At 45.2% G+C, this 285,687-nt stretch overlaps 8 protein-coding genes and 1 non-coding gene across 11 annotated transcripts; 6 read left to right on the plus strand and 3 right to left on the minus strand.

Moving 5' to 3' along the window:
- Positions 1-10,334: 10,334 nt before the first annotated feature.
- Positions 10,335-25,213, plus strand: LOC125443566 (cholesteryl ester transfer protein). Its single transcript, XM_048515780.1, has 16 exons — positions 10,335-10,530; positions 12,476-12,590; positions 13,409-13,537; positions 14,628-14,698; positions 15,072-15,159; positions 16,086-16,155; positions 17,559-17,619; positions 18,443-18,534; positions 19,707-19,886; positions 20,279-20,329; positions 20,865-21,032; positions 21,524-21,591; positions 21,714-21,756; positions 22,907-22,976; positions 23,605-23,690; positions 24,361-25,213. The coding sequence occupies exons 1-16, from the start codon at positions 10,404-10,406 to the stop codon at positions 24,436-24,438; spliced, it is 1,497 nt and encodes a 498-aa protein (XP_048371737.1). The 5' UTR covers positions 10,335-10,403; the 3' UTR covers positions 24,439-25,213.
- An 8,225-nt stretch (positions 25,214-33,438) lies between these two features.
- On the plus strand, positions 33,439-53,610 carry LOC125443751 (protein NLRC5-like). The gene is made up of 15 exons (XM_048516051.1): positions 33,439-33,894; positions 36,055-36,095; positions 37,333-37,364; positions 38,748-40,488; positions 42,417-42,500; positions 43,162-43,245; positions 43,367-43,450; positions 44,598-44,687; positions 46,436-46,486; positions 47,303-47,365; positions 47,819-47,902; positions 48,933-49,016; positions 50,458-50,547; positions 52,368-52,433; positions 53,523-53,610. The coding sequence occupies exons 1-15, from the start codon at positions 33,439-33,441 to the stop codon at positions 53,608-53,610; spliced, it is 3,138 nt and encodes a 1,045-aa protein (XP_048372008.1).
- A 4,223-nt stretch (positions 53,611-57,833) lies between these two features.
- LOC125443807 (protein NLRC5-like) lies at positions 57,834-87,663 on the plus strand. Its single transcript, XM_048516139.1, has 27 exons — positions 57,834-57,888; positions 59,229-59,312; positions 61,637-61,726; positions 62,436-62,498; positions 63,948-64,031; positions 65,272-65,355; positions 65,469-65,558; positions 66,651-66,716; positions 68,115-68,198; positions 68,294-68,377; positions 70,027-70,113; positions 71,725-71,805; positions 72,123-72,206; positions 72,641-72,724; positions 73,500-73,583; positions 75,106-75,189; positions 75,674-75,757; positions 76,212-76,295; positions 77,449-77,532; positions 78,517-78,600; positions 79,533-79,616; positions 80,552-80,635; positions 81,180-81,263; positions 82,373-82,456; positions 83,333-83,416; positions 84,887-84,970; positions 87,449-87,663. The coding sequence occupies exons 1-27, from the start codon at positions 57,863-57,865 to the stop codon at positions 87,525-87,527; spliced, it is 2,178 nt and encodes a 725-aa protein (XP_048372096.1). The 5' UTR covers positions 57,834-57,862; the 3' UTR covers positions 87,528-87,663.
- Positions 87,664-90,788: 3,125 nt separating this feature from the next.
- Positions 90,789-188,052, plus strand: CPNE2 (copine 2). 2 transcript variants are annotated; one of them, XM_048515969.1, is made up of 16 exons: positions 90,789-91,435; positions 114,778-114,974; positions 131,597-131,776; positions 133,826-133,900; positions 154,792-154,863; positions 159,181-159,264; positions 162,754-162,843; positions 165,017-165,115; positions 168,101-168,187; positions 170,483-170,542; positions 174,902-175,035; positions 176,753-176,807; positions 179,513-179,564; positions 180,605-180,738; positions 185,877-186,113; positions 187,420-188,052. In XM_048515969.1, the coding sequence occupies exons 2-16, from the start codon at positions 114,807-114,809 to the stop codon at positions 187,525-187,527; spliced, it is 1,635 nt and encodes a 544-aa protein (XP_048371926.1). In that variant the 5' UTR covers positions 90,789-91,435; positions 114,778-114,806; the 3' UTR covers positions 187,528-188,052. The 2 variants fall into 2 exon arrangements, with proteins under 2 accessions (XP_048371926.1, XP_048371927.1); XM_048515970.1 differs by lacking the exon at positions 114,778-114,974 and having other exon boundaries at positions 90,791-91,435.
- A 4,416-nt stretch (positions 188,053-192,468) lies between these two features.
- On the minus strand, positions 192,469-209,380 carry PSME3IP1 (proteasome activator subunit 3 interacting protein 1). Of its 2 annotated transcripts, XM_048515947.1 has the most exons (7): positions 209,224-209,380; positions 206,034-206,174; positions 202,034-202,132; positions 201,157-201,278; positions 199,539-199,672; positions 196,943-197,010; positions 192,469-192,971 (listed from the first exon to the last, which is right to left on the minus strand). In XM_048515947.1, exons 2-7 carry the CDS (start codon positions 206,161-206,163, stop codon positions 192,748-192,750), a joined length of 777 nt encoding a protein of 258 aa, XP_048371904.1. In that variant the 5' UTR covers positions 206,164-206,174; positions 209,224-209,380; the 3' UTR covers positions 192,469-192,747. The 2 variants fall into 2 exon arrangements, with proteins under 2 accessions (XP_048371904.1, XP_048371905.1); XM_048515948.1 differs by lacking the exon at positions 202,034-202,132.
- Positions 209,381-209,681: 301 nt separating this feature from the next.
- RSPRY1 (ring finger and SPRY domain containing 1) lies at positions 209,682-249,437 on the plus strand. The gene is made up of 15 exons (XM_048515628.1): positions 209,682-209,843; positions 222,369-222,863; positions 225,668-225,720; positions 228,068-228,180; positions 229,455-229,581; positions 230,705-230,763; positions 231,968-232,034; positions 232,920-233,051; positions 236,663-236,778; positions 238,340-238,483; positions 241,193-241,304; positions 243,370-243,472; positions 244,847-244,999; positions 245,838-245,942; positions 247,096-249,437. Exons 2-15 carry the CDS (start codon positions 222,517-222,519, stop codon positions 247,190-247,192), a joined length of 1,728 nt encoding a protein of 575 aa, XP_048371585.1. The 5' UTR covers positions 209,682-209,843; positions 222,369-222,516; the 3' UTR covers positions 247,193-249,437.
- A 1,205-nt stretch (positions 249,438-250,642) lies between these two features.
- LOC125443621 (ADP ribosylation factor like GTPase 2 binding protein) lies at positions 250,643-259,692 on the plus strand. Its single transcript, XM_048515857.1, has 7 exons — positions 250,643-250,776; positions 252,156-252,207; positions 253,528-253,589; positions 253,984-254,090; positions 255,279-255,364; positions 256,412-256,508; positions 257,024-259,692. The coding sequence occupies exons 2-7, from the start codon at positions 252,170-252,172 to the stop codon at positions 257,120-257,122; spliced, it is 489 nt and encodes a 162-aa protein (XP_048371814.1). The 5' UTR covers positions 250,643-250,776; positions 252,156-252,169; the 3' UTR covers positions 257,123-259,692.
- A 1,648-nt stretch (positions 259,693-261,340) lies between these two features.
- LOC125443882 (plasmolipin) lies at positions 261,341-279,115 on the minus strand. Its single transcript, XM_048516270.1, has 4 exons — positions 278,837-279,115; positions 266,949-267,122; positions 264,192-264,314; positions 261,341-262,852 (listed from the first exon to the last, which is right to left on the minus strand). Exons 1-4 carry the CDS (start codon positions 278,960-278,962, stop codon positions 262,733-262,735), a joined length of 543 nt encoding a protein of 180 aa, XP_048372227.1. The 5' UTR covers positions 278,963-279,115; the 3' UTR covers positions 261,341-262,732.
- Positions 279,116-280,715: 1,600 nt separating this feature from the next.
- Positions 280,716-280,798, minus strand: TRNAL-CAG. Its single transcript has one exon. It is a non-coding gene; the product is annotated as a tRNA-Leu (tRNA).
- Positions 280,799-285,687: the final 4,889 nt, after the last annotated feature.

Raw genomic sequence — 285,687 nt, forward strand, 5'->3', positions numbered from 1 at the left:
CAGAGTTTCAACAATGGATTTCATCCCTAGCCGAGGGATGGAAAGCGGTCAGACATGCCACAACAAGCTAAGGACTCCCAAAGCTGGCGGATAAACACCTTCGGATTTCCCTCTGCGTGTGGGCTCTTGGGTGTATTTATCTACAAAAAATCTCCAGAGCGTGCATATTTTTTAAACTTGGCAAAAGGTGCGTGGGACCTTTTTCAGATTACCAAAGTGATTAATGATGTCACTGCCAGCAGATTTGCTAACTCTCGCGAAAAGTAACATTCATCCTGTCTTCCATTCCAGCTTGCTCAAAGGAGGCTCCGCTTCCGATGCCTGGCCGCGACCAGCGGGAGAGGCCCCGACTATTATTGATGGTCACAAGCACTCACGAGTGGCTATCCTGGACTCTCGCTTTAATATGGCGCTTGCAATATTTAGTCTCTTGGGTGGGATATTCCTCTGGGTATAACCAATGGGTTTAGTCGGAAAATATTGGCCCCACCCTTATTTCTGCTTTCCGCAGCGCCTTTCGCGCCAAACCTGGGGGAGGGTCTTCTTTAAGGAGGCAGGTGTAAAGGATTCAATGGTGTTGATGGTGAAGTAACCTTGAGGTGCATTCCACAGCCGGGCGATGGGCCCAGCTGCATGGGAACCTTATGTTTCGCGCGGAGATGATGAGGACTCCGTTCCCATGGGAAGCGGGAAGGGGGATGGGGTGAATGGTGTTATAACCTGTGCTTCTGGCGGGAAGTGTCATTCCTGCCACTACGTGTACGTGAGCTTTCTAAGATGTCTTAATAAACGGACTTTTACATCCAAAAAGCCTTTTATTTCTGCTTCTATGGAATTCCTTACACTAATCAGTCTAAGAGATGGTGACAGGACTGAATCAAGTCATCACCATGGGTGAGGAGGAATCAGGGACGTAGATATAGATTTTTAGAGGGGGGTTCGGTGGTGGGACCACGCCCCCATCCGGCCCTGGGGGGCGTGACCATGCCTCCCTAAGCCCCACCCCGGCCTCAGTACTTATTTTTTTATTTAAATTTTACATTTCTACCCCGCCAATTTCCCAAGGGACTCAAGGCAGCTTACATACTTATAAAAAGACAATAATATAAAACATTAGAAAGTGTAAACATTAAAACATTACAAAAATGCAAACATTTGGAGGATATAAACATATATTAACAGAAATATAAACGTTTGGAGGAGCTTAGTAGAGAAGAGAAGGGAGCACTCTAACACATTTGGGAACTCCATTCTTCTTCCCAGAGCTCTCCACTGTCATCCTTACAACAGCCCTCCGAGGTAGCAGAGTCTGAGAACACATTACTAGGCCGAGGTCATCCAGCTAGGTTCTGCAGCAGACTGGGGATTCAAACTCAGCACGACACTCTACCCACCACACCCCGCTGCCCAGTCAGAGACGGGCCGAGAGGCTCCTGGGAGCCCATTGGAGCAGCTCTGGGGAAATTTGGGGGGTGCCTGCTGTCAGGGGTGCAATTGTTAAGCTAGCAGCACCAAACTCTTAGGGCATCTTTAGGAGGGCCTCCTGATGATATCACCCAGGTTTGGTGAAGTTTGGTTCAGGGGGCCCAAAGTTATGGACCCTCAAATGTGCAGCCCACATCACCTATTAGCTCCCATTGGAAACAATGGGGGATAGGGGCAACCCATTTGGGAGTCCATAGCTTTGGACCCCCTAGACCAAACTTCACAAAACCTGGGTGGTATCATTAGGAGACTCTCCTGATTATACCACCCAGGTTTGGAGAAGTTTGGTTCATGGGGGCCAAAGTTATGGACCCTCAAATGTGTAGCCCCCATCTCCTATTAGCTTCCATTGGAAACAATGGGGGATGGGGGCACCCCCTTTGGGGGTCCATAACTTTGGACCCCCTGAACCAAACTTCACCAAACCTGGCTGGTATCATCAGGAGTGCCGCTAACCTAAAAAAATGCGCCCCCTGCCAGCCGACAAAGTAAAAACACACAAAAAGTTTTAAACTATATTTTTGATTTTAGTGCGCCCCCCCTCTCCCCCCCGCCCCGTGGCTTTGCCTCCTGCTAATATTTCCATCCATAGTTATGTAGTTGCTATCATGTGCAGGTTTGTAGTTGCTATCATGTGCAGGTTATCAGAGCAATCATTCTCATAGTTATGTTATCCCATCAGACCAATCCTTCACGATTTTGCATTGCATGTTCACACTTTCATTCATAAATTTTTCATTCATAAATTTAAGACGGCCTAAATTTGTCCACCTACATTTAGGTTGTCCTAAATTTAGGTTGACCTAAAAATTTATGAATGAAAGTGTGAACATGCAATGCAAAATTATGAAGGATTGGTCTAGTGGGATAACATTATAACTGTGAGAATGATTGCTCGGGGCCACCAGCCCCATGCACCAGCCCCTTTCCCGGGACCAGAACTGCCCCCACCCAGCAGCTGCCCCCAGTATGAAGAAAAAGTCAGATACTAATAGAATAAAAGAGAGAGTCAAAAAGATACTTTTAATGTGAGGGGTTAGCATGGCTACACTAGCAAACCTAAGTAGTTACTTTGGGAGGCAACATTTATGTTTTAAGTAATTGCCATGTAAGACAAGAGATCTATACATGCTCCTTTGCAATGCTTTTGAGAATTCCATCACACGGCCAAGAACTGTGTCCTAGTGTCACTGGAGGCACTGCTAGGAATCCTGGGATTGCATCTCTTGGATTGTACAGGGTGTACCTTGTGGTGGCAAATGCCCTGGCCCTGATTTGTCTGTTCTCTGAAGGCCCCCAAGGCAAGATACGATACAGCTAAAGACAGTTTATTCTGCAGTACTTGGAAAAACTAACTCAGGAAACAGATGCTGATAGTGCAGCACTGGCTTAACCTTAGGTTAATGTGTCTCGCTGAAAATAGCTTACTACTGTCTCTGTACTTCGAGGAAAACAGAGTTCTGGTGGAAAAACAAACCAAATTCCTCATCCCAGTGTCTGCAAGGGGGTCCTATGTGCCTTGGACTTTATGGGATCCAGTTTGTTACAAAACTCGAAAACAGTCCACCAAAACTTGTTGAAGTTCCGTTGCTTTCAGAACATTTAAGTAAGCATTTGACACGGGAATCAGATCGCTGTAACTTAAGGTGGAACTGTGCATTTATTTCCACATGATAAACAGTGATACATTTTGCATCACGGTGTTCAATATAGCATTCAAGACTGTACTGAATATGTCATATACAAAAAAATGCAGAAAATATTATTTTGTCTTGCTATTTGTTGGGCCCGTGCACATTATACCAGAGGCTAGCCCATTCTTATGAGTGTCTGAATGCCCCAAGCTGCAGGGCATTCTGGACTTCCAGTAACTGTTTATGCATCTATAAAATTAATTAAAAGAATTTCACATCATCTTATAAAGACTCTCTCACTTGATTGCCTATGGTGAGGATTGACGACAATTAACCACAGAAGCAATTTACTTGCAACGTTTAAGTGTTAAATAAACAATTAAGCAATATTTTGAGACAGCTTTTTAAAAAAGGATTAAACAAATTCACAGAGGACTGGTCTGTCAGCAATAGACAAAGGCCGGTTTTTCACTATGAAATTGCTCCTTTGTTAGCACTGGAAATGCCCTGGTGCAATCGAGAGTTCTTCACTGCCCCCCGTTGCTGCAGCGTGTCTGCCACCCTGTTGCCCCGGCACTGTCCCAGAGCATTGGCTTTGCTCTGCAGCTTTCCAAAACTGCCAAAATGGATGGATCCATGTTGCTCCAGGGCTTCCCTGCTGTAAAGAACTCCACTGCAGCAGTACCGGGGCCATTTTTTCTACCTTGCTGCTCTGGCCTGCCCCTCTAAACAAGAGAATCCCCGCCCTCCACCCACGTGAGGAGTTTGCAGGGGGGAGTCAGCGATTCTCTCGCATGTGCGAGGAGTTTAAAGGGGGGGCCCAGCGATTCTCTCGCGCGTGAGGAGTTTGCAGGGGGGGAAGCCGGCGATTCTCTCGCACGAATGAGGATTTTTGACTGGGGGTGGTGGTGGTGGTGCGCCAAGGGCACCGATTCTCAGCACCTGCCTGCATTCTGATTTAAAAGTTTAAAAAAATACTGAAAGTGAGTAGGGGGAATGGGGCGAGATTCAGCCAATCAGAAAGCAGGAAATGGAGGCTGCCCATGCATGCATGGAAGAGACTGTGGAAAAGCTCATGGTGCTTATGGGAAAGCCCCGGGCTCATGGGAGACCAGCTGGGGCTTCCCTCACCAGCCCTGGCTCAAGTCAAGGAAAGAGCCAGGCAGCCATGGAGGCTACAAGCAGGGTGAGAAGCCCTGCAGCAGGTACACTCCCAGATATGCCACAGGGCATTTCAACAGTGAAAAAACAGCCAAAGAGTACATATTCTTCAACAGCTCTTGCAAGCAGGAATCTGGCTAAGGGAGGTGGTCAGACGACAGGATTTGATTGCCAACTTTGGCTTGGGAAATACCTGGACATGTTGGAGGTAGAACCTGGCGATGGGTTTGGGAAGGGGAGGGACCACAATGGGGGGGGGGGCAATGTCATAGAGTCCACCATCCAAAGCAGCCATTTTATTCAGGAGGGCTGATCACTGTCACCTGGAGATCAGTTAATTCCTGGAGATCTTCAGGCCGCAAGTGGAGCCTGGTAACCTTATGGAAGACCCAGGAAGGCAAGCCCACAGCTGCCTGGTCTGGGTTGTAGGTGGCTTCCTTGCCCTCTTGCCACCTATTCTGGAATAGTTATATGCATTAGTAATAAAAGCAAAATGAAGTGAAACTTGAACATACATGTAATGGAGACCATGGAAAAATCCTTTGGTCTGGCTATCATCAGTTAAAGAAGGACCATTTGCTCAGTAAACATTACTCTGACCTCCAGACTCTCGGAGAAAAATAGCTTTCCGGTTCCTGCCATAGGAAGGCCAATGACCAGCAGTACCCGCAGCCGGACAAGGAGGAGGTTATTTGAGGTCATTCATTTTTTCAACCCAGAAGTCCAGTTGTGGAGAAAACGGTTGCTGCAGAAAGTGGTTTTTAAACAGCTGGGCCCAACATTGACATTTTTTGAGCAATGCTTTCAGTTGTAGTTAGGGTCACCAATTCTGGGTTGGGGGTAGGGCCTGGGGGGCGGGCAAGGTTTGGGGAGGGGAAAAGAAGAAGAAGAATTTGGATTTATATCTCCCCCTTTCCTCCTGTAAGGAAACTAAAAGGGGCTTACAATCTCCTTGCCCCCCCTGACAACAAACACTCTGTGAGGTGGGTGGGGCTTAGAGTGCTCGGAAGAACTGTGACTAGCCCAAGGTCACCCAGCTGACGTGTGTTGGAGTGCACAGGCTAATCTAGTTCCCCAGATAAGCCTCCACAGCTCAAGTGACAGAGCGGGGAATCAACCTGGTTCTCCAGATTAGAGTGCACCTGCTCTTAACCACTACACCACTGCTGCTCTCAGGGACCTCAACATGGCGGAGTATCATAAGGTTCAGGGAACTGTTCAGAGCAGCTCTTTTCTCCAGGGAATCAGATTGCTGTAGTCCAGAGTTCAGCTGTAATTCTGGGAGCTCTCCAAGGTCCCCTTGAAGGTTGGAAGCCCCAACTGTAGTGCAGTTTTAGGAGTTTTGAGGGGGGGGGATCATTTTTAAAATATTCATGCTTTGCCTGATGTTTTATTTGCCAGTTCAGAACTTTACACATGGCTGTGAAGCTGTGGCCACAAGTGTACCTAGCAATTCAGTTCATACCGTAGAGGCAGAGCCATCAGTATGGACAGGGGCAGCTGCCCTGGGCCCCATGCTTGGGAGGGGCCCCAACTGCCCATGTCCCACCCCCTGAAAAGAGGAGGGAGAAGAGAAAGAGCAGGCTCTGGTTGCTGCTAGCACCTAACTTATCTGGGGCTTAGGAAAATGGCTTCCAGTGGCAGCCGTGGCTCCTGCCCACTTTACATGTGAGGGACACACTGTCAGGCCCCTGGTCTGTTCAATAATGAGGCCCGGTGTTCAAATGAGTTTTGTAATTGAAAACAGCATCAGGAATAAGCATTCATAGTTCTGTTGACAGATCTAAAGATTAAGTGCTGAAACAGCTTCCATTACATGCCCTCTCCATGCCCCCTTCCACGTCATGTGACACCATCCGTCCCAGTTCCCACAGGGGAACAGCACCCCTCCATTCTCATGGGAAGGTGAAGAAGGCACAGCCTTCACTGGCACAAAACAACCCAGACTCCTCAATGCTTGGAAGTGCAAAAGCCAGCTGGTGTCCAATGAGCCAATAAGCCCGTGCCTGGAAAGCAAAACTCACTGGGATCCCACATTCCGGCCAGGAGACTTGGCAGGATTGGGCCAGAACAGGCCAGACTGTGACACACCCTTTGTATTGCCTTGGCAACGTGGCAGCTACGGCAGCAGCAGTAATTCTGGGGCCACATCTGGGACTTTTGCCCAGGGCTCCAGAATCTCTAAGACCACCCTGGGAAGGGGACAAAATATGTAGATTTCCTCCTGCTTGGAAATCAGAACCCAAATGGTGTTGTAACCTCATCTTGTGGGTTCTGTGGGGCAGAACTTGGAATGAGTTTGCAACAACAAATTTAAAAAAAACCAAAATGGTTTACTTTCTTACCATATAACAAATAACATCAACATTTAACATCACACTTCAAGGTCCTGTTCAGGTTGCATTTTCAAGTCCTTATATTTACAGTCTTCTGATATTGCCAAGTCCAATTCTTCCTGCAAGCGGGTTGGCTCCTGAAGACTCCAAGGGCTTGGTGAACAGGATTCAACATGATGAAGGTTTCCAGGAGAACTCTCACACATTACAACCACAAAAACCCTGAAATAATAAACTCCAACATTTACAACATAGCAAAAATAAACAACTACCTTCCCAGTAGTTCCCAACAACATTGCAGTTACCTTAACAAGGTGTTAAGGGCTTATACCAGGAGTCCCAAACTACGGCCCGGGGGCCAAATGTGGCCCCCTGAAGGCATTTATCCGGCCTGCCAGGCATGGCGGCGATGGCTCCATTTGGGTGCTGTGTGGTTTCCAGGCTGTATGGCCGTGTTCTAGCAGCATTCTCTCCTGACGTTTCGCCTGCATCTGTGGCTGGCATCTTCAGAGGATCTGAAGACCCAAGTGATTCCGGCCGTGAAAGCCTTCGACAATACGATGGCTCCATTCATGTGCAGTGGGGGCTCGAGGGAGAGGAGGAACTGGCCCCAACGGCTGTTGATTGCAATTACATGATGGCACCCCCAAATCTCCATGAATTTTCTGACCCAGAGTTGGAAACCTTACACATGGCAACTCCCGCTCCGCCCCTCCTTCTTGGCTACTCCATGTGTTGCTCTCAGGCTTTCTGTTCCGCCTCACTTTCATTGGCATCAGCCAGGCTGGTGAATCACTCGCTGGCTGCTAGGGAGGAAGAACCCAGGAAGATACCTGATCCTGGGTTAGATGGAATGCTTCATTGGGAAAGTTCTGCTTTTTTTTTTTTTTACAGGGGAAGGTATTCCACAGCCTCCCCAACAATATTTGGAGCCCACCCTGTACTTGACATACTTTGGTCACTGTTCTAAAAATAGACCATGACAGAAAGGCTGAAAGGTGAAATCAAACATTTTACAATCATTTGTGCATAGGAATTTGTTCATAGTTTTTTTTAGTCTGGCCCTCCAACAGTCTGAGGGACAGTGAACTGGCCCCCTGTTTAAAAAGTCTGGGGACCCCTGGCTTATACAAATCAAGGTCCGAGTCTGGTAGCCTTGTCTCCTCCAAACTACATGAGCTCTGCAGCCTCCTGCTCCACCCCTTTCTGGGTCAACCCATTCTGAGCATAGGGGTTACAGTGTCACGCTCATTTTAAGCAAGGTTCGTAGCATTCCCACCTTTAAGCCAGATTTGATTACAGGTAGATTGATGAGGGGGCTGCAGGTGGAATGGCCATCTGGAAAAGGACACAGAGGCGAGGGCTGCTTTCAAAATGGCGCTGGGGCTTTTTTGAAGCCTCTCCTTTTCCAGGGAGGCAGAAGACAGCCAGGACTGCCTGTTTGCTTTGGGGAAGAAGCAAATGGGCACCAGGAGGCCCACGGGTGGCTACCGCTGGTGCCAAACTGGGGATTGCTGCTATACAATAAATCTAGGGGTGCCAACTGCGAGGAGTGAGAAAATTTATGGAGATTTGGGGGCAGAGCCTGGGGAGGGTGGAATTTGTGGAGGGAGTTCAGTGAGGATGCGATGCCAGGGAGTCCACACTCCAAAGCAGCCATTCTCTCCAGGGGAAGTGATCATCTCTGAAGTCTGGAGATCAGCTGTATTCTGGGAGAACTCCAGCCCGTTCCTGGAGGTTGCCAACCCTAAGGCCCTCTCCGCACATGCAGAATAATGCACTTCCAAACCACTTTTAATGCACTTTGCAGCTGTGCGGAATAGCAAAATCCACTTGCAAACAATTGTGAACGTGGATTGGAAGTGCATTATTCTGCTTGTGCGGAAGGGGCCTATGTGAGATTGTGGCAGACACAACACTCTGCTCATGAAATACGAGTCTACAAAGAAGCTTGCTAATTCACCATGAACATTCGAGACCACTAAGTCGACTGAGAAGGGCCAGTTCACAAGATCAAAATAATAATAATAATCTCATTCAATTGGGACTCAAGGAAAATTAAAGTCTATCAGAAAGTATTTTTTTCTTGTTAAGTTCAGCCAAAGTTCCAGAAAGTCTTCCTTGCCTTGGAAGGGTTACCAGAAGTCATTCACCTCTTTACTCCAGGATATTGTAGCAGAAAACAATACAAATTTGATCGGTCGCTTTGGGGCTCTCTCACCCTGGACGCATGTGGGAATGGAATGTTCCTCAGGAAGGCCTGTCATATTTATAAACACACAGCAAGGAAAATCTGAAACATGAGGGTGTTAGCAGGAGGCCAGGGATAGCCGGAAGAGATTACAGCTGTTCTTTTGCTGGAATTTGCTTCTGGAATGAAAATGGTCAGCATCCCTTTCAATGGAGGGTTCAAAACTCGGAGTTGTTCCAAACTGGACTTTTAAAAACACAGTAGTTAATTGCTGGGCAGTCTATGTGGTCTTGTCCAGGAATCCAGTGTGGTAAAGTGGTTAAGAGTGGTGAACTCTAATCTGGTGAACTGGGTTTGTTTTCTCACTCCTGCGCATGAAGCCTGCTGGGTGACCTTGAGCTAGTCACAGTTCTTTCAGGACTTTCTCAGCCCCATTTAACTCTTAAGGTGTCTAAGGGCTGGAATGAACTGACAACTCACTTCCAACCAATGGGTGCATTTGATGGGCGCACTGCATGCCTATTGGTTGGAAGTGCGTCCCTCACATTCCAACTAGTCCCTCACCTGCCTTCCCTTCCTCCCAGGAGCAACCCACAAGTGCCCTCCCCATTCTCCCGTCTGCCCTCTTTCAACCCCCAAACACCAAGTTGGGCGGCAGTGCACCGATGGCCCTGCCAGCACCCTCCACATTTCCCCACCCACCCTCTCCCAACCCCACAAAGCTTGGCACAAGCCTCCCTCCTCCATCCACAGTCTCCCATCCTCCAAACACCAACCTGGGACGAGTTGGGTAACTTTCCAGTGGCACCAATGCAAAAAGTCAGTGTGTGTGTGTGGGGGGAGGAGTAATGGCAGAAGCGAAGGCAGTGGAAGCGGACAAAATGGGCAGGCAGGAAAAGCAGCGCACCTCTCCCCTACCCTAGGTAGAGCCCATTTCAATACACCATAAAATGGGTTTTGCTGCTAGTATTGATATAAATTCCCTTCACCCCGTTCTTGCACTCAGAATTCTTCATATGACTATGTAAAAGGGATTACGTGTAGTCTTTCCTGCAATGATAAGTGTGATTTTGAGAGAAGCAATGATAGGAAAGGAAGCCTTCCATAAATAATAATGCCATGCCTTCCTGGTTCCGATTCTTCTCTCCAATTTACTTCAAACCTTCTGCAGTGCTTAAAGATCCGAGTGCGCCGTTTCTTTTCAAAGCGCTTCCCCAAAAGCTAATTTGCACATATTGTAGCCCAAAGATGGCTGCTCCAGGCATCTCTGATCTGATAAAACATGAGGAAGAACTCAAAGGAAAACCAGGAGAGCAAACAATACAATGTGTGAGGGAGGAGGAAGCTCACGTGGTTAAAAAGTAGATCAAAAAAGCTGGTGCGGAAAAGCCCAAGGCTGAAATCTCAAAATGGCCAAGTCAGCGGTTATGAATGAGTTAAGGAGGATGCAGAAAAGCTAGGAAGCGGGTCATGTCCTGCCAAGGGAAAGTCGAGCTATGGGGCGCAAAACCAGCCCTTTGCAGCCAGAACAGGAGACAGCTGCTCCCAAGCTCTTCGGCTCTTGCTGACTCCTGCTTCGGAGATCATTCAGGGACAATGCTGAGGACGCTGGTGGTTTTGGTAGCTCTTGGCAGCACCTCTTTGGCCTGTACCTTTGAGCAGCCCTCCTCTTTCAGAAACACAGGGATTGTCTCCAGGATCACCAAGAGGGCTGCACTAGTGCGTAAGTCCAGGGGTTTCTTTCCTTCTTTTGTTGTTGTGTAGTAGGGGATCCATACCTGGGCAAAGAGTGAAATGATGACCTTTCATTCCCCTCCTTTCTCCATCCTCTCCCACCAGCTGTTTTTGACCTGTCCAGCACTAGGCATCATTGTGTAGGAGCACCGAAGAATGCCAGATGCAAATACAAATACAATACCTTTAATGGCATATAAAAAGTGGTAAAATGCAAATTAGGTTAAAACCTAATTGACTAAAATTTACACAAAGGTTTCACCCTTGATCCAAGTGCCTTTGTTAAAAACCTGGCAACTGATTCAGTAGTGTGGGGATGATGGTCACTAAAGGCGCCGCTTTCCTCGCATTGAAGCTGAAATATGGCGTCAGTGGCAGCGGTAAAAGAACCGCCATAGCGAGGCGCTGCTTCGCCTTGTATAATGCGTTGAGATGCGCGTGGCGCCCGTCAGCTGGAACGCTTAAACCGGGCTAAGGCCATTCAGAAGGCAGCTTTAAACCACTCTTTCCCCCTGGACGCATCGGCGCGCTTTCGTCTGCGTAACAGCCATGAGGGAGCCGCTCTTCAAAATGGCGACTGCCAGGCGGTAAACTGGTCACCTTTTCCCCGCCACACACACCACGTTTGTCCCTAGTGCTTTCCCCTGCATGGCCAAAGCACCTTTCCGCAGACTCCATGCACCAAGGACTGACGGTAGGCTGGGAGGGGAGGCGCACTGACAGATGGGGGACGGGCGGGACATCAGGGCAGTCCGCGTTGTCCATCGCGCCTTTCGTGGGCATGACGCGTCCGGGCCTGCACGGGCTTCATAAGTGCGCAGGGCTTAAGCGTCAGCGAGACGCCCTTCCGCAAGCGCGCTTCAGTGCGAATCCCCGTCACATTTCTCTTGAGACTGCGCGAGGGCCCGCCAGCTCCGCCTCGTCTGTTCAATGAAGCGCTTTTATCGTATCGCGTCGCAATTTCGCGGCGTCATGTCGCTAAGCCGTTTCTTTTGGCCACGTCGCGAAATCGGCCTAAGCAAGTATGACACCTATTTCCTTGTCTGATCTCAACTGAAAATTTCTTCAAGATGGCCTCGAGGAAAAAAGAAAAAAAACAACCCGATAGACTGCCAAATCTCTTTACAAATGAAGGAATTGCATCGATGTTCCGAGTTGTTTCGGGTAGGCCCGCTGCGCAGGAACAAGTCCTGTTCTCCTGTGGGATGCCATGACATCTGCCTCTTGTTTGGGCAGTCGGTAGCACATTAAGCCGAGCAAGCATAAAATATCTACGGAGATGTGGATTGATTAAATTACTCAGATATTTAGCCATAAAACCCGGCAATGGTGGTGAAATGCCATAAAATGTGGGAGAACAAGTTCTGCAGGCTCCAGCTGTGAGAAGCTGCCCTTCAATGTCAAGAGTACGTTGTTTCAAAACTCTGGAACAGACGGAGTCAGTGTGCTATAAAGTTTAGACGTCTGGGCTAGGATCTGGGAAATCCAGACTCAAATAGTCACTCTGCCATGGAATTGGTATTAGTGGTCAGTGCTTTTGGGCCAGCCACGCAGCCTCAGTGTGATCTACCTCACAAGGTTGTTGTGAGTGGAGAATGATGTAAGCAGCTTTGGGTCACAGTTGGGGAGAAAAGCAGGGTGTAAATGAGGCAAATAAGAATAGACTCTATGATTTCACTTTGAAAATAAAAGCAAGTTTCCTTTATGTATGCTTGAAAGAGAGAGCCAGTGATTAGATTGCTGTACTCGGATCTGGAAGACCCAGGTTTAAATATCACTCTGTGTTTTTAATTTTCACTTTTAGGCTAACCTACCCCACAGGGTTGTTGTTGGGAGGATAAAATGAAGGAGAGGGAACTCTGTTCTAAGCTACTTTGGGTGCCCATTGGGGAGAAAAGTGGATATAAACATATGTTTTTGTCTTTCATTGACAGTCAATCAGCAAACGGCACGGATGATTCAAGCAGTGTTTCGTCATGCGACCTATCCTAATATCACAGGGGAGAAGTCCATGCGGTTTCTTGGCAAAGTGGCTTATGGATTGACAAAGTAAGCACCCCAAGCAAAAATGTGTTAAGTAAAACTGGAGTACTAGCAGTGTTACCTACTTCTGTTGAAGTCAGTGGGCTTAGAATAGTATAGTTTAGCTTCGGATATCAGCCCTTTCCCCACTCACCTCTGTCCGAGGGTTGCTGCGCGCAGTTCCTGGCGCGCGCAATTCCTGCGCGCGTTCCCGGCTTCCCCGGTCATAAAAAGGTGCCATTTCAAAAGGCGCCAGGAATTACACGCGCCGAGGGGGCGCGAGAGAGGCAGTGTTGGGGCGGCTGCGTTCTCGCTGCCCCTGAAGTGGGGACTGCAGCTGTACCCCGCGCTACTTGAGGAGAGTAGCGCGGGGCTTAAGGTAAGTGGGGAAAGGGCCAGGGTGTTAAATTTGTGGGACGGAGGACCAGATTCCCATTGACCACAGAGTGTTTTTACAAAAATGGTATTTGAATTTGACACCAAACAATGCACTGCTGACTAGTTTCTGCAATCCTTGTCCAATTATATTGTTGATTGCATGTATTATGATGTCTCCTTGAAGTGTTTTCTATATTTTAAAGCAGCCTCAGTGAAGAAGAAAGGCAGGGTTTAAATCAATACATTGCAATACTCACCCCAATTTATGTTGTTTTGTTGGGTTCAAAATGGTATGTATTGTTATTAGGGGTTCGTTGTTTTGCTTGCTTTAGTTGCTGCCCCCAGAACACAGTAGCAACAGCTGCATTTCCCACTGTGCTATTAAAAGGAGATTTGTATGCATTCTTCATCCAAACAGCACCTCCTAGATCAGTAGGACTCAAACCAATTTTTCATCCCTTTGTTAGCATCCACATTGATAACCTGACCATAGGAAACAGTGAGGTAGACTTCAAGGACTCCATTGATTTGGAAATCCAGAATGTCTCAGCCTCCTTCAAAGGAACTCTGAGCTATGGCTATATAGGTGCCTGGAGGTGAGTATTCTATCATCAAGGTGTGCCGGGAAGAATAGAAAGGGGGTTGATTTGGTTTCTCAACTAGGCTGCAAAAACTGGGGATGTTTGGGTTAGTTGTACACCAGCTTCTTATGACTCCATCACATCAACTTGAAGTTTATTAGTTTTCTGTCTCTCTCTATCTCTCCCCACCCCTCTCAGCTCTCCACCTTTCTGTCCAATATCTAAAAGGGAGAGGCCATGGCTCAATGGTAGAGTATTTGCTTTGCATGCAGAAGGGTCCAGGTTCAATCCTCAGAATCTCTATTCCAAAAAGAATCAGTAGCTGATGTTGAGCCCCCAGAAAATGACTGACTGTCAAAGTAGGCATAATTGACCTTGATAGATTAATGGCCTGACCTAGTATAAAACAGCTGCTTCATAAAAGTGCCAAGGCTCTGCGACAAACCATCTGCTTTCCATTCAGATGGTCCCCAGTTGAGGCCCTGGCCAGTTAAATGGATCAAGTTTCAATTCCCTGACAAAGGAACTTCAAAGGGAGAATCCAGTGTGAAACTGGTGAATTAGAATAATTCATTAAGAAATTTAAGGTCATATATCCCCTAGGGCTTGAGTTGAACCTGGGACTCCTCAGGTAGGGCTCCACTACCAAAAATCTTCCCACTGGAGACGTCAGAATATGAATATGGAGTCATGGGGCCTTTCCCCACTTACCTTAAGCCCCGTGCTACTTGAAGAGAGTAGCGCGGGGTCCTTTGGCACTCCCCATGACAGGGGCGGCAACAGCGCAACCACCCCAACGCTGCCGCTGTCGCGCCCCCTCAGTGTGCGGCATTCCAGGCACTCTTCTTAAGGGCGCCTTTTGATGACTCCGCGCAGATGCCGCGCGCTGAGAGCAATGCGCAACATAGGGGGAATGGAAAAGAGCGGGGAAAGGCCCATGGATATGAAAAGCTTGTGCTTCGCTGCCTAGCAGTGAGTCTTCCCAGTTCTTTCTCTCAACACCGCTTCCTCCTAAAGCAACCATATTGGTATCTTGGCTAGAAGCATCTCTGGACTGAACTGAACTATGTGGCTTGTGAATTCTCTTTTGTGTTTCTCATGCCAGGCTGAAATTCACTCATGTGATTGACTTTGAAATTGAATCTTCCATTGACCTCCAAATAAACACTAAACTGAGTAAGTATTCCTGGATAAGCTGGATAACCGTTTTACAGGCTAAGTAGAATTCCTCTGCAGGGCAGTAGCTGCAGCAGGGAATCCCAGCACATTTTTTATGTTTTGAGATGGTTTCAACTGCCTATAGATATACAGAGCAGGGGCGCATTGCTGCAACATAATTTTTACAACATCATTGCTCCAAAGAGTATAAAGGGAAGGATGTGTGTAGCAAGGCACCTCAGTTTTCCAAATGTGCTTCTTACATGTGACTTTCAGTTCACCGTCTCTGTTCTGTATCTTCCTGCAATGAGAATCCCTGAAAGCCAGAGAGCTGAGTCCAGCGGAACCATGTTTTCTAATAACTGGAGGGATTTCTTTTCCTGCTCTACAGTGTGTAAAAAAGAGCTCCTGGCAGTTGATACCTCAGATTGCTACCTGACCTTCCACAAGCTGATCTTGCACCTCCAGGGAGAGAAAGAGTACGTTGTTTCATTTGAAATGCACAGTTGGGTTTGGCACTTTCTAGTGGGGAGGGGTGGTGGAAGGGTTTCTATGTTTGCTACACATTTCACATACTTCAGAACAACTGCTTAGGAAAGGGATAGGGAAGATGGGTGGAGTCAGTGGTAGAATCATAACATCATAGAGTTGGAAGGGGCCATACAGGCCACTTTGAAGCTGTCATTTTCTCCATGAGAACTAATCTCTGGAGATCAGTTTTGGAACAACTAGCTGGACCTGGGAACAAACCTCATAATGGCATACCATGCTGTTGGATCCTCAGCCAAATGCTGTCAAAGGGCTGCTTGAGAAGGACAGCCTTACACTGTTTATTTGTTTAGAAAATCTACACGTTTGCCGCTTGAGACAACTTACAGCTAATAAGATGAACCATGCTATCTGCAGAGTTGGCCCTTCTTATATCCCAGCAAACCATTCTAGAGAGCTGGAACTGCTGCTGCAAGTTGTTGAGAGCCAGTGTGGTGTAGTGGTTAAGAGCAGGTGGATTCTAATCTGGAGAACCAGGTTTGATTCCTCACTCCTCCACCTGAGTGCCAGAGGCTTATCTAGTGAACCAGATGTGTTTCCGCACTCCTACATTCCTGCTTGGTGACCTTGGGCTTGTCAGTTCTTCGGAACTTCTCAGCCCCACCCACCTCACAAGGTGTCTGTTGAAGGGAGAGGAGGGGAAAGGAGCTTGTAAGCCACCTTGAGTCTCCTTACAGGGGAGAAAGGTGGGATATAAACCCAAACTCTTCTTCTCTTCTTAGATGTCAACTTCTTCTATCCTTCTGTTCCACCCCCCCCCCCGCCGCTTGAGACCCATTTGTACTGGGTAGGAGAAAAATCCAAATCAATCTTCAGTTCACCTTTTAAACCTCACTTCCTCTCTTTCTCCATACAGTCCAGGATGGCTAAAACAGCTTTTTACAGACTTCATCTCCTTTACCTTGAAGCTGGTTCTCAAACGCCAGGTAAGGCGCATAGATACGTAAATGATGTAGAAGTTCAGACAGCTGCCAAGAACGAAGACAATATCACTCTGATAGACGGAAGGGTTGACTCAGTAGATGGCTACTTCTTCTGTTTTGTTTGCCCATTTGTATCTCCCAAAACCTTGTAAGGCAGTAGAACAGAGTCTGTTTATATAAACTTTTTCTGAGCTTGTTCAGATCAGCTTGATGTGGCTCATGAGAACTGAAACTGGATGGAAGTAGCACACAATCACTTGTTGTGTGAATAGGTTTTTCAAACTCCCAGGTTTCCATAATGCTTGGCCACATTGCTTGCTATTCATAGGAAAAAGTTTTGAAGTACGTTGTACTATCAAGATGCTTACCCATTGAAGGGCATCTTTGAAATCTGCATTTCTGCCGCAGCTACACAAATACAGGTTGGAATGATCAAATGTGGAAATCTGGACCAAACAAAAAGACTGATCTGCTGGCAGCTAACATCCCAAGAGCTGCTGGCTTGGTCATTTTTACAGATATTATGGGTTCATACAGAATTGTGGGGGAAATGATTAAGGGGCTGGAAAACTGTCTACTTCAGGATACTATCTCATAGGGTTTGTGTGTTGTGTGCCATCAAGTTACTTCTGAATTATGGCAATCCTCAGAATTAATGGCCTCCAAAAAGTCCATCAGCAGCAGCCTTGCTTGGGTCTTGCAAACCGAAGGCGATGGTTTCCTTTTTTGAGTCGATCCATCTCCCACTGGGTCTTCCTCTTTTCCTTGACCATATTCTAATGACACTCTTCTTCTTCAACTCTGTAGTTGATATTCTGAGGACAACGAACATGTTCAATCATTTTTTGGGGGGAATAGGGTATTTTAATTAACAGTGTAACATTTTTAGGCACGCATAAGAGATTCCCCCCACCAGAATGATGAAATCCAACCTTGCCTTCAGGCTGTATCAATTACTGTATGAATTTATTATTGGAGGAAGCAAGCTTGGGGGCTCATGAAGAATTACAAAGGTGGGGAAATAAAACATCTTGGAAATTTAATCCCCACCTCTAAACCTTCCCTTTCTCTGATAACTCTCAGGTGCAAGACAAGGCAAATTTCCCCTCCCCTCTAGTCTAGTCTCCCCGTCTTCCACTGACATCTGTTCCCAACATCCTGTGCCCTCTGATGCAGGAAAACCCTGAGTTCCAGCTGCATTTTTTAAAAAGGTGAATGGGTTTTTCTGTTGTCTTCATAAAGTCATTGTAGACTCCACTTCCTTGTCTGCAGGTAAGCTTACTTTTGCAGTTATCGCAAGCCACTTAGATACAACAATAAATGAAGCACTGCTTCTCATACCACAAAATGCCTGTAAAGATGTCACATAATCTGTGTATTTGAACGTCTTCCCTCCTCCTTTTTAGGTGTGCAAGGAAATTAACTTTCTCGCTGACCTGCTGGCTGAGTACGTTCAGGACACCGCAGGTAAACCATCCCCACACCCCCAAACTCCCAAAGCTGGAGTTGTGTTGTTTCTCAAGCACCAAGTATCGACAGCTCTTTCATTCATCTGATCGTTATTAAGTTTTTAGAGAAATATGTGAGGGCTTTCTTCAACTGGCCTTTGGGCATTGCAGCTTTCTCTCAGTATGTTTTTAAAATATGTAGTGTGTTAACTAATGGGGGTGGTTGGGTTTTGGTTTTTTTTTTGGTTGCTTCATCCTTTTTTTCCTTGTGCAGGATCTTGTAAATTCCACGTACCTTTTCTTGCAAAATCCCTAGTCTGAAGAAAGAAAGAATCCTGGGGTTGTCGGCTTTAGGTCATGAAAGTTCTGGAGAGTTGTATTAAATGCTTTAGTGACTATTTTGCTTGCTCCTGTGGAAGCACCTGCAGGAGAATACTCTCAGTATCAGAAATCAGATCTGCAGCGTAGATATTCCTAGCAAGATTTATGGGATGTAAGCCTTTGGCCCCTTCCACACATGCAGAATAATGCACTTTCAATCCACTTTCACAATTGTTTGCAAGTGGATTTTGCTATCCCGCGCAGCTGCAAAGTGCATTGAAAGTGCATTATTCTGCATGAGCGGAAGGGGCCTTTTCCAGGTATCTGATGAAGGGCACTTTGACTCTGGAAAACTGTTTCCCCCCATCTTGTTGGTCTCTAAAGTTCCTAAAAACCCATGACATGCTCCTATTTAAAAATGGCCAGATATTCTTTTGAAACCAGTGCCTTCTGTATTGTGGTTTGAAATGACTTTGAGGACCTGATCAGCAAATATAATTTTTGAAAACATTTCTTGGCAGCATCTTTCCTCCGAGATAGAGATATAGGAGTTGACATTTCTCTGGCATCATTTCCAGTGATAAAAGCAAATTATCTGGAAACACACCATAAGGTAAAGCTCCATCCCTAACCAAGGTAAAGTTCCTGTTGTGGTGTAAAGTATGAGCATAGGAGAGTGGGTGGTGCACCAGAAAACATTCTGCTGCACATTATTCCCAAAACAAAGAACTGTAGGATTTGTAGTTCCTTAGGAGAGGGTGCATGTGTCCACCCCTACTGATTCAGCTGGTGGTGGAAAATACTGCCAATTTGCGGGTGACTTATTGCAACCAATCTTTTTGAGCCCATGAGTACATCTGAAATTTTCACACAGCATGATGGGCACAGCATCAAAACGGGTGCCACAGCTTAACTTCACTAACACAGTGTAGATCTACATGCTAATAGCAACCAAAGCAACATTTAAAAGAACCTGCATAGCCAATCAGAAGCCTTGCTGAGCAAGAGTCCTACTTGGCCACACCCACTTCCTAAAAACAGTTGGTGGGCACCAAAAAAAGTGTCAGTGGGTTCATGGCATCCTTGGACCTGTGTTGGAGATGGACAGAGATGGTTTGCCATATTTTCAAAGTCTCAACTACTTCTCATCCCTACCATACTTGGAACTTCATCATCAGTCGAGCTGGACTTCCATTTTCTAAAAGACATCTTTTTTTCTGATAATTTCCTCAACCTCCCTTGTTAACCATGGTGATTTTCTTTTGGACTGGGTGCTGCCTTTCCTAACACATTCCAGCTGAGCTTTTATTACTGTGTTTTAAAATAACCTCCAAGCATCTTGGACAGTTTTGACTTGCTTGATTTTCCCTTTCAGCTTCCTGCGCACTATCCACCTCATCTTTGAGAAATTTTCCCTTCTGAAGGCGAATGTAACTACATTAGTAGTTGTCACTTGCTCGCATGCAGAGATACTGAATCTGACAGCATTGAGATCGCTGTTCCCTATCAGCTCAACAACACTGACTTTCCATACCAGGTCCTGGGTCCCACATAGAAATAGAGTTGCAAATTAGAGTTGCAAATAGAATTAGAGTTGTAAAAATAAGTTGCAGAGACCCTGGAAACGGTCTCAGAAAATCAAAACAAGAGTCAACGTAGGAGGCAGGCAATAAACCAAATCATAAGACATAATCCCCTAGGGGATGGAATGAATCAATGGAATAAGAGGGGAAGTTCTCTTGATTTTTGGTAACTGAGTGCAATGTATTCTGTTTTTTTCTAAAGGGCCTCCTCCTCTACAGGAACTATTCGGACAGCTTCCATGATTCTGAATTTTCCCCGTCTCTACTGTCCGAATCCAGAATGCTCTACTTTTGGTTTTCAGAGCATGTCCTCAGTTCACTTCTCTCAGCAGCCTTTTTAGATGACCGTCTGATGTTAACCTTCACAGGGGAAGAATTAAAGGTAAGGACTGCAGGAGCCCTTTTTGGTTGGTGTTCAGGTGAGAGTGAAATGATGCAAAGGCAGAGGTGAAATGTGGAGGAGGCGGTTTGTTGCCAATAAGAAGCACCAGGAACACATTTCCTGGTTGGTCAGATTACTAAGCATAAAATTCAGAAGCCTCCTCATGTGTAAACAGAGGAACACGGGGAGACATTACTGCAGAGCAGATAGCCTCGGGGTAAGCATTTCATGCATCATGGGTCTAACAACAGATCAAACTGACTGTCTACATTCAATATAAAGCAAAGTTGTCGTTTCTTGTGTGTGAAACTGCAAACAACTTTTTCTTAAGGTTTCAAATGCACAAACCTGGAATCCATCCATTAACATGGAATTCATCCTTTTTTTTAAAGGAAATGTTTGAAAATGAAGAGCTGGAATCTGATCAGGAGATTGTGCAAGAGGTAAGTTTTAATCAGATCCTACATTAGCATGGCAAACATGATAACATTTCAACCGATAGCATTTCTTTGCTTAGGAACAGCCATTTTCCTCTTTCGACCCCTTCCCTCAAAAAACACATCCAGGTGGGATTGGGAGACATTAGCAAAAATTTATGTTTTGGTTTAGCACAAAGTTACCACATCCACAGGCAATACCAGATCGTTGCTATTAGGAATTGGGCTGACACATCCTTTTTGAGCAGGGCTTCATTACTTGTAAGAACCGCTCAACAAGCAGAAATCCAAAGAATGTTGGAGAGCCAGCGTGGTGTAGTCGTTAAGAGCAGGTGCACTCTAATCTGGGGAACCAAGTTTGATTCCCCACTCTGTCACTTGAGCTGTGGAGGCTTATCTGGTGAACTAGATTCGCCTGTGCACTCCAACACATGCCAGCTGGGTGACCTTGGGCTAGGCACAATTCTTCAGAGCTCTCTCAGCCCCACCCACCTCACAGGGCAGTAGTGGCAATCCTATGTTTTCCTTCTTTGCTGCGCAGATTTTCCTGGGCGCCTCTTACAATGACTCCCTGGCTAAAGTGTGGAGTCTCAGTCTTCCCCAAATTACCCTCCAGCCAAAAGGGGCCTTGGTGAAGTCAACTGTGGCCGTGGAGCTCAGTGTTTCTTTACACAGGGAGGAGATCCCGCTGATTATATATCTTGAACAGGTTAGTTAATTTGCCACCTTTTTGGAGATGGGGTACTCCATTTCCTGATCACAAAGAAGCAGGGGTGTATCTGACAGAGGGACATGGGGTGACACATGTCCTCGGGCACATGCCATCTAATCACATGAGGGGGTGCCGGGCCCAGGCCATGCTCGTTGGCTCCAGGCGGTAGACCCGGGTGCCGTCACTGGCTTCGGGCGATAGACCTGGGTGCCTCACCGACTCTGGAAGGTAGACCTGGGTGCTGTTGCTGGCTTCGAGCCGAAGACCTGGGCACTCCTTCATGAGATCGGGGGTCGGGGGAGACCAAGGAGGGTTGGAAAACTCAGATTTTGCCCCAGACTCCATTTCCTTTAGATACATCTCTGCAAAGAAGTCAATGCTTTTTGCTGATTTGGTCCCTGTTGAAGCTAATAAATGCATGCAGGAAACAGTGACTTCATGCAGTTCAGTTGTGAATCCTTTAGTCCTGGCTCTGTTTTCTTCTGCAGGGAGTCACTGCAACTGTGCAAGCTTCCTATGTGCAAAACAGACTGGATCTGCATCTCTCTGAGGTTTTGTATGTATGTCTGTTCCATTGGGAGATTGCTGGTGTGCTCAGCGGTGTGCAAACAGTTTGGGAGAGGGCCGCTTTTGCCGTTCTTCCCTTGTTTATCCTCTTGGTTTTCCATTTCCTTACAGGCTAGAGCCCCAAATGATTAGGTGCTCTTCAGATGTAGCTGTGGTAAGTGTCCACCTTCCTTTCTTGAATCTGAAAAGTAGAACTGAAGTCGATTTTGCAAGGAAAACTGGATGGGTTTTCGGGGTTTTCTGGACTGTGTGTCCATGGGCTGATAGTTCTGCTTCTAATATTTTGTCCACATCTGTGGCTGGCATCTTCAGATGCATGTAATGGTAGGATGTGTTTCTCTACTGTGACATGCCTCTGAAGATGCCAGTCACAGATGTGGGCAAAACATTAAGAGTGAAAACTACCAGACATCACCCACACAGCCCGGAAAAGCCACAAAATTGGGTTGATTCCAGCCATGAAACCTTCAAAAATGCAATGCTTTTAAAATTTAATTTTATTTAAAACAGTTATTAGCCACCTTTTCTTCCTTACAGACCTTAAGGCAGCTTAACACATATATGAATATGTGTGTGTGTGTGATATACATGTATATATAATATATGCATATATAAAATATAAAAACCAAAATTTAAAATCACAATTAAGGACTGCTAGCAAGCTTAATCAAATGTGGTCCCAAACAGGTCTGTGATTTTTGTTGACCAATTTATTTATTTAGTTTAGGAAACATAATATGCCACCTCTCCAGAGACTTGCTGACAAAGTAAAATGTAAGCATCATAAAAACGGCATAAAATCATGAATGAGCATAAAGCATTACAATTGTCAGCCATCAAGATGTAACTAAAGCATAAAAACAACCACAGCATCCAGGGAAACAAATAGCATTTGAAGTGATGGCACACAGACAGAGCTATAAATCAGGACCATCAAGTTATGTGGACTATTTTCTTGCTACTGAACTATTTTCTTGCTACTGAACTATATTTGAGACTGTGTCTGTGTAAATCTTGACCTATCTATGCCTATTAAAGGTTAATAAAGATAAAGATAAATCTATAAATCAGGAGGGTTCTAGCCCTGATGGTTGCTTTGACAGAGCCACTAGCATACAGTTCAGACTCACTGAGATAATTTCTACAGTCATTAAGAAACACTACCATTCCTTTCAGTATGGGCTCTTCAGGCCACGTGGTAAGATTGACTGATCCACAGTAATTCAAGCTCACAATTCAATTAAACATAGCAGTAATAAACAGAGAGCTTTTACAATTAACGATGTTGTTTAAAACAATTTCAGATCAATGAAACTCTAAGGTACATCTTGGAGAAAGTCATCACTGTTGCTGGTATCCCAGAAGTGATTTCAAGTGAGTTTTCTTTTATCATGTTCTGTGGAATAAATCTGAGTCCCGAGTGCCAATGGGGCAAAGCGAGTAGAAAATGAAGGAACTTGTGTGACAAGAATATCTATATAGACACGCAACTGTTGCAACATTCTGTGGTGCAGGAGATATTTATGTTGTCAGGTCTTGTGGAGAACTCTGGGTATTATTAGCTAGATAGTCAAGGGATTGGGAGAGCAAGGAAGAAAGGTAAAAATGGTGAGGGGGGGGGGGGTTCTTCACCCCCTAAGGTTCAACCAGCACCTTTAGACTTCCAGATTTCTCCTTGTACCAAAGGAGAGGTGAACATACAAAGAGACCTTACATGAGATGGCCCATCTGGATCAGTGTTGTCTACTGTGATTGGTGGTAGTTCTGGGTGCAGCCAACAGAATTGTAGATAGATGAAGATTGACTTCTTCTGCCAAAGATCTCCCTACCATGGGCAAGTTGCCATCTCTGCTTCCGTTCTGAACTTCAGCTGTTGTATGAATGCCTGATAATCTGATGGTGGCCTGTAATGTGGGAAGTTGAAACTTAAATTTTGGAAACCATGACCATAAAGCAAGCATACTGTGATTTTGCATGAGTCTGTTTTAATTCCACTCCGTAGAAATTGAGTCGACTCTAACATCCTTGATGAACAGCAGAGGACTTGACCTATTTGACCTCAGAGATTCTGAGATAATAACCAGAAATGCAAGTACACCTTTATTTATTTGGGCTTTTACATCCCCTACACCGTGACAGTTTGTTGAGGATGGGTATTGGTTCTCTGAATCATGGACAGTTATGTACAGCTTTGTCAACAGTTAGATTTCCTTGAAGGACAGAGCACTGAAGATTTTTGATAGCTGTGAGTGGATGCAGAAAATGTCATCAGGTCACAGTCAATTTATGGCAACCCCATAGGGTTTCCAAGAGAAGAGGTGAACTGAGGTGGTTTGCCACTGTGTAGCAACTCTGGGCTTCATTGGTGGCCTCTTATTCAAGTACTAACCAGAGGGATGACCCTACTTAGCTTCCAAGAGCTCATTGGACTAGCCAGAACCATACAATATCCTAAGCAGATTTTATAGTGGTGTATAGAAGACAGCATACAGGTAGTGGGAGATTTGGAGGAACCTGAGTTCAGTTATCCCAAATCTGATTTTTCTGGCTGAAGCTGCCAGAGGTCTGTTTCTCTTGAGTTCCCATGTTATGCCTTGTCTTGTACTTTATCTTCCAACAGCCCCTGTTGCATTCCCTATCCAAGCAGCCAATCCCTAGTCATGGGTATTGGTTGTCTGCACTAGCTGTAGCCCCGGCTATAAACACTGTAGAACTCCACCCCAATCCAGCTGTTTAATGCACTTTTTTTTCTTTGTAGGGATACTTCATTATACAGATAGACTTTGATTTCCCACACAGTTGGATCCGTGAGTTTCTGCAAAGAAATCTCTTGTAGGACCCTCCCAAGAACAGAAAGCAATTGGCCAACTCAATGTAAAGGCCAAATGTCTAAGACCAATGGAGAGGCATGTGGCCGTTTTGTTTCCTTTCCCTGTAATGGCAGATGCTAAAAGGTGATGATGATTTTTCTGGGCCTGAGGAAGTATCAGGGTCAGTGCCACATTGAAGCAGAAAATGCACAAGACCATCTACACTGACAGCATCAACTCAAAACACCGCTGAACTTCTGGCTGTCATCAAGATCAGAAGCAAAGCCTACTTATTCAAACTGTACTTCTTTGAGAAGGGATAAATTGCTTTACTACAAACCCGTTATTCCGGCCATAGTGTTTTAGATGACCTGAAGAAAGCATCCATTTTAAATGTCCTGTATTTCCATCAATTGGCCATGCTGACAGGGCTGATGGCAATTGTAGTCCATGAACATCTGGAGCACCATAGGTTGGCTACTAACCTAGGAGATTGGTTTTGAATTTGTGGGAGTGTTTGCCAGTTGCTGCAATGGGAAATATTTCTAGCTCCCTTGATCTGAATTATGTATACTTTGGTTTGGGATGACCCTGCAGGCTATGGGGTGGCCTCCTATATTCTGGTCCTAATCTTTGAAGAACAAACAAAGTGTGAGCCTGGTCATTATTTTCATATTTTCCTGGGATAGAGAAAGGCTGATTTTTTTTCCAGACAAATGTCAAAATATTTTTTCAGATTTTGAAAGCCACATGATTCTGATCTAACAATAAACTTTTGTTTTCTACTTTATTACACTTCTAGGAAAGTGTTGAAATATTTTCTTGGTGCACAACAAAGCATAGACCTGGGGTTCCTAACATTTTTTAGCCTGCAGGCACATTTGAAATTTGGACAGTGTGTGGGCGCAACCACAAAATGGCTGATGTAAATGGCTGAGGTAAAATCAGTTACAAAATGACTACTACAACTTCTAAAATCTGCACCAATCAAATATCCAATAGTCCAAATGCCTCACCTGTTCTCCTCCTTTTTCTAAAAACACTTGTTGGACACCAGAAAGGGTATTGGCAGGTACAACACCTATGGGCACTATAAAAGAAGAAGAGGAGTTTGGATTTATACCCCACTTTTATCTCCTGTGAGGAGTCTCAAAGCGGTTGACAAACTTCTTCTCTTCCCCTCAAAGTGGCTTACTCCTTCCCTTCCTCTCCTCACAAAGAGACATCTTGTGAGGCATGGGGGGCTGAGAGAGTTCAAGGATTTGTCTTGCAGATGTCTGTGTCATAGCAAATCTCTCTTATCAAAAAGGAATCACACATTCTCTCTGGAGATATTTTAGACCACTGTCATTAAGGGTTTACCACTACCAGATGTAGACCGTTTCCATGCTTTTGAACAATTGACCCTCAGGCTTTTTATTGCTACTGCTGGTGTTTCACTGGGATTAAATACACATATTAGTTTGTCTCTAATGTTTCAAGTTGCTTTCCCCCACTATTATTAGAAGAGAAGAAGTTTGGATTTATACCCCACCTTTCTCTCTTGTAAGGAGACTCCAGGTGGCTTACAAGCTCCTTTTCCTTCCTCTCTCCACATCAGACACCTTGTGAGGCAGGTAGGGCTAAGAGAGTTCCGAAGAACTGTGACTAGCCCAAGGTCACCCAGCAGGAATGTAGGAGTGCGGAAACACATCTGGTCCAGATAAGCCTCTGCCACTCAGGTGGAGGAGTGTGGAATCAAACCCGGTTCTCCAGATTAGAATCCATCTGCTCTTAACCACTACACCACGCTGGCTCTCTCCTTATAAGGATCAAAAAGTCAGGAGAAAGGGTTTGATGGCTACAGCACACGGGACTTTTTAACCCGCAGCCTCATAAGTGCTAAAACACATGATTTCCTCTCAGAGCCTGCCAGGATAATTCTGCTCAAGGCAACCTGCTTAAGTTTCGCTTTCACATTTGGGCAGCACCAGCTACTGCGGACATTGCACCAAAGTGCTGCAGACTGGTTTTCCCGTGGAGGGCTGCATCCTGCCAGGACATGGGCTAGCTGCCGGGAGAAAAGGTGGACTCTGCCGGCCCCAGAGGGGGGCTTCTTCCATCACCTTAGCCAGGTAAGTAAGAGAAGGAAAACGAGACAGAAGTGCAGCTGCCAGGCTGGCCACTAGAGGGCTCGCTCTTCTGGCTTGCCATTGGAATTGCTGAGCGCTCTTTGCCCCTCAGTTTTAAACTGCACAGAAAAGAACAGGTGGAGAGGCTCAAGATGAGGGGGATTTTTAAAACATGCCTAGAAGTCTTGCCTCCGTTTGTTTAATGTATAAAAGGAGGGGTGCTGGAACATCACTCCAACCTGAAAGCCTCAAACCCCCCCCCCCCATATGTGAGAGTTGTAGGTTGCCAACTGGCTGTAAAGCGTTCTTAAAAGAGGCTCCACGGACGCTTGTTTTCTTTCTGATGTACAGTGTTTCTTGGTGCAACATTTGTTTTTTACATGGAAGTTTTCAGCATTTGCAATCTGAAGTGGTGCAAACATTTGTATGTGGCCCAGGAGCATTTCTTTTTCTGATGGAGTTTGTTTATATCCATGTCCTGAAAAGCTCCCACTGCCCTTTCCCCAGGGACGCATAACCCAGGGGGACACATGGGGTCAAATGTCCCCAGGCTGCGGCCATTTAGTCATGGGTCTAAATTGTAGCGAGCCCTTCCTTCTTTGAAAGCCGGCGTATTAATTTGGTACATCCTCAAATAATGTCTTGCACTGTGGGTCTTGTCCTTGGGTCTGGGCTTGTACTATTCAGTATGCTTTTGTGATGGAATATGCCTCCATTGGAAGAAAATCTGTTACATAGAAATTTAGATGACGGGGGTCTGGGTAGCCTCCTTTCTGATATGCTTCTTGGTGCAACAGATGTTTTTGGGGGGTACAGAGAAGTTTTCAGCCATGTAACCGCTCCCCCATTTGCAATCTGAAGTGGTGCAAACATTTGTATGTGGCCCAGGTGCATTTTTCCCCCAAACAGAAATCTCCTGAAGAGATTCTTCAGTCACTGCTATGATTTGGAAATAAGTCTTCCCACCAGTCCAGAATGGCAGCCACAGATTTTTGCCTATATTCCCCAAAACTCTCCGTATTGAGCAGTTTTCATTGTGCAATTCAGCATATTCTGTATAAACGTTCTGAATCAATGTAGCTGAAGAATTTTAATCCACATAAGGTCTGCTACCCAGTTCATTAAGCATCAACTGAAGCACATTTACAGATGGCAAAATCTCTGTTAAGGGGGCTGGGCACCAACATAAAAGTGACAGTTCCTTTTAACAATGAAGTCTCTTTAATTACCCCGACCTACATGCTTCTAGGAGACACAAGACTTCATATTGTATTTTTTGAGGAATCCTGCTTGTTACACTGTCTTGGTGGTGGCAGAAAGCGCTGTCGAGTGGTAGCTGGCCAATGGCTACCTGGTAGGGTTTTCAAGGGTAAAGACTAGCAGAGGTGGCTTGGCTACTGCCAGCTTCTGTGTAGGGACCCTGAAGTTCCTTGGTGGTCTCCCAACCGAGCTCCAGTTTTCTGGGACAAGCTGTCTGTCACGTCAGCAAACGGTGTGCGTTTTGCAGAAAACGATTATCTCAAGCAGCACAGGGCAGCTCTACACTGTGCACAGTCTTGCATAAAGCTCCACACTGAGTGAAATTAGGATATTTGAAGGATTGCCAACTCCCACAGGAGGACATCTGAATACAGTCATCCTCAGAGCAGCCATTTCACTTAAATGCTACCCAAATGGGAAAAAGAAACTTAAGCCGGTTGCCTTGAAAAGAATTAACCCGACAGGCTCTAACATGCAATCAGGTGGTTTAGAACTCCTGTGGTTGTGAGAGATGCTTGCAGCCTGACATACCATAATATTTGGGATTCCCCGGCCCCTGTCTGTATTCATTCGCATATTTATTCATGCCATAGAGAAATGAATGAAAACTATTTTGGTCTGAATTACGGAAGATGGTTGAGTTTAACCGAAATGAATTCAGGCAAGAAATTAAAACTTCTACACCAGCGTTATGGGTTGCCAGCCTCCAGGAAAGGGCTGGAGATCTCTCAGAATTACAGCTCTGGTTTAGAGAGATCGTTCTCCCGGAGAAAATGGCTGCTTTGAAAGGTGAACTCTATGGCATGACACCATACTTGAACTCCCTCGCCTCTCCAAACCATAATTTCCCCAGACTTTATCCCAAAATCTCTATGGATTTCCCAACCCACAGCTGGTAACCCTCGTGTCTGCAATCTAGAGGGTGCAGAATTAAACATGGCTCTTTTGAAGAAGAAAGAAATAATTCTAAGAAGGTATATTGGAGGCGATAGGGGAAGTGCTGGAATAACCAGTCTGTGAAGGGAATGGCAGCAAACAAATATTTTAATATGGCTCAAAGACTTCGAATCCGAAAGATGCAGGGTCAAATTCCCACTTTGCCATGGACGTTTTCTGAGTGTCTTTGGGTTGGTCACATACTTTCAACCTCATCTACCTCGCAGGGTCGCTGTGAGGATAAAAATGGAGGAAAGAAGAATGATGTAAGCCACTTTAGGGTCCCCATTGGGGAGAAAAGCAGCATACAAATGAAGTAAAGATGCAGTGCCTTCTTAGAGATGTTTTACAGAAAGAGGAAAAAGTGAAGAGTTGTGAGGAGTCCCAGTGAAAAAAACATTCCTAGATTTATGCCAGTGCACTAAAACAATAGCTTTGGGTACATCTGTGAATATTTATTACTTATTGGAGATCTTGCCATGAACCACTTCCTAACAAAGGATCCACTGCAGCAGGTGTGTGGCCTGCAGAAACTTCCTGCTTTGAGAACTGAGACAGGTAGCCATCAAAGAAAGAACCTTTCCTTACTTATGGATTTCCCCTCCTCTGATGCTTCATCTGACATCTCATCTTCCAGTGCCCAAACTTTTGAATTCACTCATGCCTTCTGGAAACAGAGTAAATTCTGACCCTTCTTAGCCTTCATAAATCACACTGACCCTTTGGGTGGCTGGCTCCTCAGAAAGGATACATTACGCTCAGGTCAGATTCTCAGTTGTGCACCCGTTTTCCCCACTCCTGAACTCACCGCACCGCAGATGAGAAAATCCCAATGGTTTCCAAAATCAGGGAAAGTCCAACTTTTCCCCTGTCTTCACAGAGAAAGTAAAGGAGATGGTGTGTGTTTCTCCCTCTTTGGGCTTTCTCATTCCTCCTCTCCTTCCACAGCCCTAGTTCTGCCATTTGAGATTCTTAGGAAGGGCTTCTTTTTTTTAACAAGTCTAAAGGTCCATCAATGTAGCAAAGGGTTGGGCCAGCAAAGAAATGCAAAAGTCATTTTTTTTTAAAAAAGCAACAAGTCAACAAACAAAAAAACAAAAAGGTGGCAGGCTGTAGTTCTACCGGTTCCACTATTACATGAAGCATGATCTGAATGGCATTTTAAAAAACATTAGTAATTAAGATCTTTCTTTAATCCAGCAAAATAATGCTAGACTTAAGGCAGGAAATAAACAAAAAAAGTCACCAAAATGGGGTTTGCGCACAAGCAATCAAAGCAGCAGCAGGCAGGCAAAATGGCAGATTGGCAAAGCTCATCTAGGGATGCTTATTAGTGGGAGGGACACCCCCCCCCCAAATAATAACAAGGTATTTTCGGGGGGGGGGGGTTCAGTTCAGTTTTACAGTACAGATGCCTCTAATTATAGTGCCCAGAAATTGCTTGCACAAAAACACTTGCAAGCAGAATTGGAAGTGGGGTTTGACTTGATGCAAGTGATTACCACACGATCTTGCATTTCCTTTTGCGCAAGAGGACTAGAGCAAGCGGAGCTTTTGTGCCGACTCCAATCCATAATAAGGACATGCCAAGTTGAAGGAAGAGCTTTTGACTGGCAGACATGTTTTAGAAACAACACATCACCCCCTTACCTTGAGGAACATTAGCCTTCTCATGCTGATCCCTCACAGATATTTTTCTTTGCCTTTGGCTTCCAAACTGCAGCTCCTTTTGGGAGGCATCCACAGAGCATCTTGCCCAAATAATTCTTTGCCCACTAAGTCCTTTCTCAACCCTGCTTTGCTCTGGTGGATTTGGAAAGCTTGCAGTCCAAGCTTATTGGTAGAACATTTGTACGGAAAGATGCACATTCCCTCGTTTTTTCTTTCAATTGATACCTGGTGTTAATTTCCCCACCCTACCACCAGAGAGGTTTTGACAGCTTTTCTGTTTTGAATGCTACAGTTCTAAAGCAATTACCATTTTTAAAAAAGAGTCCTGCCAGAGGTCAGTGAAAAAACCCCTCAGGACTTCCTCTAGTAGTGGAAAGGTAAAGTTTCCCCTTCAGTCGTGTTCGACCCTGGGGTACCACTGCGAGCAGTGATTTCATAGGCAAGCCGTTTTTGTGGGGTAGTTTGCCATTGCTTTCCCCGGCTATTCTTTACCCCCTAGATATGTGCTAGGTACTCATTTACCCACTAAGGAATGGATGGATGGCTGAGTTGATCATGAGCCAACTGCCAGGATATCTGACCCACAGGGGACTTGAACTCCTGATCGTGTGAGTGGCAGTGCAAGCACTTAACCACTACGCCACACAGCTTCTCTAGTAGTGTAGCAGAACAAAAAAAGGCAGGGAAAGGGGCAGCCATGGGAGGAAAGAGCACAGAAAACTCTTGTGTGGAACTCCATTGCCTGGAGTTTATTGATTGATTGATTGAATTTATATCCTGCCCATCCCTGAAGGGCTCAGGATGGCAATACAACAAAATAAAACAAGATAAAATTAAAATGACAATAAATATTTTAAAAGCAACAATACAGCAAAATCAGCAGATTCATACATGACGACGACTTAACCCCTACTATCCTGGCGGAAGATCTTCATCTGGCAGGCTCTGTGGAAGGAATTCAGATCCCTCAGGGCCCTGACCTTGCTCAGGAGCCTGTTCCACCCGGTGAGGGCCAGGACTGAAAAGGCCCTGCATAATGTCATAGAGCTTTATCATGTCTCCCCTGACTTGCCTTTTTTCTAAGATGCTTATCATAGGACAGTTGCTCTAGCCCCCACTCATGTTATGCTTGTTTCTGCACCTTCTCAAGCTCTGCAATATCCTTTTTTAGGTGTGGTGGCCAGAACTGTGCACAGTTTTCCAAGTTTGGTCTCAGCAGAGATTTGTATCAGGACAGTAGGATAGCAGCAGTGTTAGGCTTTTCCGCACGGCACAGTCATACCTGGTTACAACTGGTTTCTTACAATCCAGGTATGCTTTATTCTGGTTCCTCCCTTTGCATGGCTGCCCGTTTTGTGAAGGAATCCAGTGAAGACTGGGAGAAAATACTCCAATTTCTTTTGCACGAGCCCAGGCCTTTTGTATTTACATTGCAAGCGTATCCACGCATGCCCAGTGTCCCATGTTCTGATTGGCTGTTGTTTTTGAGTGGCAGCTTGAATGAACCTCAGGTGGGGAGATCAGGGGGGCAGGCGGCAGGGCGGGGGGATCAGGTGGCTGGGTGGGAAAAATAAACTGATTCTGCTCCTGTGGTGCTTGGGACTTTTGAAAAGAATTGCCAAATTGGCAATTTTTGAATGCCCTGGGATGAGGGAAATATCACAGGGCAAGCCCACAAGGAACTGTGTAAATTTCTGGGCCAGATTGGGATATTTCCCTTTCTCAACCCAGGATATTTGGACTGTGCAGAAACTCTCTATTCCTCATCTAATTATGGCCAACATAGTGGTGGTTGCAGTGGGGAGAACTGAAAAACCCATCCCCCAAATCCATTGGCCTTGCAGTTGCTAAAGTCCTATCATTCACTATTTGAATTAGGAGTGGAAATTGGTTTTCAGGAGCTCAAGGTGAGCATTGCAAGCTGAGTAAATACATATATAGAGCCCATTATTTTCAAAGGTCAGTTGCTTCTCTTGGGAGTGCAGCACACGCAGATGAAGAGTTCCCGAGTCAGCTACTCTTCCTGTGCCTGTTCTTAGATTTCTGTTTGGTCCATTGGTTTGCCATGATGTATTTGTTCCTGTTTCCCCTAGAAGACCAAATCCATTCCCTCCCAAGATTATCTCACTGTAAATGAGATTCTTTGCATTGAGGAAGAAAGTTGGTGTCACTGAGGAAGAAACATGACCTTTGTGATCAGACGTTTGCATGAATCACTCATCGAATGGTAGAAATTATCTACACGGGAGGTGGGAGCGGTGGTGAGTTCACACTTTCATTGGATAAATGAGAGTGCTGCCCTGATGCGTAGAGATTGGAGCCACGTCTCTTGAAACCCACCATGGATTGGCAGAGCTTGGCTACATATTACTCCAGTGTGTGAAAAATAGTTGCATTGAGAAGCCATGCTCAAATTTCTGGAGGGGAGGGTATTTTAGGAATCTGGCCGCTTTTCCCATGCATTCCTTGATTCACACCATTCTGTCTTTCAGTGACTAATATGTCCAGGGATTGGGTTTGGTAGGATGAGAAATAGAGACAATTAGCAACTCAGGAAAGATTGGCAGAGGCAAGGAATGAATGGAGAGAGAGCTCTACCTTCCCTACTTCCTCCTGTGCCAGTTTCAGGAGGGTTTTGAATGCTCACTTTCACCTGAATGAAACATGAACTAGATTCAAGACCAGTAGCATGTTTAAAACCAGCAAGATTTGGGTATAGTTTTTGTGAGTCAAAGCTCTTTCCATCTGATAGTAAAATGCTCATTTTATGTTTGCAAAGTTCTTCTGGCCTGGTCAGGTCTTTTCCACCATTGTTTATACTTTTCTTCCCTTTTCCCCCTTTCTCTTTCTAGGGGGTTGCAAATCCACAGCTCCGACTTACCCTCAGAAGTCTAAATGAATCAGCAGCTGAAGACAGTTGGGGGCAGGGGTGTTGTTCAAGGATAACATTATGTAGCTGAGCACAAATGCATGCCACATTTCTCAATCTCAGATCTGAGAATTTGATGGAACAATTGTTCTGAGACTTTGTGTTTGCCTTCACTATGAATGGAGCAAGTGGACAGATATTATTTCATTCTGTCGTCCTTTCAGCGACTGAGCCTCTTCTCTAGTCCTGTACATCCTTTCCAACCCCCAACCCAAATGGATGATGAATCACTCCAGAAGGCGGTCCACAGTGCTTGGCCACAGTTGGTGGATTTCCTCAGTCATACTCCTGAGTGGGTCCTGCAGAAAGCCAAGCAGCTTCTCCCACAGGTGGACTTGAACCAAGTTGAAGGGATTGCTGACTGCAGAGAGAAAATCACCTTAGTCCTGGACATGTTTCTGAGAAGCGCTGGTGTCAATTCGTCTGTCTTCAAGTGCTTTATGCAAAGCGTTTGCATGGAATGCAACCTGCCCATGGAACTTGAGATCGTGTTCATGAGTGCTTCAGGAGAAGGTAAGAACAAGGAGCACCAAGTGATATCCACTTTCTTATGCAGCTGCTGTTGGGCCCCACCAGTTACAGAATTGGTAGCTTTTAGAACTTTGCCAACTCTTGAAAGGCACAAATCTGTTTTATTTGCCTGAACCCAGGTTAAATTTAACCTGGGCTTTAAATGTTTCCTGCTTGCCCAGATGAAATTCAGCAAGCAGGAAGTGTTCATTTCCCACCCCCTTCCATCCACCATTGTGGTTGGTTCCACAGGTGGCCATCATTAGAGTGGATTCTGGTGTACTGGTGAGGGGGATTCTCAAGGTGGTGCATTCTCGGGGGGGGGGGGCGGTTCTTGGGTAGAGGAGATTCTCAGCTGTGCAGTTTGCACAGAAGCACAGCGTTTCCTGTGCAAACTGTGTCGCCTCCTGCCACCAGGATCCCAGGATCCAGGCCCGCCCCTGCACCCACTGTGAAAACGGCTGCACAGGCAACTGAAATGGGTTACATGAACCTGCCTTGCCTGTGCAGAATTGGCCAATGTACAAATTTAAAGAGATAAAGATTGACATACTTATTAATCCTCCCCAACAAACTCTGTGTTTTATAGTAAAATTTTAATACTGTATGTTATTATGATACTTAGGTTCTGTTGATAAGTCTTCAGTCTGGTCTGTAAAGAAGTACATAGGAATGGCACCTTTGATGAGTTCATTTAGACTACACTATTGATAAGACTTTGAATGTTCGATGTATTTATCTGTCTTTTATGGACAATTGTTTTATTGTAACTTGGAATGCCAATAAAGGCTTGTCTACTTCTACTTATTAATCCTTCTAGGTCATGTAACACCAGTGCAAGAAGTTTTTGAAGAAACAGTCACCCAATTCCCATCAACATCCGCAAGTGAGTGTTATTCTGTGAAATGAAATTTATCCTTTGGAGTAGGTGACTTTTCATATGCAGGGTTAAATCAACCACAGTGCGAGGTAACGTCAAGTCCACCCAGCTAATTTCTCTTCTAATTTAGGATTCCCATCAAGGAAGCCGTTGCATTCATGCAAGCAGCACCCCATGCTGCAGACTGAATTAGTTCCAGGTCAAGCAATAATCACATAATGGACTTCACGGCACTTCAGTGCTGTTCATGTAAATGTAATGTACTCATGTAAAATGTATTTAATTTTAAATACAGTGAGTGGAAAACATTCCCATCCTGCTTTCAGATGTAAACATGAGAACAGAGTGTTGAGATTCTTTGGGCTTTTGCAGTCTGGCACATATTATTATTCCCATTTCATGTTTATAAGGCATACTTTCAGGTGTTTCACACATATAATGTTTAGTAATCTCTATATATAAAAAGCTAACCGTGTATTTGTTACTGATGCCCTAACACCGAAACGCCTGTACGGATTGCCACCACATTTGGCCACGACGTCCGTTCCCCTGGTGGCCATGTTTTGGCGGCTTCACCGGGCTCCGAGGTCAGTCCTGAGCCCGGTAAAACCCACATTTCAGAAAAGCCACCATGGACCTATGAGGGGCTGCCGTATCGCAGGGCCGGACCAATGAGGGGCCATCGTATTGCAGGGGGCTGTGCCTTGCCCACCTTCACTTTGCCGTGTGTGCTCCCACTGGCCAAGGCCCCCTGCTGAGGAGCACTCCCAGCAAAGCGCCATGGAAACTGCCAGTCAGCCTCTCCCCTTTCTCCTCCCTTCCGTGCCAAACTCACCACCCAGCATGCCATGAAACAGCCATGGACAATTACTGAGACAGGAAGGAGGACCGTGTCAACCCAAGCCGCTTGGAGCAGCTGGTACGCCACTCCCCTTCCTCCTCCCTTCCCTGCCTTGCTCCAAGCCGTTGAGGACACACAGGGAGAAGAAGTCGGGTCGTCCCACGCCAAGACGCAGGGGACAGCCGGTATGCCTCTCTCTTTCCTCCTCCCTTCTGTTCCTAACCCCCCCCCCCCCCGTAAGCCACAGCGAAGCGTGGCCAGGTCCACTAGTTCTTACTAAATCTCTTAGGATATATTGCAGTGTTATTATATTCATTATAATGACATTCAAGACAGAGGGTCAAACCAGAGAAGACTCTGCAACTGTCCAGAGCATTTCAGTTGGGGGAAAAGGCACCAGGGAAAACACTTACGCCTACTCTGCTGATATGCTATGTTCCCAACCCATTACACACCTATGTAAGAACCATCAAGTTGCAACTAACCTATGACAACCCAAGCAAGGGGCTTTCAAGGCAAGTGAGAAGCAGAGGTAGTTTGCCATGGTCTTCCTCTGCAGAGACTTCCTTGATGGCCTCCCATCCAGGTGCTGACCCTGCTTAGCTTCAGACAAGATCAGGCCCCCTGCCAGCATGGCCAATTGGCCATGCTGGCAGGGGCTGATGGGAATTGTAGTCCATAACATCTGGAGTGCCAAAGGTTCACCACCACTGGGCTATACCATGCCACCTTCCCTCCCTTCTTCAGTCCACACATCTGCAAAGGATTAATGGCCTGTTTTCTTTCCTCTAAAGTTCTTGGTAGCCTTCCTAGAGGAGATGTTAGTGCATGTTTGATACCTTCCTTCCTCAGAGACATTATTTCTTCGTAATTTCTCTGCAGCATTTCCCATTCCTGTTACAGTTGAAGGGTATGCCCAGAACAGATGAAGAAATATATTGTTTGCTGGTGCTTTCCTAATAGTTTCCCTGTCATGGAGCCAACCAACTACCAAGAGAGCTAGTGTAGTGTAGTGGTTAAGAGCAGTGGACTCTAATCCAGAGAACCAGATTCGATTCCCCATCCTCCATGTGAAGCCTGCTGGGTGACCTTAGGCTAGTCACAGTTCTCTCAGAACTTTCTAAGTCCACCAGCTCACAAGGAGCCCATTGTGGGGGGAAGGGAAGGTAATTGTAATCTGCCTGTAAACTCTTTACAGTACATGAAAGTGGGGTTTAAAAACCAGCTCTTCTTCTTCAAGCAGATATAACCATACTCTCAGAAACTGGGTTGAATTCTGGGCACAGAGTTCTGAAGAAGGATCTAGAAGGCAGATGTTCTGAGGATAAGTTGAAGGAATCAGTGTTGCTAAGCCTCAACCCCACAAGAGGTTTATAAGGCAGGGATGGGGAAATACTTGGGTTTTCACATGTGTAGAAGCCAATCTGAAGCAGAGGGCACCAAGGAACTCTTTCAACTTGTGATCGGGAGAAGACATTTTAGTGTCATTTTATTTCGCAACAATTGTGCCCTGAATGGTTCTTCTGTGTCCTTACAGATTCTGCTGAAATCTAAGATTAAGGGTTTCAGGGGTAATCCTCATGTTAGTCAGCCTTAGCACCAAATGGAGGTTGAAGTGTGGAAACAACCCCGAAAGTGACACAGGCTGTGGGGCAGCACTTTCTGGCAGTCTGTGACTTCAGTGCATCTTCTAAATGAACATCCTGTATTAACTGCTGTCCTGCTTATTCACTCTACAGGACTTGAACGACGTCGCCCAGGGAGCATTCTTTCCACCACCAGTAACGGCAAGCAGTCCAAACAACAACGGCTAGGCATGTCATTCCTTTAACTCCATCTCCCTGCCCCCAATACAGGTCTACAAGATACTCAGGGGTGTAAATGAAGTTTCTATGAGTATTCTCATAGAGGAGTGCATTCAAGACATAGATCTTGAACTTCTGCATTAGTTTACAAAGGAGGTCCAGGAATTCTGAGCTGCCTGCTGTGTCCCATGCTGATTGGGCTTTATCATGCAGTGATAAAGAAACTTATCCCATCTTCTATACAGACACAAGACCTCTGTCCCTCTCTGCATCAAATTATTGTAGAAGGGGGCAAACATCCTAAGACATAATTCGCTAAGGGGTGGAGTGAATCGATGACACACTTCCATACAGACAGCGTGCAGAATTCACAGTTAAGCTATCTGTGATGCCTGGCTGAAAGTGAGTCCTGTGCGGTGATTGGCTACAATGGGTTTTTCATGCAGGATCTGGCCCGCTCTCCCCAGCTGCTCATACCTCAACAAAAGGGGCTGGGACAGGAGGGAAGGGGCTGTTCTACTATGCTGGACTGCTCAGCCCAGCATGAAGAATCAGGTCTGGAGAGATGGGGGGCAATCTTCCATTCCAGGAAAAGGTGGGGGATGATCTTCCATACCATACCTTCCATCCCTTTCAGGCTGGGACAGGAGGGGTGGTGTCTTCCATGCTGGGCTGCTTAGCTTAGCATGAAGGATCAGGTCTGCTTTCCTCCCCACTACCTGTCCTGTCCCATCCCTTTCAGGCTGGGACGGGGGGGGGGAGTGTTCAATTTTCCATGCTGGACTGCTCACCATTCCCCCGGATGCCCTCCATATTTCCCCACCAAAGAACCAGCATGGCCTGGCAGAACAATGGTGGCAAGTCGCCCTCCCACCTGGCCCGGCAGTGGCCTAAGCAATCTCCCACCAGGAGCCTGACCCCGAGTGCTGGACTGTGTGCACTCAGTCCAGCGCACAGAATTGTTCCCTTTTTTATTTTTAAGAGGATGTGTCTTCAAAGTTTCACAGACTTGATATGGAAATTGCCATGGATTCTCATTTCGAGTCTGTTAAGCTTCAAAGACATGTCCTCCAAAATAAATAGAAGGGAACCTAGCTGCTGCGCCCATCCACAACAGCTGTCTAGAGCCTGCTGTATTGTTTACCACAGCGGGCTTTACTGCTAGTATATTATAAAAGATTTAAAGTGAAACATTGAGGTCAAATATGGGGGTAGGACTGGGGTACCGATGAGATATCTAATCTCTGGCATTCGTCGGGTATAACTCCTCAGAAGGTTGCCAGTTCCTATGACCGCTTTTAAGAAGCACACGGTAAACTAGACGATTTCATCTTGATTGAAGTATGTCGAGTACAGTGATTCTTATTCTTTCTCTCCCCCACCTTCGTTCAGATTCTGCTGAAAGGTACCAGCAATGTATCATCTCAGCAATGCAGCAAAGATATGGAGCAAATAGATCAGCAGAGGCAGCAGAAAGTGAAATTCGGCAATCGGCTTTTAACCAAACTTTCGTCAACCTGGTTATTCGGCAGAGCAAAGCTTGGAAAATAAAGCGTAAAGCCAAGGAAGAGGTTATCACCGTTCATGACGTAGATGAGCACAGTGACGCCACCATGAGACTGTCTGATCTTTTTGAAAGTGTGCCCTCTGGTGCCACCAAGGTTATCCTCTTGTTGGGCAAACCGGGCATGGGGAAAACGAGACTTGTGAACAAAATCTGCCAGCAGTGGGCTGAGGGAACCCTGCAGCAGTACAAACTGATATTTCTCTTCGAGTTTAGGCAGCTGAATCTGATCAGCAGAAGGCTTTCTTTGCAAGAACTCTTATTTGACTTCTTCCTTCATCCAGAAGACGGTTCAGATGCAGTATTTGAGCACCTCCTAGAAGACGCCCAGCATGCCCTGATGATCTTTGATGGGCTGGATGAGTTTATGGGGGACATCAACCTGCCGTCCTCTCCAAACTTACTGGGCCCTGATTCTCTCATTTCTCTCTCTGTCTCGGAACTCTTTGCCAGTCTTTGCCATGGAAATCTGTTACCTGGCTGCACCGTGCTTGTTACAACCAGGCCGAAGATGCTTCCTAACACATTGCTGAGAACTATCACACTCCTAGCAGAAATCTGGGGGTTTGACCATGAGAAGGTTGAGGAGTATGCCAGCTCTTTTTTCCAAAGCAGTGCTCTGAAGGACCGAGCCATCACTTGCCTGAAAAGCGACGGCAAGCTTCTAAGTATGTGTTACATCCCTGCCTTATGCAACGTTGTCTGTATCTGTCTGGAATATTTGCTCCTTCAAGATGTAGGAAGTGTCCAGCTGCCTCAAACCATGACCCAGTTTTACATCAAAATGGTGCTCATCTTCGTATGCAAGTTACAGAAACTGAGTGCGGCAAGTGAGGACATTGATTTGAGTCCACATCAAGCGACTCTTTCAGGTCTGTGTGAGCTAGCCTTCAAGGGCCTGGAAGAGAAGAGAATGCTGTTTTACGCTGGTGAAATCCCACAGCATGTGAGGGACTTTGCTTCTTTATGTGGGTTGATTTTGGCCTTTGAGGTAAAGGCAAGCAATGATAGTTTGCAAGTTGGATACACTTTTGTCCACTTCAGTTTTCAAGAGTTCTTTGCAGCCCTTTTTTTGTTGACAAGCAAAACTGTAGATGACAACTGCCTGAGGGAGAAGTTCTTCTTGAGGAAGTGGATTTTGAAGAAGGAAGCTAAGGTGACCTTCACCGAGAGCTGCCACATCTTCCTGTCAGGCCTTTCATCCCAAGGATGTCGGCCATTTCTCAGCTCCTTAGCCAGGCAAAATGAAAGTTGGGTACAGAGGCGGCAAGCCATAATCACACAGATGCTGAGGAAACTGGCAACAGTCAGTCTGACTGGACCTAAGGTGGTTGAGCTGTGCCACTGTGTATATGAGACACAAGATCTTGACTTAGCACAGCATGTTGGGACACTGTTAAACTTCAACTATCAGTTCAGAAATTTCAGGCTGATGCCACTGGACATGACAAGTCTGGCTTTTGTTATCAGCAGCAGCCCTAATTTGGTGAGCTTAGGTTTTGTCGGATGTCCAATGGAACTTGAGTATTTGGATGTCTTAGCCAGTTGTGAAAATATAAAGAGCCTGAGGTAAGAAACAGAGAATACATTATTCCTAATGGTCCAAGTAGATATGGTGCAACCCCAGTTCCTACTTTTAGGGGATGTGGCCCCTCAGCTTGTAAAGTCACTTTAAAAAATGCTGGTGGGAGGGGAATGGGTCCACAGTGTGGTGCTCTTGTATCAGCTAGAACTATGAGGGGAAAAGGTGCCATCTCATACCTTCATAAACCATCGTAAAGACCTGTTTATGAGCTTGGGGTTATTATTAGCACTGTTCGATCCGGCACTGACTAAATAAACAAAGAACAAATTGGTGTAGTGGAAGCAGCAAGACACATTTGAAACAAACCTACTGCACCTCGACTACAATGTGTACAGTTACTGAATCCAATATGCTTATTTAATAAACTGTATATGTAATAACAATCCTACATAAAGGCACATAGATGCTACAGTGCAAAAATCCACATCCCAAGCAATAGTGACACAAGTACATGTAACATCGAAACAACAATGGTATGTGCAAGAATCCACACTAGCATGAAAGCTACAAGGGTTACATCATTAAGACTTAAACTAGCATGAATGGACCAATACACACTATTTATTAAATAAGCACATTTTGGATTTAGGAACTTTGCACTCTGTAACCAAAGTGTAGTAGGTTCTTTTGAGATTGCATCTTCCTGATCCAACAGAGTCATTTTTTACTTCCTCTGACTATCCTTCAATAATGGTAGTAATTCCGTTCCTTTGGACACTTGCTAGACACAGTGCTTCGGACACGGTATATATCCAGTGTGGTGGCCACTGTCCCATCATTGTTCCCATATTGTTCCATATATTATTGTCCTCCTACATGATTAAGGTGTAGGATGTGATGAACACTCTCTTCTTGAAGTGATTTCAGAATGTGTACATTGGAAATGTTCAGAAAAATCTTTTGGTACTGTTAATATTAAAATATTTCTGACTCTCCTCAATGTCTATCTTCTTCATGTGGTACTGGCCTTTGCCCTGTTTCTCCCCTTCTGGATACTGCTGCTTTTTCTTGAATTAGTCATATGGTTGATGCCAGCAAATCAGGGGCATCGCAATGTCTTGCAGCCATTCAGATTTGGCTACGTGATGACATTGATGGAATGTGAGAGCAGTGCTTTCTGGGATCAATCTCATTGGTGATCTCATCAAAGCAAGGATCACACCATGACTGAGTTGTCACGTTGCTAGGTAGCTAATAAATTTGGCTGTGTGATGGCAGCCTTGAAAGTAAATGAAGTCAGTTGAGGTAGAGAGAGTCAATGCCAGAATCAGTGCCAGAGGTGGCGATGTAAATGAAGACACGTGCAATTATTTCAGGTACTGACTGGTAAAACTGTTGATTGAGGGAAGTACTTGTCAAAACATTTGGGGAGAACTCTGAGTAAATTTGACTGTGCCCTAGGTACCCTTTAGTGTTAAAGATCCACACAATTTGTGTCTGCCCACATTCTTGAATCTAGTGATCTTGGGAGCTTCTGTTAGATAAGCAGCTCCCATGTGGCAAGCAAAACTCTTTAAGAATGGTTGCAAAGTTGCATTACACCATGCTCTCCCAGTGTGCCCACTGATGGCACTGCCAGTGTGGAACTTGTTACAATCCAGGGGTCCTTAGGAAAGTGAGCAAGATCCTGCTTGCTGTTCCAATTACTGAAGAAGAGAAGGAGAAGGTTCTAGAACTGTCCAGGATCCTTTCTTTGAGTTCCTTGCTCAGCTCTTTGAACATAAAAAAAAAAAAAAAAAAAAAAAAGCCACAGCCGCATTAGAGCAGCCACATTAAAGTGTAGTGCAGCATTAATATCAGTCAACTGAGAAAGGTGTAACTCTAGATAGAATTATACTGTTAGGCTAAGTAGTTTTGAGGATAAGGTCTTTTTTTAAAAAAACTGTCTTAATTGTTTAACTTTTATTCGCAGTTTTCAGAGCAGGAAGTATGGAGACGAATTTGCTGCTGTCCTGTCCAAAAGCCTACCAAAGATCAAAGCTCTGACAGTTTTCCAGTAAGGATTGCTCCAGTGCCATGTGTGATGTTTTGGAATGGGTGCCATTTTGAATTCAAAGCATAGCACCTGCTTATTGTACCACAGATTTTAACAGAAAATGTAGGGACTATATAAGTGCCACTCATATGTTTTTATTTATTTATTTATTAACCTTTAATAGGCATAGAGCCACTCATATGTAACACCCCACCCCCCTCAAGAAGCTGTCTATGTGCAAACTGATTTCTAGTGTAAAGTTGGTTGTTTCCTAGGGCTCTTTTTATAAAATTAATTAAAAGCTATGTTAGCTGTGGGAAAGTTTGAGGCTGATTATGCACAACTTGTTTGCTGCATGGTGGGTGCAAATGTCTGTTGCAGCAAGATTTCTTGTACAGAAATATGTCTTCAAGCTCCTCTTTCACTTTTCATTCTCTCCACAGCAAGCAAGACCACTTGTAGCACATTTATATGAACCAGAAGTGGCAAAATATGACCATTGACCTTTTCACAAAAAATTGCAGTTGCACATACCAAGAGGATTATATGTGGTGTATTCTCTTTGGGTTTGAAATAGGAGTACCAGAAACAACCAATATTGGCTGGGAATAGAGTATTCCAATTGGGCATGCTCAGTTTTAAGTCTGCTCTTTGACTTCATAATGCCATTTTGAATTTTCAGATTGGCAGGTGGAAATATCACGGTCTCTGGTCTTGAAGATCTTCTAAGAGCCTTTGCAAACTGCCATCAACTTGAAGACATAAAGTAATTAATAAACTAATTCGGGAAAACGGTGGGGTGGAAAAGTTGCCTGTGCATGTGGGTGGGAACCCCACTTAATTCAATGAAAACTTTGGGAGAAAATTAATCAGTCACTCAATTCTAGCTTGCAGGACAACAGGATGAAGGAACCAGAAATGGCCAAGATTATAGAAATATTTTCCACAGTGGAAAAGCTAAAGAAAATAGAGTAAGTAGTATGTGTTTCTTAATGATGCAAAGCACTGCAGTGGCCATCTAAAGATACTGGTTGGGGCCTAGCTGAGAGCCAAACTACACATTATAGCAGCCGTGAGTCTGAATGGCCCCTATTGCTGCCCTGGCAGAATTGAGATAAATCCCGCAGGGCCCTAATCTGGCTTGACAAAGCATTCCACCAGGCTGGAGCCAGGGCCAAAAAGGCATTGACTCTAGTTGAGGATTAATGGACACTTTTTGGGCAAGAGACTACCAGCAATTTGTTATTGGTGAAGCATAAAGCTCTCCACGGGACATACTGGTACCAGGAGAGACAGTCGCACAGATATGCTGGTCCCAGACAGGGCTTTCCCCCGCTTTCCCCCATGGCTGTTTTGGCACTTGAAAAGGCTTGGGGGATGGGAAACAAGATGGCATGACATTTTTAAATGGCCGAATTCTTCTCTAAAATGGTGTTGGTTTGTGACTGCTGTATTATCTATCTAGTTTGGCCCTGAAAACAGGAGCCGAGAGAAATCATAACTTTTTGTTGACTCAGGCTAACATTGTGCCAAGGGGCCCTGTTGTAGATAGGGGACCATCAACCCTGATCAAAATTGGCCCCAGCACTTTTTAAAAAGCATTTTATTGCATGCATATATGACATACATCAAGAGACATGCCTGTCTATTCATGAAAATATGGTGGAATGACCACATAATTTATGAAGAAGGATGGGGGAGTAGAATGTTTGTTTAGAAATGTAATGGATTGAATCACAGTTTAGTATTCAGAAGCCTAGGCAGTTCAAACTTTTCTTGCAAATAAAAGAAGTGGCTGCAATCAGGAACATGAAAACCTTTTTTCTTTTACAGGTTTACACATTTTTCAGGTTGCCTGTGTGGTATCAGCACAGTTAGAAGTCACTCTCATTAGTCTGCAAAAATATATATATATATTGTGGAATCTTTATTTCTGGGAAATGCTTGATTAAATTAATAGTGGGAAGGCAGTAAAATCTTTTGGATTTTTATCTGTGTAGCCATAAAAAGTAAGCATAGGTATGTGCATTCTTTTTCATGTGTATATAAAAGGACAGGAAACTATCTTTTGACATGACTTGCCGCAGATTGTAACTGTTTGCTTGTTGTATCAACCAGTTTAAGCCACAACGAAATTTCGGCGAACACTGTCCTAATTTTCTGCAGAGCCGCTGTAGTTTCTCCCAATGTTACGGTGCTGCATATCAGGTACTTAAGTATCAAGAATCACATAAAAATGTATTGAGGCCTTTTTCTTTTAAGAGATTGCTTTTTGTAAATTATGGTTTAATTTTTATGTAATAAAATTGCTGCTTGTTTGTTCACTGTTTCCTTTTATCAGTTATAGTTTATTTACAAACAATAGGAGCAGCAGTGGTGTAGTGGTTAAGAGCAGGTGCATTCTAATCTGGAGGAACCGGAATTGATTCCCCGCTCTGCCGCTTGAGCTGTGGAGGCTTATCTGGGGAATTCAGAAGAAGAAGAAGAGTTTGGATTTATATCCCCCCTTTCTCTCCTGTAGGAGACTCAAAGGGGCTTACAATCTCCTTGCCCTTCCCCACTCACAACAAACACCCTGTGAGGTAGGTGGGGCTGAGAGAGCTCCGAGAAGCTGTGACTAGCCCAAGGTCACCCAGCTGGCGTGTGTGGGAGTGTACAGGCTAATCTGAATTCCCCAGATAAGCCTCCACAGCTCAGGCGGCAGAGCTGGGAATCAAACCCGGTTCCTCCAGATTAGATACACGAGCTCTTAACCTACGCCACTGCTGCTTCAGATTAGCCTGTGCACTCCCACACACACCAGCTGGGTGACCTTGGGCTAGTCACAGCTTTTCAGAGCTCTCTCAGCCCCACCTACCTCACAGGGTGTTTGTTGTGAGGGGGGAAGGGAAAGGAGATTGTAAGGCCCTTTGAGTCTCCTACAGGAGAGAAAGAGGGGCTATAAATCCAAACTCTTCTTCTTCTTCTATTTAGAAAAACGTTCATACCCCGCCTTTTCTCATGGTGTTCACCGCCCTGTTCACCGCCCTGAGCCCTCCGGGGGAGGGTGGTATTTAAATATAATCAGTCAATCAATCAATCAATGGTTCAAGGCAACTTACAATAATTGTTGAAAAAACACTTCAAGTTAAAATCAGAATGATATAACAAACCTCAAATCTCTTCTTCCCTCTTCTCTTAAAAGACACCTGCCATTCAATCCCCCCCCCCCCCAAAAAACCCACTATGGAAACAAATAGGCCTTGCAGCGTCTCCTGAAGATCTCCAAGGAGGGAGACCCCCCCTCACTTTTTCAGGGAGCCAGTTCTACAGAGCCAGAGCTGCAATGGAAAAGGCTCATGTTCTGGCTGATGCCAGACGAGCCACCCTAAATTATGGGATAGCTAATAGATGGCTGCCTGAAGTGTACTAATTGGCACACAGGGACACATGGAAGCAGGCGGTCATTCAGATATGTGGGTCACAGGTTGCAAAGGGCTTTGGTTGAAAAAATGTCTTTTTTGGAATTAAAAGAGGGTTAACACAGAAAGGAGACCTTCTGTAACTGTAATAGTTCAGGTGGGAATTTCAGCAGATTCCGCTTTTTTCATTGTTGCCTGACAAACTGGCCCAAATTATGTGTTCTGCATTACTATTAAAGGCTGGGGGCCTGCCCCCCTTTGCAACGTGTCACCATAAAATCTAACAATTGGTTTCCTGTGTGGCTATTTGGAATTTTATAAGCAGAAGTTGGCCAGATTGAACACTTGATCCCAATAACAATATTATATCCACTATTGCTGGTCTTTACTCTACATTTTGGAAAATAATCAAAATTCTGCAACCTGAGAATATTTTGAACTGCTTTAGGTTTTGTTTATTTCTTTAAAATATTTACAGACTATGTTTGAAGATGCAAGCATTAGTTTTCTCACTATTTGCATTTGTGATTCAGTCCATTTGCTGCTTACTTGCAGGGAGAACACTTTAACAGTTACGTTTACGGGTCGACCCATAACAAGTGGCAGGTGAGTAATATATGTCTTTATGTGTTTATTTAAGGTCAGGTATACACATGTTGAAGAGTGAGGTGTCAGACTGGGCAGCACTACACATGCAGGTTGTGTGTGAGCGTTCTTATTTAAGAAAGGTTTTTGTTTGTTCATATATATATAAAAGGTTTCCCGCAAGTAAAGCAAAGCATTGTGGAAGAGGTTCTAACTCAGTCCAATTCCTTCAGCATTACTGGCCTCAGCCTTTTTACATAGGGGAATGCTTTTAAAAAAGCTTCTATTCGTAATTTATAAGTGGTCCAGTCCAGTTTATCACCTCAGGATTCTATCACCTCATTCCGATAACATTCTGAAGAATTCTTCATTAGATTTGGATTACAATTTGATACAGGCTGTAAGGATGGGAGCTACTGGGCAGGAGGCAGGAAATCCTGAAGAAGTTAGATTGAAGGAAGAATCAGACACAGAAAATTAGAAAAAGGATCGAGACTAGGAGAAAAGAGGGAACTCTGGGAAAAACTCACTCAGGGTCTGAAGATCCGATGCTGTTGGCAACGGGGAGGGAAGGAGCAATGGAATATGTGTGGGAAGATGGTTAGTATGCAGGGTTGTTGTGAACTGAAGGGTTCTGAGAAAGCAATATGGGTGGAAGGCTAAAGCTGAAGAAGAGGAGGAACAAGGGTAAAGAGGGGTTGGTGCAAATCTTCACAAATCTTCTAGCTATAGCGTATGTGGAAATTGCAAATTATTTGCCACACACAGCATTATTGTCATCATTAAGTGACATAGTGGAATGTCAAGACTATAAAATGCCTATGCTGTTGATTTCAGGTCACAATGCTTGGGAATAAAAGAGGAGGAAACTGTTCCTCAGGCCCAGAATTTAAGATTACGGTAAACATTCATTTAGTTTTGCGTTAACTAGCTGCTATATTCTGAAATAGCCTAAAATGATATATTTTTGTTTGCTTATTCTGATCTTTGTTTTGCTCAAAGGTTTATATGGTTGTTGGAGGGTTGGCCTGCTTTTGGAGACACTTCTGGTTCTGAATCCTGACCTGCCCATTGCTCACCCTGAAGAGCCTGCAGGGGCTCTGGCTGCTCCAAGCCCAGCCTTTGCTGGTTCCCAACCTGGTCTGGGCTTACTGGTCTCTGCTCATCCCTTGAGGACTCATCACTCTCCAGGGGTTGGCCCTTGACACTTACTATGGATTTTGACACGTGTTGCCATTTGTGGAATGAACTATATTCCTTTTTGTGAATTTTCTTTTTGTTGGTCAAATCCTCTCTTCCTAACTTGTAGTAATTTGGATCTTTAACTTCTTGCTTGATGTACATTGTCTGTAGACTTCAAGATTGCCAACTGTATCCACAACATGCAGAACCGATTGCCAGCATTCTCAGAAAATGTTCCCACCTGTCTGAAATTGAGTGAGCATCTCTGCCTTGTTTAACCAACAACAGGCCCCATCCGGGGTGGAGGGCTGAAAGGGCTTGAGGGAGTGGCATGGCCTTGCGCCAGCTTGTTTGCCCTCCTCACGACATTTACCCCAATGGAGGAGGCAGACATTCCGCCGGCTGCCTGTCCCTCAGGCCCACGGCCACAAAACCTGAACGTCTGGGCTGTGATAGGGCTGAACTGGTGCTCCAATGAGATGAAAGCATGGGGGACGCCAAGCTGAGGCGTTCCTGGTGGCATTTGGGGTTTAGGGCCTGGAGCGCGATGCCCAGACCCTTAGACTTAAGCAACCCTTTGGGTGGCATAAATCCTGTAACCCCTATGGAGGACTTTCTGGTGGTCTTTAGTTTGGAGAGGAGACATCTGAGGGGGGATATGATTGAAGTCTGTAAAATTATGCATGGGGTAGAAAATGTTGACAGAGAGAAGTTTTTCTCTCTTTCTCACAATACTAGAACCAGGGGACATTCATTGAAAATGCTGGGGGGAAGAATTAGGACTAATAAAGGGAAACACTTCCTCACGCAACGTGTGATTGGTGTTTGGAATATGCTGCCACAGGAGGTGGTGATGGCCACTAACCTGGATAGCTTTAAAAGGGGCCTGGACAGATTTATGGAGGAGAAGTCTATTTATGGCTACCAATCTTGATCCTCCTTGATCTGAGATTGCAAATGCCTTAACAGTCCAGGTGCTCGGGAGCAACAGCCGCAGAAGGCCATTGCATTCACATCCTGCATGTGAACTCCCAATGGCACCTGGTGGGCCACTGCGAGTAGCAGAGAGCTTGGCTAGATGGACTCTGGCTGATCCAGCTGGCTTGTTCTTATGTTCTTATGTGATGATGGGGGTTGCATTTTTTGCTCCCTGCCTTCTTGGAGGTGGTGGGGTAGCACCACAGCAGCACCATGTCCAACCGCCAAGGGCTGTGCATGAGGCTGCCCTGGTAGCAGAGAGTAGAAATTTGGATCAATCATGTTACTAATTTGTAAAACATATCAGTTTGTCAGATAACAATCTTGGAGATGAAGGATGCAGAAAGCTTGTGAAGATGCTGTCCAAAATGTCCATCTCTGGCACCCTGAAGTAAGACTTTCCCTAATTATTCATATTTTGAGATTTTTTGCATCACCATTCTCTGCATTATTTTTGCCTTGCTAGGACTCTTTATAAATGCAAACAATTTGCAATTGCTAATTCTTTTCAGATTCAAATGTTATGATTTCTTGTAATTTTGTAATTGTGTGATGTCTTAATTTGCAATCTGTTTACGGATCGTTGACTGGAACTTTTTAAAAAAATTGTACTTGTAAACCACCTTGAGCCCCAGTGAGGAAGCCTGACATTGAATGAAAGTTATGATGATAATAATTCTCAGTTCTGCCATCTGTGCTTAAAATTAATTTTGCAAAACAGCAACATTTACCCAAAGCTGTTTTCTCTGAAAGCTTTCTCTGTTTTTTAAATCTAAATTCAGTATTTTGGTTTGTACGCTAACTGGATTTGTTTGGGAGCATGCCTTTTATTTGTTTGAATTTTTTTTTGCAAGGATAAATGCAGCTGCAGAATGAGAAAACTATCCTTTGAGGTATAAGAACAAATTCAATTATGGCTCTTCCACTCTACCAATAAACTTTTTAGATGAGCTTTAGCCAATCATTGGCCTATTATGCACTTGTAGTTTGCTCCATGGTGAGTGTAAATTCCCTTTGGAGCAGATTCTTGGTTGTGCACTCATTTTCCCTATTCCAGAACTTACTGCAAGGGAGATCAGAGAAGCCCCACAGCTTCCAAAGTCTTTTTAAGAGCAATTTTTCCATTTTCTTTGCTGGAAAAGCAACTTTCTGTTGTGTGTGTTCAGCCTGTTGTGGCTTTGCTCACCCCTCCCACTTTCCCCACCCACCTAAACAGTTCTTCCCACACTCAGCTAACAGAGCGGCCAAAAGTGTGTTCCTTTTTTTAAAGAGAAAAAAACAGCAGGCAGCAAGGCAAGCAACAGGTAAGGGAAATGGCAGGTGGCTCGGCTGGGGAAGCTTCACAGTGGGAGAATCCCCTGAAAACCATGAGAAAAACCCACTGCAAAGAAAAGAGCTGCAGGGTAAGCCCTGCATGCATAATAGGCCATTCTCTCAAAGCTTAGCCTACCTCACAAGGCTGTTGGGTAGAGTAAATAGAGGAGTGGAGAGTCAGGTAGACCCCTAGAGTTACTTGAAGGAAAGGCAGGATAAAATAATAAATAAAATAAGTAATAATTAAATAAATAAGGAAGCTACTTTACACTCATGCACATGATTGGTCTTCCTACTCCAGAAATACCTACACGGTCTCAGATGAAGAGACCTCTTTCCCATTACCTGCAACTTGAGATTCAATGGACTGGAGCCTTCTCCATGCAAAGCCAGAGTTTTACCTCTGAGCTATGTCTGTTTTCTTCATGCTAATAAGACTCCCACCAATTTAATGTTCTCTGTTACTTGTGCTTTTATGACTGTAATTTTTTTTAATGTCTGACTTGGTTCCCCTGCAGCTTAAATAACAATCAGTTGTCTCTGGAGAGCATTTTCTGTCTCCTACAAGCAATGAGAATGTGTCCAAATATCAAGAAGCTTGAAGCCAGGTAAGCTGACATTCAGGCAAGAAACAATCCTCCTCTCTTACACACCCTTGTATTTTTCCCACCTGGTAATGATGTATCCTGGAATATAAAAGGAGTGTTAAGTTAAAGGTGCTACATTCAGCAGAGGGCCACAGTTTTCCTCATTTCATTCATTTCCAGAGCACTCCTCCTAGCTTATCTGTTGCATATCAGCAGAAGATGTAGAGTGGGCATGCCCAAAAACCTATATTGGTTTTACATCAGTTTAATTTCCTCCCAAAAAATCCCAAGAAATGTTATGTATTGAAGGTGCTGGAAGTTTTACTGTCAGAGATCCTTCTTCAAATGCCTACAGTTCCTAGGACTTTTCCGGTGGAAGTTTAATTCTAGGGTATAGATGTGTCCTTAGAGTCCCTCAACAATATCTAAATTTGGCAACAGTAATTCTTAGCTAGCCTTGCTACATGAACAAGTCCTGTGCTGGTGTTACAAAGATGTAAATATTATCTCTGCAATGCAAGTTACTTTGCCAGATGACTAATTGATTGTTGAGATGGACAGTACTGGGGGCAAACAGAGTAATTTCTACTACATTGGACTATGCGTGAGATCGTTCAGGATGTTCAATCAGGGCTGAGGTTATATGTAGAAGAGGCAAAATCAGGATCAAGTTCACTGACCCTGTCCCTTCACTACATCCAGCCTCTGCAGATTGATGCTAATGACCTCTGTTTATAAACTGCTGTGGAGAACCTCTGACTGAATCAAGCCTGCTTTCAAAACTTAAATTTAGAGAGATTGTGTGAATGGGCCCCACTAGGTTTGGCTGGAAATCCCCTGGGATTACACGTGATCTTCAAGTGACAGAAATAAGTTCACCGTTTAAAAATTGGCACTTTGGAAGGTGGATTCAATGGCATTATACACTGAAGTCCCTCCCCAAACCTCACCCTCCCCAAACCTCACCCTTCTCAGGCTCCACCTACAAAATCAATTCAATTCAATTCCATCCATTTATACCCCACCCTATACCGTCGTCTCAGGGCGGCTAACAAATGGGGATGAGACCTCGTTAAAACATACAAAATTCAAATCCCCCGGTATTTCCCAACCTGGAACTAGCAATTGGGCTTGAGCACCATTACAAAATACGGCTAAATTTAGGATTTGAGGTTGTTTTTAACCTGGACTATTACTGAAAATATTCAAGTAAAAAAAAACTGACCCCAAATTTTTCCATTCTCCCCCCCTCCCCCCCTCCCCCCCCCACACCTTTTCCTAGGACCTGGAAAGCAGAGTTGGGGACCAATCCTGCATGTGGCTCAGCCAGATTCTCCCCCACCCCACCCCACTTTACCTTAAGCTCTGCATACAGGATGAAGCTGTCTCTCCACCCCCTGCTTTCTGTGCCCCTCAGGACTTGGAAAGCAGGGTGGGGAACCAATCCTGCATACTCAGTTCCACATGGAGAGTCCCTCTCTTTGCTGGCTCCCAAACATTAGGCTTCCATTCTCCCTCCCCTCCCAAGCCCAGGTGGAGATTTAAAAAGCCCCCAAAAGTTTAGTCCCAGGTGTTTTCTGCTTTTCAAATACATCTGAGGGTTTTTATTCATAAAAGAAAAAAAGCCAATACAACTTTTTTCAAGTTTTTCTGTGATTTGGGTTGACAGAATCACCAAGCCTACTGGCAACCCTCTCCCTTACTGAACTTCTGTATGGAAGTAGGGATGAAAATGATCCTTCAATAGCAGCCAATGGTTGGAAATGTGTATGTTGTGTCTATGCTAGTTTTGCAATCAAACCAAGTGTAATGTTATACAAATCCTTGTGTCTTTTCTGTAGCCTTTATCAGAAAACTGCAATCTTGACGCTGACTAACAAAGCGGTCACCGTTACCTCTTGTTCCAGGTACAGAAGTTGATTAAAACACATTTTTCTTCCCCTCATTCTGTGACAATGTGCCCCTGTCATGTCAAATCACTGAGGAGATGTGAAAGAGATTTAAAAAAAAACTATTTTGCAACTCACCTGCATTCATGAATCATGAGTGTTTCTTTTCATGGCAAATATATTTTATTTACCATGAAAAGAAACATTCATGATTCATAGCATCTGCAAAGAATGACAAATACTCTTCATTCAGGAAAAAAAACTGTATTTGCATTTTGATCTTCACAAATGAGCAATGTTCTTTTTATTTGTCATGGCTACAGGAGTGACTGTTTAAGCACTGATGAAGGTCAGATGTTAGCAACACCAAGAGAAATACGGTACATTGACATCAATCATGTTTGCTGAGAGACCATTGAGGCTTTTTAGAAAATAGCTTGTTGTCTTTTAAAGGCATGTAAGGCACCAAAGATCTTAAACTAAGGATTGTGGCAGTGTGAACCAGGTTTCTTGTTCTCCATGCTATCATTATGTTGGTGGCTATTTAGCAAGGTTTGAGATTAATGTGTATAATCCCAGTGTAATTTAATGCCTGATCTTGCCAGATCTTGAAAGCTAAGCAGGGTCAGGCCTAGTTAGTACTTGGATGGAAGATCACCAAGGAATCCCAGGGTTGTTACGCAGAAGCAAGGAATGGCAAATCACCTCTGTTCATCACTTGCCTTGGAAACCCTACAGGGTCACCATAAGTTGGCTGGGACTCGATGGCATTTTCTATCACCATCAGTACATTTGTGTAGTTTTGTCATTGGCCCTGATCATGCCAATAGAAAGGCAGGATATTAATCTAATACATTAAATGGCATTGTAATTGTCAAACATAACTATCAAAGGTGTGTGTTCCAAGAATGAAGGAAAATAATTTTGCATGCACGTTTCATTGAGAATGTTGCAATCACGAAGAAACTTGGGAATGGGGAAATATTTGGCAAGTGCCTAAATTAGGGATAGGAAAGAGATTTAAAATAGATTTGGATTGAAAATGCCTACTAGAACTGCAAAAGAGCTTATTCGGTATTACACCTCAGGGATTTCTTTTTGCCTTAGCTTGACGGGCAACAGTTTTCAGGGTGAAGATTTGAAGAACCTGTGCTTGGCTCTGAGAAGGTGCAGCAGTTTAAGTGAGCTGGAGTAAGTTTCCTTGTTTCTTTCCTTTTCTTCAAATTAAATCTAACATGCTCTGTATGTGTGTGTGTTGATGCGTCCTCCATCCTCCATTCCGTTTGAAACAGCGGCAGCTGTTTCAAAGTGGGCGCTGTTTGCCAAACACAGACCCTACAGGGCTATAGGCTTGCTAGCTTTCCTGGAACTTGGGGTGGGCGGTCTATTGGGGAACAGTGCTCAGAAGTGTCAAAGGCAGTATGTCAAAAGAATCACATGTGGCTCCTGAGCTGCTGGGTGAATATCACTGGTGTGAACCCTGTTTACTTGCTACTTGAAACATGTGGGAATGAGCTGGATCTGGAATTGTGAAGGTTCAGAATTTTGCAATTTCATGTGAATAGGACATTGAGTTTGTTTGTTGTGAGCCATGGGGTAGGAATTAGTAAAGCTAAAATGATGTAATAGGAGAATGTTACCCCTTGGTGGGATTTGTACGTTGCTGGGCTCGCTTTATGATCTAGTTCAGGAGTTCCACATACTATCCACCCCTTCATCAGAATTAGCTGTAAAAAGCTTGTTGGGAGGGGGGGAGCTGGAAGATGAAAGCAATGCATCATTTGATTGATTCATTAATTCATTTTCATGTAGGGAGTCTATGTTTAAACACCAGAATTTAAATAGCAATAATAATAATTTCTTTCTTTTAACATCTTAGTTTGTCAAATAATTCTTTGGGAGACTCAGGAGTTCTGAAGGTGGCAGAGCTTCTTCCAGATATGAAAGCGCTACGTTCCTTAATGTAAGTGAAGCTCCTGCTTGGGTGTTTAATAATGTTTTTAGCCTGGAATTGTAGGGAAGGCAGCAGAATATTGCCTGACCTCATCAGATCTTAGAGACTAACCAGAGTTGGTACTTGGATAGGAGACCTCCGAGGAGGACTCTGTCAGATGTAGCAAGAAGATTGCCATGGAGTTGGGATTCCAGAGTCTGTAGCCCTCCTGTCTATCATTCCTCCTGATCAAGCATTTGGGGATTTCATTCTGTGGAGCCATCCCATATTCACCTCACTCCAGCCACTGCCCCCCTCCCTTGCTGCGATGCCATTTCAGCTGGGATGTGCTTCTTCAAGTGGGAGGGTACCTTAATATTGTGTCTTTGGGGCAGTGGTGGGATTCAAAAATTTTAGTAACAGGTTCCCATGGTGGTGGGATTCAAATTGTGGCATAGTGCCAATGGGGCTGGGCAGAGCATGATGGGGGCGTGGCTGGGCATTCTGGGGCAGGGCATTCCTGGGCAGGGCTGTGGCCGAATGCACGCAGGTGCAGGCTGCTACGAACGCCGGTGCACCTCCTGCTAGACTGCTTCAAGTTCTGCGCGCTACTGCTGAGAGGAGGGGCGTAACTAAGGCAAAAATCACGTGGCAAAATCACCAATTAGTAACCCCCTCTCGGCACACACAAATAATTAGTAACCTACTCTCGGGAACTTGTGAGAACCTGCTGGTTTGGGGTATGTGTAAAGTGCTACCAAGTCACGGCTGGCTTATGGTAACCTTGGAGGGTTTTTAAAGCAAAAGACAAACAATGGTGATTTACCATTGCCCGACTGTGTATAGCAACCCAAGACTTCCTTAGTGGTCTCTCATCCAAATAATCAGGACTGACCCTGCTGAATGTCCAAGATCTGATAGGACTGGGTTGGCCAGGGCTATCCAAGTCAGGGTGCGAGGTTTTTTTTTACCCATTTCTAATAGCCAGAGAATCTGTAGCTGGGACACCACAGGGAGGAGGGACAGTCTCTGCCAGTTTTCTAGAACCCAATCAGTTATGTCTTCATGCAGTCATTAATTGTATTTCTTGAAATGGGGATTCAACCACTTTTTCTCTGTTTCTAGACTGAATGAGAATCACATTTCCATGAGTGGAGTTTTTTGTCTGGTGCAATCCTTTTCTACCTCGGAACAGATGACCTCAATTTATATGGAGTATGTTCCAGAGACCGTTCCCAAGATGAGGACTTTTAAAAACAATTGGTGCAGACTGGGAAACTTGCAATTTTTTCAGAATAGTAATAATTGAATGCTACTTCACTCACAATCTTTTTTTCCTTATTACAGTTTGGGAAATACCCAGTCAGTTCACTTATCCTTTGGAGACAGATTCAGGTAAATATCTATCCTGAAAGGTAATGTCATATACTGTTTCCCCACTATCAGTAATGTTGACCTTTTGTCTCTGCTTCTCTTCTTCCTCCCCTCCCCTGTTCTTCCAGAACTCTTATAATGTCCATTGAAATATTCCTTTTCTCAAAACACTAAAGATTCTATTCAGCCGTCCTTCTCTGCACAGCAGGGATTCATGTTAGTCTGGGCCTTTGGAGGAGGAGAATTGCCCAGTTAATTGGGCCGTTCGTTTTCGTTTCTTTTTCAAAATACAGCACCTTTCCTTTCTTACACACAAATCAAGACAATTTCATCAGACTCACTCCCAAACCTGTAGTCATAAGGGTTAGAATTTTTTTTATAAAAAACTAAGATTATGAGGAAGTTAGATCCTGCCCTTGGTATCACATCCCATGCTTTCCCCACGCTTCAGCAAGATCGCAGCATTTACAAGGCCCTGTTTTCTGGCCCACTAACCTAATAGATCTTTTCCTCCCTCTAAAGGCCCAGTCTGTCTGGGGAACATCAAGGGGAACCACTGGTGTGTTCACAGCACTCACTGAACTCCCGGCGTTTTAGGTAAGGAGCCATTTGTGCTTCTGCTAAAGAATCTCCAAAAAAATTTGCAGATGAAAATGGTGACACTTCTGCCCTAAACAACTTTCTCCTGCATAATTTCCTTCTATCCTGTTTAAAGCAGGGGAAGGAACAAATTCAGAGAGAATGTGACCCATTGGTGGGATATCTGTAAGGATTGGGCTCAATCCAGCAAGAAATTGGTGTGTGTGTGGGGGTGTTTGTCATTGGAAAATGGTGATTGGTTGCCACTTAGGGAATTATGTATGGTAAGATTTCTTCTTAAGAAATACACCTTTTAAAAAAGCAGCAAGAGTTTCCATTGAGATGTTTCATGCAGGGCTTAATTTCTAGGAAGGGAGATGGTGGGAATCAAGTCTGATTGAAAATCTCATCCTCTATCTGGAAGCCTTTCCCCCAAATTTCAGAGCAAGGGACTAGTGGCTCCACACTGAGGGAAATGCACTCAGAGCCTGGTTTAAGGCAGTGTTACCATCCTTTCTTTATTCAGGATTAAGCCCAAATATAAACATTATATGCTAAGGTGGCTACAGTTCCCTACACCTTGTGGGTACTGCCATTTTGTCATCTTGAAGTAGGCAGTAAACTTCTGAATACCGATGCCAGGATGGTCTTGCCTGCTATGCTGTGTTGTTGACTTTCCAGTGTAACTGGTTGGCCACTGTGTGAGACAGGATGCTGTCCCACTATGACCCAGCAAGGTTCTTCTTATGTTCTTGTATAGTCCCAGAGATCTGCCATGTGCTTCAGTAGGAAATGTACATGTAACCATCATGACTCCTCAGTTTCTGTTAATTGGTGTACATTATTAGCAGAGTTTAGCAGATATCAGGAAAGGCCCAAATACTAGCGAGTTGCTTTGTATAAATGTTTACTAGCTAAAAGGATAGGGTAACATGAAGATAAAACAATAAATACTGTACTGTACTGTTACATATTTACAGTTGTCTCAGCAGATGTCAAGAACTGACTGACTGACTCTGACTGAGAGAACAAAGAAAGCAAGTTAATTTTATAACTTCAAGTATACACGCTTACAAATACGTAAGCAATAGCTATCAAACTGGCTCCTAGCTAATCAATAGGTCAGCTCATTAGAATGTGGCCTCAACATCCTGTTTACACACAGATAGTTAACACTTTCGTGGCTGGTCATGACAGACACCTTCAAATACCAACAATTCCACACCTGGGCCCATTTCAAGGTATGAAAATTGCACAGCAGGAAGGGCTGAAGTTGTTTTCACCTGCATGTCCCACTTAATGATAGAACCAGGCTCATGGTTTTTGGAATGCAATGAATTCTCAGTGCACATCTGCTACAAAATGGGACTTTGCATTATGTGATTTAGCCCTGTATATTCTCAAGCTAGAAGTAAAGTTTTTTTTTTTTCAAACCTATCTGTTTCCACAAAAGGGGAGGAGGTTCTGTTTAACTGTCCACACTTTACTACGCGTATGTTTCAGCCTCAGGAATTGCATGCTGGCCTCTGATGAAGTTGCTAGACTTTTTGAAATTCTAAAGATGTGTTCCGGGCTGTCAGAGATCAAGTAAGTCCTGAGAATTTTGTATATGTGAATGAATTAACTCTATTCACGGATACCTTTTGGGGCGCACAGTTTCAGATTGAATTTACATACCCAAATTTGCCCAGCTAGAATGCAAGCAACCTCAAGTAAACTTGCTGCGCCGTTTGCGAAGCACATGTGGCGTAGCCTCAGATTTCGCTGGTTTCGGGTTTCGCCAAGTGTTGCCGGATGGATTACCGGCAAAACCCAAAGTATGACTGTATAGGGCTATCCTTGAACTTTTATGGGAAGCTACAGTTGGTACAGAGTGCTGTGGCCAGAGTGCTGTCTGGAGTGAGTTGTAGGGACCATGTCACTTTGGTCCTGTTCCACCTAAACCATTGTCCAATTTGCTTTGGGTCTCAGCTCATGGCAGCTAGTATTTACCTTTACCTTGAAAGCGTGGGGCCAACATACCTTAAGGACCACCTTCTCCCATATGATGTCTGGAGAACCAAGAAAGGGCCTTCTTCCTCATGGGGCTGAAACTTTGGAACTCCCTCCCCAGAGAGATTCATCTGTCTGCCTCTGTTGGTGTCTTTCACCAGCAGATAAGGACCTTTTTGTTTCTTCTGGAATATCCCAAATAACAGTATTAGCTCTCCTTCTAGTTTTGCATGTTGATGTGTTTTTAAATGAATGTTTTAATTTTTACTGTATTTTAATTGTTTAAATGTGTTTATGCTTGCCACCTTGATGACCCTGATTGGCTGGAAGGGTGACATAAAAATATTTTAAATAAATAAGTAAAGCCAGTTATTAAGCTTCTAATGTCTTCTCTCTGAAAATCCTGAATGTGGGTCTCTTGCATAGGTGTCAAACTCGTGGCTCTCCAGATGTTATGGAGTACAGTTCCCATCATCCCCTGCCAGCATGATGCTGGCAGGGGATGATGGGAACTGTACTCCATAACATCTGGAGGGCTACGACTTTGACACCTGTGGTCTAGTGGCTCTGTGTCTGCAAGTGGTCTAAGTGATGGTTTGATGCCCCCAGTGCCAATCACAGCTACATGCACTGCACACTTCCCGCTATTTTGGCAAATTTCCTGAATTTTTCCTTTCATAAGTGACTGTAGGCCCAAACCTGGATGGCCCAGGCCAGTCTGAACTTGGCAGATTTTTGCCCTGGTTAGGACTCAGATGGGAGACCACCCAGGAAGTCCAAAGTTGCTATGCAGAGGCGGTTGCCAGCCAACCATCTCTATTTGTCTCTTGCCTTGAAAACCACATGAGGGGGTTGATTGTAAATTGATGGCCCTTTCCGCCACACAATGACTATGGTAAACTCCTTTCTGACATGCTTCGACCTTGGCTATGCAGCTTTTCTAGGATTGCACTGAATGATCAAGCTGTTGAACAACTACTGAAGTTTCTGCCCCATCTTCACAGTCTGAAGCTCTTGAGGTGAGTTTGGACGTCATCCTCTTTGGCCAATGCCTTGAATGTTGCGGGAGTAACTTGCATGAAGAACCATTAATCTCTTTCTCAGGTCTGGCGGTTGAAGAACAAACTTAAATTTGGCAGTTCCCAACACAATTAATTTCCCCTGACCAGTTTAATGTTATCTGATAACTAAGTACCGCTTCCCGCACGGGCCAAAAGTAGCGACAACGCTGATGACGCCGCACTGCGACGCGCATCCCAAAAGCTGCTTCACACAGACAGGGCGGAGCTGCGGCGCCCGTGAGTCTCCGCGAGAAATGTGGACGGTTCGGGTGACCGGAAGCGCTGGCGGAAGCGGCGCTCGCTGGATGTTGCTTCTGCGCACTTGGCAAGCCGCAGGCCCGGACGCCATTTTTTTGGACGACAGCTCCGGTACATGCTGCTCGCGACGAAAAGCGGGCGCGCCGATGCGCCACATGGGGAAAAGATGGTTTTGCTGCTGCATACACCGCCTTCGCTACCGGTTTAGCTGCTGCCGACGATGCCGACTAAGACTGGCCATACAGCACGCCGCTTCCGGACGCTTTTCCGCTGCGACGACGCCATATAGCTCTTAGTTCGCGGCGAAACGGCCTATGACCTAAGGTGCTAGTCTATTTACAATTAGATACAGCACTACTAAGATTTAGCAGATTTCCCATACAGTGTAAGTATCCAGGTTATTTGGGAGAACTGGAACAGAATACCAACGTGAATAAATGGCTCAGTTTTCTAATGGCAAAACCAAAGCCCCCAGTGGCTACCACTAGGTAAGTGTGGTGATAAGTCACACCCTGACAAGCTGAAGGTATCAAGAACAAGGTCCAGAGATGCAGGAACTAGGCAGAGTTACGAGAACACAGCATAGGGGAGAAACTGTAGAAGCAAGGATAATGCAAGAAATTCTGTAGGAAGAGCTGGATTCTTAAGCAAGATATACTGGTCTGCAAGGACTCCCAAGCTCAGATCTCATAAACTCCCAGATGACTTGCTGAGATCGATCTTGAGTTTGGGCATCTGGTTCCCAATACTTGATTCATGCTGCATGACAGTTTTAGATTTGGGGATAAAGTACATTATATGTTTGTGTACATGTTGCCTCTGGACTCATTGCTTTGATCAGAGTCAAAAATATTCCTTTAAAAGCCTCAGAAGGTGATTGTACTGAGGTTGGTTGGACATGGGTAGAGGCAGGAGCAGAAAACAGCCAAGGGGATGCCCCTCTCGATTTAGATGTCCACTATAAATATATATGTTTCAGATAAAGATGTTAGTATGACCAATTGAGGCTCAGCGCATTAGAATATAGTCACGAATGAATGTAAGAGTTATTCATTTTTACGCTTCCTTTGTCAAAACCATTATTTTGTGCATGATTGAACAAGGTACTTTGGTACAAAAGCATTTATAGATCATTGAACGACTATCACCAATACTTGCCTTTTGCAAACTGGTAGACACTAGCACTAGGACCCAGGCAGAGCATTCCACAACAAAGAAGGTCCAGCATGTTGAATTCTGTGCTGGAGGAATGTACAACCCTACTATCATCTTTTTTTGAGACAGAGGACAGCTTGTATAAAGTGGGTAGGTGTATTGGTCTGCAGTAGAAAAGCAAGGCCCCTTCCGCACATGCAGAATAATGCAAAAGTCCTTTTCTCAGTTATAAAAATCTGATGAATGGAGTTTTGACATTTGAAGCTTATACCATTGAAATCTAGGCTCAAACCTTGCTCTTCTATAGATACTGGAAGCTTGGGATCTGGGAAACTTTTGGCCCATTCTGAGGTCTCCTGATAGTCTTTATAGGAGATGTCTACTCCAGAGGCCTCTTGCTCCCCAGTAGATGAGGAACCATTTAGGGCAGAGGTGTCAAACTTGCGGCCCTCCAGATGTTATGGACTACAGTTCCCATCATGAAACTGTAGTCCATAACATCTGGAGGGCCGTGAGTTTGACACCTATGATTTAGAGGATGAAGAGCAACCTTGGAAGGATGTTGACAATTGCTAAATTTTCAATAATTCTGATTTCTTAACTGGCCATATACAAATTCACCTGATTTTCAACTCAGCAGTTTGAAGAGGGGCTCTGGAGAAATGTGTGGCTCAGTGACGGAGCATCTGCTTTGCATGCGGGAAGTTTCACAATCCATCTATTTAAAGAGTCTGATAGCAGCTGTGGATGGAGATCTCTTGTTGCCTGAGATCCCAGAGAGCTGCCACCAGTCACAGGAGAATATCCTGGGCTAAATGGGCCCGTGGTCTGACCTGTCACTGTATATGATTTTCGTTCCCCTTCTGCAGCATTGGGAACAACCCATTTTCACGAAACGGTGTTCTCCTTCTAGCCGATTCCTTTAACCGGTGTGAACGAATCTGTGAAGTTAAAGTCAGGTAAGAGGCTGAAGGCCAGTCTAAAAGTAGATTGTATTTGTTTATTTATATATTCATACCCAATTTTTCTGACCAATGGCAGAAACCAAAGCAGTTTACAACCACATCCTCCACTCGTCCATTTTATCCTTCAGTAACATCACTGTTGTGTGAGGTAGCTTAGACTGAGATAATCACTAGTCTAGGATTACTCTGAAAGCTTCCATGGCAGAATGGAGATTCAAACGTTAGTCTCCCAAATTCCAGGATATTCTCTTGTGACTGGCGGCAGTCTAACCCAGGTGTCCACAGTTTGGTTCCTGTAAGCACCCACTGACACGTTTTCTGGTGTCTGCCAAATATTTTTAGGAAGTGGATAGGACTTTTGCCTAACAGGGCTTCTGAGTGACTATGAGAGATTGATTGACTGTGCGGATTTTTAAAAATATTGTTTGGGCAGCAGCTGCCACCACAACACAAGGATCTACCCTTCGTTACTCAATTTAAGCCATTTTGTTGCTGTGCCCACAATGTCGTGTCAGAATTCCAAATGTGCCCACAGACTCAAAAGTATGGGGGACCCCAAATCCAACCACTATGCCATGCCAACTCTCAGTCCAATAGAAATCACAGCATAGGGATTTTATATCTCCTGGCTACCTTCTTCACATGCTCTAAAAGTTCAACCCATGAAGTATTAAAATTAAGATTTTTTTTTGCACATCTATAGATCAGGTGAAAATGCTTTCTTGCATTTTGTGGACTGTCAAGAAAGTCGAGAAATACGCTGCAGGTATGTGCAAATTGAGTAATCTTTATATTGTTTTGTTGTTTTGATCCTTCAAAGGAAAAAAATTAAAAGAAACAGTATGAAGGATTGATTGAAAAAAATCATACAGAGGATGAAATGTATCTCAACCCAAGCAGAGATGTAAAATTTCCCCCTCCTTTTTTCCAGAAAATAAAACTTGGGGAAAAATTGAAATATATGCAATACTTGTTGACCTATCAAACCAAAACTAAAATGCATAATATATAATTTCCTTAGCATGCGGATATTGTTATTATCCTGTTGTGTACCGCCCTGAGCCTTTCAGGGGAGGGCGGTATATAAATTAAGCATACCATACCATATACAATTGCAATATTTGACATATTTATGGAATTTAAGCTATAAATGCCTTAGTTTTGAACAAGCAAAATTGCAAATATGACCAATACTTGAGAAAACTGCAAACTGATGCAACCTATGCTGTGTTACAACTTGAACCATAATTTCTGCTATCTGGTTAGAGAGCTAAGTTCTCAGTGAAACTTTCAGAATTTTCCTCTGAGACTTTGGAGCAGTGACAGCCCAATCCAGAGCGGGAATGCAGGCGGGGATGGCCCTGCTCCAGCACTACCCTGCCTCTCCCAAGGGCTTCCCCACAGCTCAGTAAGCCCAGAAAAGCAAAATCTATCTAGGAATCCCCCATAGGGGAATCCTCTGTCAGTGTAAGGCAGCTGGGCAGGGAGTGGAAGCCGAGTAAGGTCAGCTCCACCCCCTGGCCAGCCCCTGGAATGCCCCTGGCCACGCCAGCACAGCTTTTTGTGCCAGCAGGCCTAGGTAAGGGTGGCAGCTTCCGAGTCAGGTGCAAGGAACCAGGTGGTGCATGGCTGCCAAGGTAAGTAACACCACCACCCCCTGCCACCAGCACATTTGCCCCTTGTTCTAGTGGGGTGGGCTCCCACCCTGGCGCAGGTCTGCACTGGCTCCAGAGGGGTCTGCCCCCTGCTCTGGATTAGGCTGCCCATTACTTTTTACCAGCCTGTCACAGCAGTTTGAGGGAGAGATCACTCCTCCTTCCACTTCTGCTGCAAGTTCTGCCGATCAATGGAGTTGATTTTGTCCCGTGGTCTCCTGTCGTTCCTGCCCACATGGATTTTGCCACACTAGGAATAGTCTTTTCAGGGCTGAGAAGGGGCTGTGGGAATGGAGAGGAATATGGAAAAATCTCCTATGTGCCTTTCATGCATCTATACAGGCTGCTATCATTATGAATATAAAAGGGCAAATCCCATATAAGTTGCTCAACATGGCTTGGGGGGGAAGGATGGAAAAAAACGAGTCACCTGAAGTCTGAGGATGTAAGGCAGCATACAGGTGTTTTAAATAAAACTAAATAAATGGTAAAAGATTTTTCTTCTTTTTTGAAGTCTTGCTCCTAGTCCTTTGTTTTTACATTAATCATTCCTCCAACAGGCTGATAGACTGTGTCATTGGCCAAGATGATATCAAAGAACTGTCCGTGATCCTGGAGAAGAGCGACTGTCTCGTAGAACTGGAGTGAGCTGAAACTCTGTTATTACATTCTCAAAAACATAAACTTCAAGTGTTGTTTAAGTCTCCAGTGTTCCAGTGTTGTCCTTTGTTTAAAGTAATAGATTTTATTCAATGTTTATCATAAAAACCATTCCAGTACAATTACATAAATACTTTTAAAAAAAAATGTGGGTAGCAGCTGCAATAGAAGAAGAAGAGTTTGGATTTATACTCCCATCTTTGTGTCCTGTAAGGAGACTCAACGTGGCTTACAAACTCCTTTCCCTTTGTATTGTCGAAGGCTTTCATGGCCGGAATCACTGGAGTGTTGTGGGTTTCTCGGGCTGTTTGGTCATGTTCCAGTAGTATTTTCTCCTGACGTCTCGCCTGCATCTGTGGCTGACATCTTCAGAGATCCTCTGAAGATGCCAGCCACAGATTCAGGTGAAACATCAGGAGAAAATGCTACTGGAACATGGCCAAACAGCCCGAGAACCCCACAACACTCCTTTCCCTTCCTCTCCCCACAACAGACACCTTGTGAGGCAGGTGGGGCTGAGAGAGTTCAGAGAGAACAGTGACTAGTCCAAAGTCACCCAACAGGAATGAAGGAGTGCGGAAACACATCTGCTTCATGTGGAGGAGTAGGAAATTGAAGTCAGTTCTCCAGGCTTTGAGCTTTGTATATATAACCTTTATACCATGCTTATTTTGTTAAAGCTAGTTTACAATCATTCCATTTTATTTCTTAAAATGAACAGAAAGATATTTTTTTAAAAAAAGAAACTTGCATAATTTGGTAGATTAGTTAACACAGCATCCTGCAGTAGCTTACATTGATTGCTTTTGTAGGTTTGTCACATTATATTTTTATCTGTGACTTTTTGCATAGGATGGTTTGAATATCTCAACAGATCATTGACGTAGCTTTGCCTTAATTCAGACCATACAGAACCCTGATTTTAGCACCAGAGACTGTAAATTTGTACCTAATATCTATAACCAGTTGGGTCTTGCTGGGTTGAATGCATTTCCTATCCATCCTCCTTGCTCAAGATTTGTTTGAGATGATGCCCATGTACAACAATATGATAAAACTGCAAAGCTACAACTTAAAACCAAGCTTTAAAAACCACGACATAAAAATAGGGCATATTTTGGGTAATAACTTTCATTTTGACTTGCCTTTGAAATACATTGGTACAATATTTTGCTTCTTTCTGTATATATCCAGTCAGGCTTTGTATGTTATATTTCTTTTCAGTCTGTCCAGGAATTGTCTTGGCAATGACGGGTTGAGGTGTCTCTTAGAACATTTGCCCAGGAGCCACACTTTCTGTCTCATGAAGTAAGCGGATGCAGGAGCACCAATGGCGAACCACTTGTGAGGACTGCCTTGTAAGATTCAATCATTTTCATATCCAGCTGACTGTGTTGACTGTGTTGTGTGTTTTTGTACAGAATCAGCCACAACGGAATCTCCCAAGATGGCGTCCTCTCTCTCGTTAATGCCTTGGTCACCTACCCAAATGCCGCTGAAGTTTGTGTTAGGTATTATCACATGTGACTTATCTCCTCTACTCCCCTTGATATGTCACGCTTGGATCTGATTTGGATGTGGAAAAGAATTGAGTGAGTGAGCTTTTAATGAGAGATTTACAGATGGCTTCTCTCACAGTCAAGAGGTAAAAGACTCTCAGTTTGGAAAAGAAAATGAAAATTACTTCAGAGGAGAGCAAGTTGCACTGCAGAAAGTACAATGGAGACAAGAGGGAAAGAAGTGAAGAGATCCTGATATATACGGGGAATGAGAAAAGGAATGGAAGTATAAAGATGGGATGCCTGGGCTGTTGGAGCCAATCATGAAATGTTGCCAGGTTCCAAACCAAACATCTTCCAAAGATCCAGGCAGATGTTTATGGGATGGTATTCCCTGCACATGCACAGCTACGCAGGCACAGCCGATCGTATTGTGGGACGACTGGAATGGCTGTGGGGGTGCATTTCTGAATGCTTGCACAGCTACACATGTGTGGCAGGAAATTAAAAAAGAGAGAGAAAAGAATCTCCATGCAAAGGTGCAAAAACAACCTGCACTTTTTCCATGGGCTCCAATCGCTGCCTGCATGGCATGCGTGTGAACAGGAAAAAGGAAAATGGGTTCCTTTATAATGACTGCAACCCATTATACATTTGCTCAGTGGAATCAACCAGTTCTTTGGGGAACAAGATGAGAGCTTTGCAACAGTCTTCTGCCTCTCCTCCCACATCTGTTGCAAAGTCCTCAACACAAGGACTTTGTAATGCATAAATAAGCTCTCAGTTGCTAAAAAAATGAGCCAAGAGCCTGTATGGTGTAGCAGTTGTTGTGTTGGGCCAGGAATGAGGATACTGGGTTGGGGACACATGTTCAAATTCCCACTCAGCCCATGAGACTCACCTGTAGTCACACTCTCTCAGCCTAACCCCTACTGCACCGTTATAAAATCTGAGGTGGGGAGAATTAGGTACACGAGTCTAAGATTGCTGTAGGAAGGTCAGGAAAAGAATGTGACATATTCATTCCAGAAACTTAGTGATGGACTAAATTGCTTTTCACAGACATGATTATTTCCTCTAAATCTGCCTGTTCTTTTATTCCAGCATGTGCTCTGAGGAAACTCTGATGATCACCTTTGTGAGAGAAAATAATCCTCAAAAGATCCTTAGGTAAAGTATTAGTCCATGGTGCAAGAGTATGCCATGACTGAATTGCTAGTTTGTGATGACAGATACTTTAATTATAATAATTCAAGTATAAGTATCTGTGAGTTACAAAGCACCCGTCCATAGTAGGAGGCTGCCTGCTACTTCTTTGCATGAACCAATGCTCTGACCCTACCTTCTTCCACACTTCATGGTGTGGAGAAATACCCTCCATTTTGAGCTGTAAAGCAGAGTTTGGGAGTGGCAAACCCCTCACATTCACTCCAGAAAGTTTCTCTATCAGTAAAAATGGAAGGAAACAGGAGAAAGGTTAATTGTTCTCAAGCCGCAGCCATCCCATTAATGGCTCACACAGGTACCCAGTACCTAAGGTCTAGTTATGCCAATGTTGCCAGCCTGCAGAGAACAATCAAGGGGTGATCTCACACCCTGGCAAGAATGTGAGACTTAGGAGGGGACAGAGAAGTGGGAAGGCCAAATGCTAGATTTTATCTCTTCCTGGGTATAATGAAAAGGGAAGGATTGACCCGTGGAGGTTGGGCGAAGAAGAAGAAGAAGAAGAGTTGGATTTATACCCCCCTTCTCTCCTGTAAGGAGACTCAAAGGGGCTTACAAACTCCTTTCCCTCCCCCCCCCATAACAAACACCCTGTGAGGTAGGTGGGGCTGAGAAAGCTCCGTAGAGCTGTGACTAGCCCAAGATCACCCGGCTGGCATGTGTTGGAGTGTACAGGCTAATCTGAATCCCCCAGATAAGCCTCCATAGCTCAAGCGGCAGAGTGGGGAATCAAACCCAGTTCCTCCAGATTACAGTACACCTGCTCTTAATCACTATGCCACTGCTGCTCCCCATGCAGTAAATCACCCATCTGGTAGCTAATCAAAGTTAGCAAGAGCACTAATTCAGTATCTAAATAGTGACATGGACAGAGTACTAGGAATGCTGGCTCTTATTATTACCTGATCCTTTTAGCTGGAGATGCTGAGGATTGAACCTAAGACCTTGTGCTCTGCCACTGAGCCATGGCCTAGGGAGAGGGACTGAGGTTGAAACTGTGAGTCACAGAAAGCCTATGATTTCATCTCCATGGATTGATGCCATGGTGCTGTGTGTGAACTCCTTTTCTTTGCACTGTTTTCCTGGTAGAAATCCCTGCCTGCTATTGGCCCTGATGGGGGGAAATACAGTTATCCAAGATGGCTTTTTAAACATTTAAACAAATGTCAGTACAGCCAGCCACACATCTCCCATACAATGTGAGGTTCAGTCAATGCTGGATAAATCTCTCACCTCATAGCTGCTATTTGCCTCAGTGCATGGGCAGGACATGCAAAGAGAACCTTGCAAAGATGATTGACCTGTCTAGAAAGATCCACCCAGATTATTCCTCCTTTCTTTCAGGCTAAAAGAATGCAGCTTCCAAACAGAAGAGCTGGTGCAGCTGGCAGCCCTGCTAGGAAGGTGCCTGGCCCTAACTGACTTCATGTGAGTTGGATAGTTGCTGGCTTTGATTGACATGACGCTCTGCTCTGACCACCTAGGAAGAGGCTCATAAAACCCTTTATCCTCTTTCTTCCTAGGTCAGTCAATAATGGCATGACACTCAGTGATGCAGGTGCTCTGATTAGGACCCCACGGAAACCTACGGGCATGCTAAGGATGGGGTAAGAATTCTGTCTGTTGTCTTATCTAGTTCAGTTTGCATCAAAGAATGAAATGAGATTCTTTCCTTATTCTGCTCTGCTGAACTTGATGCTACGGCTGCCATGGGGCTGCTGGGCTGACCAGCACTGGCCTCCTTTGTGTACCTCTCCAGTAACATCTAGTAAAAATGTATGACATGACATGGTTGCATTTAGAATTGCCCACTGCATGTAGTGACCATTGAACTGGGGCAGGGAAATTCTGAAAGTGAGGTCACATGGCTTATTTAGTAGCTACATAGAGGGAGAATTAGGATGGTGGCAGCCCACATCCCAGGCCCATAGAAGGCACTGTGTGTAGTATCAAATGATGTTTATAGATTGTTTTGATCAAATGGAACAGTCCCTAAGAAACAGAGTGGTCTACCAAACAGAGTTGGGGTTCAAATGTTGGCAGGGAAGTGTAGGGTTGCCAGCAACATGGGAGAAAAAATCTTGCCCATTTAAACAGAGGCTTAATGTTTGGAAATGTTAGGTAGGTAGAAGTAGCCCCCTTTGCAAGCGCCAGGTCATTACTGACCCATGGAGTGACACCACATCATGACAGTGTGTGGTTTCACTTAAATATGATTGTGGCAACATTGTCTTGTGACTTCCTCTGCACCTAATCCAGATCCAAGTACAGAGGTGACCTCTTGAGATCTCTTCTAGTCTACTGAAATATCAGAAGCTATATAGGATTTTCTTTGGTTGTGGGTGGGTCTTCCAAAACCTAACCCTCCTGTCCCATGACTGGCAAAACCAAAATAAAAGATATGCGTTAAAAATACTGCAGAAGGAAAAAAAATTTATTTGTGTTCATTATGCACATGAATTTGAGCTGCATCCTTTATATATTGCAGAATCCTTTCTTCTCTCTCACAGAATTTTTACATCTAAGAATGACAGCCAGGGTAGCTAAAGTAGGTTTCGGAGAAATTAAATACATTTCAAAACACTTTTCCAGTTTGGATAGTTATTGCCTTTTGCACTGATGTAGCCTCACAAAATTCAGCTGTCAAACTTAGTTTGTGCTAAATTAACTTTACAGCTATACTGGTTGTGGTGGAAGTTGTCTGTGTGGTTTGCATCTGTTGATCTTTAGACTTATTCGCCTGCATCTATGACTGGCATCTTCAGAGGTGTATCTCAAAGGGAAGTCTGTAACACACTGTTCCCTCTGTGATACACCCCTGAAGATGCCAGCCACAAATGCAGGCGAAACGTTAGGAACAAGATCCAACAGACCACGGCCACACAGCCCAGAAAACCCACAACAGCCAGTTGAATCCGGCTGTGAAAGCCTTCGACTACTTTATAGCTATACCTTTCTTCCTGAAAGCGAGACATCATTTCCATTCTAAAGGGATGTGTGGTTAGCAAATTGGGTACAGGATGCTGTGTGCACTGGAAAAAAAGAAAACAGTGTTAACCTGAATGAGCCTCTCTTTGCCCCTGGTTGCTAAGGCAGGGCAGGACTAGAAAGAGAAGCGGAATGCATGTTTCAGCTGATGTTGGTTTTACATTAGCATCAAAGACCGATTTCAGAGGGGAAAAAACACTATTTAAGCTTCCTGGATGGGAAGAAATGTTTCAAAGTCAAGCAAAGGCTGTTTATGCTTTCATTGCAGCATAGAAGAGCCGTGGGTGAAGAATGAAAGCCTAGTTGGCCTTCTGAAGTTGGCCGCTGAAGTCCAGGGGAACATTACTGAAATCACGTAATTAGAGCTTCAGTGTCTGATGGCTTTTTGTGTTGCTTTCCAGTGTGGTAGTAGAGAATTGGGAGTAAGGATCCAGAAGTGATGCTATCCATTTTCTTTTCTTTTTTGGTTCAAGAGAGTATTCCGTATGGATTCCCATATCGATTTCTAGATGCAGCCATAGCTACATATCCCTCCCTTAAAATCATTTAACTGAATGGAAGGGTTGCCCATGGAGGAATTAATATTGAAGCTGCACTCTTGACAAAAAAGTTGTGCACACAGACTTTTCACAGCATACATGTGCAGGATCACTTAAAAAAAAAAGTTAAGGATGACCAATTTCTATGGTTGACACATTGCATCTTTGAGATGTGAAGGACTTTGCATTGTCTCTTAACCCCAGACTTCATGGGGGAATGTCAGGGTGCCATTCCTACGGGGGCGGGGGTGGGGGGGTGGGGAAGAGCTGTGAGGATGAGCTTTGCCTTTGCTTTGTAGGTGCTTACCTGAATCCTGCCCTTGAAAGTTCTGTGGTTGAATCTGACTCTCAGGCTGGACTCGTACTATTACTTTGGTTCACATGGGGGGTGGGGTGGGGATTGCTATATTATATTATCAACAGTTTTGGTGCCATCACGTCAGAACTGTCTTCTGCTGTTATTCAGCTGTCATGAATAAAATGAGTTGTTCTATGAACTGAGAGTTTGACAGGGAACTACAAGAGTCAACAACATACATTACATTCTAGAATGAAGAAAGGGAACTAACTGATCTGGCATTCCCTGCCAGTCTTCCCTCTTTTCGTGTTCTCTTCCTCCTTCCTTGCCCATTGTTTCGTGTTCTCTTCCTCCTTCCTTGCCCATTGTTTCGTGTTCTCTTCCTCCTTCCTTGCACCAGGAGTCTTGCTGTTACTGTGATGGAAAGTGCCATTAATTTGCATCCAACTTATGGGCAACCCTGCAGGGTTTTTGAGGCAAGAAACAGAGATGGTTTGCCATTTCCTGCTTCTGTGTGGTTATGGATTTTCTTGGTGGCCTTCTATCCAAGTACTAGCTGATTCTGCTTAGCTTTCAAAATTTGATGAGATTGGGCTATCATGGGTCATCCTGGTCAGGACTGCTGTTACTACAATATGAAACAAGAGGATAGGTGGACAACCGGAGGAGAAAGAGAATCCATGACTGTTGAACGTTCCACTACCTCCAAAACTTAATGATTTAGTGTCAGTCACCCCCATGTGACTCTTCCTATCTAGAAACAATTTGAATGGTCTTCCAAAGTATGCCGATATGTATATTTATGCAAGATTAAAAAACTTTACCCTGCCTTTTATGTACAAAGCTAGCAATCCCAAGCAGGTCAACTCAGAATCCTCCTCAGCTGTATTTAGCGAGGCTTGCTCCTGGGAAAATATTTTTAGGATTGCACTGTAATGGCGGCAGCTTGTCATGGAATTACTTGGAAAATTCTCACGAGGAACACATAAAACTTCTTAGGGAAATTTTGAGGGCTGGAGCTTGATGCACAGTTCATACTTAGATCAGATACATTATATATTTAGCATGTGTATACATGACACGTGAAAATAATTTCAGTCTATATAATTTTCCTTGCTCCCCACCCCAGGATAAGGAGAGACACATCTCTCTTTGTAGTGGAACAGGAATTTTCTCATCCAGTGGAGAAAGTGGAGTCTGTGGCTAGCAGGTAAGATTAGCATTGCGTTTCCAGGGGTGGTTGTTCATTTTAGAACTTTATAGACTGTTGTACGGAACTGCAATTTGATGTGCTGTGCAGAAATCAGCATGAGTGTGTAAGCATTCATAAAGGGATGAACCATATTGCCAGTGCATGATGCTCGCCACATGAGCTGATCATGTGCAGACAAAGAGGCCAGCTGAAATATTTCCAGCCTTACCCTAAAGAGAGAGAAAAGACATGAAGTATCCACTGAAGTATCTTACAAGCAACATCTGTTCTAAGCAGCTGTTATTTGTGTGTATTTGTTTGTCTGGGACCTGCAGGCTCCATCAGTGTGAACTAGAAGCCAAAGGCGTGCCCTTCCTGCCAAAGCTTGTTCGGAAATGCCATCACCTCCACACGTTAAAGTGAGATTTTTTTTTCATCTGCAATATTAAAAAAAAGATCCTGAAGGAAAAAGAGAGAACTCATCTCCCTGCAAGGGGTGGGGGGTGGGGGGGCAGGGGACTGGTTCTTTGTAATGTTGTTGGCTTGCATTCTTTTCTGGAAGAGTTTGTGTGCTTTTATGCAAGGAAGAAAGCTCAGCTGGCAAACCCACAAACACACAAGAAGCTGCTTCCTGCTGAGTCAGGCCTTTGGTCTGTCAAAGGCAATGGTGTCTACTCTGACTGGCAACAGCTCTCCAGGATGTCAGGCTGAGATGCTTTACCTAATCACCTATGTGATCCTCCAATGCTGTCTTAGATTAAACTGGACTTCCCAGTGGCCTCCTTTTAACTTCAGTGCGTTGGGTTTTCCCAAATGATCACCTGTGAACAAGTTCTTTCCCTTGTCTTTGCAGCTGGTCTGAGGTGCACCTCACAGATACCGAAGCAGCAACTGTCTTCAATGCCCTCTTGCATTTTCCAGCTCTGAAGAGGCTCGAGTATGCAGAGCGTAAATTTCAATAGTTTTGTGGTTTGGATTGTTTTTACCTGTTGGGTTGTTTCTGGCAACTGCAAGGATTTTGATCCCTAAGAGCCAAGCTAGATAGTATGGGCAGGCAGGGGACAACCATGGCTCTACATGCCATTTTAGAAGAGAATTTCACCTGTTAAAAACTGTTGGGACAGCCCAATCCTCATCAAACCCATGGTGCAGCAGCAGCATGCAAACTTGGGCCCCTTCTGCACATGCAGACTAATCCACTTTCAATCCACTTTGCAGCTGGATTTTACTGTGCAGAATAGCAAAATCCACTTTCAAACAATGGTGAAAGTGGATTGAAAGTGCATTATTCTGCATGTGCGGAAGGGGCCTTGTTTCCCCCCCCCCCCCCATGCATTTTAAAGTACCCCAGTGATTCCGGCCGTGAAAGCCTTCAACAATACATCTTCAGTAATTAGCTCAAATCAAAATTACAGCTGCACTACTGCACTGTCCTAAAAATCTAGGGTGAGATTCTCCCATAAAATTCAACATTGATCCTCTTCGCAGAGCAAGGTACAAGTACTTACTGAAGAGTAAATCCATATGGAGCAATGGTACGGAACTATTTCTTCCTGACCATTGGGAATAATGCAAGTTTCTCACCCTCATTTCCTCTTAAGTATTAAAAAGCTACTTCCAGTTTTCCATCCTGGGGATACTAAAGAGTCAGCTCACTTTTTGGAGGACTCATTGAAAGGCAGACTCATCCTGCTATGGTTCTGAATTTGCAGGTTGACATGTTGCAGGATATCTCCCTTTGGAATTGACTGCTTGACTGGGACACTGAGTCAGTGCCATACCATTGAAGACATCAAGTAAGTCAAATATGCATTGTGTGGTTGATACTGATATCTAATCTCTGAGATGGAATGAATCAAGTGCCAGTTTATTTACCTCTGAGAGTGAGGGGGAGGTATGACTTCTGGTTAAGAGTATTCTCCGCCCTTTTTGAGGGGCTGACAATGTATTGGACACTTGGGCCTGTCAAACTGGAGCCACAGTAGATCCACCAACTTTATTTGCCTCTGCTAAGCATCCTCATCTCACTATGGTTTTGGAGCTCTTTGACCAGAGGTGATAGTGGGGGAAAGTGAAGGAGTAAATCAACACAAATGAGTATATCAACAATGATTATGTAGCTCATAGAGCTAATAAATATTTTCCTGAAATTATATTTCTCAAGCACATCAAGCACGAATGCCGTACAGCTCATCATTATCAAGGTTACAAAACCTTTTCCCGTGAATTATCTGGCATATACCTCCAAGGGATAAAACCTAACAGACTTATGTATATGTACTCTGAGACAAATCTTCTTGGGTGCCTGGCTAAAATGGTTATGACAATGTTACCCTTTTGAATAAAGGAGAAAATAAAAAGGCCGCATGAGTTTCTAACAGATAAAAAATAAGACCAAGGCTGATGGTACAAGTAAGGTAAAATTGTATTTTATTACTTAGCTAAAAATTCTCCATGTATTTCACCAACAGGCTTCTTTGGGGAAATCTGTTAGTCTTTCAGCATCCAATCAACAAGGGTCCAGATCAGTAGCAATATTGGACCCCTTTCATGCCTAGGCTGGTAATAAAGTGACATTATTATTTAATATTAAATTGGTTCACGGCAACCCAATTATTAGTAGCAAAATGTTGGAATAGTTCAGAATACCTCCTTTTTCTGCCTCATAAAAACTTGTGGAGGTGTTGAAAATGGTAAACATTACTGATAGGTTTTATAAACAACCTTTACATTGTATGGCAAACTACTGTTGAATATATGGTTAATTTTCATCATTTTGGGGATGTGGTTTATTTTGGAGGTCTATTCATTGGATGTCTGCACAAATATTTGATTGTTTTATGAAGTTTTTTCTCTTCGGTTTTTTTGTTTAATTTTTTTTCCTTTGAGGAAAATTAGAACGTGTATTAGGGATTTTGTGATGGGGAGGAAGTAAAAATGGAAATAAAAACCAGTTACCAAAACACTGGAATTAAAAAACAACAACACCTAAGTCTGTTTTTCAGATTAGTGTTCATTCTTCCTTACTGGAAAGCAACTGGGAGGAGCCAAAGCTCATTCAGTGAGAGATACTCAGTAATCCAATTCCCACATGGGTCCATTAGAGGACCAGTTCTCTCAGGTCTCTCTTTTATTCTAGAAAAAAACGGGGCAGTGGTAAATAATGAATCCCTAGTAGATAGACAACCTTATTAGCAAAAATAGCAACTGATTAAGTTTTTAAAGGATTGTGTTGATCACATAATTCCAGATTCCTGTTCTCTCTCCTTTCTGCATCATTATTCATGACAACAACTTACTATGGTATTTTCTTTCTAGCATATCCAAAAGCAATGTTGGCACTGAGGGCGTTTGTGCTCTGGTAGATGCTCTGGAAGGAAAACTCCACTTGAAAAGCATAAAGTCAGTTTGTCTTTGATTAATATGAGACTTTGGTGATTTAAATAAGAACCCTGTTATAGTCTTCCAATCCATTTTTTTCTGTGTAAGAGAATACAATATAAACAACCCTCCCTAAAGCATTCCTTCAATAACCTCGTTGAGGCTTTCCAAAGGAATGGCAGGAGTATTCGTTTCCTTCTCAGAGTTAATTTCTCAGTCGATCACCCACATTTCCAGACAGATCTCATGATGGGGTTTAAAAAGTCTACAAACACTCCAGAAAAATAGAACGGTTTAGTCTCTCTTTGTTGAGGACTACTGTGGGTTGTGAAGTCCATGCAGTTGGATTTTTGCTTCAAGTAATGAAGTTAAAGAATCTACCTTCCATACTCCATATATCCTGTTCTTGCAGTCGTATTGCCCACAGATTAAGATTTGCTTATGTGATTTTCAGTTGTGCCATGACTAATGCCTATTCCTGTACTATCCTCTGCCCATTTCTTAGCCTCGGTTTTTTGAATTTTGAAAATGGAAGTGCTCTAAAATTGATTTCAAGACTCTCCGCACTGCCTCTCCTGAGAAGACTTGTGTAAGTATATCTGTCAGTCAAGGTCCAAGCCAGTTTCTTCAGGTCTTCATAACGCCAGCATTAAGACCTACCATTTTTGACTTGTTATTTGCAAAAGTGGAGTAGGGAGTCAGCATGCTATTGCTGTCCCACCAGGCCCTGCTTCCTTCTGTGTTGGGGGGAAGGCAGGCAGGTGATTGGTTGGTCCGGGTGGAAGAGTGCTTTGCCACCACTGCCCCACCGGGTCCAACTTGCTCTTGGATTGGGGGACTGGCTGAGCTACAAGGAATGCAGTGCGGCCAATCACCACACAGGATTTGCTTCCATACATGGGTTGTCTTGAATCGAGTCCTGCACAGCTATTGGTTGGAAGTGAATCGTCACCACATGTTCGAACCTTAGGCAATTATGTCTTAAGATTGAGGTGCTACAATATCATTGACTAATGTTTGGTGATTTCATGGCTGTTTTTCAGTTTGAACAATAATGGTATTAGTAGTGAAGTCTGCCCCCATCTTGCAGAAACTTTGAAGAATGCCATTCACATGGAAGAAATCAAGTAGGCACATTTTCCTTGTTAATTTTTCTCAACTAACATTTGTGAATTATATGTTTATGAGTTCAGGTGCTACAATTTTCTTAGAATTGCATAAACTGGCTTCTTAAATAAATGATAGGATTCCTCTAATTCCTACTACATGTCTAAGATCTACTCCTTAATTCCCGAGTTCATTATTGATTTGATTTCTATTCAATCCAAAGGAAAACACATTTTGTTATTTCTATACAGTCCAAAGGAAAGTACATTCTTTCTGTAGTTACCAAAGCCATAGCCAGTTATATATCATCAGGTTCGATATAGTTGGACTCTAAATTTTGCTAATAGGATTAGATCTGTAGTTTATGCACGAACCACAATGATTTAATCATCCCCTAAGTACTTCATAGTATTTATGGAGGCATTATTCTGATGGCAGAGGGCTGGTGATTGCTGACAGATCCAAGGTCTCCCCTGAACGTTTTTGGATCACATTAAAAGCTTTAAACAGCAGCACAGGTGGATCCATCAGGGCCAATAAAAAAATTCTTGTTAGGAGGGAATCTGTCCAGCTGATTAAATGGTACTGGCAGGAAGACCAGGAGCTGAATCCAGGAGCAAGATATGGGAATAATCTGGGGCTAATTGTAAGATGTTTTCAGGATAAACTCCAATTAAAAAGATTTGTACATAGCAAGACAAGAAAAGAGGATTCTGCCTCAGGGCCAAACAGATGTGACACCAAGAAGGATATGAATGGGCTCTCAATATCTTTTAATAAGCAATTGTGTAGGGCAGGGGGATCCAACTCTGGCACTTCAGATGTTCACGGACTACAATTGGCCATGCCAGCAGGGGCTGATGGGAATTGTAGTCCATGAACACCTGAAGCACCAGGGTTGGACACCTTTGGTGTAGGGCAATGAGGTGGGAAAATGGGGGGGGGGCAGGGAAAGGCTTATACCTGTCTTCCACTTGTGCTATAGTCCTGATCAGGCAAATAAATCTGGAGTCCATGGAGCTCCCTCTGTTTCAAGACCGAATGTTTGTGGTTCATCAACCTTCACTAAATAAGGCAACATCTCAGGGACCTTTTTTGAAAGTTATAAACTAGAAAATTATGACATGAATAAGAGTATGTTTTCTTAACAAGCTTTGCTTTTTTCATGTGAAGTTTAAGCTACAATGAGATTGAGGATGCTGGAATAAAAGAAATAGCCACAGCTGTTCTGGAAATGAAGATCTTGAAGCAAATCGAGTGAGTCTCTCGTGTCTGTGTCCACCCTGCTGGGGATCTAGGTTATAGGAAAGGCAACGACAAATCACCTCTGCTTCTCGCTTGCAATGAAAGCCCCTTGCTGGGATTGCCATGTCAGTTTCAGCTTAATGGCACTTGCGTACATACTAAGTCTGGATGAAGTTCCAGTGCAGTGTAGTGGTTAAGAGCAGGTGGATTCTAATCTGGAGAACCAGGTTTGACTCCCCACTCCTCCACCTGACTGGCAGAGGCTGAACCAGATGTGTTCCCACATTCCTGCTGGGTGACATTGGGCTAGCCACGCTTCTCTCAGAACTCTCTCAGTCCCACCTACCTCACAAGGTGTGAGGAGAGAAAAGGTGGGGTATAAATCCAAACCCTTCTTCTTCTAAGTGGTATGCCTGAGTTGCTTTCTCATAGTGTCAGTATCCTCCTCATACAGTCTTCCTCATCCACTCCTAACCTGTAGTCATTTAAGGTCATGGAACTTACAGTGCATCTGAGCAGGTGATTAGAGCACAACAGCTGAGGTTCCTGACTTCCATGAATTCCTCTGTTCTGCCAACAGTGCAGCCAGACAACATAGCAATGCACATATATTCAGGGTTGGAAGGACAACTTGACCCCAGTCACATGTGCACGGGAGTCAGGGCAGTGTGGATGGGAGCTTGGGCCAATCCTCACAAAATGGACAGCACATGAAAAGCAACCTGGGCCAGGGAGACTCACGTACCAATCTCTTTGCAGTCACAAAGGTCACTGTATGGTCTTCAGCAATTAGGTCTCACGCTATAGTTTAAAAAAATCCCTTTGAGGAAGATTATCAAAATGCATTTAAAAATACAAAAAATGTTCTTAGATCTTTTTTTTCCGGTATTACCTTTCTTTTGTTGTGCTCTCCTTTGTGTCCCCCCCCCCTTTTAATGTTCTGCCTCTTTTTTGATCTGCTACTATTTATGTCTTGCGTATCTACAATCATTTTAGCTTGTCACATAACGGCATCAGTCCTGTGGGAGGACAGTGTTTTGTGGAAGCTCTGGCTAGAAGTTATCAGCTGGAAGAGCTCAGGTAAGCCTGCTGTTTCTCCTTGGTTTTTCTGCTGGTCCCTCCAAAAAGCCCACATCCCTGTTCCTTGGCACACTTGAGGCATTTTAAGCCCCTCCAACTGATCTTCCACTTCCTGCCTCGTCCCTCCCTCTGTCACTCCCTTCCACACACACACAATGGATGCCATGATTCCTTGTGATACTATCCTTTAAAGGACATAGCTTGGGTCTGGGGTCCTGACTCTGTGTAACACACAGAGGTGAGTTGCAGGTTCTCCTCAGTTCAGTGGGGCCCAGTTCAGTGGTTTCAGATGGGAACTGTGTTGTGAGTGGAAATGGGGCTGCAGCCTCCCCACCCCCCCTACTTTCCTGACCTGAAACAATCCTGGAATGATGCTATCTGGCCCACTGAGGAAGACAAAATGTCCCCAAGGCCTTTCACAAATATGAAGCATTTCGTTCATCCCTGAAATGGAAGACAGTGCTATCAGGGCTGGTTCCATATTTGGGGTAGGGCTTGGGCAGAGAATGCCCAGGGATTCCACCATGCTCACTACCAGGCTTATCTACCCATGTGCTCCTAGCTGCCTGTATGTCCTTCACATGCCCATTAGCAAGCTTTCTTGTCACCTGTGGTCACAGCCCACACTACCTATGTCCCTGTTCCCTGATGGTGATAGTCAGCAGTTGTAGCTGGGAGTGCTGTTGCCGTGGCAACCACCCACATGCCTTTGCTCAGCAGCACTAGGCAAATGAAATCATGGCAGCCAAAGCATTGGCAAGGAGGTAGGGGAAGAGTATGAACATGGGTTTCAGAAGATGTGTGGTTGTTGGCAGAAGTGGGTCTCACCCGAAGCTCTGGGCCCTGGCACCTGTCTCAACTCAGGGGGTGCCAGCCTTGAGTTCAATGTTTCATGCTTTAGAAGTGGCATTTCACCCTCTGTTTTCTTTCAGGTTATCTGAGAATAATATTGGACCTGAGACAGTGGCAAAGCTGGCTGCAATTCTGCCTTCTATGCACAGCTTGAAGCTCCTTCAGTAGGTGTCTTTGTTTAATCCGGTATTTTTTCTTACCTTTTCTTATTTACCACTGTGACCTTCCTCCTGCTTACCTACAGATGTGCTTACACTTACACATACACACAGGTCTATCACCTACTAATGGGAGTTTCCAGACCATTTATGTATACACTATTCATCTGTTACTGAGAAGCACTTGATGCTTTAACATTCCCCACATATTGGTTTAATCAGGTTACGCTCCTTCGAATTGTTCCTAGCCAAGCTCATCTGCAATTTGGGCTGCCTGACCACCTTCTTGTTCGTTTGTTCGTTTGTTCGTTCGTTCGTTCGTTCGTTCGTTCTGTCTTGCTTTCGCTGCTTTGGCTTAACATTACTTTGTTAGACCAGTCTCGTCATTTTTACTAAGTAGCTGGCTGCTCTTTCTTTCTTTCTTTCTTTCTTTCTTTCTTTCTTTCTTTCTTTCTTTCTTTCTTTCTTTCTTTCTTTCTTTCTTTCTTTCGGTCTGTCGGTCTGTCGGTCTGTCGGTCTGTCGGTCTGTCGGTCTGTCGGTCTGTCTGTCTGATTGTCTGTCTGTCTGTCTTGCTTTCACTGCTTTGGCTTAGCATTATTTTGTTAGACCACCTTGTCAATTTCACTAATTGCATTTCTCCCAATGGGGGAAATATACAGATTTGTATTATTGGGAGTAGGATGATCTTGAGTGGACAAATTGCAGGAATTGAAAGAATAAAATAACTGCCCTTCCCCACCACTCTTGATTGAAGTCCTGAAAGCTACTTTTCAATAAATAGGGTCAACAGCACCACAGGTGGCTTGGGGGTGGTATTGCAGTGACCAGATTCACTAGCAGTCAGCAGACAATAGGAGGTGCTAACAGGTACCCACCCAATTACATTTTCAGTTAAGCAAAGGATACCATGTGCAAATCATTTTCCTTCTTGTCTTCCCAGCCTGTCATCCTGCAACATAGACTCTGATGGAGTTTCTCATTTGGCCAAAGCGCTGTCTGAATGTCCACAAATACAGAATCTCAGGTAAAAAAAGAATAAAAGTTGGCTGCCTTTCCTAATGAGACGTTATTGGAATACCAGGGTTTATTGGAATGAGACGTTATTGGAATACCAAGCCGCTATCACAAACTGTAGAGGTTTTACCTTTGGAAAGGATCCCAGTACTGCTCTTGAGGAATGGGGGATGGAACCTCATGAATGGCATATGGGGCAAACCAGGGGACTGTAATAGAAAAAGAAAACTGGTGGAAATTACACCTCCCTTTCCATTATGGAAAAATGTTGTCTGGATTCAAACCTTAACTGTATTATTTATTTATTTTAATTTAAAAATCAGGCCTGCATTTGAATGCTAGTCCTATGCTCAGCTCAAGAAGAAGTTGCTCTTTGGATATTAAGAGGATATATCTTCCACAAATAGCATGCACTGATGTAATGGCTTCTAGTGGATGTGGCCTGGAGGATACACACCATTCATCCGTTTTAAGCAATAGAAAGCAATTATTCTGTTCATATAAGTATTGAAAAGTGAGATACTTCAGCTTGATCCTCTTTGTTGATCTTGTAGTTTGTCAGAAAATTGTATTGAGTACAAAGGCATCAAGGCCCTTGCAGAGGGGCTTGGACAGTCTTCACAACTAAGCAAGATTGAGTAAGTCCTTCACTTAAGTAATCTTTGCGAGGAGACAGTATAATCTTGGTCACACTGCTATAGATTGTTTGGGATCACCAGAATGCTTCCATTTTTATTCTGAGCATTTCTGCATACAATATATCTTTTGACCTACATCCTGCCTGTTCTCTCAAAGATCTCTCGGTGGCATACATAGAATTTCTGTTTTCTCCTCACTACCACCATTGCAGTGTAATAATTGAACTAGGATCTGGCAAACCCAGGCTCGAATCCCCACTCTGCCATGGAAGGTTGCTGGGTGACCCCGGGCCAGTCACGTGCTCTCAACCTAATTTACCTCACAGGGTTATTGTGGGAATAAAATAGAGAAGACGAGAATGACAAGCTGCTTTGGGTCCCTGTTGAGGATACAGATAAATAAATAAACCCATCTGAAAAACTGGTTAGGTCAGACTGAGAGATGATGTAGTGGGTCAAGATTATTGAGTGAAGACGGAGAAGAAATCTGATGTCAAGAGTTTCTGTTGAGGCCCAGCACACTAGTTCATGCCCCACATTGCTATCTTCTAACACTTATGCCTGCCAAACGAAGGCTGATAACAGGCGGGCAACAGCGGAGAACAAAACTCCAGAGCCGGAGGTAGCTTTGAATCCTTTCAGCAACCAGTGAGTTAAATTTTGGTAGCTGCAGATTTTCAAGGTTGTCCTTCAAGAGGTTGTCCTGCTCCCTGCTCCTGCAGCCCATCCAGACTCATACACTTTACGCTCAAACTTGATGTGACCTTTGTTCCCCTGAATTGGGACTGGCTCCCCGACCTGACTCTCACTTACGTCAGTCTGTCAGTAGTGACTGGGATCCCATGTCCTGCAGGGCTGGATTCAAACTGGGATCATGGAAGTGGGACCTTCCCCTGTCCTGTGACCCATTTTCCAGACCCATAACTCCCCTGCGGGGGGGACATTGCACCAAGGGTGCATGTGTGTTAAATGTTCATTGAAGCTGTATATGTGACAACTAGAAGACCCCCAGCTGCTATTTAGTGACATAAAGAGAGGAATGGTCCATCAGATATGACAAGGCCTCCTGTTTCAAACTGGCTTAGATGTCCAACCTGTGTTCTTTTCAGACTGAAGATGTGTGGAATCACCGACTCTGCTTCCAAGCCCCTTGCCTCTGGGGTTGGCTGCTGTGCTCTACTAGAAGAGATTGTGTGAGTACAAAGCAGGGAACGAGGGGAGCTGTCTCATGGCTGAGCCTTGGAATTGACGCGTAAGGAGCTGTGGCAGGAGCTGCATGGAATGATCTGGTTTCCCTCGGTGTAGTCATGTGGCAGAATTACCACCCGCCAGCAGAGGATTGTTGGAAGTTGATAAGATTAGAGAAGTGAATCACACGAAGATGCACCATTCATCTCCACTGATGGTTGATTTAGACTCACAAGTGCCTGAATATTTTGTAAAGTTAATTTCACACTGCATAGTCACAGTTGTGTTGCAGTGTGCTGACGTTCCGTGGCACGCAGTTCTGCTCCTGTATATCCTATATATCAGTCAATAGGTCCCTCCTTATGGCTCCATTCATATTTCCTTGTTCTATTTTGTTTTGGATGCCTAGGCTTTTTTTTTTGCATTTATATCTTGTCTTTACTTCCATCATGGCACTTCAAGTGGCATACCAAAAGCACTCATCCAGGCTCTGACTAGCATGAGGCCTGAATTTTCTTAGCTTCGGCAAGAGCATCAGGGTGCTACAAGACCCTGTCTCTGACTAGCTTATTCTCATTTCTCTTGGTTGTAGTGGTTAAGAGCAGGTGGATACTAATCTGGAGAACCAGGTTTGATTCCCCACTCCTCCACCTGAGTGGCAGAAGCTTATCTGGTGAACCAGATATGTTTCTGCACGCCTTGATGGGTGACCTTGGGTAGTCATAGTTCTCTCTGCCTCACCTACCTCACAAGGTGTCTGTTGTGGGGAGAGGAAGGGAAAGGAGCTTGTAAGCCACCTTGAGTCTTCTTACAGTAGAGAAAGGCTGGGTATAAATCCAAATTCTTCTTCTTCTCTTCTTGGCTGTTCTTGCCCTCTTTAGCCTTTCCTGGAATGCACTTGGTGATGAAAGCGCTCTGGAACTGGCCAAAATTCTTCCAGGGATGAGGAGACTGAGAATACTTGAGTAAGTAGAAGTCATTGTGACACAAAGTCATGCAATAATGAAGGGACTGCTGAGCTGCATCCACTTACAGTAGCTGTAATCATTTGCAACTCCTTTTCACCGTACAGACAATCCAGTCCAATTGCAAACGATTGCTGTAACACAATGGAAGCAAAGTGTCCAGTGGATAGGTGGATGCAGCCCTGGATACCATGGACCACAGCGGCCAGGAAATGTTGCTGCTATGAGCAAATGCTATGACTCAATCCAAGGCGTGGTCCCAACTGGCCCCTCCATTCAGAATCCTTGTAATGTCAAAGAGTTTGCTGGAACATAATGTTTTGGGGCAACCTCAGAAATCCTCTGTAATTTTGCAGTGGGACTCTTGGGTATGCCTCATGGATTCACTGGCATTTCTAAAACTACCACTGACAAGAGAGACTGCTTGGATCAGTTTCGGGGGCAGGCTGCGCCACTTACGAACTTACCATGGAACAACCACAGCCAGATGGAGATAATCCAACCCCCTGTGGTATCTGGCTGACAGCCGAAGACTTCATGTGGCCGTCATGGTGTCATGGCAACACTGCTCCCAAAGGGCCTTCCTGGTGGCGCAGGGAGGCTTTGCAAGCGTGAAAGCCTCTCCACTGCTAAGAAGACCCCATTGGATCTAACAGGCTTATGCCACCCAAAAGGGTAGCATAAGTCTGGCTGCCCAGCTGCCGGCATAACACACTGAATGGCTGGAAGGAAGCTGACTAACGTTGGCTCCTCCCCTGGCGATGACCCCAGCCTGCCCCTATTATGCTGACAGGGGCACTGGGATGCTGGCACCATGTCTCAGCGCCAGGGAGGGCCATGGCAGCCTCATGCTGGCAACATCACCCTTCTGCCAGGGTAAGTGCCCCAGGGAGGGCAAATCCACTGGTGCAGCTGGGTGCTGCTCCCACAGGCAGATTCGCTCCCTACTTTGAATGAGGCTCTAAAGCAGGGGTCTTCAAACTACGGCCCCCCAGATGTTCATGAACTACAATTCCCATCAGCCCTGCCACTTGGCCATATTGGCAGGGGCTGATGGGAATTGTAGTCCATGAACATCTGGAGGGCCATAGTTTGAAGACCCTTGCTCTAAAGTGAGATTAGCTTACCCATGTCTGCTCCATGGCTGATTGGCAATGTGAGAGCACCGTTGCAAACTAAAACAGGCCATACTGATGACTTTGTCTCTTTAGTGAGTTTTGTTGCCCTTTCATATGTCACAGCCGCATATACCAGCCACTCATTGATCCCTGTGACATGAACAGTTGTCATGTTGTGTGATCAGGGCCATGTGCATACAGCTGTGGTAAGCTCAAACAGACCACTGGGTTTTTCAGGGTTTGTGTTCACACCTGGTGAGGCTGCACGTGACACTGTCTAAACCCTGCTTATCTGATAAACAAAGATGGGACTGACTTCTCTTCTGTTTATGTTTCTCTTCTGCTTGAAAAGTCTGGACCATAACGAAATCACAGGCTGTGGAGTCAGAAGGCTAGTTGAAGAGCTTCCTTGGTGTCGAAGAATCCAATCTGTACGGTGAGTTCACAATGAATGAAGTAGCAGCCTCCCACCATTTGGGAGCGCCAAATTTATTCCATGCTGGGAAACTCTGGCTTGTTATGCCTGCCTGGTAAAGGCTGAGGCAATCAAATTTTGTGAGCATGCTGCTTGTTTTTTACAATGCTTTACATAACTTTTCCCCCTTGTAACGTAGACTACGAACCAAATGTTGAAGTTTTGCACTTAAGCTGAAGGAATTGAGTTCCCAGATAGTCTGCATGACCTCACAGGGGTGTTACATGAGCAAAATGGATGAAGGAACCAAGTAGGGTTTTCACACAATGGTTGGCAACCAGTTAGAGTTCAGAGGTACTGGGGACACGAGGGATGGGGTGATATCAGTGCAATGGCACTACATCACTTCCTGGAAACCCCAGAAATGACATCATGTCATTCAAGGAATCATTGGAAAGTCAAAACTGGTTTTAACACCACTGTATTTCTATAGTTGCAACTAAGGAGCAGTGCCTCATAGGTCAAGGGGTGAATCTTTATGGGATAAGGTAAATACAGCCTATTGGATCTTAGCAAAAAATAACACCGAGCACATCTGCAAGTAACACTTGGCTGTGCTCAGTGGCTCAGCATGAAACTTAAAGAAGTGGAACCAATAACTTGCTTCCTTGATTCTTCAGCTATACACCTGACTTCTGAAGATGCTAAGAAGGCTAAAATCTTGGAAATTTCAGTCAAGATGCTCCATCAGTGCAGGGTACCCTGACAGCTGGTTACTCCACCCACTTGCTCCACAGGTGGGGCTGCAACATAAATTAGACTGGATTGTCCTCCTTTCTGGTGGGAGGAGGCTCCTCCCCCTTCCAACCATACCTGCTCCCTAGTGACAGGGAGACTTCAGAGCTGTCTCTCTGCTGTTTTTTTTTTATCTTAGAAGAAAGAGGAGAAGTCACTAGAATTCTTCCTTTTTTTAAGGAGGCAAAGGAGCTGGGTTGCTTTATGCTGTTGTGTTGCCCCTGAAGTGGACAGCTGTTTCACAGCAAACAGGGCTGTGACAAATTGCTGGGCTTCAATGAGGCATAGCAGAATGAATTTCTGGAAGCAGAGAGAGAAGCCGAAAGGGCATCAGACTGCAGAGAGATCACATTCTTTAAATGCTCTTTCTGTGAGCATTTTTAAGGGAACATTCCCCGTGAGGTAAAAAAAATAACACAGCAGGGAAACATGGAGGAACATTCAACAGTCCTATTTCCTACCTGTAGCTGGTGGCAAATGGTTTTGGCTGGCATTAAAGGAAATGGGTGTGCCACAACATCTGACTTTTTTGATGTGCAACCTAGATTCTGGCTAGCGTTAGGACAGAATATGGAGAAACAGAATGGCTTCAAACTGACAAAGATGTTAGGCGAGGATTTATTTTATCTCCCTGTCTTTCTAATAAGGCTGCGAAAGCACCAGGTCATTACTGACCTATGGGATGATGTCACATCACGACGTTCACTAGGCAGAGTATGTTTTATGGGATGGATTGCCATTGCCTTCCCCAGTGGTCTACACTTTACCCCCAGTAAGCTGGGTACTCATTTTGCCATCCTTGGAAGAAGGGGTGCTGTGTCGACCATAATCCGGCTACCTGAAACCTACTTTTGTTGGGATTAAACTCGATGTAGGGATGAGCCCCGCGAACCCAGCAGAACCTCAGAAAGAGCGCATGGAATGCCTGTGCCATCTGTGTCCTTCTGGGCGCACACGCTCACCCATCCCCCATAACCCCCGTGAGTCACAGGTCACGAACTACCTGACTCACGGCCACCAGGTGTCCCAGACAAAGGGACAAAGGGGCTCCTGCCCCCACGTATGGATTAGACCCAGACGCGAACGTTTCCTCCCGCACGTAGGCAACCCCATGATGTCATGTGTCATATGATATTCTCCCGCTCTCCCGCCTCCCATGCACGCCCCTATTGTAAACCCTAATAAAAGGTGCCAGGGACGAGCACACGGCAGAGTTGCCAGGTCCACGGATCACGCTTCCTGCTGCTGGCTCTCTCCACCAGATGATATCACCGCGTCTCGCCTCTTCCTTGCAACCCCTGTGGGCTGACTTCACTCAGGTTGTGAGCAGAACTTTGGCCCCTTCCGCACATGCAGAATAATGCACTTTCAATCTCCTTTCACAATTGTTTGCAACTAGATTTTGCTGTTCCGCACAGGAAAATCCGGCTGCAAAGTGTATTGAAAGTGGATTGAAAGTGCATTATTCTGCATGTGCGGAAGGGACCTTTGACTGCAATGCTGCCGCTTATCACTGTGCCACAGAGGTGTCTTCTTGCTTTGCAAATATTATGCCTGTGCTGAAGAAAATGTCCCAAACATAGCCCTGTTCCCGTCCTTCTTTCTCCTTAAAAAAATGTATATCGTCTGAAGTGGATCTCACTGGAAAGGAGGAAAGGGAACAGACTGGATAGGGCATCTAATAGTCTCCTTTTGTCTTTCTAGGTTGTGGCATAATAAGATTTCCAAGGAGATGGAAGGGAATCTAAGCAAGGAAGAGCCTCGGCTGCATTTCTCGGCTTAAGAAGAGAGGAAATGAGGTTGCACTGTTGAATAAGAGGAAAAGCTACTGCCAATTACAAAGGAAGACAGGCTATGAACAAGAAGAAGAAGAAGAGTTTGGATTTATATCCCTCCTTTCTCTCCTGTAAGGAGACTCAAAGGGGCTTACAATCTCCTTTCCCTTCTTCTCCCCCACAACAAATACCCTGTGAGTTGGGTGGAACTGAGAGAGGTCTGTAGAGCTGTGACTAGCCCAAGGTCACCCATCTTGTGTATGTTGAAGTGCACAAGCTAATCTGATTAATCAGATAAGCCTCCACAGCTCAAGTGGCAGAGTGGGGAATCAAACGCGGTTCTCCAGATTAGAGTGCACCTGCTCTTAACCACTTCACCCCTGCTGCTCCTAAAACGGTGCTTTAAAGTTCCGTTTATATCATCACTCAGCATAGCTAGGAACAAGGTGCTGAATTCTCACTTGGAAAAGGCAGGATTTGGGCTTTTGCATGATGGGAAGGGTTTGCAGAAATCCCAACCCCGCCGCACGTAACGTTGTAAGAGAAAACAGGTTGTGCCAGAGCTGAGTTCATCTGGGTCACCCAAACTCTGTGCCAAGAAAAGCTGAATTCTTCCAAGTTGTGTAAAGTTTACAGATTTGCACATATTAACTTATTTTGTGTAATGTATTTTGCTTTGAGTTGTCACAGGAAAAGTCAAACAGCCTTTGGGAATCATGGAAGGTTGGCACCATCCTCTCACACCCCCAACACTCGAAATAATGAGTGACCCTTCTGGTTTCAGAGATCTTGCTAGAATGGGCCCCAGAATTTTCCATCTGATCTGCAAAAGTGATAAAGGCTAGACACTGCAGTATTTTTTTTGTAAAATGAGCACTGGGATTCTCAGGAAACCGGGTTTTGTATTTTTCCCCCTGTGCTGGCATAAATTTATGCACAGATTCTTAACATGCTCTTTTCTGTAAGATTTCTCTCTCTCCTGAGGGAGGAGGCTTTTCTAGAGGTAATGGGATTGCACTGTACAAAATGGCCTACAAATTTACTTGGATAGATGATAAAGGACTGTGGTATATATTATTGTGTACAGTATATTGTGAGAAGGATTTCACTATGTAACTTTTGCACTGTTTAATGTGTCAGGTGACTAAAATCAAGATTTTTGTCTCACTACAAATGCTAATTTTCTGTCCCCAAACATTTCCCCTCTGCTGTAATCAAGCTGATTAAAATACACATCACACCGAGGAAGAGGAGAAGGAAGAGAAGAAGACATCTTGTGAGGTAGGTGGGGCTGAGAGAGTTCCAAAAAACTGTGACTAGCCCAAGGTCACCCAGCAGGGATGTAGGAGTGTGGAAACACATCTGCTAGTCACATCTGGAACTCTCAGCCCTACCTGGCTCACAAGATATCTGTTGTGGGGAGAGAGAGAGGGAGAGAGAGAGAGAGAGACTGAGACTGAGACTGCTGGCTTGCAGCACCATAAGATCTTGACACCATTCTGCATGTGGCACTTACACATGAATGAATGAAGCTTCCCCATAATCATACAGACCTTTGGTACAACAAGGTTAGTATTGCCTATTGCCTGCTCAGACTGGCATCAGTTCCCCAATCTCAGGTACAGGTCTACTATCTCAGGTACAGACTGGAGAGGCTGGGGGCTGAACTTGCCATCTTCTACCTACTAAATAAAGGCTTTGCCCCACAACCTCATAGAGTTTTTGAGACAAGTGATTAAGCAGAGGTGGTTTGCCAATTGCCTTCCTCTGCAAAGTCTTCCTTGGTGGTTTTCCGTCCAAGTACCTATCCTGCTTAGCTTCTGAGACCAGACTATACTAAACTATTCCAAACAACTCTTGAAAGCTTGTCCTGGGTTAAATTTTGTGAGTCTGTAACTTGCCGCTGGATTTCTGTGGAAGTCCTCTAATCAAAGTTCAACCATTGGAAACGCCCTACAAAACATCTCATCCTTCACCACATGATGGCGCATTCTTACAGTATATTAAACCTCATTCCATTTACCAGTAACCTTCTGGATTCGTGTGTCTTAAGTGGGCAGGCAGGCAGTTGTCTATAGTTACTAGTCTATATATATATATAGTTACTAGTGCTTAAATACTATTGTATCACTAGGGTTCCTCTACAGCTGTTCAAAAACCCAGGGAAACTGATGGATGTTTATGATAGGTTTGAGCACATGGTTGGAAGCCCCTGACTGACAGTGCATTTCACAGAATAGCCACAAACCCAAGCCCCTTCAGCAAATGCAGAATAATGCACTTTCAATTGGTTGAGGCGGGTTTTCTGGGCTGTGTGGCCATGGTCTGGTAGATCCTGTTCCTAACGTTTCGCCTGCATCTGTGGCTGGCATCTTCAGAGGTGTATCACAGAGAGAAGTATGTTACACTGTGTCTAGGGTTAGTGTAATAGACTTCTTTCTGTGATACACCTCTGAAGATGCCAGCCACAGATGCAGGCGAAATGTTAGGAACAAGATCCACCAGACCACGGCCACACAGCCCAGAAGACCCACCACAACCAATTGAATCCGGCCGTGAAAGCCTTTGACAACACAATACACTTTCAATCCACATTCACAATTGTTTGCAAGTGGATTTTGCTATTCCGCACATAAAATCCAGCTGCAAAGTGGATTGAAAGTGCATTATTCTGCATTTGCGGGAGGGGCCCAAGGGGGCTTCACCAAACCTGGCCTGCTGGATTCTGGTGTGCCGGGAAAGGTCGAAGGCTGCAAGAAAGACCCAATGTGAAATGGATTGACTCTATAAAGGAAGCCACAGCCCTCAGTTCGCAAGACCTGAACATGGTTGTTAACAACAGGATGTTTGGGAAGGCATTGATTCATAGGGTCACTGTAAGTCGGAGTCGATGTGACCGCACTTATCATGCATGTGACACACCTTGATCATTCCCTTTTTAGGCTTGCCTTTAAAACAAAAATGGATGCAACAGCCCTGAGAGAGATTGCCTGGTGACTCCAAGTTGCCTGAGCCCTTGCGTCTGGAAAAACATATCTAGATCTGGCCTCAGGCTCCATTTGAATTCCTATTGAGAGTCCAGGCCCAGTAAGAAGAAGATGAGTTTGGATTTGTATCCCCCGCCCTTCTCTCCCAGAGGTTCACAAACTCCTTTGCCTTCCTCTCCGCACAACAGAATCTCCCTGGCTCAGGCAGGCCTGCAAGCCCGACCCTTTCGACTTGCGGTCAGCTAACCCAGAGGGGGGGAACTCAGCCCCATTCGCCGTGCGTTTCCTCGCAAGTGAGCCCGGCCAGGTCCGCTCAATCGGGCTGCGAGCCGCCTTCCCGCCGACGCTGTGCGCGCCTTCGAGCCAAACAAGCGCCCCGAAGTCCGGGGCTCCTCCGGCTGCCGCGCTCTCGTCGGTGGGTCTACTGCGGGGCGGGCTGGACGCGTTGCGCACGGGCGCTAGCGAGCCAGGGACCAGGCTCTGGGCCCGCCGGCGCTTTCCCGTCAGTTCCGCCCCCTGGGCCGGGGCCTTGTTTGCGCTTCTGCAAACCACTCGACGGCAAACGGGCAGGAAGCGCCGCGCCCGGAGCCCAGCCTGGCCCCGCTGGTGGGTGGGCAGGCAGGCAGAGAAGCTCCGCCAAGCCCAGCCCAGCCCTGCCGCGCCTCCCAAGCGCCTGGACGCAGCCGGAGCGGCGGCGGCTGTGCCTCCGGGGAGCCCTCCGCGGGAAGGAGTCGCCGCCGCCGGCCGGAGCGGGAAGGAGGCAGCGGCGAGCCAGCCAGCCCATCAGCGGCGATGAGCTCTCCGCCCCGACTCGGCTGAAGTAGGCGCCGCCGGTCCGCGGAAACCGGTCCGCATTCCCGGGCGCCTCGGCCCTCCCCACGGGCATGCGGGCGGCGCGCTGAGAAGCGCTCGGACGACCGGAGCTGCAGGTAGGTGGCTGCGAGAGTCCCCGCCTCGCCCTGCCCTGCTTCGGGGGTCCCCCGGTCCTGGATGCCGCTTCGCCCCCTCCTTGCCACCGGGCGGAAAACCGGGAGCCACGAGGGTCTGCGTGACGCGAAGTGTCCGGGACTCGTATTCCCACGTTCCGTCGTGTCACTCGCGGGTCCGGTTTCCGAAAATAGACAGTCGAACCTGATGCGCGTGTTTGAAAGCACAAGTGGACCCCCTGCTCGTTGTTCACATGTGACGTGTCGGACGGTGTGTGTTTGTGTGTGTTTTGTGTTTTCAACTAAGGGGCAGGTTAATGTGTGCATGTTTTTCTATGCAAGACGGTTCTGCCGGCTACAGTCTTGTTGTTGTCAGCCTGCTGTTTTGGAAGTATGCGAACGAATGGTCAAGAAGAGTGCCTCTGAGCAGGTGCAGAGTGCCTCCTCAGTAACTGCAGGCAGCCCCCCCCCCCCTTACACCCGGTGCTTTTGTGTTAAAGAGCAAGTAGGAATTGGAGGCTGCTGGTTTGAAAACTCGGGTGATAAACACACAAACACACGCACACCATTCAAACAAACCCTTTGATTCCCTGCTGTGTTGTTACCAGTGATTTTTAAACATAAAATATGTTACTGTAAAAGAAGACCCAGGCGGCAGCAGCCATCCCTGGTTTTCTGAATGCAGCCAAGAGTGTAACTATGTAGGTAATAGCTTAGTTTTTTAAAAAAGGTTTTATGATAATGGAATTTTATAGCAACCCTCCCTCCCACACATACACACACACACATACACACACACACACAACAGGTTGCCTATGGAGTGAAACTTCTTCTAGCGGACACCTGAAAAACTGCAGGCATCTTCTGACAGGAAGAAGAATTGGCTTTGCTCCTTGGCAAAATTGCCTTTAAAATTGCTTTGGAATAAAAATAATAAAAAACTTAACTGTTAGTCTTGTTCTATTTCGGTTCTTCGTTTTCCCTTTTTCTTTTTCTTTTTTTGTAAGTGAAACTGTCGACTGATCCTGGTGTTCCAGGATGGAAATCAAAGAGAGCAACCGCTCAGCAGGCCGCTAACATTTAGCGATGTTCAATCAAGTTTCTGTAAAAGTTAAAACGAAACCCTGCCTCAGATCTTGGAGAGGAAGCAGCCAGATTGGTGCAAAACGTCGTGCGGGCTGAATGTTACAACGTTTTTAAAAAGAGGGATGGACGGCATGCCGGTTTTTCATACCAGCAAGGTGCAAAGGTGGCCACGAGCTGAACTTTATTCCTGGGGGTGTTGACGAGCAACATGTTTGATGGGAAGCTGGAGCCAGAGGTGACTCACAGAGAAGAAGCAGGCATAGTGCTGGCATAGTACAAAGAAAGGCCAGCCATCCCAGGTGAAAGCAGGGTTTCCCAAGAACAGGTCTTGTGCCTGACAAGGCAGAGGCCTCTTCCACACATGCAAAATAATGCACTTTCAATCCACTTTGCGCCTGGATTTTACTCTGTGGAATAGCAACATCCAATTGCAAACTGTGAAAGTGGATTGAAAGTGCATTATCCTGCATGTGTGGAAGGGCCCCAAATAACACAAGGCATGGTTTTTCCGATGCTCTCAAAACCAGCCTTTTGGGTGTCTTTGGCGTAGGAGGTTAAGTGGCGTAGGAGGTTAAAAGCTCGTGTATCTAATCTGGAGGAACCGGGTTTGATTCCCAGCTCTGCTGCCTGAGCTGTGAAGGCTTATCTGGGGAATTCAGATTAGCCTGTACACTCCCACACATGCCAGCTGGGTGACCTTGGGCTAGTCACAGCTTCTCGGAGCTCTCTCAGTCCCACCCACCTCACAGGGTGTTTGTTGTGAGGGGGGAAGGGCAAGGAGATTGTAAGCCCCTTTGAGTCTCCTGCAGGAGAAAAAGGGGGGGATATAAATCCAACCTCCTCCTCCTCCTCCTCCTCCTCCTCCTCTTCTTCTTCTTCTTCTTCTTCTTCTTCTTCTTCTTCTTCTTCTTCTTCTTCTTCTTCTTCTTCTTCTTCTTCTTCTTCTTCTTCTTCTTCTTCTTCTTCTTCTTCTTCTTCTTCTTCTTCTCTGATTGATGCCAATCTTCAGCTGGTGGCGGGTGGATAAGATAGGATTTATTTGGATTCGTGAGAGCAGGCTTAGGGGTAGGGATGATTTGCTGATTATTCTCTGATGATTATTCTGCCCTATCCCTGGCTGTACTTATGAGATGGGGTGGTGTAGTGGATAGGGTGTTGGGAGACCTGCACTAGAATCCCCCCTTCTGCTGTGGAAACTTGCTGGGTTACCGTGGGCCTCTCACCCCTGCCTACCTCATAAGATTGTTGCCGTGAGAGAATGGAGGAGGGGAGATGATGTTCTAAGATGCTTTGAGTCCCGATTGGGGAGAAAAGTGAGATATAAATAAATAAATGCAAATGCAGATCCAGTTTGAATAGTTTTGTCTGCTTCTGAAGGTAACCAAGGCCTGACTTGGGTGAATCCCTGGGGGAACTGGAGGGTAGCCAACCAGCAAGAATGGTGGTTGGATGTGCTGAATGGTATTACTGGGGAGAATATTTCCTGTTGGATGTAAAGCTCATTGTGGAATGGGGCAAAGAAAGCAGAATCTGGGATATGTTTTAACCAGGGTTGTGAGTAGAATGGGGCATGTTGTTCCAAAACAAAATATGGAAACAGAAGCCATGTAATATCTTTTATGAAGGCTAACGCAAGGCTATGAAATGGTGTGTAGGCTTGGGAGTACTCCAGAGCTCTTCCTCACACTGGGTGTCAAATGAAAGAGGGGAGGCCATATGTTTCCAGCTGTGACGTTAAGGTGTCGTTTTGTTTGTTCATCCTGCAGGTCAGGTTCTATAGGATGCTTACTGAGCTCCAGTGGGCACAGGGTGTGGCTGGCTGGTATCCGATTGCACTCTGGCATCCTGGTGGGGGTGGGGGAATGGAAAGGTCCTTCTGAAAATACAAATAACAGATGAATGTCTCTGTGATGTAAGGTGGGGCAGGCACACAGATCCATTAAATGGGCAAGAGCAGTGGGTGAACATGGACACTGTATGAGCAGTGGTGGAGATTAATTTTAGAAGGTGCACAGGTTGGAAAGTGAATGGAAGACAAATTGGATTGCCTTTCCTCGTATTGGGCGGGGCGGGGGGCAGGCAGGGGGAGCCCGTGGTTTGCATTGAGGTCAGAAGGCAATTGGGTGCAGGATGCAGAGTGGCAGTGAAGGTCAGAGAATGGGAGGGAGGAATGGATCCAGCATCCGCCCAGCTGGAATAATAAAGGATTATGGGAGGATGGGTTTTTTGGCTGTTCCATGTGGCCCCTTCCACACGTGCAAAATAATGCACTTTCAATCCACTTTCAATACCTCCTACCTCTTTCCCCTTGTTCTTTGTTTTTAATTACGTGGCCCATTTTAGTGAGGGGCCTTTTCCGTTCCCCAGGAGGGCTAGTTTTAGTTCTCGGATGCTGGTTTTGTATATTGTCATGCTGTAATGATGTTTTAATGGTTTGAGTAATGTTACAGAGCTTATATTATATTTGTCTTAGTTTAATTTATGCTCTGTCTGTTTATGTCTATTTTGTACACCGCCCTGAGCCCTTTGGGAGAGGGCGGTATATAAATTTAATAATAAATAAAATAAATAATAAATGAATTTTGCAGCTGGATTTTACCATGCGGAATAGCAAAATCCGCTTGCAAACAATTTTGAAAGTGGATTGAAAGTGCATTTATTCTGCTTGTGCGGAAGGGGCCTGAGTGCTCTCCCTCCCTGCCCTCCAAAATGGGGTTTAGTTCTGGAATGCCGATTTGTGCATTTGATCGCTTGTTCTTTACAGCTATCCCTTCCACATCACGACGTTCCTCATCATGGTTCTGATATATCGCGGGTCAGCATAAGAAATTAAATGTGGATGGGGGGGGGGGATTTTGTGAAAGCTGCAGATGATCCGCGAAGGCTAGCAGATGACTCAGGAAAAAAGCTTAGAGACTCAGAAATACATGAAATATATGTATAGTATTGTATAATATCAATGTCTTTTATCTTTTAATGCCATAAATGTACACAATGTCTTTTAAAGAGTTAAAATAAAATAAAAAGAAAAAATCAGACTTCAGGGGGGAAAGGATACCTTAGCTACGTGGAACTCTAGAAAAAAAAATCTGACAGGTCTTGATTTTCTTGTGAATTTAATTTGATATTGGGAAACCGGTATCTGTGCTCTGTTTCTCTCTCCCCACCCCATGAGAACTGCTACTGTCTGTCGCTCCTTCAGTGCCTGGATTCTGCTGTAGTATTAACCTCTGGTTGTACCAATATTGTCTTTGTTAAATTGCCTCCCCACCCTGCCCTGTTCTGCAGACTTTTTTTCCCCTGCCGATACAAGAGATGTATTAGGAAGAACACAGCTCCTTGTGAGAGAGCCAGTTTTCAACAGGTATGTCTGGAGCGGCTACAGACCAGTCGCTCTTTTCCACTGCACTTGCACAAACAAATCAGCTGCTTCGTCCTTGTGAACCCAGCCTTGTTGTGTCTTCGTTTCTGTAATTAGTGTGTCCTTCCCATTTACCTCCCCCCCCTCCCCTGCAATCCTCTTCTGCAGGATATCTAGCACTCCACTAGTTATCTGAACCCTACGCTGACACCTACCCAGATCAGTGGCTGGCTGAAAGCGTAGCTATTTGGAAGTGTTTAAAATCATCTTTAATTTGAATACCTCCATTCACATCGGATCCTATTTCATGCTTAACTGAACGCATACGAATCACATCACCTTCAGTAGCTTGTGGCTGCATTTGAGTGGTGGCCGTGGCCCCAGGGAGAGCCTTTTGGTGGCCTGACTCCAGCGATGTTTGTCCTGCTGGTGTTCAGATGGGGGCAGCTCTGGGCATGATCAGCAGGGGGAAGACTGCCAGACAATGGAAGGATGCGGAGGCAGGAAGAAGGCGGTGATGCTCACCAGCTGGAATGGGTGTGTGGTCTTCTGCAGTGGGCCGCATAATTCCTTGCCCCAGACAGTTTCTGTTCAGGTTACACTGTGGGGCGGTGTAGGCTGAAACGCTTTATGGATCAAGTCTCATGGCCCATCGGTGACATCAGCCAGTGATGGCCAGAGAAGGTGACATGCTTTGACGCCCAGGCTAATTTTAACGCAGGTGTTACAGTAGGAAGAAAGAAATAGTCCCTATCCTGACTGGGAAACTCCCTTAGACTCAGGGGTGTCCAACTCTGGTGCCCCAGATGTTCATGGACTACGATTCCCATCAGCCCCTGCTGGCAGGGACTGATGGGAATCATAATCCATGAACATCTGGGGCACCAGAGTTGGACACCCCTGGACTAAGGGATCCCTGGAAAGAAACCTGATAACCAGTTTCCACCACTGAGGACCTCCTCAGAACCCACTGAGAGTCAGCATGGTGTAGTGGTTAAGAGCAGGAGGACTCTAATCTGGAGAACTGGGTTTGATTCCCCCCTCCTTCAAATGAGCAGCAAACTCTAATCTGGTGAACCAGGTTTATTTCCCCAATCCTCTGCTTGCAGCCTCCTGGGTGGCCTTGGGCTAGTCACAGTTCTCTTCAAACTCTCTCAGCCCCTCCTACCTCACAAGGTGTCTGTTATGGGGTAGGGAAGGGAGGGAGTACGTAAGCTGCTTTGAGACTCCTCACAGAGGTGAAAGGCGGGGTTTGAATCCAAACTCTTTTTCTTTGTCTAGATTCACCCGCTGAACAGGTAGTGTTTTAGCCCAGTATTAGAGTGATAACAAAATATCAACCGCCTGCTAGCACTAAGAACATAAGAACATAAGAACAAGCCAGCTGGATCAGACCAAAGTCCATCTAGTCCAGCTCTCTGCTACTCGCAGTGGCCCACCAGGTGCCTTTGGGAGCTCACATGTAGGATGTGAACGCAATGACCTGCGGCTGTTGCTCCCTATCACCTGGTCTGTTAAGGCATTTGCAATCTCAGATCAAGGAGGATCAAGATTGGTAGCCATAAATCGACTTCTCCTCCATAAATCTGTCCAAGCCCCTTTTAAAGCTATCCAGGTTAGTGGCCATCACCACCTCCTGTGGCAGCATATTCCAAACACCAATCACACGTTACGTGAAGAAGTGTTTCCTTTTATTAGTCTTAATTCTTCCCCCCAGCATTTTCAATGAATGCCCCCTGGTTCTAGTATTGTGAGAAAGAGAGAAAAATTTCTCTCTGTCAACATTTTCTACCCAATGCATAACTTTGTAGACTTCAATCATATCCCCCCTCAGCCGCCTCCTCTCCAAACTAAAGAGTCCCAAACGCTGCAGCCTCTCCTCATAGGGAAGGTGCTCCAGTCCCTCAATCCTCCTTGTTGCCCTTCTCTGCACTTTTTCTATCTCCTCAATATCCTTTTTGAGATCGCGGTGACCAGAACTGGACACAGTGCTCCAAGTGCAGTCGCACCACTGCTTTACATAAAGAGGCATGACAATCTTTGCAGTTTATTCTCAATTCCTTTCCAAATTATCCCCAGCATAGAGTTTGCCTTTTGTACAGCTGCCATGCATTGGGTTGACGTTCCTATGGAATTTTCAACTAAGGCGGCTAAATCCCTTTCCTGGTCTGTGACTGATAGCACTGACCCCTGTAGCAGGTATGTGAAGTTTGGATTTTTTGCCCCTATGTGCATCACTTTACATTTTGCTACATTGAACTGCATTTGCCATTTCTGAGCCCACTCACCTAATTTATCAAGGTCCGCTTGGGCTCTTCGCAATCCTTTGTGGTTCTCACCACCCTACATAATTTGGTATCATCTGCAAACTTGGCCACCACGCTACCCACCCCTACTTCCAGGTCATTTATGAATAGGTTAAAGAGCACTGGTCCCAAAACGGATCCTTGGGGGACACCACTCCCGACATCTCTCCATTATGAGAACTTCCCATTTACACCCACTCTTTGTTTCCTGTTTCTCAACCAGTTTTTAATCCATAGGAGGACTTCCCCTCTTATTCCTTCATTGCTGAGTTTTCTCAACAGTCTCTGGTGAGGAACTTTGTCAAAAGCCTTTTGGAAATCCAAGTAGACAATGTCCACCGGTTCACCCCTGTCCACATGCCTGTTTACACCCTCAAAGAACTCTAGTAAGTTTGTAAGACAGGATTTGCCTCTGCAAAAGCCATGCTGACTCTTTCTCAGCAGGTCTTGCTTTTCTACATGTTTTATAATTTTATCTTTAATGATAGATTCTACTAATTTACCAGGAACAGATGTCAAACTGACTGGCCTTTAATTTCCCGGGTCCCCCCTAGATCCTTTCTTAAAGATTGGTGTGACATTGGCCATCTTCCAGTCTTTAGGGATGGAGCCTGATTTCAGGGATAAGTTGCATATTAAAGTGATGCTGTCTATCACGCTGATGCTGTCTATCACGCGGGGAAGAGATTTAAGAGAGATATCCCAGAGAAATAGATTGTACCAAGTGAAGCAGAACAAATGTCTTTATAGAAAGCTCTATTGTAAAAGAGAGAAAGAAAGGGTGGTTGGATTTAAAAAGGGGTGGAGGGGAAAAGGCAAAACAAAATACAGGTAAAACCACAGATCAACAACACAGATGTTCCATGAAAAGCAATACAGTTGAACTAATTAAGCTAAACACTTTGCTTTTGCAGTCGCATGGTTCCCCTAAGCTCCTTGTGGTAACAAGTTGATGGCGTCCTTAACTCCTGGCCAGTTTTCATTCTGCACCACAGAGAATTAAGGTAGTCTAATCTCGAATTACCAAGGTGTAGATATGGCTTGATTATCTTCTTTGGGCAAGGGCTATGGCTCACTGGTAGAGTACGGGCAATGCATATAGAAGAGCCTCAGATTTGAGTCCTGGCATCTCCAGGTAGGAGGATTAGGTAGCAGATGATGTGAGAGTCTTTTACCTGGGACCCTGAAGAGCCGCTCCCAGTCAGAGTTGGCAAGACTTGGGCCCCTTCCGCACATGCAGAATAATGCACTTTCAATCCATTTTCAATGCATTTTGTACCTGGATTTTACTATGCGGGATAGCAAAACCCACCACTTGCAAACAATTGTGAAAGTGGATTGAAAGTGCGTTATTCTGCATGTGCGGAAGAGGCCTGACCTTAATAGACACGTGGTTTGATACAGTAGAGGGCAGCTTTGTGTTTGCTTGACTTGTGAAGAAATAAGCTCAAAAATAAAAATGGTGACCGCTGGCCTAGATGGGAGCTGTCTCGGAGTTGGCGGAAGAATGGAGGTTCAGGCGGCCTTATTACCACAAATTGGGTTGGGCTTTTCAGAGCCCTTTAATAACCATCCGGCACTGATAAACACCGGTTGTTGCTTCTTGGAGATCTGCCTTTTCTGAGAATTTTGAGTTGGAGCAGCAGCTGTGAGCTGATGTTCAGGTGCTCCGAGCACCATGTTTTGAGTTGTGGATGTTCTGCCGTGTCGGTTCTCTTGGGAGATCAGTACTAAAATAGCCGTTGTTTGCTTTGTGTCGTCTGTCCCTCAGGGAAGCTGCTTGGTGGGTGTCTGAGAGTGCTAGAACAGGAGTCGGTAACCCCCAGTATGCATAACTGAACAGTAGCAAGCCCAGTGGCGAACCTGGGGAGGACAGAGAGGGTCGCTGCCCCAGGTGCCACTCGTGAGGGTCAACGGGGGACGCAATATCAGAACATGCCCCGGGCGCCATTTTTTTGAAGACACACTGCTGGGCAAGCCAAACTGTTTTTCTTGGTACGCAGGGCCAGTTCACCACTTGAGAGACAAGCAGCTGCTAGAACTGCTGGAAATCAGCTAGTACCTAGCATGTCTAGCCAAGTGCAATCCTTGACTTCCACCCACCCCAGCTTGCTGGCCTGCTGATATCTTTGCAAGGAGGTGTTGAAGGGTTTTTTTGGCTTTGAGGCCAAGAGGTTTGCCCACCCCTGCCTTAGAGTCTCAAAAATGCAGGTTCATTGGGGGGCTCTTGAAATAGACTGTTTTGACTAATAATGAATCTTGAACATATTCAGGGCTGCCCCAACTAATGTAACGTCTGAGAATCTCTCCCGCGCTCCCAAGCTTCAAGCGGGCTCTCAGAGGCAGTGATCTGGAGGCTGTTCAAAAACTGAGTGGCTTGCAGGATTTGGCTGTTGTTGTGCAGTCCTGACAGATGTGATGCTCAGGGCTAGCCACAGTTGGCAAGCGGCTTGCTCAGGAGTTGTGCTACCCACTGAACTAAGATTGCAGTGCGCGTGGCCTGTTTGCACCATCTCTTCTAGTTTCCAGAGCATTCTTTATTTTTAGAAATGCTTTAGCAGCCCATGATCAAATGTGCAATTACGTTTCATGTGCCTTTTTAATGTTGAGTTAACAGTTGGTGTAAAATTGATGCTCGGCAAGTGGTTAGAGTTACCTTGCTCAGCATAGAGCGCTTGCATTGGTATTCTGCAATCAAGTATCGGGACTTCATGGACAGGGAAAACAAGACTGCCGAATCATGAGCAATGTTATGGGATGAACAGCAACACTACTGGAAGAAGCACATAATCCCCTTCCTGCATGGAAGTGAAAGCATTACAGATAAACAGAAGGTTATATATCTTTTAAACAGCCACAACTACGAGCTGTTGGAAGCGGTGGCTAAATTTTTAAATGGTGTTATTTTAACTCGTCAGAAATTGTAAAGTTGTAAAGGCTGTTATTATCTTGCTAAATTAATCTTAAACAATTTATATGCCATTAAAGGTATTCGAAATCGAAATCGAACAGCAACACTACTTCCCCACTCCTGTACATGAAAGATACTGGGCAGAAGCGTGGGGGGTGGGGTGGGAAATGGCGCCTGGGGACAAAACATCCTCCAGGCGCCCCCTCTGCGGGTTGCAGAGTCCTGCCCTCTTCAGAGCCCCGCCCCCGCAGAGCCCTGACAATGATGTGGGCAGGGCCAAGGGAGCCCGAAGATGACGAGGCAGCAGCTGAGCAAATATAAATGTTTGTACTATTCAAAAGTCCATAATCTCTAATTGAAACTTGTTATTGTACATTTCAGCTAGTAGCTTGGTAATCAACAAAAATACAGCTAAATACTTACAAAACAAATAAAATGTTAAAATAAATCTTGTCGGTTTACAAGCATGTTAGCCTCGTGTGCAGTGTGGATTGGCTTTCTACCTTAATAGTCCAACCCCCACCCACCCCAGTTGTCTATAATATGGAGAACTCAGGAGAGTGGCAGTAGATTCAAGGCAGACCAAAGGAAGTACTTCTTCACATAATGGGATAGCCGACTGGTGAAACTTAGTGCCACAAGATGTAATGGAGGCTGTGGCTGGGTGAACTAGGGTTAATCACAGTTCTCTCAGAACTCTCTCAGCCCCACCTACCTCGCAGGGTGTCTGTTGTGGGGAGAGGAAGCGAAGGAGTTTGTAAGCTGCTTTGAAACTCCTTGAGAAACGCGGGGTATAAATCCAATCTCTTCTTCAGTGTGAGAGCTGGGGGAGTCTGAGGGAGGCCCAGAGTTCCCATCACTGCTAGCCATGAATTCTGCTGCGTGGTCTTAGGACACTTTCTTAGTCTAACTCCACTTTATAGGGCTGTGATGAGGATAACATTGGAGGCGGGGGAAGGGAATTCTCTGTGTTGAGCACCTTGGAAAGAAGTTGGGATGAAAAAAATGTGCTAAATAAATGTTTGGAAGCCTTCTTTCCGGATAGGAAAAAGTTCTGTTTTTCTTAATGTTATGTCAAAGGGGAAAAGAAGTCAAACCCATTCACTGAAATGCTAATTTTGTATATCGAGGGAAGAGGGGAAGGATTCAAACTTCAGCTCTTCCCTGTATATCCTGATATAGACTGCAGTGGCTTGTGTGTAAGTCTGGTAGACCTGATGGAGGGAAAGGATTAGTTCTAGAGACAGTAGTGGTTAAGAACTGTGTTTCTTGGAACACACAGCCAACTAACTAACCAGGTCACAGGTAAACCTCAGTAAGGGCCCTTCTGCACATGCAGAATAATGCACATTCGATCCACTTCACAATTGTTTGAAAGTAGATTTTGCTATTCCGCACAGTAAAATCCACCGTCAAAGTGCTCTGAAAGTGGATTGAAAGTGCATTATTTTGCATGTGCGGAAGGGGCCTAACTCTGACTCCTCCTCCAGTCTCTCCATTCTAGAGACCCTCTGGGATTGTCTTTAGAGCAACAAACCAATACACCACACCTGCATCCAAGTCCCCATTTTGCTGTGGAAGCTTGCTGAGTGTCGAGCGGTCAACTCGCTCAGTTCAGCCCACCTTATAGGGTTGTTGTGAGGGTAAAATGAGGAAGGGAGAACCATGTCAGCTGTTCTGAGCTCCATAGAGAAATTCAATGTACGAGAGAGTGCGTACGAGAGAGAGGTACTGAATAAACAGCTTTACATTGATTCGTCTGATTCCACAAACCACCACAGGCCCCACATTTTAAGTTTTGCATCTTTCTTTTCCAATGAACATATCCAGACAAGGTTCCCAAGGCAGAACCTTGACATTTTCTGAGAGTTTAGAAGGCACAGTTCTAAGCGACCGTTCTGCCTAGGAACTCGCAAGGTCCTCTAACTTATTTGGCTTTTCATGGAAATTATATATAAAGGTGCGTGCATGCGTGTGTGTATGGATCAGAGAGAGCAAGAGCATTTTGAAGAGAAGGCCACTGGGTGCATTTTGATCTTACTGAACTCTGGGACCTTCAAGCTCTCTCTGTTGTGACTGTGTCTTATGCCTCTTCCCTTCTACTTGTAAACGAGCATTTTCTCAAAGGTACATCCATCATTTGTGATTGGTTGAGGCCGACAGATACACGTGGATGTGTTTACACACATAAACGTCCCTCGAACAACATAGCAAAGGGAAAATTGACATGTGGAAATAGAAGACCTACCTATCCTTTTCTCTGTATCTTGTGAAACCGCACCAGCCCGGCTGGTGTTCACATGCTGTTCTTTTCATGCTGGAGTTCTTCTCCAAATGCAGTCCATTGGTTTGCATTCAACATCTTCATCCGAATGCTTACCTGTCACCAGGGAGAGAAGTCGACATGCATGCGTGTGTTTAATTCATTAATGCCCATTGAGCCTTTGGTACATAAGAGACATGCTCTGTTGGCGCCAAATGTTGTCATTAGCTACATACCAACAGCAGCGTTGTGTGACTGATGAGCATTAATGCAGAGTTGTTGCATAATGCTGCAGGACTCATTTGCTCTGGGGCGGGGGGGGGAGATGAAAGCACTGGACACTTGCAGTATTTCTGTCGTATTTGCAGATATGCAGGAGCATAGAGAGAAGATCTGGAAGCATTCCTACATGGCAGCAAGTCAGCTGCTCACCTGTTGCCTTTCTGTCTTTTTTAATGGTCTTTTATGGTCTGCTTGTAGCTGAAGGACTGTTTTATCAGTGTCATTTTAGACTGCTGTAGCAGTTGAAGACCAGCAAAATATTCCAGTCGATGAGCTTTCATAAGTCAAAGCTCACTTAATCAGAAACGAGAAAGGTGCATCTGTCAAAGCAAGCTTCGATTCACGCAATCTTTCTATCCTGGAAACGTATGTTAGTCTTTGGCCCCTTCCGCACATGCAGAATAGGTTGGCTCCGACCTCTGCCTTCCCAGTCATCTGTGCAAAGCGAGGAGCTTTTCTCTGATTGAAGTGCTTTTTCCTCCAGCAGAAGGGCCATGTAAGTGGGAGGAAGGTTCCTAAGGCTGAAGGAGAGATTCAGACTTTGCTCAAGGGGGAGTGAGAGGAGAAGGGAGCTCTTGAGTGAGGCAAGCTCAAAGGAGCATGGTCAAGACTCAAGGAAGGTTCGGCAGGCTGACAGGTTCGACGCCCTCGCTCATCAAGGGGATGGGCTCCTGGATATGCTATACATTAATAATACCCTCCCCCACATCCTGCTTGAGTAAATATGTGATTGAAATGACAGCTATAATCCCTTAGGTTCTTTGTGAGTCCCAGCTTCTGTTCTTGATCAGATACTGCTGTCTTATCTCTTGGCCATTGTCTAGAAACAAGAGTCTTTCATTCCTCGTTCCACGGTCCCTAGTCAATTTGGGCACCTGTTGTATTTTTACACAAGAGTTGCCCCAGGGAAACTTGCAGTATGACTGTGAGTCTCTTTGGCCAGTGCTTTCCTAGGCTAAAAGCTTCCTTCAAGTAAAAAAAACCAACATAGGCATGGTAGATTTTATCTCCTTTGGCCCCTTTCGCACATGCAGAATAATGCACTTTCAATCCACTTTCACAATTGTTTGCAAGTGGATTTTGCTATTCTGCACAGTAAAATCCAGCTGCATAGTGGATTGAAAGTGCATTGAAAGTGCATTATTCTGCATGAGTAGAAGGGGCCTTTGTACTAACATTTTTACTTGCCAGGAGTTGTGTTTTGTTTTGGAATATCGTGGAGGCAGGATTCAAAATGACATCCTTTCCTTACAGTCTATTTTACTGCCCTAAGCCACTATACTTCATTCTTCTGTATGTGAAGAGCCAACTGTTGACTTTGTATTCTACCACTTCCAGCAAAGACAGGGGGTTCCTCCCTCCCACTGCAGTTCCCTCCTTCAGACTGTTCTTAAAGGTCCCCCAGAAGCAAAATGGGCTGTGTTAACTTTGGAGATAGGTGTGCAAGCCCTACTCCACATTCTCTGCTGTGCTATCCGATCTCTTAGAAGGCCAGCTGCCGTCTGCAAGCCCTCGGAGAACTGTGGCCTTTCTCATCCGTTCTAGAACAGGTTGGGAAATCTGACGCTCGAGGACATTTGAAGCCACGGCATGGCACCAGAAGGGGCGGGTGAAGCAAGTTTCTCAACACCCACTCCTTGACCTTCAGCAAAGACCCAGTACTCCATCTGGGCTGCTGAACCAGCAAAGGGTGTGTGTGTGTGTGTTTCTGCCTCTGAGTGCTTGCTGATTGCTAAAATGGGGTTTGTTGCCAGTGCCACCAGGAGGCAAACGAAGCATTTTGTACTTTTTTTTCCTGGAAAAGTGGGTGTGGGAAGGTGGAGGATCTGCAACATCTGTGTGGCCATAAATTTACATGTGTGAACAGGGTGTGTGGAGGTGGGGACCTCCGTTGCATTCAGTTTGTCCCCAATTCCCCACAATCCCAGTGAACTCCAAAGTGGAACTACCAGATCTGGAAATCGTGGGTTTCCAGAGCAGGAGAGATCTGTGGGTTCCTTGAATTGCAGGGAATTGATGGAGTAAGGATCGCCATACTTCCGAACGTCAAAATAATTCTGTGCTGGTGGGAGAAGAAGCATCGGGCTGTCTGGTGCTAGAAACAGGATGCTGGTAACGGTGTCCTGCGATGTTCTTGCATTGAGCACTTCCTTTGGGCCTCACTGCCTGCTGTTTTGCAGGGCAGGGATTCTGGCAAGGTGATGATGACTACTCATCTTTTGCTTAAGCTTACCGGTTGTTACCGAGGAGAGGCCGGCCGGCTGCTTTGTGGTTTTAGTCACAAGAGCTCTCTTAATCATTGCCATTAAGGCCTGGCTAGCTGAGTTGTCTCTTCTTCGAACAGTGTCTTTACTGGAATATCTGCTTCTGTATGCATCCCTGTTTGGACATACATTGTGCCTGGTGAACAAGCCCTGTCCATCTCTCTGTGAATAAGGCCTTAAAATGCAGATTGTTTATTTCAAGGTTACCATGCATTAATGTCATACTATCCATGGCCCCTTCCGCACACGCAAAATAATGCGTTTTCAAACCACTTTCACAACTGTTTGCAAGTGGATTTTGCTATTCTGCACAGCTTCAAAGAGCACTGAAAGCAGTTTGAAAGTGCATTATTCTGCATGTGCGGAAGGAGCCCATGTGAACATCAAGCAATTTCAAGATAATTCAAGCTGAGCCAAATGTTTTGGCAATTCACTGATTACTGCTTTCTCTATGTGATTGTGAACACTACTCACTAGAAATCACCTTGCTGTTATTCACATGATCACTTATCCCTAACAGGCAGAACCACAACCTGAAAGTTGCTATCCAAATTGTTCTTTCTCTCTAAACTCATTGACCCTCTGAAAACTAAACACATTGACATTCATGCACTGGTATCCCCAGATGGCTAGCTATGTAAACACAATTTTAAATACCTAAGTGTCCAACGTGAACCCTGTGTCAAGATGTGCCCTCCTGCCATCAAAGGGGTTGGAAAGGGGCAAAGATTCACTCCTATATGGAGGGGGGAGACGCTGGCCCCTACTCTCTGATATGTTAATAGTTCTTTCTCTCCACTCTTGCTGTCCTTTGATGCTTGCAACTGTAGCTAATTAAAAGTGACCCTGGTGCCGTCCCAGAAGGGGTGGGTGGCAGGTGGCTGAGGACTATCGCTGATCTGACCTGGAGATGCTCCACTCCCAAACATTCTTCTTTCCACATTCCATGAGAATCCGGGAGGGGGGATTTCTAGCGGGAATTCTAGGGGATAAAGGCAACTGTGTTTTCTTAGTCCAGCAGAACTGGCTTTGCAAAAACCAGGTACTTGCTGGGATCAATAAAGGCTTCTGATTCAATATCACAAGTCCACTTGTTGTCTTCAGTCTCGAGTCCTGACACCCTGTTAGTATTCCATCCACAAACAAAATTGTGTCGTTTGTCTCAAAATTCTCTTTTTGTGTTATATTATTCTGATTAATAACATTGGCAACAGGGCATCCTGTCGGTTGGGTAGCATCAGATGCGGAGAAACTGTTACTCGCCATGGCTTATTGCTATAGAGTACCATTCTGATGTTTCAAACAAGTGAGAGAATTTATACAAACATCTTCAGAGCTAGTTTCTATGGTGTGCTGGGAGGCTGTCAAAGACCTCCTGTTTTTGCAGTCTAGACAACCTAGGGCAGTGGTGGTGAACCTATGGCACTCCAGATGTTCATGGACTACAATTCCCATCAGCCCCTGCCAGCATGGCCAATTAGACTCTTTTTAAAAAAAATCAGGTGCTATGCTGATCTTGTTGATCTGAGGGGCTATCAGAGTATTCCATTCATATTACTCACTGATCTGTATGAATCTGCTCCCAATGTAATTTGCTCCATGAAAATCTGCCTTAAGCCCAGGAGAGAGTTTTAGTGTATTCTAGGCTATACTGCAAGGACCTGATCCTGATTGGGCCTGAGGCACTCTTATCCCCCTCCCATGCCACGACTGTGTTGACATTTCACCTGCTGCTCTTGGAGCTTGGAGTGGGACAAGAGTGTGCAAATTGGCCTTCAGTTCCGTAGTACAGGCTAGACAGGCGAATAGCTTTCGGGTATCCCAGCTTGCAGTATTGCTACACGAGCCAGTTGAACACGGGACTGTTGGCCCTTTTAACAACACCCAAATTCACATTTAGGCATGTGGTGTGTTATTAGTACTGTTGAAAACCCTGTGTTGCCCAGCCGCAACCGGTAATTACCCACTTGATTGCTGTAACTCAGTGTTTCCATTGAGCAAGGTTTACTTTTCCTTAATTACATATTGAAAACCGTCCTGAGGCTCCCTTTTTCCCAGCCTTCCCCCTATCTTTCTCCCCTCCGTTGTATGAAGCTCCTTCACGGGCGGGCTTCTTTGCAGGGCTGATCTGTGAACCCTTCTGCCTGACAACTCAGTTGCTGCGCACTAGTTTGAAAGCTCTTGGGCAGCCCACAAGGAGACAGGAGACAGGATGTGCTCCATCTTTAACTTGCAAAAGTCTATTGAGATTGAAGGTGAGTCCTAGAGAGCTCTGGTTCCAGGAGTGGCTGGGTTAGTGTGTTGTGGTGAAACACTTGTGGGTGCCGTGAAGAGTTTTAATTCTGGCGCCTTGGTGGTCCTTCTGTCTCCCTTGCTTTGTCTCAGGGAGACAGCAAGGCTTGTATTTTCACTCCGGGAGCAGCCCGTGAGGGCTTCTAGTTCTAATCCTTAGTTAAGCTTGTCTTTTCCCACAAAGGAGGCCATATTGATGCTTTTTGTTATTCACTCCAACGTGTGGATTTTGGGGGGTTGCTACTGCCATCAAGGTGCTGATTTAGACATTTAAGCCATGTCATCTCAGAACAGCCCAGCTAAAGCATTGAAGAATTAAAGAATCTTGTCTGATTTAAGTTCCTGAAATAAATGAAGCTACTTTGTGCCAGATGTCTAGTCTAGGACTACCTGCTCCTGCCTGCTTCTGGCAGTGCCTATTCTAGGACTCAGGCAGGGACTTTCCCAAGGCCTGCTTCCTGGGATCTTCTAGCAGGTAATGTGTAGGATTGGATCTAGGCCTGATAATGTACAAAGCGGGTTCCCAGACTTGCTTCACTGATTGTTTTGCATTCAGATGAGCAAGAGAGTAAACGTGCATTTCTGTTCATTGTCACTTCCTACTTTTAACTAAATTAAGAGTAAATCTTCATATTAAACTCCCAGATTCACTGATGCACCAAGCTGTGTGGGAGCTGTGAGCTGAACCTGTCGCTTCTGTGCTGTGTGAAACTCCTTCTGCACATTCAGATTAATGCGCTTTCAGTCCACTTTCAATCGACTTTGCAGGTGTGCGGAATAGCAAAATCCACTTTCAAACAATTGTGAAAGTGGGTTGACAGTGCATTATTTTGCATGTGCGGAAGGGACCATGGAGAGTGGTTCAGGTGTCATACAGTCAACATTTTATCTTGCTTACAACTCAGGTCCCTCCAGAGCTGCACGCTTCCTACCTATTTTTAGACTTTTTATTCAGTATTGCTCTTTCACCTGTTTCTTCCAGTGGCATGATGTTCAACAGATAGTCACATTCTCAAGTATTTATATACAGCTATCTCATGTACAGTTTGGTGGGCCTCGCTTGTGGAGGAAGAAGGGATAACGTAGCAAGCACCAAGTGTCACACTGGGCAGTATCTGTACTACATGTATACTGCCAAAGCTGCACTGGGACCGTTAAGTTCTGAGTGTCATGATTTTAGGAGCAGGAGTGAATTTTGAGTTATCTTGTTGGTGTTCAAAGATACCCTACAGAATTTCAGAGTACAGCTGGACTAGATGTGTGGCTGTTTCCATACAGAGAGATTGATCCACCTTGGACTCCTTTCAGCCACACAGTTTTCTGAAGCATCCACATGACAGTATATTCAACCTTTTTCTGGGTTTTCCTCCACTTCATTGTGATCTTTCCCAAACCTGGCTTGGCACGTCACTGAATGTATGATTTTTACTTTTTTTCTTCAGACAGACATTCTCTAAACCCAGTGTGGGAGTTGTATGTACGTGTATTCTTTTGGCACAGCAAATTCCTTTCTGAAAACATCAGGTTTCCTTTGTGGCAAGGAGACCAGCCATCTCTTGAAGCCCTGATAGGTGCATGATTCTGGTGGCTTAGCTTTTTGTGCCACAGAGAAAATGCACCCCCAAAACTGCTACTACTCCTATCAGATTGCAGCTGTGGGAGGGGGAGGGCAGGGGCTGCTTGGTGAATGACTAAGGAAGAAGAGAACTGGGCATCTGGAAGTCTGTTATTAAAGCCAGGTGCAGCCTGGCAGATTTGAAGGAACATGCTGCCCTATAAAAGAAGAGCACATCCTCCTTGGCAGGGCCTTTTAGCTTTGCTTCTACTTTTCCTTAAGCACTAATAAGGGATTTGGCTGGGAAGAGCAATTGTGTGTTGAGGAAGGAGGAAAGCCACATTTGTGGCTGCTGCCTGGCAGGAAGGGGGAGGAATTGTGCATGGCGCATGCCTGTGCATTCTTCAGAATGCGCACTGGATGTGTTTTAAACTGTTACAGGACTCTGCCCATGTACTGAGCTGCAGCACACTGGAGTGTCCTGGAAGAGGAGAAATAGCACTCCGGGGGCGATCCTGCTCAAATGCCACTTTAATGCTGCCCCATGCTGACTCTTGTCCCTGAGTGTTGTTTGCATTGCTGGTTCATGCAGTCTGGGGTGCAGTTTCCACAGTTCTTGATATGCACTGGAGAGCATGGGGCCAGAAGATTGGTGTTACAGGGTTGGCTGAGCCTAAAAAGCCTAAGAGTTCAAGATCTGCCAGCAGAAGTGAAAAGAGGAACACCTAACAGGGCAGAATGAAAATTTGTCTACCTAAATGCAACTTAAGTCCAGAGGACTCTGATGGAAGGAACCAGTATTCAATTGAGTACATTCAGTTGGTCTGCATAGCTCCTCTTTCTGGGCTCATTGGGGGTTGGAAGGGGACAGCTCTCCCTCACCTTCCAGTGCCTCCTGAAGTGCCAAAGGTTGCTGTGTGGATGCATGTCTGGTTTGTTTAGTGTCTAAACAAAGGTCATTTCCAGGTTTTGGAAAGGGAGCGCCTTAGGCCAAGAGTAATATAGGATTGATTCATCTCCATTCCCTTCACAGGATTAAATAAATGCATTGTGTTGATGTTCAGGGTTTGATTAAGTGTTGAAGATTGAATTCTGCGCATCTATTCTGCTAATGGTGTGGCTTCTATGATGCAAGGACTCTTGTGTTAGCATAAAGCACCACTATTAGTGGAGCATATCCATGGGAGTCAACCCACTGTGTTGCAGATAGTGTTGCAATAACACCCATTGCAGTTAGAGTCCAATGAAATCTGAGTGTAGCGTGGAGTGTGTAAGACTGCATTGCAGGTGGTCTTCCCTTTTCACCTATTTTTAGAGTTGCCAGGTCTCCCACCCACCCTACCCCCACCCCCAGGCCAATGGTGGGGGATGAAGGGATAGAGCTGCCAGATCCAGGTTGTGAAATTCCTAGAAATTTGGGGATGGAGGTCAGAGATCTCAGTGGTGTACCAGATCATCACAAAGCATCTATTTTCTCCAGGGGAGCTGATCTCTGTAGTCTGAAGTTGAGCTGTAATTCCAGGGCATCCCCAGGTCTCACCTGGAGGCTGGCATCCCTACCTATGGTGCATAAAAATCATATTAGACTCTCCGTCAGCTAATGTAGGGTGTCAAAGAGCCATAAAATGTCTGGTGCAGACAAGAGAGAAGGTTTTATGCCAAAATAGCTGGTGTGAATTTGGTTTTGGTCTGGAAAAAGACGGCATGTGAAATAAATAGAACAGACCTACCTATTTGGAGGGGGGTGGGGTGGGGTTTTTTTCTTTTAAATGTTGGAAACATGTCACGACAGCGTGGGATATTTTGATACCTTAATGGGCTGTAAAATATAGTTCAAAAGTTTTCTCTTAAATTGAAGGGCTGATTGATAATCCTGTGGTGAATGTCGTCATTGTTTTTTCCCCTTGTGTCATCTGTATCTGTATAGCCAGTTTTGCTCGGCCTGGCCCACCCCCTTTACAAACAAAACCAGACGTATGGGGGAAAGTTGGAGGCTGGATTTTAAAACTCAAGCTGAAGTTTGGATGTGAGTGTCATCTGGATTGGGGCTCATGTCTCCCGATGCACCTCTGTTTTCTCTTGCCTGCCTTATTTATTTATTATTATTTCTCCAAACTCTTCAGATTTCACAGATGAAATTAGGACCCATCTTGGTTACCTGAAGATAGTTTCATAGATTAGCTGTGTTGGTCTGCCACAGAAGAACTACATTCGAGTCCAGTTGCATCTTAGAACCCAACAAGATTTTCAGCATATAATTTTAAAAAAATGAAAGCTCCCTTGGTATCAGACAAAGGGAGCTTTGTCAGTTGAGAGTTTATGCCTTGGAAATCTTGAGGGTATCTAAGGCACTACTGGACTCTAACTCTTGTTAAGCTGTAACTACAGATACATGGGAAATTCTTGCCATCCAGATTTCTCCCAGGAATTTGGAGCTGCAAATTATTTGGAAGTGTGTTTGAAGCAGAACTGATTAATTCATTCTTGTCTCTGTCTGTACCCACATTCTACAGCTGTTTTCATTATTTATTAAAATATTTGTACCTTGCCTTTACACTTGGCTCAAGGTGACTTGATATGATTGCACATGCAAATAAAGCAGGATACTGTCTTACCAATACAGTGTCTTACCAATACAGAACCCATTAATAATAATGCTGAATGAATGTTTATAAATCATATGTTCTAGCTCAGGGGTCTGCAACCTGCGGCTCTCCAGATGTTCATAGACTACAAATCCCATCAGCCCCTGCCAGCATGGCCAATTGGTTTTCTGGGAAGAAGGCGGGCGTGGAAGTGTTTAAACAAAAACTGGAAGCTTGGAATGGAGAGTTCCCTTGTTCAAGTACAGGCTGCGCACAACTCATCCAAGAGCCATCTTGACCGGCTGCCGTATTTGAGTTATTTCTGAACTGTCTTTTGAGCAAGCTGTTTTCCTGCAAACCAAACCCTGCTAACATTTTGGTTCTGTATCTCAAACCCCTGTTCCCAGATGAACCACGGGAATGACAACTCTCGGTTGGCAAAATGATTTGAATTGTAACCGGGGTGGTTGGTTGGAGGCAGCTTGAATAAAGTACTGACCCTTAAGAGGATGAAGACCACAGATTCAACAGCTGTGTGTGTGTGTGTGTGTGTGTGTGTGTGTGTGTGTGTGTGTGTGTGTGTGTGTATGTGTGTGTGTGTGTGAGAGAGAGAGAGAGAGAGAGAGAGAGAGAGAGAAAGAGAGAGAGAGAGAGCGGGTATGTCAGGGAATGCATGTGCTGTTGGCCATTCATGCCTTTTACAAATAGAAAGAAGCTGTAAATCAGGTTTTAATGCTCAGCCATATGGAAGGACACATGGTTCATTGATTTAGAGAAAGATGATGCCTAAAATTTTAAGCTAGAGGCAACGGCAGCCCTGTGAACTGTAGTATGAAGGTTCTTCCAGCTGTCCCTCTGTTGCAAAGATGATGATATAAAACTGATCATGGACGGTCCATGAAAATAGGTGGCTGCTGCCCCTGGTCTGTTCTGCCAGTCCAGATGGCTGACTGATCTACAAATCCCACAGGGCCATAGCAGTCAAAGACACCTGGTTTTTCTTGCAGTGCTTCCAGTTGTGGTTAGAGTCTCAAAAAAAAAGAAAAAGCCATTCATTGGAAGAGCAATGAGAATACTTAGGGCTTCTTTGTATAGTTCATTGTCATGGGTATATTTAAAGCATACCTGTGCAAAACAGGTTATTGTTCAAAGCCAAGCTTGGTTGCCTTGCCTATGGAAAGCAGGTTTCTGGTGTGAACCCCCTTGGCACTGCATAATGTAGTTACGCTTAGTGTTGGAAACCTATCTTTTGCACTGGCCAGGTCCAGATATAAGGACGATCCCATTTTGATAACAAGCAGGGGAAACTGTAGTGCCCATGATCACTCTGGCACCAACCAGTCTGCCCCCCTTCCATTGCAGTTTCTGCCAAATAAATGCCTGGCCGTTTTCTATAGAAAGTGTTTCAGAAGAGCTGAAGAGGCATCACCTTTGTGTCTACGTGGAGCAACCCTTTAGCTTGCCTTCATCACAGGGAGACACATGGCTGGGAGCTTCCCAATGTTTTGTCAGTGGACTTAGCTCCCATGGCAGGTATTTTGGTGCCATGCCCATTACTTAAAATCCCCAAAGTGCCTGCAGGTTAAACGAGGTTGGGAACCCTATCAGAAGCCAGAAATCAATAACTAGGGTCTCAAGGTGAGCATATCAGTGCTAAGCTCCCCAAATTTGTCCCTGTGGCACCAAACCCTACAGCAAACCATTATTTCAGTACTCTTTACGACAGCCCTGTAAGGAAGTGTCAGAACCACAGCGGAGCACCCCAAAGGAGTAGCTCACCCAGCAGCATGCAAACCAGGAGCAGCCCACAGACACAAAGGCTGATTCCGCATGGGCCAAAAACAGCAGTGTGAAAACGGTGTGAAAATGGTGTAAAAGGGTTTAAAACGGTGTAAAAGGATTTATACTGTTTTCACACCGTTTTCACACTGTTGTTTTTAGCCCATGCGGAATCAGCCAAAGTCACCTTCCAAAGAAGAGGTTCCTTTAATGTTGCGATGCTAAGTAGCAAAGTGCTTCACCGGTCAGCAGGTGTACCAAGACACACCTCTCTGCCTTCTCTCTGCCACATATATATAAATGTCCACCTATCCGGTGCAAGTGTCTTATCAGACTTTTGGATGCACCCGGCACTGTCCAAGGTCAGACATAACTGTCATGTAGATTTTGCTCATCTCAGCTGACACTTTGACAGCACCTGACAGAAAGGCCCGTATTGGGATCGCCATGTTGCATAGCAGAGGCTAAAGACTGTGGCCTCTCAGAGGTCACCTGATGAGCTTGTAAAAGCACTGCAAGTTGAACCAGAGTTCTCATACTTTCAGCCATTCTTACCCACTCCTGTAGCAAGTGCGATGAAACTCTTGGGAAGAAGTCATCTCTTAAATTATGCCCTTATTGTTTGCCTTCTCTTTTTAAATTCCTTTTTTGTCTCTTGCAGATTGTCGGGAGCTGCTTCTGCCTGAATCGATGGCGTACACCGTAAGCCCAGCCTCTTCTGTGCCCGTGGGGCCCCAGTACTGCGTCTGCAAAGTGGAACTATCTGTGTGTGGTCAAAACCTTCTAGACAGAGATGTGACTTCTAAATCCGACCCCTTCTGTGTCTTATTTATGGAAGTAAATGGGAAGTGGACAGAGGTAAAGCTCCAGATATCACTGTTTTTCTTTCTGGCTGGTGTCCTTAGCTTGTAGTCAGGCGGCGCACCTGACATCAAACGGAGTCCCGGTTTCGGTCATGGTAATGGGTTTTCTCTACTTTCAGTTTACTGCTACCTTTGTGCTTTGTAACTTGTAGTAATGTGGATTGTGCCCAAGCGCCAGTTGGACTGATAGCCCTTCCTATGGCCTTGAGCAGGAGTCTGCAAACTGTGACTCTCCAGATGTTCATGGACTACAATTCCCACCAACCCTGCTACTTGGCCATGCTGGCAGGGGCTGATGGGAATTGGAGTCCATGCACATCTGGAGGGCCATAATTTGCAGACCCCTGTCCTTGAGAACTACTGGCTTTCACAATCCTGTTCTGTAATGCTCTACTTTGATATCTCTAGTGGGTGAAAGGAAGGGAGGCATCTTGGTGGGCATAAAAGGGTACTTGGGAACTATTCTTCAGAACTTGCTTCTTCTGAGGCCATGTTGTCATCTGTCAATAAAGGCTTTTGATTGAAATCCCTGGGTCTGATATTGCTGCAGATCCAGGGTTGACATTAAGCTTTCTGTGGTTAAAAATGGAAGCTGGCAATAGATCAGAACTTTGGGTTTGGGGCCTCTGGGCCCTGATCTCTGTGCTCCCCCCCCCCCAAAAGTATACTTTGGTTTGATCCACCTATTTCCTACCACTCTCCAGCTTTTCTTCCATTGCCAATAATACTGTCTATGCTCAATATTTAGGACTGTCTTCAGAGGCAGATGTTTGTAAAATTTGGGTATCCCTATTCTCTTGCTAGGCTATTTTGTGGGGGGAGAGAATGGTGGAGTCCTACAAGGGAAGGTTCAGGGCCGTATCCATAGAAAACTGCACCATGTGGATGCGGAATGCATCTATGTGGAGGTCGGGGGCAGGACTGCACTTATTCGACACTGAGCTCGACTTGGTCGAGCTTTAAACTGCTTTGCAGAGCCAGGCTGAGCTCAGCATCGAACTGAGCACTGGGTCTGATGGGATCCAGCTTTATACCTCTGGCTCTCGCCCAAGCCTGCAGTTTAAAGCTCGACCCAGCCAAGACGAGCCCAGCATCAAACAAGTGCACCCTACCCCCAAACTCCACATGGAGTTTGGGGCTGGGTGAGCCTGGTTGAATTCTGCATTTGATTGTGTGCCTTCCCATAAACTCTAAGTGGAGTTTGGGGGTGGGGCACTGTTGGTCCCAGAGGCTCTGGGGCCTTGAGGGGTGATGTCTGGAACATGAGACCTGCCTTGCCCAGCCCTAGATATGCCTCTGGGAAGGTGCTGAGATTCCTGGAGAGCATGCATTCCCCCTGGCAGCTCAGCTTTCTGACAGAAGGAGAGGGACCCCAGGCATTCTTAATATGGTGTCAGAGGTAGAATGAACAAATTCTTGCGTGCAGTGCTTTAACCCATGAAACTGCCTGTATGTGCCACTTTGGCAGAAAACATCCAGCTGTATTCTATTTAATTCTAGAAAAGTGAGTGTGTGTTTGGGGGGTGGGGGTGGGATCCTTCATTTTTTAAATCGTTCTAACAATGATGTGACAGTAGATGCTGGATTTGTTTTTGTTTTTATCCACGAAGAGGTAGGGGGACAAATCTGTAGCAGTGTGCACGTGGAGGTGATTCACTAATCTGCTTTCTTGGGCCCTGCAAATCCAGAGGCATTTGGAGAAGCAGCAGAGATTTTGCAGGGAGGTATTTCCTGTGATATTCCCTCCCATCTGCCACTGGGATGATTTTTGTTCATGTTTTTTTTAAAAAAACAAAACAGTAATATCTGTTTCACTATAGCTTAATGATGCCATAGTGATCTATCTATCAAAAAAAAACAGCATCAAAAAAGCCTGCCAGGAATATGTGCTAATGTGTGTGGTGGAGGGGATAATGGTGCTAGATGTGGTCAGGAAGGTGCAGAGAATCTGCTCACACTTTCCTCAGACCTGTACCAAAGCAACTAGCAAAATACTCAGCGGAGGGGGGATGAGCGCACCACAGTGTCACATTGAAAGCTTGCCCAAAATCTTTGTAAAATATTGGAGGGGAAGGTTTGTGGTGAGGGGATTTCCAAATTGTTCTGGTCTCTGTGGTGCCCCTCTGAAGATGCCGGCCACAGATGCAGGCGAAACATTAGGAACAAGATCCACCACACCACGGACACACAGCTTGGAAAACCCACCACAACAAGTTGAATCCGGCCGTGAAAGCCTTCGACAACACACCCTCCAAGTTATTTCAGCATAGGAAAACGTTATAGTTGATTGTGGATGGACCAAAACTTTGGAAGCTTCTGTACTCCCTGTCCCCCTTTCCCTTGTTCAGAGCCTGCAGGATGACGATATCCACATTCAAACTGTGCTTGCTTGTTTGTTTGTTTAGCCAGTTGATTTGAAAATTCAAACAGGGGTTTGTTGGAAAAGCTGAATTCTTCCTTTCCTGTGTTGGGTGCCCGAGGAGGAGGGACACTGTTTCAGCACATGGATTTCAATTCTCCTTTTCAGAACATTTGCTCAGGATTTGCTGCATCTGAATGTCGCCTGAAGCAACCCAGCAAGGTGTGACGGAGAAGGAAGGGAAGATTTTTGTGGCCCTCTGCCCATCCTATTTGATTTTGGGTTAAAAGTGGCACACTTTGCTTTACACTGAAATTTGACAACGTATGCTTAGACGCATATCCTCCTGTTGCTCCAGTTTGACCTTAAATTCCCTCTTCATGAAACTGCTGTTTTTTAATACGGGTTGGGCGAATGCTCAGAGTACAGTTAAACGCCTTAGTTAGTAATGTGCGGTTTGGCCTTGAGTTTGAAGAAACTGCTTTGCATTATATACCACTGAATGCCATTTTTCTCTGCTTCGTCTTTTTAAGCTTCCACGCTGCCGAGGTTTTCAGCTCAATGGCATTACTGTCTACAACTTGGAAAAATGTGTGGTTTTATTTTTGCCTCGTCTATTTTTAGACGATTGCTTTACAAAATAACGTGACACAGAATGAGAGCGGCAGGGAGGGAAAAGAGACTTGAATGGACGGTGGCAGAGATGTAGCCATTGCTGAGTTTCAGCAGGGAGGTCAGAACGCAGCCGGAGTTAGCCACTGGGGGTGAGGCGGCATTTACAACTTCACAGCTTGGACCTGGACGGCCTCCAGATTGCAAAGAACAAGGAAATAGCCATGACTTCAGCTTGAAAAAAGGCTTTTGTGCAAAGAACTCCTGGCATTGGGGAACCATCTGTAAAATAGGTCCTATTTTTTTTAAAAAAAATCTCCCTTTCCTCAATCGGTGTTTGCTATTTCTACATGGTTCGTTTGTTTATATTTCCACACCAGTCATTTCCCGGACACGTACACACCTGAAGGCTTTTTCAGGTTTAAAAACATTAGGAATTGATTGAGCATTTTAACCATCTAGTCAGTGGTGGGATTCGAATAATTCTCTTGCTAGACCAGGGGTAGGGAACCTGCGGCTCTCCAGATGTTCAGGAACTACAATTCCCATCAGCCCCTGCCAGCATGGCCAATTGGCCATGCTGACTGGGGCTGATGGGAATTGTAGTTCCTGAACATCTGGAGAGCCGCAGGTTCCCTACCCCTGTGCTAGACTTTGTTGACCGTTGACTGTTTCATTTTTTTAAAAAGGCCATAAACAGAAATATGATGTTGTACGCTCGCCAGGGAATTTTTTCTTTTTTTGTGATCTTGCATGGAGGCAGGGTATTTCACCACCAACCGAATCCCTGCTAGAATAACTATAGCACTAGCTATGCTAGGAGGAGAAAGAGAAGAAGAGGTGGTAGTGTTTCCTTATTTGGAAGGGCCCAAAGAAAGATACTTATTTGATCGTTGAACCCTTTGTGGTAGGATTTTGGTGTATGCTCACACTATGTTGGCCTTTGCATTTTTAAGTACGAGATGTACCCAGGCATTAAGTGTGTTGTTAGGGCTCTGAAGGATGGATAAAATGTATTGAAATTGGATATTTTATTGATGTTGGATATGCCATCCTGTCTTATCTAATAAACTGCTTTATGACTGCTATGCGATTTGAATGTATAATTGGCAGTTCAGTCTTTCCATTGTCCTTCCAATAGTTCTGATAATAAACCAGGCATCTCAGACAAAGAATTTTCCAGCATCTTCACAAATGTGTCTTGGAGTTTGGGGAGTTGCAGCAAGATGGGAGACATCCAGATGCAAATCCTTACTCTGCCATGAAGCTTACTGGGTAACTTCGGGCCAGTTTCTCTCAGCCTAGTCTACTTTACAGGATTGTTTTCAGGATAAGACAGAGCTGTTGATGTATTCCCACCCTCACCAAATTCAGAGTTCTTTCAGAAAACATCAGGTGTGCCTCATTCAGAGTGAGGCAGGTAGCTAATACAGCCAGGAGATTTTCAGTGGTGGTACCTCACTTTTGGAACGCCCTCACCTTTGTGACCTGCCTAGCAACTCCTCCAGTGTGTTCTAGGCACAAGGCCAAAACATTTCTCCCCCCCCCCCCACATGGACAAATGGTAAGCCTATGTATAAGATATTCAGTGAATGATGCAGTAGAACCATGAATGCAAAATTAAACGACATGGGTAACAGCCAGCTGCCTTGGTGAGCATGGTGCAAGCAATGCACATGTAGAATCACAAAGGTACAGGCAATGCTGCATCCGCTCCTCGCTTATATATGAAGACGCTCCTCTGGACAGTTCTTCTGTAGGTCAGTTCCAATACAAGAATGTGCTCCTCAACTTTCATTTTGTACATTTTGTTTAAAATTAGACTGCCCACGATATTTTCCTGACCCAAAATGTTGTTGGGGGGAGAAGAAGAAAAAGAAGAAGAGTTTGGATTTATACCCTACTTTTCTCTCTTGTAAGGAGACTCAAGGTGGCTTACAAGCTCCTTTCCCTTCCTCTCCGCACAACAGACACCTTGTGAGGAAGGGGGGGGGGGGCTGAGAGAGTATTGAAGAACTGTGACTAGCCCAAGGTCACCCAGCAGGAATGTAGGAGTGCAGAAACACATCTGGTTCACCAGATAAGCCTCTGCCACTCAGGTGGAGGAGTGGGGAATCAAACCCGGTTCTCCAGATTAGAATCCACCTGCTCTTAACCACTATAGCACACTTGGAGGGTGTTACTTGCCCCATTAGGTCAGGAATGGCATAAGAGAAGGTTGAAATATCTCACCTCTCTGTGGTCTCAATCCAGATTGTGCCCCTGTGAGACTGCCAGTCTCTTTGGTGGTCACATGTTAAATAGCATGTCGACTTTCAGGCCTAACTAAAACCATTATGTTTGTTTAAGGGCTTCAAGATTGTACCTAACAACTTGTTTTTCCTTCTTTCCTACAACCCCTTTCCTTTTGCTTGTAAATTTTTCTATCCTTCCCCACTAAGTGCTTTCAAAGTGTACCCTCCTCCCCTTCTAACCCTTCATTGGCATACTTGACAAGAATCCAGAGTAAAGGGAAGTGAGGCAGAATGGCATATCAGGAGAAAGAATACAGCTTCATTCCCATTCTGTGTCCCTTACCAGAGGTGGAGTGAGGGGGAACTGTGCCTGGGGCGCGTGCACACCCCTGCCGCAGCGCCGTTCGTCCCCGCCCCACCACGCCCCCTCTGTGGCCCAGCCATGCCCCTCTGCTGCTCTGCCCGGGGTGTCGCGCCCCACCCAGTCCCGTTGGCACTACGCCACTGTACCTTACTTCTAGGTCAAGCTGGGGCTACATTTGCCTTACAAATGTGGTAAATTTCCTGTTTATTTCCATGTATGTTTCAGAGTTGCGGAAAAGCTACTTTGCAGGGTCAGGCTGTTTATCTGGTAAGCAGTGATGTCAATATTTTGGGCAGGACAAACAACAAGGGAGGGTTCCTGTCCCCATATTCTGCCTTTAGTCTTCTGGAAGAATCTGACTGTGAGAAGCTGGGTGGATTCTAGCCTGACATCTCCTTTTGGATGTTTTGATTGTATGGAAAAAAATGTATCTTAATGGTCATTGTGATTCTTTGAGTTTCTTGCTGAAGAAAAGGAAAACTATCAATTCTTAAATAAATGTAAATATTTTCTGATAATTAAAAATCACTTTTGCTGTGTGTTTTTTCTTCTGAGCTACGCCTTTGCATGCATACCAAACCACATGTCCAAATGGTGATTCTACTGTCCCCTCTTTCTCCATTTGCAGTGTTGGCACAGGGTGAGTTTGCACCCACATTAAGGCCATAATCCAGGACAGAATCAGGCATAAGCCTGTACTGAAATTAGTGGCTTTAAGCATGTCTTAAGTATGGAATTGGATAGTGAGCTGTTTCTTTCCCTCTGTCGTGCAAAGTTTATGGAGTGTATTTTAATCCATGGCAGAGGATTTGGGTAGCTGGGATATTTTCATACAGGAGATTTAGACAGATTATTTAAAATCAGTTTGCAGTACACAACAAACTGCATGTAATTGCAAGTATAAAATGTGCCTTGACTGGTATGCATGTTATTACACTTACTGTGGATTTTTTCCTGTTTTAATACCATTACCGGTATTATTATTTTTTTGCCATCAAGTGACAGCTGACTTATGGCAACTCTGTATGGTTTTGAAGACAAGAGATGTGCAGAGGTGATTGGCCATTGCCTACCTCCACTTCACAATCCTGTATTCCTTGGAGGTCTCCTGTCCAAATTCTAGCCTTCTTAGCTTCTGAAATTTGACAAGATCTGGCTCACCTGGGTCTATCCAGGTCAGCATCAAGAATCATGAAAAGGAGATCAAATCAATTCTCAGTGATGTGTATGAAATACCACTTGTCCTAGTGGTGCTGTGCAAATGAACTCTGTCTAAAGGTACTGCTTGTGCAAAATGAGTCTCATTCGTCAAATCAGCTGTAACCACCACTACCCTACCCCACACCCCACACCCCAAAAAATCCTGTTTGAATTAACTCAGAATGTGAAGGGGTTCCCAGATGGCTTCACAGAACGATAGTTCTCAGCATTCCTTAGTAAACGGTACTGATTAAAATGTAAAAGTTTAAAAATTCCTGTGTGGCGGACCATAGTGTTTTTAGATTAGTGGTCTCCAGCTCATGAATCAAGATCTTCATGTGGGTCACAAACACCTATGGAACAGCAGTGGCGTAGGAGGTTAAGAGCTCGTGTATCTAATCTGGAGGAACCGGGTTTGATTCCCAGCTCTGCCGCCTGAGCTGTGGAGGCTTATCCGGGGAATTCAGATTAGCCTGTACACACGCCAGCTGGGTGACCTTGGGCTAGTCACAGCTTCTCGGAGCTCTCTCAGCCCCACCTACCTCACAGGGTGTTTGTTGTGAGGGGGAAGGGCAAGGAGATTATAAGCCCCTTTGAGTCTCCTACAAGGAGAAAAAGGGGGGCTATAAATCCAAACTCTTCTTCTTATATGTTTTCTTTTGCAATTTTGTTCAAAGGACTTGTGGCTCATGCAACACACTGGCTAGACTTCAGGAGGTGAGGACAACTGATTTGGCATTGTGATAGTATGTGGAAGTATGTTGTTGGGTTGACACTCTTGGGTGAATTCTAGGTGTAGTGTGGATGCAGTGATGTCACTTCCAGTTTCATACCAGAAGTGACATGAGATGCCAAGTCCTGGTTTTTCCCAAGGCTGTGTCATCAAGCAAGTGTCCCAAAGTCACCAAGTAAGCTTCCGTGGCAGAGTCAGGATTCAAACCTGGACTCCCAGATCTCTTTTTAGCCTAGGCAGGTTCAGAAGCTGTCCCTAGTTTGTCCCCCTGTAGCGTGACCACTGTAGTGATGCCATATATCTTGTTCTTGCCACATGGAGTTCCCCTCCATACCACTGAATTCATTATGGTATCCTCTCCTCTTCCTTGCTTCAGTGTGATATGACTTCCTGCCATGGTCAAGTAGTTTAGTGGGTCCTCGGTTCCATAAGGGCGCTTTATATTGGAGGCAATGTGGTTCACAGAAGATGCTTTTGGACTCGGGCCTTGGATTTCAATCCCAGTGCATCCACGCAGTGACTGGATGGCCTTAAACTAGTCATTTGCTCTCAACCATACAGTTTGATGGTTGTTACAGTTTGAAGGGGCTCTAGATCAAATCAAGACTGAACTTTCCCTAGAAGCTAAAATGTCTGAACCGAGGCTGTCATACTTTGATCACATAATAGAAAAGCGAGAGTCACAGGAAAAAGACAGTAATGCTTGGAAAGGTTGAAGCAGAAAAGAGGGAGGCCCAACATGAGATGGATCAACTCTAAAAGAAACCCCACCCTTCAGCTTGCAAGACCTGAACATAGCTGTTAACAATGGGATGTTTTGGAGGACGTTGATTCACAGGATCACCATAAGTTGGAAGTGACTTGTCTGCACTTCCATGAATAGGCTGGGAGGGGAATGAATCAAGCAATATTGTTACATGTGATGTGACTTAGGCAGGGCACAGTACAAATTCTGCTCAAAGACATAGAAATGTATGAATATGGCAAAAATAAATGTAAGAACACAGCCTACTGAGCTGCAGCGAAATGCATCATTCAGTGTAGCACGAAACAAGTTACAATCAATTCTGAGTTCCTAGGTTGTGCTATGTAATTACTACTAATACGTGGCTGATTATTTGATTGCTATCCTCCCAAACGTTCATGTGGGAAGCTGTTTTGAGGAGATAACGCTCATTTTCTACTTTTTTCCCCCTCCCCGGCAGCTGGTCCACAGTTACTTGTTGTTCCATTTCCCTTCCAATCTTCCCTGTATTTTTAGCAAAATTGCCATATTGTTGATGTGCATTTCCAAACATTTCTCCCATTTTTAAAAATACATTTCAGTGGAGTTTCACTCCCTTCTTTTCCCTTCCCTGTTTGACCCCCCCCCCAATTCTTCCTCACTGAATAACTATTCATAGCTTTCAAATGTTGACAGTTTTGGTTAGATACTGTTTCTTCCCCCTTTACCAGAGCTCATAGACTGCAGGTAAAGGCAGAATCGTACATTCAATTAGTGTTTTATAGCTGGAGAAAGCAAAACCTAGTAGTTAGAACTCAGGAGGATTGGATGTTGTTTAGCGATACTGAAAATAGTAAGTCCTAAAATAGCTTTGAGATGACATGACTCAGGTTGGATTGATTCTTTGGCTTCTCTGGCCCTGGATGGAGACACTTGTGGGCTGATTTTAGTGTGTGTATGTGTGTGTGTGTTTGTTCATTTGTTTATTGGATTTGTATCCCGCCCTATCCCCGCAGGGCTCAGGGCGGGTCACGATATAAAATCAGTTACACAATCACTAAAATATTAGAAGAAGAAGAGTTTGGATTTATATCCCCCCTTTCTCTCCTGTAAGGAGACTCAAAGGGGCTTACAATCTCCTTGCCCTTCCCCCCTCACAACAAACACCCTGTGAGGTAGGTGGGGCCGAGAGAGCTCCGAGAAGCTGTGACTAGCCCAAGGTCACCCAGCTGGCGTGTGTGGGAGTGCACAGGCTAATCTGAATTCCCCAGATAAGCCTCCACAGCTCAGGTGGCAGAGCTGGGAATCAAACCTGGTTCCTCCAGATTAGATACACAAGCTCTTAACTTCCTACGCCATAAAAACAAATCCAATATCAAACAATAAAACAGTACAAATAAAAACATTTTTAAAAATGCAGTGTAAATGGTCCATGGATGTCAGTGGGGCATGGCTTCTTCCAAGTATATCTGGCCAATGTAACTCTTGCCTCTCTTCACCCCCCCCCCCCCCGTTTGGTTGATGCACCAATATTTTCACAGGTAGACATTGCTATTTTTCGACACATGGCTATAAAAGTTGTCCACGCCTGGTGCAAGTTCTTGTCTTTCTGCTCTCACAGTTTAAGCAAATGGTAAAGTCTTCCCAGAGCTGAACCACTTCAGAATGCAGGGAGGGAGTTACAACAGTTTTCCCTGTCAAAGACTCCCCATCTATGGAAGTTAGCTGGATAGGGAGAAAGTCTTACAAGGACCTTCTAGCTATAATACGAACAGAGAAGGCATGTGGAATGGGGAGGATCTGGGTGCCTAAGGAAAACATTTGATCCTCCCCACCTCTACATCCGAAGTGGCATAGTCCAGAAAAGGCTGTACCATGAGCTTTTAAAATCTGCTGCTTCGTTTCTTACATTCTACTGAGCTGTTCATGTTTATGAAACGAATATATGTTGAGTCAGGCCATGGGTCCAGCCCATTCAGTACTGTCAACTCTGATTGGCAGTTTCAGGAAGAAAAAGGTCTTGTCTATTGCCTTTTGACTAATACACTGCGGATTTAACATAGCTCATTTACCAGTGAACCTCCCACATTATGCTTGTTCAGTAGGGAGTGTAGTATATTGTATTAGACTTATTGAACTCCTTCAGGCTTGAACGACAGCTCTGTGGGAGAACATCTGCTTTGCATTCATTTAAATGTGTTCATTAAAAACATAAACTTGCCGTTCTCCCGGATAATGGGGCTCAAGGTGGGTAACATCAATAAAAACAGTATGAAACGTGAATTCTTGAAAATTACTGAATTAGAACTGTCATTTTTTAAAATGCCATCGGCGGTCATGTCGAATTAGTAATGGGACAAACAGCTAAATTCTGTGGCTGTTTTTTGCTGCCAAAAAACGATGTGGGAGGGAAGGTCGAAACCTGTGCTGGTGCTGCACCATGTTGTACAGCTAATTTGGAGCACTCTTCCAGCAGTTTTTATGACGTGTACCAAACAGACATGTGATGTGGATCATGTTGGGAGAATTCCCAACCTCTGTTTTATACATCTCATGCAATGGGGATCTGAGAAGGTCCAAGTTGCAGTGTTTGACTTCATTCATTCATTCATTCATTCATTCATTCATTCATTCATTCATTCATTCATTGGATTTCTATTCTGCCCTATCCTCATGGGGCTCAGGTAAAGGTTCTTCAGGTACAGTTCCACAGGAAGATGCTTTCTCTTCCAGAGACCCTGGAAAGCTGCTGCCAGTGAGAATAACTAATGCTGAGTTAGATGCACCATTGATGTGTCCTGTTGGTTTGTGTGATATATTTTTGGATCCAGTCCTGCCTATTTGTTTGTTAGGGCAGCCTTGATTTTGCAAGTGTTTTCAATTGGACAGGAAACCTAAAGGTCCATAGGTTCTGACAATCAGCAACCCCTTCAGCAATGCTTTGTTCCTTAAGGGGAATTGATTGACTGCCTTCCTGCTATTGGTTCACTTTTGTAGCTCATAAAAACAAAGCTCCAAACCAAGTCATTGTGAAGAAAGTGTATATATTCCTTTAAATTTATTTAGAGATAATTTATCTTGCAAATAAGGTCTTCAATGAGGGCCAAAGTGTGTCCCTGCTAGACCCTTGGGCCTTCATAAAACACCCTGTTTACAAGATAAACGATCTCTAAGTAAATTTAAAGAAATATATACACTTTCTTCACAGTCATGAAGGTTTGTTATGAGACAAAGAGAAGTGGAATCAGGGAAACAGGAGAGAATCCTCAATCCTTCAGAGTGCTTGTTTTTCTCTGACACCCAACTCCTAAAGCAGGGTTGATTTGATTTCAATCAAATTGATTTAAATCACGATTTGACTCACTAGTCATTAAGACTAGATTTAAATCATGGTTTTTTATATAAACAGAACTTCTTACCATGTTTCATTTGGGCCACTAGGCCTTGCATGTCTTTATTGCAGTGTTTGCATTTAAACACATACCTGCCCTACTCTTAGGTAGAGGAACTTAATTTAAAAAAATCCCGAATTGGGTCTCTTTCAGCCTGCTGCCATTATAGATTTTCTCCTTCAGGAGTGGATAATATGACCAACCTTAAGCTATTCATACAAAGATCTTAAGACTTGTGTGGTATTCTGTTCCAAAGGTTTCACTTTCATTATTACTTCTTGTCCCTCCCTCCTCACAGTTAGCTCCTTGGGCAGATCTATTCCACTCCAAACAATCTTACATGCATTTAACTTCTTAAAACTTAGCTTTTAAAAGGTAAGAGGTTGCTTTTGTGTACATGGATCTGCAAAGGGACAGTGAGATTAAGGTATTTTCTCAACTCTTCAAGCTTGTTTTATATAACATTTTTGTTGTAAAGAAGAGGTATGTTATCTCTGCGGACACAGATTCACAGTTTGAGAACTGTAAAACCAAGCAGCAGTGATAATATCTTCTAGACAGAAAAGCCCAAAAACATCTGGAAGAGCACAACATTGTAAATGGATTAACTGAATTTGTTTACCAAAAAAATTTAAACATTGCACGAACATACAGCTTTATGCTACGTAATAAAAAGAAGAAGAAGAAGAAGAAGAAGAGTTTGGATTTATATCCCCCCTTTCTCTCCTGCAGGAGACTCAAAGGGGCTTACAATCTCCTTGCCCTTCCCCCCTCACAACAAACACCCTGTGAGGTAGGTGGGGCTGAGAGAGCTCCGAGAAGCTGTGACTAGCCCAAGGTCACCCAGCTGGCGTGTGTGGGAATGTACAGGCTAATCTGAATTCCCCAGATAAGCCTCCACAGCTCAGGCGGCAGAGCTGGGAATCAAACCCGGTTCCTCCAGATTAGATACATGAGCTCTTAACCTCCTACGCCACTGCTGCTAATCATTTTATGATGAATACCTTTGGATGATGATGTATCTTAAATAGAACACCATCATTAGATAGATTTTTCCTCCAAAAGCATTTTATCTTTTTTAAAAAAAACCTATTAAAATTGTAAAAATCCAATTTTAATTTTTTTTACACCAACTTGCCTGAAAGACATGCTCTGGTACTTCGAATGAAACTCATCAAAGTAAATATTTGTATCTTAATTTACCCCTCATTTCCATTTTAGAAACCAGTGACTCTGTGCAATGTTTTCCGGGTGGGAAAGGGCTCCTGAGGTGAACATATGGAGAACGGGCATAATCTGGCAAAAGATTTCTTGCTTTCTGCACAGGCTCCACATTATTTTGCTTCTGAAAGCGAACAAACAGTTATGCAAGGTGGGTTGTATTGGTGGTAGAGATGTGTATTTGATGAGTTGTGCTCCGGATAACCAGCCAGACTTTGACCATTCCAAACACAGTTCATTTTCCCCATTTTCAGAGCAGGGGAGGTGTTGGTGCCGAAGCAACAGAGCGGGCCTCAGGAATGTCATAGTTTTCCAGGACCTTTAGCCAAGAAAAACGTGTCAAGACAGGAGGCCTTTCGAAGCTTTTTGGCTCAGAAAATAAAGAGCTGTGTTAATCCAAGAACTCCAGCCTGGCGCACAGCACACCACGCTTAGCAATTGATGCTCCCCTGGGCACTTATTCTCTTCGTTCGGGCTGCATTTAGCATTTTGATAAAATCTCTCCTGCAATTTTGTGTGTTTAACAGTTTTATCTTGGGATGATTGAAGCAGAGTGGAGGTAGAGTTGCTGCGTCACTTTTTCCTTGAAGCGTTTTTTTTGCGGCAAAGCTTTGTCCTTTCTGGGTAACTTGGCAACGAGACTTCTGAAGGATAACAAGAGAGGTGCTGGAATGCAAACTTCATTGGGAACAGTGGTGCCCTCTGACCAAAGAGTAGGACAGCAGCACCACAGGTGTGGGCATTTAGTCCTGGTTATGAGTGACAGGGCTTTTTGCCTGCACAGAGATTTCTCTTCTCAGGTCTTCTCAGGAAGTATTGCCTCAGCCCGTGTGTTGAGTGGGCAAGGAACATCCGATCCTTGAAGTCAGGGTTTGGCCGGACCAAGGCAGGAAATCATTTAGCCAGTGATGGCGAACCTTTTCGAGACCGAGTGCCCAAATTGCAACCCAAACCCCACTTATTTATTGCAAAGTGCCAACCCGGCAATTTAACCTGAATGCTGAGGTTTTAGCTTAGGAAAAAACTGTTTGCTCCCTCTTCCTCCGCCCCACCTGCTCGAACAGGGACCAGCCTGCTCTAGCCTTCAACAAGTTCCATGCACACTGCTTTGTGCCTCTGTAGCATCTCTACCTCCTCTGTGCCCCCCCCCCCCCAGGCAGCAGCCACCTGGAACACAGGCCCCAGGCCCGCCAGCCGAATCCTCCCTGCTCACCGTGGTGCACGCATGTCGTACTCAGTGGCCCAGGCCAGCCTAGATGTGTTTGTGTGTGTGGGGTGATTTTCCGCCCTCCACATGACGAACTCTGTGTGTGCGTGCCCACAGAGAGGGCTCCGAGTGCCACCTCTGGCACTAGTGCCATAGGTTCGCCATCACTGCATTTAGCAATACTTAAGGCCAAGGAATGGTGCTTTCAACTGGAAATGCTTTGATACTTGAAAGCTTATACCCTTTTTGGTCTCTAAGGTGCTACTGGACTCAAATCTAACAGTTCTACTGGAAGCTAATATAGCTACCCTCTGAAACTATCCTTCTCTAGAAAGTGACCTGGGATTTCCAGCTATGGGTGGGGAAATTTCTGAATATTTGGGGGATGAAACCTGGGAAGGGTGGGATTTGGGGAGCAGAGGGGCTTGATACCTGGCTCTCTAGATCATAGTCTGACACTTTTAACTGTTACACCACACTAAATCCTTCTTAGGATCTAGGTAGACATGGTGAATACACTACATCCTTTCCCCGAGTCCCAGCCTTTCTCTGTTTCCACATTGTGTCTAGCTGAGTGCAATGAGTTTTGTTAAGCCCTCGTGCTCTGAATTGCCTTGCAGTCCATGTTGGGACTTAATGCATAGCATTCAAGATGTTATAAAAGAGAACTGGGGGCAGGTTAGCCCCCCTACTGTGTCTCTTGTAATGTCTACTTAGGCCGTTTGAACACGGTAGAAGATCATGGTCTCCTATCTGTCGTACGCAGTTGACTCTTCATTTGCTGGTGCTTCCTGTACTTCCAGAGGTCCTTTTATGCTCACCGATTCTGCTGCAAAATTATCACCATTTTTCAAAAGGCCAATTTTCATGTGAATGCAGGATTGTTCATAGCAAGGTCTATCTGCAATGTACCCATGACTCCTCCTAGAAGAGGACCAGCTGCTTAGATATTCCCTGACTGGCCTCTATTACTGATTCAGTACCTTGCTGCTCCTTTCTTGAATCTGTAAGCATATTTTCCCGTACGTTTCCTCTGCTGTAGCGTGTGGTGTTTTGAAGACTTGCCTTAGCCCGGGGAGTCTCGTTTATGCCAGAAAACTGTCACTCTTCCCACTTGACTTTTTCCAGGAAAGTGAGTACCATTAAAGAGCTAAGCCAATTACATGAAAGTGAAACTTTACAGTTGCTTTCCCTCTCTCCCTTTCTCCCTCCTGCCTATAGTTGAGCAGGCGCCAGCTAGGCAGATGGAGCGAGCGGCATTGGTACCAGTTCTAGGAAGAGGCCCTACGCTGGATCCATGCAAACTCCTGCCGCCAGCATGAGAAGATGTGGGAGGTGTGAAGGATCTTGCCCCTTCTCTTCCACTGGTTCCGTTTTGAAAGTGAGCATGCAGGGAAGAATTAAACCACCCTTTAAAGCTAGGAAAGCAGATAGTGTGGAAATGCAATCTGGCCCCCGCAACAGCACTGGCACGCAGCGAATGAAACTCACCGAATATTGGATGCTGGGTTTGGAATTGCCACCCTCTTGGGATGTCTCCAAAACAGTTTGCATTCAGTTGCTTTTGACAGAGAAAAGGAAAAAAAGAGGGACGGCCAACATTTTTTGTTCTCCCTAAACGAACAGTGTGAGTGTCTCTTGTATGACTAAAGGACCTGGCTTCCATATGAAAACTTGCTGCCTTTCCTAGCAAAGGACTTCAAACAAAAGGAAGATAGGAAGGTGCCAGAGAATTTTAATCAGCGGTTTGCCAGGAGAAGAGAGTGGAAATGCTACACAAAGACAAACAACACCTGAGCAATGTATTGTCGAAGGCTTTTGCGGCCTTATTCAACTGGTTGTGGTGGGTTTTGTGGACTGTGTGGCCATGGTCTGATAGATCTTGTTCCTAACGTTTTGCCTGCATCTGTGGCTGGCATCTTCAGAGGTGCATCACAGACTTCCAGAATACCAGAAAAGGTTTTCAGAAAAGGTTTACACATTGAAGATTGGTCATCATATCCAAAAGAAGTCAGACTTGTTTTAAAAAATAGTATTAACTCAACGTGGTCATTTGGGGGGGAAGGGGGTGAAGTATAAAAGAAAGAACACTTCCTGTGGGCCTCTTGATAACAGCGTCAATCTCGTTTCCTCCCAACTTTTACAGTTGACATAGCAGAGGCATCTAAAGCAAATCAAATGGTGGTTCTGACTGTCAGTGTTTTACCACCCTCCTGTTTACCCTGGACCGACTTCTTTAACACTAAAAACTGAATTTAAGTCCTACATGTTTATTTGTTCATTCATTCATTCTCTTGCTTTGTAACATTCTGAACTGCTTTGGGGGTTGGGGCGTCGTTTCTTGGTGATAGGGTTGCCACCTTGGTTTAGAAAATTCCTGGAGATTTGTGGGTGGAGCCTGGGGGTGGTGAGGTTTGGGGAGGGGAGGAGCCTAAGTGGAGTACAATTCCACAGAGTCCGCCCTGGGAAGTGGCCATTTTCCCCAGCGAAATCGATCTCTGTAGTCTATAGATCAGCTGTTCAGTGGACCCATTGATTTGTTCACATCTCACTCTCACTTTCCCCTTGCAGATGGACAGGACAGAAACAGCCGTCAACAACCTTAACCCAGCCTTCTCCAAGAAGTTCATCATCGACTACCGCTTTGAGGAAGTTCAGAAGCTGAAATTTGCCTTGTTTGATCAAGACAAGTCGAGCATGCAGCTTTACGAACATGACTTCCTGGGAGAGTTTTCCTGCACTTTGGGAACGGTGAGTTGTCACTTCATCCAGGAATGCCCAAGTGCTTCATGTCTGCCTCCTTCAAGCAACACAGTCCCCTTAACAAATGGATAGTAACAGTTTGGGCAATGGAAGGAAGCATAAGGCTGCCTTGGGTGTAAGGGGCTGCTTCTGGGTAGTAGAAGACGAGTAGAAGAGTTTGGATTTATACTCCACCTTTCTGTCCTGTAAGGAGAATCAATGTGTCTAACAAGCTCCTTTCCCTTCCTCTCCCCACAACAGACACCTTGTGAGGTAAGTGGGCCTGAGAGAGTTCTCAGAGAACTGTGACTAGCCCAAGGTCACCCAGCAGAAACGTAGGAGTGCAGAAACACACCTGGTTCACCAGATAAGCCTCTGGCACTCAGGTGGAGGAGTGGGGAATCAAACACGGTTCTCCGGTTCAGAATCCACCTGCTCTTAACCACTACACCTCTTTCATCACCACTGCAAATGCAGAGCTATTCGTGTTGGCAACAGGGCATCTACAAGAAAGAGTCCACCACTCTGCTTCAGAAACGACAGTTGCTGTTCATCTCTCCCTCATGCATTAGAAAAGATCAGCCGTTGCAAGATCGTCATAATGTTATAGCAGTCAAACGCCATAATATACATGTTCTCAGCTTACTACTAAAAAGCCCAAAACCTCCCACAGTGCTTCTGGTAACCAGGGCCTGGTGGCGACATGAGAACTGTGGATGGCCCTTGGGCCTGAGAAAACACAATCTACGCCCTCCAGCCCCACACAATCCTGAATCAGGCCCCCATACTCCTGTCAGCACAGCCTTCTCAAGGGACTGCCCCACCTTCATTTTCTCATGAGTTGCAGCTCCTTTGGAATGGCTGTGTGAATGTTTTTCCCAAGCCGTCTCTTTGAGGAGTTAAGTTCTGGCGCGGGGCGTGAGGAGAACGTACACTGTATCGCCCTGCACGCTTTGCGAGGTGTTTGCTTGGTTGTGTTATGACCCTTGCTTCTTGACTTTCTTAAGATTTTCCTTAATCCTCCTTTTTATCCGGAGGTCTGTGAATAGACTTCAGTGTGGATAATTTGGCAGGAGAGGAGAATGTCCGATTTTTCAGCCTTTTTAATTTTGCGTTTACGTCAAACTGCTGCCGGCTTAGTTGGGACATTGTGATGCACCTGATTAATTCTGCGGCTGGATTATCAAGAGACACTGGCTCCTTCTGTGACCCCACTAGCAACCCCAGTAGCCAAGTGAACTGGAAAACCAAAGAATTGGAGGTAAATCCCTCGGCTTGATTAGGAAGAAAAGTATGAACTACGTTATGAAAGTATCCCCTGTGGAGCTATGCTATGAAAATGTCTACTCCGTTGTAATTTTTCCTGCCTCTCTTCTCAGCGGTAGGCAGTTCTGAATGTTTTCCACACATTTCAGAATAAAGTGATCTAGAACGGGCTTTAGAGCTGGACGTATCCACAGCACATCCAAGGCTACCTCAGCAAACACGTAGCTGAACAAGGATCTTAATCATGCTTGGTGTCTTATTCCTCAGAACAATCTTGGTGAATGCCTGTTAGTATGGTAATGTCAGGTCTTAAGACTGAAGTCAATAATCAGACTCTAGATGGGTGATTAGAAGCCTTTATTGGACCCAGCTAGTACCTGGCTTTTGCAAAGCCAGCTCCACCGGGCTATGGAAGTACAGTTACATTTATCCCTTCAGTGTCCCCGCCATAAATCCCCCCCCCCCCCCGCTCTGATTCCCATGGAATGTGAGGACAACACAACAGAAAGAAGGATGTTTGGGAGTTGAGCATCTCACGGCCAGCACAGTGATAGTACCCGGCCATCTGCCACTTCCTCCCGCTGAGAAGGTGCCAGGGTCGCTTTTACTTAGCTACAGTTACTAGCATCGAAGGAAAGTGAAAGAACAGAGGAAGAGCCATTAACATATCAGAAGGTGAAGACAGCTTCCCCCTCCCCACAGCCAGGTGTGAGTCCTTGCACCTAAGTCCCCACTCTTTGATGGCCACATACTGACAGTTACACTCTTCCATTTTCTGTTCTTTTTCCTTAGATCGTCTCCAGCAAAAAGATGACAAGAGCCCTCCTTCTGGGAAACGGGAAACCTGCTGGAAAGGGAATGATTACGGTATCGTATCTAACAGGATGCTTGAATTCTGGATTTAAATCTCACCTCTGCAGTTGAAACACATGCTGCAAAGTAGAGCATTGTTTTGACATTAGGAGGTGTGTTTTATGTGGCCAAGGAAGGTTGGATTCGTAGCAGTTTTGTCAGGCGGATGGAGATCTGTATGGGAGATGGTAGGCTTTAGCTGTATCTCTCCCAGGCAGAAAAAAACACTCCACTCTTTGATTACTGGAAGTCACTCTCAGACCCCAAATGTATCCCTCTTAGACCGCAACTGTATGATTTCGTATTCTGTCTTATTACATGAAGCTCTTCTTCTGCCATTACACTGCCCTTGCAAAAGGAAGAAAATCACTTTTGTGTAGAAACACCTGATGATGACTAAATATAAGCATCAAGCTAGACTTTCAGATTTTAAAGAGCTGGGCCTGAGTTCCCAGCACCAGACAGCAGCTGCAGAGAGTGGCTTTTAAAAAAATAAAGGTGAACCCAAATGAGCTCAGAACACTGCCACAGGGGGAGGAATGGCCTGCTTACTGGTTGAGTTTTTAACTTTGTTGTAAGCAGTGGCGTATTTGCCTAGGGACAAGGTATACCCCTTGCCCCCGGGCGCCACTCTCCTGGTCATGTGGGGGATGCAAAATTGCCCCCTTACATGACCAGGAAGACGGCACTGGGGGTATGGAGCTGGGCACCCCGACCCCACCTATGTCGATGGCACATGGGCAGGGTTGAGGGCGCTCGAAGATGACGAGGCAGCAGGAAGAGGGCGCTCGAAGATGACGAGGCACCATGTCGTCATCAGCATGGACATGGGCCAGGTCAAGGGTGCCTGGCTCCGCCCCCCTGGGGGGGGCACTCAGAGACAATGTGTCTCTGGGCACCATTTACCCCCGGTACGCCTCTGGTTGTAAGCTTCCCTGAGCCCAGCCTTTTCTTGTTCGGATTCTTGTGCGCTCTGCCAAGCTGTGTCTGAGGCCACACCAAGATAAAAGGCCTGATTTGTGAGGATGATGGCCAGCCAGTTGCTTGTGAGACAAGGGCCAGGACTTCCTACCTAGCAACAGGTCTCTTAGCAACAAGTTTTCTTCTCTTGGACACGGAACTACGCCTTTTCCCATTGTAGATGTACTTGGCTAGTTCTGCGACTGAATAGAAGCAATCTCACTTTCTAAAATAAATACTTCTAGAAATCAGGAAGGGGGCAGCTTGTTCCACACCCACAGAATAAATATCATGCGTTACAGGGTTGTGTGATGCTGTCCTTATTCAACTGGCGGTCCTTAAATAGTGCCCCAGAGTTCGCCAGTAGTTTTCCTAGTTTCCTGACACCATATTCCAAAATACAATGTGGAAAAGCCAGAAATATGTTTGACATTTCAACCACATTCCGAACTGCATGCTACGTTGTTTTTCAGTTTTACTTTTAAAATGCAAGCTAGAATGTGGCTTGCATTTTCAACCATAGAAGCTGTTGTGGTGGAAATTTCCAAGAAATTTCTTAATTCTGTATGTGGACACATGTGCACACATTTGTGCACACAGACATTTTGCAAACTGGAGCTTTGGCATGGTGACAGTATCAAGTGATTCTGCATGAAGGTATAGATTTCCACAAAGACTTTAGACAGCTGTGCAGAAACTGTCTTCTTTCTAGAACATATAGCTGGATCAATACACTTACCAGTGCATGCTGTTCTCCACTGGTCATCGAAACATGTGTGACTAATAGTGGACCCATGGCCTAGAGGCATGGCATGCAAATGCCATCTGTGTCAGGCGGCAACTCTGCATGGATTTATACCTCACCTTTCTCTCCTGTAAGGAGACTCAAGGTGGCTTACAAGCTCCTTTCCCTTCCTCTCCCCACAACAGACACCTTGCGAGGAAGGGGGGGCTGAGAGAGTGTTGAAGAACTGTGACTAGCCCAAGATCACCCAGCAGGAATGTAGAGCTCATTCCGCACATGCAGAAAAATGCACTTTCAAACTGCTTTCAGTGCTCTTTGAAGCTGTGTGGAATAGCAAAATCCACCTGCAAACAGTTGTGAACGTGGTTTGAAAATGCATTATTTTGCGTGTGCCTAGGCGTGGGCCTAGGAGTGGGGAAACACATCTGGGTTCACCAGATAGGCCTCTGGCACTCAGGTGGAGGAATGAAGAATCAAACCTGGTTCTCCAGATTAAAATCCACTTGCTCCTAACCACTACACCGCGCTGGCTCAGTGTAGCTGGATCAATACACTTATCAGCGCATGCCCTCCTCCACTGGTCATGGAAGCATGTGCGGCTGTTAGTGGACCTGTGGCCTAGAGGCATGGCGTGGAAATGCCGGTTATATCAGGACTGCTGCAGCTCTGCATGGAAGATATGGCAAAGTGTTTGCTGCTTACATGACTGCAGCATGATTTCCAGAGGGACATAGAGGGGCGCGTAGTAGAGAACATTTCCAAAAGATGTGGGGGTTTCTTGCGGAAGCTGAGCTTGCGTGGATGCCAAGGCGTAGTTGATAACGCACTAAGACTGCAGCAGTTCTTCTCTTCAAACAAGCATTGTTGACAAATGATGCAGGCTGCAGTCCACTAAAAGCAGTCATCCGATGTACAAATGAAAGTGTATGTGGGGATTGGGACTGTGCTCACAAGCTTCAGTCCCCAACTACCATGCAGTCAAGGCCCTGTTTGCATTGGTGGGAGGGCTATGTGTGAATTGTAGAGGCGTAGCTCCAAGGAGACGGGGGCGTTACGCACTGGGCCCTGTGGGGATGTGGCGTAGCATGGGCGGAGGACGCACCAGTTCACTGGGCGCTTTTCCCCTTGCTACGCCTCGGGTGAACTGTACCCCTGTTTTTTCAAGATATGGATCATGCCTGGCTGGTGTAGGTATCAGTGTATGCAGAATTGTGAACACAAAGAAATACAGAGCAAGCGTGATCGCAGTTCTGTGGATTCATTTCTAGAGTCAGTGACTGTCTGCACAGACCTGTTGTGTGCTGATCCCCCACGGAAGATCCAGTTTATGCTCTTTGAGCCCCCAGTTTATGAACTGCACAACTAAGCAGTCTCAGAGCATATCTTTCGGACTGAGCGCTGAGTCCCACTGGGAAGATAGGGAAAGATTAACCTGAATAATTTGCACAGAAGCCTCTGAAGCCCCATAAAATTGGGGACTTAATCTGGTGGGATTTGTTTATAAAACTTTCCTCAAATATAGATATATAATTAGAATTTATAATCCCTCTGTTGTGATGAGGACTACCTTGGAGATTTAGATACTTTTTCCCCAAAAAGCATTTTATTCCAAAAAATCAATTTAAATTCTGATTTTTAAAGAAACCGTTGATTTTTATGCACCCTGGCAGACACACGTGAAGTACCAATCCCCGCCCCCCCCCCCCGCCCAGGTACAGATTAATTCATTCTTCTGAACATATGATAGCTGATGATCTCCACCCCTGCACCCCCTCCCCCCCCCCCACTCTGCGTCTGTTTCATTTCAATGGGTTTGTTTTGATGACTTTATTCATCATAAGCTGCCTGAAGGGCTTGATTATCATTTTTAATGATGTGGAAAGGTGGGATATAATTGGTTGGGAGGGCACCTGATAGATATCAATCTAGCTGAAGCGAGCAGATCTGGATCTATTACCTGGCTGGGAGTCTGCCTGCCTGGAGTCCCATAGTGTAGGAAAGGAAATAAAATACAAATTAAGCAAATAAATAGATGCATTTGGGGAGTCCTGAAAATAGTGTTCCCCCATAATATGGTATTGGTTTGAATAGTTTTTTTTAAAAAAATACCAATAAATCAGAGTGTTAATGGAGGAAACAGCTGTTAATTTTAGACCATTTGGATGGCGGATTGGAGTGTTTGAATGGATATTTGTTCATTCCTGTTCCTGCGGCTGGAACATCTCAGTGGCATCTTAGTCGTTTGTATTTACTGCTTAGTCATTTGTATGTACTGCTCACAAGACAAGGTGCCACTGCTGCTTTGTTTAACTTTTTGGCCTGCCCTTCCTGTTGACTTCATAGACTTAATGTCAGTCATCTATATATGTAGTGCACGATACTAGTTCACTGACACATGATAACGTAAAAAAAACCTGCTCACCTTTGACTGGGAAAAAATCGGTTGTGATGGAACCGAAAATGGCCCATCAGTGACAGATTGCGGGGTCGACTTGCCCAAAGGAGAAGCAAAGCCAAACAGCGTTGCAGGATCCAAGCAATCAGGATGAGAACTTGAGAAACACATCCCTATCTTTTCCGAATCTAAAGGCCAAGCTCGCGGTAGGTCTGTTGTCCAGATTGGGCCAGAACTCTGCTTGCTTTGTTATGCAAATTGCCGCCCGCTCTGATTTGTCTGTGCCATGGCAGGCTTTCATCCCTTTTCCTGATCAGGCACGCTCGATTAATGCCACTTCTTCTCAGCATGGCTTTTCCCTGCTCACAGTCAGTTGCCAATCAAGCAGGAAATTGTACTGGTAGGAAACAAGCTCAACTTGCATAATTTTTTTCCTAGTGGCTTGGCCAGCCAGCTGCCGAGTTGTGAAACTAGCGCATAGTTCAGAGTTCGTGGGCTTTTATTGTCCTGCTTAGTTCCCTGTGTGGAACAGGAGGCCTGGTCTACTTGCAGGTGGGTGGGTAAGGGTATGACTTGCACTAAGTCACCGTGATCATGGAAGATTTGAATCCACTTACAGAGCAGAATGCTGTTAAAGGCAGGAGTTGGTGGAAAGGACACAATTAGATTCTATTCGTCTTGTGGTTCATGTCACACGCAGCCAGCTTGGGCGGGCAAGTAGCATAGCTCCCATTCAGAGTCTCTTGCCAAATATCAGCTTTTTCGAGCAGTGGTTCACATATTTCTCTTTTTGACAAAAGCATTTCTGCAAGGAGTGCAGGGAAGATCCCTTTAAAACATGCTCATTTGCTGCAGCTATACACTGGGTAAAACATCTGGTACAGTCAAAGAGGACTATACAAAAATACGGCAGGCCATTTATCTTTCTTCTGTGGAGTTCAAGTTTCCAAGAGGTCTGCCACGCAGGTGACGTCGATACCCAGCCCAGTTGACTTCAGCAAGATAACCGGATCAGATGATATTGTTAGTCCTCTGGCTCTGATTTGTTGCATTTATATCCTACCTTTCAGAGAATTCAGAGTGGTCTATGGGCCTTTCCCCACTCCCTTCCATCCCCCCTATGCCGCGCGCTGCTCTCAGTGTGCGACAGCCCAGGCGCGCGCCCAGGCGTCCCCACGACACCGCGCTCTGTGCGGGGTCGTCAAAAGGCGCCGTTCGGAAGAGCGCCTGGGATGCCGCGCGCTAAGGGGGCGCGACAGCAGCAGTGTCGAGGCGGCTGCGCTGTGGCCGCCCCTGCCGTGGGGAGGGAGGAGGAACCCCGCGCTACTCTCCTCAAGTAGCGTGGGGCTTACGGTAAGTGGGGAAAGGCCCTATGAAAGGTTTCTGGGAGTTCCCCAGCATAATCACTGACCACTCCCAGACAGAATTAACTTCACCAAGATTTGTGTATTGTATAACTTCAGATTGACCCTTGCGGCTGTACATTTCTTTTTAGGTAGAGAAAAAGAGGAAGCCTGTGTCACTTTCAGACGAGTGCTCTGTTGTGGATTGAAGTGGGGTACTGTCTCAGGATAAGAGTTGGGGTTCTCCCTCTGAGCCAGGAGGACAGCTTTCTGGGCAACTCCCGCCATTTACTTGGGAGGAAGTAAACTTTCTGCTTCCTATTTCCTGTAGGAATTACCCAGTTGGCTTCAGTTTCTTTCCCTGTCTTAGGCGAGAGCAGTTGTGGGTTGCCTGAGATGTCCCATCAGTAAATATTTACAGAAGTGCATCCTGTAGGCATGTAGGTCAAGTCATATCTCCCCACCCTCAGGAGTAACCGCTCATTTGGTGTGAAGCATGACGACAAATTTGCAGAGCGGCCACATGGTCATCAGTTTCTACATTCATCAGACACTACAAGATTGACAGGTTCAGCACATCTGATGTGGTCTTCAAATGCAAAGTGCTGCAACGCGTATGAGATGATGATACTGATGATCCACTTCCAGGATTGTAGTACAGCTCTGGGAGATCCCAGAAAGATGTCCTCCTAGCTCAGAGGGAGAATGACCATTGGTCCTTACCTGTGAAAGGTCTTTCTCCTCTGAACTTCGGACATCTTGCCCTCACTGTTTCATCAGAGTTCAGCCAGGCACCTGGTTGAGTATACACAACGTTGTCTGCCGTTTATTCTGTTTCCTGTTATTGTTCATCTGTACTTTCCTGTTTGAGTTTGTTTAATTAGTTAAAGAGTCTGATACAGCTAAGGGGAGTACCCAAACTGAAGCTAAATGGGAAACAGGAAGGCACTACAGTTATAAAACTACTCCCTTGTTTGCCTCGTTGTGTAAAATTACCATAGCCTGTTGGTACGTCTGTAACTAATCCTGGGGTGGACCCTTGAAAAGTATAAGAGCAGCAGTGGCGTAGGAGGTTAAGAGCTCGTGTATCTAATCTGGAGGAACCAGGTTTGATTCCCAGCTCTGCCGCCCGAGCTGTGGAGGCTTATCTGGGGAATTCAGATTAGCCTGTGCACTCCCACACACGCCAGCTGGGTGACCTTGGGCTAGTCACAGCTTCCTGGAGCTCTCTCAGCCCCACCTACCTCACAGGGTGTTTGTTGTGAGGGGGGAAGGGCAAGGAGATTGTAAGCCCCTTTGAGTCTCCTGCAGGAGAGAAAGGGGGGATATAAATCCAAACTCTTCTTCTTCTTCTTCATATGTAGTCAGAAATAAGTGGAATAAATGTGGGGTATAAACGTTTCAGAATTAAATATATATGGCTCGGAGAGCAGTGCCAATGTCGCTATCCCCACTGTCGTAACTGCGAAACCATCCTCTGGACATCCATGTTGCCAAAACGCAGCAGAAAGCTGGCTTATAGCTCCCTCCTTTGACTACTAGCCATTCTAGTGGCATTGAGAATCAAATGCCCCCACCCCATCTCCACTTTGACCCCCCCCCCTTACAGTAGTTTATATCAGACCTGTCAGTATTGTCTCTGCGCTATTTTCATGGGCTCTGCCTTCTTAAGCCTGTTGCTCTCCTCAGTTTACACACTTTCCTTGAATTGCTAGAAACAGCAGACAAATAATGAATGTCTTGTTTTCAGATGGGATGGGGAGAGTAAGACTTTCACGGTTTTAACCAAGGTGGAAGAACCTGGGGGGCCTTTCCCCTCACCAGTGCGGAAAGAAGGACTATTTTTGCCTTCTGTGTGCTTTCCTCCACTCACTGTCTTGTCGTTCAACGGTCTGCTGCTTCAGGCATCCCCCAGGTAGCAAAAGCTTTAATGGAGACATCTTCTGAAAAAAGCAAAAGGCTCGCAGGCTGGCATTCTGAACACACACAGTACACAGCTCTGCTGTGGATATTTGGCCTACTGATCAAGACTGCATATCCCTAGCATAAGTTTGGGTTGCACGTTTAATTGGCTGTCTGCTCCTTCGTCTTTGTTAGGAGTAGATAACATATATTAATCTGGAACAATTCGATTCATTTCCTTAACATCTAGAATTTGGTTTGAGGCACAGATGGGAGCTATTCAAGCCCTGTGGGTGGAAATGCCATCCTTGCCTCAGGGCTTCAATCCTCCTGCCCAAGTTATTGGTAGTAATATAATTTGAAGTTGTTATAGTTTAGGGCAGTGGTGGTGAACCTATGGCACGGGTGGCGAACCTATGGCACCTATAGCACGCACAAACAGAGTGCCCCCCCCCCCCACATCTAGGCTGGCCTGGGATGCTGGGCTCCATTATTAGCATTAAACCTAATTTGGGGGAAGAAGTAGGTAACCCTATTAAGCGCTGTTAAACCCCACTGATTTTCATGTGAAGAACTAAAGCGCAATCCTTTACCTGGGAGTAAGCGCAGTTGCTGGCAATGGGGCCTGCTTCTGAGTAAACCCTCCTAGGGTCGTGATTCACCCGTTGGAAGAGTTGCACGGTTGCTTTAAAGCAAAGCCACCAACTACCACCAAGCTTACTCCCAAGTAACGCACCCCTCAGAGCTTCTCAAATCCATTTTTTTCTAAAACTTTAAAACCTCTATGGGATTCAGGGTAAGCAAATCTGCTGCGTAGTTGACACTTTGCATGAAGCAAAAATAAGTGGGTTTGGGGTTGCAATTTGGGCACTCGGTCTCGAAAAGGTTCGCCATCACTGGTTTAGGGCTTCATAAAAGGCAGGATTGAATCTGTATTGAAATTGTATTTCTGTGTACATGATTTTACCGTGTAAACAGACTGTTGTGAATCACTCTGAGCCCACTCAGACTGGGGAGAACGGTCTGTGTATTCCTCTTTTTGAAAAGTTTGTCAGCTGACAATTGTTTCCTAAATGGATTCCTGCTTTAACTCCATTGCTTTTTTCCCCATTGTGACATATTCTACCTTTAAAGAATGAGTCCAGCCAATCAGGGATCTCATACTGAATACGGGAATCCCAAACAATTACCCAGTGGATCTGAGCTGCCTTTATATTGCCGGTGCTAAGAGCAACAGATTCTGAGTTAGAGAGAGCACAACTAATTTTAGCATCTACCATCCTAACCAACTAGAGACCACGTGATGCACTGACCTCCTCAGACAGGCCAGATAGCCCTGTTCAGGGCAATGATTCCTGTGTGGCAGAAGCAATTAATTGTCTTTTGTAGCTATCTGTGAAAATCAACTGGAGAGGAGTCTCTGTTGGTCAGTAGCAAAGAGATTAACAAAAAAAGCCATTCCCTCTTTTTGGTTGTTCCCTAGTCGAGGTAGACAAGGTTGCAGTAAGGTAGATGGTCTGATTGAAGTTACTGGTATCAGAGAAACCTACACGCAAAGAGAACTGGGCTTGGAAGCCATGTAATCTTCCCGAGCAGCAGGCATTAGGAATTGGGAAGCAGGAAACCAGCTAAATAATCACTCTTGGAACTTGAGCCCAGGACTGCTTGAACACCTGCCGGCCTAGCTCTTATCCTGCTTGCTGGTTATGACAGGGAGCCAATTTTTGATTATCAGTTCAGCTGCTTATCAGTCTAATTGTAGCTATCCAGGTTGCTTCACTGTATTTCACTGTACAATTTGCTTTTCAATCTTTTTTTGACTCTTTGCCAAAATACCATTTTTAGGGGTGTTTTGTTTTTTCTTGTCCTTGTATTTTTTTAAAAAAAAACCTTTTCTGTGAAATGGTGAAGCAGTCTATTCAGAGGGCAAGAGGTTGTGCTGTGTGTGGCTTCAAACTCGAATCCCGGTGTCCTACCAGAGTGCCTTTCTGACAGCAGCGGCCAGCTGTCAAGAGAAAAGATGCTCGGAGACTTATTAGGAGAGGGCAGCCAAACAGCCTGCTCTTAGGAGACAGTCTATGCTGGAAGGAAGCCGCACAGTCAGGCGTTTGCCAGCACATGTAGGTGGTTTGGCTGCATGCAAAGCAGGCATCGTGGAGGCTAGCCTGAGAGGGCCAGCAATACAATTCCCTCCTCCAGCGCAGGCTGCGCTTTCTGTGCTAGCAACCATAACAATGCTGGTAAAGTCTTTGAAACGGAGTGGTTCCCTCCACTGAACGAGAACCTAAAAGTGAGTGCTTTCAGAGTATCTGGCAACTGTTAACACTTTGGCAGCATGCGTTTCCACTGGAGCAGTGGAAATAACAACGCAGCCAGCATTTGTTGATCAGGGCTAAGGTGAGGGTTTGTAACACTTGAGCAAGATGGCTTTGTGGTGGAGCACGTGTCTTGCATGCAGAAGGTCCCAAGTTCAAGCTCCCAGGATCTCATATAGGATACCTGTGCCCCTGAAGAGTTGCTATCAGTCATGATAAGGCAACTTTAATGGATCCAACTAGCTGGTGAACAGGGGATCTCCTTTGACCCTCCAGAAAGTTATGCTGGGACTCATAGGACCTGCGTGAATTTCTATATGTATGCAAATGGATTAAGATGGAAATTGTACCCATACAGTGACTGTAACTATGCAGCACTTTTCGTGAATAGTTGAGTTTATGTATGATTTCACAGAGAATATAATACTAGAGTATCTTTCTCGGTAATTGCTTATGAATGTTTTTGGGAGCTTTTTCTTGTTAATTTCTTTGAACTAGACAGCAGTTGGTGGGAGCCTTTGACAGTGTAAACCACAGGTGTCAAACTCGCGGTCCTCCAGATGTTATGGACTACAGTTCCCATCATCCCCTGCCAGCATGATGCTAGCATGGGATGATGGGAACTGTAGTCCATAACATCTGGAGGGGCGTGAGTTTGATACCTATGTTGTGTTACACTGACCCCTTCTGATTTGATATGGTGGACTGAAGACATGTCAGGCGGGGCCTATAGTAATGAAGGGGGCTGTGTTCCACAGAAACATGATAGTCCAGTCGATTGAGGTGCAGCGTTTGAGAAAGTTGTATGCTTCCACATTAAAATATAGTCCCGAACGAATATAAGAATTTTCATTCACTTTTATGTGCTGCCTTTGTCAAAACCATTATTTTGTCCACTATTGAACATGGTACTTTAATACAAGAACATTTATGCCAAAATGTATTTTTATTTTCAAACAAATTGGGGGGAGGGGGGACATGGCTAGGTAGGCACTAGGACCCAGGTGGGGCATTTTACAACAAAGAAGGTCCGGTATGCTTTGTCCTATGGCAGAGGGATATATAACACTACTATCATCTTTCTGCGGAACAGAGTATAGGTGAGATTGAGCAGGCATATTGAATGCAACCTTGTGTGTATCCTTATGCTGTCTCAGGAATCTGTGCAACAAACCTGTAAGACAAGTCAGTAATTATAATCTCATATTAATATCCTTGTCATTGTAGACGGGAGGAAAGCTGAGGAAGAGGCTGTTTTGCCCAAAGGGTCACTCGGGGCAAAGTTTGGGGAACTGTAGCATAGCAGTATAGCATGCACTTGTCCTGGTGGAGGGGCGAATCCACCAGTGGGCGGCCACTGTGGCCCTCCCCAATGGTGGGATGCCACGCCAGCATCCCTGTGCCCCCCACTGCCCCCACCAGCACAGCAGGGGCAATCTGGGAGTGTGGCTGGAGGAAAACCCGATGTTAGTCAACTTTGTCCTGGTCATTGCTTCTGTCCTGCTGATAACCCAGGCTTCAGACTTGTGGTATAAGTCCATTAAGCCCAATGGGGGCTTTTTTCCATTTTAAGCCCCCACACACCATCAGGAAGCCTCCTTGGGGGTAGTAGGCTGGCGCGGGGCTGCCCATCTCCTTGCTCACTTGATTCTGAGGCCCAGAAGAGTTCTGATGAGTGGCTTGAACTACCTACAGTTGCTTCCTTCCATCAGCAGCCTTGATGATGACAGTGGTGGGGAGTTGGTGGTACATGACCCCCCCCCCCGCCCCGCTCCTGGCTCAATCTCTGCAGTGACTGGCACTTCAGTTGTCAGCTTGCCCGCCTGCTGCTGCTACTGCCTAACATCTGTTTAGCAAGACGGAGTGCTTAGTAGGACATAGAAGTGACAGGCGGTTCCAGGCTTAGTGGGCGGAACAGAAGAACCTGCCAAGAAGTTGGCTAGCGTTCTACGTGATCACTGTCCTCTTGAGTCAGGATAGAAATTCCTGCATACAGAAAGGAGGCAGAATGGAATGACTGATGTAGCGACTGAAGGGCCTGGAACTCTGCTTCTTTCTGTTGGCTCAGGGGGCCATGTTGTCTATTGCGTGCAAACCCACAAGATTGTAAGAACCCTGCTAGATCAGACTAAAGATTAATTTGCATGTTGTGATGACCTAATTTCCCCCTCAGTTTTTTCCCCCCTTTTTTGCTGGAAAAGCTACTTTAGAAGAAGAGGAGGAGGAGGAGGAGGAGGAGGAGGAGTTTGGATTTATACCCCACCTTTCTCTCCTGTAAGGAGACTCCAGGTAGCTTACAAGCTCCTTTCCCTTCCTCTCCCCACAACAGACACCTTGTGAGGCAGGTGGGGCTAAGAGAGTTCTGACAGAGAACTGTGACTAGCCCAAGGTCACCCAGCAGGAACGTAGGAGTGCAGAAACACATCTGGTTCACCAGATAAGCCTCTGCCACTCAGGTGGAGGAGTGGGGAATCAAACCCGGAGCTTTGAATCTACATATGTTTGCATTTCTTGAATTGCTTAGCCCACTCTTGCATACATGCCAAAGTAAACGCAAAAGGCTCTTTAATCCCAGTTTCCCCAGTGTGAACAAAGGGGGGGGGGGAAGCTTGCTATGTGTATAGGGAGGCCAACTTCTAGGTAGACCCTTGGAATCACAGTTTTTCTCCAGATTCTGGGTGTGTGTGAGAGAAAGAGGGGGAGAGAGATTTTGCCGTCAAGTCACAACTGACTTAAGGTGACCCCAAAGGGTTTTCAAGGCAAGGAAAGGGACTATAGCAGTGGCATAGTGGTTAAGAGCAGGTGCACTCTGCTCTGAAGGAACCGGGTTTGATTCCCTGCTCTGCTGCTTGAGCTGTGGAGTCTTATCTGGGGAATTCAGATTAGCCTGTGCACTCCCACACACGCCAGCTGGGTGACCTTGGGCTAGTCACAGTTCTTCAGAGCTCTCTCAGCCCCACCTACCTCACAGGGTGTTTGTTGTGAGGGGGGAAGGGCAAGGAGATTGTCAGCCTCTTTGAGTCTCCTTACAGGAGAGAAAGGGGGGATATAAATCCAACTCTTCTTCTTCTTCTATGGAGATAATTTCCCCTGGAGAAAATGGACGCTTTGGAAGATGGACTCTATGGCATTGTACCCAACCGAGGTCTTTTTCTTCTGTAGGCTCCATCACCAAATCTCCAGGAATTTCCAACCTGTAGCTGGCAACCACACTCCCCCCCCCCCCCACGGTCTGCTGGGGACCAGGAGGGACCTGACGACCCTATATGTGTGCCACAGTGTTTTGGCTTTGCAACTCCAGTCTTGCTCTGTCCCACCACCTGCCATCTTATGCCCCTTCCCCTTCACACACATATTGCTGGGAGTTCAGCTGAACCTGCGAGCTGACATCCCTGCTAAAACTTCTCTTGCTATTCATCCCAAGGAAGAAAGGGTTAAAAGTGGCCCAAATGCATTAAAGCTGTGGGCAGGAAACTGGGGGACAGATGTTGCCCCTAAGTGTCCAGTTGCCTAATTCTGTTCTGGACAGTGTGGAAGAGATTTGTGCCCTTGACTATAAAACAGGTTTTCTGAATTTGCCAGTGTGGGAGGACGGCATAGATTCTCCCCTCTATTCTCCCACCTCCTTTTGTCTGAAAAGCTGGCTTGAACGGAATAATTTATTGTCAGGGGGAATGAGGCTGCACAGCGGTGGAGTGACTTAGCTTGTAAAACTGCACTCTTTTAAACCGTGTTAAATAGCTGCCGTCCTTTGAGTCTCTCCTGGCACACAGTCAGTGCACAGAGAAAGAGGCATGGAATACAAGGGGGAAATTTAGTTAGCTGCCCGCCTTTCTCCTACCCAAGGCAGGGAACAACAATAAAAGCAGTATGAAAATGAGCCTCCATTAAAATTAGGACGTTGTTGAAAGAGATGCAATGGATGTTAAGCAACTTGCCTGCATAAGCCACCCGTTGATTCAGAAACCTGAAATTAGCCGATTAAAATCGCCCATCAAGCAGCAGGAAAGGGGCTGAAAAGCTTGTTCAAGTGTCATGTGTGAGGGTCAGTGTCTTAACCAAGACCCGATATAGCAGTGATGGCGAACCTATGGCACGGGTGCCAGAGGTGGCACTCAGAGCCCTCTCTGTGGGCACACGCAAACAGAGTCACCCCCCCCCCCATCTAGGCTGGCCTGGGCTGCTGGGCTCGATTATTAGCATTAAACCTAAAACCTAGCGGTGGGGAAGCAGTGTAGGTAACCCTGTTAAGCGCTGTTAAACACCACTGATTTTCATACAAAGAACTAAAGCGCGATCCTTTACCTGGGAGTAAGCTCAGTTGCTGGCAATGGGGCTTGCTTCTGAATAAACTCTCCTAGGGTCGTGAGTCACCCGTTGGAACAGTTGCACGGTTGCTTCAAAGTAAAGCCACCAACTACCACCAAGCTTACTCCTGAATAATGCACACCTCGGAGCCAACTGTTTTTTCTAAAGAAAAACCTCAGTATTCAGGTTAAATTGCCATGTTGGCACTTTGCAATAAATAAGTGGGTTTTGAGTTGCAATTTGGGCACTCGGTCCCAAAAAGGTTCGCCATCACTGCGATATAGGGCCATTAGCAGCAAACATGAATCTTGGTTCCCTCTCCCCTTTTCTCCCTAGATAGTTTGCAAAGAAGTGTTTGGGGAGGGGTTTGATTCTCCCACCTGCTTCCCTTCTGCTTTTGTTTCTTTCAAGTCCTTTCTCTAATTTGATGCGATAAATGTGTGTCTGGGAACCTCTGTTAGGGAAAGAGAAAGATGTTCCCTCTGCCAGCTACTTCTCTCCGGCTAAGCACATCCACTTCACATGCAGCCGCTTTGCAGTGGAAAGCAAAAAAGCCTGGTTCCCAAATCAATTCAGCCTTGAGCTTCGTGGCTGCATTGGGATACAAATTCCCCAAATGAAGCACAGTAGTGTCTATACTTCAGCACTGTTTTGCAATTCTGTATTGGACCTCTATTTATAGTGACAACTATTTATATTCTTTAAGAATCTTTTTATATTAAGCATATCCCCGGGTAAAAGCTGTCAGAGGTGGGGGTTTTTTAGAAGACAAGTTGGGCAAATCAAACCAAAAGCACTGAAATATACGTTCCCCTCCCCCCCCCCCCACCCCTGGGTAGTGACCTCCAACAGTCCCCTTGACTACCCAGACAGCCAAAAACCAAGCCTCTAGCCCTCCCAGGTCGAAGAACAAAGAAAGTCAACCCTGCAAGGTTGTACATTTACAAGGCAAATTTCAAAACAAGTTACTTCAATAGCTGTGCAAATGTGGGTGAAAGTACTGGATTCAGTTTGAGGTCCCCCAAATTCAAGAACCCCATAGAATATATTTAAAGTAATTTAGTAAAAGCATGTGCAGGGATGTACAATAAAAGAGGAGTGAACAGTAAGGATAAAAATAAGAAAGTTAAGTAATTAACCTAATCATTTGTACAAGCATTGGTTCCAAACTTGATGTTACCTTAATGAGACTGATAGTTTCCAAGATAGTTTCGAAGGCCAAATCAAACAGGTGCCAAAGTCATCTTGGCCCACCCTAAAATGTCCCAGCACTGGTTGTTTTCCAGTCAAAGGCAGAACTAGAATAAAAGATCTAACAGTGAAGATTCCTAATAAGACAAAAAACATGCAGTTGGGCTGAGATTGTAGAGCAGGCAACAGGACAATTAGTGTCACTAGCAAACATATTTGTTTAATGTACTGTCGAAGGCTTTCACAGCCGGATTCAACTGGTTCTGGTGGGTTTTCCGGGCTGTGTGGCCATGGTCTGGTGGATCTTGTTCCTAACGTTTCACCTGCATCTGTGGCTGGCATCTTCAGAGGTGTATCACAGAGGGAAGTCAGTTCCCTCTGTGATACACCTCTGAAGATGCCAGCCACAGATGCAAGGGAAACTTTAGGAACAAGATCCACCAGACCACGGCCACACAACCCAGAAAACCCACCAGAACCATATTTGTTTAAGGCTGCAAGACTTCCAGGGTGGGAAAGAATTTATCCCTAATAAAAGTCACCTTCTTATCTGAGCACAGTTTTGCTCCTTTTATGCAAGAGCGCTACTGAACAAACCTGTTTAATGCATTTTGTGAAGTGATAGAAATATGGCGGGTGTGGGAGGCTTCCTAATAGCTTCAGCCAGACTGTTCCACAATGAAGACCCCCTCCTCCCTGGAGACTGTGCATGAATGGTCTGTTGCCAATTTTATCTGTCTGTAGTTTGGCTCCTTCAAAGGCTTTGATCTGATGAACGAAGCTTATTAGCGGGAGAGGCAGACCTGTAGCTGTACAGGTCTGATGCCTTTGAGGTATTTGCAGATGATAGCTAACACCTTGAATTGAACCTAGTAAGTGATCAATAGCAAACTTTGATATAAGCTTGACCTTCCCCACCTTGAAAGGTTTTATTTTCCCATAAAAGTCTTCGTCCTTATTTAGTCTCCACAATAAACATTCTTAGTGCTAGTTTAATTTTATCAATAAACATTCTCCCTTTGCATCTGGTCAGCCTCTTAAAAAGGAAAAGGCTATCAATGGACAATTTGACTTTTCATTATCACTTACATTAGAAGTTTTAGTTCCTGCCTCCTCTGAACTGTGTACAATAAGCACACTAATTAGAGAATTCCCATATAATTTATTTGAATTTCTTTTAAACTCCCGAGCTGATTCCGTAGTTCCTTTGAAACACTGCCCTGGAATGTTACCAAAATACATCATCTGTGTTGTCTTGTCGTATAATTAGTCCTAAAAGCACAGTCAACATGAATAGTTTCATCTGAATCAGAAGCGGGTTTTTTTAAGGCAGTTTCTTCACTTGATATAGAACGGACCTGCCAACTGAGGTCACAAGCTTCTAATCTCAGTTTCTTCTGGGATACCTCATAGCTTGATATTGTTATTACAGTATTTATTATCAAGTTATTGAAGGTGCTCTTGTATTAACTGCTAATGTCCTTCAGTTGTATGCATTCTTAACATCACGTTGAAATTTATTCTGGGTTCATTTCCTCGGTTCCGCCATTGGCCCTTTCCCCACTCACCTTAAGCCCCGCGCTACTCTCCGCAAGTAGCATGGGGTCCCATTGCACTCCCCATGTCAGGGGCGGCAACAGCGCAGCCGCCCCGACACTGCCGCTCTTGCGCCCGCTCAGCGCGCGGCATCCCTGGCGCTGGTGAAAACGGTGCCTTTGGCAGAGCGCGGGGGCAGCGCGGGGTCGTGGGGACGCCCAGACGCGCGGTAGGGATGCCGCGCGCTCAGAGCAGCGCGCAGCGACGGCGGCAGCAAGAGAAGTGGGGAAAGGGCCATTGTTGAAACAATGTTTGTACTTCAGTTGCTCTTGTTTTCTTTCCTAATAGTTAAATCTTTCCCCGCCTCCTATTTTCCTAAAATTCTTCCAACTCAATTACTAATTAATCCATCCAGCCAAGAGCTTAACTGTACAGACTTAGCAAAATTGTCACACTGTACTTTTAGTAACCATCCCAGCAGCTTACGTTTGAATCTATTTCTTTTGCATTACTTTGCAATATTAACCTGAGAATACAATGTTCGTCGACTGCTTTATTTAGGTGTCACATGGTACGTAAGCTACAGCACAGGGCATCCTGTTTTGTAGTGAGTTAATGTTATTCCATTTCATTATTATATGAATCGCCATTTCTCTTCCCTTCATTTTTGTGCCTGTGATTGCTTTCACACAAAGGGTTAGCCCTGCCTTGGCCTGAAAGCAGAGTTTTTTGGTGCATTCACATGATTTTGTCCTCCAGCCGTTCTCTTGGTGTCTCCCATATCCCTGGTGTCTCTTGTATCCCTTTGCTTAGATCTCTCCAGAAAGATCATGGGCAAAACCAGTTTGCCTATAGTGTAGATCAGTGGTGGCAAACCTATGGCACGGGTGCCAGAGGTGGAACTCAGAGCCCTCTCTGTGGGCACGCGCAAACAGAGTGCCCCCCCCCCCCAACTAGGCTGGCTTGGCCTGCTGGGCTCAATTGTTAGCATTAAACCTAAGACCTAGTTTTGGGGAAGCAGTGTAGGTAACCCTGTTAAGCGCTGTTAAACCCCACTGATTTTCATACGAAGAACTAAAGCGCGATCCTTTACCTGGGAGTAAGCTCGGTTGCTGGCAATGGGGCTTGCTTCTGAATAAACCCTCCTAGGGTCGTGATTCACCAGTTCGAAGAGTTGCACAGTTGCTTCAAAGCAAAGCCACCAACTATCACCAAGCTTACTCCCAAGTAATGTACGCCTCGGAGCGAACCATTTTTTCTAAACTAAAACCTCAGTATTCGGGTTTAATTGCCGTGTTGGCACTTTGTGATAAATAAGCGGGTTTTAGGTTGCAATTTGGGCACTCAGTCTCGAAAAGGTTCACCATCACTGGTGTAGATGAAGAGGAATGGAATTCCAATTGTCTCTTTTCACATCCAGGCCACTTCCGCACACGCAGAATAATGCATTTTCAATCCACTTTCAATGCACTTTGCAGCTGGATGTTACTGTGCGGAATAGCAAGATCCACTTGCAAAATAATTGTGAAAGTGGATTGAAAGAGCATTATTCTGCATGTGCAGAAGGAGTCCCAATGTATTTCCCCCTGTGTATCCCCCTCTTGTCCACTCCCCTTGCTTCTGGAGTGCTTTTTACAAGCTTTTAACACAACCAGTAATAGATATACAAGCATGTTGTCATAATGCTATACGTACAGCCTATTTTTAAATCTAGCTGGGAGAGATCACTCCAGCAGTGCAGTGTGGGGGCAAAGGCAGACACAAGGGGATTCAGACAAAAGGGCTAGACTGGTAAGCTGCAGAAGAAAAAGCAAACAAAGCAATTAGTGCACAGGCGGAAAAATATTTTGACTTAACAATCCCTAAGTGTTTTGCCTATGCTTTGTCTGGAGGATCTGTATCGTAATGTTGCTAGAAAGTTTCCACAGCAGTGTTTCGGGTAATGTTACTATAGTGCAGGGGTGTCCAACTCTGGCACGCCCAGATGTTCATGGACTCCGATTCCCATCAGCCCCTGCCAGTCCATGAACACCTGGGTGTGCCAGAGTTGGACACTCCTGTTATGGTGTTTCTGGTAACGTTACTATAGTGTTTCTGGAATGTTACTATACCAATCCTTCAGAGGAAGCATAGGCAAATTGCTCCCCACTCCTTCCCCTTTCCATCCATGTCCTTCCCTCATCCTTACCCCCACCCCCACCCCCACCCCCCATGAAAAAAAGGTGTTTGGTTGTGGTGGGGAAGGGTTTATATCCCCCTTTCTCTCCTGTAAGGAGACTCAACATGGTTTGCAATCTCCTTTCCCTTCCCCCCTCACAACAAACACCCTATGAGATAGGTGGAGCTGAGAGAGCTCTGAAGAACTGTGACTAGCCCATGGTCACCCAGCTGTGTTGGAGTGCACAAGCTAATCTAGTTCCCCAGATAAGCCTCTGCAGCTCAAGTGGCAGAGCAGGGAACCAAACCCAGTTCCACGACTACACCATGCTGACTCTCCAGGCTGTATATGCAGGTTGGCAACCTTACCTGAGGGGCAGTTTTACTCAGAACCAACCAAGCAATCAGAGAAGCCTGTGACTTCAGACTGGAGGTCAGTTCTGCACCGAGCCTGACTGGAGATCATGACGCCCAACTTTCCCTGCCTCTGTCTGACTTCTGGTTTTCAACCCTATGCTACTAATGAGTGGGAAAAGATGAGGCAATTACCAGCTCATTGTGGGTCACCTCCAGCAACAAAGAGTCTGTGACTCACTGCTTTTTATTTAAGTTGTTTTGGAAAGCAAACATTGCTAACAGAGAAAAAGGCTATTTTCAGCCCTGGTCAATGTCATCTATTTTTCCCTAGGCCTCATTCCATACCCCTCCTGCAGTGGAACTAGACATTTTTCCATCATGTTACTTTTCTTTTACTGTCCATCATATCTATAGTTTGAGCTTCAAAATTACCAGCGTGTGATCAGAATAGTGGGGGAGGGTGTGGAAGGCTGCGTTTTTAAACAACCGTTGCAATTCTGTACAGATAAAAGCCCAATTGTGCAAGTTGAGTTAGATATACAAATTAACCGGATTAGTTCAACGGGGAATAAAGCATACACACTAAGGTTTGCATATAATTATCAATGCAAATTAAGCTGATTTGCATTACTATTTCTGTATCTGCTAGTCAGGTTGCATTATGGGGAGCACTGAAAGCTCTTCTCGGCTCTGGAAGGACTCTGACCAAAAGTCCAGCATGCCATTCACGCAGTGCCCACAAGCAAGGCACAAAGGCAGCTGGCTTCCCTATCCGTCAGTGCTTCCTCCGAGCATGGATTTAATGTAATTTAGTCATCATGACTAATAGCTACTGATACGCCTATCATTTGTGTATTCCACTCTTTTTTCATGCGTGAATCAAATAGTTTATGGGACCGGGAGGGAGGGGGAAAATTTGCTTAAAGAAAACTTATAGATTTAAACCACCACGCAAGCCCCATCTGAGTCATTCCCACTTACCTGTGTTGTCTTCTGAGCAATTGAGGGGGGCTGCAAGTCTGTCTAGAGCGAGGGTGGACGGGCAGAGTTGTTTTTCTGCCCAGTTGCCCCCTGTCACAGGCTGTATGTTTTGCCTGTGGGTGAAAAAGCAGTTTGGGGAATGTGATTTTAAGGTGAAAAATTAGTATGGGGAGGGTTAATCCTTTCTCCCCACTGAAATGTGAAGACTTGCCTGGGCTGTGTCTTTCTATTCAGAGTTCCCACCTGTAAGCTGCATTTTTCCCCCAAGGGAGACAAGATGTTGGAGTTCCCATCTGTTTTACCTGTGGGTAAAGCAGAGTGTTTTCTCTCTCCCTCCACCCCTCTTCCACTCAAATGTGCAGTCTGCCGAAGTTATGTTTGGCTTTTTTAAAAATGAAAGAATCTTAGAGCACCTTGTAACATGTAACTGAGGAGCTGAGTCCACAGTAGAGCGTTTTAGGTTGTGCAAAGTGCCCCATGCATCACTGATCTCCATGTAAACAGAAAGCAGCTAGATTGGGTTCTCTGATGCCATGTCTAGGATTTGGGGCAAAGCAGTTGGACTGGTTGGCTTAATTTGGAAGAAGTGGGACGTGTCAACTGAGCATCCTGGTGGGGCAGAGGGCTCTTAGTAACACAATACATGCTTCCCCTTCCCTGAGAGTTTCTGGTGTTTCCTTTTGTAGTGAATAATGAATTGTATTCCTGTCTTTCAGATAACAGCCCAAGAACTATCAGATAATCGAGTGATCACTCTCAGCATGGCGGGCAGAAAGCTGGATAAAAAGGTATACCTTTTTTTCCCAAAATAAAATCCATACCTGTCCATTGTGTTGTAACATATCATCACATCTTCTTTTTACAATGAACCTCACCCTATTCTTAGAACTATCACACACACACCCCTTTTGGTATAGTGGTTCTGAGAATGTGCTGCTGCAGAAATTTAGATTGAAAGGTCCTCTTTGTGCCCAGAAGCTGACCCCTGGGAAGTGCCATATCAATTGATAGTACTATATTGCCAGTAGCCTAAATTGCCCAGCTTCGGGCCCTTTTGTGCCGTGAAAACCCATGAGGGGTCTCCGTGAATCAATTGCAACAACAGTCTGTAATCATTATTATTATATTGACAATGTATGAATTGTCATTCAGGAGGCCAGCGTTCAACCTCTGAGCAGGCTAGAATTGTTAGTTGAAATTTGAAGCTAGAGACCCACAATGCACTGGAGATAACCTCATTTTCATACCTGTATGTTTTCCTCACTACAGAATTACATGTCATGGGGCGGCCCCCAGCCCCTTACCGGCCTTGTAGTGCGGAACTGATGACGGCAGGGATTTGCAAGGGAGAATCCGTGGGTAGGAAGGGGTTGCCGACCCTTTCCCCAACCGATGATCATTCCCCCCTGAAAATGCCCTCCGAAACATTTTAAGCCTTTTCTCTTGTAGCTAAACTCCCTGTTGAATATAAAACAGGTGGGGGGAAAAACCTAAAGGATATCTGTGAGGAGAATCAGCAGGCGCAGACAAGATTAAGCATCCCCCTCGATCCGCTTTCTAAGTGTAAAGCATTTGAAAAATATACATGAAAAAGAGTAGATGTAGAGAACGGGAAATTAACAAGAGGCTTTTTTCAGGCACACAACTTCGGCCCACCCCCACCTGGCCTGTGGGAAGCCCTCTTCAACCTCCTTTTCATATCAATTCCCTGCAGGTTTCATCACCGTGAGGTCTAGAACCTTGCTAAAAGGAAAGCTGAAGTTTTTGAAACGTCTCTGTGATACCATGAAGCACACATTCCATGCACAGAAGGCAGACGCCTTTGTTTGCTTTTAATCCTGCTTGGATAAATATATGCATGCCATTTGTGTGCTTCCCCCCCCCCCCCCCGGAAAGACTGCCTGTTATAAATAAAGCATGCAAACTGACAGAAAACAAGCAGTCCCTTTAACTAGGAAATCTCTAAAGACTCCTTAAAAGGAACCACATCAAAATAGTGGTTTCGGCCAGGTTTATTTCCTGAGCTCTTTGATGCATTGTATATCAAGGGTGGTCAGCTACTGCTGCAGAGAAACTGGGAAAGGAGCCGCTCTGTTTGATTGTGCACTATTGTGTGTTGTTCCTAAGATGTCCCGTCATTTTATTTCATTTCTTCTCTAGTTTCACAGGGTTTTCTTTGCTGAAATATAAATTTGGCTGTCTTTGCAGGCACACGGCTTTTATGTTCAACCGCGCATCAGTTCCAATGAGCATCTTTGTCACCAGCCAGCTTCTCAGTTGCTTAGATGAATGATCAGTGTTTTAAAAGCCACTGCTTGATTGAAAGGCTCTTGAGATAGCTCGGGTCTGGCTTTAAATAGGATGTTGTTTATGAAGAGAGAAATCTTGCCCCAACAGGGTTCCGTGTACGTGGTGCCCGTGTATGCAGTGTTAGCACATCAGGGGTCTTTGGCTTGGAAGTATCCAGTAGGGTTGTCAGCTCTGGGTTGGGACATTCATAGAGATTTGGGCAAGAGGCTTAGGCAGGGTAGGGTTTGGGGAAGGGAGGGACCTCATCAGGGTATGCCTTAGAATCTGCCCTCTAAAGCAGCCATTTTCTCCAGAGGAGCTGATCTCTGTCATCCGAAGATCAGTTGGAATTCTGGGAAATTTTCAGGCCTCACCCGGATATTGGTAACTCTCATCAGTTGGTGCACTAATGCTGAAGGAGGAGGAGGAGGAGGAGGAGGAGGAGGAGTAGTTTGGATTTATACCCCACCCCCTTTCTCTCCTGTAAGGAGACTCAAAGGGGCTGACAATCGCCTTCTCCTTCCCCCCACCCACCCCACAGCAAACACCCTGTGAGGTGGGTGGGGCTGAGAGAGCTCCAAAAGAAGAAGAAGAAGAAGAAGAAGAAGAAGAAGAAGAAGAAGAAGAAGAAGAAGAAGAAGAAGAAGAAGAAGAAGAAGAAGAAGAAGAAGAAGAAGGAGAAGAAGGAGGAGGAGAAGAAGGAGGAGGAGGAGGAGGAGGAAGAAGAAGAGGAGGAAGAAGAAGAAGAAGAAGAAGAAGAGGAGGAGGAGGAGGAGGAGGAGGAGGAGGAGGAGGAGGAGGAGGAGGAGGAGGAGGAGGAGGAGGAGGAGGAGGAGGAGGAGGAGGAGGGTGGAGTTTGGATTTAGATCCCCCCTCTCCTGCAGGAGAGACCTACAAAGGGGCTTTACAATCTCCTTTCCCTTCCCCCCTCACAACAAACACCCTGTGAGGTAGGTGGGGCTGAGAGAGCTCCGAGAAGCTGTGACTAGCCCAAGGTCACCCAGCTGGCGTGTGTGGGAGTGTACAGGCTAATCTGAATTCCTCAAATAAGCCTCCACAACTCAAGCGGCAGAGCTGGGAATCAAACCCAGTTCCTCCAGATCAGAGTGCACCTGCTCTTAGCCACTGCTCTTAGCCACTACACCACTGCTGTGCACCTGCTCTTAGCCACTGCTCTTAGCCACTACGCCACTGCTGTGACTAGCCCAAGTTAGTTCAGGTACTGAGAAGTCAATGTAAATATGGCACTGGCTGTGTCGAACCTTGTATATTTTTACTTTTCTTTCTTTATTGATTGGCCTCATGTTTAAAAAAAAGGTGGAACACTCATAGCCCTGGCTAGCCTGATCTTATCAGATCCCAGAAGGTAAGCAGGGTCAATCCTGGCAAGTATTTGGATGGGAGACCTCCAACGAATACCAGGGATGTGACTCAGAGGCAGGCAATGGCTAACTGTGCCTAAAGCCTCTTGCACTGAAAACATCACCAAGGGGTCACCACAAGTCTGTTGTGACTTGACGTCAAAAAAAGTATAAAACTCAATAAAGTGAATAGATGTTAAAGTCATGCACACACAAACAGCCAATAATGAAATTTAGTAGCAGCAACTTCCTAATTGGCTTTCTGGAAAGGAAGTTTCTTGTAATTGTTTCATTAAATGAACAGGCCATGTGAGTCTCTGCCAGTAGAGCAACAGTCATATCATATCTTTTGATTAAAGCCAGCCAAAATACTAAAAGAGCATGTGAGCTGCCAAGATCCCCAGGACTTTTCATCAGTACAGACATTTAGTTTGCCCTCCTTCAATAAGATTTTTAGAAGACATTCCAGGTATGATGGAGAATGGCTGAAATGGACAAGCTGGAGATCACACTTCTCATTGGGATGACGATATGCAACTTGCAACCTCAGTTTGCCTCTGGGTCATGTAGGGAAGGGAGTGGCATGATGCATCTTTCCTTCTTTAAAAAGAGCCAGCATGGTGTAGTGGTTAAGAGCAGTTGCACTCTAATCTGAAGAACCAGGTTTGATTCCCCGCTCTGTCACTTGAGCTGTGGAGGCTTATCTGGTGGACCAGATTAGTTTGTGTACTCCAACACATGCCAACTGAGTGACCTTGGGCTAGTCACAGGTCTTCGGATCTCTCTCAGCCTCACCCACCTCACAGGGTGTTTGTTGTGGGAGGGGGAAGGGAAAGGAGATTGTAAGCCCCTTTGAGTCTCCTTACAGGAGAGAAAGGTGGGGATATAAATCCAAAGTCCTCCTCCTCCTCCTTCTTGATGCTAATAACAAAGGAAGGGATCCAAGTTTCAAACATCATCTTCAAGAGAAATACAGAGAGTGTTGCAGACTTGGATCCTACGTGTATGTTACAAAGCCCTTATGTTCCCCACATAGCACTCCAGTCTTGTCACCCAGGCAGTTATCCTAAGTAGGCTGCCTCCACATTGGTTGGGAGCCAGAACCATGAACATATTTTCTGGGATCTTGTATTTTGTGGCAAGACCAGTCTTTTAGATATCCTCTCCAGCAGCTGGTTTCTTCCCAAGAGCATGGGTTTCTTTTGAAAGGGGCTGCCGAGGTTTGCTACCTACTTGTGTTTGAGAGTGATGAAATTTGCAGTCCCAGTGTTTCTCATTAATTTGAATTGTAGCACAGGGAGAAGGTAACAAGAGTTGTTAGGTGCCTCTGATTTATTACAGCTTCACGACAGTCTTTTTTTCTCCTTTTGATGATGATCCATTGCATGGTAATGTTAGCGAGCGATACAGAAATTGTGAAAACCTTGACCATGGCCCCACCCCCTCTTTTTACAGGACTTGTTTGGAAAATCAGACCCATTTTTAGAGTTTTACAAACCAGGGGATGATGGGAAATGGATGCTGGTTCACCGAACAGAGGTAAGGAAGATGGCTTGTCATCATGAATGAAATATACAGATACCTTTTCTGTTGCAATAAGAGAGCCAGCGTAGTGTAGTGGCTAAGAGCAGATGCAGTCTAATCTGGAGAACCGGGTTTGATTCCCTGCTCTGCCACTTGAGCTGAGCTGTGGAGGTTTATCTGGGGAACTAGATTAGCCTGTGCACTCCAACACACGTTAGCTGGGTGACCTTGGGCTAGTCACAGTTCTTCGAAGCTCTCTCAGCCCCACCTACCTCACAGGGTGTGGGAGGATGGGAAGGGAAAGGAGCTTGTGGGCTACTTTGAATCTCCTTACAGGAGAGAAAGGGGGGATATAAATCCAAATTCTTCTTCTAACCAATTTAGAATATTTCTGCACAGAAGTTCATTGCATTTGGTCTAGTTTGGTCTTTAAAAAATCCCAAAAGGATTTAAAAAAATGTTGTACTGTTTTGGATTCCTGTGGGACTGGTGGGGACAAGAACTGATGTTAAGGTTGTCTGCATATGTCATTGATTCATTCATAATAACGAAATATATTATTAACACTTGAAATGTCTTGATCTCCTGCTAACTCTGAAGTTTGAAGCTATGCTTATTCTCTTTCGTGCCAATCCTAAATGCATTACTTGGAAGCAAGTTAATTGATTTTTTTGGGTTCCTTGATCCTCCGGTCTTTGAATCCTTAAAATATTTACGAAGGTGTCACTACCCAGACAGATGGTAGCTTCAACCCATCTACTGAAGATGGAACCAACGATCGATTGGTGGCTACGACCACATGTCAAGAATTCTACTGCTGCAAATGCAGAGGCATTAAATTGGCAGCGGAGCTTCCACATAGGATTTTCTTTGCACTCTTCTCAGTCAGCTGCCAATTTCCCTGAATTTTTCCTCTACTGTACAAGCAAATGTCTTTTTGAGGGTTTTTGTAGCACTGGAAGCAGTTTGCTGATTTTCTTTTTAAAACACTTTTAAAGTACTTGAAAAACAATTTTGTGTGGTGATAGGGAAAATGGCAAGCACAGTGGGCCACAATAAAGAAAATGGGACCGATGTGGATCTTTGAAAACACACCCCTTTTTGTCCACATCTCCATTAGCCACCCAGCATGGTTAAGAGCAGTGGACTCTAATCTGAAGAACAGGGGTTGATTTCCCACTTCTCCATATGTGTGATGTGGACTCTTATCTGGTGAACTGGATTTGTTTCCCCACTCCTATACATGAAGCCTTCTGGGTGACCTTGGGCCAGTTACATTTCTTTGGAACTCTCTCAGCCGCACCTGCCTGACAGTGTCTCTCTGGTGAGGAAGGGAAAGGAGTTTTTAAGCTGCTTTAAGTCTCTTTAAGGTTGAGAACTTCTTGGACTATGTTTCAGGAAAGCGATAATCAGGTTTCAGAGAGGGTTCCATTCAACTATAACAAAGATTGGCATTTTTGACAGTTTTTTGCTAATAGGCGGTGACTTTTAGCACATTTCCAGGAACTGAGATTTCATCCTCAGTGGAGTATGTGAATGAACTCATCATTACCTCTACTGGAGAAAATATATGAGTCTCTTTTTCATTGTGGGGCAAAAAATAAATTCCTTGAGAATTATTTTCAGCAGAAAAACAGCGTGGAAGAAAAGGTAGAAAAGCTCCAGAGCTGCCTCCTTCACACAGATTTCTGTTAGTACTGACACATCCATAAAGTGTGAATCTTGCATGTGGGATTGTAAGCGTGCATCCTGCCTCCCACCCACAATAGGGTTCGAGCGTCTAACGGCATCTTGGTTGTACGCTGTTCCAACTGTATGGTGGAAGCTTTCTCCTTGAGCCTTTCAACCTCACGTAGGAAGTGTTTTGCAATCGTTAAAATGTTAAGAATTAATCCACACGCTAAAAGGCAGCACTGTGGAGGAACCATGTAACTTCACCCCTTTGTGCAAAGCTGATCCTCCTTTGATCGATATTAGTTGGAACGTAAGGCTGTCCTTTCTTGACTGGGGTGGAATCCCCACTGAGAAATTAAATGCAGATACATCCAGGTTTCAAAAGAATCAGCACCTTTTCATCACGGATTCTCCCTCCCCACTGCAGCATGTTTCTAGTGAAGACATCTACCCTGTTTCCCTGAATATAAAACATCCCCTGAAAATAAGACGTAGTAGAGGTTTTGCTGAAGTGCAAAATATAATGCATCTCCCGAAAGTAAGACGTAGCAAAGTTTTGGTTTGGAAGCATGCCCGACGAACAGAACACAGAAAAATAAGACATCCCCTGAGAATAAGACATAGCGCATCTTTGGGAGTAAAAATTAATACAAGACACTGTCTTATTTTCGGGGAAACACGGTATGTCTATAGTGGATTCAAACAATGTTACACTTCCCACAAACACGCGATCAGCTTGGCGGGCCTATCCTGATTGACTGTTGTGCCGTGTTGGGGCGGGAACTTTTTTTTGCACTAAAAAACGTGCTAACGTGAGCACGTTAGCGTGTATGCACAGTATTCCAGCCTATCCAGCTTACTTCTGATTGGCTATCGTGTTGTGGCGGGAACCGATCTGCGTCTTGTTTTCTGCGTGCAGTTTCGTGACTGTGTGAATTTGCCATTGTACTGTTTTCTCGTGCACATGTTTCAGCAGTACCCGTTCCCTCGTGTACACGGTTCAACGATAGCCTCAGCTGGCGCAAAACAAAACAAAAGGCTGCGCACACATTGCACACAGCCCACCATGCTCTGATTGGCCGGAAGGCCCTGCATCACTCTTTACAGTGGGAAAATTGAATCCACATTTGACCCTCTGTGTGTAACAGTGTGTAACAGACTTCCCTCTGTGATACATCTGTTAAGATACCGGCCACAGATGCAGGCAAAACGTTAGGAACAAGACCTACCAGACCACGGCCAGACAGCCCGGAAAACTCACAACAACAACCATTTATTGTTCATTTAGGTTTCAGAATTTTCTGCAAACCTGGGGCTTTTTGTGGTTTGTAAAAAGATCTGCATCATCTGTTCAGAGATGCATCATCTGTTCACTTTAGAGATTTAAATATTCACAGATTTGGTCATATTGAGAATTAGATATATTGATAATGAGCACACTCAGTATTGCACTTGGGCTGAGGGATGTCTTGCGTACCCGGTCAGCAGGTAGCCTAGTTTTGCTACCTTACCGTGTGGAGCGTTTGAGCTGCCCAGAATCTAGCATCCTGCTGCCTTCCGGTCCTGGAGCAATCAAAGAACACCTTCGTGCATTACATATTAGCTACACATTTGAATAATTCATGAAGAAATGCAGCTTCTTGGTGCTTATTTTGGCCAGTCTGAGGCCAGCTGAAAATTTACATGATTGTCTTGACTCAGTGGAAGGAGGTATTTAAAAAAGCCTCAGTTACAACACCTCTTTGTCTGGTTTGGGGCATTTCTTGCCGATTTCTGGTACAAATTTGTCATTTTTCTGTTTGCACAAAAGCTTTTCTGCCTTTTCTGCAGGTCATTAAATATACGCTGGATCCCGTGTGGAAGCCATTCACTGTGCCTTTAGTATCGTTGTGCGATGGGGATGTTGAAAAACAGATCAAGGTAATGGGCGGCTGAATCCTCCTCTCCTGGAGTTACAAGGTGTACGCCATCAGGATTCTCCCATAATTTTGGGTTGTCTCCCTCCCCAATTTGACAGCCATACCAGTTGCTACTCAAGGCTCCCTTTCCCTTTCTGACAGTCACATAATCTAATGTAAATACATCGTGGCAGAATGTATGTATTCACTCCATGTTCTAACGTTGAAATGTTAATGTTTAATGTTCATCACCTTGGGGGATGGGGGTATCCCTATTTGGTGTAAAGGTGGCACAGAAATGTTTTACCTAAATAAATAATGATATCCATATAGGCTTTATTATCATCAATAAATAACTGAGAAGCTCAGGTTAGCCCATCTCAGAAATGAAGTAGGGTCTACTCTGACTAGTATTTGGATGGGAGACCCCCAAGGAATACCAAGGTCCTGATGTGGAGGTAGGCAATGGCAAACAACCTCTGAGGCCCCTTCCGCACATGCCAAATAATGCACTTTCAATCCACTTTCAATCCACTTTCAAACAGTTGTGAAAGTGGATTGAAAGTGCATTATTCTGCTTGTGCGGAAGGAGCCTGAATATCTCTTGCCTTGAGAACTCGGCATGGGTGCCATGAGGCAGCTGTAACTTGTCAACATTTTCCAGCACCAGGCATACATTAGCCTGAATCAATTCAAACTGATTGAATCTGCTTATGACTTCCTGTAACAACCCCAAAGTAGAAATGTTCTTTTCTCATTGTCCTGTTGCAAATTAGCATCCTCAGAAAGTTTCTTCATCTGGCCCAAACTAGTTCTAATAACAGCTGATGTAACTGCTCATACATAGCGGGTGGTAACTAAAGGGAGCATTTACTCACCACTTAGCGCCATGAGTTCATGTTGGCATAATTCAATCAAAAATACTTTTTTATTTTTTGACAATACTTTCCTTCAGTGAGTCTTTAAGACTGGCAGTCCCCTGTGCTTCAGACAAGGTACCTCTGTTGTTAAATTACAGTTTTTACACATTCCTACATTCCTGCTGGGTGACCTTGGGTTAGTCACGGTTCTTTCAGAATTCTCTTAGTCCCATCTGCCTCACAAGGTGTCTGTTGTGAGGATAGGAAGGGAAAGGAGTTTGTAAGCCACCTTGAGTCTCAATACGGGGAGAGAAAGGTTGGATATAAATCCAAACTCTTCTTCTTCTTCCTCAAAGCATCTCTTTTTCAAAGCAAAGAGTCAGTCCTACCTTTCCACCTCTTCATTAGAGTAGGAGTTACTTCAGAACAGCCCAGGAGATATCACTTTTGTGTCTGCAGAGAGTACCCATTCATAAATACCATTATAGGAAGATACTAAGCATGGGACCTCCTATTATTTGTAACTAGCGGGGCCCGGCCATGCGTTGCTGTGGCTTATTGTGGTGAAATGGGAAAGGAACAGTAGGAGCAAATCAATTGCAGAGGCCAGCAGTACGTGCTCATGGAAACGCGCAGGCTGATACTGTGTGATGTCATTGATGTGTGTGACCACATCCTCCCTCACTTCTGTTCCCTTGCATGGCACCCCTCCCCCTGCCTCCCCTTTCCCTTTGCTAGAGTGGGTGGGTCATATCCAGAGTTATTGCCTATGTACTGTTTTCACTGCTCATATCTGGCCATCTGAGCGAACATTCTAAGGGCACGAACATTCTAAGGGTGACAGTTACACACGGGCAGCTTCATGGCCTGGTGCGCCAGAAAAAAGATGTTTTACCTGGCTCAGGTGTGTTGTCTGATAGCAGGATGTACGCAAGAACACAGTCGGGGGAATGAGTAAGTGTCTGTGAAATTTTCAGAGCGTTTGGGCCAGCAGGTGCAGGGTTATTCTCGAAGCAACAAATACATGGTTCCATTTTTATATATATAGATTGGCCCCAGCCTCCCATGGCAGCCATTTTGTAGTTGGCTGTGCTCGCCATGGCAACCATTTTGTGGCTGTGCTTGCTACCTCTTTTCAAAATTCCAAAAGTGCCCACAAGTTCAACCGAGGTGGGGGTTCCTGGTATACCATTTATGTTCATGTCTGAATGCAGCCCTGAAGTCTACCCTAAACCTTGTAGAATTATGCAATATTCAAACATGAGTGCACCTCAGAAATAAAGACACATCTGAGCTCTGCAAAATCCTGAGTGTACTCTTGCTTTTTCTTGTCAGGTGGTGTGTTTTGATTATGATAATGACGGGGGGCATGACTTCATCGGGGAGTTCCAGACCTCTGTCGCTAAGATGTGTGAAGCCCAAGATGCCTTTGTGGTAAGCACTGGAGTGCAGCATCTTGTGAAGAATGCAATGATTACTGAGTCAGAGCATTGCCCAGGTAGCCCAGTAGTCTGGTCATGGCACTCCAGGGTCTTAGGTGGAGGAAGTCCTGCCGCCTGTGATGCTCTTCAATGGAGATGTCAAAGATTTGAACCTGCTTGGAACTTTCTGCTTGTACAAACACCAACAACTTGACATCAGTTAAGACTCCCTGGATGTGGTGGGTTCTATGCTGAAAGATTGGAGCACTGACTCCATATTGGTAGTTCATGCTTTATTGGATGTGTATTATTGATTGCTTTATATGTATGTTTTATGAATGTTGTGAGCTTCCTGGAGCCCAAAAGGGAAGGGGCGGCATATTAAAATTTAATAAGAATAATAACAATAAGAACAACCACCACTACAATGATAATATACTGTCCCTGACTCCTTAAGAGGAGCAAACATGAAGGTTAGGAATTACTGCCTTTGGCAATTTTTTTCAAAATAAAAGGGAATCTCGTCCCAAATTTGATTTATTAAATTTATTCCGGTTCAAATATTGACCTTATGAACTTGTAAGATATTTTGCTGTGGGGTCCCCATTTCTACAGGCCTTGAGTAGTGTCATGCTAGATGTGATAAAAAAATAATTAATTTTTAAAATTTATTTATTTACTATTTATTTACAATTCTTCAAGTCCTTTAGAGTTGATTATGTGAGCAAACTATGTGAGCAAAAGATTTGGCTATAGAGGTAATGTAATTGCTAAATCTATGATTGCCAAGAATTTCTTAACCTTATCTGGTGTTGACAGCCCTTCGTTACCATACCGTAATCACTAGTTAAGCTAAATATTTGTGCAAGCTACATAGATGTAAAGCTGAATAGGCAGAGATCCTCAGAACATTCCTGTATCTAACAGCCACAGACAGGTTCCCTGTGTGGATTGGCAAATCTGCACACAGGTCAGTCACAGACTATATCTAGGATTCTGCACACCGTGAAGGGTGGGGGGGGGGGATGGATGAGGAGAATCTTCTGATTTGAAAATGAATTTGAAAAATGGTAGAAATTTGGGTCCCATATCAGTTCAGTGAGATTTCCCCAGTGATTGGAGAAGAATGGCATTGAGATTTTTCAGACAATGAATGCACAACTTGGAAGGCTTGCATTTGCTTTAAAATTGCCCGTACAAGCTGTTTGAGCAGCTGGTTGCTAACAGATTTTTTTGTGTCTTTTCAGACACAACCATTTTAGCTCCTGGCTGCTAGCCAATTTTTTTAATCTTTTCAGACAAAGTGCGTCCTGTGAAGTGTCCCTAGCTGAAGTGTCCCGATCTACCGTTTTGCCCCCTGCCATTTCCTTGTTCTTTCTGTGCAACCTACATTTGCTAGACTATGTCAATTTCATGTGAGTTTCACATGGTCTGTCACTGGAATGCAAGACCTTCATTGTAAAAAAAAAAAATTTTAAGTCCTGATAATCGTTTTGAAATGACGGCCCGCAGTGTGGGAGAGACTCTGTTGTGTGAGCAGAGAAAGATTGGGAGGAGCAAGAAAACCCACAGAAAGCTTAATCACAGGGATCTCCTTCGCTCTCCCTGCGAAGGACAAGAAAAAAACCTAACTTTAACAGCTTTGGAAATTGCTGGGATTCTGTGATCAGACAGTGCGGTGAGTTCCAAAGAGGGGAAAATGTGTGTGTAACTGACAGTCAAACTCAAAAGGAATGTATGCTCAAAGTGAAGGGGCCCCCAGCTGCATAAAAGTCCATAGTTGGCCTACTCCTGCACATGAAGCTTGAAAATAAAGCCAGGTACATGCCTTTGTTTACCCAGCAAGTAATCAACCTCATCTCTTCGCCTGCTTTTCCAAAGCTCTCAATCCTGCTGCACTCATCTGCTGTTTCTACTTTGGGAATTGGGAGCTTCTAAATGTAGTTACTTGCTTTAAATAACTGCGGGAGTGTCTTTATTCCCCACCCCAGGCACTAAAGATGTTTGCAGATGCATTTTCCAAGTTCCAGAGCCCAACCCTCAGCTCCTGGCAATACAGTTTGGTTCAAATAAACAGGATTCCCCCGGCCCAGCTTGGCGGGTATTCCCTCAGCCCTGTGATTACCAAGAGTGTGGTAGAAGGAGCCTAATATATCTTCGTCTTTTTTATTACTCATTATTTCTGTGCTGCTCCTACAGTGGAAATATAAAGCTCCTCTCAGGCAGACAAAAATCAGGCAGCAGGATGGCATGGTAAGAATAAAGAAAAACCTCCCTCAGTGACAAATTGTACCACATGAGTTAGATCAGCCAACACCTGGATGGATCACCTATAGAGGGCTGAAGATATTTGGTGTTGAATGAAAAGCAGACCCAGGGAGGAGCAGCAAAAAAAATATGAAAATTGCTTCCTAGGATTAGCTGAAACCGGGAGGATTCTGGGAGAGGAAGAAGCTACACACATTGCTGTCTATGGATTCCCTGCCTGCTTTTAGAACTCTGCGTACTTCTGACAGATTCTACTTGTAATATTTATAAATAATGTAAATATTACAGATGCCCTAACTCTTCAGCGCTCTCCTGCACCAAAGCCAACTAAATGCTGAAGTGCTGCTTCTGTGGATTCTCAGCTTTTGCAGAAATGACGAGCATCTTATGATGCTTATAGCCTGTTCTTACATGGGTTCCCAGAAAGCTCTTATGCAAGGGACAGATTGCATCCACACCAGCTAAGGTCAGCGACACTACCTCTGTGCATAGTTGTTTCTTAACTTTTCACCCGGCTCCAAAACTGCCCAATGGTTCGATGTGTACCTCTTGAGAGCAAAATAACTTCTGCAAAATAAGACAATCGTTTTACACTAAACTCACTCCTTAGGTTTTGTTTGTGCAAAGAAACTGCTACTCTGCTATGGCATGTCACTGTCTCATGCATTTATTAGAAGGGAGAATTTGTTTTCAGAAGGCCTTTGCTGCTATCTGTGTGTCGTTCTTACAGGTAGAATGTGAGTGCATTAACCCCAAAAAGCAGAAGAAGAAACGAAGCTATAAGAACTCTGGCATCATCATAGTGAAATCCTGCAAAGTGAGTGTCCTGTACAAACTGTGAAGGTGGTACTCAGACGTGCTTGTTAAAATCCTGACAGCTGCATCTTGCAAGTAAAAGGAGTTTTGGTGGGGAGAATAGAGGGGAAGATAGATTGAGAAAGAAAAATGGCAGGAATAGGTTTCTGCTACTTTTCTGCCCATGGACGTGGGAGTTGCAGCAGAGAAATGATCACCAAGGTTGTCTTCACCCTTTTCTCTGCTCCAAATTCTGCCTTTTCTTGAATCAAGTAACAATTGGTGTCTGTAAGGCCCTGTCAGTCTCTTGTAATTAGTGATTCAGACAATAACATCAACAAATGTATTGTAAGTCATGAATAAATGTTCAGACTCCAGAAAGGCTGCTTCCACGTAGAGGTTTTTCTTCACGTGGAAAACATATCAAAGGGCATGTTTCACACATGCAGAATAATTCACTTTCAGTCCACTTTCACAATTGTTTGCAAGTAGATTTTGCTTTTCCGCACAGCTGCAAAGTGCATTGAAAGTTCTTTATTCTACATGTGCAGAAGGGGCCTGAGTGTGATTGCTGGTATTCCCAAGGATTTACCCTCTGAACTGGAGAAAAATACACCTGGTTTCAATGGAGGGCATGTCTCAGAATGCTTTGTGGACCCTTCCGCACATGCAGAATAATGCACTTTCAATCCACTTTCAGTACACTCTGTGGCTGGATTTTACTGTGCTGAATAGCAAAATCCACTTGCAAACAATTGTGAAAGTGGATTGAAAGTGCATTATTCTGCAAGTGCGGAAGGGGGCTGAGTTCTGCTTTCAAAGTGACATGGAGCAACTCTCTGTCCTGTGCCTCCCCTTCTCCTCATTTAGCCCTTTAAAGATCTTTCCCCTTTCTCGGCTGAGCTGAGTGCAGTAGGAAAGGTGAAGGGGGTGGGTTCTGGTGTGAACTTGGGCCTCCCAGAACCTAGCCCCAACTCTCTGACCACTGCACCATGCTGGGTTTGCCCTGGGTCTTCCTCTTGTTTTCACTTTCAGTCCATGTAACTGCAAGAATGAACTAGGGTTCAGTATGAGCTGCCCATTCAGCACAGGGAAGATTGTGCCAAGCTCCCATGCAGACATTTCCTTCGCTTCTTTGAGAATGTCCCTTCAAGGATCCTTGCTAAACATTCCACTAACTTGATTTCCCCAGCAAGCAGCTGTAGTTGCATCTGAGGAAGTAGGTGATAATTGCAGAGTTCGTGCTCTGTAAATAAAACCATGATTAGACGAAGAGGTACAACCAGATTTTCTTAATGTTGTTGCCTTTTTTCAGAGTATAGGATTGGCCACAAAAAGCAACCAGGTGACCTTGTAAACTGGGATTAGTCAAGTCTAGAAAAAACTGTTAGAGAAGAGAAACCCATTGTAATGTGGGGTTCTAGGGCAGAAATCTAGTATTTAAAATATTCCTTGACATGGCTGGTCTAGGCTAGCCCGATGTAATCAGATCTCAGAAACTAAGCAGGGTCAGCTCCTGACAGCATTTTTATGGGAGACTATCAATGAAGTCCAGGATCGCTAAACAAAGGTTGACAAAGCAAACCATTTCTGTCTGTCTCTTGCCTTGAAAACCCTATGGGGTTTAGGAAAACCCTAAATCAGCTGAAATTTGACAGCATTTCCCACCAGCAGTATAGAATTCTACCTTCCCAGGAAAATATTAGGTTTTCTGGGGAAAAAATCGATGGCGAAACTGGATCATTATTCTGCTTGCAACATTCCCATTCAAACGGGGACGGGGCTGAATCCTCCAGTGAAAGCTGCGTTCAGCTGCACTGGCAGATTTGCCCTTCCTGGGGCACTTGCCCTGGTGGAGGGGTGAGTGTGCCAGCATGCAACAGCTGCCACCCTCCCTGGTGCCAAGACACTGCACTGGATGCCACCCCAGCATCCCAGTGACCCTGCCCGCCATGACTAGTGTAGCAGGGGCTGACTGAGGACGTGACCAGTGAAGAGCCAACATTAATCAATTTCCTCCTGGCCCTTAGCTGCATGATGCTGGCGGTTGGGACTTTAGACTTTCACCACCAAAAAGGTGGTGTGAGTCTGTTGAGCCCAGTGGGGGCCTCTTGGAGGTGGGGAGGCTTTTTTTTCAAGCCTCCCCACGCAACCAGGAAGTCTCTATGGGAGTGGTGGTGCAGCTGCGCTACAGCAGGCCACTTGGCCCTTTGAATGGGGATTCCTGAATTCTTCAAAGGGAACCTGGTATTTACATTAACATTCTTCTTTCTTTTCTATCCCCCTCCCTCTCTCATCTCTTTACACTCCTTTTAAGATCACCAGAGATTACTCCTTCCTTGACTACATCCTTGGGGGCTGCCAGCTAATGTTTACGGTAAGGTTGTTTGTTTGTTTATTTATTGAATGTAATATTAGTTGTTTGTTTGTTTATTTATTGAACGTAATATACTGCCCACCCCTGAAGGGCTCTGGGCAGTGTACAAAGATAAAATATCATTAAAAGACATATAATACAGGCAGTAATTAAAACCAACATGTAAACGTAACATCATAACAACAAAAAACCTAACCACAGAAAGCGACTCAGAAAAAAGAGAGCACCTACCCCCCTGGGAGGGGCTGGTACACCAGTAATGGCAGCCAGTTACGAGGGTTTACAGGGGAAGGCAAATCAGTGACCAGGCTCCTCAAAGTCCAGATGGAACAGCTCAATTTTACAGATCCTGCAGAACTGTCCAAGGTCCTGCAGGGCCCGGATGGCTAAAGGAAGAGTGTTCCACCAGACAGGGGCCAAGGCAGTAAAAGCCTGGCCCAGGTGGAGGCTAGTCGCATCATTGGGGGGCTGGGGACCACCAGTAGGTTCACCTCCACCGAGTGCAGAGGCCGAGTAGGGACTTAGGGGGAGAGACGGTCCCTGAGGTATGAGGGCCCCAGGCCACGAAGGACCTTAAAGGTCAAAACCAACACCTTGAAGGTGATCCGGTATTCCACTGGAAGTCAGCGCATTTGGTGCAGTTTTTCATGACAGCATATTGAGAGGAAAGGTATTAGGTTAAAATCTCAATACTAATTCAAGCATTAGGGATGCTTAATGATTGGAAATCGGTTTACCTAGGCCACTACACAGAAATAAGTCTTCTTCATACACTTGAACACTTGAGTGTGCCTTTTTCCGAGTTTTAATCTCACGAGGCCACCCAACGCTATTGTGGCTGCTTCCATGCAGTGTGCTCTTGCTTCAGGGTCGGGGAGAGAGATTTTCCACATGTTCTTCCTGACCATGATGTAAGGGACTCCCAGGGCTTTTCACTTTAAGCGTGGAGCAAAGGAAAAACCTTCTCTTTGTGGCTTGCAAGTGGGAACAGAAAGGTGGTGGAAGTTCTGCTGCAGCCCTAAGTGCCAAATTAAAAATGGAGGAACTTTATAGGCTGAAGAACACTGGCTCTTGAAGATTGGAGGCAGTGAATTCTGAACAGCACAGCGTGGCAGTTTGCTTACTGTCAACAGTTCCACGTTTACCTTGGGGGAGAAATAACCATTTTTGTGCATTGATATTATGGCTGCAGAATGCATTTATTATATTTGCTTGGATTGAGGCTTGTGAACCATTTCCAGAATGAATAGAAGTAAAAATATACCGTCCAGAGCCTTCATTTCACCCACCAGTTTGACTTAATCCAATTATAGACAGAATTCAGCTGCCCGAGTAGGAATGATTTGTGGATATGAACCACTGCTGGAATGCCCTGGAGGAGCTTGCAAATCCATTGGGTAGCAAGCACTATGAATTTCAGGGTTTCCTGTCAGCCTTTATTCTAATTACAAACGAGGCATGAAGTAAAACAACTCACAACATCAGTCCGGTTACTATGCGTACACATCTCCCACTCTCTGCAAATTAGGCAAATGCGATTTCTTTCCCCGTTTTACTGCCAAACTCCAGAGTGGAAGAAGTCCAAGCGCATCACCCATTTCCTCATAAATCTTGATTATCTTAGGACTGCTCCCCCTGCAAACAATACCTTCATGACCTTGCTTCGTGAACAAATGAGGAAGCAGGTCTGGCGCACGTGCAAGGAGACGTTTGGGTGCCTCAGACTGAAAATTGAAATGTCATCCCCTGCGTGCATGCTAATTAATCCATCCCAAAGTTCCTGCACAGTCTTCTTTGCAATGATCAGAAGATGCTGTTCAGCAAGGCAATTGTGCCTGCTTGAAATCTGCTGCCACTCTGCTGTCTTGAATATGTTGCCTGAAGCCTGTAGACTTCTGTCTCACACAGCATGCTTCTTACTCAAAGGGCTTATCAAAAAATTGGAGAGTTCATGCCTTAGGTGTGTTCTGGGCTTTGCAGACTTTGCAGCGTTATGTGCTGTCAAGTGGCAACCCTGTGAATTAAAGTCCTCCAAAGGGTCCTTTCATTAACAGCTTTGCTCAGGTCTTGCAAATGAAGGCCGTGGCTTCCTTTCTGAGTCTTTGGCAGTCACTGGGAGCGTCCCTTTTGCTGGCTGGCATCCGGAAGTGGAGTTTTGTTGAGCTTCTAGTGTTTGCCTCAGAGCATCGAAGCTTCTGAAGGCTGCTTTTAGCCCAAACCAAAATTTCTCCTTTGGGCCCAGTTCCTGAATACCATGCAACAGGAATTGCATCTCTGTTCAAAAGCAAGAGTGTGAAATGTCCTGATACTTTGGGGAGATTAATTAAATAAGCCTATCCCCTGACTTCATTTTGTATGGCATATACTTGAGGCTAAGCAGAAGCGATACCTCTGTCAGTGTGGACCGGAACCATTTGACATCTCAAATGAGCACTGCAGTTGACCAAAGGAAAACATATTTCTGGTTCTTTGGGAAATCTCTGGTTTGTGGTTGGCTTGGTATTAACTTTACTGAGGCAGTCTTTATTAAAAGTGCACTGTCCTCCTCAGAGGTTTGCAAAATGTGAAACTTTCATGCTATTAAGAGACGCCACATGCCTTTTCCTGCTTTTGCTGCCTGCCAGTTCTGCTTATGGGATTTATGTGGAGACCGGCTTGTTGTAACACGAGCATTGCACAATATTCCTTCTCCCCCGGTTGCCTCACACTCCCGTTTCTGAACGCAGCACACAGGGTTTTGTGGCTACATCTGCACACACAGGCACTCTCTGAGCATTTCAATCTTTGTTTGTTGTTTTGGTCTACACAGACACAACGAGGAAGAGAGGAAGAGTTGCCATAGAAACGAGGAATGAGTACAAGTGCATAACACAGGCAGCCAAACTATTGCATCAGGACTTGCTGGCACAAAAAGGATTAGTCGCTTATCTGGGAGCCAAATAAACAAGTTGCGAAAGTGGGGGAATCATCCGTTCAAAGCTTTAGTCAGTGAGGAACCGGAGTGTCTTTGTGGCAGGTGTCAGGGTCATGCCATAACATCACATTTCCCACCTTGGAATCTCCTGTCTTTCCATTGGGCAGTGCAAAGCAGTGGTTAGTGCTGTGCTTTCAGAACATAGTGAATAAATGTGTTTGTAGCCATAGGCCACTGCAAAACATCAGCAATTATGTCAAAAGCATTACAGGTGTATAGAATCATAGAGTTGGAAGATAACCCCAAAGGCCATCAAGTCCAACCCCCTGCAATGCAGGAACACACAATCAAAGCACTCCTGACAGGTGACCATCCAGCCTCTCTTTAAAAATCTCCAAAGAAGGAGACTCCACCACACTCCTAGATAGTGCATTCCACTGTCGAACAGCCCTTATTGTCAGTAAAATCAAATGTAAAGTATTGATTAAAATATGCATCAATATAACAATATAACATGTCAACCAATAAAATCAACTCTAAACAGCTGCTCTCTTAGCAGCCACATTGGACAGAACACAATGAAAAAGAAGAAGAGTTTGGATTTATATCCCCCCTTTCTTCTTGCAAGGAGACTCAAAGGGGCTTACAATCCCCGCCCCACACAACAAACACCCTGTGAGGTGGGTAGGGCTGAGAGCGCTCCGAAGAACTGTGACTAGCCCAAGGTCACCTGTCTCGCATGTGTTGGAGTGCACAAGGTAATCTGGCTCACTAGATAAGCCTCCACAGCGGGGAATCAGATCCGGTTCTCCAGATTAGAAGAAGCGGTATATAAATGTAAGAAATAAATATAATACCGTTCCAAGTTCTGTTCTCTGCGGGGGGCTAAACTGAGATTGAACAAGTAGGGCGGTCTAATAAATCGAATGAATGAATGAATGAATGAATGAATGAATGAATGAATGAATGAATGAATGAATGAATGAATGAATAACTAAATAGCAATTAAACCACCATCTTGTTAGCGTTCCTCGCAGTCTCTCATAGTGGGAAGACATAGACATTGTCTAGTAGGACGAATCTACTAGGATTTATTAAGAACAGGATTGTTAATAAAAAGCAACCAATATTGTATTGCCCTTGTTTGGAAAACTGTGTGCCATCCTGGCTGCCAGAAGCTGGCTGTGATTTGACTGCACTTTCTACCATGATGGGACACTGATACTATTGATGTGGGTTTGCAAGAAATTATAGGTATTTGAGGGGAGGATTTGGATTAGATATTTGGGCATACATGTAAACGGTGTTGGGGATTTTTTATAGAGGAAAGAGGGTATAGGTTTTAAATAGGATCTTGCTCCAGGACGTTAAAACTTGTTTGAGCCTATAGAGCTTGCTACGGAAATGGGCTACAAATAAGGGTAGTTTTTATCCTTCCCTTTCAGGTTGGAATTGACTTCACGGCATCCAACGGGAATCCCCGAGACCCCACCTCTTTACACTACATCAACCCCATGGGAACAAATGAGTATCTTTCAGCCATTTGGGCTGTGGGGCAGATCATCCAGGACTACGACACGTACGTTCCTTTTCTTCTACTGGAACCAGCCTTGCAAATCCTTGGAGGAATGGGTTTTATCCTTGGTTACCAGCCATGACATTCAAGCTTCTTGAGATCTCTTTAATAGCTTTTTTAATTGCTGATTCTTTAGTGCTTTGTGATGGTTCTGTGGATGGTTTCGTTGCTGGTGCGTTAGTACTTTATATTGTTTTAATACAATATCGTTTTTTGAATCATTCGCCACCCCAAAGCAGGCCTCTGTTGAGGCAGCGTGAGCATTTTCTAAATAAAAACAAATAAATAAATGGAACCTTTGGTTTCAGAGGTTGTATGCTCAAATACCGCAGGTAAAAACTGTGTCCTGTCAGGCTGCTTTGGCAAGAGAAACCCAGAATGGATTGATCTTTGCTGTTTGCCAGAAAGCCTCTTCTCATATTCCTCACTTCCCTACTGAATTCTGCATGCTGCTGCTAATCTCAGTAGATGGCCCATCAGTGCTATTTACAGAGCTCGGTGTATTATTTATTCATTTTGGTTGTACCTGCTTTTCGGCAGAGTTTAATCCCCAGAGCAGCTTAAAACTATTTAAAACCAGCAGATCTGTTTTTGCTTTTGTCAGCTCCTGGGCCCCTTCCGCACATGCAGAATAAAGCACTTTCAAAGCACTTCCACGATCTTTTGAAAGTGGATTTTGCTATTCTGCACAGTAAAACCCAGCTGCAAAATACATTGAAAGTGGATAGAAAGGGCATTATTCTGCATGTGCGGAAGAGACCCAGGTCATGCAGGGTAGGAGCAAAGGCTAAGGGCCAAACTACACATTACACTTGATACAAGTTGCAGTCATATTGCAGCCACAAGTCCCTGGTGCCCACTCCTGTGTAAAAGCAGAGCAAGGGCCCAATGTGGATTGGGGGAGGGGGACTCCTGGGGGCTCCTGCTTTCCACGCACCATTTTCATGAAGAGAAACAGGCTGGGGACCATAACGAGTGTTATTTGTTCTCTCAGGTGACTGTAGTAGTGCAAACATATATAGGTTAGGATTGCCAGTTCCCTGACGGGATTCTACTCCCATCTCTTGTTTCCTAATGCCGCTCAGAAAGGGGGGGAAGTGGCCATCACTCCTCTCTAGGAATTTCTGGAAACTCTGTGATAAAACCCAAAGAGTTTTCAGCAGTTTGTAGAGAAGACTGATGTTAGTTGGAGAGGGGTGGTGGTGGTGGCAGCAATGGCAGGAGCCTTTCTTCTCTAGCGGCATGATCCTGATCCAAACCAGGCCCCCTGCTGCACTTCTGCACAGTAGTTGCCAGTACAGGCTTGCATCTACAGTATGATTGCAAGTTCTTGTGGAGAATTTACAAACTGTAGCTTTTAATTTGACCCTAAGAGTCCTTTGGCTTGTGCCTCTGGACAAGGTTAGACATAAAAAGGTAATCCACAAGAAAGGGATTGGGCAGAGACTCGGCTATAAAACTTGCAGCTGCTGGCTGTTTTTCTAGTTCTTTCCTTATATTTCTGCACAATTTATATTTTTCAGCATTAAACTTTTTTTGCAAGCTTATTTAAATTACATGTTAAATATGCATATGGTTTTTGTAACAGAAATAATATTTTGTTTAGATGAATTTTTATATTGTTTTGAGGATAGAGTGCTGGAATGGCATCCATAAATCCACATTCATTTTCTCTTTTGCTTTCTCATTCTTCTATATCCCCGCCCCACTTATTTTGTAGAGATAAAATGTTTCCTGCCTTGGGATTTGGTGCCCAGTTGCCGCCGGACTGGAAGGTAAATCTGCTTCCACAGTTTTGCCAATGTTCATCTTTAAATTGTCCAGATCTTTATGCAGGTCCTGAATGAAGTTTTCAGCGGCTTTTTCTGAATTCTGAGGTCATGCAATTGAATCCTAAGTGCATCTGAGCATAATTTGAGTTGAGAAATTCATTCTGGGGATAGAGGCCTTATTTATCTAACACAGAAATTCCCTCTCACCCCTTAGTGAAACTACCATGAATTGATTAAACCCTGTTTCTTGGGGTGGGGAAGGGAAAGGAGATTGTCAGCCCCTTTGAGTCTCCTTACAGGAGAGAAAGGGGGGATATAAATCCAACTCTTCTTCTTCTTCTATAACAGTGGTGGCGAACCTATGGCACGGGTGCCAGAGGTGGCACTCAGAGCACTCTCTGTGGGCACACGCAGAGTCCCCCCCCCCACACACACACACACACATCTAGGCTGGCCTGGGCCGCTGGGCTCGATTCTTAGCATTAAACCTAAGACCTGTTAATTTTGGGGAAGCTGTGTAGGTAACCCTGTTAAGTGCTGTTAAACCCCACTGATTTTCATGCAGAGAACTAAAGCACAATCCTTTACCTGGGAGTAAGCTCGGTTGCTGGCAATGGGGCTTGCTTCTGAGTAAACCCTCCTAGGGTCGTGATTCACCTGTTGGAAGAGCTGCACGGTTGCTTCAAAGCAAAGCCACCGACTACCACCAAGCTTACTCCCGAATAATGCAGGTTTCGGAGCCAACCATTTTTTCTAAACTAAAACCTCAGTATTCGGGTCACATTGCCGTGTTGGCACTTTGCAATAAATAAGTGGGTTTTGGGCTGCAATTTGGGCACTCAGTCTCGAAAAGGTTCGCCATCGCTGTTCTAAAAGGAGACTCACAGGGGCTTACAATCTCCTTTCCTTTCCCTCCCTCCCCCACTGCCACAACAAACACCCAGTGAGGTGGGTGGGGCTGAGAGAGCACGGAAGAACTGTGACTAGCTCAAGGTCACCCAGCTGGCATGTGTTGGAGTGCACAAGCTAATCTAGTTCACCAGATAAGTCTCCACACCCCAAGTGGCAGAGTGGGTAATCAAACTCAGTTCTCCAGATTAGAGTGCACCTGCTCTTAACCACTACACCACGCTGGCTCTAGAGGAGGGGAGAACAAAGTAATGAGCCGCTTTGTGTCCCTATTGAAATAAACGTATCTGAATAAATGAAGATGCTGGAAAACCTGAATTGAATTTTCCTGTGTTTTGATTTCTTGTGTTTTCATCCAACAATGCAACAGATGCTACATTTTTATGATGGACCTATCTCTGTATGAGAGAGAGAAAGAGCAAATTGAATCCAAAGTCAATCAGAGGGGAACTGGAGAGAAACCAGTACATTTTCTTCAACATGCAGTTCAGTGAAAGCATAAAAATGTACTCTGTAGGCACATTTTGTCCCAATCTCAAGACCTGTCTGCTCATTGTAGAATTTTTAAAAGAAAATTGCAATGCGGATGAATAGCGCAGAAGTCATCAACCCAGGAATGTTCTGTTTAACGTACCTCTGTGAACTCTCTCCCCGTTCCTTTGACAAATATTAGCTTTAATTTTTTTTTGCCCCATCTTTGTGGAATGGCACTCTGTGAATCCGGGGGGCAACGCGTGGCAACGTCGGAATGTGTAACTATTGTACAGTGGAGATGGGCATAGAAACTAGGGGTGATCATTCAAGATAAGAGACATATAAATCATGCTTTGTTCTGCTGATGCTGCTGTTGCCATGGTACCACAAAACGCTTTCAATGAACTGATATGAATAAGATATTTTGTACGGGGGGAAAAAAGATAGCCGTGTTGGAAATGTCAGAGAACATCTTGAAATGCTAACAGCTCTGTAAAAAGAAGCTTCAAGCAAGCTTCCCTGGAGGAAGGTCTGCAAAATCCTGCAAAGGATACTCATAGATGTTCAAAGAAAAAAAAATGTGCCCATGCACTCCCTTCCCCCATAGGATTAATTCTGTCATAAAGACACCCTAGGGGAAGTAGGGACTATGTTCGCCTGACCTCGTGACAGTTGTGTTTCAAAGTGTTTCCACCCCTTTGACTGTCTTAAATATATCAAGGTGTGAACATTCTGGGGTGGATCCTACCAGCTTTTCCACTGGCTATAAAGGGAGGAAGGGTCCATGCTGAAAGGTCTGTGCTGAGCATCATGGGATCCATCTGAACAAACGCCATGTGACATGGGAGCTATATTGAGCCTGGAATTCTAGAAGGGCAGTAGAGCATATGTCTGGGAACAGATGAGATTAGTATTGTGTTAGTTCAGGGATTGAAACGAAATGGCATGCTACTAAACCACCATACTTAAGGTGTATTGATGTAGCAATTTCTTCAACCTTTGGTTTTGCTGAAGCCTCTTGGAAAAGAAGGCATCATAATAGGTGAGGTTACACCTGGTAACACAGGTGTGCTTGGGCAGTATTTCAGCCCAAATGTTCTCTATTCCCCCCATGTTGTGTGATCAAGCTGTTGGAAGCTAAAGATTTTCTAATGCCATATTACATGGGGGGGGGGGGGTACAGTGGAAGGCAGCTTCTCTTCAACTTTTGGTCCGATGCACTGTAGAATTGAATGAACACTTTGGAAGATTTTCTCTGGAAGGCGGATGTCACTTGCATTTCCATCTGCCTTTTAAAGCGAAACCTCTTCCTTTTTCTTTTCCAGGTTTCTCATGAGTTTGCCATTAACTTTAACCCAACCAACCCATTCTGCCTTGGTAAGTATGTGCTGCCTCGATTGTGAAAAATAAGGGAAGAGTCTAAGGCTGTGGTTCGCTGATTTACACTTATGATTTTGTTTTGCTAAAGGCTGGTGAAAACTCAAGTCCCAATATGTCTTTTGTTCTTTGTCTGTGGATGCCTAGAATTACACAAGATAGCTGGTGTTTTAAGTATAGGTGTAAAACTCTTTTATTTTTTTCAGGCAATTCTAGCCAACATGGTTGTAGTTGGCAGATTACAGCAGCAGACTGTAATCTGGACAGCGGGGTTCTATTCCTCACTCCTCCACATGAAGCCTGCTGGGTGACCGTGGGCCAGTCACAGCTCTCTCAGAACTCTCTCAACCCACACAGAGGCAGGCAATGGCAAACCACCTCTGAATGTCTCTTGCCCAGAAAACCATACAGGGTTGCCATAAGTCAGCTGTGACTTGCAGCACATTGGACTGTCCATCAATGCAACAAGATGACATGCAGATCATAAAGATGTAGTGCAGAGTGATTTCTGAGAAAGAACTAAGAATCAGCCCAAGTGGATGAATGTAAATTATACTAAGCCACTGGAGAAGAATCAGCTTCATTTAAAGGCAAATAACCCAGAGTCTTCAAATCTGATGAAAAATTAATGGTGACTTTGTGTTAAAACTAGAAATCTGTGATCTAGCCAGCCTTTAAAAGACATCACAGCCATGTCGGCCTCCAGTTTGGATCAGGCTTGTGTGAGGGGAGTAGAGAGGAATTATGCTATTCGAAACTATTCAGTTACATACCTTTTTCTTAAAAGACTGCTCCCCAGAAATAGAAAATAGGTTGATTTTAGGTGTCCAGCTTAGAGCAGGGGTCTGCAACCTGCAACCAATTGGCCATGCTGGCAGGGGCTGATGTGATTTGTAGTCCATGAACATCTGGAGAGCCGCAGGTAGCAGACCCCCAGCTTAGAGTGTTCATTTCATTTCCTGCCTGGGTAGATTTGTGGATTTGTGCGTCACAGAGAATCCCCCAAACTGACCGTAACCTCTCTTTTTCTTACTGCCAAGGTGTGGAGGGCATTGTTGAAGCCTACTCCAGCTGCCTGCCTCACATACGTTTTTATGGACCAACCAACTTCTCTCCCATCATTAATCACGTGGCTCGGTTTGCAGCCCAGGCAACCCAGCAGGAGTCAGCAAATGTGAGTCTTTTCCCATTTTGACTTTTCTGCCCAGGATTTCAAAGCCAGACTCAGGGTAATAATACACACATGTCTGGTCACAGTTGTGCCACCCAACTCCCAGTCAGATGTACGTCAGAATAATTCACTTTGAATAGTGATTGTTTGCTCACAACTGCGTAAGAGAGAGCGGGCTTCTGGTTTGCATCCCAGGGCAGAGAGATTATAAGGGCCTATTTTCCTATAAGGAAAGACTTAGGGAGCTGGGCATGTTTAGTCTTGAGAAAAGGAGGTTAAGGGATGCCATGATAGCCAAGGTTAAATATTTGAAGGGATGTCATGTTGAAGAGGGAGCAAGGTTGGTTTCTGCCGCTCTGGAGAATAGGACCAGGAGTAATGGGTTCTAGGTGAAGGAAAAGAGATTGCATCTAAACACTAGGAAGAACTTTCTGGCAGCAAAGGCTGTTTAACAGTGGAATACTCTGCCTTGGAGTGTGGTGGAGTCTCCTCCTTTGGAGGTTTTTAAACAGAGGCTGGATGACCATTATCAGGAGTGCTTTAATTGTGTTTTCCTGCATGACAAGGGGTTGGGCTTGATGATACTTGTGGTTTTTAGACTTTTAGAATTCAAGACAAGTCCTGTCCTGTAGGTCTAGCAAAGCTAATTAGATGTAAATTGCACCTCCGCTTTGGCAGTAATCTGTTGCTTCCGACGGAATGTTTAAATGCCGTGCAGGAAAAGAATAGATCTCTCCTAGGCAAACCCTGAGCCAGATCCTTATGTGACATTCAGCATTATAAAGAATTATTCCCTGAGGACTTTTTAATTTTGCTTTCAAGCATGTTGCTGAACAGCTTTCGTGGACTGGAGCCCACTTCTTCATATGCTATGAATTTCAAACCAGAAGTTGGATGTTGCTTTGGCCAGTGTTCTACATGCAATGCAGGCCTTTTCGCTAGGCAGCTATGAGGAGGCTGTTTATTCACGCAGGGCATCTGAAGAACCGGGCTCTAGTCCACAAAAGCTTGTGCTGGAATACAATTTTATTAGTCTTAAAGGGGACACAACTCTTGTTTTATGGGGAAGGATTTGCTACAGAAAACTATTACTGTTATACCTCCAGAATCAGTTTTTTTGGGGTGACCTCCCTTCTGGTATGATTCTCTCTCCTAGCTTCTGCACAATGTTCATAATGGTTATAAGTGTCTGTAGTTTCCTTGTCTCTGTCTTTTCTAAGCTGCAAATCCTGACATTCTGCCCCCCCCCCCCCGAAGATGTGTGCTCTATTCCTTTCATCATTCTGTTTCTTTTACACCTGGATCTGAATTTTAGAGTTGTATAAGGTACAGGTTAAAGGGAGATGAGTCTTCTTTCCCCCAGCTCTTCCCAGTGACTTTTCTCCTTAGCCAAGCACCAATAATGGGAATATGTCTCACGATTAGCAGAAGGTCCCAAGTTCATTCCATAGCATCTCCATTGAAAAGAAAGCAATCCAAGATGGATCCGCAGTGTTAGCATTTATACTCAGCTCTGTCTCACTGCAGAAAAAAAACTGACTTTTTAATGTTACCACCAACTGGAAGCTAGATATGTTTTACTCCAATAGAACCTGAAAGAATTTACTGGGCCTAGATGTGCATTTTCTTTCCTTTTCTCACCTGTGTCCTCTCCATTTTGAAGAGGGTAGCTTTGCTGTCCAGCTGCATGATGGGACTGGAGACCAAGGAGACTGTGAGTGAGAAGCCCTTGTTTGGGGCCTGGGCTTCTCACTTCCCCAGCAACCGCACTCCAAGGCACTTACTTGCAGGACTTGGCAAGCCAAGGCAGCCCAAGGAGATGGGAGAGCCAGGCAGCAGCTATCCCAGGCCAGGGCCAGCAAAGGCAGGGCTTGTCATAAAACACTGCCCAGCAGAAAGAAGAAGAAGAGTTTGGATTTATATCCCACCTTTCTCTCCTGTAAGGAGATACGAAGTGGCCTACAAGCTCCTTTCCCTTCCTCTCCCCACAACAGACACCTTCTGAGGCAGGTGGGGCTGAGCGAGTTCTGAGAGAGAACTGTGACTAGCCCAAGGTCACCCAGCAGGAATGTAGGAGTGTGGAAACACATCAGGCTCACCAGATAAGCCTCTGCCACTCAGATGGAGGAGTGGGGAATCAAACCCGGTTCTCCAGATTAGGATCCATCTGCTTTTAACCACTACACCACGCTGGCTCCAGGCCCAGCAGGGTTAGAAAAGGGCAGGGTAGTCAGTCAAATAAATAAATAAAAGGACCAGGTAGAAGGTGATGTGAAAGACCTCCACAGAAGACCCTGGAGAGCCACTGACCATCAGAGTAGACTATCAGAGTAGACAATAATAGCCCAGTGGTCTGATTCAGCCCATGATGGCTTTTTGTGTTCCTGCATACGTTCACGACTGTTGCAGGAAGACCTGGAATAAACTTTAAGGTCCTCGGTTATTTGCATATTTCCTTGTTTTTCTCCCCATTTTTAAAAAGTCACTTTGACAATTGGAATGGTCTCTAAAGAAGATCTATAGTGACTTGACTCCTTCGGCCTTTTCTCATCGAATCAATCATTCTGGTCGCTTACCTAAGGCCAGAATCCCTCTTGGTATGAGATGGATCCAGAGTTTTGGTTCGGTTTTTTTGTTTTGCTTGTTTTTGTTTCTGGATGTGCGTGTGCTTTCACCATAGCAACATGGACTGCAAAGGAGCCAACCATCCGGAAAGGAATTGAAGCCGAAAATACATATTTGAGAGAGACAGCCATAGCTATGGGGTAGCAGTTAACAGGCTCAGCCCTTAGCGGGTGAGGGCCCTGCCGCTTCATCCCCAAAAATAACTGTGTACAGACCCTAGTGCTGCAGAGTAAATACTAAATGGATACACACCCTCTCCAAAACAGAGGCTGCAGCGTTGGGGACTCTTTAGTTTGGAGAGGAGACATCTGAGGGGGGTATATGATTGAAGTCTGTAAAATTATGCATGGGGTAGAAAATGTTGACAGAGATAAATTTTTCTCTCTTTCTCACAATAAAACCAGGGGGCACACATTGAAAATGTTGGGGGGAAGAATTAAGACTAATAAAAGGAAACACTTCTTCACGCAACGTGTGATTGGTGTTTGGAATATGCTGCCACAGGAGGTGGTGATGGCCACTAACCTGGATAGCTTTCAAAGGGGCTTGGACAGATTGATGGAGGAGAAGTCGATCTATGGCTACCAATCTTGATCCTCCTTGATCTGAGATTGCAAATGCCTTAGCAGACCAGGTGCTCTGGAGCAGCAGCAGCAGCAGCAGAAGGCCATTGCTTTCACATCCTGCATGTGAGTTCCCAAAGGCATCTGGTGGGCCACTGCGAGTAGCAGAGAGCTGGACTAGATGGACTCTGGTCTGATCCAGCAGGCCCTTCCTTATTTTCTTAGAGGTTTTATTATACCCTACCTTTCCTACATTTCTCCTATGGGTTACAGAGCACCCCTCTCTCTGATTCATAGTTTTATCCCACTTTTTCTCATTGTATGGGGAAGATCAGCAATGCTGTCAATTATCAGTCAAACTGTCTGCTGTTGTCTTTCCCACTGAAGAACCCCTGAGCAGCTTCCAGGCAGTCCTGGAAACCCCAGAACACAGTAGCCCTGTTCACACGTTAATACAACAAACATTGGCACATCCTGTGTTTACATGCACATATCTGTTTGGAAGAAAGAGCCAGTGTGCCTTTACTTTTCACATGACCCTGGGGATTAGTACTTCAGTACATATGAGGTTCCAAACACACATTCAGCTGTGCGTGAGTTGAATGTCATGTGAGAATTACTCAATGCACATGTAAAGAGCAATCAAATATATATTGGTCATGGATTGCAGATGTGTTCACTGTAACTTGTGAACAGACTGGTATGGAAATCACCAATATGGAGGGTCTGTTATTTAACAGACAACTTTTATTGGGTATAGTAATTCTTGGTCTACTTTGAATGGAAATCACACCAATGAGGGCTGGAAGCTTGACTATTTAAATGACAAAACCCGTGCTCAGCTCTGTTCCCAACTTTACATTGACAGAGAATCAAGAAAAAAAACCGCTTTGTCCGTTGTACTGTCAGTATGGTTGGGATACTTAATCTCTGGGCTACGCTAAGTCCTGAACCAGGCTGCTCTGCACTCCTGGGTCCTTTCATCTCTCCCTCAGTGCTAGAAACTGTAGATAACAGTGGCATCTCTGACCTTCTCTGGGAAGGTGGGGTTGGGCAGATGGCTCGCTATCTCCTTGAAGGCCTTGGAGATGGGCTTTTGCTTTCTTCCACTTTTCCCGCTTCTTTCAGCTTGAGTAGGATGGGGAAGGAGGGGGTGTGGGCAGCAGAGGGAATAAAGCTAAGGGGTTGTTGGGGGAATGGGTTAGAACTGGCATTGCAAGCCAGGAGCATGATATTCACTTCAATGAAGGCTCCTGATTGGAGACATCCAGAGTCTGTCGTCGAATGGGTTCGTAGACCTGACAAGCACGTTGCTCTCTGTGCAGTGGGGGTCATCATGTAGCTCAATTGGAAAGACCCTCTCCTCTGTCTCCGAGTTTTTAAACACCAGCCTGGTGTGCTTTGGGAGGAGGCCACCTGAGTCACTTCTTTCATGAAATGTACAACCTTAAACAAAAGCCATTCAGTTTTCCATGCCAGCTTAAGGGGTCTTTAAAGGAGGTGACAGAAATCTCTTGGGAAGAGTTGTAATTACCAGCAAATGTAATTACCAGTTCGCTTGAGTGGTTGCTTTTTAACCTGTGCACAGGAGGAGTGATGGTTTGGCACTGAATTCTTCCCTTATCAGCTTTGTTAGGAAGAATGTTGGAAAGATGCAGCAAGACAGAAAGTAACTTGGTTGCGTGTGTAAAACTGGCTTCGGGGTTGGGTACTATCTAGGTGAGAGCTAGTGCAATGTAGTGATTAAGAGCTGTGAATCTGGAGAACTGGGTTTGATTCCCCACTCCTCCACATGCAGCCTGCGGGGTGCCCTTGTCTACTCTGATGGTCAGTGGTTCTCTTGCCGAATTCACTGTTTTAGTTCAACTTGCCTCTGACATGAGCACATCTGAGTCCCTGGCCCAGAGCTAATTCTTTTTTTGTTCTTCCCGCTCCTCTACTATGTCTTCTCAGCAATATTTCATCCTCCTGATCATCACTGACGGTGTCATCAGCGACATGGACGAGACGCGACACGCAGTCGTGCAGGCCTCCAAGCTGCCCATGTCCGTCATCATCGTCGGGGTGGGAAACGCAGACTTTGCCGCCATGGAGTTCTTGGATGGGGATAACCGTGTGCTCAGATCCTACACAGGAGAGGAGGCCGTGCGCGACATCGTCCAGTTTGTGCCATTCCGCGAGTTCCGTAGTGTGAGTTGGCAGCGGGAAGGGGGATGCTGGGAAGGGAGGTCTCTGAAGAGTTTATCAAATAATCTCATCAATGCTAGAATGCATCCAGCCATGAAACTTGAACCTGCAAAGTTTTAATTAGTAGTTTTTTAATATTATGCATAAGCCATATAGTTAAAAAAATTATGCAAATACATGTATGTGATGTAAGTGTTGCATACTTGATTCTACTTGAAAAAGATCTATACTGCCTCTGAATGTGGAAGTTCTGCAGTTTCAGCACTGAAGACAGGTTTTTCACGAGCAAGTAAGCAAAGTAGATTCTGATTTGTGCCCAAGCAGCCCACAGCAGCTTCTGGCCTTGGCTACCCAGGTTGATGAATGCTCACCATATAAATTCAAAAGAATACATAATCTATCTCTCTCTGGAAAGAACTTGTGGGTCATCCAGGGGTTACTTTGGGCTGCACCTTTAGCAATTAAAGGACAAATCTGCAGTGCTCACAGTTCTTGTAGATACAAGTGTGAAATAGGCATTCAGAAGAAGAGATGGAAATTCAGGCTTCTTTGTAATCCAAATTGGCTATTATTTCTGGCAATGCTTGGGAGAACTGCAAAGGAATGAGTGGAGGGTAATAAAACATAAAACATAATTCACAGCAGTAATGAAGCATTTTGAAAGCACTTTAAGTCGTATGACACGTAAAATACTTTTAAGTGTTATAGCAGTTGTTAAACATTTTGAAAGCATTTTGAAAATGTTGTCAATTTTTTTTATCTCTGCTGTGTGCCATGGCCCATTGCTGTGTTCAGATTTGTGAGTTGAGACATGTTCTATAATGTGATGGTGGCTTTGAGATGACCTGGTGCAAAAAGTCATTCTTTGGTTGTAGTGGGGGAGGGTTGCCTTTGGTCATGGGGGGGGGGGGGGCAAAACTCAGATTTTGCCCGGGGCTCCATTTTCCCTAGCTACACCTCTGGTCTCCCGTCACCCGAGGCCAACCCTGCTTATTTTCGGAGTCCAGGGCCCCTTCCGCACAAGCAGAATAGTTCACTTTCAATCCACTTTCAGTGCACTTTGCAGCTGCTGAATTGTACTGTGTGGAATAGCAAAATCCACTTGCAAACAATTGTGAAAGTGGACTGAAAGTGCATTATTCTGCACGTGCGGAAGGGGCCCAAGCTAGCCTAAACCATCGAAGTCAGTGTATTGAAAAGTATATTGAGAGATCTTGACATTCTGTCTGTACTGTTAGTTCCAGGATGGATTGTATGTGCAACAAGTGTTGTGCAAACCCCCCTTCGTCATGCTTTTCTTGTGTTTCAGGCGCCTAAAGAGACCTTGGCCAAAGCTGTCTTGGCGGAGCTCCCCCAGCAAGTGGTCCAGTATTTCAAGCATCAAAACTTGCCGCCCATCAATTCGGAGCCTGCCTAGGGCCCCGCCCGTTGTCCTTTGCCTGCATGTGTCCCTTTGAGCTCGTCAGTGACAGAAGGTTGCATGTCTCACGTGGTTTCGAACAATTTGTACTTTTCATTGGACAAATCGATTTTAGAAATGCCAACCTCCACCCCACCTCCCCAAGCCCTTCCCAAAAGCGAAACTCGCAACGCAAGAAATACTGGGATCTGTTCTCTCTCTCGCTACATTCCGGGGCCAGGAAAAAAACGTTATCCAAACCAGACCAAGCCAAACTATTTCTACCCTTCCCCTGTTCTGAGAACCAACTTTAAAGTATTTGAATGTACTTTGTATGATTTTTGTGGAATGAGAGACAGTTTCTACAAGCAAACTTTGCTTCCTACCCCCAGTCCGTGAAGTTCTCACCATCTCGTCGCCCAAAGAAATGTGGACAGTACCTGGGTGTGTCGTACTTGTACTTCTGATGCTCTGTGTACATTTTTATACTGTGGCCATGTCATATTTGATATACTCAGGTTAATAAACAAATTTGGTCTCTTAGATTCACGGACTTCTGTTGTATTCTGAGCAGGTATTCATGCAGCAGAGGATGGAGCAGCATTATTTGCGTGAATTGATGGTACAGAGCCAGCGTGGTGTAGTGGTTAAGAACGAGTGGATCCTTATCTGGAGAACCGGGTTTGATTCCCTGCTCCTCCACCTGAGTGGCAGAGGCTTATCTGGTGAACCAGATGTGTTTCCGCACTCCTACATTCCTGCTGGGTGACCTTGGGCTAGTCAGTTCTCTCTGAACTCTTTCAGCCCCACCCACCTCACAAGGTGTCAATTGTGGGGAGAGGAAGGGAAAGGAGCTTGTAATCCACCTTGAGTCTCCTTACAGGAGTGGAGGGTGGGGAATAAATCCAAATTCCTCCTCCTCCTTCTCTTCATAATTTTTTTTTAATTTAAAAAATTTCTACACTACACTTTTCCCCATCCAGGGCGTTTTTTAATCAGTGAATTAAAACAATCAATCCATTAAAACAAAACTTATATCAGTCGTGCACAAGAATGAAGATCAGGTTAAAATCAAGAGAGGAACAGTGGGATAGTCAAATTGAGGAGGCTCCAAAGAAAACTGTAGCAGACTTAAACATGTGGGGAAGGTCCCTATTCTCAGTGAGCTTGGGGCTTTGAATTTTGTCCAAAATCGCAATGGGAGGTCATGAATGCCTTCTTGCACTGGAATTGTATGTGTATCATGGTGGTATAAAGTGCAGTCAAGTCACAGCTGACTTGCGGTGATCCTGTGGCTTTTAAGGCAAGAGATGTTCAGAGATAGTTTGCCATTGCCTTCCTCCACATGGGCTGAGAGAGTTCTGAGAGAACTGTGACTGGCCCACGATCACCCAGCAGGCTTCATGTGGAGGAACTGAACCCAGCAGTCCAAATTAGAGTCTTAACCACTACACCACAGCTGGCTCCGATTAACTCCCTAACCCTGTATTCAGAATCAGGTTTTCAAAGACAGCTCCATATACAGTGATCAAACCTGGATGTTTCTTGAACATAGGGAGCCCATAAGAATACTCCTTTCCATGGTGGTGAACTGGTCCAGTGTTGCCACTGGCGAACTGGTCCAGTGTTGGAAAAAGACACTGCAGCAGGCAGAGGTCGTCCACAGACTGTGCTGGATCTCAGACATCTCCAAGGTATGACCTTCATCTTTCAGGGTTTACACCAGGGGTAGGGAACCTGCGGCTCGAGAGCCGCATGCAGCTCTTCTGCCCTTGCACTGCGCTCCACGAGCCGAGCCGCTGGCCCCATCCTTGCCCGCCCTGCAGGCAGCAAGGCGGGCGCACCAACTGCCCACGGCCGGCTGGGCCACGCCATGGGCTTCCCCTCTCGTCTGCCCCATTGGAGCGGGGCGGGCGCTTTCTCGGCAGCCAGTGAGGCCGAGCCGCTGGCCCCATGCTTGCCCGCCCTGCAGGCAGCAGGGCGGACACATCCATGCACTTCTCAGAATGGGGGGAAGAAAAGGTAAAAAAACTCAATATATACAGTGTTATCTTTATTTTAAATGTCAAAAATTATTTGCGGCTCCAAGTGTTTTCTTTTCCCATGGAAAACGGGTCCAAATGGCTCTTTGAGTGTTAAAGGTTCCCTACCCCTGGTTTACACCATTCCATCCAACTGGTTGATGAACTTCTCTGGGCTTAGAAAGGTGGCTCTATGGCATTGAGACGTGGAGGATGTCTTGGTTCAAGAATCCTGATTCTCTTTCATCTCAAAACTGATAAGCTAGAACAGGAGTCTGCAACCTGCGGCTCTCCAGATGTTTATGGACTACATTTCCCATCAGCCCCTGCCAGCATGGCCAATTGGCTATGCTGGCAGGGGCTGATGGGATTTGTAGTCCATGAACACCTGGAGAACTGCAGGTTTCAGACCCCTGAGCTAGAACAAATCTTTAAATACCACATCGTGAAATCTGGCTCACCTGATCCCAGAAATGGCTTAACCGTTGTAGAGAAAAGTAGGAGATGGACCACTCATCCCAAAGTCATTTCCCCATTGTCTGGAATTTATTTATTCCACTTCTCGATGTCTTTAAGTGTTCCTCAAAATCGAAGTTCACAGGATCAGAGTGAAAACAAGGACCCGACTGGTTCAAAGTGCTTGAAGATTGCTTCCGATTTGGGGCTAATTACGCAGCAAATTCCCAAATCATCTGCCAAAACGCATTAATGTGCGACGAGAAACGAATGCACTAGAGGTGCCCATAAGCCCTAAAGCACTCCATTGCAGGCATGACTGACTAATGTATGTATGAGCCACTGCTCTGCCCTTCCAATCTGCCTGTCGGGTGTGTGGGTGGGTGTTATTTGGCTGTGTCTCTGTGGCCAGAGAGAAACACATCTCTGAAGATGGCAGCCATTGACACAAGCAAAACATGAGAAGCAAAAACTACCAGACCACAGCTGCAGAGCCTGGAAAACCCACAACGATCAGTTGATTCCAGCTGTAGCACTGCCAAACTCTTCTTTGTCTGCATAAGGAATCTTTGGGAGCGCCCCGTCAGCAATTCCCGTTTTGTTTCTTGCATAGCTGCTTCTGCACCAATAAGTCTACTTCATTAAACAGTAAAGATGCCAGGAGAGCGGAATTCACTTCCTCCAAAGATCCTCTGCTTAGAGTCCAAGGGGAAAAAAACAGTCCAGTGTTCAACAAAGATAAGCACTCCTAAGCCTGTTTGGTTTGGTGGACTTACTTTTGCGCTGGATTATGGCGTTTGTCAACAGGTCCAACCAAGCACGGTAAAAGAATGCCTTTGTGAAGCTTAGCTGATAAACTCCCAAATTTGGAAGATCTCCGCTTCTGGCTGGACAGTGATCAAAAGGGTGGTGACAGACAAGGCCGTCAGGTCTCAGCCAACTTGTGATGACCCCATAGGGCAGTGGTGGCGAACCTGTGGCACTCCAGATGTTCATGGATTACAATTTCCATCAGCCCCTGTCAGCATGGCCAATTGGCTGGTGGTAATTGTAGTCCACGAACATCTGGACTACAGTTCCCATCAGTCCCTGCCAGCATGGCGAAAATGGCTGATGGGAATTGTAGTCCACGAACATCTGGAGTGCCATAGGTTCGCCACCACTGCCATAGGGTTTTCAGTACAAGAGACTAACAGAGGTCGTTTGCCGTTGCCTACCTCCACTTAACAACTCCAAACTTCTTTTGCAGTCTCCCATCGTACCTCCACATAACAACTCCAAAGAACTGTGACTAGTCCAAGATGCTGTTTCCCACCTTGTTCCCCAGATTCTTCTGTGATGAGTGCGGGGTGGGGAGAAAGAATCGGGTCTAGATTTCTCAGCAGATTTTCTTAAACTGAGAGCTTTAGAATACCTATGTTAAGGCAGGTGGTGCTCTGCCCGCATTCAAGAGAGATGGAACAAAACAACGCATACAGGTTACGCTGAAATCCAAGATTTCCTCACACTTAAAAAAACCCTGGCAATGGTCTACAATTTGCTACAGATGTTAAATCTGCAAGAAGCCTTTTTAAATAAAAGCCACAGTAAGACAGCGGGGAAAAATAATACAGGATTGTTTGCACTGGGAATAAGCCAGATTTACTCTCCATCACCCTCCCACCTTGTCTGTAGAGCAGGAACCAAAGGGGTCCTTGAAACAAGCCACTATTTGTTGTGGAATCTAAACTCGTGAGTTCAATAAACTGCTGCTTTTCTTCCCTTTACCAGCAGATAAGCCATAGGTGTCAAACTCAGGCCCTCCAGATGTTCAAGGACTTCAATTCCCAGCAGCCCCTGCTAGCATGGCCAATTGGCTGATGGGAATCGTAGTCCATGGACACCTGGAGGGTCTGAGTTTGACACCTATGCTCTAAGCTACTAAATTATCCTGGATTAAAATCCCATTTGGTTGACAGAGAAGAAATAATTTACTGAAAACCTTCCTTTCAGCTGACACAGCAAATTGTGTCCCCCTTCAAAGAAGGCTGTCCTCCAGCACCGGTCTGCATATGAGTGGCATAAGACAATAAACAGCTGTTCCAAATGAGTGACCCTGCAGACATGAAAGAACGAAAAATTGTTCCCGGGCTCTTCTGAAGCTCCTCCTGTTCCAATGAGATGGAACAAAGTCCAGGATTGGCTCTTTGGTAAGGGAAGAAGGAAGTGGGCGCCATGCTGGGGAATTGCTGGGGAATCACACAACCAGCTTGGCTGGCCTTTTGCGGTAGCTCCCACACCTTGCAGAGACTTCCATTTTTAGAGAGATACGCTGTTAACATAGCCTTGTTGCTGATCTTAATAAGGAACCCTACAGTCCGAAGAAGTTCTCAGAACAGAAACAGAAAGGTACAGGAGGAGCAATTTGGCCCCCATCGACCCATCCGAGGCACCACAACCAATTACTGCGGAGGACGGCTCTGAACGATAGCAAGATCTGAGATTTTAAACGCATCTAGGATTTCTTTAATCATATGCGACACCAAAACTCTGCTACAGCACCACAGCAATCTACATTCTCAATGATACAATAGAAATGACATTTCTCCCCAGAATCAAAGACAGTCTTAAAGGAAACAAGACACCCACAGAAGACAGCGTCGAGATGCCGTTTGGTATTATCGGAAGAATAGAGATGGATCGAGCGCTTGGAGGATGACCAGGATGAAGGGGGGGGGGGATAAGATTTTCTACCCAAGCATCAAAGGAGTCGCGACAAATCCTATAATGAGCCATCAAAAAAGCTGCTGCTGCCACGGAATACCGAGGAGACAATCTTGCCGGCCGAGTTGATGGTGCCTTCGCTATCTGAACTGGACTCGGAGTCGCTGCTTCCTGAGTAGGCCCCGAGGCCCGGCAGGATCCCGATGCACACTGCTGCTGAGGGGCAGTGGACCATTTGATCGCCGGTGGAGCTGCTGCCCAGAGGAATGCAAGAGGGCTTTTCTGAAAGAGCCAAAAGGGACAGGCTGTTACTGTAAGCAAGTGGGGGGGGGGGGGAGAGAATTGCCCATAGTCTCGAGCAACGTGTCTTGTCTGGCACTAGATGGTGGGTGTTTGAGTCCCCATGTCTGTGTTTCCCTGCCCGGCTTCTTTGCACTTCTGCCTCCCCCACCCCACCATTCATCTGCAAAACAGAAGTGTTGCAACTGCTTCATTAAATCTGTGGCCTTCCTCCCCACCTCCATTAGTTCTTGATTGTTGTTGATAGGATAATAGGAGAAGTGTGAACTCCCCTTTGCTCTTTATTAAGTCTTTGATGCTTTCCACATGTCCCATCTTGCTTCAGAATTAGCTCAAGACACCCACCCACCCCCCAATGACTTATATGTATAAACCCAAGCCATTTGCATTTGGACAACCAGCATGATCTATAAAGGGAGGACCAAAACCCTATGTCCTGCCAGAGGGGGAAGCCATCTCTTCGTGCAGTTTCTTGTGCCTTTCTGATACATCTTAAGATCCCAGTTGCATTCACACCCATCCTGACCAATGCTTATGCTGAAACTAATCCTGCAAGGTTTCCTCAGCAAATTCAGGATCGACCTGAAGACACAGCCAGATAAATTAAAAAGGGCTCTTCTTAATGACACCAATTCAAAACGGAAGCCCTGGTTCCCTGTTGTGCTCAGATGTGCATTCTCTCCATCAGCCCTCCTTTTTAGGTAGCTCCTTTTTAGAACTGTTCCTGGTATCCCCTTCTTGTCCTGACCATCAAGGCTCAGCCCTGGCCCCTGCTCTGTGAATCATACTAGTGCATTGGGTCATCTGCTGAAGCCAAAGGGTAAGGAATTCAAATCAGTAAAAAGGAAGTTTTTCTAGTTAAATTGAGGAACTTCCTGCCCCAGAATGTAAGAGGATGATGATGATGTAAGACACCCACAGAGGTCTTTGGACGTAGCAAAAATTTTGGCACAGGCCCAGCAGATTCTGTCCAATTATCTTTTAACTATCAAACCTGACATAACGGCCGAATATATTCTATTTCTTTTATCTTATTCTTCTAACCTTTGTACTTTTATCTATGCCAATCAAAGGTGATGATGATGGTGATGTAAGATAAGAGTTTGGATTTTCACCCCACCTTTCTCTAAGGAGACTCAAGGTGGCTTACAAGCTCCTTTCCCTTCTTCTCCCCACAACAGACGCCTTGTGAGGTAGGTGGGGCTGAGAGAGTTCTGAAGAACTGGCATATATATGAATGGATGATTTGTTGTAATAGTTTTCACTTTTTCGCATTATTAATTTTTTTTTTGCACTTTGTCATACTGAGGTTCGCTAAGCGGAGTATAAAATACCTCAGGAACTCCACACTTTCTTAACCCTTGCATTGTTACCAATGCACTGGTTGGGAGAACGGGGTCAATGCTGCATGGGCCCCCTCCATCCCTGTAGTGACAGTCATGTGCAAGAAGGTCACTCAGTCTTTCAAGTCACTGTTCTTGTGCCATATGAATATGGCAGCCAAAGGGGAATAGTTGTTAATGTGTCAAAACCAGGATCTGGGAGGAGCAGGTTCCAATCCTCTGGACCCACCTCACAAGGGAAGTTTACTGGGTGAGATGGGCCATCAATGAAGTAAATAAATAGGCCCAGCTGAGTTCGGGGAAATGAAGGACCATCCCAGAGAACGCTGTGCCCAAAGAGAGAAGGGGAGTCTAGCCCAGGGGTCTGCAACCTGCGGCTCTCCAGATGTTCATGGACTACAATTCCCATCAGCCCCTGCCACCATGGCCAATCTGGAGAGCCGTAGGTTGCAGACCCCTGGTCTAGCCGCTGCACTAATATCACCTGATCTGCAACCTGCTGCACCAATATCACCTGATCTGCAAGATTGTGCCACGTTTCATGGGAGAAAAAAAGCAAAGTAAAACTGTTTCTCTACACGGAACGCTTTAAATCCCAACAAGCCATCAGGAGGGTGACTAATATTGCAGGGGAATTAAAGCAAAAAAAACCCCACACAGCTTCCACAGCTAATTTGCTCAGCAAACGCTGGAGCGGAATTAGCCTAACAGATGGAGATCAAGGACGCGCCGCCGTTTGCAGTTACCCAACTTGAGCTAACCACGCTTGCCTCCGGAAGCGCAGGGTGAAAAGAGCTTGGCTTAGGCAGAGCTCAGATTCTATCACAGCTCAGCTTTTCTGGCCAGCAGCTCGTAAGGTTGTACAATGAACCCAGAAGAAATCCAGAGGCATCCAGGTTATTACTGCTATAAATTAGAAACGGAGCACAGAGGAGGAAACCAAGATGGCTCACCATCCCAATAACTTTGGAGAATGGGGATTTGTAGCAAAAAGGGTAAGAGAGAATATCTGCTCACCGCAAAACGGCGCTTCATGTCTGCAAGCCTACACCTTGCTGGAAACAGGAGATGAGATATTGTGGGAATAGCCACAGACACCCCCCCGCCCCCCGCAACTCAAGCCAATTCTGATATTTCAACCGTGGAGATGGTCATGAATTGCATAGGAAGAAAAAGTCAATATCCATATGGAAGAAGTGTGGCTAAGGACATAAGTGGGTAATCCCTGACAGAATGGCCAATGCTAGGGAGGTAATCCAACTACGTATGTGTCTGAAAGGAAGTCACAACTGTCCAATGGCAAAGGGGTTTCAATTTCAGGGAGAAGCGGAGGTGATTTGCCATTGCCTTCCTCAGTGGTCTCCCATCGAAGTACTGACTCTGCTTAGCTTCTGCGGTCTGGTGAGACTGGACTAGATCAGTCTACATTCCCACTAATCCTACTACCGTTCTATTTATCCTATTGCAGGTGCGCATTCAAAGTTAATTTCCCATATACATTATGTTTGCTTCACCTTGCTTTCCACAGCTTCTGCAAGGAGCATCTGATATTGCTCTCCAAAAAAATAGTGCATACCTAATTAAGGCTTAGTTTTACATTAGGGATCAGCAAAGGGAGACCCACAAACTCAAGCTACTTCCAGATTTGAAAGATACACCACTACCCGACACACACACTTTATTACATTCCTTAGACCAGGGGTGTCCAATTCTGGCACTTCAGATGTTGCCTCTAGAGGGGCTGATGGGAATTTGTAGTCCATGAACATCTGAAGCACCAGAGTTGGACACCTCTGCCTTAGACCCTTTCTCCCCAGCAGAAATAGAAATAAAACAGAACACCTGTAATATCCACCACTCCAACAGGAGCAGAAATGTTCTTTCCCCTGTACTTTGGCTGCCGTGTGCAGGAGACAAAAGACAGGCCAGAGGGGGAAGAATGGGTACCTCCACCCCACAGGAGGAAATCAGCAGACAGAGGTTGCTGCCCTTTCAGTTCAAAATAAATCCCTTACTGCCAATGGATTTACATAGTTATTTCCCCAGAGAACTGTAACAGGATTTGAAGCCACAGATAAAGAGAAGCGATAACATTCCCTCCTGTTACCTGGGAGAACTGCAGTGGGCCAATCAGAGGCCACATTACAAAGTTCCCTATAACCAGTCGGGATGCAGTTGGAAAGGCAGCAAGACCCAGTAGAGAGGATGGTTTTGAAACCCTGAAATTGTGTGTTCATACCTCTAGTTCAGGACAAGATGGAGAAGTGCATGTCTGTCACTCCAAAGAGGTTCCAAGTTAGAATAATTAATTGCTGCCATGGATACAACCGGGAACAAATGAAGCATGCTAGATGGAAGGTATCACTGCCTAATAACTTGAAAGATGTATTCTGATGCTCACAGGATGCTCCTGGAAAGCCTCTCTTGTCTACAATAGGGTCAAACTCTGTGAGCAGAGTATGCCGGGGAACTCTTTAGGCAGAAAGATCATTTAAGCTGCCCCAATTAATTACAGCACCAGACTCAGCAGTGGGCAGCTTCATGCAATGGGGGGGAAGGGTTGAAAAGCCACCTGACAACTGGACTTTGCTCTAGAGGCCATTTGCCCACCTGGAGTCTCATCTGGGTTGGGATCAGGATCAAGCTTTAGTCTCTTCACGCTGTTGGCACCTTCTGAACTGCAAGAAAATAAAAGTGTCAAAAGGGCCCCAACATGCAAACAGCAACAAGGCAGGAAAATAGGCATTGCCCGCCCACCTCCCGTGCAAACATTACTACAGGGAACAGGGACTTGGGATTCCTAGTTAGTAGGCAGCCAGGATAACCAGAGACATTCTGTTTGCTTCCTCTTAGGATGGCAGAGGGACTCTTCGCCCAACTTTTAAGCACAAAAAAGAGGAATGTGAATGCTGCAAAAAGGTCCTTGAAAACACAGAACACAGCACTGCAAGGGACAGAAGTGGCAGCCACTTAGAATACAGACAATGGCACAACTTAGACTCATTGATTAAGACCAGCTTCTTCATTCCCTAAACCTCTGCAGAAAAGCTATCTCCAGTTCTTAGTGCCCGTTCCAGAAGACCCAAGACATGAGGATGTCAAAATACCGACTAACATACCGTACCAGAAAGGTCAAAAGGGAGTCCCACATTGCAGGTAGAAGCTGCAGTCAGTCATAGAGGAACCAGGGAGAAGTGAGGGAGACTGAAGTGGCCCATCTGCACAGCGGAAGGGGAGTGAAGAATTCATCCTAGGTGTTTCTGCAGAGCTTGGCAACATCCAAACCCAGTTCAAACACACTATTCAAGCAATCTTTACAACATCCCTGCTACGGTAGTCAACATTTTCTCCATGCTGGAGAAAAGAGGGGGCGCAAAGACCCTGAGGGACAGCAGCTTGCTTCAGGTCACATGGGCAGCTTGCAGCTGTGGTGACGTTAAAATTAGGATCTTCACGGCCTGCACAAAGTCTACACAGAGCTGTGTGACCCTGACTCGCAAGAAAATGACAGAAGGATACTAAGAGCTGGAAGATCTGTGGATCCGTGTGAAACAGGATGCTGCACCCTCATGCAAAGATTCAACAGTAGTGGCAGGCACCGTGGTTCCTTTCCAAGGGCACTTTAGAAGCCAAACCCAGAGACACAAGCTGGGGGAAGGAGAAGGCAGTGCTGGAGAGCAGCAGAGGCAGGGACAGAGCACGACCCACAGATGAACTGAAGGGAGAGAGAACAAACGCCTGAATGTCAAGGTACTGGCACAGCAGTGGCAAGATGCCGCCTGAAAAGAGAAGCCATCTGCGCCCATCAGCTGTGCCGTTGCGCAAACACCCTCGTTGCTTCCCCAGAACTCGACGCTCGGGTGTGCCAAACACTCGGAAGGAAAAATTGCTTTTTGCCTGCTCATTCACATTCAAAGGCTTTGTGCCCCTTCAAAACAGGAGGTTTGTTGTGAGACGAAAAGCACTTATAGGCTTCTGCACACGGCGGTATCTCACTACGATCGCCACTGTTCTGCTGAGACGCAACTCCACTGCTTCTTGAGAGCTAAGAGGCCTCTCCCGTGAACCTCCCGGGCTGGTCGTTTCCAGCAACGTCAAATGGCTGCTTGGTGTGCTGGTTCAAATTTCTATTTAGCGGGACTCACCAACAGGATTGATCTTTTAGCATCAGTGCAGATTTACATAGGCATATTTTAATACCTGCATTTAAACTGCAGAAGAATCGGGGCGGGGTGAGGAAACAGAAGAGAGGCTGCCCCTGCTAGTTTGACAGTGCTGCTGTGTGTGTGTTGGGGGTGGGGGGGGGGGAGTTTCCCTGTTAGAAGTGCTGTTGAGCCTCCTTCCATGTTGTACAAACCAGAAAAACCAGCAGGTTCCACCTCACAACACTGAGCCAGCATGCTCCGTGCAAACTGAAGGCCCATCAAATTTCCTTATATATGAACAAGTGTCTTCCTCTCCTGTTCTGAGAGCCCCACCCATCCAGTTCGTTCCAGGGCAACTGCCACTCACTTTCCCTCCCAATCTGCACCCCACCCCCACCCCCCACCCCCCCCTCCTTCGTTTTGGCCTTAAAGCAGCAGAAAGGAATGAAGACTCACTACTGGGCTTGGAAAGGGACTCTCTGCACATGGCTGAAAGCAGCTATTAGAAGTGCCAGCACCTACACTACAGTCACTTCAAGCTTCCTCATAGTGCCTTGATCACAGGTGCCGATGTGAACCGGAGCTACAATCACAGCTCTGAGGAGGAAATGTGGAGAAGAAGAGGAAGAGTTTGGATTTATACCCCACCTTTCTTTCCTGTAAGGAGACTCAAGGGGGCTTACAAGCTCCTTTCCCTTCCTCTCCCCACAACAGACACCTTGTGAAGCAGGTGGGGGTGAGAGAGTCCCGAAGAACTGTGGCTAGCCCAAGGTCACCCAGCAGGAATGTAGGAGTGTGGAAACACATCTGGTTCACCAGATAAGCCTCTGCCACTCAGGTAGAGGAGTGGGGAATCAAACCCGGTTTTCCAGATTAGAATCCACCTGCTCTTAACCACTATACAGCTGGCATCCAATTGCAGACACCTCACCACTTGAGAGGGCTCAAACATCAGGGCCTCCCTCATTTTGCCACACTTCAAGCTTCAGGATGTTGGTTGGTGCCGGCTGCTGCCAACTGTGTTCCTTCCCCCTCCAAGTCTCCAGAAGTGTGAAGCTCACCTTCTATGTTTCACAGCACCAGCTAACAGCTTTGCCTGAGAGAACTTGCTCTTGTTTTCCACAGACTTCACCAACAGCTTTTTCTCGGCCTCTTTTTTCAAGTCAGGGCTTCCCGCAGCCTTTGCCAGAGCACTGTGAGAACATGGTTAAGGACCCAACGGAAACTGAAAAGGGGAAAAGTGGAGGGTGGGAAACTCGGAAGGCATTAAACTCTACTGGGGTAGTCTCTGCAATGAGAGCAACAGGTTTTCACAACCTCCTGCTCCTGCTAAAAGACTACCATTCATATCGAGGTTTTGGGAAACGTGACTTGAAATGGATGTAGGAGGAGGGTAATCATTCCAGAACTGCTATCCATTACGGTTTTAATTAACTCACTACAATTAATTAAAGCTACAATTACAGATCAATTTACCAATAGTTCCCTTAACTGCTTCAGCAATTAGGCCTTCAATCTGTTGCACTAGTGATTGTTGCACCCCTCCACAATATCCAACTTCCCAGAAGTGTAATCTGTCCTGTCCTTAACATAAGCATAGCTTCTGGCTTCCTGTTGTGGGACTGGGGCCTTTTTTAAAAAGTAGCTCTCTGGTGCCATCTACTGGAGAAACCCATAAATCGTGCCCATATTATTGGGAGACCTTTCAAATTCAGACTTCTATTTCCGTGCTTTTCTGGTGGATTCTGCTTTACCAACACATAGTTAACTCAGGCAACCTTCGACCTCCAGAGTGAAAAAGGTCCTGGTCAACCTGGATAAGCAGGCATACATGCCGGAACATGCTGGAAATTTCTGCTGAATGCTTAGTTGAGGATTAAAGGTATCTTAGCCTGGCCTCCAAGTAACCAGAAACCTCTGCGTTATTCACTTACAAATACAGCATTTAGGAGTGGGGAGAGTGAAAAGAAGAACCCGGCTACTCAGGTTTGGAAGCAAGAGGCAAGGCAGTACAACATTTACTGCCTTGCCTCTTGCCAACATTTAACTTCAACAACAGAAGGACTTAGCATTTCCACAATCCACAGTGTTTTTGGCGATAATTATCTGAGACAATCGCTCATGTGCACACACCAAAAGTATGCGAAGATGGATAGTGGGCACACCAATTGCAGTAAGGGGGTCCTAAAGTGATGTTCAACCATCTTCAAACCATCTGTCATGCCTCTAAGATGGAAGGAACCCCAAAGAATTGTCTGAAGCCATGAGATGTGGATCAAATATTGAAGCTTAGCTTCATTAGCTAACCTGGTTGGGAGAGGCCACTGGAGAACCAACCCTAAAGCCCAACCACCCAGAAGAGGACCATCAAGAAACATCCAAAGCTACCTCATACCAAGACAGACCATCAGCAAACCCAGCCAGGGATTGTCTATTCCAGGGGTGTCCAACTCTAGCACTTCAGATGTTCATGGACTACAAGCTGGGCTGATGGGACTTGTAGTCCATGAACATCTGAAGCGCCAGAGTTGGACACCTCTGGTCTATTCTGATCGACGCTGGCCCTTTACCATGTTCTGACATGCCGCCCACAGTTCCAAGTTCTGATTTGATCATCCCCTTTTTTAAATATCTCAAGGCACAACAGGAAAAGAAGCTGCAGCAACCGTTTAAGGATATTCTGAATTCGCTCAGTTCTTTCAGATCTTCTTCTAGACGCTGCTTTTCTATGAGGACCTGCTGCCGAGAAACCTCGTCGAGGAACTTGGACTCATCTTCATCTAGGCCTCTGACCATATTTTCTGGAGGGGAAGACAGACAAAGAGGCTTTTTGTACAAGATCTGGGAGTCTTGAGGAATGGGAGAGAAGCACAGCAGCTGGCGAACAAGAGCAGTCTTAGCCAGAGGGATGTTTTTTCAATGCCTTACAAAAATGCCCATGGTGCAGCAGAGCAGAGCCAAACTGTTTCCGTCATCAAAACGAATGGTTCAAATATAATTTTACCTGCTTATTATATTTGGCCCTTTCTCAAAGCAGTTCAGTACTGTTTTATCCTTTCTCCAGATTGGTCCTCCCCCACCCCCATTTTATTCTCACAACAACTTTGCGAGGGAGGTTAGGCTGAAAAAGAGAGACATTGGTGGAGAACTGTGTAAAGGCGTCAAATTATATTTTCTGAACATGAGGCTCTTGGGCGGGTGGTGATTTAGTTGTCGAATAAATTTTTGTTCCGCATGTTCTCCAAAACATTCTAAAGGGTGTACATGACTCTCTCCTTCCATGACAGGGGAGAGGTTATGAACCCAGTTCTCTCTGATTTTAGTTCAGCACTCTAACCACTACACTACCCTGCCACTCTGTTTGCACAGATCCCATGGAAATGAAGGAGTGCTGGGAGCAGCCACATTTGCAGAGCCTGACTTGTGCCCTTCTAAACCACAGAAAGCCAACTCTAAGTCCTTCTAAGGAGAAGGGAAGAAAAACGGTGGCACCAACCAAAGATTCGGAACATATTTGCCTACGCCACGAGGCTCAGAGAAATTCACTGGAACCTACTGAATTTGAACTGCTCTTCAAACTCTTGCTGCTTCTTATCTTTCTGCTCCTGAAGTCTTTCGTAGAGCGACCGGGGGTCGTACACTTCCTCAGGACACTCTGAGCAACAGAAGAGAAACAGTCAGATGTCGAACGAGGAGATTGTTGGGAAGGGAAGCAATCGGACAAGAAAACCCTGGGCGTAACTTTTCTAAGAACACCAGCGGCCAGGCAAATAATAGACATTTTGATTATTAGCTTGCCTCACTGTACATACTAAAGCCAGTAATTTTCAGCCTGCAACAAAACCAGTTTTTCTAAGATGGCTCTTCTTGGTCATTTGGAGGAGATTTTCACTCACCTGAGGTGATCAGGCAAGTAGCTGTTTACAAACCTAGTGCAATGAAATCTCATCATGGAGACATAAGCAGCTTTCAGGCCCCAAATCAACATTCCTTGGCAGTAAAAAGGTAATGTCACATCACAGTAGTTACTAGGCAGACTTTGCTTGCGGTTTGCGTCGGTCTCCCCCTGTGGTTAACAATTTCCTCTGGCAAACTGGGTACTCCTTAGCATTATGGGGAAAAAATTCAGTCCAGCAATACCTTACAGACTAACAACATTTACAAGGATATTTACAAGCGTATAAGCTTTCGTGAATCAAAGCTCACTTTGCTAAATACAAATGGGCCTATTCTTTCCATAACAAACTTAGTAAGTTCTGATGCTGCTCTAATACATCCCAGAATAATACAAGCTAGATAGCTGCATCTATCATGACAAAGGACAAGGAGAAGACGGAGACTTTTATGCAAAAGAAAAAGCTCCCCAACCAGCAAGACCGGGAGCTTCTCTCCTAAAAAACAGAAATCCAGCATTAACTACATTTTATGACTTCAGAAGGAAGACTCCTGACAAACACACTCCATCCCCCGAGGATGGGAAAAGTGCACCTGGCTGGAACTTATAAGGCAGAAGGAACAGCTGAGCCACCGGAGAGCATCGTAATTATGACCACAGTTCAGCAATGCTTTGACATTGGAACTTCCTTTCTTTGAGAATTTAAAAAGAACGAACTTGTGTCCAGCCGGGCAGCATCGTTTTGCACTGCATTGAGCAAAAAACAGAGAATCTACACCAGGGGTCAGCCACCTTTACCACCCAAAGAGCCACTTGGACCCATTTTCCATGGCCCCAAAGATCTACCGAGCCGGAGAGGCGGCTCTGCATGGAGCCACCTCCGGTTCGGCCTCTCCGCTCACCTTTCCTTCCAGCGCTGCTCTGGAGGGCTAGAGGGACACGCCCACGCTACCCTCCGACCTCCAGGCCATGCGGAGCCGCAGTATAAGGCTGAAAGAGTCGCATGCGGCTCCAGAGCCGTGGGTTGCAGACCCCTGATCTACACAAAGTGAGTAGCCGCATACTTGAGGGGTACCTCTGCATCTTCACTTTGCAGCCTCAGATACTTGCATCCACCAACCCCAGCTGCAGGCACATGCTAGAGGCAGCCCTACTGCCTACATAACTATGTGGCGAACCTTTTCGAGACCGAGTGCCCAAACTGCAACTCAAAACCCACTTATTTACTGCAGTGCCAACACGGCAATTTAACCTGAATACTGAGGTTTTAGTTTAGAAAAAACAGTTGGCTCCGAGGCATGCATTACTCAGGAGTAAGTTTGGTGGTAGTCGGTGACTTTGCTTTGAAGCAACTGTGCAACTCTTCCAATGGGTGAATCACGACAGTAGGAGGGTTTACTCAGAAGCAAGCCCCATTGCCAGCAACCGAGCTTACTCCCAGGTAAAGGATCGCGCTTTAGTTATTCGCATGAAAATCAGTAGGGTTTAACAGCGCTTAACAGGGTTACCTACACTGCTTCCCCAAAACCAGGTCTTAGATTTAATGCTAATAATCGAGCCCAGCAGGCCAGGCCAGCCTAGATGTGTGTGGGGAGGGGCACTCTGTTTGCGCGTGCCAACAGAGAGGGCTCTGAGTGCCACCTCTGGCACCCGTGCCATAGGTTCGCCACCACTGAACTATAATGATTAGGACTAGTGTACTAGATAGCAATTATAAATATGAAACCACTGCCAGTCCTACAGCTACTATAATCAACACACATACAACAGAAGCTAAAGTCTGCTAAACCATTTACTTAGTGACGTGAAAAAGTAATAAAGATGCCTTAATAATCTAGAACAGTATAAACATACAAAACCTTCCACCATACAAAAGAGTAATGCCAAGGTAATGCCAGAGTAATGCGACAAGGTATTTCCCACCACCACCACCCGCTGAGTCCACCAGAATAAATTTCATGGTTGCCACTGTGGATTTCTGAGAATAGGAAATCATGTCTAGGGCCCCGTCTGCACATGCAGAATAATGCACTTTCAATGTACTTTGAAACTGGATTTTCCTGTGCAGAACAACAAAATCCACTTGCAAGCAATTGTGAAAGTGGACTGAATGTGCATTATTCCGCATGTGCGGAAGGGGCCTTAGTGCTGATAAGCTTCCCGTGGAAGTTCATGTCCTGCAGGATCTTCCTGCATTCCATAGGGCATGTAAATCTGCTTTGTTCCATGTGACATTTGGTTAGCATTATGAACCGGGAAGCTGGCTAGTTTCTTCAGAGTGTCTTTATTGTTAAGTTGACATTTTAACCTGTTTTATTGTTCTACACTTATCCCATTTATTTCTCTTGTATCTGTATTTATTGTACTTTTAAATGCAGTAAGCCGCTCCCAGATCCCCAGTTGGAAAAGGGCATGTGGTGTAAATTAAATACATGACTAAAGCTGTAAAACTAGAATCCAATTATTAGATGGTGGGTGACTAACTTGCAGGACAAGTACCATGATTGTCACAGGTGATAAATGTCTGTGAACCTTCTGGACAGACAGAGGAAGTCCTGGGGACAAGAGAATGGTAGAATAACCACCAGCCTCCTTCACACTGTACAGTTGACCCAACTGAAAAACAGGTGACTGCAAGAAAACTACAGAAGCACAGTGCAAGAAACCGCTAATGAGATGATCCACCAGCTTTCTCATACGAGCTTTGCTTTATGATTTCTACTCACTCTGTGGTTCTGTAATCTCCGTACCTCCTAGTTATATCTGCTCCAGTGTGATTAGGTCTTAGAATCATAGAGTTGAAAGGGACCTCAAGGGCCATCAAGTCCAACCCCCTGCAGTGCAGGAACAGATAATCAAAGCACTCCTGGCAGATGGCCATCCAGCCTGTTTAAAACCCTCAAAGACGGAGACTCCACCACACTCCAAGGTAGTGCATTCCACTGTTGAACAGCCCTTTACGTCAGGAGGTTTTTCCTGATGTTTAGGTGGAATCTCTTTTCCTTTACTTTGAACCCAGTACTCCTGGCCCTAGTCTCTGGAGCAGCAGAAAACAAGCTTGCTCCCTCTTCGACATGGCATCCCTTCAAATATCTAAACATGGCTATTATGTCACTTTTTAACCTTCTCTTCACCAAACTAAACATCCCCAACTCCCTAAGTCTTTCCTCATAGGGCATGGATTCCAGACCTTTCACCATTTTGGTTGCCCTCCTCTTGACCCGTTCCAGCTTCCATCTTGAGGATGGAGCTTGCCCAACCCAGTTGCAAAACAGCTGGGTCAAATGCTTAATAGCTTTTCACTGGCAGCACAGAGGGTAGGGGCACTGATGCTCTGGACTGCCAGAGAGGCTCAAACCATGCCAAGCAAAAGATGGGTAGGAAATTATCTTCTCTACTAACATCACTGACTGCTTTTTGTACATTCTTCTGATGCTGGGGATGAGGACAAAGGACTCCAGCCACAGAATTATGGAAATAAAAAAGACTGCCCCTTTGAAGGAAGCAACCATCAGTGACTTTTTTTCTACTATGAATATAGAAGCACAACAGCCCAACAGAATAAACTTCCAGAAGGCCCTGAACTCTAGACTGATCTCACCAGAAAGAAGCAGACACTGAAAGCGCAGCCCCCGCCCCTCCCCAACCAGTTTTCCAATACCTTCTGGGTCTTCTGGCTTTCGAACTTTTTCCCATTCTTCCTGCCTTTTCTTCCGTCGCTCCTCAAGTTCTGCTTCAGTTACAAACCTTTTGTTAATCACAGAGTTGGTGCCACCTTCTCCTCCATCCATTGTGGACCAGCCTGTGTAGAGAAAAGAGTTAGGACTAGAACCACACTGGATCTACAGAGACTCACTTGAAGATGTGCAAACAAGCATTTCCTAGAACCCAAGGAAAAAGCCTTTGACAGGGTTGCCTGATCTCATGAGGCAAGATCGGGGCAGTGCTCAAAAATCTCCCAGATCCACGTGCCTTTTTATGTACATGAAAACTATAGGAAGATGTAAAACATTCAGAAGTCTGGAAAGTATTGAGAAACAGCAACCTCTGAATCCTGAAATTTATGCAGGAGTAAATTGTATCTGTCCTTAAAGATGCCACTGGACTTCTGTTTAAGTGGACTGGAAAGGTCTGGGGGAAGTCAACTGTTCAGATATGAACTGATACTGCGTGCATTCTACATACCTAAACTTAGTGTCCTATGCATTTACCCAGATATTATCAGACCCAAAAGCACACTTTTCACATGTAATAATCCTAGCAATATGTTGCTATCCACAAATGCTCATGCAACCATAATGCGCTGGCTCACAATAGACATTATGATGAAGTGGTTAGAGTGTTGGACTGTGATTAAGGAGACCTTAACTCTGGTTGACCCATGTTGACCTTAGTGATCAAACAACTGGTGAGGGTTTGTCAGAAATGTGAGCTTGAGAACAATCACCTTCAAAGTTTCATTGCTTGCCATTAACAACAAACATGGAAGAAGTCTGATCAAAACAAACAAGTGGTTCTCGGGACATGATCTGAATAGCAATAATTTCTGTACTCTGTTTCTTTGTCGAGTGTTATTTCTATGTCTCATCTCCCTGAACTATAATACCTTTCCCCCTGCTTTTATTTCAAGTTGCACAAGCAGGGTAACTGAATCCAGTAAAGCACATTTGTGCAAAATTGCTGTTTACAAATTTATTTACAGACATGTTTTCTGGCTGGTGACCTTGGGATATCCACCACCCGGTAATCAACACAGGAAGAAAAAACAGCTCAGCCAGAAAGCCATTTTAATTGCCAGGAGGGCACCACCACCTGAACAGGTACAGTGTACACTGAATTAAGTCCCTGAAGTTAAGGCTTGCAGGATTCGTTAAGGATCCATTTTGGCCAGCCAACGTGGACTGCTCCAGCCAGATAGATGATTTGTTTGTCCTCTATTTGTGCTCTTGGGTCAGGAGAGAGAGACATGCACCAGATTACAGCTAATAAATCACAGCAAGGTACAGATGCAACACTGGCCCTAAACTAAACAGGGATAACAAACTGGAAGCCAGATCAGGAAACACACACTAAATTTTAATTTATACGTAGACCAGTGGGATTTATTAGCTGAGAAAGTGGATATAAAAGTATTCCATGACACCGGCAAAAAGCAGGGGGCTCGTCTGAATTATGTTCATATTGAACTGTGAACGAAATTGATCATTTAGTCTATGGGTTTAAACATGGAACTGAGGGAATGCAGAAGAAGGCAGTGTCCATGTGCATCTGAAACAGATCTTATTTAAGCGGCAATGATGAAGGGTACCAAGCCCCCTGCCACATCCACTGCTTATCTTCCTGTAACCTTGTGTGCCCAACCAAGATCACTTCCAATATTAGTGCTCAGCCAAAGTGAAAAGCATTGGGAGAGGTAAGCTATGGGGAGTGCAGAATTCAGCTGCAGAACACACATTGTGGGAAGAAAATTCATGGACCAAACTGCCGAAACAACCTGCTGGATCTCTTTCTTGTGTCTAGACATGTTTATGAGTAACTATCAGAGATACTTAAAATATCTATGACATACAGAAATTTTGCCAATGTGGAAGAGACTAAAGTCTTTCCATCCCACTGATTCTTTGATTCACCAGCTATGCACATAGCCCTTCTCTCAGGGACTTGCAGACTGCAGCTTACACAAAAACAGAACTCAGCACCATTAATTCAGAATACTGTAATGTGCAGCATCTAAAAGACCATGCCAGAGCTCCTACAGAGTCTCAGATTATGGCAAATTCTAGACTCTATGCATTTGGGGCAACCACCAAAACACCTTTCCCTCTGTTCATGTGTGTGACTCCACCACACAGGCAGAATAACTCAGAAGATTTTTTTTTTGTTAGTCTTACAGGCTGCAACAGAAAGGAAGCAGTTACTTGCAGACAAGTTCTTTTTTGGTCAAAACAAGCACCTTTCAGAAAACAGGTGACAGTCTGTGAGGATATTTCAATACAGGCATAAGGAACACAGAGAACACATTGGAATAGCCTGCTGAGAATCAGCTGCATTTAGGAACCATCCTTGGGCTGTCAAGCATCTGCCCCAGTTTTGCACATTCTGCGGCAGTCTTGTGGTCCCTCATTTCTAGGCAAACTATAAACCAGATGGCACAAGGAAGTGAAGACACACAAGGAAGTATGAAGACACACTGTACTTGTCCAAGATCTTTATTGCTAGTTTTTAATGTATACCATTTGCCATGGTCTGCCAGAAAAATATTGGTTCACTGTGAAAGAAACCCAGTTCCTAAGATTTGGTCACTCTCCAGTTCTGAATATTTGATCACACCCTAGTATGAGCAAGGAACAGAACCCAGGGCAGTTAGAACTAAGTTCTAAAGGTGTGTACGAAATTACCAAAGCAAATCTGATAAACAGGACCCAAGACAACAATATGGGATGTGCAAAGAATCACCCTCAACCCAATATCATTTTGACTAGAGAAGCTGGAATCTTCCACATGTAAACCATCTGCCAGACCAAACAATTCCTCTCTAACGTCACAATAATAATAATAATAACTAAGGGTTTTCGCACTACTTGACTTAACAATGAGGAATGACTTTTTATATACTGTCATTTTAATGATCTATTACGTTCAATCCCTTTTAAAACTACAACACTGTCTTTCCTATAATGGTGGCCTCATTTGACCTCAGGTGTCCAGCCGGGCCCAATATATTTCTACGTATTTTAAATTCTACTTCATTTCTAATAATAGCACTACCCTACAGGGTTGTTGGACACGTTTTACAGGATCCCTATGACATATAATAATAACAGCTATTAATATAAATTTAATATGGATACCTTAAGTCTCCTCCCCTCAGGCTCGAGGCGGACCGGGGAGGGACCTACTTGACCGTAGGCTGCGCCACAGCACCCACCTCCCCTAATCCCTTTTCTCCTCTTCCTTTCCCCAACCTTTGCGGCCAGCCTCCCGGCTTCACCAATGACACGCCTTCCTACCGATCTTCCGCCCCGCCTCTTCCTTCCCCTCCGCTACCCAATCAGACCCCAGCCTTCCATTTCCTCACCCCTTTGCCCAACCACCGCTTCGGTTACAAACAAACCCTTAAAAAATCGAACTGGTGATTGGAAGGTGCGTGAAACGTAACACAAGCCCGTCCCCGCCATTGGTCCGTCTGTCAGAAGGGTAGGCGCGGGTCTCTCAGCGAACGGGATTCCAGCAGGGCCGTGGGAAGGGGTGTGGCTAGTTGCCCCGGGATACAGAGCGGGGAGGCGGGGAAGAAAGAGAAGGGGGCGGAGCCGCCGCGTGCGGACTGGGGCGGCTGGCCGGGGCCTCCTCCATCTTTCCCGACCGCCGCGTTGCCGCCGCCTGAGGGGAAGAAGATGGCACAAAGGGGCCACGCCGTCGACCTCGCCGCTCGCTGGACCTCCGGCCTGGACGACTGAGAGGACGACAGCGGGTGAGGCAGCGTCGGGGCCGATTGCTGCGAGTGTCGCCCGGGTGAAGGTTGAAGGGAAACCTAGAGCCTTCGGAGCAAAGGGGAGCCTGAAAGGGGGGGGGGGGGGGCTGCTTGGGTCGTTTGAGGGAGGCCAAAGTCGGGGGGTGACGGGGGTGAGCAGAAGCCCTTGGGGGGTGATTCTTTGTGGGTCGGAAATTGTTGGACAATTTGAGGAGGGGGGCGGCTTTCGAGGATACGAGAAGCCGCCCTGTAGAGCTGTCATTTCCTACAGGGCAAGTGCAGAGCAAGATCCTGGGTGCTCCCCAGGCCCTACCTGGAGGTTGGCAACCTCAGGACAGTCCCCAGCGCAGTCTCAATTGACAGCGATGCATTGGTGATTGAGCAGCTGAATAGCCCCAGGGTTGCCTTCTTTTGTGAAATGGGTTGCTCTTTTTCCTCCTCACACGCCCCTCTTTCTCTGCTTGCAGCCATTCAGGTGGGCAGGAAACAACCATCGTCAAAAGATTTGAGGTTTTCTGGTTCCAGGTGGGGGCTGTAGCAACCCCCCCCCCCCCAAAAAAATAAAAGGGGGAAGGAGACGAGAGGACCCTTGTTAAAAAAAGGCACCCTTATAAAAAGGCTAACTGATCCGTCCTGGTTAAAGCTACGCTTGCCGCTGTTAAGCAAGGCGGCTTCGCCTCCTTTTAATGAAGGAATGTGTGCCTTGGGCTTACAAGGAAGGTAACAACATGGGTGTGTGCAAAGCCTATGGGATGCTTTGAAGTGTTGTGTACATGATAAATGAGAGCCATGGTGGCACAGCTAGGGTTGGATTCCACTGTGGAGATGCAGGTCCAAATCCTGTTCTGTGATCTCAGACAGATTGTTTTCTTTCAGCCAGGTTACTACGCCAGGTTGTTGTGAGGAGAAGAGAAGGAAGGGAAGAGCTGGGTGCCCTCCCTTGAGCTTCTGGAAAGAAAGTTGGGATAAGAATGCACTTAAGGATGGTAACAAAATGCCTAGGGGGACTGAAAGTCTTTCCCGCTGCATATACTTTTGAGAGCCAGACCCCCCAAGACTCTGAAAAAGTAGACTCAAATGCATGTGCCGCAATAAACAACCTAGTATGTTGTGGGTTTTCTGCGTTGTTTCGCTGTGTTCCAGTACTGGAACATGGTCATACAACCCGGAAAACCCACAACACCCTTGTGTTTCCAGCCATGAAAGCCTTCGACAGTACAAACAACCTAGTCTTTAAGATGTCACCAGGCTGTTGTTGCTGATGCATTTATTGCTGCACATGAGTCTTTTGTAAGCCAGAATCTGCTTCTTGAAATACTCCTGTTAGGTTGTTGTTATGCCCTTTGTTATGGAATAGCATGCCGTTGTTATACTGTTGCTGCTATACGTTTATTAATTTGTTATAAGTCTATTAACCTGATATAGAATTATTAGTATTATTGAATTGCTGAATTGTTGATTTATTGTTAGGGTTATTGTAAATGGTATTGTTACTATATTTAGTCCTACTGTATTATTATGTTATTGTTTATTTATTGTGTTGTGCCCCACCCTGAGCCCTCTGGGGGAGGGCGGTATATAAATTAAATATCTGTCTATCGCTCTATGAAAGCCTATGCCGTTATCGATGTTTGGTCTCGAAGGCGCCACAAAATCTTCACTATTTTTATTTATTTATTTGAATTTATATTCTATCCTAAGCTGGGCTCAGGGCAGCTAACATATATAGATCGATAACATACGTAGTTTGCGAAACAATACTTTAATTAATAATTTAAATCATTTCATCAAAATACCTGATGGCAATTTAACTCAGTTCTTTGCCCACATAAAATTCCAGTCTCGTCAAATCACATAAAGGTCTCATATGGGTGAACAAAAAGGGAGTGAGTTTCATTTACAGGTTAAATCAACTTCTGCTGTAAGTCCAACAGAATTGTAAGTCCAACAGAGAAGCTCTGCAGAATGGTTGAATATTCCGTAGATTCCCAATATCCACCTGGAGTGAAATCCATCACTTGGGAGCTTGGCCAGTGAAGGCCCTGGCTCTAGTGGAAGCCAAACGCATGTCTTTGGGGTTGGGGATCATCAGAAGATTGCTGTCAGAGGACTGAAGAGTCTTCCATGGGCAGTGAGGGGAGATGCAGTCCCAAAGGTACGATGGTCCCAGACCACTCAGCGCCTCAAAGGTTAATACCTAGAAGATGATCTAGAATTCAACTAGTAACCAGTGCAGTTGGTACAGGTTTTATATGCTCCCTCACCAGAGTCCTGATGAGTACTCTTGCTGCCACATTCTTGACCAATTGTAGTTTCCAGAGCAGTCTTAAGCGCAAGTTAGCGTCAAGCGAGATACGATAATCTAGCCTGGAGGTGATCATTGCATGGATCACTGTGGCACGGTTAGCGCGGGACAGATAGGTGCCCAACTGCTTAGCTGCTGGAGATGGGAAAAGGCCAGTTTGGCTGTACGTGTGACCTGGGTCTCCATAGATAAGGAGGACTCAGGATCACACCCAGGCTTTTGGCTGATGAGGTAGGTGTTAAAACCTCGTAATCCAAAAATGACAGTTTAAAACCCTGGTGTGTGCCGTCCCAGCTACAGGACCTCCATCTTTGTTGGATTTCGTTTCAGTCTGCTCCGAGACAACCATTCCTCCACAGCTTTAGACACTGGGCCAAAACATCTGGGGTGGCGGCCAGCTGACCCTCCATCGACAGAAAAAGCTGGGTGTCATCTGTGTGTTGATGACAGCCCAACCCTAAACTCTGAACTAGCTATGCCAGGAGTGGCATATAGATAAATAACATCGGGGAGAGGATTGCCCCCTGTGGCAACCCACAAGCAAGAGGATGCTGCCGGGACATCCTCTTCCTTAGTGCTACCCACTGTCCCCACTCCCGGAGAAATGAGGTCAGTTGTTTTAAGTGTGTCCCCTGTACTCTAGTAAACAGCATGGCAGTGGATCAGAAGATCATAATTGCCCATGTCAAATGTTGCTGTGAAATCTAATAACACCAGCAGTCCAGCTGGAGCTCCATGATGGGGACCATCACAGTCTACGTCCTATGGCCAGAGCAGAGCAGAAGCCAGACTGGAATGGATCCAAGACTGATGTGTCATCCAAAAATGCCTGCAGCTGTTACTCTCTTTCTATTACTTTGCCCAGAAATGGTCAATTCGAAACGAGGTGATGGTTGGATGGATCCAAAGAATCTAGAGATGGTTTCTTGAAGAGCAGTCGTACTATCGCCTCCTTCAGCCTTCCTGGGAAAACTTCCTGCTGGAGAGAGATTGATTATTTCCAACAGGGGCTTCGTCACCACCAGCCTTTATCAGCCATGACAGGCACGGATCAAGGGGGCAGATGGTAGGCTTCACAGCTGCCACCCTCATGTCAACCTCAGCCTCGGAGAGCAGGCTGAAGTGGCCCAATAATGGACCTGAAGATGGCCAAGGGGCCTCCAGTTCATTTACTGTATCAAGAGTTGCTGGAAGGCAGCAGGATAAAATAATAATAGTGCAATAATGTTGTTTTGGTATCTGATGAGCATTTATTTTTTTCCTGGGATTTAAGAAGGAAAGTCCTTAAATTAGTCTTGGGGTAGGCGTCCTAAATGGTATTGTTTTCCTGTCTGAAGTCTCGTGGAAAGAGAGTGTCGCATAACATCCAAAGCAGAGATGTAAAGCATTAAGTATTTAAATGATTAAACTAGAAGGATTTGTTTACTGTGTATACATTGCTGTAAATGTTCAAATTTTTCCCAGTAGGTGGTGAACTGGCAAAAGGTATACCTATGCATTCTGGAATGTGCCTGAAAAATAAGGGTTTATACTATGTTTGATACAGCATCCATTTAAATTATCAGTTTTTTAATCACCTAAACACTAACAAGTGCAGTGTCTATGTCATATACATATATGCGCGTATCAACTCTGCTACAGATTTTTAAGAAAAATTCACATTAGTGTACCCTGGTGTCAGTTTTGTGCACATACAATTGTGAACTTTGTATTGTGAAACACACATTTCATGGCAAACATACTTAGAAGCTGTTCTGATATACGTGCTATATTTGTTAGCTTTTGAAGGTGCTTCAGGTCTTTCTTTTCTGTGTTTATGCTGCGGCAGGTTAAGGCAGTTTCCACTGTGGGATATGGTCGACTGTACGGTCTAATAAAAAGTCATTTGAGATCATTTCAGTAATTCACTCTTTCAGACTGTTAGACCAGAATGTCAATTGAAAATCTATTTGGTCAGAGGTGGTTTGCCATTTCCTGCCTCTGCACAGGAGCCCTGGACTTCCTTAGTGGTTTCCCATCAAAGTACTAACCAGAACTGACACCAATTTAGCTTCTGAGATCTAATGAGATTGGGCTAGCCTGGGCCATCCATGTCAGGAATCTTTTCAGGGATAGCTAATAACTAACCTTGGATAACTGCTTCTCCAGAGATGTTCTGAATTCCAGCCCTTCGTTTTTTGAACCATACCCCACAAATGCATCCTTCAGACCTCCTTTCTCTCCACTGATCTTTTACTTTTTTCTATTTTCATATTAAGCAAACCCTTCAGACACCATCAAAGATGTATTCTCAAGCCTTTCAATCTCATTACTGTTCAGTGCGTACCTGCTTTAAAAAACTGAACTAATGCTAGCTTCTGTCTTTAAGCTAAGTCAGTTGTCAATGAAGAAGAAAGTATTGATGAAGGTGTACACTTCGCTTTGAAGGAGAAAGTGCTCCTACCTTTTGTCTCTGTTTGGACAGCTGTGATCATGTGTTCCTTTTCGAGGATGAAAGTTCATTACTCTTATCACTTTGAGTACCTAACGGGTGTTTATTCACTGCCTTGTGTAATGTTGAAAATATGTGCCTTGAAGATGAGGTTTCTCCAGAGTTGAAGAAGGTGGGTCATAAAGTCCTGGAGTCTGTATTTACTGTGAGTAGAAAATTCCACAAGACCCAAAGGCAAAATTAAAATAATGATACGAGGAATGAGATGCAAAGCAGCCCGGAGGGGAGCTTTTTTTCTTCTGCAAATAAGGTGAGGTGAGTGAGAAGGTTTGCAAGTGATTCTCACCTGCATCTTAAAAGAAAGGATAGAAGAGAGAGGGGAAATCATGTTACCATAAGTGAGGGTTGTCCCAACCGTGATGTGCCCTCTGCCAATGGGAAGCTGATTCTCTTCTGCCTTAAGGTTTGCAATTCTAAAACCACGTGCCACAAGAAATTAATTGTACCCACCCTTAGAGAAAGCTGCCTGCTCTGTGTCTGCGTGATTTACCTTCCAGTTGACAGCCATTTGAAAAAGGTACATCTGTATCATACAGAATTGGATCACTTAATCCTTCGCAAGAGACAGCAGAATTAGAATTGTAGTTGAAGCTGTTTGTGGTTACATCCGTCTTTGCATGAATTGCTACTGTGGGCTTTTTCCCCCTTCCAGTCTGGAGGCACACCCAGAGCTGTGACTCATGCAGAAGGTGGGGGGGGGGGGGAGGTACTCCAGCGTCACACCCAGAATGCTTTATTATCGGTATGTAAGAATAAACAGTGCCCACTCCCAGTAAAGTGCCCAAATTTTAATACTGTCCTATATAGTCTTTCAGTAAACCAGGTGGCATATGAAGGTAAGGAAAAAAATCCCCTTTATTGTTGTCTTGTTTTCCTCGGTGCTGAAGAAGTTAATACTACTTAAATTCTGAGGTGACTTTGTCATAGATCAGAGGAAGAGTTCCGAGGTTGTTTTTTTAACCAAAGATGTCTTGTACATCCCTGCCTGTGTTTATTTTTCTATGTTACAGCCTGTTGTTTTAGTTCTTATAATGAAAATGAGGTTGAGCTAGTTTCTTCAGAGAAGTTGAGATTTCTGGTATATAAGCAGCACCGCTTGCAGCTTTTTTAATGTATCAGAAATTACTGACTTGTTGCATCTAATACTTTACCAGACATCTTTGTGCCTTGGTCACTTGCCAGGTGTGATACAAAATGGTTCCGGTGAAGCTTCGTATTGGGCAAGATGTAAAATGTTGAAGCTTTCATGTTCCACCGAATCCTTCTGTCCTTTCTTGAAGAAGCGACATTTTCTGTAGTTTTGTGAGCTTGCTGTTGTAGGATCCACGTGGGATCCCCTTATCTTGTGTTGGCGTGTTTGTGTATGACAACCTTGCTTAGATCTACTCTGATTTTCTTCTGTTTTGATTGGTCTTTCATTAATTAATCAGAAATTGCAGGAAATTGTCTCATATAACCAATCACCTTCTTGAGTCAAAATCTGTAACTGTATGAACATCAGTTCCCAACGTTCTGTCATATGTGAATATGAATATGGATGGTGATATGCAAAGGTATCATCAAGGTCAGTTGTTGTTTTTTTAATGCCATGGTTACCAACTGCAGGAGCCAATGTCTAGTGGTGGCTTTGAATGTGTCTTTTGATGATCTTCCATACAAATGAATGACAGCTATTCAGTCTTAAGCGGAAGAAGTGAACATTGTCATTAAGATGCTGTTACAATGAAACCAGAATTCTGACACCCCAAACATTAGCCTTTAGTGCAGGGGGCTGGACGTCTTGCAAGGACAAGGTAAGAAATTCATTTCACCTTGAAATCAATGTGAACTGGGCTGGTGTGGTGGAGGAGTTTGAGCTGTATCGCAACTGCCTGCACTCCTTTAACAAAATCTGCCTCATGTTCTGGAAGACCGGACTCCTGGAAGAGGCTTTTAGGGAGATCTAGAGAGTGACTTGAAGAGGTACGGCTGGTTCTTTTCATGGACATGGTGTATCTTAATTGACCATCTACTTCTTGGCAGGTCCAATTGCTATAGTATGGAAGCATGCACATCCTGTTAGGAATTGGTAGAGCACCTGTTATTTTTCACCATCTGTTGGCTTCCTTATAGGTGACTTCTACAAACCATAGACACTTATTATGGAAATGTTTTGGTGGCACCAGCACAGAATATTTTTCCTTAATGTGTGCCATCGCAACATGTTCCTTTTAGTTAGATTGTTTTATTCAAAACATCTTGTATCTTACTGTATCTCAAGATAGTCCTCTGTGGTGACTAGGGAACCAAATAGGTCTTGGTTGAACTGTAAATTTCTGTCCTCATTTTTATGTGGGAGTCCTTGAGCAGTTACAGTTTCCCACTTGTTATTATACAGTTCAAGATTCTTTGTCCTGTAGGGTACCATTAACACAATGGAGCTGGATCCATGCTAAACTCAAAGACATATACTTCTGTGACATAAAATAATTTGTTAAGTATTATTAGAACTGAGCCTTCCCCTACCTGCATGTCTCCATCCTAGTTTTATTTTTTGATAACACAGTGACTGTATTTGAACCTCAGGAACTGGTTTCTCCATGGATTCCCCTGATGACCAGGATTTGGCAGAAGATCATGGGAGTCCTATGGGCACATGACCAAGCAAGCAGCATATGTTGAAGATTTGTAGCAACAGTTTAGGATTGCACTGTTAATCTCCAGTCTGAGATTACTGAGTCCTCAGCAATCACGGGCTTGCAAATATGTTCTTTTTTTAGCAATCTCAGTACAGAAAATGTGGTGCTTGCCAATAGGGATGTTTTCCAACTTTTTTCTCTAGGGGAAAAAGAACTCTAGAGGCAAAGGAAATATATAGTATTTATTTTCCTATCAGAGCTAAACTTATCTTGTTGTTGTACCAACATGAAACAATGTCATACAAGGAACCTTTTAGTATGGTATGATAGAACAGTATGGTCTTTCCACTGCAGCTGTCATCCAAACTCTGAAGTTCGGTCCTCGTGTGGACTTTTCCCAGTAGAAAACAGTCACCTCACAATTGCTTAATTCTTTGGAATGAAAAGAACATCCTCTTAATAGCTTTGAGAGTATTGATGCTTAGAAACTGTACTGGATTTTTTTCCCCTAGTTATGGCTAGTAAAGGGGAAATCAGGTCACTGCATACTACCACTGCTAAACTTGGAGTAGAAACCAAAAGTACCTTGGTGGTTGAAATTATGCATATTTTGCAGGAGGACTGTCCGTCCCAGATGTGCGTGTTGAGTTCTGTTGCAAGGTTACTGACTATTTTATTTTGGGGGGAGGTTTGGTTAAGAAGTTCTCTTGAAATTAGTAATCAAAAAAGGAGCCTGGAGCAAGCACCTGTCAGAGCAGGAGAACAGAAGTCATTGGAGTGGATTGGGAATTACCAGTGAAGGAGGCGCAAAAGTGCTTTAAAGTACCAGTGGGACTTGTGATTTTTCCCTAGTGATGCTTTATTTAGGAATCTGCCGAAACCACCAGGTTCATTTCACCAGAGGCATTTGGGTTGTTTATGCTGGCTGCCTCGCAGGTTGCCAGAAAAAAAGAACAGTTTGGCTGGCATCTGTGAAAAATAGTCATGCATATAGTCGTGCTTGCTCTGTGTATTTTTTGTGCATCCTGAAATAGTGAAGCTCCAAGGAACTAAGCAGCCGTTTAAAGGTCCTTATCCGCCAAATCTAGGGACTATTTCTTCTCACAAATCTGGCAACCTTGTTTGAATCTTTGTTTTAAAAATAGTGCTTTACCTGGGCTTTTCGTTGCATTGGTTTATAGAAGATACTGTAGTTTTTTCATATTTAAGAAGAGCAATGTTGGTTGTCAAAAGATCCTAGAGTAGATGTGTTGAACTCATTTGTTACAAGGGCTGAATATGACATAAATGTGACTTGGTCGAGCCCTGGGGGGTGGGGTGGCTGCCTCAACTGGCCCCAGAATGGCACTCGGGTGGACCAGTGGCTAGACCGGCAAGGCCGCAGCAGGGTAGGGTGGCTGTCTTGAGAAGGCTTATTAGGCCCACGAGACAACTGAGCCCCACTCCCACATTCCAGTCTGATTGAGGAGGGGCTGCTTCAGTTGGCTCACGATGAGCCCCCTCAAGGGGCCAGATCCAGCCCCCAGGCTGCATGCTTGACACCTCTGTCCTAGAATATATTTGCAGTATTGTGTCTAGAGCCTGCAGAAGTGGAACTCTTGCTGAAAATCCTTGTATCTGGTGCAATCCGTTTAGCAAACATATTGCTAAAAATACACGTAATGGTTAAGAGGGGGTGTTTGGACATCAGATCATTTGTGACTCGGTGTGTTGCGGAACCAGCCACAGCAAGACCACTGTAATCACTGGTAGCCCTTTAGAAGATGTGAGTTTAAGGGAAGAAAAGTATGCCTGCAGAATATTGAGTGAACCCTGGCCTTGTGATATCCTGCTCCACAGGAATCCTAATTTCTGACCCAAGAGACTTGCCTGCTGTGTCAATTCAGACAAGTAAGACAACCGGTATTTATGTACTTGTTTAGAGCAGCTTGGACAATTTGCATATGCTTTAATAGCAGCCCTTCAGGAATCCTCACAGCGTGAAAGTTCAAGCTGGGAAGCTTCTCAGGCTGGGGCTTCCTGACTTACACCTTCCTCATACTTAGGAGTGAACCTCTTGCCTTGTACTAACACAGGGGAGTAGTGGAGAGGGAACTATTGGTCTGTTGCCCTTTTTCCAGTGATTACAAATGCTGACTCACAGCGATATTGGAAAAACAATGTTGCTGCTAGGTTGTTCCATGTTTGCATTTTTCGATACTGTGATTACCACACCCAAAAGTGGGTTGTCTGAGATTCTCTCAGTTTTATTAACCTGTATTATTTTTAAAAATGGTTTAATATACCAAGCAAATTTTGATTTGTGGGTCTCCATAACAAAAAGGTTGAAACCCACCGGCCAATGCTATGTTGTTCCAGCAGTGGTTAAGAACTCGTGTATCTAATCTGGAGGAACCAGGTTTGATTCCCAGCTCTGCCGCCTGAGCTGTGGAGGCTTATCTGGGGAATTCAGATTAGCCTGTACACTCCCACACACGCCAGCTGGGTGACCTTGGGCTAGTCACAGCTTCTCGGAGCTCTCTCAGCCCCACCTACCTCACAGGGTGTTTGTTGTGAGGGGGGAAGGGCAAGGAGATTGTAAGCCCCTTTGAGTCTCCTGCAGGAGAGAAAGTGGGGATATAAATCCAAACTCTTCTTCTTCTTCTTTTTTAAAAAAAACCTTCTAGTCAACTGCTCTACTTGCAGAGGTCATTTTTCAAGGCAAATCCCAAACATGGATCTGGAAACTGGGATTTACATTTCTTTGTACGGGGGAAAGTGGGCAGTATGTTGTATGTTTATGTTTGTGTAGCTGCTTTTCTCCATGCTGCAGCAAACAGGCATCTTGGAATTCCAAGCAGGGGGGTGGGGGCAGAAGGAGAAACAGCAGGGGGGGTGCTCCTTCTCCTCTGAAATTGCCATTCCCCCATGCCTTAGAGAAATGGTAGACCACTTTCCCAGAGCCATGTGTGCTGCCAAATGTATAGTTCAGTCAAAAATATGTTTTGGAATATTTTGGGTGCTTGCTGTAAGTGTAACTATGTGTGCAAAAGCTTGAGGAACTCCTGCAACGATTATCAGGACGTGGCAGTTAAGGGCTTGTGGTTCTCTTATCTTTGCCTTTCGCAACCTACATGCAACTTCGTTTTCAGGGGGAAAAAACAGCTTGCCACACTAAGAACCATGATAAGTCCTTCTCATGATCTTTCAGGAAAATAATCTGGTGTTGCTAGCGCATGCAGCAGCAGCAGCAGAAGGCCATAGCTTTCACATCCTGCATGGGAACTCCCAAAAGTATCTGGTTGGCCACTGCAAGTAGCAGAGTGCTGGACTAGATGGACTCTGGTCTGATCCAGCAGCTCTTTCTTATGTTCTTATGCCACACAGTGAAAAATGTGGTATCTATATACAATCACATACTATTGCTATGACTTTCACCAGTTTTAAAAAATAGATGGAAGAGCAGCTCTTCTGGACTTGCATCACTGTCTTATGGGTGAACAGTTCCCAGATTCAAGGTGACTAGTTGTTTCTTAAGCTTTTAGGGGAAGCAGTGCAGTTTCACAAAGTTCTGGTTGCCTTAAAGATCATTGTGATCATAAGCTAGAGGTTTTCAAACCATGGCTCATTCCGCACATGCAGAATAATGCACTTTCAAACTGCTTTCAGTGCTCTTTGAAGCTATGCAGAACGGCAAAATCCACTTGCAAACAGTTGTGAAAGTGGTTTGAAAACGCATTATTTTGCTTGTGCGGAAGGGGCCCATGTCCCAGGGAACTCCTTGCTGAAAAAAAATCAGAGATGGCAGGAAGCCCTCCTGAAAGGCAGCACTGGTTGTGGTGGTTAAAATGTTGGGCTACAACAGTGGTCCTCATACCATGGTTAGCAGAATGTCATGCTACCAATTACCATCAATCCAAAGAATTGGGAGTTAATCCACCGCTACTCCACTGTGAGTAGCTTGCTCATTTCCCCAGGTGAGAGTACAGAGGCTGCAGAAAAGAATGAGGTGTTGATGGACAAGATTGGTCGTTAATTTCTATTTCTGAATTGAGGCCTGTGGCTCACGGAGGCTCGCAGTCTGCCTGGCCTCTAATCCCTGTGGTGGTGGTTGTTTCAAAACCACCTGCCAAACACAAGCCCTACTGGATAATGGCCTTGTTCACTTTCTAGAAACATGGGGTGGGTGCCACATTGACCAGCAGTGCTCAGAAGAGCCACTGAAGGCATGTCAAAGAGCCACATGGGGCTCCTCAGCCACTGGACTAGGTATTGCTGGACTAGGATCTGTGAGACTCAGCTTCAGATCCTTACTCTGCCATGGAAGCTTGCTGTTGGTTTTGGCCTTGTGTGGAGATTGTGAGTGTAAAATGGAGCTCTTGGGAGGAAAGTTTTCCATAGCAGCCTGTAGCAATAGGGGGAGTCTTGATTATTGTCTAGAATTGGTTCTGTGTATACAGAGGGCACATTTCAGTGGCCGCCAACTCTTACATCATGCTGCAGGGGTTTAATTTTGAAAGCCGCTTCTAGTGACGGAAGAGGCAAGCAATTCCTGCTCTAAATCATGGTAGGAGAAAGAGCTGGAGAGAATCAGCACCAAAAGGACAGGGGAAATATTTGGGTGTCTGGTTGCCTGGATGTCTGGTGCTGTCACCTGGAAACTTGAAATATTTTCCTACTCCTAAAAACAGGCCTGGCTATTCCCACACCCCATGACTCTTCTCCCTTGCAGCTGCTTCCCTGGATCCACACTGTGTATGAAGTGTCTCTTAGGTGGAAAATGAGAGAGGAAAGCGCTCAACTGCCTAATCCTCTCCAGACACCCCACATTCAAAAAGCTGGCTCAAAGCAGAGTTTGGCCTCCTCAAGCAGCTGCCCACGCATAATTTTGAGGCCAGACCTTTATAATCTATCAGCAGGTTTCTGAATAGAGGTCAATGTGGGGAGAGAACATCTCGGGGGAGGGGGATCTTCATGGAACTCTGAATAACTCCTTGAAAAAATATGTTTAATGGAATACTTAGTGACAATGTCAGAATTGGGATTTAGGGACCTTAGCCGACCTTGGGGTAAGGGAGCAAGGTATAGTTTAAATCTAGACTTTGTTAAGATGTGCTTTTCTTTCCCTGCAGGCCTTCTCTTGAATATCCAATGTGTATCTCCAGTGAGAATGTTGGAAATTACACCAGCCATTTCCCATCCATTCCACTTGCTACAAATGCCTATAACGCAAAGGCCACAATTCAGGATCCAAAAAACATTGTTCTTAAAACTGTCTAGATGATTGTCGTTGCTTTGATTGTGTTCTTTGTGAGCAGAAGCCTCCTCCAAGGCTTACGTCTGACTCTTGAACAGCATATTCGTTGTTTGCTGCAAACCTTGGGAGCTACCAGCATGGGCAATTCCTGCGTTTGTCGAGAAGATAGTGGGGCAGAAGACAATGTGGAGTCCAGGAGTCGCCAGGCAGAGAACAGCAGAATACCAGTACCTGAAACAAGGAGCCATCTGAGAGACCCAATAAGACCCCCCCGGCGGGGGCGGGGGCCGCATGAACCAAGAAGGAAGAAACAAAATGTGGATGGATTAGTACTTGACACGTTGGCCGTGATTCGGACGCTGGTTGACAAGTAAGTACTTTCCGAACACCAACATTTCAAGAAATGAACTCTCTCATTCCCTTGCACTTTTTAAAGCTTTGGTTGGTGATGACTGTGATATAATGGGGCCCCTTCCCCCATCACACTAATGAAAATAATTTCCATGGAGGCATAAAGGGACACAGCTATTTGTCCAAACAGGAGAACTCTTTTGGCTTTTCAGGAGCGATTCTCTTCTTCTCATCTTTATACTTGAATATTTCCTGAGCAGCTCCAGAGGCGTAGCTGCAATTGGGACATCTGGGGCGACTCGATACTACTGAGCTAGGAGTGAGGCTGAGTGCCCTGAGTGTGTTTTCTGACAGCGTAGAGCTGCACTACATAACCATCTGCAAGTCTGAACTGAATTTTTGTGTTTCTGGTGACTTGCTTGCCTCACTCCTAGCTCAGTAGTATTGAGGAAGTTTGAATTTTAAATAAGTCTGCTAGCTGGTTAGCTTTACCTATTGAAAAAAATCCATGCTTGTTCTGAAGAATTTTAAAGCAAATTCTGTGGTTTGTTTGCTACTAAGGATAAAACAAGCTCCATGGTTTGTTTGCTGCTAAATGTGAAGGGAGGGAAGTAAATGCAATCAGGCACTGGGAGGAAAAACAGCAGACAAGCTGGGGAAATAGGATCCCATAAGAGCCACTTCTGAGATCTTTGCATCTTATTCTTGTCAAGGGTGTTGACAGTTTGCTGCCTGCTTCATCATTGGATGATCTCTCCCATTGGCAAGATGCTCTTCCTCAACTTCTTAGAGTTAGGTGATCGCTTGATTTCTTGCCATCTCGCCAGCTCTAGGTTCTATGCTTTTTCTGACAAGGAGCAGGATTCTGTTGGCAAATGTCTGAACAATGTGCTCTTTGGGCAAAATGGAAAGGTTAATCATGCATTCTCACCTACCTTCTAAAGTAATGCTCATTTACTCCAGTTCACCTTGTCAGTGCAATATTTCTGTGCTTCATGCATTGTAGAGCACTTCTGCTTTTCTCTTTGTGTACACACGTGACCCATTCAGCTTGGTCAGAATAAATCAAATGTGAAGGTTGTGGAAGAGAGTCATCAACATTATTTCTCTAAGAGGATGGGATTAGTTACTGCAGGGTGAATCCCAGGGCAGTGGCCCTAGGAAGAGTGTGAGATATAAGTTGGCGCCTGCAGTGGGAGAGGGAACTCTCTGAAAATTATACTCCCTAGAGAAGCGAAGGTTAAGGGGGGACTTGGTAGCTATGTTTAAATATTTGAAGGGATTCCATGTGGAAGAGGGAGCATGCTTGTTTTCTGCTGCCCCAGAGACTAGGACACGGAGAAATGAATTCAAGGTGCAGGAAAAGAGATTCTACTTGAATATTAGGAAGAGCTTTCTGATTGTCAGGGCTATTCAACAGTAAAATTCACTGCTTCAGAGAGTGGTGGAGTCTTCTTCTTCGGAGGTTTTTAAACAGAGGCTGGATGAACATATGTCAGGAGCGCTTTGATTGTGTGTTCCTGCATGGCAGGGGATTGGATTGGATTGGATTGGATGGCACTGTGGTCTCTTCCAACTCTATGATTCTATGATTTCATCAGATTTTGTATTACATGTGCCAGCTGCATAGTGGGTATTTTATTTTACTAATTTATTTTTATATATAAGGATTAAATAAGCATTAAAGCAGCTTGCAAATCACAGTGTAAACATACAGAATAAAACTGTCCTTTTAACCTGCAAAGGTATCCGCAATCTATTTCCTTTAAAAGCTTTTGCAAACAAAATGTCCTCACATCACCTCCTAAAAATGTCTAGAGACATTCTCTCCCCCAGGAGTTCATTTAACTGAATAGGAATAGTTAAAAAAAGAAGAAGTCTTGGGCTCTTGATGCAAAGAGCCTGCTCTTAAGTAAGTGAAAGGCCTAGTGAAAGTGCTCTGTAAAATCCTAACCTAGAGAGCAAACTATTAACATAGATATATGATTAAATCAGTTATCAAGAAGAACTATTACACTGGCCACCTTGGGGAGGTTTTGCTCAAGTCAACTGGTATATGTGAATCCAGTTTCTTTCCTGCATGTGGTTTCTTAGACATTCTGTGACATTGCAGCGTGTTCTTGCTGAGACAATTGATCAGTTGAAAGAAATTATTGAAGCAAGGAGTCCTGCATTATCTCTCCTCTGGCTCTCATGTTTATATCATTTCATTGCTATATAACTGTTTAAAACTAATTTCCGTGTTTGGCATCTAGATTTGGGCCAGGTTATAAAACAGTTTGCTGTTTGCCTTAAACAGTAGATTGTTTCTCCTTCCCCTCCTGTTCTGTACTTGTATGTTTTTAGACTTCTCTCATTGCCCCTGTTTGTTTTTATCCTTCATACGAGCACAAACATATTACACTGTTTCTTGAGCTGTAAAAAAAGTGAGTGTCTCTGCTCAGTGAACCTTATTTAGTGTATAATGCTGAATGTGGCTATACTCTAGGGAATCTCTAATGTGTGCAGTGAGAGGTTTTGCAAAACAAGTTAGGTACCTTGTTTTCATTTTCTCACCAGCAGACTGTGCACAGCCACAAAAGGGGTTGTATTTTCTACAGTGTATTAAATGTTTTTGTAGCTTGTCCAAAGGATGATGAACAGATTTTTCAGGCATGTACTCACTTGTGGGTTCCTGGATTGCATTCGAGGGGATTTCTGTTCTACTGTTTTCTGACGGGGCAAATATAGTTAACTCTCCGGACTGTTTTCAGTGACAGCATTCCATCTGATCCCACCATACGTTAACTTTAACAACATCAATAACTTATTTCTTTCCTCCAGTGACCAGGAGCCTCCTTACTCAATGATGACTTTGCATGAAATGGCTGAAACAGGTATTTCTCTTCTGTCACGTATTGCTTCGGTTTGTAGTCTTCTGGAAAAAAAATCACTTGGCTCCAAAAAGAAGCTTAAAGTTTGCACTTCATATTTCTTTCCAGGGGCTCAGGCAATGTTCAGCTCTTATCCAGATAATGCCACTAGATGACAGTGAGCTCAGTAAAATCATAATTAGCTTAATATGTATACCTGTCAGATCTGACTAAATTTATGAGGTGCGTAGTTGCAAAATCAGCCCTGCCAGCTGCCACAAAGCTCAAAATAATGGGCTGATTTGTTTCTTTACAGGAAACTCCTGAACAGGCCTTTGGGGTAACGAAAAGGGAACAGGTGTGCACTTTGCTTCCCAAGTGAAACAGAATACTAAAATTGTGGCCAGGAGCCTCACGGAGGCAGAGTCAGAAGTGTCCCAGAAAGTGTGTTGCTGCCCACAAGTTGCTGTATATTTGGGCTATTCTATTGCACGGAGCAGTTGCTGAAATCTGAATCCCTGCACTTTTGAGGTTGCTCAGCACTGCCTTGGAAAGCTTTTTGTCAGTGTGTTTCTAAAGGATGTACCTTCAGAATTGTGGATGGCTTTTGAAAGAGTGGTTAAAGACATATCAGTTTCATGTTTGCTTAATTTTGGATAGACGTGCTTGATATGAAATAGGACTGAAACATTTTGAGGGCCATATTCAGTCCTTTCAGATCTTTTATTGCATTCTAGGAATTCTAAATTGATACAGACACTGACCTATGGGAAGAAAATACAAAGCCAAAATAATGCCAGAAGTGACCCTATTCATGTCTTAGTCTGTTTTTGAGTCGCAGCCATGGTTCCTTCGTCCTTCCTTGCTTACGGAGAGGTTTGAGGGAAAATCCTCATATTTAATCTGCTAAGGGTTAGAATGCCCCAATGATGAATCCCCCCCACCTATTGGACCGCATGCCAATTGCATTCCATGGTGGAAAAGTCATCCCAACATTTCATGCTCCTGCCCACCTTTCCCTTCCCCCCTGTCACCAGCCAGGCCAGGCAGCAACATCAAGCTGTGCACTGGTACAGCAGCAGCTTGCCATGTGCTACCTCACTGGCCCGGCACAACCCTCCCCACTCCCTTGCCCACCTTCTCCCAGCCTGGCCCAACCCTCCCCATTTCATCTTCCCCCCACCCCAAGCCTTCCCATGCCCCAACCCTCCCCATTTCACCCCCGCCCCCTAAGCAGCAAGCTGCTGGCCCAAGCCTGGCAACAGAAGTGAAAAGTGAGCTGGGGGAGGGGCTGGAGAAGGTGGGTGCCCAGGAAAAATGGCAGCCCTCCCCCACCCCCTATCGAAAGCCCATTTTATTTTACTTTAAAATAACTGCCTGTGCTGAGATAAGAAACAGTGTTGCTGTGGAGTGAATTGATCAAAATAACTTTCAAGAGGAGAAGCTTTTAAGTTCACATTATCATATTTGAATATCAAGCCATGCATGACTTGCTTGTTTATATATAAATCAGGCAAACGTAATAACCGGCTCACGTCTTTCAGTTCTGCGACCAGTTTGTAGAGGCAGTGCATCAAAGAGGCACTGAATCCTCCCATTGTTTCTCTTCTTCTCGCCTCCACCAAGAACTGGAAATGAGAACAGCAGCGTGTGTGTCTTGGCTCCCCGTGCCCATGACTTGGGTTTGAAAGACTAAGGAGGCATGCAGGGAGCCCTGTGGTACAGAGCGGTGAGGTGCAGTGCTGCGGTCGAAGCTCTGCTCACGCCTCAAGTTCCGTCCCAACAGAAGTTGGTTTCAGGTAGCCTGCCCAAGCTGAGACTGGTAAAATGAGTAGCCATCTTGCAGGGGGTAAAGTGCAGACGACAGGGAAAGGCTTTGGCAAATCACACTATGAACATAGTTTTCCTAATAAATGTTGTGATGTGTTGTCACCCCATGAGTTAGTAATGATCTAGTGCTTGCACAGGGGGCTACCTTTACCTTTAAGGAGGAGGAAAGTTATAATCTATATTTCCTTCTCCTTAATGGTAAAGGTAGTCTTTCTCTCCTCTCTTTCTCAAAGGCCATAGTTTCAGCGGTGAGGGCAGGATTTCAAAGTCATATTGCAGTCACTTGAGTTTTGTTCTAGTTTTTTTAAAACAAGTATGAACTTGTCCTGACAGTACTCCTTGGAGTAGCCAATATTTGTGTTTCCTCCAGAGAGGAAGTAATTCAGCCAGCAACTGATGAACTTGCAGGGTAGGACAGCCGTTTGTTGTATAGACAAATCTTGAAAATGCTACTGGATTCTAACTTACGATAGCCGTTGATGCTTGTAAATGGAGATTAAACTCTATTCAAAGACAGTTGCCTCTCTTTTCTGGTTGACAGATGAAGGCTGGCTGGAAGTTGTCCAATCCTTAATTAGAGTTATTCCATTAGAAGATCCCCTGGGACCAGCTGTTATAACTTTGCTACTGGATGAGTGTCCATTGCCAACAAAAGTGAGTTAATTCATGCGCAGACTTCATACCAATTCCTGTGGCTTGTAGCAACTTTTGCTACAGCCCAGACACTTTTTCAACAACATTCACCTTAAGAAATAGGTAACGAGATCTTTGGTGTTCAGGTGGATTTGCACCAGCTTTGTATCCCAAACAAAAACTGCCAATTTACTATCAACTGTCAAAAGAGTTGTGAAGTGCACAAACGACGAGTCAGCGTTCTATCCAATTTGCAAGGGGCATGTAAGAAAAAGAAGAATACTTCTAGAGTTTTTTTAGAAATAAGTTTTTAGAAATCAATTTAAAATAATAAAACCTGATTCATTCTGGGCTGCTATTTGCCCAGATTTTAAGAAGCCAACAATTGCTGATGGCGCCAGGATTTGTCTGTGCTTTGCCATTTTGCAGTAACATTGTTGTCACCCATGTGTGTATTTTGACCAACAAGTTACTTTTGTAATAATTGTACATGTACAACAGTCACAGTGACCAATGAAATCTGGTCACAATGACCAATTGTTCATAGTATAGCCTGATTTTCAGAGTAAATCACAACACCAACCTGGGGTTCTAATATTCCTGTCGGCTCTTTTCTTCCTGTTAGAAGTCTTTGTTATTCTGCTAAGAATTAAGAGTAAGTAATGTATTGCAGAATGGATTTTGTTTTCCTTTGGCTCCAAATCTGGAATTACTGATTTTAGGATTAGCTGCTGAAATCTAGAGGAAGTAGTTTTGGGATTGCAGCTTTACGTCACTGTTGTCGTGTGTGATTTTTGGCACACTGGCTACTTGGAGCGTGAGTAGAGTCAGTGTGGACCCCAGGTGGCAGATGGACTCTGAAGTACTTCCTGAGATGCTGCTAGTTCTTATGGTTGCACAGATTGTAGAGGAGTGTGTGTTTTAATGGAAGAATTTAAAAACAGATTCAAAAAAGGGAAGTCCACTAAGTTTTCCCATACTTAACGGTTTCCAAGCACATGTATCAGTGGATCACTTAAACCAGTGGTTCTCAACCTTTCACAGGGGTTGCCTAAGACTCTCTCCATCAGTGTTCATCTGTAAAATGGATAAATGTTAGGGTTGGGGGTCACCACAACATGAGGAACTGTATTAAAGGGTCGCGGCATTAGGAAGGCTGAGAACCACTGACTTAAACCTTAAGTACCCTGGAAGTGCATTAATAGTGATTGGGCATTGGAGAGGATGAAAAAAAAGGGAGTATGTCCCTTCATAGGGCTCATAATACTGAATGCGTGTTAAATTTTACCGTTTAGGATGCACTGCAGAAATTAACGGAAATACTGAATTTAAGCGGGGCTGTAGCTCACCAGGATGCCTCTCATCCAGCCAAACATCGGAACACAACTGCAGTACTGGGCTGTTTGGCAGAAAAGCTTGCAGGTAAGGGATGCTTCCTTTTATGCAACGGTGAGGCGGGATAACTTATTAATCCTTCCAGCCTCTTTCCAGGTCACACGTTGTGCAGAACAAATGCACTCCACACAAATCCCAATCATATTCGTTCTGCTAGATTGCGTTAAGCTTTAATTCTGCATCTGAAATCAGTCTTAAAAGTGTCTGACTTTGGCAGGGCTGTCCTCACAAATATGGTAGTGGTGATCAGAGATTTGCTTCTGGTGACCAATAGGGAAAGACTCCAGTATATTCTCCCATAATGAAGGGCTGCTTTTTTAAATCACTGGCAGAGTGGGACAGCAAAAGGTGCCTTTTTCATAACTCCACCAGTCTACCTCACCGTGCCATTTTGGAAGGGCTGGTTCTGCCCACAGCCCCCCTCCTATCAGGCCTCCTTGCCAAGCAACAATGAGTAGCATGCACTTCTGACCTCACAAGCTACTAGAGCAGAGGTGTTGAACTCATTTGTTATTAGGGTTGGATATGACATAAATGTGACTTGGTAGGGCTGGGCCCATGACGGGGGACAGGGGTTGGCTGCCTCAGCTGGCCCTAGAGCACAGGTGTCAAACTCGTGGCCCTCCAGATGTGGTGGACTACCGTTCCCATCATCCCCTGCCAGCATGATTCTGGCAGGGGATGATGGGAACTGTAGTCCATAACATCTGGAGGGCCGCAAGTTTGACACCTATGTCCTAGAGCAGTGCTTGAACTGGTGATCCTGCAGCAGGGTAGAATGGCTGCCTTGAGAGGGCTTATCAGATCCGGCCCCTGGACCACATGTATGAAGGCCCTGAACTATAAAATAGGCAGGGGTAGGCATACTATTACAGGCTGGAACTGAAAGCAGGAGGTAGTCAGTGCTGCTGTGCCTGTGTTTTCTGGCCTTCTAAGAGCCTCAGAAGGATCTGAAAACTGCTGATATTTCCTGCTTCCTGTTTAAACTTCTGTGTTTGAACTTGCTCAGTTCTTTCTTCTTTCTCGTATCATTTCTATAAAGACAGGACAACCGGGCGGGGGGAGTAGGACACTAATCTTTTTGAAAATAACTATTAAGAAGTAATGCAGCAGCTTCGATGCACATGTTTCATTTCTAGTGTTCTTGCAGGCCCTGCAAGTATAGGTTTACTCAGTCCGGGAATATTGGAATACTTATTACAGAGCTTGGTGAGTATCCAGATTTTATTCTGACTTGTTCCTCCTTAAGCCTTTTGAATGATTGTTGCCCATAGATTGGAATTTGCTTTGTTTTTCTTGTGAGGTGATGAAATGTGGGAACATATGAAAATGGGAAAGGGCTGTAGATCAGTGGCGCTTTGCATGTTGAGGTCCATGGCTTTTGATCCCAGCATCTTAATATCTGAGAAACAACTCTGGGAAATGTATTGTTGAAGGTTTTCACAGCTGGAATCGCTAGGGTGTTGTGGATTTTCTGGGTTGTATGGCCATGTTCCAGTAGCATTCTCTCCTGGTGTTTCACCTGTATCTGTGACTGGCATCTTCAGAGGATCCTCTGAAGATGCCAGCCACAGATGCAGGCGAAATGTCAGGAGAGAATGCTACTGGGACACGGCAATACAACCTGGAAAACCTACAACACGCTAACACTGGGAAAGACCACTGCCTGAGATCCTGGGGTGTTAACGCCTCTTAAAATGACGATGCTAGACTAATAGTCGGTCTCAGGATGGTAGCTTCACTTGTGATGAAAAATGGCATGACCTTGTCACAACGTGCCCCATAAAAGGGAAAAGCTATGCTCTTTCAGCCTTCTAAAAGAGATCTGTGGAATTTTCCTTATTGTTTGTACTTTAGTCGTTGAAATGTCACTTTTTCAAAATATTCAGCGTGAAACAAATGTTTTGTTTAATTTTTAAACTGTTTCATCATTATTCAATAGGGGAGAATTCAGACAATCACCATACCAATGAAAAAGAATCACTGGCAGAGCAATCAAAAATTAGATCGAAAGGTGCTTGGTCACTGTAGCACCTAAAATATTGATGTTGTTCCTCCCAGTATAGCTGCTGCCCTGGTGTGGTAGCACTGTTGCAAATGGAGAGTCTGTATAGTTTAAATAACTTGCCCAGGTAGAAAGGCAGAGGCAAGAAGGTATCAGTTGATGGCTCTTTTTGCACTGGAACACAATAAGGAGGAAACACCCAGAAAATGCCATCTTTCTTTTCTCCCTTCACCTGAGCACTTGAATATTTTTAGAAAAGGCTTTTCCTTAGACTACTCCTTTTGGCTTGGAGCTACTATTTGGCTTAAAGATACAAAGATTTTTTTCACTGTGTTGGGCAAATGAGCAAAAACTTGTTTTGAAGACAGCTAAAAAAATGGTCTCTAACAATTCTCCTGTTTTGTTTAGAATTTCCAGTCCCATCCAACAGTAATGCTTTTTGCACTAATAGCCCTGGAAAAGTTTGCACAAACAAGTAAGTGTCAGTTTTCCGTATGCTTTATGGGGAAGGCACCAAGAGAAGTCTTGGTTGATCACACAGACTGGTTTCCCTTCATTTGTTCCATTCCCACCCACTCCCCTTTTTTTCAAGTCGCTCAGAGTCCCTCATCATTGCCCTTTAGGATAGAGTACATGACTTTCCTTCGCTTGCTGTCAAACTTAACCTGGAGTGGGGAAGAGAATGCTTGGCCTCTGTCTGGAAACAACACTTTGTTAGCAGCTCCCTTTTCCCCAATGCAAAGACTGCAAAATGGCTAGATGAGACAAAAAAAGAGCAATAGCACGAATGGGCAAGATTTTGCCTCTGGGGCACATCCTTGATCACTGAACTGCCTACAGTCCCAGCATCCTGATCACAAATGCCTTATGTTCAATGGGGGAAGGGGAATGGCCAGGAGTGGAAAATCACAGCAATGTTGTGATCCTTTGCATGCTCTCTTGGGCATGAAGCAACTGCTGTTGCCCTGCAGAAATCATTCCATTGAGTCATTACAATTACGTGGACTCCTTGGAACATTGGGGTAACTACCATTTTGTTATTGCCATTGATTGAAATTATTTGCACTTTGCACACTTTGCCAGAAGGAGCTCAAGGCAGCTTACAAAGAGCATTAAAAGAGCAATTATATATTTGCAGCTTACAAAGCCGACCACTCTCACTGATAGCCAAGCGGCCAGTAACTAGCTCTGCTGTCTGTTTCAGTGTTTGATCTTGTGGGGTTTTGTCTTCAAGCTTGTAGAAATTTTATTCTTTCTGTCTGTCCTTTGTGTGTGTGTGTTTTGTGAATTGGGATTTGTCTTTTCTTTTGGCCTTCTGTTTTTCCTGCTGCAATTGTCCCTCTTTGTGTTCTAAAACTAGGTGAAAATAAAATCACAGTTTCGGAAACGTGCATCAGCGACCAGCTTGTTCTGTTAGAGAAATGGACAAACCACCCGGACTATTTAAAACGGCAAGTCGGATTCTGTGCCCAGTGGAGTTTAGACAATCTATGTAAGTAACAACATGTTATGGTTTCCAGAATTATCAGCTCCAGCTTCAAAAATACCATGTAATTCTAGACATTTAAACAAACCTTTGCTTGGCATTGCAAGTACAGTGTGATTTCCAGAACTAGAATCTGTGTGGGGGAAGGTGTGGGATCCATATTCCACGTGTTCAGGTTCTCAGCTGTAATATGTGCTTGTGGTTCTGCTGAACTGGTGTCTGGAAGGAACAGAATTCATCATGGTGGCAAGACTGAGAAATACCTCGAGGAAGCTTCCCAGAATGCAAGAGCTTAAAAGCCCCGAGGCATTATAGTCTTGGTATGTTTCTGAATACTTCAGTTTTCATTTGTTCTTGTGTATTAGCTTTGACAGCAAAGAAAGGCTGCCAGAGGCAATTACACAGAGAAGGCAATTGAGGTGTTATAGCTCAGTGGCCTGATCTTGTAACAGCCTACAACTATAGACTTGGTAGAATTCAGGGCCCCAAGCAGCTACCTGGCTCTCATTGTTGATGGTGTGATGTTGCTTCCTGCAAGAGGGTGAGGGGAGGGGCAATGCTTTGTTTTCTTTATAGCTTTTCAATCTGCTTCTCTCGAGAAAAAAGCATCCTTAGTTAGAGACTGGGACCCATTTCCTAGGTTACTTGGACTGTTGCTGTATTCTTTCTTGCTGAAAGATAAAACCAGAATATTAATCCACATTTCCTGGACCTTCTTTGTTCTAGAATGCTCCCTTTCAGTCCTGTGCCTATCTAGTTCTGTCCCTAAGGCATTACAAACATTCTAGAACCAGGAAATTCCAGGAAGTGACGAATTAATATACAATTCTGGATTTATCTTTCGGTGAGACAGAGTCTAGTGTGGTATGCAACCAATGCAAACCACTCTTAACGACAATGGTGGAAGTAGCAGGGGTTACCAGGAGTGGTGCAGGTGCAACTGCAGAACAACGGAGACTGTGCCCTTTTGGTTAACATATGTAGCAGGCCTGTGAGAATATTTTTTCCTTCTTTTGCTTGCATTGAGTCAATCTGTTACTGGTTGCTGTAGTTCTAAAAATCTAGCTTCTGATAAAAATCTGCTTGCTGCCAGGCTTCTGGGAACTGGAGAGCCATTAAAAAACACAAGTGGAGGGAGGCATTTGGCTCTCATAGCTGCAGATTTTGTCAGATGCAGCAGCCTACATTGTTACTGGAAGTAACGTAAATGTTGGGGAGCATATACACACACCTGGGCTGGAAGAGCTGCACAGGCTTCCAGTGAGTTTCCAGGTACAATTTAAAATGTTGACTTTTCCCTTCACCTAGGCAATTTACGACTTTAAAAGGTTATCTCTGGGAGCACTTCCTGCCGGATGACTATCTTTTGGTGCTTAGTCATCAGGGCCCTGAGTGCGGCATTATCCAGTGCTAAGCTGGCTGGTACAAAAAGCCTTTACAAATAATGGCACCTTCCTCTTGGTTCACCCTCCACAGGAAGGCTTGCTTAAAACCTATTTTTAGGAAGGCCACAAAACAAGTTTGTTCTGGTAACCTTTCAGTTCTCCAACTTTGTCGACGTTTTATGGCAGGGGTAGGGAACCTGCGGCTCTCCAGATGTTCAGGAACTACAATTCCCATCAGCCTCTGTCAGCATGGCCAATTGGCCATGCTAGTAAAGGCTGATGGGAATAGCCATTGCTGAATTTCTGGAAAACATGATTCTATTTATAAGGGACTATTTGAAGCAGATGTTTTCATTGCTTCTGGACTGATTTTTAACATGGGATTCTTAACGCTGAGTATGTTGTAAGTTACTGAGGAGTCTTATTTTAAACCAAGTGCCAAGGTTTAAAATGACAAATACATGTGGAAACATACAGACAGCTTTACTAAGCGTTAAAAAAAAGGGTGGCTTTGGTGGACAAACTTTTAGTGTGGAAGCGCGTATGTTTCCCGGACTCTGTCTGTTATCCCTTACACTCTGTTGCCTCAGTGCCAATACTGTGCAATTGTACATGTAAATGAAATAGTTCCATTGGTTGTAGAGGGTTTTCTCGGCTGTGTGGCCGTGGTCTGGTGGATCTTATTCCTAATGTTTTGCCTGCATCTGTGGCTGGCATTTTCAGAGGTTTATCACAGAGAGAAGTATGTTACTGCCTTGAAGCTCATTGGACAGTGTGTAACAGACTTCCCCCTGTGATACTTTCCTCAGATGGTAACAGATGCAGGCAGAAACTTTGTGAGGAATGAGATCCTCCTGGGCTAACTCCACCCTGAACAGAAAACTATAACAAAACTCAGATTGAATCTGGCCGGTAAAGCCTTCGGAAATATTTCCATGTTTGTTCTTCATGTAATTTATTCCCTGTGGGCTTCTGGGCTGCCATGATGAGCAGAGTTAATGCCAGATCCCAGATTGTTTGGTCAGAGTGAGTTTGACGAGTGGCTTGAGAACAAGATCATCCCATGGGGCATTTCTGGTCAGCTCTTTCCCATCATCCACTCTTCTGAGTTGATCAGGATAACTGGCACGGGAACCAGATTTGAGCTAGAAGGAAAAATCATGGCACACCAAACTGAATTTTTTTAAAGTATCTTCTACTTGAACTTGAAACAGGATGTTTTGAGCTTTTGTGAAACAGCCATTCTCTTGAGGCTCATACTTAATAATCGTTAATGTTTCTAGGGCACTTAAGCTAAGTGTTGTACAAAAAGTGAAAAAGAGAAAAGCTCTGTGCTTGGACTCCCAACCTTAAAGGCATTTGACTATTTAACAGGTCAAGAGAGAACTTTCATATTTGTCTAGGTCTGGCATGATTCCCTCCTATGCACTCACTAAATCAGTGATGGTGAAACTATGGCATAGGTGCCAAAGGTGGCACTCGGAGCCCTCTCTGTGGGCGCGCACACACAGAGTTTATTATATGGGGGGCGGGAAATCATCCCCACACACACACACATATCTAGGCTGGCCTGGGCCACTGAACACAATGTGCGCACACCATAGTGAGCAGGGAGGACTTGGCTGGTGGGCCTGGTGCCTGTGCTCCAGGTGGCTGTTGCCCAAGGGGGGTGGGGGGCGCAGAGGAGGCAGAGATGCTAAAGAGGCACAGAACAGTGCACGCGGGACTTGCTGGAGGCTAGAGAAGACTGGCTCCTGCTCAAGCGGGTGGGGCAGAGGAAGAGGGAGCCAACCGGTTGGCACTTTGCGATAAATAAGTGGGGTTTGGGTTGCAATTTGGGCACTCGGTCTCAAAAAGGTTTGCCATCACTGTACTAAATGATATTCTTGCAAGAGGCATAGAGGTCCAGTGGGAGTGGCTGTAGGCACCTCTGCTAATGGCAGTAACATAACGGCAGAGTTACACACACCCTTACCTGGAGAACTGGCCCAAATAGGTAGCATCATCAACCCGGCTTAAATGCTAAGCCTCCCCTGTTCAAATAAATAATATAGATCTGTGGGAGGGAGAGATGGGGTGGGGGTAATAGTCTGGGAAATACCTCATAGGTAGCACTTAGGTAAGCATATTAATTTGATTGCCAGATCCATTTTTGGCATTGTTGACACTGATGTAAAATATATTACAAACCAATTAATATATATATATATATATATATATACCTCTTTGCAGTTTTGAAAGAAGGCAGACAGTTTACATATGAGAAAGTTGACTTGACCAACATTATGGCCATGCTGAATAGTAATGATGTCAGCGAATATCTTAAAATCTCACCAGATGGGTTGGAGGTAGGTCTTTTTATGGTACACTCTCTGTCCAATGTGCTTTATTTGTAAAAACACAGGATTGAGCTTGGTGGAAGCTGAAAGACATGCCCACGACATGCATCGGGTTCCCTGGGAGTAATTTGTACCTGTTTGCACATCCCACAAGCTTAAGGCTGGACCCCGGTTTCCACCAACTTCAGCTACAAACTCAAAGCGCTGTTTGAAAAAGCAAAAGTAAAACTGCTGCTGTTTGTCACAACACACTTCTCAGCCCTCATCCTTTTCAAGTGAACTTTCAATTCAGCAAAACACCCACAGCCATTAAAGGAACATTAAAGTTCTCTGGTTGCTTCCCTGGTTTCCATTAGATGATGCTTTAAACAAAGCTGTAGTGAAGGATCCATTTGCAGCAATCGAGCCTCCAAATCACTCATAAAATGCGGCAGTTCTTTTTTCCCCCTTTGCGGTTATCAACAAGGCTGTGTTTTCTAAGCGCTGTGAGAGGATATAATCTGTTAAATCATTGACTGTCCCATTGCTAGATTGCTTTTATATGCCACAAAATTGCTCCCTCTTCAGATTGGGTGGGGGGGCAGTTTCTTTTGCTACCTCAAAACAGTTACACTCTGTTTTTCTGTAAACTTACAGGCCATGCCAAGGCCTGTCAGTCTTCACCAACTGGCCATCTGAGTTTCTGCTTCCTCCCCTCTGTTTCGTGTGCCTTTGCTTTTCATTTTGCACCTTTATTTTTATTTTGCTGACTTGGTAGTTGCTGTCATCCCAGTGATGGAGGGACGTGGAGAAAATCAAATTAAAAGACACAGATTTGATTGACATGGGCAAATTGCTTTCAGTTCTAACTGGGCCTGTTTCATTTTAACCCTCACATTCTAGATACTTGGCTAATGTAAGCATTTCTGGTTCTCCACGGTTGATAAAATAAGGAAGCACCGCAGCTAGAAGTGGGGTTGCCATGGCATCTGTGATAAGAAACAGGTATTCAAAACAGGAAATGGACCTTGGCGCCAGCAGCCCACCAACTGAGCTTGCCTGTCCTGCGGTTTTAATTCATTCATACTTTCAGAAAGCATCTGTGTAAGCGTTGCCAGGGGATCAGATGGAGTAGCAGCCATATTTCATTTGAGCCATTTGCACACGCCCATCCAGTTTAATGAAACTCATAAATCCAGTGTGATAAAAACCGCAAAAGATTTGCATATTCTGCAAGGACACTTGTAAGTTGTACAACAAAAAAATAGGAATGGGATAATAACTTTATTCTTACCACAAAATACAGATTTCCCCCACCCCAGCACAGAATTTGGAATTTCCTACTTACTTCTAGTCTATTTCCGAGTGATTAGATATGCAGAACAAAGCTTGAGTTTCTTTAACAAGGTTCAGATAGCTGGTATTGTGTTTAGAACAGCGAATCTTAGTTCCAAATATCTGTCCAGTTGATATTGTGACACACACTAGATGCCCAAGGAAAGATTCAGAGCTGACAAAGCTCCTCCTCTTTCCTGTGCAAGGGTGACTCCTTTAAAGGTGGAAGTGATTTATTTTTCACTTCTCTTTGCAGGCCCGATGCGATGCCTCCTCTTTTGAAAGCGTTCGATGTACTTTCTGTGTAGATTCTGGAGCTTGGTACTATGAAGTCACAGTCATTACTTCAGGAGTGATGCAGATCGGCTGGGCTACCAAAGACAGTAAATTTCTCAACCATGTAAGTCCTACATAAAGTTGCTTATTCAAGTCTGAATCTTATAAGGAGTACAGTTGTTATTTTGCAAGTATCTTTTGGAATTTACCTATTACATAAAATGTGTCTTTTCTTAGTGTGTGTTCTGTCCTAGCCTCAAAGAATCAGGGTAGTATCGTCATCATCAAACTTTGTCAAAACAGCAAAGGAATAGATCTGTCCTGTAAAATATGCCACAAGGGGGTTTCCTTGTGTCCTGCAGTCTTTTACAGAGCAGTTTGTAGTGAGGATGGCTGTCCCTGCTTAAGAAGTATCCAGCTGCTATTACTCCTCTGGGCAGGTCCCTAACATTCATAACTTTCTCTGGTAGAATTTTGAGTAATCTTAAGGCACGCAAGTGAAGGTTTAATATGACCTTTGCTTTAAGTCACGTTAAAAGGCTTTTGCATTTGAAATAGTGTTATCGAGCTATCCGTCTTCATTTATGTCTCTGTCCAGAATATGACTGAGACCACTATTTCTGGGCTGACCTTTGTAGCCTGAGGTTACGCCAAGAAAAAGTGGTGCAGTTTAACTGCATGAATGTATTCAGGTTCCTCCAGAGGGGGGAAGTCTGTCACTGTAAAAAAAACAACGTGGCACCTTCAAGATTAGCAGTCCGTCTACCAGTCTTTCAGATCAGAAAAAAAAGTCCTTTTTTTGTTTGGTGGACTGATTTTAGCATCACAGAGGACTCTGAACTAGATCTAGAAGAGGCAGTGGCAAAGGCCATTATGTGTACTTCATGAGCATGTGACAAGCAGGATGAAGGCTTTAAGACAGTGATGGCGAACCTATGGCACGGGTGCCAGAGGTGGCACTCAGAGTCTTCTCTGTGGGCACGCACAAACAGAGTTCCCCCCCACATCTAGGCTGGCCTGGGCTGCTGGGTTCGATTATTAGCATTAAACCTAAGACCTAGTTTTGGAGAAGCAGTGTAGGTTAAGAGCTCATGTATCTAATCTGGAGGAACCGGGTTTGATTCCCAGCTCTGCCGCCTGAGCTGTGGAGGCTTATGTGGGGAATTCAGATTAGCCTGTACACTCCCACACACGGCAGCTGGGTGACCTTGGGTTAGTCACAGCTTCTCGGAGCTCTCTCAGCCTCACCTACCTCACAGGGTGTTTGTTGTGAGGGGGGAAGGGCAAGGAGATTGTTAGCCCTTTTGAGTCTCCTGCAGGAGAGAAAGGAGGGATATAAATCCAAACTCTTCTTCTTCTTAAGCGCTGTTAAACACCACTGATTTTCATGCAAAGAACTAAAGCACGATCCTTTACCTGGGAATAAGCTCGGTTGCTGGCAATTAAGGGAGGGCTTTGCTTCTGGAGAATGTAAACCCTCCCTAGGGTCATTTGAGGGATTCACTCGATGGAAAAGAGTTGCACGAGGATTTGCTTCAAAGCAAAGCCACCGACTACCACCAAGCTTACTCCCGAGTAACGCGTGCCTCGGAGCCAACCATTTTTCCTATACTAAAACCTCAGTATTCAGGTTAAATTGCCGTGTTGGCACTTTGCGATAAATCAGTGGGTTTTGGGTTGCAATTTGGGCACTCGGTCTCGAAAAGGTTCGCCATCACTGCTTTAAGAGAACAAAGAAGTGGTGTGAAACAGAACAGGTTTGCTAGCTGGAGGGCAGGAAAGAAAGTTCAGCTTGCAAGTTAGTATTAATTTATGCATCAGTAGACATTGCACTGCAGTTTTGCTCCAGGCAGCCAAAGAGTATCTGTCAGCTTCATACCAGGAAAACTCAAAGGCTTGCCCTGGTGAAGGAGAACAAAAGGGGAATGAGAGTACCAGATCAGAGCCAGGAGTTCTACAGAATAAACAGGCCTTAATTTGGGAAGCCAGAGGCACTGGCTCTTTCTGTTCCTTCTCACATTCTCCCCCACTCCCCCCCCCTTTCATCTTTTTGGAATCAAATCCTTGGAAAAGCAAGAAAATTGAGAAATAGGTCTGAAAACACCTCTCACAAATGAAAGTGGGTATGTGATGCAATGTCCTCTACCTTTGTAATCCCCTTTCTTGATTATGGTGTGTTATGCTTTAAACAGTTTATGTTGCCTTAGACTAGTGGCACACAGAGAGCACATTCACAACTACCATCAACCAAAAGAGCCACTTTGACATCCATCCCTGGCATGAAATCTAAGGGAGGCTTGCAGTTTACCTGTTCCTTTAGTGGTGTCTGTTTCTAGGTGGAAACCACCTGCCAATCACAAACCCTATCAGTCAAGGGCCTTGCCTGCTTTTCTAAAGCATAGGGTGGGTGCCATTTCAGAGAACAGTGTTCAGAAGAGCTATAGTCACCATGTCAAAAACGTACATATGATTCCCAAATCACTGAATATCACTTCCATAGACAATTTTCATTTGCATTGTTTTCCAGTTCTGAATTCCTAGTCCTACTGCATTGTTTACTGAAGGCCCTTGCTTTTTATATTTTGTAGTACTTGAGTCTCAGCGAGAAAGGTGATCTGTAAATGAGGTTAATACAGTGCGTGGCCAATTCAGTCCAACAGAGCAAGAATTGAATCTGAATTGTGATCTTATCCTGGATCAAATTGTTATTTCAGTATGTTGATAATCTTCACACAACTACTGATGTAGGTGATGGCTGATTCATTGTCAACAGATTTCTGGTTATTTTGTCACTCCCATGAGCATCAAATTCTGTGTTCTCATTTCCTTGAAGGAAGGTTACGGTATTGGGGACGATGAGTACTCCTGTGCATATGACGGCTGCCGGCAGCTGATTTGGTATAACGCCAGAAGTAAACCACATTCCCACCCATGCTGGAAGGAAGGTATTTCACCCTGCTCGTCATACTTGTTGCTTTCTTCTGCCTGTGCTGAGAAATTGCTCCAGGAGATTCCCCAGAGGGAATATATTGTCCCCTGCAGTTTGTCACCTGCTTCATTTTTAAGATGCCCCTTTTTTGAAGACCCAGTTACTCATCTGGAGTTGTGCTATGTTGGATTAGGGGTTGGGGAGGGAAGGTAGCAGTTTGACTGTTCCTCGAGTCATGGAAAAAAAACAAATTGAGGAAGGGGAACATCTGGGCAAATGCTGAACTTCTACATCTGGCACATTAGATTCCTGCAAGCCAGGAGTTGCTTTATTCCTATGGGAACATTTGGACATGTTGCCTGTGGCTGGAAATGGCTCTATTAATCAATTGGGAATTCCCCCTGCCTTTCAAGCAAAACGAGGAGGAAGAGAAAACTACAGGGAAAAAAAACATGTAATCTGAAAATATATAAGAGAAGCTTTGCTGGGAAAGCATCTGGGCCATGGAAGACATTACCTAGAGATATTGCAGGGTTTGTTTCTCCTGGAAGTTCTCTTCGATCCTGTCTAGGCGTTGGCTTCCTGTGTGCTTGATTCAATACCTTAGCAGTAAACCAGACATGCAACAAGCTTCACTGGGATTATTAAATACCCTCTTCCTTCCTCCTCCACTCCCCCCATCAGTCATGCAAGTTGCATATCTAGTGTTTGATCACATGCTGGGCTTGCATTTGTACCCACCTCTGGTGACAGCTGCAGGGAAGCAATATTTTGGGAGTACTTTTGGCATCTGTGCCACTGGGTTCAGAAGCACAGCTGCATTTGCAGAACATATTCATCGACTTTTATTTATGCCCCGACTTTCTTCCCAACAGGGACTCCAAACAACTTCCTCCTCTCCTCCATTTTATCTTCCCAAATAACGCTGTGAGGTAGCTGGTTGCTGTGGGTTTTCCGGGCTGTGTGACTGTAGTCTGGTGGGTCTTGTTCCTAACATTTTGCCTGCATCTGTGGCTGGCATCTTCAGAGGTGTATCACAGAGGGAAGTCTGTTACACATTGTGTCTAGTGACACAGTGTATAACAGACTTATCTCTGTCCTACAAATCCCTCAAATGCCTAGGGCTCTGAAATGCTTTGAATAGGAACAAGATCTACTGAACCTAACAGCCACGGAAAACCCACAGCAACCAGTTGAATCTGCCCATGAAAGCCTTCAACAATGCTGTAAGGGAGGTTCGACTAAGAGAGGACATGAATGGCCCAGGGTCACCCAGCAAGCTTCCATGGCAGAGTGGGGATTCAAATCAGGATCTCCCACATCCTAGTTCTACACTCTAACCACAATACCAGGGTTCAGCGCATAGCTAAAAAGAAAGGCAAAGTTTCCTGCTCCTGGGCATAACAGTAGCTTCTTAAATACTCTGACTTGATCCAGGTGCTGAATGTGGCCTGGGGGCAGGCATAATGCCGGCTTCCTGGGAACTACGGCTGTAATTTAGGAGCCAGCTTTGGGCATGCTCAGCCCTTCCTCCCCTGTGCAAATTCTTCCTTTCCCATTGTCACACTTGATTTACTATTTCGTCTTCCCATTCAATGCCAGCCATGGATTAGCCTCGTGCAGATGAAATTCCAAACCATGGCTTAAAGCCAGCGAAGGGAGGGAGGAGGAGTTCATTTTGGTGAGACAGCATGTCTGGCTTCTTTTTTGCAGTTGTTGCAAACCCAGGGTTCACCTGCAACAACTCATTCCTAGGTATGGCTTCACATTTTTGATGAGCAAGGTTAAAGAAAGCAATGGGAGGGAGGATAAATAGGCAGTTGCCCAGTGGCGTGGATTGCTGCCAAGTTGTGTCAGCAACCTGTTGCAGACGGCTTCACACCCCAAAAGGGAATGCAGTCCAGACACGGCCCAGTTTTCTGACATCACAGTGGGTTGGAACAGTTGTCAGCTGAGGCCCCCGTCAGTCTGGATTCCAGCTGTAACAGCCAAAGACAGCAAATAGGGTGTGTGTGTGTGCATGGGGAGTGTTTAATCAGATTTGTAACAGCCTTTCTTTTTTGTCTTGTACCTGTCTGAAGGTGACACAATCGGATTTTTACTAGATCTACAAGATAAGAAAATGATTTTTTATTTAAATGGAAACCAGCTTCCTGCTGAGAAACAAGTCTTTTCTTCTGCTGTGTAAGTACCTGGTCCCCTTGTGGGCAATAATATTTTTGCAGTATGTAAGAACATTTCAAGTTGGTGGCAAGGCAGCCATTCAAACATCTAGCTTTCCATTATTGCAAAGATGTATTCAGTGCCCTTCTGTATCAGCTACAAGGCACTCGCACTGGAGTTGCATAGAAACATGATGCTTTTAAGAGCCAGTGGGCATTCCCACAATCTGCTCTGCTGCTGTTCCACACTGCTAGCTCAGTTCCTACCACTGTTTGTTCCTTCCCTCCTTCTGCCAGTTGTCACACTGCAGATTGAACGGCTGTCTTTCCTCCCCAGGGCACATATGGACAAATTTAGTGTAGAAAATCAGATGTTTACACCCCCCCCCCCAAATATCTACAAGCTGCGCCAGTCAGATGATCAGAGTGCATTGGGGTCATGACTGCCCGAGCTTTGTTCTGACCCACATCACTGCAAAGTGTGGGAAACGACTGTTCAGATTAGATTTCATGACTGTGAAGTTTATAATACCCCCAAAAAAACCTATTTGCAGGACAGATATTTTGCATCAGCCCTTGCTGAGCAGCTGTAACATCACCAGATGTCCACAAACCCTTCTCTTGCTCAAAAAAAAAACCGTGTTGAGAAACGGTACAGCTTGCTTGAGACAAAATAAAAGGCCAGTTTGTCTGGAATTCAGTTGTGCCCAAAGCTTTAAAGATAGGAAGTGCTGGGATAGAGTGCAGGAAGGAGACTGTGGACTGCAAGGTAGGTTGAAATGCAAGTAGAAGGGAAAGTCAGTTCAGAAGTTGGGTGATGTTGAAGGACAAGAGTTTGCAGACTGCTTACCACTAGAGACAGGGAGGGAGGGATTGAAATGAAGGGGAAAGGGGGGTCACAAGACTAGAAGCAGAAAGGGCATATCTTGAACTGAAAGATGGCAAGGGGCTTGGAAAGTGAGTGGTGAGAATGAGGGATTGAGTTATGTCCAAAGCTGAAAAATAGGAATGGGACAGTGTGGCAGGGGGGCATCAAATAGGAGGTGGTGTAGAAAATGTGGACCTAGGGAAGGACTGGAACAAAAAAACAAGAGGGCTGTCACTTCTAGAAGGTGGACAAGAAACAAAAATGGGGGAGAGTTTAGGCTCAGGGTTCAAGGGGCCAGAGAGGTGGGATGTGAACCTGATATCCATTAATTTGAGCTAGCTTGATCTTCTTTACAAAAGAGGGAAATAACCATAACTGCTGGAATTGTCCTGTACACTAGAGTTGCAAGTCACGGGATCTTGGCTGCAGCTTTCTAGGACACTGGCTGATTCTACTCATCGTGAAGGGCCCAATTGTGCTTCTGTTCGCTCTGTTCTTCTCTGACATCCTCATCCGTTTGAATTGCAGGTCTGGCTTCTTCGCTGCAGCTAGTTTCATGTCTTACCAACAGTGTGAGTTCAACTTTGGCGCAAAACCTTTCAAGCATCCACCGCCCGTTAAATTTAGCACCTTTAACAATTATGCCTTCCTGACAGCTGAAGAGAAAATAATTTTACCAAGGTAAATGTTTTCAACCTGTTGGAGCGTGAAACTGAAGAGCAGAGCTTTTCAGATGCTGTGAAGTCTTTGCAGATTCAGAACTGCCAAAAGTCTGCAGTGTTGCCCAGTACAGCTTGTCAACCAGGCTGATTATTTCCTGGACTGTTCTGGGAATTAATTTTCAGGAGGAAATACAAGGTGCATGTGGGGGAGGGGGAGGACATGGAAGACTACCTACAGTTCCAGGAGATGGTTTTGATACAGAATTCCGTGCAGATTCTGTGATTGATTCTAATCAGGCAAATGAGCTGTGCTTACATTTTGCCATAATTTTTCAGCTTCCACTGTTCAGGTTCTCAAATAACATTAAATGCATTTGAGGTTCGGTAAGGAAAAAGCAGCGGGAAGCAAATGGAGGAGATTCAGAGTCTCTTTCCCCAGCCAGTGAAGGCTAGCAATTTCTGGCAATGCTTTAAATGAAAACATTTAGATCTTCCTGGGGCTGAATTTTTTGCCAGGTGTTCCAGGTGTTCTATAGTATCCCACAGCACACTTGCAGGACCTTGATACACCAGTGAGCTGTAATTAAGGTCCTTCATAGCCATGACCACAAGTATATCTTTTGCTGCAAAGAGGTGGACGATTCCTGTGTCCTTAAAAAGAATCGGGTCCTCCTTGACACATGGAAGCATCCCCATTCGGCTTTCACCAGAGAACGCATAACCACACTGTCTTCTTTTTGTATAATCATTAGAGATTAATTAAACTGGAATTCATTCTAGCAGAAGCCGGTGATGTCTTTTGCTGAAGTTTGATATGTTCTTGAAAATACTGGATTAACGTGGTGTGACGTTTTCAGACATAGACGCCTGGCCTTGTTAAAGCAAGTTAGCATCCAAGAAAACTGCTGCACTCTTTGCTGTGACGAAATGGCAGACACCGAACTCAGGCCCTGTGGGCACAGGTGAGACGACCTGTTGTTTTTACAGCTCCCCAATTATCAAATCCTCATTCTGCCATGGAAGCTCACTGGGCAACCTTTGGCCATCCACACACGTTCAGCCTAACGTACCATACAGGGCGGCAGTGAAGATAAAATGGAGAACAACAAAAACTGTTTTGGGTCCCCATTGGAGAGAAAGAAGGGGGTATAAATGAAATAGAAATAGAGAAGTCTGATGATACAATTTTTCCTTTCTGGAGAGCAGCAATTGTGCGTGAGGTGAAGGTTTAAAAAGCAGGTGCGTTCTAATCTGGAGGAACCGGGTTTGATTCCCCACTCTGCCGCCTGAGCTGTGGAGGCTTCTCTGGGGAATTCAGGTTAGCCTGTGCACTCCAACACAGGCCGGCTGGGTGATCTTGGGCTAGTCACAGCTCTATGGAGCTCTCTCAACCCCACCCACTTCACAGGGTGTTTGTTGTGAGGGGGGAAGGGACGGATGTCCATAACAAAAGCTCTGCCCCAAATAGGACCTCCCTTCAATGTGGGGCAGAGCAGCAGTGGCGTAGGAGGTTAAGAGCTCGTGTATCTAATCTAAGAAAGAAGGGGGTATAAATGAAATAGAAGTACGATACAATTTCCTTTCTGGGAGCAGCAATGGCGTAGTGGTTAAAAGCAGGTGCATTCTAATCTTGAGGAACCGGGTTTGATTCCCAGCTCTGCTGCCTGAGCTGTGGAGGCTTATCTGGGGAATTCAGATTAGCCTGTACACTCCCACACACACCAGCTGGGTGACCTTGGGCTAGTCACAGCTTCTCGGAGCTCTCTCAGCCCCACCTACCTCACAGGGTGTTTGTTGTGAGGGGGGAAGGGCAAGGAGATTGTAAGCCCCTTTGAGTCTCCTACAGGAGAGAAAGGGGGGGATATAAGTCCAAAACTCGACACTCTTCTACTCAGTGTATAATCAGCCTAAATATGTGCATTTGATTGTTTTAATAAAAAGCACCTCTTGAATTTTTAGCTTCTACAAGATTTTAAGAATTCTTGGTTGCTGTTTGTCATTCACTAGAAGCTATCTTTCTGAAGTTCTTGAAGAAGAGTACTATATAAATCAGAAACTTGTACGTGATTACATTGATGAGAGTTGTCTTAGGCATCTGTCTCTTTCATTCCTTAGCGATCTGTGCATGGACTGTGCCTTGCAACTAGAGACCTGCCCATTGTGTCGACAGGAAATACAGACCCGAGTCCGACAGATCGCTCACATTTCATGACACCTGGAAAAGAGTCTCCTGGATTTTGCCTCTAATCCATTCCATCCAGTGCTGGAGGGCCAGAAGGGAGGGCATCCTGAACCAGTCGGTAGACTTTCTGAAAGCCCAGCCATGCCCTGGTTTTCATCCTTAACAAGAGCCTTTTCTCACCTAAGATGAAGATCTGTGAAATTGACTCCATTGCCTTAGAGTTGTGGGACCTTCTTTTAGCAGTAATGAAAGCTGGTTGGTTTGTCTATAGCCAAGACTGCTGAAGTCTCATTTTCTTTCTCTCCCCAACCCCCTACCCCTTTCTTTCCTCCGTCTTTCTCTGCTCCTCCTGTTTGCTGATCACAAGTTGAATATTTTGCACTGGAAACGTTATGGTTCATGATCCCCTAAAATGGGAACATATCCAGCTCTTGGACCTGTCCCTTTTATTTTGGCAGCCATCATGCACATGTAACAAAATGCCAATATTTCCTGGTAAATGTAGCTTCCTGCTGGTCAGCGAGACCCTCTGTACTTTTCGGACTGTTGACATGAAAATGTTCAAAGACTTGAAATCTACAAGAAGAAACTGATTTTGTACAGAAGGTGCAGAGACTATAGAAGAATCCATTTTTTTTACAACTCAGTGATTCCAAAGAACATTGATCCTTTTTGTTTTTTAAACGACAAAAACTTAGTGGTTATTTTCATTTGTAGTGTTTCTGATTACTTCAACTTCAGTATCTACATTTTTGTGAAAAGAAAATTAGTTTTTGGAAGGATTCCTTACAAGAATTACAGTTCTGGACTGGAGAATTTGTTATTCTGAGTATTTTTAAGGTACCATCTGTCATTGCTTTTTTAAAAAATTAAATATTAGTTCTTGCAGGCTCTGCACATTAAAAAAATATTGAGCTATATCAAAATCCAGAACGCAGAGCAAATGTGTTAGCATCATTTTGGATGAAAATGTTTGACTAGCAGTTTCACTGTCTAGGTTTGTGAAACTGCAGGGTTGTTGTTTCTTTAAAGCAGACTCTATCAAATTTTGACAGTTTTATTTTTATGTTGGTATGTGACCCTGTATCATGCATTCATGCTCTGGTTTTTCCATGTGCTTATGAAATGGCAGGGCTTTACAGTTGCTCGAGAATAGTCCGAAGAAATTCATACAGTTTGTACGTGTATGTGTGGTTGGGTGATAGGCCTTCATTCAAGAGGCTGCAGAAAAAAGACAGAGTTCAATTTCATAAGTACCTTGGCTTTCATTATTCAAACAAAGGTACAGTTTTAGCCCTTGTGGTTGTGAAAACAGACTTTAACTCGTATGTGCATAGTGCTCAGTGAGGTCTCAGAAGTAAGAGAAGTGGCTTAAAAAAAGCTTGCCCTGGATTGGGGTCTATGCCCTACATACCTCCTTGCTTTTGTCCCTACCCCAGGTGGGAGAACATGTCCATCCACGGTTCACAGGGGGTGTGAAATTCAGTATTTCTTGCTGCTCATAAAAGAAAAATTTAACTCTAGAGCGTGTGCACAACCTTAGAGCTGGTCCTTCCCAGTTTCAGTTCAGTTTTACATTTCTGACCCAAATACATTTGCTTGGAAATAAGTCCTCAATTTCATTTTTGTTGGCTTCTTCCTTTACAACCACTGAACAGAATTTCAAAAACTCTTTACAACCATTGACTGGGCTTTAGAAAATTCTGCAGCTAGTTCTGTCTTACACTGTGTGTCCCTGCACTTGTATTTTTCCCACTAGATTTTTAAAGCCGTTTATGATAGGAGCATGGATGGGGTGGGGGGCAGTAAAAAAAAGCCCACTGGCTGAGCTTCAGGTAGATTCTTCACCCTTCTTTTTCTCCTTAACATTGTTGTGATAGCTTCAATGGAACAACTGCCCAGAAACAAAATGACAGGTGCAACAATACAAAAAGGGGAGTCTTGCTAATAGCCACCTGGGGCATATAAATTATCTTTTTGCAAACATTGGTGTTTAACAGTGCAGGGAATATTAGTTTTGACAGAAGCAGCACTTAAATATGATTCTCTGTCGTGAACAGAGAATCCGCACCATTTGCGACAGTGGAAACATGCTGCTGCATTTCATTCTTTATGTTGGTTATTCTGGTGAGTAGCAACTGTCCATGGCCCCTTGCAAGAAAAGTTGTTTCTAATCCCAGGCGCACATGGATCAAACCCTTCTTGTCAATGGCCTTCCTAAATGGAATCTTTATTTTATCAAATTATTAAATCATTAAAAACATGTGGAATCAAACACTGGAGATCTTTTTTCAGCTGCAACAGAAGCATGACCAAGGGCCATCACAAAGACCTTGCTCAGCCTTCCTATAATTAACCTGGACTTGGCCTACAGGAAGGGAAAAGTCCATCTGGCTGTACTTTCTGTGACTATGAAAAGATAACGCAAAACTTAAGGGGCTAAAATAAATGGCAGTTTTATTAAGTAGCCTGTGGAACAACCTTAGCAATAAATGGATGTGTAACAAGCCAGTCCTAAATACATGTACTCTGACTTTCAACCAGGTGATGCTTACTCCTAAGTAAGGAAGGCAACAATAGCAACCTGGAACTGTTAAAAAGGCACATTTTAAAAAAAATGCAAGAGCAACTATGGTGAGTGATACCACTGAACTCATTTTCACCTACAAAACATCCCGCCTCCCCCCCAAAAACCTCTTTCCTGTTCTGTGTCAGCACTTCCTTATATATTATTTGCTCACTGGAACTGCCAATTGTAAAAGTTGGCAGAGGTGCACTTACACAAAGTTATATTTTTGGAGAGAACAGCCATATTCCAGGGGTGATACAGAACTATTATGCGAGTGAGGAAGAACTACCGCCACCCTACCTCGGTCAACGTTTTCATTTAATATGCAGCAGTTCTGATTCCAGCAAGTGCCCTCATCTTTATCGTGACGGCATCCAGAGATCCGAGATGGCAGAATAACCGTATCAAACTAAAAATCACATTTTGGGATGCCTCTGGAAAACATTCTGCAAATAGAAAAACGGCACTGGCAGTAAAAGGGTTTGCTGGTTTTCTTCGGGGGGCGGGAGGGAGGGGAGAGGTTAGCCACTATCTGCAGTTTGAGCAGATACCTGCACTCTTCCATTCTCACTTTGCACGTGTGAACGAGACTTCAGTGCATCGCGGTTGGGCTATTTTGAATCGTACAAAGCTCTGCTCCTCAGCAATTATTGCAAAGATCCCCAAGCAGACTAAGGATAGATATCGGCCTATCTATCCGCCGATCCTAAATATCAGGCCCCCTACGCGTTACATCTCCAGATCAGTGGGATAACACCATGTGGTAGATCAACAGAGCAAGGACCCAACCCGGCCTATTTGATTGGCTCTGCCTTTCCAAATTCCTCATTGGACAGAAAAAGCAAAGTCTCGCCCTGATTGGCACTTCGGTTTTTTACGCCGATTGGTCAGAGAACGAGGGCCCGCGGTAGCGGAAGCGGTCGTTTCCAAGGCAACCGAAGGAGGAGGGAAACGGTGATCCGCAACGGATCTTATGGGGGAGATCGAGACCTTTCCCCTTTCGTTTGGCTTTTGGAGCGAGCCGAAGGCATTGCCAGGAGGGCGGGTATGAGTTGGCTTTGGGAAGGGACGGGAGGAGCGAGGAGGACGCAACTCGGACTGCCTGGGTCCCCTCAGCAGAATGCGAGCCCCTCCGGATCAGGCTAAGGGCCTGTCTATCTCTAGCCCGTTTCCAGTAGTCCTCCCCTTCTGTTGCCCCAAGGAACTCAGCGACATACTGCCCCTGTACATGGGGACTCCGTTCCCGACACTTTTAGCTAGCAAGTCTATAAGTGCAGAGGGATGGCCTTGCTAGTTTGTTGCAGTCGGTACTAGAAAAGCCGTGGCACAGTGAAAACTATACAGCCCGGAAAACCCACAACAACCACCTGCGTTGAAAGTTGATTGAAAGTGCATTGTTCTGCATGTGTGGAAGGGGCCTGAGTGATATCCTAGCTAGCAAGGCAAGTAATGACAGCCCTGCTGGAGCCGGCTACCTAAGTATCCTGTTTCTACCTGTGGCCAGACAGATTTCCAAGCAGGGCATGAAGGCAGTTGCCTTCCTCTGATACCTCTTTCCTCTTGCCCCTAGTGAAGAGAACTGTCTTAAAATGAATTTATAGAGGAAGATGGGTCTACTTATGGTCCTTAGCTGCAACTGTTAAAATAGTGTATCAGTTTGGCCCACATAGTTATTGCGACTGGTAAGCCAATCTTTCTTTGTGGGTTTATCTAATTATTTTCCGAGCCACCTAAACTAGCGGTAGTCCCCTTACAGTGTGGAGATGACTTCTGTAAGTTAATGATCAGTCAGTATTTATTATGATAAGATTAGTTTAGCAGCACAGTGTATGCCCATATACAAAATTGAAATCCAGAGATTTAAATTCTTAACTGTATTGGGCTGTTAATAATTACACATAAAAGTTGATTTAATAACTTTTATGTGTAATTATTAACAGCCCAATACAGTTAAGAATTTAAATCTCTGGATTTCAATTTTATATATGAGCATACACTGTGCTGCTAAACTAATCTTTCGAATATCTGCTATTGGATGGACCAAGGTCTCAGCTCATTGTATGGCCCCTTTAGAGGTGACCTCATTGGAATAGTTTGCCAGGATGAGGTATGTGCAGAATCAGACCATCAGTATTGTCTGCTTAGAGTGGCAGCGATTCTCCAGGTTCTTGATGGAGTCTTTTATTTCAACTGGTTTGCTTTACTGGAGATGCCAGAGTTTGAATCTGGGGTCTTGTGCCTGCAAAGCTGGTTTTCTACCACTGAAACCATGGCCCCCTCCAAGTTACTACTAAGAGTCCCTGACATTAGACTTCCAGATCAGCCACATTGTTTCCTGGTAGCCTTGAACCTAAGACTGAGAGAAGGATAGCTGACATCCACTGGCTTCTTGGAAGGTGTTTATCATTTTGTTTTGTCAAACAGGTGGCAAAGCCGTGATGGAGACTGTAGAAGAAGAAAACTTTGGCATATCCATGTAAGTCTGTTATTGAAATTGTTTTTACAAGTTTAGTCAAGAGAAGGACCTGTAAAAAAAGGACAAGGAAAAACTTAATTCCTGTAATATTCAAAAGGAAGTTGGAACTGACATATTTCAAAGCCCTCATTTTCCCTGCATGCTCAGTGAACTGGGAGTTCTGTGTTTGGAACTTAATTCTCAGGCATGTGTGGAACCTGGTTCATATAGCAAAGTGAGGACTCTCTCCTGCCCTCCCCTGGCCCTATTTTATCTCCCTAAAATAGCCTCAGGAGCCTCTTTTTCCCTGTTACGGAAACTTGCATGTTGCGTTTCAATACATGTGAGTTTCCCCAGTAGGGCAGTAGCAGTTCCCCAGGGCCATTTCATGTAGTGAAAATAGGGCAGGTAGAGGAAAGGCACCCCCCTTGTACTAGGGAGGAATGAACAGTTATGTATGTACCCCTTTTGGGGAGGGAAGGCATGGTGAAGGCAATATTCATAATGAATACATAAAATATTGTTGCACAGGATGTTGAGTAAGCACCGGAAACTCCGCCTGTGGCAGGTTGCCATATTTCAGGTAAAAACCAATCCAGTTAGTGACTTATTAGACAAATCTTATTTTGGTGCTGCTTTGCAGAATTTTTTTCAAAAAAGAGTAAGCGAAGCAGGGCTCATGCTGGGCCAAGGCACTTTGCACAGTGGAAGCTTAGGTGACAGGACTGTTTCTCAGATATGCAGTAAGAGCTAATAGGGCCTGATGACAGAGCTCAATTCCCATGGTGGGCAGCTCTCTATGCACCACATCACACCTTTCAGTAGCAGTGACCAAGCCGATTTTAGTTACTGCATGGGTTGCAAGTGGTCAGTAGAGCAATGTTAACAAATAACTGCTGGATTACATGATACTACCACAGAGGAAACCAGGGGAGGTAGAATAAGAATCTGAGGTAATTTGTACAGGTCCTCCCCCCCTCCTTCAGTGACTCACGCCACCACCTTTTCACAACACACACAAAAAATAAGTTCATTGTCATCTCTTTAAAAGGGTTCAGGACTTGGTGGATAAGGTGATTAGCTGGGATGCCTAGAAGGCAGAACTAGAGACTGTCTGTCAGAGCTCCTGGCTCAGATCTCATATCAACAAACTCACTTTGGCAAGTCTCTCTCTGCTGCAGCCCCCACATCTACAAAATGGGGATAGTGCTGATTTTCCATGCAATGCTGTTGTATGTCTTACTGAGCTAAAGCCATATATTATGGTGATGTTTGTCTTGGACTCATGTGCGTTTGAAATCCCAGAATATACGTGATCTAATTTGCTGTTGCCCTGTTTAGTTCCTCCCCTTCAGATGCAGAATTTGATGCTGTTGTTGGATATTTGGAAGATATTATAATGGGTGAGTTTTGCTTTAAATAGTTCTCTCCAAAGAGGTTCATCGATCTACCTGCCATTTTTTCTCTCTTACTGTTATACGTGAGTACAGGAAAAGAATTGCATAATTTTAGTCACAGTAGAGATTCTTTATAAAAATCCGTCCTCTTCTGAATAAAATCTGTGATTTTTGTCATCTCTGCAATACTCAATTCTTTTTCATGCCAGACTGAAAATAGAGGTAGTGTTGGCTGTTAAGTTTTTAGCTGCCGTAAATAGATTCCAAGTAACTGTGGTGCTATCACCGCTGACTCAGGGTTACGGGTGCTGGGCTTCCCCTCGAAAGACAGCAAAGCTACTGTCTTCTGACTCAGTGACCACCCTGACTTTAATTTTACATCATCGTTTTGTGATTTCAGATCAGGACTTTCAACTCATACAAAGAAACTTTATGGATAAATACTACCAAGAGTTTGATGATACAGAGGAAAATAAACTAATTTACACTCCAATTTTCAATGAATACGTAAGTACACATCTCCTTTTAAAAAAAGTCACTCGTACATTTTGCACAGATGGACAAATTTGAGATTGGAGCCCACAGATCCGTTCTGTGAGTGGAGGGGCCTTTGCCTTACAGAAAAAGCTTTCTGATGTCAGAAGCCGCTTCTTTGATCAGTGGATGGTTCCTTCTACTGGAGGAAAGCCTCTTCTGGTGGAACTGTCTTTTTGCACTTAGACCAGAAACTTGCTTCTGTGCTTTGCAGCGATAGGCAGGTAGCTGGCTGATTCTCAAAATCAGACTCACATTACATGTGTGAAGAGGTGAGCTCTGACTTCTTGTTAGAGTGACACGAAAAACAGTTTGTTGTTTTCATTTCCACTAGGTCAGCCACTCTTAAGCTCCTTCCGCACATGCAGAATAATTCACTTTCAATCCACTTTCATAATTGTTTGCAAGTGGATTTTGCTGTTCTGCACAGCTGCAAAGTGCACTGAAAGTGCATTATCCTGCATGTGTGGAAGGGGCCTTACTTTGTGCCTTTAACAGCTGCCTGATCTACAGGCAAGCCAGTCTTTTCAGTGTTGAAATAAGCATTCCCATAGGCTTGCCTTGATGCCAATCAGGCATTTCTTCAAGGCACGGCCATTGGCCTGATCCAAAAGCGAGCAGTTGCAAAAGCTACTGGAACACTGACAGGGAATGTTTGCCATTGCTTGCAGCTTTTAGTTGAGTTCTGAATGTTGATATTTACTTTTTTTAAAAATGTATTGTAAAAACGTCTCTGCTTTTTCTTCATATGAAGTCTGAAAGGTTCCTAGGACATGGTACTGAGCCGAAATGAAAAATAACTGATTCTCTTGAAGCAGACTGAAAGCTTAAACAGACAAGACGAAGGTTACTTCAAAAATGTGCATTTAAAATGTTAATAGCAGAACAGGGGCGCCAGTTTTGAACAGCCCCAGGGTAACACTACTTCTATGTTGTGGATCAGTCATGATTGAGAACTGCCATTTTCATCTTGTCTGGATCCTGTTGGTATTTCAGTTTGACAGTTCAGCTGTTGCCTGAAATGTGAATGGACCCCAAACTCTGATCCAGGTCTTAGAGGTCTATCTAGCTTTGCTTCTTGCCTGTGCAGAGCATTGTTTTCCTTTCAAAGTTTTCTTCTGTGTTCTTCCGGTAGAAACCAGACTCTGCTTATTGTTCCAGATTTGCTTAATTGAGAAATATATCGAAGAGAAACTCTTGGACAGGATTCCTGGCTTCAACATGTCAGCCTTCACCTTGTCTCTGCAGTAAGTTAGATATTTCCGTAACCTCTGTTTGTTGTGAGTGCCCTGCTCCCTCCATCTTGCAATGCTTCAGTTACTTTTAGACCAGAGCTCAAATTTAGCCCTGCCTACCTGAGGGAGGAGCATCTCTGCCTACCGGGGCTCCCACACCCCATGTTTGAAGATCACCTGGGGTGAGTTTCTGAAGCACGTGGCTCTTCCTGTAGTGGTCCCCTGAGTGTGGAATAACCTCTCCTAAAGAAGTCAATTACATCCCACTGGTTGTGGTTGGTTTTCCGGGCTGTGTGGCCGTGGTCTGGTGGATCTTGTTCCTAATGTTTCGCCTGCATCTGTGGCTGGCATCTTCAGAGGTGTATCACAGAGAGGTGTGCGTTACACACTGTGTCCTGTGAGAAGGGAATGTTTTAGTGGGGTATACATTGTCATGTCCCCAGGTGGGGAACCAATCAGTAAGTGTTTGGATGGAACTTGCTATATAAAGGTGTGGTTGATAGTATAGTATTGCACCCAAACACTTACTGATTGTTTCCCTACCTGGGGACATGACAATGTATACCCCACCAAAACATTTCCTTCTCACTCGAACAGACTTCCCTCTGTGATACACCTCTGAAGTTGCCAGCCACAGATGCAGGCGAAATGTTAGGAACAAGATCTACCAGACCACGGCCAGAAAACCCACCACAACCAGTTGAATCTGACCATGAAAGCCTTCAACAATTACATCCCACTTTGGGTTTTCATTCAGACTCTTTCTGTTTTTGTACTTTTCAGTTGCTCTGTTTTGATTTTTCCATGTTTAAAATTTTTGCGATTTTCTTTTATGCCTTGTACATTATAGTACCTGTTCTTAGAAGCGTGATTCTGAAATCTGGAGGAATAAATGTTCCTTTTAGGAAATTATGAATGACTTCCTGTTTGCATTATTTGCTCATTTCACCTTTTTGTGTGTTGAGAAGTAATCCAGTTTCCTCTTTCAAGCAAGCCACCTTGGATCCCTTGAGGGAGAGAGTTTTTTAAAGAAGTAAAATCTAAATCTTTCTCTTGCAGGCAGCACAAGGATGAAATAGCTGGAGACATTTTTGACATGCTTCTTACATTTACTGACTTCCTGGCATTTAAAGAAATGTTCCTGGATTACAGAGCGGTGAGTACTCCAACGCTTGGATGGCATGCTCAACCTAGCGAACTGCCTTATGCAAAGTCAGTGAATCCACCAGTTACCAGTGTGTATCGTTATTTAGCAAGCAAGCAACAAAGCCTTTATTGGTATAAAAACAGAACAACAACAAAACACAGCAAACAATAGGATTTTAAAAGCAAAAAAGATAACATCAGGTAAATACAGATAGTTACTGACTCTGAATTCTTTCCATAACAAAGCTTGCAACCTCTTCACAAAAAAACAGAATCGGAGTTGTTCAGCAAGAGAAATAATCTGATCAAATAGGTTAACTCAGGTTGGAAGAGAGGATGTAAATTGCCATATTTAGCTCTAATTTTGGCAAACATGGTGCAATGTAATAGCTGGTGAGCCAGTGTTTCAACTTGGTTGATATTACAACTACATAAAAGTTTGCTGCATTCATTTCGATCACAGTTCCTTTTCCACAGGAAAATGCCGCGACACTGAGGCATTCCTTATTTGCTTTCTGCCTCCAGGAAAAAGAAGGCCGAGGTCTTGACTTGACCAGTGGCTTCGTGGTGACACCTTTGAGCAAGTCTTCTGTATCTCCTGCACAGAACAGCCTGCGCCGCTAGCCGTGACCTCCAAGCATCTGAGCTTGGGACATTGGGACCACAGCAGGCAGCAGTTAAAAGAAGAACAATGTACCAGACTGTTGAATCACCCTCCAGCTCAGCAGGCCCGGTAGCCTCAGCCAGTTGTGTGAATGGTTGTTTGTTTCTGCATGATTGGCAACTATTATCACTCCATCCTGCTTAGAACAATGGTCTTGTAGCTCTTGGATCTGCTCCGTAGCAACCAAACTGGATTTTTACACTGTGCAGAGATGATTGGTTGGATGGTGGCTCGCTTTCAGCAGGTGCTTCTTCGTCAGGGCCCTAGAGGAACGGAAGTAGTGTCTTGAACCTGTTGTGGGTTGAATGCACGTCCCCGGCAAGTTCTCAGAAATACACCTGTTCTGGCAAAAGCATTTTCAACATGGCTGCTAATGCCAAATTTTGACTTTTAACAGAAAGTGTGTGTGGTTGACATGAATATATATATTTATTTATAGCATGAAGCTATTCCTTGTTTTATTTTCTAGTAGCCATAGATGTGTGTCCCTCCCGTCGGCTGTCCTGTGACTTTGGAACTCAAGACCTCACCTAGTTGTAAACGTAACCATGTTTTGGAAATGCAGTGTTAACTTTTCGTCCTTCCTCAGCAGCTTTACACCACCTTTTTGTACTACCTACAGCAGGGGGCTCCCAACTCTGGCGCCCCAGATGTTCATGGACTACGATTCCCATCAGTCCCTGCCAGCATGGCCAGTATATGTGCTAGCAAAGACTACTTTTCTATACTGCAGTCACTTAGGGCAAATCTGTGCTACAGCTTTAATCTGGTTCAACCACCAGGGAGGTAACTTCTTTTTTCATAGAATGACAGTTCCTTGGATTCTGCAGAGAAGCATCATCATAGTTCAACTCAGCTTAAGTTTGTTGTCTACATATCTCTCTGTTGTACATTGAAACTCACGGCTTCTCTGGAGCTGTTTTGGGAACTGGTGAGTGAAGTGAAGGACCTAAACTCCAGAAGATTTTGAATACCTTCTAAAGCTTCCAAGATTTATTTAGGAAAATGATGGCTGCCAAGCTAGTTTGAGTCAGCTCTGTTGGAAGAATGATTGGATAAATTACCTGCGAATTTTTATCAGCGTTGGACTTTCGGAGATTAAAAAAAGAAAAGTAAATCACATGGAAAAATGTCCATTTTGGGGTGAATCTGTAAATTTGCATCTTGGCAGAATATTTGGGGAACCTGGCCTGTATTCCCATGGAAACAGCCCCTAGTATTTATCAGGGCTTTTCTTTCTGCGTCAATGGCTGACCCAAGTCACCTGATCATATGCACTAGTAGTGTTTGGCTATTCTTGGCCACACCCATCTGTGCCTGCTTTCCTCTCTGTGAGTTCACAGAGCACCTGCTAAAGCAGAAAGCCTGACTACTGCCATTTTGAATTGTGCCATGCAGCAGAGTAAGAAATTAAAAAACCCAAGATCTTAAGTGGTTCAAATCTTTCACATGTGGCTTACCTTTAGAATAAAGATTGGCACTGTGTGTGGCATTACAGTGGTAGCCGGTATCCCCCACCTCCCCCCAATATGTGTACTGAACGGGAGAAGATTTCTTTTTCAAAAGGTATCATGACGAGCGAGGCCATAACTATAAACAGAGCTGCGTAGATTTATATTTGGAGCCTTAAATCTTCGGTAATCGCTGGGGCACCACTTTAGTCCCAGACACCTTGTGTTCTGAATCTTTTGTGCAGATGCAATCCAAAACGGCATCTGTCTGGCAATTGCTTGCTTGTAATAAATCTTGGACCACTGGAGTTTAAAATCATAATGAAGATTCTGCCTGTGTTGTAGCATTTCCGTAGTTGCATTCAGTGAAGTTTTCAGGCTGATCTGAAATGAAGCAAACCACACATGACAAGAGAGACCAATTGCCATGTTCGCCCGTTGTTCATTCATGCAAGCTAATGTGTATAAATTAGGTATCCCCTCCACTGAAGGTGCTGGTGTATCAACATACATCATTACTGATGTTACAGTAAGCAAGTTATTTGCTTTGAAAGAATGCTAGCGACCTGTGATGTCATCTAACGACAGTATTGATGAGAGCAGCCAACATCCAATCCAGGTGCTGATCAAAACATAGATGCTAAGGATCCTGACCTTCCCTTCTATTTTCTCTGTTGGCACAAGTGCCAGTTTACCTTTAAAAGTGTTGTATTCGTTACCCACTTGGCAGTAATGCTTTGAGGTAACCGAGAAAAGGACTTGTCCTCTTTTTAACCATTCCTTCCCCCTAACAAAAATCTTGAGTGCATTGGATTAATTTTGGTACTGTCTGAAAGCCTCAGCTGTCCTTGGAGGGAACCTGGAAGAAACAGAGTATACAATTGCTACGGATACGCTGGCCATCAGGAATCTTGATGCAGGTTCTGGTGTGGCTTCTATGGATCATGTTCCGAGTGCGCAGTCTATTGAAGTTAGCTTTGCATCAAGCAAAGAGCTTTGCTCTTAGCTGAGGAAACCAGCTAGAGATACAAAATTGTGTATTTGTTTGCGTTGGATTAAACAACTTATTTCAAGTTCAAGACAGTCCTGTTGTCTGTTTGAATTCAGGCTAGGGGGAAACCAACCAAAGTGCTGCATTGCCTAATCATTTGCATGTCCTTTGATATTCCCTTTTGACCTGCAATGATGAAAGCAAAGGGTATTTAACTTTTGTCCTTGAGAATTATTCTCAACAAAAGTGCGTATTTGACCTGGGGGAAAGCGGGATTAATCTTAGAGAGAGCTCATTTCTCAACTCCACACCTGTGTCCCAGGTCTCCTTTTTCGACTGTAGAGTGTCAGTAGCTGAATGTATCTGCTCCTAATTTGGCACCCATTCCCCCTCCCCCCACATCCTTTTAGGGCATAGGTGTCAAACTCAGGCCCTCCAGGTGTTCATGGGCTACGATTCTCATCAGCCCATGCCAGCAGGACCAATTGGCCATGCTAGCAGGGACTGCTGGGAACTGTAGTCCATGAACATCTGGAGGGCCTGAGTTTGACACCTATGATGTAGGGTAACTGAGCTCATGGACTTTCTTAGATTGTATGAAACAGTCTTCAGTGCTGAGAAGTTGTATTTGCTGAAATTCTCTTATGAAAAAGTATACAAACTTCTGCATACTCCCGCAGAGGGTGGAATCAAGTACCTTTGTTCCCTTACAGAGTTGGGTGGCATGGATGCTGTTTGGTTAGAGCAGGGGTCCCCAAACTTTTTAAACCGGGGGCCAGTTCACTGTCCCTCAGACTGTTGGAGGGCCGGACTAAAAAAAACTATGAACAAATTCCTATGCACAAATGATTGTAAAATGTTTGATTTCACCTTTCAGCCTTTCTGTCATGGTCTGTTTTTAGAACAGTGACCAAAGTATGTCAAGTACAGGGTGGGCTCCAAATATTGTTGGGGAGGCTGTGGAATACCTTCCCCTGTAAAAAAAAAAAAAGAGCAGAAATTTCCCAATGAAGCATTCCATCTAACCCAGCATCAGGTATCTTCCTGGGTTCTTTCCTCCCTAGCAGCCAGCGAGCGATTCGCCAGCCTGGCTGATGCCAATGGGAGTGAGGCGGAACAGAAAGCCTGAGAGCAACACCTGGAGTAGCCGAGAGGGAAGGGCGGAGCAGGAGTTGCCACGTGTAAGGTTTCCAACTCTGGGTCAGAAAATTCATGGAGATTTGGGGGTGCCATCATGTAACTGCAATCAACAGCCGTTGGGGCCGGTTCCTCCTCTCCCTCGAGCCCCCACTGCACATGAATGGAGCCATTGCCGCCATGGCTGGCGGGCCAGATAAATGCCTTCAGGGGGCCACATTTGGCCCCCGGGCCGTAGTTTGGGGACCCCTGGGTTAGAGGGAAAGGCAACTGGTCAGAAGCTGTTATAGCTGGACGGCTTGTAAATGCCACTAACTTCCCTGCTGTCTCTGCAAGAGTCGTTTATCCTTAAACTTTGGACTAAAAACCTGCCCACAGACAAAAGCAGAAATGTAGCCGCTGTACTGTCTGTTTGCTGCCCCAGTGTTAAGACTTGTAGAATTCAAAAGGGATACAGAGTGCCCAGATCACAGTAGATACTCTGCACATGTTTAGAAAGAAACCTAGCAGACCCACCCAGAACAACATGAAACAGCCCCAGGTTGTGCTGCAGTCAAGCAAAAGAGGTCAGAGAGGAAGCTCCGGTGCTGACAAAAAGGTCAGATTTAGACACTTTTAATTTAAAACAGAACTTGTCTTTCCAATTTTTTTTCAGGAATCAATAATAAAACAAAACACGTGCTGCATAGTTGCACCAAAAGCTGTGTGTCATCCCTTCTAAGTACCACACGCATTGAGTTAAATATAAATTATTTACACATTAAGCTGCAGGCGGCTGGCCTAAGGCAAGACCAGGCTTGCTTGTTTTAGTGGATTTAGTGTGGCCGTGGCTGGAGATGGGGATGCTTCGGGCTAATTCACAGAGGCACACTGAAGTGGGCCACACACACACCCTACCCTCCAGTCCAAAGTTGCTAAGAATTCATATTCTGCTTCCAGCGCTGCTCTGAGGGTTTTTGTGGGTCAGTGCACACATGCAGCAATCACCCCTCAACCTCTGTGCAGGCATGTTGTATGCTTGGAACAGGGGTGTATCGCCCAGGGGTACATGGGGTCAAATGTCCCCGGGCTGCAGCCATTAAGTCACCGGGGTGGGGGGGTGTAGAAAATCGCCCCCACAACCATCTCCTCCCTCCCTGGTCCATACACTAACTTCAAGACCTCATGCAAAAAAAATTGTTTGGAGTGGGAGGGGGCGGAAAACTCAGATTTCGCAGCAAGCTACATTTTCCCCAGATCCGCCTCTGGCTTGGAGGCAGTGTGCCTTTCTGGTGACTATCCCAAGGGTAGCAGACCCCTATGGATGTGGGGCTAAGTACACCTTTGCTCCAGTCCTGTTGGCCTATTCTTGAATATTAAGAAGGTTTTGGGAAAGCAGGACACAGGAAGATGGTTCACCCTGGAGCGTTGAGCATCGGAGCCGTTCTGCATATATGAATTGGCCACAGATCTAACACCACTGCTGGGACTGCCCTGTTTGGTTCTAGTGCTTTCTGAACTTTCTTGCATTAAACCAGGAGCCTCTAACAGCTGTTTGATGCACGCTGTGGCTCACTGGACACATGAGTTGCCATGTGCTGAAAGCATCACAGCAGAGGTAACAACAGGTGATGTACAAGCTCTGCGGGCAATAGATCTACGGTGGGGCCTGTTCACATGCCTGAGACATAGCATGCCAGTTTGAACTAGGCTGGAAGTGATCTCTTGCAAGACAGGAGAGGGACTCATCCTCCACGCATTGGTACACGGAGCCAATTAGTAGAAAGTAGTGAAAAGCACTGATCTAAATCTAGATGGCATTAGAACGCATGCTGCATTTGTGGCCCAGGCCACGCGAAAGGTGGGACCAGGAAGAGTGATTGAGCTGTACTCGATCTGGATGTGAAAGGAAGAGAGGGCAAGAGAGAACCCCAAGGCACCATTAGCCGCTCCCCTGCCCTGCCGCAGAGCCGTCCCATTGGCCCATGTTGATTCAGAGCAAGCAACAGTTCTTAGGTGTGATTAGGAAGTGTAGCTTGACTGGTTGCTGTGTTGCTTCCGTATCCTTTCCAAATGCGAAAGCTGAGACAGGCACTGACCCCGTAGACGATCATCACCAGACACGCAAAGAACTGCAATGAATAAGGAATTGACACATCAGTTGTCTCAGCAGTTACAGAAGAATCATAGAGTTGGAAGAGACCTCAAGGGCCATCAAGTCCAACCCCCTGCAATGCTGGAACACACAATCAAAGCACTCCTGACAGATGGCAATTAAGACCCTCTTTAAAAACCTCTAAAGAAGCAGAGTCCACCACACTCTAAGGTCGTGCATTCCACTGTTAAACAGCCCTCACTGTCAAGAAGTTTTTCCTGATGTTTAGCTGGAATCTCTTTTCCTTCACCTTGAACCCATGACTCCTGGTCCTAGTCTCTGGAGCAGCAGAAAACAAGCTTGCTCCTCCACCAACATGACATCCCTTCAAATATCTTACCATGGCTATCGTGTCCCCTCTTAACCTTCTCTTCACCAAACGAAACATACCCAGCTCCCTAAGTCTCTCCTCGTAGAGCATGGGTTCCAGACCTTTTGCCATTTTGGTTGCCCTCCTCTGGACCCATTCCAGCTTGTCAATATCCTTATTGAATTGTGGTGCCCAGAACTGTACACAAAAAGATCCCAGTGGGCAGAATGAAGCACTTTCAATCCACTTTCACAATTGTATTAAAGTGGATTTTGCTATTCTGCACAGCTGCAAAGTGCATTGAAAGTGGATTATTCTGCATGCACAGAAGGGGTCTAAGAGGTTGCTGGTCTCCAGAGGGAGGAAGACTTTTATCTGATCTTTTCAGCTGGAGATGTTGAGGATCAAACCTGGGAACTTCTGCATGCAAAAGACATGCTCTACCACTGAGCCAGGGCCTCGCCTCAAAGAATCAAATGCACCCAGGCTATCAGTACCATCAACATGCCTATGTGTCTTTTTCTCTGTCTCTAAGAGGAGGGATTCATCCTGCAGCTGAAAAACCAGGTAAGTTAAGACCAGGAAATATTAAAAATGCACTTTCTTTTCCCTGAAAAACAGCAGGTTGCTTGCTCTTTATGGCACGAGAAGGAGCATTCCGGGCATCTGGTGGCTGGCACAGAGGCAGGCGGTAGGATATGCAAGGGAGGGGAACAGCGAGGAAGAAGTATATGATGTCGTCCCAGCTGCTTTCCCTGTTACTGAGTATTAGCTCATTGCTGGCAGTGCACATTCTGAACCAGGACACCAAACGATGGTCCAGAAAGCCAGCCCCGTTTTGTTTTGTGCAGATGGCAGTGAGAGAGGGAAGGTTACTGGGGCAAACAGAGTCATCATCCTGGCCAAGCAGTGATGAAGGAGGAGCCGAGGGACATAATGAGGAACCACTGGGCATAGCAGGGACGGAGGCCAGCAGAACGAAAGGTGGCCGCACGCAGTTACCCACCGAGGCGGCCGCTCTTCTGTTGTAGTCTGGCGAATGAGGCCAGGAGTAAAGCTCGACAGATGTGGCGCTCGTTACAAAAGCCGTGGCGTACAAGACGGAGGCTGCAGCGTTGAAGACAAGGAGCTGGGAGAAAAAGAAGAGCAAGTTTGGAATGAGTCTGGAACTGTTTTAGGCTGCCTTTGAGGGAGCAAATCTCCAAACCTGAAAAGTTCCTGCCCCGCCCTGCTCAGCACTCACAGAGGATGCGTGATTAAGGGGCCGGAGAATCTTTTCTGTGTGGAAGGGCTGAAAAGTCTGGAACTTGTTGGTTTAGAAAAGGGGAAACGTGAAAGAGGTTTACAAAATTATGCAGGGGGTAGTGAGAGTGGACAGATAACTTTTCCTTCCTCTCAAAACTCTAGAACTCGGAGAAGGGACAGACAATGAAATTGATGGGCAGTAAATTCAAGATGGACAAAAATGAAATATGTCTTTACTCAGTGGGTGACTAAAATGTGGAGTTTGCTGTCAGAGGATGTAGTGATAGCCCTGGGCTTTAAAGGGGAATTAGATTCATAGAGGTATAGGTTCATCAGTGGTCATGGTGACTGAAGGGAGCCCTAACACATTAAACACGTCACCCACTAGGCTAGTGGGTGACGTGTTTAACACTTTCTCCCCAGTTCTGATTTGAGCAAGGAAGTGAGTTTGTGATGTCAAAATAAGCACCAGCCAATCAACCACATCTGGCAGTTTCTCAAAAAAAAACCCAAATGGTTGTGTTTTTTTAACAAAGGGGAATAATAGAATTATAGAGTTGGAAGAGACCACAAGAGCCATCAAGTCCAACCCCCTGCCATGCAGGAACACACAATCAAAGCACTCCTGACATATGTTCATCCAGCCCCTGTTTAACAACCTCCAAAGCAGGAGACTCCACCACTCTCCCAGAAAGTGAATTCCAGTAGTCTCTCAAAGGAGGAGGATGGGTAATTAAATAACCATAATTCACAAGCCACTGTTTTTAAAAGGCCCGCCTGAAAACACCAAGGAAGAGCTGAGACCATCAGTTTACGGCACGGTGCAAACTATAAAGCTGAAAAGTTGCCAGGTTCACACCCCAGTGAAATTTTGATTTTCAAGGTGGCTTGAATGATATTTATGTATTACAACCTTTGGATTTTCAAGGTGCCTTGAACACCACGTTGCCAGTAGATAGGGTGCAAGATCGAAATGCTCTTAGTGAACACTAAAAGCATTGCAGGTATTCTGAAATCCGCAGGCATGGAGCCACATTAGTTTGTCAAACAACGGCAGAATAGGATGTTCTCTGGTCCAGTACGCTTGACTGGTTCGCCCTGAAAGCATCAAGTCGGTGCTTTCTGGCAGCAGCGAATGCTTCAATGGCCTCTGGGTTATGAAACGTGCAACAATGTCAGCACTGTTCAATCCCTGTGCTTGTCTCCTGGCTGGACACAACAGAAGCAGAAAGGCTACACTTCTGCAACACCCCCGTCAGAGTTGTTGACCCAGGGTATTTTCAAATGCAGATGCATCTTCTGATCACTCAAGACATAAATTATGACAACAGTTTTTAGGGCTGCATTCAGCTAAGTTATTTCCAGAATGGAGAGGAAAGGTAGGCAAACTGCTCCCCAACACTCCTAAAGAAATCAAGCAGTTTGGCTTCACTGAATGGCTTCACTGAAACAGAAAGCTGCTTCCCGGCACTCCTAATAAAATCAACCAGTTTGGCTTCACTGAAGCCAAACTGGTTGATTTTATTAGGATTGCCGGGAAGCAGCTTTCTGTTTCTCAGAAGAAAGGAAGGGAGAACCGTGCCTTGCCTTTTAACTGTGGTTCTTCCCACTGTCCACTAGAGTAATAGGGCTGCCCTGACATCCAGCCCCACTGAATGGACTTGTGTAGGATTCTAAGTAGGCATGCGTAGAAATGCTGCTGATTTTCCTCTTCCTTTGAGAGATCACTGAATCCCTGTCAGAGCTTCTCCTGAGGATTCCTCTCCCCCAGGTGCAGCATTTGGGTTGCTGCTGGGATTGGCAAATTGTGCTTAAGTCCATTTAAGGGAGAGTTTGCATCACTCTCTTAATTGCTGTCTGTCCACCCCTGGAAATTCTAGGCAGGATCCAAGTCATCGGCCACTTCTGCACGTGCAGAATAATGCACTTTTAATCTACTTTCACAATTGTTTGCAAGTGGATTTTGCTATTCCACACAGCTTCAAAGTGAAAGTGGATTGAAAGTGCACTATTCTGCATGTGCAGAAGGGACCATAGTCTCCGCTGCAATAGGCAATACTAAGTTGGAGTACAAGGCCATAGAGTCTACCCTCCAAAGCAGTCATTTTCTTCAGGGGAACTGGTATCTGTAATCTGGAAATCAGTTGTAATTCTGGGAGATCTCCAGGCCCTGCCTGGAGGTTGGCAATGGCCTCAAACAGTGGTGACCACTGCTGTTGTTTTAAGACAGAAACCTTCGTCCACTGAGACATTCCCTGGCCTGTGTGGGGAATTTTAACTGATTGATTCTTGTCATTTCTCTAATATTGACTTTGTCACGTTTTGTAAGATCTTGGTTGTGGAAACCACCTCTGCACAACAACCCTGGAAACCGTCTCTGCACAGCAACCATCTCTGGACCTCCCTGGTGGCCGCCCATTCAATTACGAGCCAGGGCTGTGTCTAGTTAGCTTCTGAGAGCTAATGAGATCAAACCTGCCCAGGCAACCCAGGTCAGGGCTCAGGCTCAAGTACTCACCACAATAGGCCACGGGATCATGTAGAGTTTCAGCTGAAGCTGGAAAAGGTACATCGCAAACAATATGACCGTCACCATCCAGAAGAAGACAGCTACAAACATCACCCAGCCGTAGGAAGGGTAGGGCTGGTAGTATGTGTCGGCAATGAGGGTCCACACCAAACAGCCCAGCACCTGCAGAACACAATTGGAAAATGGTAACATTTTTATTTAGTACATTTTTATCTCACCTGGACCTCAGGGCGGTGCACATCATTCTCTCTTTTGTCCCTGTGAGGCAGGTGAGGCTGATTGAGATGGATTAGCCCATGGACACCCAACAGGCTCCATGGCACAGCAGGGATTCGAACCCGAGTCTCCCCAGTCTTAGCCCAACACTCTAATCACTACATTGTGGTGTAATGGTTAAGAGCAGATGGATTCTAAGCTGGAGAAGTGGGTTTGATTCCCCACTCCTCCACCTGAGTGGCAGAGGCTTATCTGGTGAACCAGATGTGTTTCTGCACTTCTCCATTCCTGCTGGGTGACCTAGGGCTAGTCTCAGTTCTCTCTGAACTCTCTCAGCCCCACCTACCTCACAAGGTGTCTGTTGTGGGGAGAGGAAGGGAAAGAAGCTTGTAAGCCACCTTGAGTCTCCTGACAGGAGAGAAAGGTGGTGTATAAATCCAAACTCTTCCTCTTCTTCTACATGACGTTGGCTTCCCACACAGAAAAAAAGCACAGCTGGCTGATGAACTCCAATGTATCCAGTGTTGGAAGTGAAAGATTTTGCACTGCCTCTCAACCTCAGACTTTAGAGAGGGGCTTGACTATAGAGTTAGAGAGAGAGAGGGGTCAAGGCACTGGGCATCCTTTCTCTACTGCTCTGACACAATCCCCTTGATGTGTAGAGTAGACTGCAAGTCTCAGGAAATGTCCTTCCTTCCTCCTCTTCGTACCTCCACTCACATGTACATTCTGTTCTCCATCTTGCAACCAAGGGGGTGGACCGCAATGCCTTCCATTCTGGTTAGTTAGACTAAATCAAGGAACTATATTTACTATATCTTATCCAGAAATGGAGATCCTATAATAAACCAAGTATGTTAGTTGGAATAGATAAAAGACTGAGCAATTTTGTTCCTGACACACGTAGAGTGAGCTTTGCCATGCATAATAACCTTTGAGCACTCTTCTGAATCCCTTGGTTTTTATACTTATATTTTAAAAAATCTATCATACATACCTGAGCTACCCATGTCAGAGCAGGAGGCATTAGAGTCCTGGGGGGAAGGGGGTTCTGTAATAAAACAGACTGTACCATTTCATGCTTCAGATGAGGGATATTTTAACACTCCATTTCACAGAAGGTCTGCTATAAGTAGAAAACTAGTCAAGCAACAAAACAGCTGAGCTGGAACCTTTTCCTCTAACATTCTATGTTTTTTAATTGCATGGATTTTGGGGTGCATTGAAAACCTACAGCAGGATTGCACAGAATTGTACCCCCCTCCCCATCATCTTGTGTGCATGGTGGTGGAAACAGCCGTCAAGTTGAAGTCAACTTACAGCAACCCCTTACGAACAGAGGTGGTTGGCCAGTGCCTGTCTCTGGGCAGCGACCCCACGCTTGCTAGGTGGTCTCTCATCCAAGCAGCCTGTGGCGTAGTGGTTAAGAGCAGGTGCACTCTAATCTGGGGATCCGGGTTTGATTCCCCGCTCTGCCACTTCAGCTGTGGAGGCTTATCTGGGGAACTAAGATTAGCCTGTGCACTCCAACACACGCCAGCTGGGTGACCTTGTGCTAGTCACAGTTCTTCTGAGCTCTCTCAGCCCCACAGGGTGTTTGTTGTGGGTGGGGGGCGGGAAAGGAGATTGTCAGCCCCTTAGAGTCTCCTTACAGGAGAGAAAGGGGGGTATAAATCCAAACTCTTCTTCTACTAACCAAGGCTGACCCTGCTTAGCTTCTAATGTCTGACAAGATCAGGCTAGCTTAACTCAAGGCCGTTTGTGTAGACCAGATCGAATCCTGGCCACAAGGAGCATTGAGGCAGCTGAGGCAGCTGATGCAGGAGACAGAGTTCACGGCGCTGGCATTCTCCAGACTGAAATGTGCCCAGAGCCACGCTGCTGCTCTGATTCTTCCCCCAGCGCCTGTACTCAGCCCCTCAGGGTCCATTTCCATGGTTACCCAGGCACCACGGCCTATTCTGACCTCCTCAGTGAAATAGGAGGCCCTCTGGAGCCCCCTGTTCTTCCTGCATGGAGTGTGTGTGCGAGAAGGAGGAGACGGGGCCCCTAAGGGGCATCAGCCACAGACTTCCTTAACACCTGTGGCCCCTATGCAGTCTGGTCTCCCACAGTTCCTCTTGCCTGGTGTGGGTGGGTGGGAGTTGGCTCTCCCTTGCTAACTGGCAGTCTGGCTTAGGGCCAAGGCACATCGACAAGATGTGAGATAGAATCTCCCAATTAGAAAAAAATACAGTTGGGGCAGGGGTGACATCATCCCAGGCACTCCCCCCTCCCCCTGGCACTGTGAAGAGATGGCAGCATTTCATGAAAGGAGAGAGAGAGAAGACACCCTGGGGCTCTTCTGAGTCATGAGTGTTTGGCCCTTTGTATGGGTTGGTTCAAACGATGACGGAAGGCTCGGAGACATGAAGCCAAGTCAGGTCAACTCTGACTGGCAGCAGCTGTCCAAGGTCCTTGACTTTCACTTGCTGCCTGAGACTTTTAACTGGAGGTTCTGAGGACTGGACATGGGACTTTTTGCAAGCAAGATAGGTGCTCTACCACTGAGCCACAGTCCCTCCCTACAGGTCAGACCAACAGTCTTTCCCATCTAACCATGCTGGAGATGGGCTGTACACTTTTTTAAAAAAGCTCTACAGTTAACCATTCATTCCTATTAGCTGAAACCAGGGAATGGAGAAGATGATATTTTAGGGTGACGGTACAGGTGCCAGCCAATCAGTGCTGTCCACTCCCTACTTCTACACAAACTTTGCTAAGTGGAAAGAGTTCCCTCCTTTCTTTCTCAGAAGTCTGCCTAGAAATAAAAGAGACGTCTGGACCGAATGCAGCAAGGAAGTTTTCAGATGGGATCCACAACCCTAAAAAGTCACATCTGCCTCAGGCTAGCCTTATATTTACCTCTCCCCCTGCCCCAACTTCAACCAGAAAAATACTTGCTACAGAACGTTCTCATACTAGATATTGAGTCTGACTGTTTGCCCTGATCGTTTCACTGAGACTGCATGAATTCAGACCCTGTTTTCCAAATGTAAGAAGCATTTAACTACAGTTCAAAGATTTGAGACCACTGCAAATCCTCCTTGTCATAAAGTACTGAAAACAGTTTCCTCCTGCCTGTCTTTCTCCTCTGAAGCCACTGCCAGAGAAGTAAATATTTCACGTCAACGATAACAGAACTCCACCCCAATTCTGCACCAAGAATCATGTTCATGTGGCATCGTGTATTCTTACTTTTCTCACCATTCTATTTCTGCTACACATTGGAAGAGACAGAGAAGCATAAAGGACACCAAAGTCTGAACTGCATCACCAAAATCCTCTTCAGAATCCATGGCGCTTTCATCTGACACAACCTGACATAATAAGGACCATAACCTTGCTGTCTTTTAAAAATAAACATTCTCTCTCTCAAGTAAAATCAACGGTTCTGAGAAACAATCAATACAAAATACAATCACATAAAGTACAGTCCACAAATCCTGAAACATTTAAACTCAGTTAAGAATATCTTTCAGCATTTCATATTTGGCATCTTTTATTTAGCATTTAGCATTTCTATCTTACCCTCTTGGGTGGGTCTCCTCATATAGCAGTAGTGGCATAGTGGCTAAGAGTAGGCGTACTCTGATCTGGACGAACCAGGTTTGATTCCCCGCTCTGCCACCTGAGCTGTGGAGGCTTATCTGGGGAATTCAGATTAGCCTGTACACTCCAACACACACCAGCTGGGTGACCGTGGGCTAGTCACAGTTCTTCTGAGCTCTCTCAGCCCCACCCACCTCACAGGGTGTTCGTTGTGAGGGGGGAAGGGAAAGGAGTTTGTAAGCCCCTTTGAGTCTCCTACAGGAGAGAAAGGGAGGGCTATAAAATCCAACTCTTCTTCTTCTATATGGTGTAGAGGAGAGAAGAAAAGAAGGGAAGGGAAGGGAGGGAAAGAGAAGAAAAGGGAGAGAGGGTTATGTGCCTGTTCCTCCCCCATCACATTTGTTTTCCTTCTGGGGTTTATGAGGTTGAAGTCCACTCAACAGAATTTTAACAAGAGCATCTTAAAAGTCTCTCTGTGTTGGAAGCATGATCCATCTGCCCTTCACATAAGCAATCTCTGCAGGTGCAGAAGGGTTTGCATAAGGATAGCAGAGCCCTGTCCCTCTCTCCTCCCCTTCATGCGGATGGAGTCGTATGTACATGGGAGGCCGTGTACACAGACTACATTTCCCTCCAGCCATCCCACTCATCCAGTATTCAAGTTCAAAGTCCAAATATCTGGTCAAAGAGAGAGCTGGACAAAGACAAAGGAAGTGCCCAATGGTGAGCCTGACGTGTACCGAAGGGGAGGAGGGAGCTGGGTTCTGTGGAAACCTTTGACGACCAAGCCTTATGCCGACAGCTGTGTGAGAATGGATATAGCTTGTGGTATAATTCTGAGATTCAGTTGCTGGCCTTTGAGTCAGTCTCTCCCCACACCCCAAAAGTGGCCCCACACTGCCAGTTTCTTAATGGTGTGTGAAGTTTACTAACAGCTGTCTGGTTGTGTATAGATGTCTTGTCTCTTTGAGGGCACCCTTGCAGGCACAAGGTTGCTTGTGCTGCTGTTTGACCTGACATTTTGCACCTCTGACTTCCCTTCCACTTTTAAAATCCTCTCCTCCTTTCTCTCTTTTCATCTTTCTACCCTTTCATCTATCCCTTCTCCTTTCTCTCCTCTTTTCATCTAACGCTCCATCTTTCTCTCTCTCTTTCTCTTCTTTCTCCTTTCTTTTTTTCTCTATTTCTTCTTTATCTCCTTCTTTCTTTATTTATTTTCTTTTCTCTCTTTGCATCTTCTCCCTAGTACTTGGCTAAATGTGGGACTTAATCGAACGTAGACAGGGATTCTACAAGGGTTCACTGGAACGTCGGAACAAGGCAAATAATATAAGGCAAGTTCCCACACTCACATGCCAGCCACTGCGACTGACACCTTGGGAATGCCTCACTGAGTCACACCCAAGCTTCAGTCACAAACAACCAGTTTGGCCCCACTTAGGCCACAGCTAGGAGGTGGCTCCCCCCCCCCCCCCACTCCCATTCTCTAGCACAAGCGGCCCATGTTTGTGATCATAAGTCAGGCACACATCCATTCCATTTGCTACTGACAAAACAGTTGCCAACTCCAGGTCTGGAAATTCCTGGAGGGTTGGGGGCTTGGGGGGCTGAGTAGGAACCTCAGCAGAATATATAGTCTACCCACCAAAGCAGCCATTTTCTTGAGGAGATTTGATCTCTATAGTTTCGAGGTCTGTTTTAAAGCCAGACGAATTCCAGGTCCCCACCTGGGAGTTGGCAAGCTGTTGCTGACAGGGAGCAGCACGATGTCATTCAAGCAGCTGCCTGGCCCCTTGATTTACCACCGGCAGCTCTACAAAAGTCTTCATTGCTTACAGCCATGAAAGAATTGCTGTTCAACCCCCCTCCCCCCCCCCCAAAAAAAGACATTGTTTGTCCCCAACACAAACGCTCTGGCTCCCAGAGTTCCTGCCGTTCCTTCGGTCTGGACAATGGCTTCTTTTATGTCAGCCGTTTCCATCCCACAATAGTCGTGTGTGTTAAAAAAAAAACACACTAAACAAATCAAGCGAAGAAGAAAACCGGAGCAGTCAGTTCAGGAGGCCAAATGCACACAGCTGAAAAGCTGTGTTTCGCCTTTCATGGGCCTTGAAGAAGTGACAGACGTTTGAGGTGCCGATAAGGACAGTGGACCCTGGGGGAGTGGACATCATTACACATTTCAAGGGGTGGGGAGGACACATTCACAATTATGGCTCAAAGCTCTTTTTGCAGATTAAAGATTAAATTTCAAAGATTACGTATCAAAAGAGCAGGCAAGACGTACCTTCCTCACATGGTTGCTGAGGTAAATAAAATGGAGGTGAGGAGAACATAAGCCATTTGAGGTTCCCACTGCAGGGAAAGGCAGGGAAGTAAATTAAAAAATAAATACATGAGGACCAGCCAGACCAAACAAACAATCCCTCTGGTTGCTCTGGGAGCAAGTAATGTTATCATAGTTGCATAGCTAAGACTTATTCGGATCCAGGCCTCTGAAATGAAGAGGCAGAAGCTCAGAACTCCACCTGCTCTTAAAAGATCACTCCAAAACCTCCTCCCTGTGCACCTTATGTTTTCTTTTCTTTTCAGGCTCATTTGTGATGCCACTGTGAGGGGCATGCAGTGGCGTAGCGCCAAGGGGACGGAGGGGTGAAGTCTATAAAATTATGCATGGGGTCGAAAATGTTGACAGAGAGAAATGTTTCTCTCTTTCTCACAGTACTAGAACAAGCGGGCATACATTGAAAATGCTGGGGGGAAGAATTAGGACTAATAAAAGGAAACATTTCTTCACGCAACGCGTGATTGGTGTTTGGAATATGCTGCCACAGGAGGTGGTGATGGCCACTAACCTGGATAGCTTTAAAAGGGGCTTGGACAGATTTATGGAGGAGAAGTCAATCTATGGCTACCAATCTTGACCCTCCTTGATCTGAGATTGCAAATGCCTCAGCAGACCAGGTGCTTGGGAGCAGCAGTGGCAAAAGGCCATTGCTTTCACATCCTGCATGTGAACTCCCAAAGGCATCCGGTGGGCTACTGAGAGTAGCAGAGTCATGGACTAGATGGACTCTGGTCTGATGTTCTTATTGTTTAAACTATATGCTTTTAACCTGCATTATAGATTTTATGTCTGTCTGTCATTGTCATAAGATTGTCTTATTAAGTTGTAAGCTGCTCTGAGCCCAGCCTGCCAGGAAACAATGAAATACAAATTGAATAAAACAAATGAATAAAACTTCCCATCCACAGCACTGTCTACCTTATAGGGCTGGTATAAAAACTGCAACAAGGTAATATGTGCAAAGCTCTTCATATGCTGAAAGAGCTCTGCAAATAAATGCCAAAGTTAAGATGCTTCTATGTGGGTGCTTTGTGCTGCCCGGGCTTCCTGAATGCTGCACTGTTTTCAGGAGCATCCTTTTGCTTCAGTGTTTTTCCATGCTCTGCTGTTGTAGGAGTGCATATGTGCAAGTCCTGACTACATCTGTGCTGTTCCCTTTGGCCTGTGTAGCTGCCACCTCCCACGCTATAAGCCTCTTGGTTTGTTTTAAAAGGGAATTGCTAGCTGAAAATAGCTTGATAACATTCTAACGATCTATTGCAACCAAGTATTAGATCTCAGCTTACATTTTTAAAAAGCAAGCCTCCAGTCCTTTTTCTTGCAGAGTTGTAACGGGAAAGGTGCATAACAAATGGACCAGATAAATACTTTTGCTCTCTCTCATCTCCCTCCCTCTTGGGGATCCTGTGGCAGTTCGCATGCTTTCTACCCTGTATATTTGTTGATAAAGCAAATACTCCTAAAACACTATCAAAGCTCTTTCTTTTAAAGGGAACCAGCCGAGGTAAGCACTACCCTTAAACTTCTTACTCCTCAGAGTAGTGGGGTGGGTATAACAGTACGATAGAGCAATCATTACAAACAACCATTCTCCCAAATCAGTGTGATTAGCCGTTTTCCTTCAGGCAACCAACCATGGAAAACTTCGACCAAACATGGAAAATGTACAAAGTATTTCTTTTCAGCCATCAATGGCTAATAAGTGCATGTGTAGACAGACTGGCCAGCTACTAAACATTTCTGTAGACTTTTGCACAGATCTTCTAAATCCCTAAAAAAAAAAAACCCTGCAAGATCTGCGGGAGCAGAAAACTTGGACATGAGACACAGGACTACTTTCCCCATCATCTCCTCCTTCAGGTTTTTGGAAAACTCTTGGTAGATGCATAACCAGAACCTTTGTAGAGTGGTGGTGCCATCAAGTTGTCGCCAGCTTATGGTGCTTGCTCCTTCTTTCAAGAAGAGACGTGCAGAGATGGTTTCCCATGGGATGGGAGACCACTTGGATGGGAGACCACTATCTATCTACCACTACTTGGATGGGAGACCACTAAGAAAATCCACAGTCGCCATGCAGACAAAAGCAATGCCTACTGCCCTCTGTTAGTCTCTTGCCCTGAAACCCACGCTGGGTTGCCCTAAGTTGGCTGCAACTTTGACCAAGAGACTACTTCAGGGGGACCTCCGTGGCGTAGTGGTTAAAAGCAGGTGCATTCTAATCTGGAGGAACCGGGTTTGATTCCCCGCTCTGCCACTTGAGCTGTGGAGGCTTATCTGGGGAATTCAGATTAGCCTGTGCACTCCAGCACACACCAGCAGAGTGACCTTGGGCTAGTCACAGCTTTTCAGAACTCTCTCAGCCTCACCCACCTCACAGGGTGTTTGTTGTGAGGGGGGAAGGGCAAGGAGATTGTCAGCCCCTTTGAGTCTCCTACAGGAGAGAAAGGGGGGATATAAATCCAAACACTTCTTCTTCTCTTCTTCCTGCTGTAATTTTCTAAAAAGAGTACAAGATCAGTATTCCTTCATGTCACACTGGATTCTAAAACTGGAGACGACAGAAACTGACCCCGTGATATCCATATTCTATATGCAAAAACTGTCCTTCCGCCACTGATCTACACCCCTCTATGCCTTGTGCTTGTACCTACTCTAGTTGTCATGTGCCCTCTGGCTCCACTACTGCCCTTCTCCAATGTTGGAAGCATTGGTGACCCCGCCTGACACACCAAACACTCCACTTAATTGTCCCATCTCTCATTAGTGCACCTCCCCAGAACGTTTGCATGGCTGGCATATTTGGAGTGCCGGTGACTCCCACGCTGTCCCATTTCCAGCCCCCAAGCGGCCTGGTCACAAGCCAAGTGAGGGGGCTGAGTCCTGTCCCTTGCATGGAAGTTTGCCAAGAGGGGCAAAGATCAACGTGGCAGGCATTACGGCTAAAAGACTGTTGAAAGGGGGGGTCCATTGGAACCGGACCACGTCAGCCCAACCCCATGTTTATCTTTCTTTGGCTTTCTGTATCACATGTTTGGGGCCCTTTTCCTCCGGAAGAATGGAGAAAAACTGCACAGTCACCTCCAACATTTCAGTGCTGAGACCTGGGTCTCTCAGATTCTAGTCCAAGACTCTAACCACTGCACCACACTGGTCTTTCTGCCAGCCTCTAGTTTGTGAGCTTATGCATGCCCTCCTTGAGGAGGTGTTGGCACTTGCTGCCATCCCCCTAGATGCAGAAATGCCCACCAAAGGGAACTCTGACTGACATGCCACAAACATTTAAATCAAACTCACCACAGGGGGAAGAAAACAGCAAACAGATCCCCAAACCCACTAATTTACATACCGCAAATTCTACAGCACAGGAGCATGCAAGCCAGTATCCACCTGGATTCAAAGGCCTGCTTGGCCAGGATGAGCGTAAAACAGCCCTAGGCCCAAAGTCATCCACCAATTTAAGCCACCATTCAGAGAATGCCAAGAAGATAAAACAGGAGTGGGTGGGATGCCCAGGCATGCAAAGCTGAACTTCTCAGAGAAAGGGGGTGCGGTAAAATATTTATACATCATTTTAAGAAGTAACCCTCAGGCAAAGTGTGAGTGCCAGCAGAAAGGGTCACTCTTTCCCCTGCACCTGAGAGAGAGAGAGAGAGAGACAGATAGAGGGGGGGGGAGAGAGAGAGACAGATAGAGAGAGGGGGGGAGAGAGATAGAGGAGATGATAGATCGATCGATAGATCGATAGATCGATAGATAGATCGATAGATCGATAGATCGATAGATCGATAGATCGATAGATCGATAGATCGATAGATCGATAGATAGATAGATAGATAGATAGATAGATAGTAGTCCTAGTGTTTATGGTAATTGGCACCCTGGTCACCATTCTGAAAACACTAGAGCAGCACTTGAAACATCTTCAATTTGACAAAATCAACATTTTGAAGGCAACCCTGCTGGGACCCGCACGAATACTATGCCCATGCATTACAATGTCCTAGGAGGCCTCTGGCTCGAATTGTAATAAAAGGCCAACAGAACTAAAGAACTGGTAGCTGCGACATTAAACAAAATTAAATAATAATAATAATTGCCTCAGCTGAGATATTAAACAAAATTAAACAATGACAACACCAATAATAATAATAGCGTACCATCCAATTGCAGCAAGCTCACAGCGCCCCCAGGGCTATGTGGTTTTCAAGGTAAGAGATGAGCAGAGGCGGAGTGCCTTCCTCTGCAGAACAACCTCCGCCTTCCTTGACGGTCCCCCATCCAAACACTACCCCTGACAAGCCCTGTTCATCTTCCAAGCGCTGGCGAGAGAGGGTCAGTCAGGGCTATTTAGGCTACTGCACTAGCCACCGACCTTACCAAAACAGCCACACAAATATCGGTCACAACATTTTAAGGAGCAGCCCGTCCTCTGAAAAGGGCACCAGCCGCCGCCAGGGTCTTTCCAAACACTGCACGGGTTGCTGAGACATGACTCTTGAACTGCACCAGCCTTGGGACCCCCCACCCCCAAACCATTTTCCCTACACTCTTCAGCGCAACGTGGTTCTAGCCCTCATTTCTAAAGCCTTCCGCATCTTCGGTGACCTGGGGAACTGGATACAAAGGCACGGGTGTTCACTGGCTCCTGTGCATTTAACTGTTGTGCACAGAGGATTTTGACAATCTCCCTTTAAAGAAGCTGGGGTGGAGGTGATTCAGGCAAAATCCCTTCTTCCAAGGTATGGTGTTTCCTTTCACCTCTGGCCCCCTCTCCCTTCACCATCTCTGGCTTCCTTTGCCCAATTTGTCATATCTTTTCTCCTTCTGACGCCAAGCCTGGAACAATCCCTCCCTTGGGATCCAGTCGATTCCTCCTGTACTCTAAATCAACTCTCCGTCCTCACACACAATGCTTTTTCTGCCACTTGCTGATTCCCTCCATCTTAAATATGCGTGTTTATCACAGAATCCTTTTTGCACAGAACAAGGGCAGGGAAAACCAAATCTCTTGGGCAGCGGGAGGCGGGAGGGAGGGTGGGAGAGGGGACCCCAGTCCGAAAGGTGTGGGCTATTTCAGGAAGACATTTGGTGGAAAGCACAGTGGCCAGATGCCAACACCTCTAGCCCCAGCTTCAGGACCAACAGGTGTGTGCAGTGTCCCAGACCCTTAGTATTATATCCATTTGCAGACTTCATGAAACAGCAATTGCGCGGGGGAGGGGGGAGGGACCCAGCTCTTCCCCTACAACCTTTCTCGAGCAACTGATATCGGTCAAAGGCAGCACTATAGCTTCAAGAACGGTGCCATGGAGAGGAGTCACCCTATCCACAAGGCGTGCCATGAGAAGAGGCCAGCAGAGGTGGTTTGCCATGCCATAGCCCGCCTCTGCCCAGCACCCCCAGGTCCTCCTTAGGGGTCTCCCACCCAAGTTCTGACCGTGGCCCACCCCGCCTCGCTTTTCAGCTGGGATAAGCTCGGGCCAAACTGGGTGTTCCGAGTCGCTCCGTAAACCAGCCCTCGTTCCCGATCCTGCGCAGCGCCGTCCACCCCACAACAGTCAACCCTTTTGCGCGTTCGGTCCTGGCTAGCCGCCCTGCACAGCCGGGAGAGGACCCGCCGCCCTCTGCACTTGCTCCAAGGCACTCTCGTCTGACCAGCCTGATTTTCTAAAAGTCCAAACAAGGAAGGGGACTCCCCCCGCCCCGGCTTGCGGCTACTCACGATCTCCACGATCATCAAGACGCCAACGGGGGACCTCAGGAAATCGAGGTCCAGGGAGGGCGATCCCGTGTGTGCCCCGGCGGAGGTGCTGGTGCGGGTGTTGACTTTGGCGGGGAAATCGGCCATCCTCCGCTGGGCGCGGGGCACCTGGCCCGGGCAGGAAGGCAAAGAGACCTCGCCGCGGATGCGCGCAACCCGGGGAAGCTCAGAGCGCCGCCAAAGCACCTCCGGGCGCACGTCGGGGTGCCTGCAAGGCTCGCAGGGCGTGGGCGGCCACCAGGCGGCGCCAAAGTGCCCGCAGCCGAGGGGAGGGCGAGCCCGGCCGTCCCCAGGCTGCTTAACCCTTTCCCAGGGAGTTGCCAACTTCAGCCAGAGAGGCCCGGCTCCTCTGCTGAAAGGGAGCAAGCGAAGGGCTCCTGGACGGGGCGGGCAGAAGCGGTGCCAGGTGCATGGACAGGGGAAGAGGCGGCAACTCGGTTGCGTTCCCACGAGGGGTCACTTGCTTTTCTGGCTGTGTATTGATCGGCTGCAGCATCCACTTGGCCTCTATGTGGGATTCGACAGCCCACTGGTCTGATCCAGCAGGGCTGTTTCAAAGCGCAGGAACACAGTCAGGGAACGACATTGGCAACCTGGCTGATCCCCGTTTACACTTGGTTGCCATTCTTGCTGCCAAGATGCCTGTACAGGAGCAGGAAGGAGTATCACCCCCCCACCCCCCCTCACCCCCCCCCCCCCCCCCCCCCCCCCCGCCCGCCCCCCCCCCCCCCCCCCCCCCCCCCAACCCCCCCTCCCCCCCCACCCCCCCCCCCTCCCCCCCCCCCCCCCCCCCCCCCCCCCCCCCCCCCCCCCCCCCCCCCCCCTCCCCCCCCCTCCCCTCCCCCCCCCCCCCCCCCGCCCGCCCCGCCGCCCCCCCCCCCCTCGCCCACCCCCCCCCCCCCCCCCCCCCTCCCCCCCGCACCCCCCCCCCCCCCCACCCCCCCCCCCCCCCACCCCCCACCCCCCCAACCCCCCCCCCCCCCCACCCCCACCCTTCCCCCCCCCCCCCCCCCCACATTTACCCCCCCCACCCCCCCCCCCTCCCCTTCCCCCCCCCACCCCCCCCCCCCCCCCCCCCCCCCCCCCCCCACCCCCCCCCCCAGCAAAGGAGAACGCGCGACTCCGCAGGCATCTCTCACTTTTGCAATGTCCTGCCTGAGCCAGTAGGTGGCAGGCGCGACCACCTTTTAGGGTTGCGCTTCTGGCCGAATTAGTTTAGTTATTTCGCCCCGTTGAGATCCACGTTTGCCTGTGTGGATCGTGCCTTTTGCGTAGAGAACAAGGTCTGCCTGCAATTTGCGGGTACGCTAAATAAAGGCCTCAAGGATGTGTGTGTTGTGTTGTGTTTGTGTGTGAAGAGCTTTATGAAAACAGCAAGCCTCTAACCCCCCCCCCCCCCTTAATCTGCTGGACGAAAAAGCAGTACAGACAATAATTGCAAAATGGGTTAACGTGATTCGATAAATGCAAAACTTTAAAACTTTGGGGCTGCTGGCAACTGAGATTTGGGGGAGTTGATTTGACTCGGAATTCCCCCCTGCTATAGTCTTTTCACACCTGGTTCAGCGATGGAGAAAAATACGATTGGAAGGGTACTGTCGTATTTCTCTTCTGCAGAATCCAATCCCAGGAGCTAAAATTAGCAGGCGAGAGAGAAGGCTTTTTGCGCAGCGTTCAGCTCTTAGGATCGCGGCCGCGTGAAAGAATAGAAGCCGTTTCCGCTGCACAGCACAGCCGTGGGGCTGGCACTCCGCGGATCCAGTTTGTGAAGCCAGAAGCTAAACAGGTCTGTTGGAAACGGAGCAAGAATTTTTACAGAAAGCGGAAAAAAATCAGCTTTTGTCAGAAGTGGGATTCGAACCCACGCCTCCAGGGGAGACTGCGACCTGAACGCAGCGCCTTAGACCGCTCGGCCATCCTGACTCGCTGATTGGAGCTCCCTCGTTTCGTGCAAGAGATTTTGAAAAAACGGGAGTGTGTGGGCTTTCATCATACCCAGCAAGATTGCACAGGCGCAGTTTCATTTTCCTTTACCGTGCGCTACTGCTGCAAATGAAGACCCGACGCACAGCTGGGGCTGCCCTGGGTCTTAGTGTCCCCGGTTTTATCAGAGAATCCAAGTTCTGCTTAGAGAATCTCATTTATGATTTTTTACTTTGGGACCCTCACAGGCTACTGGGGAATTGCTCCACATTATGGTGGGCCATGAGGAAATTGAAATTGTTCAAGACTTTCTGTTCCTTCTGTCCACCAAAAAGAAAACAGCAACCAAGAAACCAGAAGGTTATTGGGGCTGGGAAGAGCAGCCATGAAGGAGCTAGAAAAGATTCTTAAGTATCAGGATGGATCACTGGCAACCAAGAACAAGTTAATTCATGCAGTACTATCTGCTATTATTATGTGTGGGTGAGAAAGTTGGTCAATAAAAAATAAATTAAAAAATCTCTTCGTAATAATAACAATTTGGACTCTTATACAAAAGTATGGGATCCAGTGATACAGTACCTGTATAAATCTGATCCTATTAATAAGAAGATATTAATAACAACATGATAATTGTATGTAATGTACGAATATTGTTATGCTATTTCTCTTTTCTCTTCTAATCTGCAGTCTTAATAATTAACATGCTTTCTTTTTTCTGTTGTGGATAAAGAATCACACCTGCTCTGTCTAAAATTGCATAACTAGAAACACTTATAACAAAGGAGAACTTTCTTTTATTACTGTTTCACTTTATATAATACCAAACTATATGGTTTTTGTACTTTTTTTAAACCTTTCAATAAAGATAATAATACAAAAGGTGGCAGGAAGAAAGTAAAATCCTTTGAAATGTGGTGCTGGAAGATAATTTTCCAGATACTGTAGACTACCCAAAAGACAAAGCAGTAGGTTTTAGATCAAAACTCTGAACTGTCCCTAGAAGCTCCAACGTCTGAGCTATCATACATTGGTCACATTTTGAGAAGACAAGAGTCACTGGAAAAGACAATAACGCTAGGAAAAGTTGAAGACAGCAGGAAAAGAGGAAGACCTGACATGAGAAGAGTTGACCTTATAAAGGAAGCCACGGCCCTTAGTTTGCAAAACATGAGTAAGTCTGTTAATGATAATGATGTTTTGGAGGACGGTGATTCATAGGGTCACCATGAGTTGTAAGAGACTTAACCACACTTCACATACACAGAGAGAGAGAGAGAGAGAGAAACAGAGACAGAGACAGAGACGACGACGACGACGACGATGAGGAGTTTGGATTTATATCCCCCCTTTCCTGCAGGAGACTCAATGGGGCTTACAATCTCCTTGCCCTTCCCCCCTCACAACAAACACCCTGTGAGGTAGGTGGGGCTGAGAGAGCTCCGAGAAGCTGTGACTAGCCCAAGGTCACCCAGTTGGCGTGTGTGGGAGTGTACAGGCTAATCTGAATTCCCCAGATAAGCCTCCACAGCTCAGGCGGCAGAGCTGGGAATCAAACCGGGTTGCTCCAGATTATATACACGAGCTCTTAACCTCCTACGCCAACAGGGGGCAACATCTACTCTTCTTAGCCAGGCGGGAAACAATAGATGTTTCTGTTGTCTGTGATACATCATTTTGCAATTAAGAAATACTGTAAGTTTCCCCTCCCCCAACTGCAGACAAGGTTCTTTTGACAGTGCATCAACTGTATGCCAAGGTATCCATGCCAAGGAATCGAGGGATGTGATGAGATGACGTGATGTGGGTATGTGGCAAGGACTGTACAAGCCAGACTCAGCTCTAGTTTCATACATTTCCCAGGGATTTCCAGGATGAAGTCTTTTGTTTAGAGATACTGAGGAAAGGAAATACTTGGCATAAACAGACTCCTCCCTCCCCCCCAACATAATTGCTGCTTTTACTTTGCAAAAGGCCACACGATTTCAGAGCTGGCTGGTGGACAATAGGAAGTCATACACTCTGCTTTTCCTGAAATAAAGATAACATTGCCCTTAAAGTTTAGTTTAGTTCAGTTTTGTTAGCTAAACATTCGTACTTCAAAACCACTAAAAACAGGAGAATGCGGTGAAATTTAAAAGCTAGCAACACTACTGACCCCCCTCCCCTCCACCCAAGGGAAGATCTTTATGGATTTGTTTCTGGCCAAAGAGATCTTGGAACTCGAGCCCACTTTGAAGTTTTGCTCTCTAACCTTCTTATCCTAGAGATAGGAAGAATATTTGTGTTTACCATGAGACCTCTGCAACCCTGTCTTCCTCCTCCTGCCAGACCAAGATGAATATCCTTTTAATATTTCCGACTGCTTGAAACTTAAAAAAACAAACACTGGGCTTATTTTGGAGACAGATTCTAGCTGGGACCAGAGGGAAAAGTACATTTTCTGATCCTACTGAAAATGACACAAATAAACAGGAATGTTCAATAAGCAAAAATAAAAAATAGTACACATGGATCGATCGAGCCCCAGGCTGAGCAAGGGCACAAAGAGAAGGTGAGATCATGCAATCATCTTACCCAAAATGCAATATTTATTCTAGTGATGTGGGTTGCTAGGATAGGCTAGTAAAACTCCAAGTTCCAGAATCTGAAAGTTCACCATCACTTTCATTCTCAGAGCTGGGCCATCTCTCACTGTTCCTGATCACAAGGACAACTTGGTTGGAATCCTTCCGTTAATCCTTCATGACTTGTGTTCATCCAAAGAGTCTCCTGCAGGAGAGAAAGGGGGGATATAAATCCAAACTCTTCTTCTTTTTCTTCTTGGAAACAACAAGCCTTTGGCAGCAGCAGCAGCAGCAGCAGGAAGAGTTGTATGGAGGGGAGAGGAGGGGAGGGAGGGGGAGAGAAAATCTGCTCTAGGATGGTCCACTTCTTTAACAGGCTGTGGTCTAGGGAATTGCTTTGTCTCTTTCATTTTTTTGGGGGGGGGAGGAATTACTTTTGGAATAGTAATAGCGACATAAATTCAGCTTAAAGGACTAAGCCCACAGTCTTGTCTGCTGGGTGTAATCTGATCTGTGCCTTTGAGAATCATTTGTTGAGCAGAGCTAAGAGAACCATGCCTGGAGAGCTCTCTGCAGAAAAACTCCAGAGAAAGGAGGGAGTGCCTCCTCACATATAAACAGAGAAATGTGAGGAGAGCCCACTGCAAGCCCACTGTGCAGAGAAGAGTCCTGAGGTAAGCATTCCATGCATAATAGGCCTGCATTACATCTGCACTCACCTGATTTTGTAACTCCCATAATTTTAAAATTAAAGTGCTTCTAACTCTATTTTAAATATTGTTTCTAAAAAAAACCCCATTGTGAGTCTATAAGACTTGAGGCACAGTCACCAGTGCCTAGTAAGGCCTTCTTCCCACTCCCTTGGGTAAAACCTCTCCCTGCATTACGCAACCTTTGTCATTTTTCTCTTCAGGAACCTTTCCCTTTTAAGGAGACAATATGTTCCTCCTGACAAGATGCTTCATGTTTGTGGTGATCTGAATGCTGGGGTAAAACCTGGCCTGTGTGTTGCCAAGAAACGGTAGATCTCTATGCGCTGCTTACAGACAGGTTTTTCTGGTTCTGGTTTGTGTGTGACGACATGATGCCAGGAGTGTTGGCAATCTTTGAACTGGTGCTTTATTTCTTAGGATTGCCATGTCTGGGTTGAGAAATTATTGGAGATTTAATAATGGATCCTGGGAGCTCTTCAGGGACCATCCTTGTTCCATCCAGGGGAAGTGATTTCTGTGTAGAGATCAGCCATAATGTAGGGAGAGCTCCAGGTCCTGCCTGGACTTTGGCAACGAGACTCTTTCCTCATCTTTAGCAAGGAGCATTTCCTGGGGGAAAGGATGTGAATCATCAGGTAGCTGCTGAGAGAACTTGTAGCTCTTTGATATTTGAAACCCTCAAGTGTATACATATTGGTTTACACAACAGGTCAAGTAACACACCCATAGGACTGCCATTAGTCAGGAAAATGGAACAGGGGAGGGGGAGGAGTCCCTACGTGCCACAGTCCAAATCAGGCTCCATGCACACAGAATCTGAGGAGAACCTACAACTCACATGTGACTATTACACAACAGGACATAATGTGAGGATCCCAAGGCCAACCCAACCTGCATTCTCTATAATGTCTGAATTGGTCATACCTCTATCTTGCAGGTAACCCTTTTCAGCATGAGCTAGCCAAGAGGGTTGCTAGCTTTTGGCTCTTAGCCTCTTGGTATATGTATTTTATAAAGCTTCCATACTTCTACTGACATAATAAATACTACATACATTTAGTCAACTGTTATGCATATCTCATATATCTAACAGTATTCATTATTAGGGGGTTGTGGGTTTTCTGGGTTGTATGGCTGTGTTCTAGCAGCATTCTCTCCTGATGTTTTGCCTGCATCTGTGGCTGGCATCTTCAGAAGATGCTACTGGAACACGGCCATGCAACTGGAAACTGGAAAATTAGCCATGCAGCAACCCTAAGAGAAATTAAGCTAGTCAAGAAGAAAGTTCTGTATTGTGATCTGGTGGCTTCCCGGGTTTTCCAGTAAGCAAGACACAGGCAGTGCATCGTTTGAAGACTTACAAAAACTTCTGGAGTAAGCCAGTGTGGAGAGCCCCGTTCTTTCCCCTTCCAGGAGCAGTTGAAAACAGAAATGTTGTTGACCTTTTCTTCTTCTTTCTCATTTACAAAGAAAACTTATTTACTTAGAAAGCACTTTCAAAATGTCAGGGAGTATCGGTAGCATTCCACTTCTTCATTTTCTTCTCTTCCTAGGTCTTTCTTGGAAAAAAAATAAAAATTATTTGCATTCGGATTAGAAGCTCACTGGT

This window comes from Sphaerodactylus townsendi, linkage group LG14 (assembly GCF_021028975.2).
Source record: "Sphaerodactylus townsendi isolate TG3544 linkage group LG14, MPM_Stown_v2.3, whole genome shotgun sequence".
Lineage (NCBI taxonomy): Eukaryota > Metazoa > Chordata > Lepidosauria > Squamata > Sphaerodactylidae > Sphaerodactylus > Sphaerodactylus townsendi.

Coding starts and splice junctions, on each gene's coding strand:
- LOC125443566 (XM_048515780.1), top strand. CDS start 10,404: ATGCTGAGGACGCTGGTGGTTTTGGTAGCTCTTGGCAGCACCTCTTTG. Junction 10,531..12,475: donor CAAGAGGGCTGCACTAGTGC/GTAAGTCCAGGG, acceptor TTTCATTGACAG/TCAATCAGCAAACGGCACGG. Junction 14,699..15,071: donor CCAAATAAACACTAAACTGA/GTAAGTATTCCT, acceptor CCTGCTCTACAG/TGTGTAAAAAAGAGCTCCTG.
- LOC125443751 (XM_048516051.1), top strand. CDS start 33,439: ATGGAGCAAGTGGACAGATATTATTTCATTCTGTCGTCCTTTCAGCGA. Junction 43,246..43,366: donor CATCAACTTGAAGACATAAA/GTAATTAATAAA, acceptor ACTCAATTCTAG/CTTGCAGGACAACAGGATGA. Junction 47,903..48,932: donor TCCCACCTGTCTGAAATTGA/GTGAGCATCTCT, acceptor AAAACATATCAG/TTTGTCAGATAACAATCTTG.
- LOC125443807 (XM_048516139.1), top strand. CDS start 57,863: ATGTGTTCCGGGCTGTCAGAGATCAA. Junction 75,190..75,673: donor CTCCACTTGAAAAGCATAAA/GTCAGTTTGTCT, acceptor CCCATTTCTTAG/CCTCGGTTTTTTGAATTTTG. Junction 82,457..83,332: donor GCTCTACTAGAAGAGATTGT/GTGAGTACAAAG, acceptor TGCCCTCTTTAG/CCTTTCCTGGAATGCACTTG.
- CPNE2 (XM_048515969.1), top strand. CDS start 114,807: ATGGCGTACACCGTAAGCCCAGCCTCTTCTGTGCCCGTGGGGCCCCAG. Junction 176,808..179,512: donor AGTTGCCGCCGGACTGGAAG/GTAAATCTGCTT, acceptor TTTCTTTTCCAG/GTTTCTCATGAGTTTGCCAT. Junction 180,739..185,876: donor CCCAGCAGGAGTCAGCAAAT/GTGAGTCTTTTC, acceptor ATGTCTTCTCAG/CAATATTTCATCCTCCTGAT.
- PSME3IP1 (XM_048515947.1), bottom strand. CDS start 206,163: ATGGATGGAGGAGAAGGTGGCACCAACTCTGTGATTAACAAAAGGTTT. Junction 197,011..199,538: donor GGTGCTGTGAAACATAGAAG/GTGAGCTTCACA, acceptor ATTTTCTTGCAG/TTCAGAAGGTGCCAACAGCG. Junction 192,972..196,942: donor CAACCCAGATGAGACTCCAG/GTGGGCAAATGG, acceptor TGGCTCTTTCAG/AAAAGCCCTCTTGCATTCCT.
- RSPRY1 (XM_048515628.1), top strand. CDS start 222,517: ATGATTGTCGTTGCTTTGATTGTGTTCTTTGTGAGCAGAAGCCTCCTC. Junction 229,582..230,704: donor TTTGGCAGAAAAGCTTGCAG/GTAAGGGATGCT, acceptor GTGTTCTTGCAG/GCCCTGCAAGTATAGGTTTA. Junction 232,035..232,919: donor GGAAAAGTTTGCACAAACAA/GTAAGTGTCAGT, acceptor TTCTAAAACTAG/GTGAAAATAAAATCACAGTT.
- LOC125443621 (XM_048515857.1), top strand. CDS start 252,170: ATGGAGACTGTAGAAGAAGAAAACTTTGGCATATCCAT. Junction 253,590..253,983: donor TTTGGAAGATATTATAATGG/GTGAGTTTTGCT, acceptor TTGTGATTTCAG/ATCAGGACTTTCAACTCATA. Junction 256,509..257,023: donor TGTTCCTGGATTACAGAGCG/GTGAGTACTCCA, acceptor TTCTGCCTCCAG/GAAAAAGAAGGCCGAGGTCT.
- LOC125443882 (XM_048516270.1), bottom strand. CDS start 278,962: ATGGCCGATTTCCCCGCCAAAGTCAACACCCGCACCAGCACCTCCGCC. Junction 267,123..278,836: donor TCTTGATGATCGTGGAGATC/GTGAGTAGCCGC, acceptor TGTGTTCTGCAG/GTGCTGGGCTGTTTGGTGTG. Junction 264,315..266,948: donor TGATCCCGTGGCCTATTGTG/GTGAGTACTTGA, acceptor TTTTTCTCCCAG/CTCCTTGTCTTCAACGCTGC.